The sequence below is a fragment of the Rhodnius prolixus genome, unplaced genomic scaffold, assembly GCF_049639745.1.
Source record: "Rhodnius prolixus isolate KJV_2025 unplaced genomic scaffold, Rpr scaffold_11, whole genome shotgun sequence".
Taxonomy (NCBI): Eukaryota; Metazoa; Arthropoda; class Insecta; order Hemiptera; family Reduviidae; genus Rhodnius; species Rhodnius prolixus.
In genome coordinates, this window is record NW_027411625.1 from 9,273,255 (window position 1) to 9,515,342 (window position 242,088).

Consider the following 242,088-nt stretch of genomic DNA (forward strand, 5'->3'; position numbering starts at 1 on the left):
TGTTTGCTATTAGGCGGCCTCTTTCTGAGTTGGACGTTTATAGGGCTGTGATATTGATTGAGGAAGACCTAGGAGTGCGAGAAGTAGGCGATTGGCGATCTGTAATCCAGTGATTATGGGGGAGATACCAGGAGACTGAAGGATTCACGAGACGAACAGGCCAGGTCCACCTGAAAATCCACTTCATTAAATGAGGACCGATTCGTGTGGCTACAAGCCCTCAGAAATCGCCAAACCACCTCACCTGCTATCCTAAGTGACCTTAGGCGTGCCACAGGAACCGTGATTTCTGCTCAAACGGTTTCAGGTACCCGATAAAGGCGCCACGGTTGACCAGAAGGTACAAAATCGCCAGAAAACTGTTTGCCAGGGACCAGCGCAATTGGCATATAGGCCAATGGAGGAATGTTTTCTTCTCTGATGAGTCCAAATTTACTCTGTACAGAAATGATGAGCGAATGAGAGTATGGAGACGCGGAAACGAACGTTTTCTCCCTTGTGCACTAACAACCAACGTCACCATTTGGCGGCGAATCAATTTTGGTTTGGGTAGGAATTTTTTTCACCGACAAAAATGACTTGGTTGTGTTCGCAAATGGAAGTTTGACAGCTCAACGGTACATCAATGAAGTGCTACGAATACACGTCCGCGGAAGAGCACTTACTGGTGGAGATCATGCATGATAGAGGCCGCCCTCATACTTTAAATGTGGTTCGTGAGTTCATAAATGCCAATAACATTCAGACTCTCGGCTGGCCAGCTTATAGCCCGGATTTGAGTCCGATTTGAATCCACTTATGGGACCAGCTGGAGCAAAACATTCGAAATCCTCCTGACCCACCAAGGACAAGCTCTTAGGAGCTGGAACAAGTCCTAAGAGAAGAATCGGGAAAGAATTCCACGACAAAATATTAGGTACCTGATAATGAGCATGCCAAGACGTATGCATGATGTTATTTAAGCTCACCGTGGCAATACGAAGTACTGAGCACGCCGTTCAAAAAGAATTTCAAATTTTTCTGTAATTAATTTTTGCACAATTTTAAATATCAAATTCTTGGGTAAAAATTTATCTTATAAATTCTTTTCCCCATCAATATTAACATTCCTCTCTGCATTAATAACAAAATGTTGGTCAGCCTTATTCTTCTATAAACAGGTTGTACTGTCGGCTTCTTGCCTAAGCCTACGAGGTATGTAAATCAAGTAATGAGACTGATTTTTTAAAAAAATTTATTCAAAAAGAATTACAATTCTATATTGTCACCTTCAAAATAACTTCCTTCTGAAGCCACACAGCGCTGGAGACGTTTCTTTCACTCCTCATAGCAGTGCTTGAACTCCGATACTGGAATAGCCTTCAGCTGGTCGGTTGCAGCCGTTTGAATGTTTTCGACTGTCCCCAAAATAAGTTCTCTTGAAAAAAATGACCCCCATTTTCTGGAACGTGTCATTACTGGTCGACGAGTCTTGGGTGTTTTGAGTACGACCCAGAAACCAAGCGCCCAGAGCATGGAGTGGCACACTTCAACCTCTCCAAGGCCCAAAAAAAGCAAGGATGGCGAAGTGGAAGATCGTAATGCGTGCTGATTTGTTTTCTTCGATATCCATGGAATCGTCTACAAAGTGTTTCTACGGTCAATCAATCACTTTTACCGAGAGGTTCTTGAAAAAACTTCGAAAAAGGGGTCATTCGTGTGAGACCAAACATCAAGAACAAGTGGTTCGTTGCATCACGATAATGCTCCAATGTCACACAGCAATTTCAATAAACCAGAGTTTTTGGCCAGTAAAAACATTCCTGTGGCTCCTTAGCCTCCTTATTCGCCTAACTTGTGACTTTTTTTCTATTCCCGAAGTTGAAAAATCACCCGCAAGGGAACTCATTTTGGGACAGTCGAAAACATTCAAACGGCTGTAACCGACCAGCTGAAGGCTATTCCAGTATCGGAGTTCGAGCACTGCTATGAGGAGTGGAAGAAACGTCTCCAGCGCTGTGTGTGGATTCAGAAGGAAGTTATTTTGAAGGTGACAATATAGAATTGTAATTATTTTTTGAATAAACAAAATTGAAAAAATCAGTCTCATTACTTAATTTACAGACCTCGATAACACTTAGGTGTCAAGGTAATTACAATGTTCCAGAGCCTAGAATGTTGAACAAAGTGAAAAGTAATTTTTTTTAAATTATTTAAAGCGGCGTCAACATCAGAGGTTATGGGCGCCCGGAGTTTTTTTTCTCAGTGCACTGTCGGCTTCCAGTGCAGTGTTCTCTCGTTACAGATAACACTGTCCATCACCGGACAGTGAGCTGTAAGAAGCTCCTAGGAAGAGAAAAATCTAAGGGTCAGCAGCTGGATTCGAACCAAAGAACTCTGCGTGGGAATTCATTACGCTAACCGCCTAGCTAAAACCTTCCCTATTTCTTCTGTTTCGAAAGAATCTATCAATTATCAATTAACTGTACTCGAAAAAATAATTTAGGCAAAACAACCTCTTTAAGCTGTCAACTTTTTGTTGACAGCTTAAAGAGTTTGATTGTGTATAAAGTTTGATTAAACGCAAAAGGTTCATCTTTTTAATCTATAATGGAAACATTATTAATTGAAATTCATAAATTATTAATTACTTCAAGTTAAGGACTCGGTCGATTACTAGACAGATGAAGGGGAATTGAGGGTGTATGGCGCCAATCTCGAGATATGGTATCTCGGTAAGTTAAGATATAAATTGGCGAAAGTCTTTAGGACACAGTTTTTAATCAACTTTATCCTGATGAGATTATATAGAGAATGGTAAATCAATTCGGGAATTGTATAATCTAGGCCGAAGTACTAGGAAGTTAAATTCAAGGCGATGTGAGATGGCCTTAGACGAACTATTTGATGAACATTGTTAAATTTGGTCTAGGAGCGAGGAGAGTTAAGGATAAAAGCGAATGAGAAACTAAATTAAGATTTCAGACAATTCAAACCTAATTCCTGAAGCAATTCGTTCTCAACAACAGTATAAGCTTTCCTCAGATTTATAGCTGTCTTTAAGAAAATGCAAGCAATAACAATTTCATCTACAATGGGATATTAAGCTGCATTTAAATGCATTCCAGAAATAAAAACAAAAAAAGTTCGAAAGAAATCAGTTAAACTGAATTACAATTACTGAATGAGCAAAAATGACTTTTGCAATAAATTAATATTTCATTTAATATGTGTACGTTTACCAATACTTAGCGATGAGACTGTGTAAACACATTTCATAAACCTTACTATTGTAACCTGCCATAAAAAAAAACTCCTTATCACATTACTACGTTCAGACAATTTGATAAGATTAGGCCAGCTTATGCGCATGTTGCTTTAATTAGCAAACTAAATTATCAGAGCTAATAATTTTTATGTAATTCGGTTGTAAAAACTGGATTGCAACTTTCTAGTTGCAAGCTAAAAAAAAAAAAAAATCAGCTGTAATTGTTTATTCTATTTTATTAAAATTCTCTTGGTTTTCTTTTAAAATTCGAAGTTTTGCTAAATTTCAAAAATGGGTTTACAACCATAAAACGGCATTTAATGATGGCGTATAGGTTCCACTTTTTATGAAAGAAACGATATTCATGAAAAGGATTTAAAAAAAAAAAGCGACGAGTCTTTGTTCGAGAAAGCAGTACCAAGACAAAAAAGAAGTTCGTAGCCTTGAAGAGAAATGGCTGGCGTTGCTATCAATGAAATTTTGTTTTTTGTTATGTTGGTACGTCAACGTACGTCAATGGTCAACTTATACAGTAGAATATTTTTCTTTAAACGGCTTTTGAAATAACGACATTTTTGTTGAACTGGATGAAATGGAATATCCGTCATAAAATTCTCTGGTTTCTTCGTCAATGGCTATTAATCCAAAGTTGGTGAAGGTTTTATAGAAAGGTTGCTTTTACAGAGAAGTAATGGACGTCTGATTTTAAATGTAATCGTACTTCACTTCAAAGATGTTTGATGTAAAGGACGGTAAAAAGAGTAATTGAGTTATCAGATTCTGTCAGGAAGAAGATGGAACAGCACTGTACATAGGTCAATGTCACCAGAAGTCTAAATCTACTTAAACAGATAGAACTGGTGATGACTCTCTAACGAATGGGGTGCTCAGTAGAACAGTAGATGGAGAAGGCAGAATTATTTATTATTATTTAAGGTAGTTTAAGATATCAGCTTCCACTCTTCGTTCACTGTTCTCCTAGTTAGTTGAGCCTAAAAAATAGGCGGTTAATTCACTTTACATTTTGAGTCAAATACATCGTTGTATTACTTCTTTTCTTCATTGATAATAATATTTTTTTGGATATATGTTAAATTTCTCTCCCTAACTTCTATGGAATCCTCATTCCTATCTCTCTAACTCCTATGGAATCCTCATTCCTATCTCTCTAACTCCTATGGAATCCCTCACTCCTATCTATCTAACTCCTATGGAATCCCCTATTCTTATCTCTCTAACTCCTATGGAATCCCCCACTCCTATCTTTCTAACTCGCATGGAATCACTTCTATCTCTCTAACTCGTATGGAATCCTCACTCCTATCTCTCTAACTCCTATGGAATCTCTTACTCCTATCTACTCTAATTCCTATGGAATCCCCCACTCCTATCTCTCTAACTCCTATGGAATCCCTCCCTCATATTTCTCTAATTCCTATGGAATCCTTCACTCCTACCTCTCTAACTCCTATGGAATCCCTCATTCCTATGGAATTAATTTTCCTACGTCACCAATCTAGCCATCAAATCAGACTTAAACATTCCTTTCGCCACACAAATGGCTGAAACACGATCCAGAAAATTTCATCTTAACATTCAATCTCATCACAATCCATTCATACAACATCTATCTTCCAGGACATTTCCAGACCAACACTTCTAGGACTGTCTTAAAAGACAATGGCCTCGCGATCTCCTTTCTTATGAAGAGAGTCAATAGAAAGTAAACTGTTATTCACTCGGTAACTTCTCCACTCTGAGTATGAGTATATTGTTATCATTGTTGCTTATAACGCAACAAAATGCGTTGATTGTAACTAATAAACCAAAAAAAACAATCTTTTCTTCCTTAATTAAGAATCGCGGACGGAAGCGACTAAAGAAAACGTACATTACTCATAAATTTCTCATGTTAACCATTAAATAAAATCCAAGGCCTATAGACCGGGGAATCGAACCCAGTACCACCAATACTTCGTAGCTTTGTGGGCCTCGCCTCTAACCGTTCGGCTACCACGTTAGTTTATACCACAATTTTTTCTTGTATTTAGTGCATTATGTTTGTATCAAAAATAACAGTTTTGTAGTACAATCTCTATAGTAAGAGAGCAGCTCTAAAAACAAAATAAATTTACTTATTTAATATTTATTAAGATAAATCTGTGTGAATTGTGGGTAATTCTATCCGGATTACCCACACAGTAAATTTAGTTACAAGTTACATAAAATGAATTATGACCAAGTAAAGAAGGTAATAATTGTGAGGACAAGCGGCTAATTAGTAAAATTATTTTTAAATTGTGTGGAGAAACATATATAATATTTCACAAGTAAGATTTGCAAAGTGTGTGTATGCAACTGTAAAAAAAAACCTCTTTTCAAGGTTATGTGTGCAATGAGTAACTCCATATCTGCCTTCATTCAGTCACCCGTAATCAAGCAAGGCGATCAATGAGGAATTATTGTGTAATATTGCAGCGATTGAATCTTGTTTTTGTTTTGGGATTTTGTAAGGTGCGCAACAACAAGGGTCCTTTGCACCTAAACTATACTGTAGAATAGACACTTTACTACACAGCCTAACCTACACCTAGTCAATCTGATCGATACAAACCTAACGGTTGGCCTAACTCCTATTTTCTTCTAACCTAACTAACTAATGTTGGGGTGGAGTACTCGATATTCCTCGCACCCCAGCGATTGAATCTTAATTCGCGATTGAATTAATCGCGTGCAGGTTTGCAGAGGTTTCTTAAATTCGTGCGCAGTCAGTGAACACCTTGCCCCCCCCCAAAAAAGAAATGCACTCCTCGGAAGATGAAGATGTAAATTTACACCCTTGAAACTTGCTCAGTCTATTGCACAACCCAGAATTAGTCTTTTTCTAGCATTTTACGAGAAAGTAGAGTATTTGAACTTCTTTTAGACCAAGAAGTGACGGAAAACAGTGCTAAACGACTTTGAAAGGAAAGAATTATAGGTACCTTCTTCACAAGTCGTCTGCTCCTGTCAAATCATTCTTCAGCATCCATCACAGTCCATGTGGAAGTGGATATGGTAAGGAAAGAAATAAATTTGACAATCTTTTCCTTTTGAAAAATGAGTTTAAGGCAGAAGTTTTTGCCCATCAGTTGCTATTACGAATTTAATGATCAACGACTTAACTCAAAGGGTGCCCAATGTGAATAGGTTTGATCTTCACCCCTATCGGCCATTTCGAAGGCTATCATTGATAGGATCTGATAAGGCAGCATCATTCCATAGGTATCAAGTAAGACGTATCTAAGTCAATTATGGGATCGCACTTGAGCGATGGAATGCCGTTTTTCCTATAGCAAAATAACCGTAGATTGATGATACGAACTTTAAGCCGGAAGCCATAGACCAGAGGTCGCTAAAGTGGCTTATATAGACCCCAGGGGTCTATTTAACAAAAGTAGGGGTCGATCTCAGGCAGGAGGTCGAAGGAAAAACAATTTCGAACCCAATATAGTGAACCTTGAAAAGAAACACCATTGCACACCCATCTCATTAATTAAGAAGCAATACTATAGTTACTTTACTTACTGATAATTACTTAGTTTTTAATAAATATTAATGTATTTAAATTTCAACATTAAGATATTTTTCATACAACCATTGTTACACAATGTAAAATTACTTTAATACATGTTTAAAATAATAAAATAAATGTAAAAACACAGTACCTAATAAATAGTTTCATTTTAATTAACTGAAAATTACTTTAATGGGGGTCGATGGAGATTACGAAAAATTATATAGGGGTCCATGAGCAAAAAAGGTTTGGCGACCTCTGCCATAGACATAGATTACTTTTGGTCTTTATTAAAGGCAATTCAAAGCTCATAAGCTCAGCGATAAAATGTTTGAAGATCAACATTGATATCTAATGCTGAACGATCGAGTGCACATCTTTTCACAAAATAATACTTGCCCCTATGTTGAAGTATTTGCAAGGAATTAAATAAATATACAGGGTGTTCATTTTAAGACGGCTCAAACGCATTTCATGCTTAAACGGTTGATCTAAGCAAAAAAATTGTAGAGGAAAAATTTTTTGCCCGTCACCTCTAGTTTCAGAATAAGGTGCCTCCTCTGGCTCGCAAGTCTGGTTAGCCACGAGGTTATAAACTGCACTCTATATCTGAGGAGGCATCTTTGAAGGCACAGTACATGCTTCACAAGTTGAATAAAGTGCATTATTTGATAAATTAAGGAATAAGTTTGATCCTTTACATGAAAGATATTGATCACTTAAATATGTGGCAGGAGGTTTCCAATTTTTTTGGTAATTAAACGCAACTCTCCCAAAATTACCAAATAATTATTAAACCTTCTTGTTTGTAACAGATGTAAAATTAATTTTTAGCCATTTTGTGTATGCTTGAGAACATCTAAAGCTCTTAACATTTGATTTTTCTTAGAAAAATCATTCGGAAAACGACTTATTTCCCGATATTAAGAAAAATACTAGCTTTACTGCCTTGGCAATATTTTTAGTAGAAAGGGGATGAAAAAATTTCATAAAAATGACCTATCGCGTGCTCTTCCTTCTCTTTGATAATAAGTTAAAAAATTGAAATATGATTAATATATACCAGATTTTGAAATTGCCTAGCACCTTTAATTTTGAAGATATCGAATTGCGGTTTCCGGTTTCTTTCATGACTTTTTATACTCTTTAAAACTGTGTACGAGGGTCGTTTGAAAAGTCCGTGCAAAAATAAAAACTACTTAATTTTTTGGGGTAAACCTTTTTTATTTTTCAACATAGTCTCCTTTTAGGCTTATACACTTCGTCCAACGCTGCTCTAGTTTGTTGATCCCTTCCGAATAATAGGATTTGTCCAAGTCTGAAAAATAGCCATTCGTTTCTGTAATTCACCTCCTCGTTTGAATAAAATCTTTTTCCCACCAGCCATTTCTTCATATTGGGGAACAAATAGTAGTCCGAGGGAGCCAAGTCTGGAGAATAGGGGGGATGTGAAACGAGTTGGAACCCTATTTCCATTAATTTTGCGACCACAACTGCTGAGGTGTGAGCTGATGCGTTGTCGTGATGGAAAAGGACTTTTTTGTGGGCCAATCGTGGGCGTTTTTCTTGCAGCTCAGTTTTCAAACGGTCCAATAACGATGAATAATATGTACCTCTAATAGTTTTACCCTTTTCCAGATAGTCGATGAGGATTATTCCTTGCGAATCCCAAAAGACAGTCACCATAATCTTTCCGGCCGAAGGAACGGTCTTCGCCTTTTATGGTGCAGATTCCCCCTTGGTAACCCATTGTTTAGATTGTTCTTTGGTCTCAGGAGTGTAGTGATGTATCCATGTTTCATCCACAGTGACAAACGACGCTTAAAGTCCTGCGGATTCTTCTGGAACAGCTGCAAACCGTCCTTACACGATTTCGTTTTTGGTCAAGCGTGAGCAATCGCGGCACCCATCTTGCGGATAGCTTTGTCATGTACAAATGTTGATGCAAAATATTATGTACCCGTTCATTCGAGATGCCCACAGCACTAGCAATCTCACGCACCTTCACTCTTCTGTCATCCATCACCATATCATGGATTTTATCAAAGTAACCTCAACAGGGCGTCCAGAACGTTCAGCGTCACTTGTGCCCATATGGCCACTCCGAAAATTTTGAAACCACTTATAAACTGTTCTAATCGAAGGTGCAGAGTCACCATAATGTTTATCAAGCTTCTCTTTAGTCTCCTCAGGCGTTTTGCCTTTCATAGAGTAGTGTTTAATCAACACACGAAATTCTTTTTCGTCCATTTTTTGAAAATCACTCGACTTCCTCGATTCAAACGAATGCCAAACACAAAGAAATAGACCGATCTGGCTAAAACTTGGTGTGTGTTCTTCCAAGAGATGCTACTAACTAAACATAACCTCGATACGCGCCAGTGGTGCTATCTCTTTGACTTTGCACGGACTTCTCAAACGACCCTCGTATGTGAAAATGGGGGTCAACCGCGAATTCTCACTTTTGGACGCGTGTCTGCCGCGTATGCGGGAAGGAATCTAAAATCAAGTCACATATTCTGAAACTAGAAGTGACGGGCAACAAATTTTTCCTCTACCATTTTTCGCTCAGATTAACCGTTTAAGCATGAAATGCATTTGAGCTGTCTTAAAATGAACACCCTGTATATCTCTATTGTTAAAAAAAGTCAAGAAATGGATTCACTACGCACGTTCATCGTGTCTCTTATTATTTTATAGAGTTAAAAATGTGAATATTCAGGAAGAAAGATAGTCCGGAAAAGATGGACAATGTTCTAAACAATGGCGGTGAGAGAATGTTTAAAAGGGGCGATAGAAATGATATCTACAGAACAGAAAAACCAGTGAAACAATAATAATAAAAAAATAAATTCCATTAAAAAGTTTAATTGGGAAAAATCAGATAATTCAATAATGCTTCTGTTCTTTCAAACAAATAAGTAAAGTTAGGTTCAATAACTGAATGTTTTGTCAAATACAGCATTACTGTTCGATACAGTCTTATCTGCAAGGTCTTAAAATTATTATCAAAAAAATATTGCTCGGATTAAGTAAAACGGATGTAACAAATAAAAACCTTTCACAAAAAAAGAAGAAAAAGAATTTAATTGCATTTTTAAAATCTGCTACCTGTTGGAAAAGTACTGAGCTAAAAAATGTTGCAACTTTTACAAGCGGTAACAGTTAAATTCATTGTTAATTTTCATGTCTTTTATCTCTGTTGAATATTTGTTTTTAGTTTGTTTTGTTTTATAATGAACCATTTTGGATAGTTATATAATTATTCAAATTATGAACTTGAAAATTTCTATTGTGTACACTACTTTTTCTTATACAAATTTCTCCTAAATCCTAGTTTAGCTTCAATATCACTGAAATAGCATATTTAGAAGGACTGCTTAAATGTGTAGGTTACCAGAGAGATTGTATAGATTATAAAGACGCAGGAATTAACAATATTGACGCATTCCTTGTTTCATAATAATTAATTAATATTGATATTTCTATTTTTTAAGCAAAGGAAAACGTTTAAATTTTATTTTACACAACAAAAATTTTGCAGTGGGTCAAAAAAAGTATTGGCACACTAAACTTTTCAGGGTTTTCATTTTGAAAGAATCCAAAATTTATATGTTAAATATTTTTATTTCACAAAAGAGTTATAAAAATACATTATTGAGGGGGAAACAAATAAAATTTAGATAATCCATCAAAAGTGTAAACAATAATAACTTTTGGGTAGTCAAAAAAGTATTGGCACACTTTATATACGTATGTATATATTTATAAATTGAGGGCGCCACGGTAGCCGAGCGGTTAGAGGCGAGACCTGCGAAGCTAATATGTATTGTGGTACTGGGTTCGATTCCCGGTCTAGAGACCTTGGATTTTATTTAATGGTTAATAAAAGAAATTAACAGTAAAGTAAATTTGCTAGTCGCCTCCGTCCAGTGGGTCAAAAAAAGTATTGGCACACTAAACTTTTCAGGGTTTTCATTTTGAAAGAATCCAAAATTTATATGTTAAATATTTTTATTTCACAAAAGAGTTATAAAAATACATTATTGAGGGGGAAACAAATAAAATTTAGATAATCCATCAAAAGTGTAAACAATAATAACTTTTGGGTAGTCAAAAAAGTATTGGCACACTTTATATACGTATGTATATATTTATAAATTGAGGGCGCCACGGTAGCCGAGCGGTTAGAGGCGAGACCTGCGAAGCTAATATGTATTGTGGTACTGGGTTCGATTCCCGGTCTAGAGACCTTGGATTTTATTTAATGGTTAATAAAAGAAATTTACAGTAAAGTAAATTTGCTAGTCGCCTCCGTCCAGTGGGTCAAAAAAAGTATTGGCACACTAAACTTTTCAGGGTTTTCATTTTGAAAGAATCCAAAATTTATATGTTAAATATTTTTATTTCACAAAAGAGTTATAAAAATACATTATTGAGGGGGAAACAAATAAAATTTAGATAATCCATCAAAAGTGTAAACAATAATAACTTTTGGGTAGTCAAAAAAGTATTGGCACACTTTATATACGTATGTATATACTTATAAATTGAGGGCGACACGGTAGCCGAGCGGTTAGAGGCGAGACCTGCGAAGCTAATATGTATTGTGGTACTGGGTTCGATTCCCGGTCTAGAGACCTTGGATTTTATTTAATGATTAATAAAAGAAATTTACAGTAAAGTATATTTGCTAGTCGCCTCCGTCCACGACACCTAATTGGTAGTTGGACGTTAAGCCCCGCCTGAAATAATAGGCGATTACTTTACTTTACTTTATTTATAAATTGAAAGTTTTAATTTACTGGATATCACTAATATTTTGTCATGCTATCTATGATAGCCTGCAGTTTTCTTGGCATGGACGATACAAGATTTTGTGTAATCTCTTGTCCAATTTTACGTCATTCTTTTAACAAAACTTCTTTCAAATCATTTTTGGAAGAAATTTTATTCTATCTTATTTGCAGGTCCCAATAGATACCATAAGTGCTCTATTGGATTGATATCCGGAGACTGTGGTGGCGTTTTCAATTGCCTGGGAACGTTGTACAGCAACCATTCTTTTGTTTTTCTATGCCGTATGCTTGGGGGTTGGAAGATGAAAGTATCTATAATCCCCAGTTTTTCGGCGCTACTTTTTTTAAATTATGCCGCAAAATATCTACATAAGCTTCGGCATTCATAATACGATTGTCAACGAAGGTTAAGTTTCCTACACCATTCCATGACATACAGCCCCAAACTAAGAGACTGCCACCTCCATGTTTTACAGAAGTCCTCACTCATCTAGCTTGAAAATGACAATGAACCCCAAGCATACGGCATAGAAAAACAAAAGAATGGTTGATGTACAACGAGAAAAGGCAGTGCACTGAATGCGTCTTCTCCTCGGCTGTAAAAGTTTAAAACACAACCGTCCGCAAAAAAAAAAAAAAAAAAATTCTTCTGACTGTGTTTTGGTATGCTCACCAAGTTTATGTGGCCGATTTTCCTGGATCCAGGGGCAACGGTAAATTCTTCTCGGTACTCTAAGAAACCTCCGACGTTGAGTTTGTCGTGCTAGAGGCAGCTTGGCACCAATAATCTTGCAACATGACATCGCTCGTTCTCACACCTCGCGCGAAACTGCAGAGGCTCTGGAAAAACTAAAGTTTGAACCAATTCCATACACTCCTTATTCCCCGGATCTTGCTCCCTGCGATTTTTATTTGTTTCTTCTACTCAAGAGAGATCTCAAGGGTAATCACTACTCCTCAGACGATGAGGTAAAGGCATCTGTCAAGTCCTAGATTCAAGAAAAGTCAAAAGAATCTTCAGTGACGGGATGAAAAAACTTGTTTCACGTTGGGAGAAATGTATTAGCGTTAATGGTGACTAAATTGAAAAGCAATACATAATTGTGAAGCTTAAGAATTGTACTTTAATATACTTTCTGTCCGAACTTGATAACTCTTCTCTTTCCCCCTCTCCTAGCAAGTGTGCATTACTTTTCAGCCAACCCTTGTAATTGCATAGTTTTGGTAAGAAAACGTATTTTTACAAAATATATGAAAAATACATGAAAAGAAATATATTATACTTATTACAGAATAATATCCAATTAAACACAAATTAAATAATAAACAATGCAAAAAATATACTGAAAAAAAAAATCAAAATAACTTTTCAAATAAAACAATATTTCGCATCTTAAACAATGGCTCGTAGGCTGTCTGTCGATATAATTTTGGTAATAATTCTCTAATTTTGGTAATGTTTTGAAAAATTCATTCAAAAAGAACACGAAATTTATTCTCTATTCGATTTTCTCTATTATCTTGTTAAAAATAATTAAAAGATCTCGTTAAATATGTAAATTTAGTATAGATATTTTAAAGCTGAAGTTAATAAATGCCGTTCACACTATTTCTGAGTTAGTCAATGCCAAAGCGATTAGCCGCTAGCTAGCACAATAAAGAAGACCTATGAGCGCTTTAATTTTGTATTTTATCTGTTATATTTTGCATGTTTAACCTTCACGTTTGGGACTTTTACACCAAAGTTAATAGCTGATATAGGTGTTTTCTAAATTTTTTTTGTCTTAGTTTTTAAAATTAAGTGTGATTAAAGAAATATTATTATCTTTTATTCTTATAAGAAAAGGCTATTTTTCGTTATTGAGTTTCAACGAGAGTATCTGTTTTGTATTTGAAATATATATGTACAGTTCAGTCATCTATGCAGTTGTGAATTAATAAAAGAATTGTCAGGATTCTAAATTAAGAACATATTGTCTAATTTACAATAGTAACGATTGCAGAGAATAGAAAATCGTAAAAATGAAGAAGTGCTCCCATACGCCCAGATACGAACTATTGGAGTCTGTATTAATACAGTTTTTGTTTTACAAGATGAAATGCTTAAAGACCGGAAATTGTATATCAGCATGAGAATAGCGTATGCGTCCTTGGGCCCGAGTTCTACAGCTAAATTGTCCTCATACTCAACATTGCCGGATTTACACAGTATCCTAACAATTTCTAGTGATATTCACTAAAAAAAAAAAAGTTATAATCTTAAGTTCTTTAAAAATAAAGACAAAACTTAATTTAAAAACTGATTAAACTTATTAATGACAACAGTCAATGTGAAAGTATTTTCTAGTATATTGTTGCTAACAATACAAGGTTTGCACAGTGTTTAATTGCACAGAGATTTGTTTTTATATTGAAAGCATTGATCGATTTAATTCAACTTTGGACGTTCTAACAATGCATCCTTTAAATATTATATAAGTGGAGAAGCTAAAGTAAAGGGAAATCCCCCGAGAACACTCTGGAAAAACATGTTGAACATGAGAAAATCATGTTTTCTGTTAATTTTCAGCAAAAACGAGTGCTAAACGGCACACTTTTTGTTCTTGAAATAATCTGTTCACAAGAACAAACACATAAATTACCATTAAATTGCTATATATTTAATACTATTAATTAAATATATTATATAGGTTGACCAAATAGTAAAACCTTCTAGTTTTGTGGAACATTTTTCTAAAAATTTAAAAATTCTTGCTTTCTGTGGAGTATTATACAAAGTACAGCATTAGGGGGCCATTAAAAACATTCAAACATTCAACCTTTAATTGAACAGCAAAGAAATCAGAACAGTTCAACCTCTGTTCTGAGAAGAAGAGGATTATAGGACAGATAAATTGTCTTGGACCCCGTCAAACCGTCCATATTAAAAAATAAAAAATAATTGTTTCCTTTTATTTCACAAAATTATAACATTCCACTTATATATAAATGAATATCCTTGAGACTGATTACCCTACTGCCTTATCAGCAACCCGGCGAGCATGGACAGTACTACTTATAATACTCATATATAGTAAGGAGTTATAGACTTGCTGTCAATATTTGATATGAACAAATTATTAATATTATTATTTTGGGGAGGCAATAAACCTGTTGGTTATATTATACCATACTTCTTTCCAAACATTTCTATAATAATTTTATTGATTCGCTAGGAGAAAGAAGCCTAAAAGGTTATGAAGCTTTCTAAAAATTATTTACAAAACAAAACTAAGTATTGTGTTGTTACTAAACTATATTAGTATTAAATGCAATCCGTTGTTTATAACACAAATTAGAATCAGTAAAAAGAAAGCTGATAAAGTTCTAAAACGGATTTTAGTCAATATATTTGATTGATACTCATAAATATTGTACAGGGCGTTAGAATTGTACCTTTATCCCATTCTTACAATGAAGATTTCTGTACAATGGTTCAAATAATAATAATGAAACCATCAGAAAATGATTGCTTTAAACTTTTAAAGATTCATTTCTGGATGGTGAAATGTGCTTTAGGCATCACGAGGTAACCTTACAACCAAGTTTTTGGCTTTACTCCAGCAAATAAATGGGACGCATTAAGGAGCGGATTTTCTATTACGGGCTTTTTGGCTATTTTAATGTGAATTTTGATTATTACAAAATGTTGGAATTGTCTTGAGTGTTAAAATAGATTAGCATTTTTGTTCTGTGTGGATTTAAAGGTTGTATGCAAGCGAACTAAGCTTCTACTAGAACTGACCTAACCTCGCCAAGCGATCGAAGTATTGACCGAGCCGGCGCTACGAGGCGACAGACAGCTCCGCCCTCAAGCGCTCCGGCGCCTCGCGACCCACTTTCCAAACACAGTTCGTGATTCTCCCGTACTAACAACCCTATGGCTCTTTTAATTGCATGTATGTTGGAAGAACATGCAATTTTAGCGCTGCATTCTGTTGATTAAATTTTATCTAGGGTAGATAAGCTAGATGGTGGAGCCTCATGTTGCAGCTTTTCTTTAATATTTCATAGGGGTAAAACTGAGTGTGACACTTAACAGGGTAAAGAGAATTTAATATACATGCAGTGGAGATATACATTACAATAACTGTGGCAATTTACAGGGAGCTTTAGAGTACTTGAAAGATAGTACAGTTGATCAATTGTGGAGAAGAATGAAAAAGAATTCGCGATGTGAACCCCTTATGTCGTTTAACCGACATTGTCTTACAAGATCCTTTTAACCAGCAAATCACAAATTTCCTTCGCCAAAAAAATACGAAGATTTACGTTATTTAACGATTTCTTAAGATTTTTCCAAGCTCTTTATTCTTAGTATATTTATCCTTACCAAACAGAAGAAAATTATAAACGGTAATTATTTAACATCTTGTTGGACTTATAAACAATCTGGATCTTTGTTTATAAACTCCAAGAAGGCAGATATTTTATTAGATATTTTTCTTGTTTATATTTATCGTCAATAACTGTCTGCTTATCTAACCTGTCAACCTCGCCACAAGTTGACCAGCCGACACAATACAATTTTTTTTTTATTATAACACTGACAAACGAGGTACATTAAAACGAAATTATTTGTTATGCATACGGTTGTTAATTGCATTTCTTGATTCATGAACCAGTGGCGGCTCATGTTAAGGTTGCTCCTTTGCAATGTGCAATTTAATACCCAATTAAAAAACTAGCAAAAATCTATTCTGAAAAAAACAATGTTAACAAAGGTTTAAGGGTCTAATTTTGGTAAACTGTGTGTTCAGAGTTAAGAACAATGGAAAAACAACATGAATGGTCAAACCTGAATTAAGTAAATCACAATTAGAGAGATAGAAATGATGAACGGTTATCCAAGTGTTTATGAGAAGAAGAGGAAGACCCTCGACTGGACATTGTCCAGAATTTATCAAGCTAGCTAGGGCGAAATTAGAGTAATATGGTGCTGTGTGGTGAAAGATGAGGTAGGCAATGTAGCCCCATATATGTGATGACTATTAACACTTTAGGGGCATTAATTACCAAGATTTTTGCCTGGCGAATGAAAGCGATCCTAGGCAACAAGCTGTAGTAACATTATTAAAGAAAGAAAATCCACCAACAAACAAAAATAACATAATATGCATACCATTTTGGTGAGCTAATTGAATGTTCTTTATATTTTCACGCTAAATTTAAATATCTCCATATTTAATTAAGCGAGGTTTCAGTGCTCTAACGAATTTAGTGTTGAAAACATGACCACATAGTTTAAATAAACAAATTGGATATTACTATCGACCACAATGGAACGATTACCAAGAAAATTAATTTAAAAACAACAGGTCGAAAATAAATTTTTACGGGTTAATTATTAAGAGTTGCCGTATTATCATTATTATTATTACAGAAATAATGTGAACTATGGAATTGCCTCAAAGTGTGAAGATAAATACTAATAATGAGGGCAGTTCATAGATTACCGTCGAAAAATTAGCTTATTAATAATAATATTGCCTCAATTCAAGAATCTGCATTGCTTATATAGAAGCTTGATTACTTATTGCAAATGACTTAAAATTATGAGTGAAATTTGTATAAGCTTCTGAATTGTATGCCCACTGCATTCAAGCACAATCTAGCGGCTTCACCCGTTAGTAATGAAGGAATTTCACTCAGTAGTATTTATTATTATTATTTTCTGTATATCATAAACTTTAAGTAACAGCATAAATGCTCGTTTTAAACGAGATTCCCATAATTTTATTTATTACTATTACATTTATGTTAATAATAATTGTACTTTTTTTAAAAAAAAAAAGATAACTCTTTATATTCACATCAGGGATTTGTGTTTAAAGATTACTTCCTTCTGTTATTTGAGATTCAGAATCAATAGTTTCAATTTCAGTTATGATTATTCAGGTATTACTCATTCAAGTATTCAGTTTTCAGCTTAAAGTATTCATCTTTGATTTTTAATGTGCTGACCACTTTGATGAATAGTGGTATGTCCTAATTTTTAATTTCAACCGATTGTTTTGTTATATTTTTACTTAAAATGTTTCAAGTTCTAGACAATCTGAACTGAACTTCGGCTGAGATTTATTTTTAATATTTCAAACTCAGGATTTAACCGGTCGTTTATTGTTAATCAAGCCAAAATTTTTCAAAATAAAAGTTCGATTATGTCTTCTTGATCCTTAATTTTCAACAGTGACACTTCTTCTTATCTACTGATTCACATGATATGCAGTAAGAACAGAGAGACAAACGTAAAGAAAATTGTTTGCATATAAAATAAGTAACTTTCTTAATTAAAAAAAAAAAAATGTCTTCCCAGTGTTTAGTTTGGCCAAAAATCAACAGATCCTACAAGTAGCCGTGCTGTATAGTGCTGCTTTCTCTAGGACAATTATTGAACATTATTACGGCAATTTTTTATAGAAATTTTGTTCTAGATGTAGTTGGGAAATCGCATTCACACTACATGTTTTCTCCGCCAACAGTATTGGTCCGCCGCTAGTTATGTTCACTAGTTATATCGAGAATATTCAGTGGCGTTAAAAACATGAACAAGCCAAAAAAATAACCTGAAATTTACTCCACCAGGTATCAATGAGTTTAGGAAAGGTGGACTATAATGTATCGAACTAATTAAGAAACCTGACTCAACAAGGTTCATTTTTATAGATTTCTATAGGTTGCCCAGAAACATGACTGAAATGAGTGCATTTTAGCCATTATTCTGTACACTTTACAATTTTTAGTTCGCTCAGCTGCCACTAGTTGGTAGAACAGTACGTTTTAGTAAGTCTAAAGATAATTTAATGTCACTATAAAAGGTTGGTTCATTGGAGATTTGTGAGAAAGTAGAAAAAGCATTTCATTCCAACGAATTATTGACTTCCAACTAAATCATTAGAATTAAAGAGTTTTGTAGACTTTTGTTTAAAAGAAGTAGCCCATAATTTCTGTAAAACTCCTTCCCACTCATTGCATAGTGCGTGAAGCAGGGTGGATTATTTTAGTGCGGTGGGTACTTTATTTAGCATTATTGGTCATTTCTAATTTACAGGTGAAAGTAATGTTTACTATAGCATTGGTTAAAGAAGACACAAAAGATCGCACAATTATTTGAGAAAACACTCAGAATTCGCGAAATGTGAAGCAAGAAATATTTTCTCTAACCGCCATATTGCTCATGTATTCTCAAAAAATTCAAAAATCCAGAGACATACTTTTGATAGTGAACGCCCTATAAAAACGCCAACAGAATATCAGCTGCAATAATGAGGAATAAGCCATTACTCAACCAAAACACCATAGAATACTTCGTCAATCACGATATTCAAAGATTTAAATAAAGTTATACAAAACTATGTATTATAACTATCAAGAAAAGTTAGTTTAAAATGGATTGATGTAGTCTATACATATTTTACTGGTATATAGAGACCGTTATAATCTATAAATGTTTAGAATTTCATAATGATTCCATGAATGTGGAGCGAGATATTGAGACCTAAATTTTGAGCGTGTTTAAAACGATGAAAACTTTAGGTTCCATTTTCTCATAAACTATTCGGTAGATTTCGTAAATATTTTACTGGTATGTAGAGACCGTTATAGTCTATAAATGTTTAAAATTTCATAATTATTAGATGAATGTGGAGCGAGATATTGAGACCTAAGTTTTGAGCGTGTTTAAAACGATGAAAAGTTTAGGTTCCATTTTCTCATAAACTATTCAATAGATTTCGTTCATATTTTACTGGTATATAGACACCGTTATAGTCTACAAATGTTTAAAATTTCATAATGATTCGATGAATGTGAAGCGATATATTGAGACCTAAATTTTGAGCTTGTTTAAAACGATGAAAAGTTTCTCATAAACTATTCGGTCGATTTCGTTCATATTTTACTGGTATATAGAGACCGTTATAGTCTATAAATGTTTAAAATTTCATAATTATTCGATGAATGTGGAGCGAGATATTGAGACCTAAATTTTGAGCTTGTTTAAAACGATGAAAAGTTTCCCATAAACTATTCGGTCGATTTCGTTCATATTTTACTGGTATATAGAGACCGTTATAGTCCATAAATGTTTAAAATTTCATAATGATTCGATGAATGTGGAGCGAGATATTAAGACCTAAATTTTGAGCGTGTTTAAAACGATGAAAACTTTAGGTTCCATTTTCTAAAAAACTATTCGGTAGATTTCGTAAATATTTTACTGGTATGTAGAGACCGTTATAGTCTATAAATGTTTAAAATTTCATAATTATTCGATGAATGTGGAGCGAGATATTGAGACCTAAGTTTTGAGCGTGTTTAAAACGATGAAAACTTTAGGTTCCATTTTCTCAAAAACTATTCGGTAGATTTCGTAAATATTTTACTGGTATGTAGAGACCGTTATAGTCTATAAATGTTTAAAATTTCATAATTATTCGATACATGTGGAGCGAGATATTGAGACCTAAATTTTGAGCGTGTTTAAAACGATGAAAATTTTAGGTTCCATTTTCTCAAAAACTATTCGGTAGATTTCGTAAATATTTTACTGGTATGTAGAGACCGTTATAGTCTATAAATGTTTAAAATTTCATAATTATTTGATGAATGTGGAGCGAGATATTGAGACCTAAGTTTTGAGCGTGTTTAAAACGATGAAAAGTTTAGGTTCCATTTTCTCATAAACTATTCAATAGATTTCGTTCATATTTTACTGGTATATAGACACCGTTATAGTCTACAAATGTTTAAAATTTCATAATTATTCGATGAATGTGGAGCGAGATATTGAGACCTAAGTTTTGAGCGTGTTTAAAACGATGAAAAGTTTCTCATAAACTATTCGGTCGATTTCGTTCATATTTTACTGGTATATAGAGACCGTTATAGTCCATAAATGTTTAAAATTTCATAATTATTCGATGAATGTGGAGCGAGATATTAAGACCTAAATTTTGAGCGTGTTTAAAACGATGAAAAGTTTCTCATAAACTATTCGGTCGATTTCGTTCATATTTTACTGGTATATAGAGACCGTTATAGTCCATAAATGTTTAAAATTTCATAATGATTCGATGAATGTGGAGCGAGATATTAAGACCTAAATTTTGAGCGTGTTTAAAACGATGAAAACTTTAGGTTCCATTTTCTCAAAAACTATTCGGTAGATTTCGTAAATATTTTACTGGTATGTAGAGACCGTTATAGTCTATAAATGTTTAAAATTTCATAATTATTCGATGAATGTGGAGCGAGATATTGAGACCTAAGTTTTGAGCGTGTTTAAAACGATGAAAACTTTAGGTTCCATTTTCTCAAAAACTATTCGGTAGATTTCGTAAATATTTTACTGGTATGTAGAGACCGTTATAGTCTATAAATGTTTAAAATTTCATAATTATTCGATGAATGTGGAGCGAGATATTGAGACCTAAGTTTTGAGCGTGTTTAAAACGATGAAAAGTTTAGGTTCCATTTTCTCATAAACTATTCAATAGATTTCGTTCATATTTTACTGGTATATAGACACCGTTATAGTCTACAAATGTTTAAAATTTCATAATTATTCGATGAATGTGGAGCGAGATATTGAGACCTAAGTTTTGAGCGTGTTTAAAACGATGAAAAGTTTCTCATAAACTATTCGGTCGATTTCGTTCATATTTTACTGGTATATAGAGACCGTTATAGTCCATAAATGTTTAAAATTTCATAATGATTCGATGAATGTGGAGCGAGATATTAAGACCTAAATTTTGAGCGTGTTTAAAACGATGAAAACTTTAGGTTCCATTTTCTCAAAAACTATTCGGTAGATTTCGTAAATATTTTACTGGTATGTAGAGACCGTTATAGTCTATAAATGTTTAAAATTTCATAATTATTCGATGAATGTGGAGCGAGATATTGAGACCTAAGTTTTGAGCGTGTTTAAAACGATGAAAACTTTAGGTTCCATTTTCTCAAAAACTATTCGGTAGATTTCGTAAATATTTTACTGGTATGTAGAGACCGTTATAGTCTATAAATGTTTAAAATTTCATAATTATTCGATAAATGTGGAGCGAGATATTGAGACCTAAATTTTGAGCGTGTTTAAAACGATGAAAACTTTAGGTTCCATTTTCTCAAAAACTATTCGGTAGATTTCGTAAATATTTTACTGGTATGTAGAGACCGTTATAGTCTATAAATGTTTAAAATTTCATAATTATTCGATGAATGTGGAGCGAGATATTGAGACCTAAGTTTTGAGCGTGTTTAAAACGATGAAAAGTTTAGGTTCCATTTTCTCATAAACTATTCAATAGATTTCGTTCATATTTTACTGGTATATAGACACCGTTATAGTCTACAAATGTTTAAAATTTCATAATTATTCGATGAATGTGGAGCGAGATATTGAGACCTAAGTTTTGAGCGTGTTTAAAACGATGAAAAGTTTCTCATAAACTATTCGGTCGATTTCGTTCATATTTTACTGGTATATAGAGACCGTTATAGTCCATAAATGTTTAAAATTTCATAATGATTCGATGAATGTGGAGCGAGATATTGAGACCTAAATTTTGAGCGTGTTTAAAACGATGAAAATTTTAGGTTCCATTTTCTCAAAAACTATTCGGTAGATTTCGTAAATATTTTACTGGTATGTAGAGACCGTTATAGTCTATAAATGTTTAAAATTTCATAATTATTTGATGAATGTGGAGCGAGATATTGAGACCTAAGTTTTGAGCGTGTTTAAAACGATGAAAAGTTTAGGTTCCATTTTCTCATAAACTATTCAATAGATTTCGTTCATATTTTACTGGTATATAGACACCGTTATAGTCTACAAATGTTTAAAATTTCATAATTATTCGATGAATGTGGAGCGAGATATTGAGACCTAAGTTTTGAGCGTGTTTAAAACGATGAAAAGTTTCTCATAAACTATTCGGTCGATTTCGTTCATATTTTACTGGTATATAGAGACCGTTATAGTCCATAAATGTTTAAAATTTCATAATTATTCGATGAATGTGGAGCGAGATATTAAGACCTAAATTTTGAGCGTGTTTAAAACGATGAAAAGTTTCTCATAAACTATTCGGTCGATTTCGTTCATATTTTACTGGTATATAGAGACCGTTATAGTCCATAAATGTTTAAAATTTCATAATGATTCGATGAATGTGGAGCGAGATATTAAGACCTAAATTTTGAGCGTGTTTAAAACGATGAAAACTTTAGGTTCCATTTTCTCAAAAACTATTCGGTAGATTTCGTAAATATTTTACTGGTATGTAGAGACCGTTATAGTCTATAAATGTTTAAAATTTCATAATTATTCGATGAATGTGGAGCGAGATATTGAGACCTAAGTTTTGAGCGTGTTTAAAACGATGAAAACTTTAGGTTCCATTTTCTCAAAAACTATTCGGTAGATTTCGTAAATATTTTACTGGTATGTAGAGACCGTTATAGTCTATAAATGTTTAAAATTTCATAATGATTCGATAAATGTAGAGCGAGATATTGAGATCTAAATTTTGAGCGTGTTTAAAACGATGAAAAGTTTAGGTTCCATTTTCTCATACAACTATTCGGTAGATTTCGTTCATATTTTACTGGTATATAGAGAACGTTATAGTCTATAAATGTTTAAAATTTCATAGAGATTCGATGAATGTGGAGCGAGATATTGAGACCTAAATTTTGAGCGTGTTTTAAACGATGAAAAGTTTAGGTTCTATTTTCTCATAAACTATTCAATAGATTTCGTTCATATTATACTGGTATTTAGAGAACGTTATAGTCTATAAATGTTTAAAATTTCATAATGAAGCGATGAATGTGGAGCGAGATATTGAGACCTAAATTTTGAGCGTGTTTAAAACGATGAATATTTAGGTTCCATTTTCTCATAAACTATTCGGTCGATTTCGTTCATATTTATCTGGTATATAGACACCGTTATAGTCTATAAATGTTTAAAATTTCATAGTGATTCGATGAATGTGGAGCGAGATATTGAGACCTAAATTTTGAGCGTGTTTAAAACGATGAAAAGTTTCGGTTCCATTTTCTCATAAAATATTCGGTAGATTTCGTTCAAGTGTTAAAATTCATGTTGAAAAAAATGCTCAATTTTTATTTTGACTGTGTCTTCGTTAAAAGGTAGATCAAATTGGAAATATCTGCGTTTTAATGGTTTTTAGTTATACTGGCATCTTATACTGGGAACCACGTTTGTAAAAATCACTTTCTTGTACTGAGGTGATTTTAAAAATATGTATTTCTGTTCAAAACACCAAATTGAGAATCTGCCGGTAGTAATACTTTCTCTTTTGAGGTTGGTTAAGAGAAAGTTAGACTCAATATTTAAATAGAGAGGAATTTATTAGGTTTGGGTTTGTGTAGAACAGTTACTGTTAGGTGTGTATTTGTCCAAGTAGTGCCAGGGGATTCAACATCCCAGATGGGTATTGCACGGAATGCACAGAATTTTCAAATATAAACACAGTGAAATATCTGTAAAATAGAAAAAGTTTTCGTGGTTGCTAAGGGTAGGCCATGGACCCAAACATGGCCAGCTCTTGCAGTAGTGTTCCCAGGGGGAGCCGCCCCTCCTACAATCCCCATTTTTTTTTGTTCATAACTACACTTACTGCTATAAGTGCAACTATTCTGATCGTATGAAAATTCTCGCACATAAATAATAGGGTATATACAAAAAATCAAATGTTCACACTCTTTCGACTCTATTCTCTAGATTGTAACTTGCATAAATGTTCCTCTTGGACTGTTAGGTCATTTATAGAACAATGTCATAGCTCTTTTGGGAATGTAGTTAGTCCCAGAGGTGGTTTCTTCTTTTGGTGCCACAAAAAAAATGGGTGCTAGCCCCACGGATATTGCTGATCAGCCGGCCAGGTATGGGCGTACACTTCTTTCATTAGTCTGGAATCTGTCTTTGGCATTCCCAACGAACGGCTCTTTTTCTTTGAGGGGAGTTATGATACTGCACTGCTCAAGATTTACTGTGCGCACATTGTGGTCCAGGTAAGTCTCTACGTAACCCTTTCCAATCCTAGTTGACGGAGAAATCTCAGAATTTGAAAGGGGTCACCAGCACTTGGTAATTATCCAGGAATTTTCCTTGGACAAAGGCGTCGCAGTCGGTTAGAAAGTGCAATTGTGTTTCCTCCATGTCCCCACGTACGTAATTTGCCAAGCTTCATCGCCTTTCATACCTAGCTGAAATCTGAGTCGTCAGTGTCCCGTGAGGATTTATGTTTTCTGATGCAGGCCTGTTTTGCTTTTATTTTGCCTGGACATATCTAAACTTACTTCAGAGCAGGAAGGCTAGTCCCCAGAGTGTACCTCTGCAGACCTCCATCATCAACTTCCCTCGTAAACCAAGCGCCTAAGCTGCAAAAGAGTTTATATGCCTTATCAAAGAGGTTTTGGCCAGAACGTCGACCATCTCGTTTCCCGGTATGCCGAATCTAGAGGTCTGTTATAGCCTTTGTACGAAAACTCTATGACGACGAAAATAGTGTTTCTTTCCACAAAACCGGAGATGGGATCTTCAAAACGGAGGTTTTGGACGAAAACATGAGATCTGACCACCCTTATCCTATGCACTCTATTCACCACATGGTTTGTCATTTTCGATTTCCAACATTGTCTTTGAAAATTGATTTTAGGAGGGTTAAGAGAGAGGGAGGAGATGTGGAAAAATTTATAATTGAGGAAGGGGCTATTCAACGATTCAAGTGAAGAAGAGTATTTGAATGGTGAGTAGAGTGAGGTATTGAGAGGTTGATTGGGTCGCGTCCTTGGCGGTAAATGAAGTTAGCGCGGCAATGGTGACTGGGGCGGGCAAGCGGTAGCGCGCGGTAATGAAATGTGTCCACTGAGTTCTTTTTACCGCCTTTTTTTTTGTTTACACTAAGTCATTAATTAAGTCTCCAGTGGCTGCAGAACCTCCTCTTCACCCTTGTACATTCTATCCCTTCTACTCAAATTTCTAGATTTGATTTTTTTTTCTTTGCCATCCTGTTAGAAGCGCCCTCTGCCCACTTGCCTGGCAAATTACTAAAAGCAGGAAGGTTGCAATGATGTTACCTTTATCTAATTAAGATGTTGTACAAACTCGTCGTAAGAATTTTTTATTTTATTTTCTGTTTTTTATTATTATTATTTTATTTTATACTATATAATTTGGAACTAGTTGGCCAGACTGATCATAAAAAATATATTCTAAACAGGTAAGTATACAAAAATATGATTCCGACTTTTATACTTCTCTAACTCCTGGCAAGAGGGAGTATTGCGATTGCATCATAACATGGAGGGCCACTTTAGGAGCGCATTTACTTATAATATACGGTGCAGAGAATGCAGTTCTGCATGAAGAAAGATCCAGGCTGGCTGAGTACTGCTCCAATAACAAGGCTGAACTGCACGCTAAAAGCTCTGGTATTTTACGCTGAACTAGGTAGAACCAACGTCTAAGATCATTGGCGGCTGAAGCTTTCTTAATTGCTTCGCAGAACTCGGGCTAGTGAACTCGCTGTAGACAACACTGTCTATCATCAGACAGTAAACAAAAAATTATGGAAGCAAGCAAAAATATTGCTATTATTTTAAAAATGTGTTTAAAAAAATAACGAGTTAACCGAAAGTGTAGTTTACATGATGTATTTTGTTACATTTTGCTACAAGGCAACCACGGTAGCCGAGCGGGTTAAGAGGCGAGACCTGCAAAGCTAATATGCATTGTGGTACTGGGTTCGATTCCCCGGTCTTAGGCCTTGGATTTTATTTAATGGTTAAATGAGAAATAGTAAAGTATGTTTGCTATTCGCCTCCGTCCGCGACACCTAGTAAATGGTAGTTGGACGTTAAGCCCCGCCTGAAAAAATAGGCGATTACTTTATTTAACATTTTGCTTCATAGTTAGGCTTCAGCAGATTTTATTTGAAGAAATAGAATATCAACTAAGGGCTAATGAATAGATGAACAATTATAACGGCTAGACGAACTGGCGTTTTCAGCGTTGTAAATGGTTAAATTCTTTTGTTGACGTCTGTTGACGGATTCCTCGTATTTATGCAAGAAGTAAATTGGGTGGTTTATTATCTTAAGATTGTTGGAGCCAACGGCTACAAAAATTCAGTTCAATTTGCTTTTCGTCTGTTTCTGCTGACGTTACATATGTATATTTGTACAGAGTAGATTTCTATGTTTTTTTTGGATTCAACTATTTTTTTTAAGAAAGTTTGGCTTAACTTTAAATTGCAGTCACCTTGTGACATATTCTCTGACAGCTAGTATATGGTCAAGCAATAAGATGCTATAGTCGAGGAGCCTGGTTTTCCTTCACATCGTTGTCGTACAAGCTGTACCTGTCACTCGTTTATTTGTATTGGCCATATCATGTATATAATCCTCTAACGTTTCATTATGAATAAGCCACATAAAGAGAACAAACCAATATGTGCGCCGTACTTATTAAAATATAATTAAAAAAGCACACACCGAGGCCACAAATCCACCGCAAGCTGTGGAGGCCACTAATTAACTCAGCACCAATACCACTCCGAGTGTCGTTCGTATTCAAACAAACTCTTCGACATTATATTTAGTTGAAATATTAAAACAGATATTCTGCTAAAATTGACACTAAATGACATCGATACCCCGGGATTTTTGAGTTCCCCCCTTATCAAATTCCAAATTTCCAAGAACTACGTTTCAAATAAGAGCGCTTTTTCCTTCAATATTAAACTTATGATAAGTCGGCACATTCATTTGATTTCGGCACATTAAAGTTTACTTTTCCTCTCTTGTAAAAGTAAAAGTAAAGTAATGCCTATTTTTTTTCAGGCGAGCTTTACTCCTACTACCAATTAGGTGCCGTAGACGGAGGCGACTAGCAAACATACTTTACTGTAAATTTCTTTTATTAACCATTAAATAAAATCCAAGGCCTATAGACCGGGAATCGAACCCAGTACCACTATACATATTAGCTTTACAGGTCTCGCCTCTTAACCCGCTCGGCTATCGTGGCGCCTAACTCTCTTGTATTATAAAATAGGTTGTAAGGCAAGTACAGTGTACTGGACTCGGGCACATTAGAAACACACTTTCAGGGACCCCCTGAATGTTGCAGTTCCCTGTGAAACACATAAAAACCTAGATTTTCTTCGGAAAATATTTTAATAAAACTATCTTTGGGTAGGTGTGGCTTAGTATTGGAGATATTTCAGATTTTTGTTTTTTGAGCAATACACCACAAATATAGTGACTCACAAAGGCGCTACGGGAGCTGAGCGCTTGCTGGAAAGGTTCTCATAGCTAAGATATATGGTGATACAGGATTCGATTCTCGCTCAAGGCCTTGAATTTTATTTAATGGTTAATAAAAGGAATTTACAGTAAAGTATGTTTGCTAGTCGCCTCCGTTTACGACACCTAATCGGTAGTTGGACGTGAAGCCTTCCTTACAAAATAGACATTACTTCACCTTTTTTTTAATGGGCTTACAGTCCCCTATATAGGCCAATTTGTAAAAATCCATTTAATCTGATTCAGAAGTAAAATAAGTTGGAATAACATGGCAGAGTAAAGGGATTAGCTATGTGGTTTGCTTATTGGATTCCCACATGGAGATCCCGGGTTCGAATCCAGGCTGCTGGCCCTTAGATTTTCTCTTCCTAGGAGCTACTTACAGCTCACTGTACAGGTGATCGGACAGTGTTGTATGTAACGAGAGATCACTGTCCGGAGGCGGGCAGTGCACGGGAAAAAGCCTCTGGCGCCAATAACCTCAGCTGTTGAGTGCCTTAAAAACTAATTTTGGGAGAGTTCCACTTAGTTTAGAGATTTTTTTTTTCGTTTTTGAGCTGTTGTTTTATTACAAAAAAAAAACTTTTTTGGACTCAAAAGGTTCACAAAACAGGATTGTCTCGAAATCGAAAATTTTTACATGATCACAATAGAAACCTCTTTGTGAGGTAAATGAAAGAAAAAAAATTAAATAAAATATTATTTTAGTGGTGGGGGTAAAAGTACGGTGGTGGGAGTTAAAAGTAAGTGAAGGAGTGGGAGGTGGAGGTTACAACAAGGTTATAAGCATTGTGGGCTCGCTTGTTATTCCTGTTTGCTTAGAGCCTGTAGAGATGTATATATATATATAAATATACACACAGAAAAACTGCCATCAAATAAGACGGCGTGTGTGTGTGTGTGTGTGTATAACTGTATGAGGGTGTAAAGTTAAGGAATACCTCACCCTACCAACCATAACCTCCCACCACTAACCAACCTGGCAGTGGTGGGGGTAACTGGCCAAAATCCCCCACTCTATAACAGGTGTAACCGTCTGTTCGGCCCACTGAGTACGCCAGTTGGTTAGATTAACTCAGACTATGTGGGTCTTGCTATACACTTCTGTGAGTACATATCCTTACGTCTTCTCAAAACAAAAACCAAATAAAACAAAAAATTAAAAATACAAAAAAAAAAATAAGGAACAATTTTTATTTTTAATTAAAATACGTATTTTGGAAAAAATATTTTTAAAATTTGTATATATTTAATTATTTAATTTTTCTGTAACTTTAAAAATTCATTAGTCTAGGATTTGTGCTATTTGAAGTGACAGTTAAAATTATAGTATTACTTTCATTTTATTATTAAATAAGAGGAATAAAAAAAATATAATGTTTTCAACCTTAGGCTTTCCGGGGCCGCCTATAACGTATGTCGCGCGAAATTATTCACTTCCGGTAATGTAATATACTTTAAATTCGGAATTTTGGCCTTTTTAATTCCTTATAATATTAATTATTGTGTAGAACATACAATGTACCAAAAACATCCTTTAAAAAGCAATCCCTTAGAGTAAGATTTTGTTAAATTAAAAATATCTACATTTGGGTTGTTGTGTATTCAAAATTAAAAAATAATTAAATGATGATCAGTTAATGAAACTTACTCCTTTTGACTAAAACCCAAAATTTTGTTTTCAAACTAAAAATTTGTTTAATAAATTTATTAATTTTTTGAATCAGTTTTTTAAACAGTTCTTAGCAAAAATGCTCGACTTTATACCGGCTGCCGCGAAATTTCATAAAATGATATTTTCCCAGTATCTTACGTGAAATTTACAAACAAAATAAACTTAAATATATTAATTGCAAAAAATATGCATTTACGTGAATCTATCGGTTGACAACCTATTCCTCCATGTTTAAATCTTTATCAACAAATTTTATTCTTAACAAGTTAAAAACTGTACAAATATACTAAAGTGGCAATTTTAAAGGTGAGAATAGAATCACCGCTTCTTTGAGAGAACCACTCTTAAGAATAATATTCCAGGAAATATCTTTCAAATAAAAGTGATAGTCCTATTTGTGTGTAGTTTGTTTATAAAGATCATTAGAACGGCTTTTCGGTAAATCACTGTTAAGACTGTGAAGACAGTCAAAGTTGTACCAGAATTCTTTATAAAAGTCTTTAAAGGAATATTCTTCCGCTCCCAAATGTTTTAAATAAAAGTGATAAACCTAATAATTTATTATTAAAAATTTGAAGAAAATTACGAACAAACTTATCATTTAATTAATATATAAGACTGGCTAATTTTATCCAAAACATTCTCTAACGTTTTTCGAGTAAATATATAAAATTTTCGAAATAGAGTCTGAGAACGAGTCAAAAATCAAATCGTCAAAGTCGCAGTTCGAATTAAGTGTTTTTTTTTTTTTTAAACTCTGAATTAGATTAATAAATTTTATTATTTTTAATAATAAACAGGTTTCAAATATACTTTACACCAAAAGTTGTTTAATTTAAAAGTGATAGACATACTTGTGTAGTAAAAAGTTGATATATGAAAATCGGATCTTTCCACAAAATCTTTAAAGACAAACAAAAATGTATCTTTTAAGAAAATTACAATAATCTAATTTAAATCAGTGATGTGAAGCTGCCGGATTAATTGTTTAAATTTGAATTTGGAATAATTTCGGGTAACCATTTTAATTCTTAATATTATTGTACATTTTATTAACAATCGTACAATGATTTTGAAACGCCATTTTAAAGAAGAATCTACTAGCTACAACCTTAAATTCCATTAATTACTAAACATTAAAGTGATAAGTAACTGTGTATTGTGCGAAGAAGATTGAAAGACAATTATTTTTTGGGTAATTTCCCCAAATAATTCGGTAGAAAACTGATCAGTTAATAATGTAACTTATTCGGTCGGTTGATTTTGATTTAAAAGAAAAAAAACATAATTTTTGGCGGAAAAAGTTTTCGAAATTGGAAAAAAAAAATTTAAAGAGTCTTCTTCCTTTCAGCTGAATTTATTTCAATTCGAAATTTACCCCACAATTTTTTTTTGTACCAAAAAAAGTTAAAATAGTTTTGAATGGTTTATTACATTAATATTTTCTACATTAGTGAAACGTTTCAAACCAACCAAAGGTTAATAATCAGTTTGCATTTAAATAAAAGTTGCAATACAATAGTATACCTGTAGATTACAGATATGATCATAATGGCTTACAATTTTTCAATAATAAAAACTTAAAAATAGAAATCATTAGACCGAATTTGGTTTAAACCAGAGAACAGTTTTCATTTCAAATATTATCACTTCAGAACAAGATATTTTTAAAACCATATTTGCAATTTTTAGTTGTAATATTGGAACTTTAATAACGTTTTAGAAACTGCAAAAAACTTCTATCTTAATTCAATTTTCAGACTGTCGAAATACCTTTGTTTGGTTCGAAATATTTCGCAAATGTAAATAAAAAATATTATAGCTTAATAAACACCATCCGAGACTGTAATTTTGTCTTTTTCATCTATAAATAACATATTTTCCCTGTATTTTTTCTTTTTTTAGCCAGATGTTAAGGTTATGTTACGGATAAAAAGTGGAAGTTAAAAAAGTATGCCTAAGCGAAATTGCGGTTTCTCAGTTTTTAGTAATTTCCGTTAAACTTCGTTTACTTCTATACAAATAGTTTCGTTTGTATTGTTAAGCCTTAAATACCAATTGGTTTCAAATGCCTTGAATGTGTTTAGTGAGTAAAAACAGGTTAAATGAACATTAATAAAACGTAAAAAAAACTAAAAAAAATGTATTCAATTTTAGGTTTTAATTGAACATTTTTGACTAAAAACTTACACACCTTAAGTATACTAGTTCCATAGCTGAAGATTTGGCTACGTTCATTTTGCAGATAAGTACTACACTAACACTCATTACACGAACTTATTAACTAACTGAAACTACACTAGGACAACGATACTAGGTTTCAAATGAATTTTTGTTTTTCAGTATAACGGGATTTTGGACTACCAACTGTTACATAAATTTTGTCCCAACCTTAAGAAATTTTAATTATATCACTAGCATTGATTTAAAATATTTTCGTTACGCTAAAATTCATAAAAATTAAATAATTTCATTTTTTTATTTTTAAACTATAATTCTTAAGAGAGTTAATTTTGTACTTTTACAGCTATAGTTATTGGCTCCAACCCACTCCTTAAATCATTGGCTCCTCTTCCTAATCTTTTCCTTTACAATACCCCAATAAAATATTGTTCCTCTGTGAAAAACCTCGGTATCACTTTCGATCAAAACCTATCCTGGAAAAACCATGTTTCCCAAATCTCTCGTCGTTCCATCCATATCCTTAAGCAGTTTAATAGTTCCCGTCACCTTTTTCCAATTAAGACCCGGCAACTCCTAGTTTCCTCTCTTATATTCCCCCATTTCGACTATGGTTGTTTAGTGTATGGCGGTCTATCTGGTGATATTGAAGCTAAGCTTAAGCGCCTCATGAACTGCTTCATAAGATTTATTTTCAGCATTTCCAGAGACTCTCGCATTTCGCACTGCTACGATGAGTTGAAGTGGCTTTTTCCTGTCTATCGCCGCCAATATTTTTTGGCTTCTTTCCTTTTTCAAGTCATCCAGTCTCAAAGGCCTTCCTATATTTTTCAACTCCTTAAGTTTAAATCCTCCATCCATTCCCGTAACACTAGATCTCGTTCCTCCGATCTCTATATTCCCTCTCACCGTACCTCATCCTTTGACAAATCCTTCCTAATACGTGCTACCTCAATCTGGAACTCCTTGCCATCATCTGTCCGCCATGCTCCTACCCTATCCATCTTTAAATCCCGTCTATTCAGTTATCTACTTTCTATTCAGCTTCCTCCGAAATTCTAATTGTTTTAATTTATTTCCTTAATTTCTGCTGTTTTATTATTTTATTTTTACTTTCATTTTCACTTATTATATTTTCACTTTTGTAAATATTTATTTATTTATTTAATTTCTCTATAATCACAGGCCAAACTATTAAGGCCTCTATTTGTACCTGTATTTATTCTTAGGGGACAATTGTCCTAGAATAATAAATTTCTTTTCTATTTCTATTTCTATTCTATATTACGTCTAATCGTAAAAATCGTTCATTTGTAAGATACGCTAGCTAATCCAGATCTAGATTTAGTTAAAACTAGAATGGAATTTGTGCAACACATTGCCTACTTTGTTTAGGATTACGATAATGGCTTGTTAGGGACGGATTTCCTGAGACATGTTGGGGGATATATCCTGATGCCAACCGACATACCATTCAAACCGTGCAACCAAATTAGCTACAATTCACTAAGGGAAATCAGAGCTGACAATTCTGTCGCACGAGCACGCGGATGAAATTGGCTGGAAGGTTGTCGAATCTAATCATCGAGACATGGATCCTGTGTCATTGTCCTATGCCATACACAATTGGGTGTTAGGCTTTACATTTTAAGTCCATGCTAACCAATTGCTATTTCTCTTTTATTATTATTCTGATTGTCAATATTTCTATGGATATTATAAGGGTGGTAATACTGCTAATTGTAGTTATTTGGCGTTCTTTAAAGGTAATGAGTTTTGCCTATTTTCTCAAGTCGTGCTAACTACGGCCGTGCAATGAGAGAGGCCGCCCTGGGCGCCAAATTTTAAACGGCACTAAATGGAACCTTTGGTTTTGTTTTTTAAAATATTATTTATTACGATTCAAGCTATATAATTAATTTGATTTTTATTTTTATGGACACCAGAAAAAATGAAAAATACTAGCGTGAATAAAAATTTATCTTTCCGTAATTTAGCTTTTGAAAATTCGGATTTGTAAGGAAAAGTCTCAAAAACAACTTCTTTTGAAAACGCTCAACAATCAATTTGCCGAAAAAAGTTACACGCAAAATTGAAGAGTAAAAATTAAGTATAGTAATACTTATTATTTTATAGGTAAATCGTTGAACGTATGTGGAGACGATAGCTAAAATTCTATACAATTAAATTCCTCATATTTAACTAGCAAAATCAAAATCGCTCAGCTGTTATGGCGCCTTTAAGATTTCAGTTTTCTAATAATTATATTATTAAAATGTTGACAAATTGAGAAACATCCCGAATTGGCATTGTAGACAGTTGTTTTCTCTTTTCGGCCGTATTAAATTCATTAATTCTGAAATTAGCTTTCGATTTCTACGCCATCATAATTTACTTGCTCGTTCGGAATTCCGAAAACTGAATTTTGACTAAAATAAAAATTTGTTTTTGGTTTTCTTGAGTCAGAAAAAGGTGTTTTTTTAAGAAAATGATCCTCTTTAGAAATGGTCGTACAACTAATTCAATGTTAAAATGAAGTCAATAACAAATATATGTATATTTTTTTTGTCTAGGAGTACTTATTATTCATAGTTTAAAAGAAATATAGAATATGGTTGTAAAGGCGAACATATTTTATAGTATCTAGCGAATTTAATTTTCTTTATTAGTTTTAATTTCGCAAATGGGCTGGGTGGTAATTAGAATAGGACAGTACTGTAACTTAGCCCAGATACCCAGCACTGTCTGTGCCTTATAAAGCATGCAGTCGGCTGCATTATGCAACTAAATTATTTAGCTTCATTGCAATTGTTGGCCCCCCCTCCCGCGTAGCTGTATGGAGTTCGGTGGTGCAGTTCTAGATTGCCATTTAATTAATCTACTAACAGTAATTTCGAAATTGTGTGTTTCAGCTTCGTGAGAATATGTTCAGTTGTAAATCGCTTCAGTGTCTTCTAGTTTTGGAAGAGGTGGCTTTGAACTGAACATCCAGTGGACATAGCTTCTGTTTCGACTATAGCAGAGGTAAGTTATATCATATTTAAAAGTATTTAAGCATCTGAATCGAAAAAAAAATATTGACTTAATGCTACTCGGATGTAAAAAAAAAAAGCAAACCAATCTATTAGTTTTCAATATTATTATTTACTTAACATCTAAGCCTATAAGGCTCATTGTAAGATAGAAGCTGTATTTTACAAACAATGAGAAAATAATAGTTCATTAAAAAAGAATCTGCAAAAAATAAAATAAAAAAAAACGAACAAATAAGAAAAATGCTTTTTATAAACTTAAAAATAAACCAAATCGGCACAAACTGGAATATTTCCTTAAATCGAGACTTCTAATCGCAGTAAACACGATTAAGTATTTTAAAAAACTATAATTTGAGCAAGATTGACCATTAAAAAGATACATTTCCCGTTTAAACTGTAATCGAAAATTTAGTGATTTTTTAGTTTAATCTTATTTAGGATTTGATTCTAATATTGTTATTATGGCAAGTTAAATAGGAATTTTGAACTAGTAAATTTGCAGAATTGCAGTTCCTTAAAGGGTTGTTTAAAGAATGAAATTCCTAAAAACGTGTATTCCTAAAAAAGGGTATTATTTTTGGTAGCGTTTAAGGATGGAATTCCTCCTTAGTTAGGGTTGCCAACTCTATAAAGTTCCAAAAAAGGACACCCTAAAAACATTAGGTACGTACAGGGCCCGTCGACAGGATTTTGGGGCCCGGGAATATACAGGGTGTTCAGCATAAGACTACCCGTTACTTTGGGACGTGATTCTGGGCATCATTTGCAAAAAAAAAAAAATCTATATAAACTATGGCACGATTCGGCTCCGTTTTATAGATATTTTTTCAAGGTATTGCTACTTTTTAGCAAACATTTGCCTATATTTCTCAAACTATTAAAGCTACAGCGATTTCAATAAGCTCATTAGAAAGAAGGATAAATTTCCTTTTAAATAAGCTAATTGATATTTCAAAATAATAATGTCAAGTGTTTCATTTTGCGGCCCAAACACAAGAAATAGCAAGTTTCTAATTTTTTTCCAAAAACTTTGACTTAATTTTTCTCAAAAATATTATATAAGTTTAAAACGTACATACAAATCACCTTTCGAAAGGTATACCATGAATAGAGGTTATTTTAAACATTGATGCAGAAATCTCTGATTAATTGCAAAAAAGTAGGCCTCAAAACAGCGTCGGTATTATGAAAGGAATTCACCTACCATAAGAATATAATTGATCGGAATCATCAAATCCAGTACCATTTTTTGCATTTTGTTCATCGTTACAACAATAACCTGTTGACCTATTCAGTTCAGTTGGAACAGAAAAACAACAGGCCAAATGAAGAAGTCTCGCAAAGTCAGAACTTAAATCAAAAATACAATAACACGAATTAGATTTTTGTGAATAATATCTGAAAAAAGGACAAAAGGCGTCCTTTCCTAATTTAAGAAAGGACAAGGACAACCAGGTGTTGAAAAAAGACTGTCCTTTCCAAAAAAAAGGGCAGTTGGCAACCCTATCCTTAGTAGATGATAGATCTGTACATAACATACTACTTAAGGCCATGTTTCAGTTGTCCTTAATAGGTGGTTGTAGCCTTTTTAATGGCATTCTTTCCTTAAGTTGGTCGGTTTTAAGGCTGTAGAGAACATCTAAGGGATGACCATTCGTTCTGGAATTTGCACCAATGTTTGCACTAATTTCTTCTCTTATAAATAGTATTGTATAAAAACTGTCCGGTAGGACAGTTGTATAAGGATTGATCGTCAAAAACTGCACGAAAAAGCGTAACGTTGTAAAACACCCAACTTTGACAATTTTTTTCTCTTTTTCTATAAAAGATAAAATTCCCAAATTTTCTTTAAAATAAAGGGCAAACCCTCCTTTATAACTGTATTTTTTTTTTTGCAACAACCCAGATCAAATAGTAAAAAGTTGCTGAAAATGAGCAAAAATGGCTTTTTCAAAAATTGGTATTCTTCTTCTTGTTGTTGTTACCTTTTTTTTGTAAACTGCGTAGCGCCTAAACGCGTGTACCGATTTTCATGAATGAGGTGTCATTCGATTCGGAATTTTATGTAGATGTGCCTTTTGGGGGTCTCGATGCTGTACATCAAATGGGAGAGGAGCTAGCCCTCTTTATGTAAGGCCCCCTCCAAAATTATTATTACTAATTACTCTGTAAATCTTGGCCCAAATTTTGATAAAATTTGGTAGGATGATAGGATTAGGGCTCCCCTACGTAACATCAAAGCGACGATCTAACCTTACACTTGTTAAGGGGAAGTATAGCAATCGTTTTAAATTATCGACACGTGAACCGATTTTCATGAATTATACATGAATACTGCTTAATATCTACTTCTTTTTAAACATTAAACATCTCCCTCACAACTATTACACATAAATTCATTTTAACACACCTGTTTTTAAGTGCAATTAATTTACCAAATTTTAAAATCTTCTCACAGGCATTAACAGAGTAAACCCAAAAATTCTAAATTCTTTGAGGCAACTCCCTATCATTTTAACGGAACCATTTTAAATCTAATAAGAAATTGACCACTAATTAGGTGCTATTATTTGTGTGAAAGGCCAACATGTACCATCTTTGAGAAAAATAAGAATTCTCTTTTCAGGTATTTGTGAGCCTGGAAAAAAGAAGTGAACCTTTTGATAAAAAAAAATACTTTTCACTCTCCCTAATCTCCTTAGGTATTTTAATAATTTCTTTCACTTTTCATTTAAATATTTTTAGTTATATTCAATTTTTATTCAGTGAGAAACTGGGTCCAATCACAAGGGCACTAAAAGACACAGACAGATTGACTTGTTTGCGTCAATAAACTTGTCTACTGAGCAACCAAGTCTACCAATTCACAAATATGAGAAATCTGTAATTCCTTCAAGGCTCTAACCCATGCAGTTTGTTTTTTTTTAAAAAAAAAAAACTTTGAATGTTTACTAAAATAAATACGGCTTATGATATCAAAGTTTACCAGACATTCTGTTTTAATGGGGACATTTCCATTTACAAGTGTCCGGCGTTTCGGTTATTCGATAAACATCGTAAAATTGTCAAATATATTTTACTGAACGCAAAAATTTAATAAAATATTCATTATATAATACATTTTAAGCCTACAAAAAGTACCCCGAATTATATGATTCGTTCGGAAACGGGACAACTACATATAACTTACAGAATCTTGAAGCTAAGTCTAAATTGGTTGTTGAATATTTTGGAAATGAGCGATCAAAGATTACCCAGAATATGTTACCGGAAGTTATTGAGTATTTCGTTGTTTAGCTCAGACTCGCGATTCAACTGGGCAGCGCAGTTAAAAGATCTCCTGCAACCAATTAACCGATCTGGTATAGTATACGAGGTGTGTTCAAAAAGTAACGGGAATTTTTAAATTTCGCGGGTCTGGAGAGTCTGATTGTAAAATTTTTTTTTTTATTATGTTGGTACACATGCCCCTGAAGTACGATAAAATTTTTAGTAATATTCATTGTTTACTTCTTAAGTGGCAGCCGTTAAGGTTAGACGTGTTTTTCGAGCTTGGCGATTTTTGTTTGTTAAAAAAAATGGATCAAAGAATTTGTATTAAATTTTGCGTAAAAAATGAAATAAAGTGTAATAAAGTGTGTGAAATGTTAATAAAGGCATATGGTGAGTCTGCTATGAGTAAAACAAGGATTTACGAGTGGTATAAGCGTTTCCAAGATGGCCGCGAAAACGTTGAAGATGACGAACGACCTGGACGTCCAAGCACATCAACAACCGATGAAAACGTGAAAAAAGTGAAAGAAATGGTTATGAACGATCGCCGAATCACAATCAGAGAAGTCGCTGATGATGTTGCCATATCAATTGGCTCATGCCATGAAATATTTTCGGATGTTTTGGGTATGAAACGTGTGGCAGCAAAATTTGTTCCAAAATTGTTGAATTTCGAACAAAAACAGCGGAGAATGGAAGTTGCTCAAGAGTCACTCAATGAAGTCGACAACGATGCGGATCTACTGAAACGTGTTATAACAGGTGACGAAACATGGGTTTACGGATATGATGTCGAAACTAAGGCTCAATCGTCCCAGTGGAGGCATTCTGGATCGCCAAGACCGAAAAAGGCTCGACAAGTGCGGTCGAATGTGAAGGTTATGCTCACTGTGTTCTTCGATTTTAATGGCATAGTGCATCATGAATTCTTGCCACAAGGTCAAACAATCAATAAGGAGTACTACCTACAAGTTCAACGCCGTTGGCGTGAAGCAATCCGAAAAAAACGCCCGGATTTGTGGCAAAACAATTCATGGATTTTGCACCACGATAATGCACCTGCTCACACTTCATTGCTTGTTCGTGAATTTTTGGCCAAAAACAAAACTTTAACGATGCCCCAGCCTCCATATTCGCCAGACATGGCTCCATGTGACTTTTTTCTATTTCCAAACATAAAGAGAACATTAAAAGGCCGTCGTTTTACAAGCATAGATGACATTAAAAGCGAATCGCTGAAAGAGCTGAAAGCTATCACAAAGATCGAGTTTCAGAAGTGTTTCGAGGATTGGAAAAAGCGCTGGCACAAGTGTATTGTATGCGAAGGGGACTACTTTGTAGGCGACAATATTAATGTAGATGAATAAATAAATATTTTTTTCAAAAAAGGAAAATTCCCGTTACTTTTTGAACACACCTCGTACATTGAAGATGCCTTTAATTTAAAAAAGAAAATCCCAGAAATTTTAAAGTTGTACCGAGAGTATTTAAATAATTTGGATAATACAAGTATTCAACAGTCTAGGTATAATAGCTACTATGTAAAAGTTTTTAACCCCTCAATTGAAACACAGTCGTACCTAACTTACAAAATGCCGTTTAATTATAGCAAATTATTATTCCAACTTAGGACAAGTGGAAAATACTCGATAAAGTTAACCCATGATAGATTAATAAGCAAAATAGATCCTCAGTTGGATTGTGGGTTATGTGGGTTACAAAAGAAAGAGGACCTGGTGCATATTCTTGTTGAATGCCCATTTTACAAACCCATTAGAGAGTATTATTACTATTCTGATAACGTAGGGGAACATATTGAAAAATTGTTGAACCCAGACACTGTTGATTCAGCTCAGATTTTGTATAAATATGTGACATCCATTTTGAAATTAAGACATTTTCTTTCAATATAAATATGAATGGTTGTATAAAAACTTATATGTAACTTTGGCCTGCCTAGGATAATTCATTTATTAATTCTGTAATTATTAATTCTGTATTTGTAATTTTTGATTTTTGGTTTGTTTATAATTGTCTGCGATTAATCTGTATCTTAACACCACTATGCTCCTTTGTATGGGGACTACCCCAAAAACAAATAAAATAAATTGAATTGAAAACATTTTAAGCCTGCCAGGCGTAACTGCAACCGTTGCAAGGATGTTCCCAATTATGGAATAACATTGGTCTAAAAATATATTGGCTGAATCAATAATAAAAGTTTTATTGCTCATTGTGTACTAAATTTATTCGACCCAATTAAGAATCGATTTTTTTAAATGTTTATGATAGCGATAAATATTTACGTTATTAACAAAATCCAGTTATGAATAACTTTTTTAAGAAGAAAAATGTGTTAAATAGATTTTTTTGCCTCACAAAATAAAGTATAATGCTAAAACAAAGTGTACATTTAAACTTATCCATTTGCTAAGTTTGTAAAGACGTTCCATGGTAGTTTAGGTTTCAGCCGTCGCCGGTCAGTTTTTCTCTCCGGGTGTTGTCCAATCTCTTTCTCGTTCTTTAAAAATATTTGTATTGTCCTTCCAACTCTCTGTTGATGGAAACCACGATGCACTTCAGCACTTATTATATTTGGGAAAACTAGCTGCATATTAGTGGCAGTCCTTAGTAGCTCCCATTCATATGGAGCTAGCTGAATAATGAGTCTAGACTAAACCAATGAGGTTACAGAGGTGTCCAACGATTAATTAGTGGATGGAAATTGTCTGTGAGTTGGTAGGGCTGTGTTAATTTCAGTATGTGCAGTCCAGGGTAGTTTCGTGTCGTACAACTAAAAAGTATTGCATTGTAAAGTATTGTTCGTCTTTTTTAAGTGACTGATTCATTAATCCAAAGTGAAGCTAGATTATTACCAATTTCAGCCATAATCTATTATCTATATTATTTATCTATTTTACCAAGCTTTCGAGACAGATCATATTTACAGTAACAGATTACAATGTAAATTGATTTTTTTTTTTGCCTTTTTTTTGGCATTGGCTTCCGCCATACAGCCAGCATCGTCTAGGTGCTTATCACTAGAATATCACTCACTCTCCATTCTTACTTATAAATACATTCGCTTCACACATTCATCCCTCTACTATTATATACAACTATTTACATACGAACTTACAACTAATGGATGGATCAGTACTCTATATTCCTGCCATCCTTATAGCTTAACCTAAATTAAAATCACCGTAATCCTTCTCTAATCATTTTCTTCCATTCATTCTAAATCGGCTATAACTTTTAAATACATTCATATTTCATTGTTAGCTCTGCTTCAAATTTAAGCACATAGATGTTGGTGGAGAATATTATGTCTTCGTAGCGAAATGGTGCATCTAAATACCTGTATATGTCGTCAAACATTCGTTTCCTTTCTACCACATAACGTGGACATATCCATTATTATATATTTGAAATCCTCCTCTTCATTGCAATCTACGCAAAGAGGAGAGAGGACCTTTTGTTGATCCTGTGAAGATCTAATACTCGAAATACATTTATTAAATTATTTTCTGCCATCATTCAATGCAATAATAACCACATACAAGACTTACATTTACATAAATTAGAGAATTCCGAGATGGAACTGACCTCCTCATAGAAAATTGTATTAAAGTAATTTTTTTTAATATAACCAATTTTCGTTAGAACAGAAATCATCTTTAGTTCCGGAACGGGTTCCTGCACAACAAGGAAGTACCGGTACGACGTTTCGGAGCGTTCCGGCTCGAAGACACCACTGCATATAAGTGCAAGGAGTGAGTGAACGTTGCACTCATGTTGAGCTTTGACTAAAAAGAATTGCATCAACTACCTCTGTCTATTGTTATTTTTGTTTTATTTCTTTTCTTAAGGCGCATCAACATCTAAAGTAATTAACGCCAGGTACTTTGCTCAGTGCACACTGCCTCTTCCAGATAGTGTTCTCTCGTTACTCGCTCATCGCCGGACAGTGAGCTGGAAGCATGTCCCCTAAAAAGAGTAATTCTAAGAGCTGGCAGCTGGGTTTTTGTACCTGGGATTTCCCAAAGTGGGAATCCTGTAACGCTTAAGACTATACTAATCCTTTACTGCTGTCTATGGAATCACCCTGCTACTACTGTTCATAGACTTCGAGAAAGCCTTCGACAGTGTGTACACCGAAGCAATTTTGAAAACCTTAAAGAGTAAACAAATTAAATATGAATACATTAAAATTATAGAATTTATTTACAAAAACGCCGAACTGCAAGTTAACATTGGAAATCAAAGAAAGAATATTAAAATACGAAGAGGTCTACGTCAAGGAGATGTACCTTCTGCAAAGATATTTGGAGTAGTAATGGAAGAAATTTTTAAGAGTTGCCAGTGGCATAACTACGGTATTAAAGTGAATGGTGAACAATTGGTCACTATGAAGTTCGCAGACGATTTAGTGCTGATTGGAAAGTCTCGTGAAGAGATAATTAATATGTTGAAAGACCTAGTTAAATATGCCGAAAAACTCGGATTAAAAATAAATCCACAAAAAACTAAAATAATGAAAATAAATAACACTGAAGATGTGATGGTAATGATAAACGAAGAACCAATAGAAGAAGTAGTTGAATATGTATATTTAGGGCAACTCATTGATAAAGAAGAGAAAATAGATAAAGAAATTAACAGAAGAATAAGACTAAGCTGGGGAATGTATAGTAAATACAGAAAATTATTTAGATCAGACGTGAGTATCGCAGTAAAGAAGAAGCTATGGAACTGCGTAGTGAGACCAGTCCTAACATATGGATGCAAAACTTGGAGTTTGACTAGAAAAGATTTGGAGAAGATAAGAAAGACAGTAAGAAAGATGGAGAGAAGCATGATGAAGATAAATAGGAGAGAAAGGAAAAGCAACAAATGGATAAGGGCACAGACTGGAATGGATGATATTATAAAGGTGATCTGCGAAAGAAAATGGAAATGGGCTGGCCACATTGTGCGTTCGGAGGATGGCAGATGGGCCAAGAAAATCCTGGAATGGTGCCCCCTGGATTTAAAAAGAAAGAGGGGTAGACCAAAAATAAAATGGGATCACGAGATGAGGAAATGCTGCGGCGGAGTAGCATGGAAGAGAGTCGCCCTTGATAGAGCAGAATGAGTGCAATACGAGGTGTGTTCAAAAAGTAACGGGAATTTTTAAATTTCGCGGGTTTGGAGAGTCTGATTGTAAATTTTTTTTTTTATTATGTTGGTACACATGCCCCTGAAGTACGATAAAATTTTCAGTAATATTCATTGTTTACTTCTTAAGTGGCAGCCGTTAAGGTTAGACGTGTTTTTCGAGCTTGGCGATTTTTGTTTGTTAAAAAAAATGGATCAAAGAATTTGTATTAAATTTTGCGTAAAAAATGAAATAAAGTGTAATAAAGTGTGTGAAATGTTAATAAAGGCATATGGTGAGTCTGCTATGAGTAAAACAAGGATTTACGAGTGGTATAAGCGTTTCCAAGATGGCCGCGAAAACGTTGAAGATGACGAACGACCTGGACGTCCAAGCACATCAACAACCGATGAAAACGTGAAAAAAGTGAAAGAAATGGTTATGAACGATCGCCGAATCACAATCAGAGAAGTCGCTGATGATGTTGCCATATCAATTGGCTCATGCCATGAAATTTTTTCGGATGTTTTGGGTATGAAACGTGTGGCAGCAAAATTTGTTCCAAAATTGTTGAATTTCGCACAAAAACAGCGGAGAATGGAAGTTGCTCAAGAGTCACTCAATGAAGTCGACAACGATGCGGATCTACTGAAACGTGTTATAACAGGTGACGAAACATGGGTTTACGGATATGATGTCGAAACTAAGGCTCAATCCTCCCAGTGGAGGCATTCTGGATCGCCAAGACCGAAAAAGGCTCGACAAGTGCGGTCGAATGTGAAGGTTATGCTCACTGTGTTCTTCGATTTTAATGGCATAGTGCATCATGAATTCTTGCCACAAGGTCAAACAATCAATAAGGAGTACTACCTACAAGTTCAACGCCGTTTGCGTGAAGCAATCCGAAAAAAACGCCCGGATTTGTGGCAAAACAATTCATGGATTTTGCACCACGATAATGCACCTGCTCACACTTCATTGCTTGTTCGTGAATTTTTGGCCAAAAACAAAACTTTAACGATGCCCCAGCCTACATATTCGCCAGACATGGCTCCATGTGACTTTTTTCTATTTCCAAACATAAAGAGAACATTAAAAGGCCGTCGTTTTGCAAGCATAGATGACATTAAAAGCGAATCGCTGAAAGAGCTGAAAGCTATCACAAAGATCGAGTTTCAGAAGTGTTTCGAGGATTGGAAAAAGCGCTGGCACAAGTGTATTGTATGCGAAGGGGACTACTTTGAAGGCGACAATATTAATGTAGATGAATAAATAAATATTTTTTTCAAAAAACGAAAATTCCCGTTACTTTTTGAACACACCTCGTATATGTTGAAGCCTGGCTACCACAGGAGAAGTAAAAACAATACAAAATATTAGTAATAAAGTCGGTGAAAATTAAAATAATTAGAAGCAAAAATAATTAAATTAAAATATGTTGGTCTATTAGTGTAATACTCTGTGTGAATAAAGAGGTAAATAAAATAACAAATGATAACCTCTGAAATTGTAAAACTTTGTTTAAATTAGTATTTTTGTTTAAATTAATATTTTTTAAACTATTTTATTAAGACTATATAAATTTAAATAATTTTGAATTAAAAAAAAAAAAAAAGTACATTTATGTTGAAGATTATTTGATTTGAACTAAGAACAGATAAATTTTATTTTTAATGATTAGCAACTCAAATTACCCTTAGGGGAGCCACAGCGTTAGCTGATTTAAATATTTAAATGTATTGTTTAAATTTTTTAATAAATGGCTTTCATTTCATTTCATTGAGTGAGAATTGTTTGGGGTGTATTTATATTGTTAGACTGGAATGCTCGCGGAGACGCCTAGATCCCTGCAAAAGTCTAGTCCACTTCCGTGGCACATACGGGGCAGGTCAACCTAAATTCAAGAACCAATCAGTTGTAATTCCCACAATCTATTTGATTTAGGCGTAGTATTCATAAAAAGTTGTAATTCCGTTAAGTACTCGACCACAATAAATATTTTTCTGTAAACATGGCGTAATAGAAAAGCAAGCGATTTTATACTAAATATTTACAGCGAGTTAATAACGCGGTTTATGTTATGGCAGCGTTTGAGTCCACATCTCAGGTCGCATCGCAAATAAATATAAAAATAAACTGGTACAAATCAATAGATATCAAGAGTCATATAACTGTCAATTGGGGCGTTCAGTCGGAGGTCGACTCTGTGCAGTTCTGGCACTGATACCACGCCGGACATCCAGTTCATGTCTTAATACCAGCACCCAATACCCATCATCTTCTCAATAGCAATCTAACATAGCAATCAACTTGATTTGCCCACTCCTTTGACTTTCTTTAACCATTAATAAAATTCTAAAAAGTCGGGTACTTAATAAGTCATGTTTATATGTGGAAGACTTCTCCATTTTACTGACTAGAGATACGCAACCTTTATTGTTGCTCAGATCTCTTAGGTTGCCACGGTAGCCGAGCGGTTAGAGGCGAGACCTGCAAAGCTAATATGTATTGTGGTACTGGGTTCGATTCCCGGTCTAGAGGCCTTGGATTTTATTTAATGTTTAATAAAAGAAATTTACAGTAAAGTATGTTTGCTAGTCGCCTCCGTCCACGACAACTTATTGGTAGTTGGACGTTAAGTCCTGCCTGAAAAAATAGGCGATTACTTTACTTTTTACTTATTTTGAAGAAGTTGATCAGGAAATTTAACTTTTATGGAATAAACTTTTTTTTGAAAATTTTCTGGAGCTTTTACAAAACTTTTTTAAATCGATTTATTGAAAGCGTGAACATACTCGATTATTACTTCTTTTACTAGCGATTGATATACTGAGTTCCCCTGAGTAGAAAAAATACAATCGATTGAGAATTATGATCGCCAACTAGAGTCAGAACTGGTAGTATCGAAGCAATTTTGTAAGCACGTATAACTTATAGACAATTATTCTAAAAACTACTTTTTCTGAATCAGGTGATTTTAATTCGGCCATTTCTATTGACAATACTCTATTTTCACAATCGCTGTAGGTGAAAGTAAATATTATGTGAGATCATTGAGTTAGTACGTTGGAGAACTTGGTCTAGGTTCTTAGATTTGACTAGATCAGTGATTTTAATGTTTGCGGAATTAGGAGGGGGGGTTTAGGAGATTCTGTGTATAGATTAGGGCCGGAAGTATAGCAGCGACATTGTTAATATTGATGGCCTTCCAAAAGTGCCAGTGTGTATATCCCGTAATGTTAAATTTATCCACTCTCTAGGAAATTCAAAACAGGATAAAGTATTTTGTGTATGTATGTATGTGTGTGTATGGTCCCTAGGGGCGACCAGCCGTCACCTGCCCTACCACCCAGAACTCCCGGGAAGTGTGTGCCCCTTCTAAACTATTTCTCCCAAGCACTTACTAAGGGGATGTTCGCCCAGCGCCAGCGCCTTGACAGCTACCACATCCACTGGCACCGGCGACGTGACTTGACAATTGTCGCGTTTCTTTTTTTGCTTCTTCTCCGGCTGGCACACACGAACAACAACACTTCTGGCCCATCTCTTCTCTTTCTTTTTTTCTGCCCTGATGGTGTCTGAGCGAAGGCAAAAAGCTGCTCTCTCCTATCTATCTGCCGTCATGCTTTAGGGCAGCGTGAATCCAGCCAAGCGTCACTCTATCATCTTCCAAACGTACTCCTTCTTATTCAGCTTCTGCTCGTTGTTTTCTTCTTTTTTTTTGTCGTTGTGTGAGAAAAAACGCTTTATAAAAACCAATTTAAACTGAATCTAAATTCATAACAGATCTTCCATTCTGGGATATATAGATTGAGGCTATATACTAAAAACTGTAACAAGTAAGGAGGATAAACCTTCTAGAATCAGCTAACATCGAGTGATTCTTAATAGGGTGTACATTACAAAAAAGGAAAACTTGTGAATAAGGAACTAACTTTACATCCTTAGCTTTCCTTTTAACTTTCAATAACTTTATAATCAAAGTATCCTTGGTTTATCTTCTGCTATCCTTTTTATAATTTATTATTCTATGCTGTTTGAGTAAAAACCTATCTCTGAAGATTTACAAAAGGAACTTTAGAAGTGTGAAGATACACAGGGTGTTCATTTTAAGACGGCTCAAATGCATTTCATGCTTAAACGGTTAATCTGAGCAAAAAATGGTAGAGGAAAAATTTGTTGCCAGTCACCTCTAGTTTCAGAATATAGGACTTGATTTTAGATTCCTACTCACATACGCGGCTGACGCGCGACCAAAAGTGAGGGTTTGCAGTTGACCCCCATTTTCATATAATACACAGTTTTAAAGAGTATAAAATGTTATGAAAGAAACCGGAAACCGCAATTCGATATCTTCAAAATTAAAGGTGCTAGGCTGTTTCAAACCCTGTATATGTACGATATACTGGTATAAAGGTGTGAAAGATTGAATGTGAAGGTTGCATTAGAGATAGGGTTTCCTATCGCGTAGGATAAGGATGGTTTTAGGGTACCCGTCTCTAATATTTCTTCTAGTAAAAGGAAATATTGAAATTGTGTCAAATTATAGATATTGTGTTTTTAAAAGGTTTTGAGTTCATCTGAATACGAGAAAGGAAAATTACGAGTCACCATTCAACTTTCTCATGGCAAAATTTATGTATTTTTGTTTTGGTCCTGACTGTACAGGTCTTCAGTCAGGACCGAAGATAACCGTCCTTTAAGGTTAACAATGTAAAAAAATAAGAATAAGCCCTAAAATATTATCTAATTCAGTAGATCGAAAGCTTGACAAAATAAGATACGAAAAACTAATGGTTGAAGTTGGCAGTAATCTTTCTTCACTATAAATTAATGAAACAGGACCCATGAAGGGCCTGGACCTCATCCACAACAGCTTTCCACCGTTCACGGTCCCTTGCAGCCGTTCTCCAACCGTGCAGGGCCGACCACCTCCACATCATCCTCCAACGTCCCTCTCAGCCATATCAGCCTTGGTCTGCCTCGGGGGCCTTCTCCCGCCCAGGATGCCCATACAATGCTCTCTTTGGGGGCCCTTATATCCTCCATTCGGTGTATCTGTGTCCTAAAACCATCACAGTCTTCCTGCCTTTTTTTTTTTTTTTTTTGCAAGAAACAATATCAGGCTTTCCACAAACAGTTCAGCCACTTCTTGGTTCGTCTTGAGATTCTGAAACCTTCCTCTGTCCACGCAGGTCCAAAAATATTCTCCTTTTCCACCTACCGTATCCTTTGCTCATCTGTTCGTGTTCAAAACCCACGTTTCTGAGCCATAGGTGACAATCGGCCTCAGCACTGTCATTAAGAAGCCTTTATTTTCGCTGCTCTTGACACATTTTTTTACTTCCAAACACCGTTTGAAGAGCCCATAAGCAACTATTTCCAGCAGCCATTCGTCCAGCAATATCTACTGTTACGCCGTTTTTAAAAAAGTAACTAAAAAAGTTAAGAAATTTTATTTGTAACAGTCTGATAAAAAATATTTTAGCTTTTAAACCGATAGATACAACTTGAAAAACTAACTACACTTCCGTCAGAAGATTGTGGGTAGTTGTCACTCTTAGTTACGTAATCAAAAGAGAGAAAGACAAGTGTTATGCACCATAATTTTTTTTTAGTCAATCATTAATTATGATCAGAATTTTTATTCAGAAAATCTGAAACTTTGGAAAAGTATTTGATTTGATCACTTAATTCCACTAAATCAATTTTAAAAGCGGCTAAAAGCCAAAATGCTTAAGCTGTGGATGAACTAAGATTGGAGATGATGGCAGATAGATGAGAAATTAGTAATTATTAGTGAACTGTGCAGGTGTTGAAAGTGATGATGCGTGAAAAACCAAAATGGCGCCCAGTTTGCCGGAAGATGACAGGGTGCTCTGAGCAGGCTGACCATAATTACAGACTAGAAAGCAGCACTGCTAAACTCAGTTAGCAGTGTTGCCTTACACAAAACCTTATCCACGTTAATTCGAGGACCTAGGTTTATATATATTTTTTTTTTATACCAATCGTTAGAGTTAAATTACAGTTGATAATTTAACTAGCAAATGATTGCGCCATCTTGGACCAGTGAACTGTGATGCCTACAAGTGTATGCCAGCAAGAATGTTCGCACTATAAATGGTGAATTCCAGGTTACTTTAAGGGAAGCAGTTTTTGTGAAAATTAGTAAATAAAATGCGAAAAACCATTTAGAAGAATTGCTAATACCGGTTCAGGGACAATTAGCTGAAGAAAAAGTACAATTTAACGGATTTTTAATTTGCAATTTCTGAAAAGAAGCAGGTTATCTATTTTGAGATTTTTAAAATCCAAATTTTTAGTCGCTTTTCCAAACCTTTCTCTTACCTTATGTAGTTAAGGCAAAGAAATGAAAAAAAAGAAGAAATATATGCAGTAAAGATACGAGGGTCGTTTGAAAAGTCCGTGCAAAAATAAAAACTACTTAATTTTTTGGGGTAAACCTTTTTTATTTTTCAACATAGTCTCCTTTTAGGCTTATACACTTCGTCTAGTTTGTTGATCCCTTCCGAATAATAGGATTTGTCCAAGTCTGAAAAATAGCCATTCGTTTCTGCAATCACCTCCTCGTTTGAATAAATTTTTTTTCCCGCCAGCCATTTCTTCATAATGGGGAACAAATAGTAGTCCGAGGGAGCCAAGTCTGGAGAATAGGGGGGATGTGAAACGAGTTGGAACCCTATTTCCATTAATTTTGCGACCACAACTGCTGAGGTGTGAGCTGGTGCGTTGACATGATGGAAAAGGACTTTTTTGTGGGCCAATCGTGGGCGTTTTTCTTGCAGCTCGGTTTTCAAACGGTCCAATAACGATGAATAATATGCACCTGTAATAGTTTTACCCTTTTCCAGATAGTCGATGAGGATTATTCCTTGCGAATCCCAAAAGACAGTCGCCATAATCTTTCCGGCCGAAGGAACGGTCTTCGCCTTTTTTGGCGCAGATTCCCCCTTGGTAACCCATTGTTTAGATTGTTCTTTGGTCTCAGGAGTGTAGTGATGTAACCATGTTTCATCCACAGTGTCGAAACGACGCTTAAGGTCCTGCGGGTTCTTCTGGAACAGCTGCAAACCGTCCTTGCAACACTTCACACGATTTCGTATTTGGTCAAGCGTGAGCAATCGCGGCACCAATCTTGTGGATAGCTTTGTCATGTCCAAATGTTGATGCAAAATATTATGTACCCGTTCATTCGAGATGCCCACAGCACTAGCAATCTCACGCACCTTCACTCTTCTGTCATCCATCACCATATCATGGATTTTATCAATGATTTCTGGAGTAGTAACCTCAACAGAGCGTCCAGAACGTTCAGCGTCACTTGTGCCCATATGGCCACTCCGAAAATTTTGAAACCACTTATAAACTGTTCTAATCGAAGGTGCAGAGTCACCATAATGTTTATCAAGCTTCTCTTTAGTCTCCTGAGGCGTTTTGCCTTTCATAGAGTAGTGTTTAATCAACACACGAAATTCTTTTTCGTCCATTTTTTGAAAATCACTCGACTTCCTCGATTCAAACGAATGCCAAACACAAAGAAGTAGACCGATCTGGCTGAAACTTGGTGTGTGCTCTTCCAAGAGATGCTACTAACTAGACATAACCTCGATACGCGCCAGTAGTGCTATCTCTCTGACTTTGCACGGACTTTTCAAACGACCCTCGTACTATTCTAGAAAAGAGATTTCAACCATTGAGGTGCAAATACCAACAAAATAATGTATGTGCTTACATTAGTACTTAAACACACACATACACATAGATAAAAAAAAAATAAAAATAAATGCAACAGGGCGGTTCCTAGGCTTGATTTAAATGAACGCCATGTTGTGGAAGGAGTTTTTGAAGGTGGCGGGAAAAGGGCCCGCCAGATCTTGTCACCAGTCAAAGAGGATATCTATTTACATATAAATAACTTGCCGACAGAAAATTTTCAAACTTAATATAACAATTCTGAAAAGTTGATAACTTTCTGGCGGCAACTTACAGTCTGGGCTGCGATTTAAGCGCCCTACGTCATGAATCTAAAAAGATAAAAAATATATATATATAATCTTATGTGAACACTCAGTCAAATTTTTTAATCATAAGGTTCTTCTTCAGACTAAGAATTATTACCAAATGTTAGTCGGGCAGAATTACCAAGCAGACACACTTAGAAGGACTTCGTCTTCTTAATTTACCGCTTTCCGTTAGAGGTTTGCAAACATCTTGGGTCTTTTTACTTCATCCTTAGCGACTCGATGATTTAATGCTGCAATGAAACCAATCTCGGAAGATTCCTACTACGTCTTCTTTGCACCTTTACCTTGCATAATGCAGTTGCAAGACTTCAAGGTACTTTTCTTCCCCTTATAAAGTCTTGAAGAACTCTAGGTTTTATCTTCTTTGTTGTATTTAATATATCTGCTTACTTATTCATTCTTCTGAGTACGTCTTCATTTTTCACTTTAACAACTAAAGATATTTTCATTATTCTTCTATAGCACCACATTTTCTTTTGTGCCTCAACTCTATATAAACCAAAAACAGAGAAAAACTAACATTTCCAAATTGTATTTCTTAAATTCTTTATTGCATAACAAATAACGCATTTTGGAATTTCTATTCTACAAAGTAATATCTTTGATTCCAACCCAGATATTTTACTTTTATTTTCTGGAAATCCTTTACAAATTTAACGATTCGACTGTATTATTTTTTTGATAATGCTGTATTTCAAATTGGGCTCTTTGTAACAACTATATATTTTGCTTTTTATTGTGTTAGATTAGATTAGATTAGACAGGGCGGCCTCAAGGCCGGCCTACGCCACTGCGACCCCTTTGGATCTATTGTGGCTCCCCTCACTTTAAAGCTCATCCTCCAGACCTGTCCTTTTAATCAGACTCTTAATGCTGGAGAGTGACTCTTTGGATAAAGCTCACCAGGCCTTGGTTTTTCCTCCCCGAGAAGTAACATCCTTAGCCACACGAGCCCCTCACACTGACACAACACGTGCAGTGGCCGTTTCCTCCTCTTCCTGACAGAACCTACAGAGGCTATCATCTGCCAGGCCCATGCGATGCATGTGTTTTCTGAGCCTGCAGTGGCCTGGTTAATAGGCCAACAATTATCCTTATAGCCCCACGCGGCCTTGACGGATTATTTCTGCAGTCAGCCTCGGCGAATAGCCTTTAATAAACTCCTTCGCCTGTCTTTGCCCAGTGGTGGCAAGCCACCATTTTTATTGTGTTGATATTTTTGATCATATTCAGGCGCTACGGTAGCTGAGCGGTTAGAGGCGGGGCTCGCAAAGCTATGAAGTATTTGTTGGTACTGGGTTCGATTCCCTGGTCTACGCCTTGGATTTTTATAGTTAATATGAGAATTTAATTTGAAAAACTATGCTTTGCTAGTCGCCTCCGTCCAGGACTCCTAATTTGGTAGTTAGGCGTAAAGCCCACCCAGAAAAATAGGCATTACTTTACTTTACAACATATTCGTTAATTTGATTATTGTATTTTTTTACTACAAAAAAATCTGAACAGCATTTCTGGTTGTGTGATTGAGTTTGTCCAAAATTTTTTATGTGAAGACTCACGATGGTAATCAATCTAAATATTAAATAGTTCTGCTGGGTGTACTTCAGCAGACATGCATGCAGATACAGATCAATATGTAGAAACAACTTTCTTTTTATATGGACTCACGTTGCTTTCAAAATGGATATTTCTAAAGGGAAAACTCGTAATAATGAAATTTGATACGATTACAGTAATTCCTTTTACCGACTGTAAGTAGAAAAAGTAAAAAACACCATTGGAAGATTTGAATAACAGTTTTTTTGAACAAGGCAAACACTAGACAGAACAAATAAGAGAGATACATGGCGGAAAGTTAGGTAGAATGTTGTTGGCCGGTGCGTATTGACTCATACATCCCCCACAATTACAATTGCGAGCTTAAGGCTTAATGTGCATTAGCCGCACATTGAGCCTAGTTATCAAAACATTATGTAATAGACTGCATTAGTTCGGTTTGGTTTACTAATCTGCGGGGAAGGACCTGTTTGAATTGTGCTTGAATACAAGCTAAGCACAACTATAAAGCCCCCTCTCACTTGAATATGGAGTTACATGGCCAGTGCCGCTTGCCGATATCAATTTCTCCCCATATTATAGCCCGGGACACATGTGTTCTACATATCAGGATCGCCTTGTTTCGTCCTTACTTAACATAAACCACAAAAGAGGAGGTTAAACTATGACACTTCATGACCAAAACTTCTTCTTCCATTTCTGTAGTAATAGTTAACAGATTGGTTACTCTTATGAGGTTAATTTTTGGACTGATTTGGAGTTACTAGGGAACCGTAATAGAATAATATGACCGTAGAAACATCTAAGCGCATACACTTTATTATAAGAAGTACGACAGGAGCCAAACACCAGATATGATTCTCTGAATCAACTTAGCAAGACTTAGGATCTGCCTTTTTTAGCAAACCTATCAACGGCTAAGCTGCAAGGAGAAGGATATAACTGTAAAATCCATGAATTACACAGAAACAAATTTGTGTTGTACCGAAAGTTTATAGCTTATTTCTGGCCATAAACATTCTAGATACATTATTATCAGATAAGTTTTCTTCCATATTGTTATTGTAAATTCCTCTACAAATTCGTTTAATACCTAAGATGCAACTGCTATAATTTATTGTTAGCAAATAGATCTGAAAAGATAGAATTAGCTAATAATAAACTTGCAAAAACCACAATAACGATGACATATTTTTTAAATTTATATAAACTATTTACTGCTCGTTCAACTATAATTAAATTTGGTATCTAAATATACATACTTATATAAAAAGAATTACAGATATAAATTTGACAACTGGTTAATTTCAGGTAGGCACTGCAGTTGAATACTACGTAGTAAGTAGCAGAATCAGATGAAAAGCTTAAAATTCAAAATATTAATTCAAAAATCTACATATAAGAATTTAAAGATTCAAGTTCGACGTAGTTTCAAACCATAGCATAGTAGAAAAATTAGTGTGTTCCCTTATCCAAAAATCGAAGAGTTTTGCAAGGGTAAAGCATACAAAGAACAAAATGGAAGCAGTTTTTATAAGAAAAAACATTCTAATCTATAGAGACATAAAACAGTCTACTTTCAGCCATTTAACTACGATGTTTCTCAGCCAGTTGTTCTAGCTTTTTAATTTTTAATTCAGGGCGCGACAACATCTGCCATTAGTGCTCGGAGCTTTTTTGTCAGTTTGCTGCCGGGCCTCTGGACAGCACACTCTCGTTACAAACAACACTGTCCATCACAGGACAGTGTGCTGTAAGAAGCTCCTAGGAAAAGAGATGCCTAAGGATCAGCAGCTGAAGTTTTTAGCCGTTTAATTTGTGTAATTTTATATTTGTGAATCGCTTGTAAGTTTTAGTTAATATACGAGTATTTATAACTCGTAGTTATTGAATTAGTAATTTTAAAGTGTCCATAGATTCTAAATCCTTAATTTAGGTTAATTTTTTTTATGAAAAAATTTGTAGATTTAAAATTATTGTAAGTTTTGTGTTAATATTTGCGTGAGATTTTACTCGCTACAATTCTGCGAGCAATAGATTTGATTAATGCTCTGAACTCTACAAAAGCGTTTTCAGCGGCGGTCGCTGAACTTTCTTTTTTTTTTACCGGCGCAAGTTAATTTATATTGCCGATATATAGGGAACGAGAATTAAAATAAAAAACTTCTGACGTACGCCACTTTGGGTATCGGCCCCAACTACTTGATTTGTCATTTTTTGAGTGCTCCTCACTATCCACTGCCTGATGCATTAGTAACTGCTGCCAGTCCTTAAATTTACAAAAAAGACGAAGCTTTTAATGTTAATTCATATATAGGGGGCGAAAAGGCCATTTGTTCTGATAGGATACTTAGGGAGGAAAGACAATCCCGCTCTCCCATCCCCTGAAATCACTCGGGTAGGTTACATATGAAAGTGATAGGCCTTATTACGATACAAATCATGTAAAAAAAAGTAGAAGAAAATTGTTGGAATTCCTTTTAAAAAAAAGTGCGAAAAACTGAAAAAATCGTCACTTGAAAGTGAAGTAGAAAACTTAAGTTTTGATGGGCTAATCGTACTTAAACGAATGGCAACTTAAGCAAACCTCAAAAGTTTTCTTGTTAGTACAAAATGAAGATCTATCGGCACATAATATTAATGAAGAACTGTAACATTCAGCACGCTTTTAATGCTTAACAGTCAGAACAATTTTTGGATTAACTAATTGTATAATGTTAGGTACTGCAAAGTTAAGATTCACGTAAAGTGAATCCAGAATTGCACACCCAAAGACAATAACGAATTCATAAAATCGTATTAAGTAGCACTGACAGTTAAAATTATAGATCAACCACTTACGATTAAGGCGAAAACTGCAATTGAATTTGCCTCTAATGTGTCTTTTAACTACAATTTACAGATATTTTATTGGATTAAAAGAGATTACAACCTAAAGCATGTTTTTTTAAGTGTACCGGGCAATATAAACTTACAACTTAAGCTTTAAGACAGTTCAAACAGTTATTTCAAAAAAGAATTGATTTCCAAAAGTGTAAAAATTTGCCGGAAAGATTATCGGAGTTGAACTGATATGATTTTCTCAAAACTTGGAATGATTACCAAACACTTTTGTTTGTTTTCAAAGAGGGTAGAGAATTTGGTGACGCGGTTTGGTGGTGGAGAAATTAAGATGTGTGTGTGTTGTTTAGTGGAGCATCAGTTCAAAGCAACTGAGATACTCTGCTGAAGCGACAAATCCAAACCGGCATTATCGCTTCATTAGCGTCAAACCAGGGTCACAACTTTCACTGAATTAGATAAAATTATCTGAATTCCTTAGTAATAGAATTTTCTGAAATGGGACCAATCCGAGGGTACGTCTAATTGAGTGATTTATTCACGCTTACTCCTAAGGGTGCTATTGCGATGTTACATTTTCAGAAAACCTATTTCTCAAATCTGTTTTTTTTTCTAGAAAAATGTTATAGTATAATATAATGTACATTATACATAATCTATGCAATTAGTTCTCCAAATATGGTGTACTTTTAGATTAATCTTCGTGCTAAATTTTAGCAAAATCGGACCAAGCGTTGTAGAAATATTAGTAATAATTAGGGAACGGATTCGTATGTATTTACATATTTTTTTCTAGGCAATTTACAGACGTTTTTCAACTAGAAGTATTCATACTGACACTTTTTAAGCCGTTTGAGTCTACTTTTATTTCACGTATTTCCACATATTTGGATGTTATCGCATATTTATACATATTTGATTAAAATAAATAAATATTTCTACATATTTAATCAAAATATGTACATATTTTTCATTTTGGGCATATTTTCATAATTGGGAGGTGGTTGACAGGAACTGTGAACCACAGACTGTAGGGCTGTGAATCACAGTGGGTACAATGGTTATTGTAATTTACACAGAATGCTGCTAAACAGTGACGGGCACTTGTTAGTTCTTTGAAGTTGTCTGACGTTGTCTGTTCTTTCAGCTCGTTCGTTGAAGTGTCCAATTCATTTCGTTCGGTCACTTAGTGTATTCTTTTTTGGGTGAAATGCCACGAACATCGGCCTCAAACAAACAACTGGTTGCTAAATATCTTCGCGAGTTTCCAGCAGAACTTTTTCGAAGTGATGGAGACATTTTGTACTGCACAGCTTGTGACAAACGCGTTTCTCGCTCTCAACGTTCCCAAGTCACCCAACATATTGCCACCGGATCGCACATAGAGAATAAAAACAGAAAGAAAGAGAGGACGTCCTATCAAGCCTTCCTTACATCTCCATCATCAAGTAAGTCTACTCTGAGTACAGATCCGTGTCGGGCTTTGGTTAGAGCAGATAGCCCTTTCCACAAACTTAAAAATCCTCATTTCAAAGGATTTTAGTTGTTACAAGTCCATCTTACGCCCAGATCGTCGTCACTTTACGTTCCAACATTTGAAATTTCATGTGGTTGCAAACAATTTCGAAGAGTGAAGTTTTCAAAATTGAAAATTTAACACATCTTTTTATAAATAGTAAAAATGTTCTTTGTTGTATAAATCATTATAACTTGTAAAAACAAATTATTTTGTTCCTAATAAATTATTATAAATTGTAAAAATGTTCTTTTCTCGTATAAATAATTATAACTTGCCCCCCCAAAAAAAAAATCAATTTTCATAAAAAAAATGTCCATTTTACTTAAATATTCCAGAAAATATTTTAAGAAAATCACATATTTTCCACATAATTGACGAAAATAAATGCATATTTTAATTAAATATTTGGCATTTTTAAATACATAAAAATCCGTTCCTTAGTAATAATAGTTTTAGAAAGGCCTGACCTGCGTGGGTCAAACTCTTCTCCTAAAGCGTCGAGACCTTTAAAAATGCAAATCTACATAACTTTTTGAACCAAATAACACTTGGTTGAAGAAAATAGGCACAAAAAACGATAATTTTAAATGATTGCGAAACTTTCCCTTAATGTCCTGTAAGAACAGGACGTCGCTATAATGTTACGTAGGGTAGCTCTAACCCTAAAGGGTTAAAATCCTTCCAAATTTCATCACAATCGGGTCAAGTTTTACTGAGTTTATTAGTAATAATAATTTTGGAGGGGGCCTCACATATATGGGGCTAACACCTCTCCCATTCGATGTACAGCCTTGAGACCCCAAAAAGACACATCTACATGAAATTCCTAATCGAATGACACCTCATTCAAGGAAATCGGTTCACGCGTTGTTTACAAAAAAAATAGGTTAACAAGAAGAAGAACAAGAACATTTTATTGAAAACGCCATTTTTGCCCATTTTCAGCAACGTATTTTTCAAAATCTATTAGATCTAGGTTGTTGCGAAAAAATTACAGTTATAAAGGAGGATTTGCCCTATATTTTAAAGAAAATTTGGGAATTTTTTCTTTTATAGAAAAAGAGAAAAAAAATGGTCAAAGTTGGGTATTTTTCAACGCTTCTTCGTGCATTTTTTGTCGATCAACCTTTTATACAACTCTTCTACCAGACAGTTTTAATGAACCAGTCACCAAAAAAACGATGAACTATACTTATTTTTTTTATACCACTATTTTACAAATTTATTTCTAAGCATTTTGGAGTATTTTCATTTCAAAAATATTAATAAAATATTTTAAATTTTGTATTATTTTATTTTTAAAAGTAACTTTTTTCCCGTTTTAGGGTTAGGCTAACATACACTACACAAATAGTCTCACATGTTGACCAGTATTTTAAAAACCTCTATTTTGAGCTCAAAAGTGAAAACTCAAAATAAAAAATTTGACACTTGCAATACTTTCCTTGCTTAGTAAGAGAAAATGAAATAAAAAACGTCTGTAAGGAGATAGGATTAATTGTTAGGAAGACTTTACATTCAAATTGGAATTCTTTGAAGATAAAGTGTTATTAAGTTAATTCATTTTGGGGAAGGTTAGCTCTTTTTTTATTCTGTGCACATCTTCTCCCTGGCAACACTGCCGTAAGATGCTGTTTGAAGGTCATTACAGTTCTAGTGTACCAGTCGCTTGTCTATTTTAAATGTGTTAGACTTTTAAAATGCCTAAAGGAGCAATGGTACAAAAGAGGGTTACCATTCGGTTATCTTATCTCTCCGCGACGCTAGCAGGTAATTGAAGGCTACCAGTTAGCATTTCAAACCTTCTTGTACACTCCTACCAACTCCGAGTTAAAAAAAAAAAAAAATACCTATTTTTCTCCCTTTAGCATAGCGGACCCCCTGGTAAAGGCAGTTTAGAAACATGCCCAGACGGGGGCATTACGGCTGGAATTATTCATCGAGCTAGGCGAACTCCGGAACCGGCTTGCTCCTTAGTATGTGCCCAAGTTAATATTTAAAGAGCTATTGCAAGCTTTCCTTTAATTAACAACCTATAAAAACGGCTACATCTACCAATCTGGCCTTTAAATTCTCTATAATCCTCCCAACTCTCAGCTTCTAATAAAAATAATAAACGCAAACGAACTCATTCTCGGAACAAGTTGTAAAATCAGAACTTAAATTGAATTTCAATTATTTATCCAAGCTCATGCTCTTACTATATCCTAGGCAAGGGAAGTGATGCAATCTTTCCAATTTTTGATTTCAACTTTAAACCAGAATATCCCATTCCTTCGAGTTTTTTTGATATTTTGTAAAAATGGTCTGTTACGTTCCTCTTAGATTTCTCTTATATAAATATTATATATTTTGTTATTTATCTCTGAACGGAAAGTGGGGCACTCCAAGGCTTTATATTTATTTGTTTTTAATTATTTAAGGCGCGTCAACATCTGAGGTTACTGGCGCCCATTTCAGTGCACTGCCAGCCTTCGGATAGGGTTCTCTAGTTACAGACAACACTGTCCATCACCAGACAGTTAGCTGTATAATGCCCCTAGAAAGAGAAAAAAATCTAAGGGTCAGCAGCTTATCCTCCGCATAGGAATCCAATACGCTAACCACATAGCTAATCCCTTCTCAAGGTGTTAATAAATTTTACTAAAAGTACCTAAAAAAACTTACCTTGCTAAATGATCCTTAACTTGGCCGAAAGAAGGATTTAAAAACCAATTATCAGAAAGTTCTTTTTTTCTAGTAGATTATCAATATTTTTGTAGCTTTCACCTGAAGCACTGCCTCTATCAGCATTGATAGAAAGTAAACTAGTTAGACTACAGTTAGGTTAGTTGGCGTCACTACTGAAGGCCGCTGAAGATGGAGTTAGTGAGGAGACAAAGTTGGTAGAGTACTTAGCTGTGAGGGTACTTGGTAGTTATGCTAGCAGAGTTCATAGTTCAACAAACATTTACTAATTGGTGTGTCCCAAGCATAGATCTGATTGGTAATTAAAATTTAATTACAACATCCAGTCTAAGTCTTCAATTGTGAATAATTAAAAAAAAAATTCGTTGCAAACTCTTAAATGGTTTTCTTTTCACACATTGTTAAAGGTTCCAACAACAAATACAACGTGTAGCTCAGTTGGTAGCGTAGTGAACTAGTAAGCTAGAGATCGTGGGTTCAAATCCTGGCGCGGTACCAATAGATTTTCTCTTTCTGGAAGCCATAAATAAATAAAGAAAACCAGCAGAGCTTAGAGTAGAAGAGACCTTCGTTAATTCTGGTAAGTCGACTGACCGCTAAACCGCACCACCAACTCCTTTAGCAGGGAACAACCATTTGCTAACTTCAAAAATCAATTTTTCCGAGAAATTAAAGCGAGAATTTTGAAGATTGGTGCCTACTAGAACTGCTCTGTTACTTTTTAAACACCATCTGCTTATTGGCGCACATAATACGCAGTTACAAACCTATCCAATATTCCTAGTTATGTTATAGTGGAATTCTTTATCGTTTCGATGCCCCATGATTGGCGAACCTAGATGCATTGCATCCATCGTAATAACCCCTAGCCAGAAGATCACACTATTAAATTGGGCCAACCCAAGTGTGGTGATAACGTAAAAGAAGCTTTATAAATGTAAGTTGGATTTTATTCCACATTATATTCAATCTCTGAAAATGACTGATAATCCGAAACCGGTTAGAATGACTGAAAACATGACAATAATACAATTTTTTAGTTTTTACTAAAAGCAAACAATGTGGCCACCTGCATTGTGCTGCTATCTTGAGAGCAATTATTGCCCTACTTAGATAATCTGTATTTTTCATTATTAGATCCATTGTATAATATAAAGCAACTAGTTACTAGATAAAATGGCAGGATTTCATACTGTGAGGGTAAAATATTTATACATTTTAAGGGTGCTAGAATAATAATAATAATAATAAATAATAATAAATTGTTTATTAATCTTTAAATTATAAAATTTACATAATGAACAAAAAATAAACCTTAAACAGACGAAGTGCATGGACATAGTCCATCTGCAGAGTTGCACTAATTATGAGTCATACAATCTATTGAATTTCACAAAATACATTATAAAAAATAAAATGTAAAATTAATACAAATTATAAATTCTGTTTGTACAAAAATAGTGAAGAAAGAAAAATAAAATAAAAATACCCTTTTTTACATACACACCCAATTAATAATTGAATTGTTGGATTAACATTTTTCTATAATTACCAGCTGAACGGATAAATTTATTTAACAATAGCCAATCTTTTCCATTTAATTGATCTATTAGTTCTGCCATGCTTAATTCTACTTTGCCAAAACACCTGACTCTAAATTCCCTCATAATTGGGCAAACCGCTATAAAGTGATAAACATTCTCCACAGCCCCCAAATTACACATGGAACAGTAATGCTGTGCCTCTGTACGCGTTATGTTGTAATTTAATTTAAGAAGCTGCCCTCTTGCTTTAAAAATATTACTCATTAGATAAAAATTATTGTCATCAGATATATAATGCTTATCCAAACTTAATTTAAGCTCTTTGTACAGAGAGTGAAAGGTTGAATGGAAAGCTTTTTTTAGACATTCATCTTTAAACTCTTGATTTATTTTCTCAAACAATCCATTCAACGAATCGACCCCATCTTTCCCAGTAATATATTTGTCAAAGTCAAAATTAAATTTAGCAAAAAGAGAAGAGCAAGCATCATACCGGGTGCTAGAATATATAATACCATTTGCTTAGTTGAAATTTTATCTGAACCCAATTCTGCTCACTAATTTTGATCAGAATTAATAAAATATTAAGGACAATTCAAAGCCGTTGCATACATTTACGGTTGATTCCGTAATCAGTATGTTAAAGACTAAAAATATTGCAGGTATAGATAGCTAGCTGAATTAGTTAACGTGTGCCCTGCACTAGTGCAAGACTTGCTCGTTATTTCGTTGCGAATGGAAAATTATGAGTTAGGATTATAATTATTATGGTTAAAATGATTAGATAGTTTGTGTATATTCATTACTTATGCGAGATGTATTCAGAGTGGTAGTATTACTGTCAGAATGAATACAGTCCCCTACAAAGTTGTCTAATTAAGATCTCCAGATACATAAGCATGCTTGGGTCGATAGCAATTGTTACTTCAAAGATGTGGTAACTCAAGCACATATATTTCTCTCTAGTATGGCTATAGATTTTCTACTTTTCTCATACTAACTCAAATAGCTACTATTAATACAAAGGAAAAAATATATATATAAAAAATGCTCGAACACCACATAATTTGCTCTTACTGCAATTCTAGTTGGTGTCAATTTCTGTATTAATGTAGATTACGCAATGGTCGTTATATCACTAAGTCTCTGACAGGACTTAAATAACAATCAATAATAAATAAAGTGCTGTAATTCCATAATTAAGATCTATCACAAGTTCATTATGCTCTATAACTGTTAAAAACCAGTACAGTTTAACGATGTTCCAAAATATAGTATTTTTATTATTATTATTCACTTACTTTTATAGTACCCAGGTAAATTCTCGGCCAAGGCATTGGATTTTATTTAATTGGTTAATAAAAGAATTTGTATTAAAGTAAGTGTGCTAGTCACCTCCTTCAACTACACCTAATTTAGTAGTCTTCAGCAGCCGAAGACTCTTTATCATTCTCTTGGTGAATGTCCGTCATTTTTGTTGACTCACGGGTGAGCTTCTTTTGGCTCTGATTTTATTTCTGGCAGTTCTATTGTACAGTTATTCTCCACAAACTCGGATTATCTACTGCTTAGATTTGTTCGTCATATTTGAGGTGTAAGAAATTCAGGTTAATTAATTAAATATTATGTTTTATGGAAATATTATCAATATCAAATATGCATGTAAATATTTCTCCTTTTGTAATTTCTTTTTCTTTCTTTGTTCATTTAGAAGATTTTTCTAATTTTTCTTTTTCTTTAACTATTTTATATTGCATCTTTTGATTATTATTTATATGTATCTTCATTTTTTCAAAAGTTTTATAATTCTTATTTCATATGTACGAGGGTCGTTTGAAAAGTCCGTGCAAAAATAAAAACTACTTAATTTTTTGGGGTAAACCTTTTTTATTTTTCAACATAGTCTCCTTTTAGGCTTATACACTTCGTCCAACGCTGCTCTAGTTTGTTGATCCCTTCCGAATAATAGGATTTGTCCAAGTCTGAAAAATAGCCATTCGTTTCTGTAATTCACCTCCTCGTTTGAATAAAATCTTTTTCCCGCCAGCCATTTCTTCATATTGGGGAACAAATAGTAGTCCGAGGGAGCCAAGTCTGGAGAATAGGGGGGATGTGAAACGAGTTGGAACCCTATTTCCATTAATTTTGCGACCACAACTGCTGAGGTGAGAGCTGATGCGTTGTCGTGATGGAAAAGGACTTTTTTGTGGGCCAATCGTGGGCGTTTTTCTTGCAGCTCGGTTTTCAAACGGTCCAATAACGATGAATAATATGTACCTCTAATAGTTTTACCCTTTTCCAGATAGTCGATGAGGATTATTCCTTGCGAATCCCAAAAGACAGTCACCATAATCTTTCCGGCCGAAGGAACGGTCTTCGCCTTTTATGGTGCAGATTCCCCCTTGGTAACCCATTGTTTAGATTGTTCTTTGGTCTCAGGAGTGTAGTGATGTATCCATGTTTCATCCACAGTGACGAAACGACGCTTAAAGTCCTGCGGATTCTTCTGGAACAGCTGCAAACCGTCCTTGCAACACTTCACACGATTTCGTTTTTGGTCTAGCGTGAGCTATTGCGGCACCCATCTTGCGGATAGCTTTGTCATGTCCAAATGTTGATGCAAAATATTATGTACCCGTTCATTCGAGATGCCCACAGCACTAGCAATCTCACGCACCTTCACTCTTCTGTCATCCATCACCATATCATGGATTTTATCAATGATTTCTGGAGTAGTAACCTCAACAGGGCGTCCAGAACGTTCAGCGTCACTTGTGCCCATATGGCCACTCCGAAAATTTTGAAACCACTTATAAACTGTTCTAATCGAAGGTGCAGAGTCACCATAATGTTTATCAAGCTTCTCTTTAGTCTCCTGAGGCGTTTTGCCTTTCATAAAGTAGTGTTTAATCAACACACGAAATTCTTTTTCGTCCATTTTTTGAAAATCACTCGACTTCCTCGATTCAAACGAATGCCAAACACAAAGAAGTAGACCGATCTGGCTGAAACTTGGTGTGTGCTCTTCCAAGAGATGCTACTAACTAGACATAACCTCGATACGCGCCAGTAGTGCTATCTCTCTGACTTTGTACGGACTTTTCAAACGACCCTCGTATTTGTAAATTCCTTTTCTTTTTCAATAGACTCGTACTTTTTATTTCTTCCTAAGTTGGAGTTGTAATTTCTTTTTTCTTTTTATTTATTTTTTTATTTTGTTTTGCTTTTTATATTAACAGATTATTTTGTTTTTTATTATAAAGTAGTTAAATGTTTGTTTGTGTATTGAGACAACCTTCGGCAGACGGCTTTTGTATTGTGCTTATTTTCACATACCATTTTTTTGTATTTAATTTTTCTTTTGTACAATGAAGTACTATTTCTATTCTAGTTAGACGTAAAGCCCGACTGAAAAATAGGTATTACTTTAATAATTTTAGATGGAAACCTATCTAACTTTTCCTATTAGGAGAAAAAAAATGAAAGTATTTTCATTTTTGGATGTTTTACTTAAATGTGTGTTAAAATAAAACTTACCATTATATTCTTCAAAGAATAATTCACTATAGGTCTGTAGTTGAAAATTCATCTTAGGTAATTTGTTCAACGAACAGGGTTCAGATGTGATGGCTAGCCCATCGAGAGGGATACTTTACTGGAATTGAAGTATGAATAAGACATTGGACTTTGCCAAATCATTTAAATTTTTTTTAAAGCTTTTCAGTTTAAAATGAAAGGTGTGATTAAAACGTATCTCATTTCTCTGACAACTTCTGAAAGTAACCAGAATCTTAGCCTTCAGATCCTTAATGTTGTTAAGTGGAATGGAGAACTGCGCAAGTGCAGCTGGCTACGAGGGTCGTTTGAAAAGTCAGTGCAAAGTCAGAGAGACAGCACCACTGGCGCGTATCGAGGTTATGTTTAGTTGGTAGCATCTCTTGGAAGAACACACACTAAGTTTCAGCCAGATCGGTCTATTTCTTTGTGTTTGGCATTCGTTTGAATCGAGGAAGTCGAGTGATTTTCAAAAAATGGACGAAAAAGAATTTCGTGTGTTGATTAAACACTACTTTATGAAAGGCAAAACGCCTCAGGAGACTAAAGAGAAGCTTGATAAACATTATGGTGACTCTGCACCTTCGATTAGAACAGTTTATAAGTGGTTTCAAAATTTTCGGAGTGGCCATATGGGCACAAGTGACGCTGAACGTTCTGGACGCCCTGTTGAGGTTACTACTCCAGAAATCATTGATAAAATCCATGATATGGTGATGGATGACAGAAGAGTGAAGGTGCGTGAGATTGCTAGTGCTGTGGGCATCTCGAATGAATGGGTACATAATATTTTGCATCAACATTTGGACATGACAAAGCTATCCGCAAGATGGATGCCGCGATTGCTCACGCTAGACCAAAAACGAAATCGTGTGAAGTGTTGCAAGGACGGTTTGCAGCTGTTCCAGAAGAATCCGCAGGACTTTAGGCGTCGTTTCGTCACTGTGGATGAAACATGGATACATCACTACACTGAGACCAAAGAACAATCTAAACAATGGGTTACCAAGGGGGAATCTGCGCCAAAAAAGGCGAAGACCGTTCCTTCGGCCGGAAAGATTATGGCGACTGTCTTTTGGGATTCGCAAGGAATAATCCTCATCGACTATCTGGAAAAGGGTAAAACTATTACAGGTGCATATTATTCATCGTTATTGGTCCGTTTGAAAACCGAGCTGCAAGAAAAACGCCCACGATTGGCCCACAAAAAAGTCCACGACAACGCACCAGCTCACACCTCAGCAGTTGTGGTCGCAAAATTAATGGAAATAGGGTTCCAACTCGTTTCACATCCTCCCTATTCTCCAGACTTGGCTCCCTCGGACTACTATTTGTTCCCCATTATGAAGAAATGGCTGGCGGGAAAAAGATTTTATTCAAACGAGGAGGTGATTGCAGAAACGAATGGCTATTTTTCAGACTTGGACAAATCCTATTATTCGGAAGGGATCAACAAACTAGAGCAGCGTTGGACGAAGTGTATAAGCCTAAAAGGAGACTATGTTGAAAAATAAAAAAAGGTTTACCCCAAAAAATTAAGTAGTTTTTATTTTTGCACGGACTTTTCAAACGACCCTCGTATGTAAAGCGTCAGCCTCTGGTATAATTCTGGCTTTATTTATTTGTACAGTTCACAATTCAAGATGATTTTTTTTTGTTTTTAAAGCTGCAATTTGTACGTTGACAGAGTTGTTATAAAAAGCGAATCAAAGTAAGGCTATTTTTTTTACAAAAAATATTTTTGGTAGGTTTATCCTCGCTGCTTAAAGGGAAACTATACTACTGTTAAGAAGGAACACAACAAAAGTGAGGGCATTTACAGATTTACCAAGATAGTAAGGGTAAGTTTTAAGGGTAACCACAACCTTAAGTATACCTCTAAAGTGCCCACTTCAGTTAGAATTCCAAGTTTTAGTTTTGTTTGAAAAAAAAAAAAGGTAAAAAGAGAAGAGTTAATGGTTAGTAAGACTGGTTTAGGTGTTAAAAATACAGAATTGTTGTGGGTGCCGGGCAAGTACAACCTTGCCACACTTGTGGGTAATATATTAGCGAGCAATTGTTGTTTGTAAATGGCCGGGCTGTCTGAGTAAGAGTGCTCTCGGCAAGACTACATAATTCATTTCTTTTAAATTTCTATCCAAAGTTATGTCTTGATGGAGGAAGGGACGCTGGCAACGTGTTGAAACTGGCTGCCCCTACACCACTCCTGCTTATAACCCTACATTACCTCCCGCTGTAACTTGCTGCGCAACGAGCCTTCCGAAACAAAACTTCTTCCCAACTTCCAAACAAATTTTTTTATTTTTTGACTGTACTTACTTTTTTCACAGTTAGCTGAGAATCATCTCTCTAAGTGTTTCTATTTTGTTTTTTGTTCCGGTTTTTCTTAAGACTGCTGAAAATATCCCTCTTCCTCGCCCCTAAAAACTCAGAAATCAATTCAGTGACGTCCCAGTTCAGGTTAGCCATTTGGTGCATTTCTAGTAGTTACTTCTAATATTTTGATTACTTTAGATATTTCACTACCACTAAATGCTCCACTTTACTTCGTCCAGTTAGAGGCAAAGTGTTACCAAAGAAGAATTTGAATGCTCAGATACAACTATAGGAAAATGTCTGACGAAATAGGCTTGCTGAAAATTGTTTGGTTAAAACTGAGCTCCTTTATAACTTGTCTCCTTCAATTTCGAATCAGTGATTTGTAGAGGCAAACAAGACATTTATGGTCGCAGCAAGATTTCATTCTCAGTTCCAGAGTAACCTCAATGGCTTAGTTAAAAAAAGTTAAACAAAATCACTGCTCATTTTTGGACATCGTGATTATTGCGTATGTTTTTAATGTAATTTACTTGTTTCTTTTATAACTCATTGAACTGTACTTTACAAGCGTTTATAGTGACGTATGTTTTGTGTGTTTATAAATCAATAAGTTAATTAAAATTATGATTATGATTATTATTGTTGTATTATTTCAAGTGTTTTATTAAAGTCGCGTCTTTGAGCAAGTAAAATTCAGAAAAAGACCCAAGTTACTCAGGGGAAAAATTAAATATTCTAACGTTTACAAATATGAGAAGCTCAAAGATATAGGCAATGCAGGTAATTCAACTAGAACAGCGTTTCCCAACCTGTGGTACGCGAGTTGCTGGTTGGTGGTACGCGAAAAATAATCTATAATGGCGGGCATAAAAAATTAAATCATAAAAAAACCAGAGAAACGTTTTTTTCCGATAATACATTATTTTAATTAATAATATTATGCAATAAAATTGTTAATATGTACAGTAATAAGGTTGGTCTGCTTCAAGATATACGAGAAAATATAATAGCACATTTAACTGGATTAAAATTGTCTTTCATGGAGTATTTTCCAAAACCCGAAAACACAAATGATAACTGGATTTCAAACCCTTTCTATAAAGAAAATTTAGGAAAAGCTACATCATTATCAATAAAAGATAAAGAAAATTTAATAGAATTATCATGTGACAGAACTTAAATGATAACTATGTAAAGATCTGCTTAAAGAGACTGGATTGTAATGAGTAAGCTCTATCCAAGCAACATTAAATTTAATTGGTACTTACACGTAGTTGAATGCTTAAAAGAAATTAATTTAGAAGATTTGGGCACAAATATAATAATCCTAAAGAAGAACTTTGTAAATTAATTAATAGTTCTGAAAAGAAAAATATGTACGCAATTTTTAATTATTTAAACAAAAATTTTAAAACTAAGATCTTACACTTTGCAAAGTTTATAAAATGAACATGAACTTGAACACCTTTGAAACAGATACATTGTATCTCTATACAAATAAAGATAACAATAATAAAATAACACACTCGGAATAACAAATTTGCACGAAATACAATCATTTTAACGAAGTGGTACAATTTAGCATGATGTCCTCTACCAAGTGGTACGCGTGCCAAAAAAGGTTGGGAAACGCTGAACTAGAAGTATCCAGAAATTAATTTTTTTAAACAAAAAGATGGTATACTTTTTTTTTGAAATAATAAAATTATATTTCTTATTCGCTGCATCGATTTGATCGTCATTAGTATGCATATAAATGCGTCTCACCTATTGGTGGTAGTTGTTAAGCATTTAGAAATGCAAGAGGACTCCCTAAAAGCATTGCTTTTGCATTGAGTGACACTTCATGAATCATTTACTTTAGGTTGACATTCATTTTGACTGAATTGATATGAAGCCAATAATGGAGTTGCGATGTAATCTGTTTAAATAGTAGTAAATTTAGATATATCAAAACTAAACTATGCACAGATGGACGGACGCCTATTCTAGAGAAGTGGGTATAAGCAAGAAAGGTGACTGTTATTGGTCAAGATCTAGGAAGGCTAAAACTCAGTAATCCCATTTAAATACACTGCAAACTGCGTCTAACACTAAGTTGAAGAAAAAAAATAATAAAACTTTTATTAAATAGTTCTGATTTTATCAGAAAAAATAGGGTCTATTGACATCCCTTATAGGCTATTTATCCCTTCAAAATAGATGTCTTATACGATTATGATGACGTAGATCTTTTTGTTTTTAATGGATATACGAGGGTCGTTTGAAAAGTCCGTGCAAAAATAAAAACTACTTAATTTTTTGGGGTAAACCTTTTTTATTTTTCAACATAGTCTCCTTTCAGGCTTATACACTTCGTCCAACGCTGCTCTAGTTTGTTGATCCCTTCCGAATAATAGGATTTGTCCAAGTCTGAAAAATAGCCATTCGTTTCTGCAATCACCTCCTCGTTTGAATAAAATCTTTTTCCCGCCAGCCATTTCTTCATATTGGGGAACAAATAGTAGTCCGAGGGAGCCAAGTCTGGAGAATAGGGGGGATGTGAAACGAGTTGGAACCCTATTTCCATTAATTTTGCGACCACAACTGCTGAGGTGTGAGCAGGTGCGTTGTCGTGATGGAAAAGGACTTTTTTGTGGGCCAATCGTGCAGCTCGGTTTTCAAACGGTCCAATAACGATGAATAATATGCACCTGTAATAGTTTTACCCTTTTCCAGATAGTCGATGAGGATTATTCCTTGCGAATCCCAAAAGACAGTCGCCATAATCTTTCCGGCCGAAGGAACGGTCTTCGCCTTTTTTGGCGCAGATTCCCCCTTGGTAACCCATTGTTTAGATTGTTCTTTGGTCTCAGGAGTGTAGTGATGTATCCATGTTTCATCCACAGTGACGAAACGATGCTTAAAGTCCTGCGGATTCTTCTGGTACAGCTGCAAACCGTCCTTGCAACACTTCACACGATTTCGTTTTTGGTCAAGCGTGAGCAATCGCGGCACCCATCTTGCGGATAGCTTTGTCATGTCCAAATGTTGATGCAAAATATTATGTACCCGTTCATTCGAGATGCCCACAGCACTAGCAATCTCACGCACCTTCACTCTTCTGTCATCCATCACCTTATCATGGATTTCATCAATGATTTCTGGAGTAGCAACCTCAACAGGGCGTCCAGAACGTTCAGCGTCACTTGTGCCCATATGGCCACTCCGAAAATTTTGAAACCACTTATAAACTGTTCTATTCGAAGGTGCAGGGTCACCATAATGTTTATCAAGCTTCTCTTTAGTCTCCTGAGGCGTTTTTCCTTTCATAAAGTAGTGTTTAATCAACACACGAAATTCTTTTTCGTCCATTTTTTGAAAATCACTCGACTTCCTCGATTCAAACGAATGCCAAACACAAAGAAGTAGACCGATCTGGCTGAAACTTGGTGTGTGCTCTTCCAAGAGATGCTACTAACTAAACATAACCTCGATACGCGCCAGTAGTGCTATCTCTCTGACTTTGAACGGACTTTTCAAACGACCCTCGTACCTGTTCTGGAGCAAGAAAATACCTCCTTCAACGAATAGGTCTAAGGCTGGAAACATAGTGGAGCGGCGATGATAGTTGCTTCAAATCAGAGAGAGCGACGAGTCGCATGCACACAGTGACGAGTTTAGTCGCGTTTTTCTCCTTTCGACGAGACATGATGGAGGAATTATTTCTAGACGAAAATTTTTCCTTCAAAATTTGTGTATTTACAGCACCATAGAAACAGGAGCTGCAGGTATTCATGATATAAACAGGACTAGACATGAACAGAGATGAATTCCATCACTTATACCAACAACTTCGGGAGCATCCTGGCAAGTTTCATTCGTATTTTTGAATGTCTATTTCGATATTTAACCAGTGTGGAAGGTATGTTAATCAAGAAAAAGGACGAATTTCAGTGTTAACCCCATTAATGCTGTCTCATTTCTTATACAACACAAATCGGTTGTAATGTAGAGGATCCTTTTGGTCCCACAGAGGTTTATTTAAAGAAAAACTACACCAATAAATGCAGCAATATCCATTTTAACCTAGAAAATTGAGCGCGATGAGAGCGAAGTAATCAAACATGTCTCACAACGCGTTGCTCTTCTCTCTCTCTTGGTAGCGTTGCTCTATCTTCGCTTTGCTCCCCACTATGCGCGGTCCCATATGATAACTTGTGTTTGTTTTCGCCTTTTCACATGGCAGACTTCAGCAACTTGCGCGACCATTTCATTAAGTGTTCTAGTTAGGATGACACCATTTAGACAGAAAACTAGAGTCCTGGCTCTTGCTAAAGCGACGTTGCTTGAATCTCCTCTTTCTTCCAGTATCTTGAGTTGCACGACCTTTTCTTTTTTCTTAGGTAGGAAAAAATGTTTTGTTGTTATTATCATTAGTAAAAAAAATTAGTCAAAAAATCGACTCCACAAGATTCAAAACAAAACTTCGATCTCCAAATCAATCAAATTTTTTGGACAAGGATTCGTGAAACGTATGGACAATCGTTGTCAAAACAATTGACAGTAATTTTTCTTTTTTATGGTTTTCAACCTTAAGTAAATTGTTTGTGGTGTCTCAGTAATGAGACTTCATTTTCACATCAAAACTGTACTATAAAAAATTCACCAAGTTTACGTAACTCCCACATTTACTTAACAATTGTGTCGCCAAATAATAATTAATTATTTGTGAATACACTATTAATTTGAATAAATTTATGAATAGCTGTCTGAAGCAGGCTTGCCAACAATGTAAACTACAACTTGTCAACAAATTAAAAGTAAATTTAATCCTCTTAGAGTAGATTATTTGTTTGGAAAATATATAGCTTATCCTTTACAATAACGCCATCTATTTAATTTAAATACATGAGAAGGGAAAATAATAATAATAATAATTGAATTATCTGGCGGGCGAAAGTATTAAATAAAATTTAATGAAAAATAAAAAAAATTGTAACTAACTCTTTTCAGCACTTATTTGACTGAAAATTGATTTCCAACAATGATTGTGACTAAAAATAAGTTTAAAAACCGGCTAGATATTAGTCCATTAATGAAGCTAGCTCAAACTAATTCTATTAAAGTAAAGATTAATAAATTAATTACAGACAAGCTGAATAAGCTATTTATTTTATTTATCTAGTATCTTTAAATGAGTTTGTAATAAATATAATTCAAAAACTAATTTGTTTTCCATATTTTTTAACGACCCATTTTATTTGTTATTTATGTTGCACTTTTGCTTTCTTTAAATAAATTTAAACTATAAGGTTGTTGCAAAAGAATAGCAGTTGTAGTGGAGGATTTGCCCTATATTTTAAAGAAAATTTGGGACTTTTATCTTTTATAGAAAAAGCGAAAAAAATTGCCAAAGTTGGGTGTTTTTCAACGTTACGCTTTTTCGTGCACTTTTCGACGATTAACCCTTATAAAAATGTCCTATCCTAAAATAGATCTATCTAGTGATATGTAAAAAATAGGCTATTATTGTAAAACATTCATAAATACCTTAAATAAAATTCAGATTAATTAATTTTTATACTTTTCGGTGGCATTTATTATAGAAAAGAAGGATACTTTAAACGAAAATCACTTTATCACGTCAGTTAACAACAGAGACAATTGACAAAAGTCTTAGATCAAAGTGTGGAAGAAATTGCTTATTGAGAAAATAACTTCCTTCTGAAGCCACACAGAACTGGAGACGTTTCTTCCACTCCTCATAGCAGTGCTCGAACTCCAATACTGGAATAGTATTCAGCTGGTGAAAATGAGTTCCCATGAGGTGATTTTTCAACTTCGGGAAGAGAAAAAAGTCACAAGGACTCAAGTTAGGCGAATAAGGAGGCTGGAGGAGCCACAGGAATGTTTTTACTGGCCAAAAACTCAGTTTATTGAAATTGCTGTGTGACAAGGAGCATTATCATGATGCAACACCCACTTGTTCTTGATGTTTGGTCTCACACGAATGACTCTTTTTCGAAGTTTTTTCAAGAACCTCCTCGGTAAAAGTGTTGATTGACCGTTTGACCTTGAGGTAGAAACTATTTATGGACGATTCCGTGGATATCGAAAAAACAAATCAGCATGCATTTGATCTTCGACTTGCAATTTCAATAAACTGAGTTTTTGTCCAGTAAAAACATTCCTGTGGCTCCTCAGTCTCCTTATTCGCCTGACTTGAGTCCTTGTGACTTTTTTTCTCTTCCCGAAGTTGAGAAAACACCTCAAGGGAACTCATTTTGGGGACAGTCGAAAACATTCAAACGGCTGTAACCGACCAGCTGAAGGCTGTATCCAGTATCGGAGTTCGAGCACTGCTATGAGGAGTGGAAGAAACGTCTCCAGTGCTGTGTGACTTCAGAAGGAAGTTATTTTGAAGGTGACAATATAGAATTGTTATTCTTTTTGAATAAAAAAATTTAAAAAATCAGTCTCATTACTTAATTTACAGACCTCGTACAAAGTGAGATCAATTGGTAAAAACCACTTTTACGTATTCTATGGATTTCTAAACGTGATGAATGAAACGGGAAAAAGTGAAAAATACTATAAAACAAAATCAGGGAAATTTTAAGTTTAAATTCAAACTAAATAAAAATAAAAACTAAATGGAGGCAGATGTTAGCAAAGGATTGAGAGGAGTGTGGTACAGGTAAAATAATTTGGGCGAGTTCAGGCGCTTAGAATGGCCGTTCTGGGACCGCTTACAGACCGTCCCCGGGGTACCGTACAAATACATTATTTTCCCCTTTTGTTTTGTATTTATATTGCTGATTTAATTTTGTTGTTCAATTAAGTTTGTTGGGACGGAGGCTGTAGCCGAAAGAGGGCGGGAATTGAGTTTTTAAAAATATCAGAGGTTTGTACACTCGCATGACTTACTGTAGTTAATGCAAGGCCACAATTATTTACTGACTTGAAATATTTAATGAATACTCAAGTTACCTTTGATATGTCGATAGTTCTAAAACTAGGCAGCACTGAAAAAGCGTACCAACTGTTGATTCACTGAAGAACAACTCTTGAGGAAATTTTTAACATTAAGACCCGGCATAGCAAGAATCCTTCTTCTTTATCCTTCATTACTTTTAAACAAAGTCTCACCGATTTAGGCTGTTTATACAATGTATTTTACTATCGGCAGAGTTTGAAATCCTGCCATTTTTATCTAATGCCTAATTTCTAAATATAAAGGGTGTTCATTTTAAGACGGCTCAAACGCATTTCAAGCTTAAACGGTTGATCTGAGCGAAAAATGGTAGAGGAAAAATTTATTGCCAGTCACCTCTAGTTTCAGAATATGTGACTTGACTTTAGATTCCTGCCCGCATACGCGGTTGACATGCGACCAAAAGTGAGGGTTTGCAGTTGATCCCCATTTTCATATACACAGTTTTAAAGTGTATAAAAAGTAATGAAAGAAACCGGAAACCGCAATTGGATATCTTCAAAATTAAAGGTGCTAAGCCATTTTCTTAATATCGGTAAATAAGTCGTTTTCCGAGTGATTTTTCTAAGAAAAATCAAATGTTAAGAGCTTTAGATGTTCTCAAGCATACACAAAATGGCTAAAAATTAATTTTACATCTGTTACAAACAAGAAGGTTTAATAATTATTTGGTAATTTTGGGAGAGTTGCGTTTAATTACCAAAAAAATTGGAAACCTCCTGCCACATATTTAAGTGATCTTTCCCAAAATTACCAAATGATTATTAAACCTTCTTGTTTGAAACGGATATAAAATTTAATTTTTAGCCATTTTGTGTATGCTTGAGAACATCTAAAGCTCTTAACATGTGATTTTTCTAAGAAAAATCACTCGGAAAACAACTTATTTCCCGATACTAAGAAAAATACTAGCTTTACTACCTTGGCAATATTTTTAGTAGAAAGGGGATGAAAAAATACATAAAAATGACCTATCGCGTGCTCTTCTTTCTCTTTGATAACGAGTTAAAAAATTGATGAAATGCCTGATTTTGAAATAGCCTAGCACCTTTAATTTTGAAGATATCGAATTGCGGTTTCCGGTTTCTTTCATTACTTTTTTACTATTTAAAACTGTGTATATGAAAATGAGGGTCAACTGCGCACCCTTACCCTTGGTCGCGCGTCAGTCGCGTTAGCGGGCAGGAATATAAAATCAAGTCACATATTCTAAAACTAGAGGTGACTGGTAACAAATTTTTCCTCTACCATTTTTCGCTCAGATCAACCGTTTAAGCATGAAATGCATTTGAGCCGTCTTAAAATAAACACCGTATATAATTCAGCTAATTGCCTAAATTTCTAGTTACTACGTCCAGTATTCGTTTAAAATTAAACCTGAACCAGGTAGGAACATAATTAATTTGTGAAAAACTACTATCAATGTTTGAAGACGCATTTAGTTGCAGCCCATAGGGAGCGTTGGCGAAAGACTCTTAGATTGGAAGGACTGGTTTCACTGAATGTTATGAGGGTTTCGCGAAACCCCACAGTTCGGTTCCATTAATTCCTGATCGGTCTCGGAAGTTTTTTGTAAAGAGTTAGTTTTGTTTTGAACAGACAAATTAATGAACACAAAATTATTTAGTTTGTTTTATTTTTTTATTTACAGGTTAGTTGTTTGTTTGTACTTGTAAATGTTATTTGTTAGTTGGTACACGAATTAAGTACTTACTTTTAGGTTATGTTGTTCAATTCACCTCTATTCATATTAAGATCTATATTTGAAATATTGATTCATTATTCTTTAATCTTTTTACTGCTTCTTAGCTTATCTTGTTTTAATTATTATTATAATTTGGAAACGTGATACTATTTAACAAATTTTATACGAGTTATATTTATAAACGTATTTTTTCGCAATGGAGATTGTATAAAAAGTGTAGAATTATATACTTTGTATAAACTGCTTGAATCGATCAGAGATTTTATTAAGTAACTTGATATTGTAAAAAATTCTAGCATTTCATACTTAGTCTGTTATATAATATTTAAAATTCATTTTATAGAAACTAGATAAGAACTAGAATTTTTTTTAGTTCATTTACAACCGGCCCATTTTAGTCAATCTAGCTATGATTGTTTATTGGAACATCTTAATTTTTGTCCGAATATCTATTTCTATAGTGTCAAATTCTATGAAAACTTATGGCTATTCTATTTTTGGTGACATTTTTTGTCCAGAAAACATAAGGACATCTAAGAATAAGTTTTATAGTTATTTAAACATGTAAGTATGCCTTATCTATCTGGGTGCTGTAAGTTCTGAGCTCCACTTCCAAGATACGTACCAGTCATCATCAGTTTCTAACAGGGCCAATCTTCGGACAATCAGGGATTCCAACAATCCCTTAAAAAAATGGGGCTTGCAAGTATGTCAATGAACGAAATACTAGTCATGAACTCTTTCTCCTAGTTAGGCGATAGATAGGTTACAATTTCTCTGACGGTAAGTGTTGTTGCAGTGGTTATGAAGCGTGAATTTTTATGTTAGAGATCCCCAGTTCGAATCCGGTGTGTAGCTACTTTGTTTAGAAAAAATGTTAACAGTGCTTCCACTACAGTCCACGAAATCTAATTGGTAGTTAAACGTTAAACTCCGCCTCATAAAATTAGGCAATGAATAGACTGTAGCTTGTCAAACGCAATCTAGCTATGATTTTCTATTGTAACATCTAGTTTTTGTCCAGAAAAAATGATTCGTAAAGAAAGTTCACACTTTTTCAAAGCGATTTTTTCTTTACTCTGAATTTTTAGCCATTCAGTAATTTCTAGTAAATACATTAAGTGATAAAACTCATAAGTTACAATAAATTGACAACTCACGTGGTACCCTAATTACCTCGTTCTTCTGAAAAGTTTTCTGATTAGAATTTTCCTAAGAAAATGATTTAAAAAAAAGAGTGCAGAATCAAGAAATATGCAATCAGGATCAAGTTTAAAGAGAATCAATGGAATATTTTGGGGAAAATTGCAAAAATTTGAAAAATTGATTCAATATACTGGCTTGCCTTCTTGATAGATTTGCACAAACCTTTACTGTCCACTCCGCCAATTTGTAAAGATCACTTTTTTGGTTTTAAGGAGATCTCGAGATTGTATTTTTAATGAAATTTTAAAATAAAAAAATCAGCATGATTTTTAATTCTTTCAATTATAAAAGGAAAGGTAATTCTTTATTTTTTAAAAGTAAAAAAGGCAGGCTGTAATTTATTTAAACAATTATAAAAAAAATACATTAAGAAAGCGGTGGATTAATTATTGCTTGTCTGCTTCGCAATGAGTTTTAAGTTAAAGTAAGCATGCTTAAGTTAAGTAAGCAAGAATTCAATGTTTTTCCCTCGTCGCTGCGGGGATAAAATGCAAGAATTGTTTTCTTTTTTATGTTTTGGGTGGAAATATAAGTGATAATGGCGTCGTAGTGGTTCACAAGGGCGCCTTCTTTCTCAAATAATATCCATCGTTTTAGTAAGCTCTCAATCCTTTAGCTCCCATAGTCAACGGAATATGGGATATCGTTTTATAGTATCCCTAACTGTTCTCGTACAATATAGCAATGCAAAGCCAGATTTGTAAGCAAATCTCCAGTTTGCCAGTGCAAAATATCTTGGCAAATTCTACATAATGCGGCCAGTTATCTTGGAAATGTAACTATTTATTACTATTATTATTTCCTATTAGATTCATATGGCCAGATTTCCCTTAACCAGATTTGGAACTTTGAAAATATGAAGAAGTATAATAATAACTTTTCAGCAAATATCGGCTACAAATTATGCATTTCTCATCTGTTTTATGCTATACTTAAGACACAATCTATCCCTGTTTCATCCTGAACATACTTCTTCTACTAGGCCCACTTTCTACCTGTGGTACAAAACTTTGCAACTTCGCTTTAAGCTTTTAGGAAATTTGTAATTTAATAAGCTGTGAGGTTCATAGCAGATTGTTGTTATACACAGGACGTAATTAAAAAATATAAAAATTCCTAATTTGAAGCAATTTCGTAAGTTAGGGTCTGTGTACAATGGAGGACTAGAGCCGTCCCAGATGTGACGAATGCATCTGGTTAAAGAGTGAAAAATTTAATTAAATATTTACTAATATTTTCGCAACATTTGTAAAATATTCGCTAATACCACATACCTCTTAGTTAGACTTTACACTAGCTAATGTATCCATACTGACCACATATGCAATAAAATGATTCCCAATCGAAAATCAGCAATAACCAATAACTATTTTGTCTGAAAAATAAGAAAAAAAAAAGAGTCGATTGCACTAAGTCTGTCAACTAGTTTGTACGAACAAACTCATTACTGAAATTGACCACTTATTTTGTAAACAAAATAGTTTTATTTACTGTACAAGATATACTTGAACATACGAAGCGTTTTCTTTATCTACAATCGTTTCAACATTTCAGCTGATAAACTCTAAATTTAGAGGAATCCTGGAAAAAGATGCACCGTTAGAGAGCCCATTAAACAAGGAAACTTTTATAAAAAGTGCCAGCACCTAGGTCTGATAATGATCACATAACGGCCGAATGAGTTTTCTTAAAAATTTCGATTACTTTTATTTTTCCAGCATCCGGAGGAGATTGAGGCTGTTTGAAGAATAACTTATGCTTCAAAATGGTATCAATTTTTAGAAAATTTATCTGTCTTTCTAACCGTGTCATCAGAATCGAATTCGGACTAAAACTTTCTGAGTAATAACATTTTTATTCGAAAAAAGTAATGATTTTAGAAAAACAAATTTAAAGTGAGGTCACTCAAGAACAGGGGAAAATATGAAGTTGGCCAATACGTCATTGAACTCCACTTTAGATGTACTACACACTGTAGGCCTATGGACAATACTTACTGGTTCACCCTGTATAACCTAGTTTGAAATAGTAAGGCGAAGTCTTCTGTAGCGCGGCTAATTTATGTTGGTATAGTTATTACTGCTGTCTGCAGATGTACTCCCAGTAGCAACTTCCAGCAGCCGATTGGCCAACAATAAAACTTCAAGCTAGATAGCATTGGTAACGGCATACGAACACACATACATTTGTAAAGTAAAAACCCTGGGTACACGGCCGACTGACCACACAGTGGTAGCTTTGTTAGCTTCCATGTATAAACAATGCTACTTTTCATTTGCTCCAACGTAAACATTTACCAATACTTTCTCCTTTGTTCCTACAGAAAGAACCAAAAAAATTTTTCCCCCTCTCCAACTAAAGCGATATTGGTTGAAAAAAGTGGTTACACAAAAGTATAAGTAAAACAAAAATATGGACCAAACTCATGATTTTTTGCTTTTTTTCTTCCTGCAATTATTACAACTGATTTCTGTAACATAAACTGTGTTTTGATTCTCATGACATGCAATTCGTAATCATTTACATGACCAGCTTTTGGTCTATTTTATCTGAAGTTCAGAGTAAGGTTAAGCTTGTGACATTCTTAAGATGTATTCATGTACGTACACAACGTTTTTCATTTCAACCAAGTTTTTTTTTAAAAATAGAAAATAGTCATTTTATAGTTTTTTCTAAAGCTTCACTACTTTTCTTTTTCCATAAAAATAGAAATTATGTTCTTTAACTTCTAGAAGAACTTAGAATTAAGACCGCACTTTTAAAACAAAAAAATTATTAAACTTTTCATGAGCGAAGTAAAAACTAGTCTAGATTAGACTAATTACTAGGGAACGGATTCGTATGTATTTACATATTTTTTTCTAGGCAATTTACAGACGTTTTTCAACTAGAAGTATTCATACTGACACTTTTTAAGCCGTTTGAGTCTACTTTTATTTCACATATTTCCACATATTTGGATGTTATCGCATATTTATACATATTTGATTAAAATAAATAAATATTTCTACATATTTTTTCATTTTGGGCATATTTTCATAATTGGGAGGTGGTTGACAGGAACTGTGAACCACAGACTGTAGGTCTGAGAATCACAGTGGGCAATGGTTGTTGTAATTTACACAGAATGCTGCTAAACAGTGACGGGCACTTGTTAGTTCTTTGAAGTTGTCTGATGTTGTCTGCTCTTTCAGCTCGTTCGTTGAAGTGTCCAATTCATTTCGTTCGGTCACTTAGTTATTCTTTTTTGGGTGAAATGCCACGGACATCGGCCTCAAACAAACAACTGGTTGCTAAATATCTTCGCAAGTTTCCAGCAGAACTTTTTCCTGGGAGTAAGGGAGATCTGATCAGATCAAAACTGGTAGAAGTACTGAGCAAGAACAAAGATTTCTGATATTATCAGTGGAACAGAAGTCACCTCAGAACATCGTGTGCCCTTTACAACCAACGAGATAACTTCTTTCAGCAAGGCACCTATAACATCTGTAGATGTTGAACGATCTTTTAGTCGTTACAAGTCCATCTTACGCCCAGATCGTCGTCACTTTACGTTCCAACATTTGAAATTTCATGTGGTTGCAAACAATTTCGAAGAGAGAAGTTTTCAAAATTGAAAATTTAACACATCTTTTTATAAATTGTAAAAATGTTCTTTGTTGTATAAATCATTATAACTTGTAAAAACAAATTATTTTGTTCCTAATAAATTATTATAAATTGTAAAAATGTTCTTTTCTTGTATAAATAATTATAACTTGCCCCCCCCAAAAAAAAATCCATTTTCATAAAAAAAAATGTCCATTTTACTTAAATATTCCAGAAAATATTTAAAGAAAATCACATATTTTCCACATAATTGACGAAAATAAATGCACATTTTAATTAAATATTTGGCATTTTTAAATACATAAAAATCCGTTCCTTACTAATTACATTGCTAATTCATTTTCTCTCTATTTCAAAATTAATTTAATTTTTGAAAATTATGCTTTTTTAATGATTTTTTTGTGTAAATTACTACATTAAAACGTACTACTCGCTAAACCTTACTAAATTTAGTAGAGGAAGTGGTGGTAATATATGGAACCCTACTTACGAATGCTAGAAATTCAAAAAAATGTATTGCTTTCTCTGGTAATTATTAGCTTTATACAGGGTGTTCATTTTAAGACGGCTCAAATGCATTTCATGCTTAAACGGTTGATCTGAGCAAAAAATTGGTTGCCCGTCACCTCTAGTTTCAGAATAAGGTGTCTCCTCTGGCTCGCAAGACAGGTTAGCCAGGAGGTTATCAACTGCTCTCTTGTCTGAGGAGGCACCTTTGAAGGCACAGTATCATGCTTCACAAGTTTGAGTAAAGTGCATTATTTGATATATTAAAGAATAAGTTTGTTCCTTTACATGAAAGATATTGATCACTTAAATATGTGGCAAGAGGTTTCCAATGTTTTTGGTAATTAAACGCAACTCTCCCAAAATTACCAAATAATTATTAAACCTTCTTGTTTGTAACAGATGTAAAATTAATTTTTAGCCATTTTGTGTATGCTTGAGAACATCTAAAGCTCTTAACATTTGATTTTTCTTAGTGAAAAACGACTTATTTCCCGATATTAAGAAAAATACTAGCTTTACTGCCTTGGCAATATTTTTAGTAGAAAGGGGATGAAAAAATACATAAAAATGACCTATCGCGTGCTCTTCTTTCTCTTTGATAACAAGTTAAAAAAATTGAAATATTATTAGTAAATACCAGATTTTGAAATGGCCTAGCACCTTTAATTTTGAAGATATCGAACAGCGGTTTCCGGTTTCTTTTATAACTTTTTTATACTCTTTAAAACTGTGTATACCAAAAATGGGGGTCAACTGCAAACTCTCACTTTTGGTCGCGCGTCAGCCGCGTTAGCGGGCAGGAATCTAAAATCAAGTCACATATTCTGAAACTAGAGGTGACAGGCAACAAATATTTCCTCTACCATTTTTTGCTCAGATTAACCGTTTAAGCATGAAATGAATTTGAGCCGTCTTAAAATGAACACCCTGTATATTAGTCTTGCACTATTGTTTTCAAATTTACTCTCCTCCAACCACCAGATGAGCAACCTACAATTTTATGGAAAAAGTGGGAGTGGTGCCTCTGACTTGAGGTGGGGGTAATATGGAACACCTTAGTATTGTTATTGCAAGTCGCTGTAGAGTGGTTTTAGGCACAATGAATATTTTAGCCCCATTTTAGATTCTTCTTCTTTTGTTTCCCCAGAAATATAAGTGATTTGCTTGTAAGCATTCTTGCAATATGGAACCCCATGACATTTTATTTTACTGCGAGTGTAGACCAGGGTTCCATATTACCGGCACCCATAAATCAAACATCGCTATCTTGGTTTTGATATGTCACCCAAACAAAAATTGGGAGACATAAGAACTGATTCACAAATGAAAATCGCTGCAATACATCCCTCTGAACCAACATACACATAGTGCAGATAACTACCACTATTTTGATAACAGTACAAAAAGCAACAGTTCGAACTTGCCTTCTTAAAGTTTTCAAGAATCGATAAAAACAAAATTGAAAATTTCAAAATGAACATACAGTAGCAATTGAACCAACCCACCTGCTTGGCACACTACAGTTATCTAGCTACAGAATGAACCAGATTCTGTTAACACATGATCACTTGCTGCCAAAATATTATAGCGTTCTATAATACCAGCAGGGTCCCTCCCACGTTACCACGACTTACTCTACAATAAGAAGTGAGCCACATTCAAATATACTATACTGATATTATTACGTTTCACTGTTATGGGTTTGGATTTGCTCATCATTTTTTAGACAAAATTCTTATTTTATTGTATCCCTGACCAGTTTGGTACTTTCAACAATCATAAGTGGTTATATTAATCAAGTTTTGTGTGGAGAATTCAACTTCAATTATATTTACCGTCTTGCATTACATTTGCTGTCTGAGTGAGGAAGGTTACATGATGTGAATGAGTGTTATTCAATGAATCGTAAAACAGTTTCGTAAAACTACTGAAATTTGAGATTTTGTTCAAGATATCAAGAATTTGATCACAATACTACCTCTAATCTATAGTAAGAGAATGTAAAGAAAATATTAGAATTTTGAAGAAAATTGACAATTGCTGGTAATTTTGTTTCATTGAATAGATACATCAAGTGTTTAACTGTTGGTTAGAATATTTTCCAAAGGTTGGTGATAATATCTGAAACTGCATTTATGGTTATGTGATATGATAGGCGAATGGTGGTGGCCCATATAAGAATGCGAGGCAATATTTCAGCGTTTATCAGACCAGCTCATTGCAAATAACTGTTCAGTACTCTATCGACGCCAATAAAAACCATCCACCTAAAATGTTGGAAAGCACCATTAAAGGCGATCAAACAGTAACCGACAGTCTTAATTGCCTACACCTTCAAATCGACAACAATATTCCATTTTTAAACCATTCAGAAACCACTGTGATCACTCAAACAACTTTCAACGACAATTTTGCTGTCCCAGAACCGTATCCTTAAAAAGAATTCAACTTGAAAAGAAATAGTTCAAAGAAGGACACTTCGGGTTAGAAAGATTCTATTCAAACTCCAAATTCTTGTAGAAAATTTAATTCTCACAAAATATCTCCTTCACATTTAACTTTAGAAAGTTAAGAATAAAGGTTTGATTAAAAGACGATTAATACACAAATCTGTAACTCAGTGGTAAGATATTTAAGTTACAAAATTTTTCGTGAATTTAAAATGAAGAAGCGCTGATCTCTGAAGTTTTGATGTCTTCTACGGGAGTGACGACAACCTGGCTTTACTTTCAAGTGATCTTAGCTGTTGTATAATTCTAACTGTATAGTTTCCCTTAATTTTGTGTTTTGTTTAAGTAGTGTATACATCAAGACCTACTGCCGAACGACGGACTGTTCGTTCACTGGAGACCGTGAGTGACAATGTACCAATAAATACAGTTTTTGGTTAAAAGAAGTGCCTAACTATAAACATGACTATTTAGTCACGCACATTAGAAAAATGTGCCGTCAGCTTAACACAAAAACGGAATTTGCAGATACTTCAAATTTGATATTTACTTAGCTTCCCTCTATCGGACCCTACAATAAGTTATTGGCGCCACGGTAGCCGAGCGGGTTAAGAGGCGAGACCTGCAAAGCTAATATGCATTGTGGTACTGGGTTCGATTCCTGGTCTTGGCCTTGGATTTTATTTAATGGTTAAATGAGAAATAGTAAAATACGTTTGCTAGTCGCCTCCGTCCACGGCACCTAGTAAATGGTAGTTGGACGTTAAGCCCCTCCTGAAAAAAATGGGCGATTACTTTACTTACTTACAATAAGGGTCCGATATGTCCAAGTGTACCTAGGTCGATATACGGCTTGGCCATCAGCGAAAAAATCTCAAGTTATGTCTTAGGCGCCACGTTAGCCGAGTGGTTAGAGGCGAGACCTGCGAAGCTAATATGTATTGTGGTACTGGGTTTGATTCCCGGTCTTAAGCCTTGGATTTTATTTAATGGTAAATAAAAGAAATTTACAGTAAAGTATGTTTGCTAGTCGCCTCCGTCCATGACACCTAATTAGTAATTGGACGTTAAGTCCCGCCTGAAAAAATAGGCGATTACTTTACTTACAACAAGTTATTATGATGAAAATCAACCAATCAGAAATGCGATTTTATACAGAAAAGTTTGTTCACGTTTTCTTTAATTTTATAGAACGGCAGTTGCCGTTGGGATTCATTTGAACTTTGGACAAAACGTGTGTGGTAGACCTATTTATCAGTTTGGTTTAAAACATTATTTTCAGAGGATGTAATATGGTATCTTTAGTAATATCGTATTTTATCACAGTGAACATGTATAACATTGAAGTTACCTATCGTAACTTAGAACAAACTGTAAGTTAAAACACCAGATATTTTGTATTAGAAGTATTTCTACCCTAAAATAATTATGGACAATCAACAAAAAGCCGGCGAAAATTGTCTTTAAGGTGGTCATGGTGATTGTCCACTTGTAGAAATATCGCAGTTAACATTTTTTGGAGGGAAGGGATTAGCTATGAGGTTAGCATACTGGACTCCCACGCGGAGGTCCCGGGTTCGAATCCAGCTGCTGACCCTTAGATTTTCTCTTCCTAGGAGCTTCTTACAGCTCACTGTCCGGTGATGGCAGTGTTGTCTGTAACGAGAGAACACTGTCCGGAGGCCGGCAGTGCACTGGAAAAAGCTCCGGGCGCTAATAACCTCAGCTGTTGATGCGCCAAAAAAAAAAAAAAAAAAAAAAAATTTTTTGTTTTTACGTATTGGTTTTTGAGAGAGTTTTATGCTATTCCAACAGTTCGGTGTGGTGATAGGTGGGTTCGTGCTTGTAGCATTTGGTTTGATCAGATCATATGGCTACAGATTTTTAGTGTTAAACGAGGATTGAAGTGTGGTCACGGGATAGGGGGAATTGTCCCTCCTTGGGAGTTGTAAAAAGCTAAACCAGGAAATATGACGAGCGTGACGTCAGAGGCAGGGCCATATATCAGTCGGGCACTCCGGGGTCCAATCATAGTAACCTACAGAACACCGCTGGCACTGCTGGTCGCCCATACAATTCAAAAGTTCAAAAATTACTCGTTAAATCAAATCCAACCTTTTTCCCAATGCTTAGCACGGGCTTTGACTATTTCGCCTGTCTATATTTTACATTTTGGAAAATGTGACTGACAATTTAGAGCACTCTCACCCAGGCCCTGAGCGTAAACTTGTGATACCCGTTAGTAAAGTTCGAGTCAGACCCTTAGTTAATCCCCTCTCTTCAAGAATAATCTGAAACTTATAAAACTTTCACTTATTGTTATTAACATACTTTAAATTACAATAACAATAATATAGAATATTTCAGTTTCTCTTATAGGAGTCAAATTTTTCATAATAATGTAAAAAAATAAGAAGTTTCCACAATGTCTCTCTTTATTCAGAAGTAGAACATTGGTTACGTTTCAGATGTTTTGCTAGCCCTTTTCAGTCCTGAATTCATAGAAAATATTAAACTTCTTCTTCTTCCTCTTTGTCTAATGCTCTTATGCCTTCCAGCGTCGAGCTTTAGATAACTTAGGCCCTTAACCAACGGATGTACTCTTCCCTGTTCGGATAGAAGACTTAGTCTGACCTCGCTTTTGTACCAATCGCCCGATATAGTCCAAATAGCCCAATCTTGGTCTGCCTGTTGGTCTACGGCCTTCTGATTTGGCCTCCAACAAGCACCTAACCTTCTCCTGCAGACGTGGCCAAACCACCCCAAACTGCCGATTCCTCCAACTTGGTTACGAAGGGTTGTACCTCTAAGCTACTCCTTATTGTCCTTATTTCTAATTTTATCTCGCTTAGTTTTCCCTTCGACCCGGCGGAGAAATCTCATTTCGGCAGCTGTAACCCGAGGCTTGCATGCTTATAATCAGCATAGTCCACGATTCTGCCCCATACTGAAGAAGTAGACGGTCTTGAAGACGGTCATTTTCACTTTTTTTTGCTGACCTCTCTTTTAACGACCACAGTATTCCTGATCAGACTTTATTGGCCACACCCACCCGATTCAGCACCTCTTTATCAATTCCGGCCATCCCGGCTAAACAAGACTCGTAGTTACCTAAACTCCTCTATCTGTTCCATGAATGCCCCTTCACACTCAACCCGGATTGATTCCTGTGTCTTTCCAACGTGCATTACCTGGCTTTTACTCACGTTCAGCGCCATTCCTTTCCATTTGAGCACTTCATTCCATTCTGAATGCTGCAGATGCTCTTTGGAACTCGCTAACAGTACTACATCGTCCGCGTAGTATTAAATTTCTACTTTTTTTTATTTCAGTCTAATCTTTTATCATTAATTTTGTACATTGCTATTGCCAAATACTGTAATGTGTAAATATATTATCGTTGGAGTTAACTATCGAGGTTATTGTCAATTATTTGAGTAAAATAAATAACTTCATTTTAAAAATTATAATTTTTAATTTTGCTCTTAAAATTTAATTTATAAAAAGGTTGGTCAAATAAAGGAACAATTTGGTGATGGCCAAATTTTCTGAGAGAAACAATAGTTTTGTTGTTACGCAGGATAAGCGCAAAAAATAGTTATAAACGAGGAAATGCCATAAATTTTAAAGAAAATTTGGTAATTACATCTTACATGGAAAAATTAAAAAAGAAAAAAATTGTCAAAGTTGAAGATTTTTCAACATTAATCGGACAGTTTTTGACGATCAACCCTTTTACAACTGTCCTGCAGGAAACTTTTTAATAAGGGCTGTTTTTCAAAAGGAGTAGACCAATGTTTAAGTACTGCAGAGTTGTTATCCTGCCGGAAGATAGTTGAGGTTATTTACAGTTAAAGGAGAGCCATTTTGCCCCAAATGAGTCAATGTTATTGCCGAAGAATGCTATGCTGCTCAAAGTGAGTCAATGTTATTGCCGAAGAAAGCTATGCTGCCCAAAGTGTGTCAATATTGCCGAAGAAAGCTATACTGCTCGAAATTAGATCATATTTATGCAATATTGTTTGAAGCAATAATACCGCTAGTCGAGTTATGTGTTAAGAGTGTGAAATGTTATTCTAGGTTATTCTAACCAAGAGTCCAATCTTAAGTTACGAAATTATAAGTGTTCTACATGAAATAACTCCTCCTATGATAAAGATAAAAATTATTCTGTGGCTAAAATTATAATAATCTGAACTAACCTAAGTTTTTTGTGTTAAAAGACACGACGAATCCCATTGAACATAGCATGCTAACTACATATATGTGTATATAAGGTGCCCTTTTATTAAAGATTGTAGAAATCGAAGTTTCTGATTTTTGGACAATCTATCAGATAATACTGTGAGAATACGTTGTAAGAACTAGCAGTGTCTGTTTGTGTGTGTTAGAAGATAGGTAGAATGGAATTGAATTGATTTTCGTCCAAAGATTCATGTTGCAGGAGATAAATTTAAATGCGAATGCAGATGGGAGGTGGTGTTACACCATTGTGTTCGGCCTGATTCTCTCGGGAATCGAACAGTCACACTACCGAATTTCCCTTTTTTCTACAATAAAAATTTCCTTCTTCTCAAAATAATTTTATAATTTTAAATATTAGGACTATTTTTGTCAATTTCCATTGATGTGCACTCGGTTATCTCTCTGATTTTCTAATTTTAAGATAAACATTCGACCAGAAAGTGCTAATTTACAAAAACAGTTTTTTCAGTATTTTAAGATGTCCTGGAAAACGATTCCGTCAATTTTATTAGAACGTTTTAAAGCTATTACAAATTTATAAATCTAAAAATTAATTCAAATTAAGTGTACATTTTTGAGAGGATAGATTCGCTTTATGGTCCCACTTTTCTGTTCATTAAGATCCTATCTTTTGGGAATCATTAAAGAGGAATTAAAATGCACCTTTACTAAACTATACTCTCAAACTTTTCTCTAAATACTAAACGATTTCAAATATTAGGCCTATAATTTTTATTTGAAACATTTTATTTTTTACATTTTTTGGGGTGTGTGAATCGAACTTATGGGTTCTTTGGGTGGATTAAATCTAGTCTCTGGATTCATACAAAAATTTCAATTTAACAATTATGGTAAGAAAAGGTCCTGTGAGCTTCCAAAAATAATTTAGGTATTTTTGAGTTTATTGAAGGAAAGTAATAATACATTCGCTTATAAATAGAAGATTAAGGCAAGCAAATGTCCGAATCATTTATTTGTTCTGATAATGTAATTTGCAAATCCTGAGTACTATTATCAGACTTGTAAAAAAATTTATACAGAATTTAATGCAACCAACTATCAGAAATGGTGTCGTAAATTGAACTAGAAATTAAAAACAAATTCAAGGTTAACTTGGTCACTTTTAGAGAAAAATAAATCTGATGTAACCACTCACGTGACCTTTTTCTAACATAAATTTCAAGGCCCCCTAGAAATTCCAATACTTACTTGAGAGTTACATATTTCATTAGTTCACTTTAGTATAATGCGTTTTTAAGGGAAATGTTACGCTCAGGCGTACTAAAACAGCTTAAAATCAATTTTAGTTAAGGATTTTAAGCAAAAGGATTCACAATAGGACTATTATGGTTCTTAAAGGACTTCATTATATTCGCTTCAAAACAAAACCGTTCTAAAATGAATTTTGCTTGTAAAATGTTTCAAATACAAATTTTAGATTTATAAGTAAGCAATCAATGAACCAAGTTAGTTATTTATTTAATTTTTTTTGGTATCTAACGATAACCGCTGGCAATTTAGATATTTCGTTCTTTGCTTTGGCTATAGTATCGCGCAGCAATGTCAGGATTTAGCGTAAGTTTAAACGGTCTGATTTAAGCGTGCTATTATGGCATTCGGCATTTTGTCTCACTCTAATTCGCTGCAAACGCTCCATGGAAGTGGTATGCTAGATACTCGTAGATAGATTAAATTAGGGCGGCCTCAAGACCACTGCGACCCCTTTGAATCTATTGTGGCTCCCCGACTTTAGAGCTCGCCCCTCCAGACCCGTCTGTTTAATCAGACTCTTAATGCTGGAGAGCGACTCTTGGGTAAAGCTCACCAGGCCTTGGGTTTTTCCTCCCCGAGAAGTAACATCCTTAGCCACACGAGCCCCTCGCACTGACACAACACGTGCAGTGGCCGTTTCCTCTTCTTCCTGACAGAACCTACAAAGACTAGCCATCTGCCAGGCCCATGCGATGCATGTGTTTTCTCAGCTCGCAGTGGCCCAGTTAATAGGCCTACAATTATCCTTATAGCCCCACGCGGTCTTGACAGATTAATTCTGCGGTCAGCCTTGCCGAATAGCCTTTAAAGAACTCCTTCGCCTGTCTGTGTCCACTGGTGGCAAGCTACCACTCCTGAGACCTACTCTGCACCCATAAATTAATGGCCGCAGATTTAACGCACTTCGAAACTACAAAACAGGGCTCCGGGCGAACGAAGTGTCCCGCAGAGCCTTCCCGGGCCAATAAATCTGCCACTTCGTTTCAAGTGGTATGCTAGGAACTGCACCATCTGATTACCTGTTTCAGTGAAATATATATAGTTTTTTGGCGGGTGGAGTGAATTTTATTTTTGAGGTGGAAGTGAGGGATTCGAGGAAGAAATTTAGAAACTCAATTTAACTTTTAAAAAACCGTTACATTATTCACGTGAACAAGGAATTGACGTAGTTGTTAAAAAAACAAAAACAAAAAAAATATTTACTACGGGTACTTCAAATAGTTTAATAATATAAGATTTTTGCAAACCACTGGTTACCTTAACAGCGTAAAGTTGGCAACACTGTGCACAAAGCTAAGGCAACAACACTGTTTATGACGAAAGTTGTGACGCGCACTAATTAACCGGCGCTACCAACTTGACTCGTCTTTCTTGCCGACTGATATAACTTGTGTATTAAGGGACAACTATGTTTAAGAATGATAATGGAGATGTGCCCGTCCCAGCTAACAAGTCCCCCAACATTCTACCTTAGCACTTTCTACACTGGCTTAACAAATCCTGCCAACCCCTTACCTCATTTTAAAAACAAAACCACTCGCTAGTATTGTGTGGTCCTGTCAGATAGTCTGAATTTTGTATTCTCTTGAATCTAACCTAAAGATTTCAACAAAAAAGAAAAACGTTACCGAAAAATCTCAGTTCTGTCTGCATCACTCGCAGGACTAATTCCAATTTGCATAATTAGGACAAATTTTCAATGAACCTGAACTTGTAACGTAAAAGTAATGCTTTTTTTAAGCAGGCTCAAACTCCAGCTACCAATTCTCATAGACGGAGGCGGATAGCTTGCTTAATTAAGTTAATTTCTCTATTACATCATAATAAATAAAGGTTTGCCTACCTCCTAAACCAATAACATCATTTCCATTACAAACCAAGCGCGATTTCTCGGAATATACCTTGATAAACGACTTACTTGGGGTCATATCTTCTTTCTAGGCATCAGTTCCTTTATATTTTACTTTTCGTTTTCCGAATAAAGGCAACCCTTGATGTTTATTACATCTTTGGCCTTAAAAACATGTGACAGAGACAAAAAAAGTAGAAATGTAGACGAACTTGACGCTAACTCCGTCTTTTTCCTTTATATTTTACTTTTTGTTTTCCGAATAAAGGCAACCCTTGATGTTTATTACATCTTTGGCCTTAAAAACATGTGACAGAGACAAAAAAAGTAGAAATGTAGACGAACTTGACGCTAACTCCGTCTTTTTCCTTTATATTTTACTTTTTGTTTTCCGAATAAAGGCAACCCTTGATGTTTATTACATCTTTGGCCTTAAAAACATGTGACAGAGACAGAAAAAGTAGAAATGTAGACGAACGTGACGCTAACTCCGTCTTTTTCCTTTATATTTTATTTTTGTTTTCCGAATAAAGGCAACCCTTGATGTTTATTACATCTTTGGCCTTAAAAACATGTGACAGAGACAGAAAAAGTAGAAATGTAGACGAACGTGACGCTAACTCCGTCTTTTTCCTTTATATTTTACTTTTTGTTTTCCGAATAAAGGCAACCCTTGATGTTTATTACATCTTTGGCCTTAAAAACATGTGGCAGAGACAAAAAAAAGTAGAAATGTAGACGAACTTGACGCTAACTCCGTCTTTTTCCTTTATATTTTACTTTTTGTTTTCCGAATAAAGGCAACCCTTGATGTTTATTACATCTTTGGCCTTAAAAACATGTGACAGAGACAAAAAAAAGTAGTAATGTAGACGAACTTGACGCTAACTCCGTCTTTTTCCTTTATATTTTACTTTTTGTTTTCCGAATAAAGGCAACCCTTGATGTTTATTACATCTTTGGCCTTAAAAACATGTGACAGAGACAAAGAAAAGTAGAAATGTAGACGAACTTGACGCTAACTCCGTCTTTTTCCTTTATATTTTACTTTTTGTTTTCCGAATAAAGGCAACCCTTGATGTTTATTACATCTTTGGCCTTAAAAACATGTGACAGAGACAAAAAAAAGTAGAAATGTAGACGAACTTGACGCTAACTCCGTCTTTTTCCTTTATATTTTACTTTTTGTTTTCCGAATAAAGGCAACCCTTGATGTTTATTACATCTTTGGCCTTAAAAACATGTGACAGAGACAGAAAAAGTAGAAATGTAGACGAACTTGACGCTAACTCCGTCTTTTTCCTTTATATTTTACTTTTTGTTTTCCGAATAAAGGCAACCCTTGATGTTTATTACATCTTTGGCCTTAAAAACATGTGACAGAGACAAAAAAAGTAGAAATGTAGACGAACTTGACGCTAACTCCGTCTTTTTCCTTTATATTTTACTTTTTGTTTTCCGAATAAAGGCAACCCTTGATGTTTATTACATCTTTGGCCTTAAAAACATGTGACAGAGACAGAAAAAGTAGAAATGTAGACGAACGTGACGCTAACTCCGTCTTTTTCCTTTATATTTTATTTTTGTTTTCCGAATAAAGGCAACCCTTGATGTTTATTACATCTTTGGCCTTAAAAACATGTGACAGAGACAGAAAAAGTAGAAATGTAGACGAACGTGACGCTAACTCCGTCTTTTTCCTTTATATTTTACTTTTTGTTTTCCGAATAAAGGCAACCCTTGATGTTTATTACATCTTTGGCCTTAAAAACATGTGGCAGAGACAAAAAAAAGTAGAAATGTAGACGAACTTGACGCTAACTCCGTCTTTTTCCTTTATATTTTACTTTTTGTTTTCCGAATAAAGGCAACCCTTGATGTTTATTACATCTTTGGCCTTAAAAACATGTGACAGAGACAAAAAAAAGTAGTAATGTAGACGAACTTGACGCTAACTCCGTCTTTTTCCTTTATATTTTACTTTTTGTTTTCCGAATAAAGGCAACCCTTGATGTTTATTACATCTTTGGCCTTAAAAACATGTGACAGAGACAAAGAAAAGTAGAAATGTAGACGAACTTGACGCTAACTCCGTCTTTTTCCTTTATATTTTACTTTTTGTTTTCCGAATAAAGGCAACCCTTGATGTTTATTACATCTTTGGCCTTAAAAACATGTGACAGAGACAAAAAAAAGTAGAAATGTAGACGAACTTGACGCTAACTCCGTCTTTTTCCTTTATATTTTACTTTTTGTTTTCCGAATAAAGGCAACCCTTGATGTTTATTACATCTTTGGCCTTAAAAACATGTGACAGAGACAGAAAAAGTAGAAATGTAGACGAACGTGACGCTAACTCCGTCTTTTTCCTTTATATTTTACTTTTTGTTTTCCGAATAAAGGCAACCCTTGATGTTTATTACATCTTTGGCCTTAAAAACATGTGACAGAGACAGAAAAAGTAGAAATGTAGACGAACGTGACGCTAACTCCGTCTTTTTCCTTTATATTTTACTTTTTGTTTTCCGAATAAAGCCAACCCTTGATGTTTATTACATCTTTGGCCTTAAAAACATGTGACAGAGACAGAAAAAGTAGAAATGTAGACGAACTTGACGCTAACTCCGTCTTTTTCCTTTATATTTTACTTTTTGTTTCCCGAATAAAGGCAACCCTTGATGTTTATTACATCTTTGGCCTTAAAAACATGTGGCAGAGACAAAAAAAGTAGAAATGTAGACGAACTTGACGCTAACTCCGTCTTTTTCCTTTATATTTTACTTTTTGTTTTCCGAATAAAGGCAACCCTTGATGTTTATTACATCTTTGGCCTTTAAAACATGTGACAGAGACAGAAAAAGGAGAAATCTAACACAGAAGGGCCCTAGCCTCCTTAATTTTACAATTGAGATTTGGAAACGTATTAAGGTTTTGCAAGGTAGAGATGTCGGTCCTACCTCAATCCCCGGATACAATGGAGGAACTTGGTTTAAAAGGGATTTATTCCATTTGCCGAAGCTATTTACAAAGGAAGGTAGCCCTTTGGTGTATGTACCTTGGTGTGTTTGTTTACCTGAGTGTAGTGAAAGTGTACTTATTGTATGGAGTATGGTGCTAGGATTGCAACATTCAGAAAGCGGCATGCGGAAGGAAAAAATGAAAAAGAATACTCGACAAAATGTTTAAGACTGACTCTAAAATTTTACAGCCCTTCAAGGCCCGATATAGACAAACGGAATACAGCTAAACGAGACCTTTAAGCAATCCAACTTAAACTTACATCACACTCCATAGTCTAAAATGCTAGCAACATAGTTCGTGCTTCTTTTTAAAGCTTCAAATCATACAAATACTCTCTGAATGGAATTTTGTGATACGGTAATACTCTGCCAAAATTGGAATAATATCAGAAATGCAACTGCACAGCTTCTGTGCAGTTTTTTTGAGTTTTTAGTTTTTTTTGGCAATAAATTCCTCAAAGGATTTCGTTAGAAGTTAAGATATAATTATTTTAAATCTAACAATTTTGTTTGTAACTATTTAATTTTGGGAATATTGATTTAAAGTTTACTTCTTGGGGAACTGTGAAGTAACACTTAATTTTAAAATGATCATTTTGTTATAGTGAAGCAAGTGAACATTTACAGTTTTAAAAATACAGTATCCATTTATTAGATATCTAAATTTTAACAAAAATTCATGCGATGTTTCTTGCTAGATATTACTAAATACTGTCAACTACTTCTTAACGTACAGATAATGTTAACCTCAGTATTATCTCTCTTGAGGCACAATGATTTATAATTAATGGGCGCAATACAAGATCTCTTGCTTAGTATCTCGAGGCAAGTCAGTGTTGCCATATACTCTTTACGTCACGCCACAATGATGTTATTTTATTATTTGAAGCTGCTAATTGGAAAATATTGCCATCTAAAACTTGTTAACACGATAGAAGTTATGCCTTTGCAATTATCTTGGTGTTACTAAATTTCGCTAGCAATAAATTTAATTTAATGTAAACATCAGTTATCATGCAATTAACACATGCTAATTTGAATAGTTCATTAAGTATTCAACGCATTTTTTGTTACAAATACATTCCTTTATGGCGGTAGGGGGGGGGGTCACTGGAACTGTTTTGTGCTTCAATAAAATAAAACGCGATTAATAAATTAAAATTAACCCTCAATCAAACATATTCCAAATTTGTATTATAAAAAATACAAAATAAGTGAAAAGTTTAAATACGTCAACTGAGATGATTTTCAGAAACTGAAGCTTTTTCTCAGTGCATTGTCGGCCTTCGAGCAGTGATCTCTCGATGCGGATAACAGTGTCCATCATCGGAAAGTGAGTTTTAAGAGAAAAATCTAAGAACAGCTGGATTCGAAGCCGGGATCTTCGCGTTGGAATCCAGTATACTCTTACCCACTGTCTTAATTCACTCAATTTTCTAACTTAAAAGGTCCCAAATTAAACGAAAATTATTGAAATGTCAACATACTGTAAGCATATGATGAGTACATATTACAGCTTTGCTTAAAGCTTTCAGAATTTTTGGAATAAACACCTCCCCAAACCTTGGCAGATATAGAAATAATGCTATAATTTCATTTTAAGTGTGATTGATGACGTGAGTCATATTTCTAGTCCGGTGATGCTCGAACTAGCTCTCATGGAAGTTACATAAGTCGAGACGTCAGATGTTGTGAAGGCACTTGTCTTGGAGAAGCATCTACACATGCCACCACAATCTACTAATTCACAATCACAACACCACACTTAGTACAAAGATGGTGTTATAATCTCATGACTTTTTTTTTTCGGCCGGAATTACTTAGTAGATAATAATATAATAATTATACTAATAATATAAAAATCTATATTAACGACCTTTCTTAATAGCAATAATAGTAATGAAGTGTTCATAACTAGGTTAGTGTTAAGTGCTTTTAGAAGCACTTTTAGTGCAATAATAATAATAATATGCGGTTAGCGTATTGGATTCCCACGCGGAGGTCCCGGGTTCGAATCCAGCTGCTGACCCTTAGATTTTCTCTTCCTAGAAGCTTCTTACAGCTCAATGTCCGGTGATGGACTGTATTGTCTGTAACAACAGAACACTATCCGGAGGCCGACAGTGCACTGAAAAAAGCTCCGGGCGCCAATAACCGTAGATGTTGACGCGCCTTAAATCATTAAAATAATAATAATAAAGTAAAGTAATTGCCTATTTTTTCAGGCAGGGCTTAACGTCCAACTACCAATTAGGTGTCGTAGACGGAGGCGACTAGCAAACATACTTTACTGTAAATTTCTTTTATTAATCATTAAATAAAATCCAAGGCCTATAGACCGGGAATCGAACCCAGTACCACAAAGCATATTAGCTTTACAGGTCAGGCCTCTAACCGCGCGGCTACCGTGGTGTCTAATAATAATAACAGAGTTACTTTAGTACAAGCAAAACTACCAAATAAAACAAATTTGAGGGGCTCCTGGATAAAATGGTCTATAATTTAAGCCTAATGATTCCAACGTTGTCTTTAACATTAGTTTTGCATCATAAAATTTATTATAATAAAGATATATATCATAAAATCTGAATCGCCCTAGCCGCTGGTATCATTCTTTCATCTGAACTTAAACTCTGTAAAAGCAGAGTTGAATTGCTTTTACATTCATTTGGATTCTCTAATTGAGACAATGGCACTTGAAAAATTGCATGCATAGATTTTTCCCATTCACGAAACCATAATAATATTTTATTTTGCTATAATTCCCAAGGCTATTAATTTGGGTAATCTGCTGTTCAGCCATTTTTATAATCTTTATCTGTAAGTTTAACTTTATAAACAAGTTTAAAGAAATTGTTTTGGGAAAAATATAAAATTTCAACTGAGTTGAAAGTTTCTGCAAAAGTTAAAGCCTCAGATAACGAAATACCATAATTGTTTCCAGTTTTCGAAAATTAGTCATTTATAATTAAAAAAAAATTAAAGTAATGTGAGTTTTTATATTGGAGATATATTTCTAGAGCAAACATAATTTCTAATAATTTGACTGGATCGCAATTTAAAGGGAAATGGTTAAAGTTCGCAGGTATGGGATGCCATATTAGTTTCATTGTTACCGGAATAAATCATTCTATAGACCATCAATTCATTCACATTAAATGAATATGGATTCATTGAGTCATTCACATGCTTGGATAGAAACGCAGCGCCGAACATATATATCTCATTCCATACTTTAGGATTGGAACTGATACGAGCTGTGGGAATATAGCTCTAAAAACTATATCTTTAACGTAACGCTGACTGTTACTTCTTTCTGCTTGGAGATGGTGATCTCAGCACACCATATTTGCCACATAAAAAACCTGTTAAAACTAAATTTACGTATAACAATTACAAGAAATAAGAATTAATATTAAATACAATCAACTTTGTCAATGAATGTACTTAAAATTTTAGGACTTGATTTAAAAAAAATCCAAGTGTAGCAGAAGGTAAAATTTTAGAGGAATCCATAAAATGAAATGCAATTCAAATTACCAGAAAATAAGTAAGTACGAGGGTCGTTTGAAAAGTCCGTGCAAAAATAAAAACTACTTAATTTTTTGGGGTAAACCTTTTTTATTTTTCAACATAGTCTCCTTATAGGCTTATACACTTCGTCCATCGCTGCTCTAGTTTGTTGATCCCTTCCGAATAATAGGGCCAATCGTGGGCGTTTTTCTTGCAGCTCGGTTTTCAAACGGTCCAATAACGATGAATAATATGCACCTGTAATAGTTTTACCCTTTTCCAGATAGTCGATGAGGATTATTCCTTGCGAATCCCAAAAGACAGTCGCCATAATCTTTCCGGCCGAAGGAACGGTCTTCGCCTTTTTTGGCGCAGATTCCCCCTTGGTAACCCATTGTTTAGATTGTTCTTTCGTCTCAGGAGTGTAGTGATGTATCCATGTTTCATCCACAGTGACGAAACGACGCTTAAAGTCCTGCGGATTCTTCTGGAACAGCTGCAAACCGTCCTTGCAACACTTCACACGATTTCGTTTTTGGTCAAGCGTGAGCAATCGCGGCACCCATCTTGCGGATAGCTTTGTCATGTCCAAATGTTGATGCAAAATATTATGTACCCGTTCATTCGAGATGCCCACAGCACTAGCAATCTCACGCACCTTCACTCTTCTGTCATCCATCACCATATCATGGATTTTATCAATGATTTCTGGAGTAGTAACCTCAACAGGGCGTCCAGAACGTTCAGCGTCACTTGTGCCCATATGGCCACTCCGAAAATTTTGAAACCACTTATAAACTGTTCTAATCGAAGGTGCAGAGTCACCATAATGTTTATCAAGCTTCTCTTTAGTCTCATGAGGCGTTTTGCCTTTCAAAAAGTAGTGTTTAATCAACACACGAAATTCTTTTTCGTCCATTTTTTGAAAATCACTCGACTTCCTCGATTCAAACGAATGCCAAACACAAAGAAATAGACCGATCTGGCTGAAACTTGGTGTGTGTTCTTCCAAGAGATGCTACTAACTAAACATAACCTCGATACGCGCCAGTGGTGCTATCTCTCTGACTTTGCACGGACTTTTCAAACGACCCTCGTATAGACCGTACACTGAAAATAATCTCAGATGTTGACGCGCCTTAAATAATTTTTTGTTTTTTACACTTTATTTGTATATTTACAACTGCAACAATTGTTGCATCAAGTAAATTTGATCTTACTGGTTCAGTTCTCTTGTAATGTCATGGTTAGAGCAATCACCCACTGGTGAAACTCTTTCACAATGATTTAATCACAGCAATAGATCTCTAGGCCACTTACGCTTCAAACGACGAGGAGGATTGTCGGGAATGTGAGGAGAGGAGAGTTGTTGGACAAGAGGATTAGGAGGATGGAGAGCTAGGAGGGTGTGAAAGACTTTATTAGGTCAGTGTGTATTGTAAGGTTAGAAATGTAGTAAGGAGCATTCAGGATTTTCCGTAAGATTTTCGACTGTATTATCTGCAGGCGTTTGGAGTTGAGGAAGGTTTGGTTGAGCCCCACACTTCTGCTCCGTATGTCCATGTGGGTCTTAACAGCAGGCTCAGAAAACACATGCATCGCATGGGCCTGGCAGATGATAGCATCTGTAGGTTCTGTCAGGAAGAGGAGGAAACGGCACTGCACGTGTTGTGTCAGTGTGAGGGGCTCGTGTGGCTAAGGATGTTACTTCCTTGGGGAGGAAAAACCAAGGCCAGTGAGCTTTACCTAAGAGTCGCTCTCCAGAATTAAGAGTCTGATTAAAAGGACAGGTCTGGAGGGTGAGCTTTAGAGTGAGGGGTGCCACAATAGGTTGTGACGTAACGTCGAAAAGTAGGTTAATCAGTCAAAAATGGTCACAATAACAATAAATTTAATAATAATGATGATAAGAATAATAAGACAAAGGGGTCGCAGTGGCGTAGGCCTTGAGGCCGCCCTAGTCTAATCTAATCTAATATGGGTCTTAACAGTATCTTGTAAATTGTCAGTTTGTGATTTAAGTCAAGTTTGGATCTGCGGTCAAGTAGTCTAGTAAGTAGCTTGTAGCATCTGTTCACGTCTTGTCGTTTCAGTCGAGTATGTGGGTTCCACGTGAGTCTCTTGTCAATGTACAATCCTAAGTATCGTACTACGTCAGCTGTAGGAATCGTTACACCGTTAAGTTGAACTGTTGGACTCGCAGATTTTCGTAATGTAAAAGTAATGTACACTGATTTTAATAATTTAAATAATTTAAAAAAAATAAAATAGCCCTTAATATTATGTAGGCGGTATATCTGTACATTGCACTGTCGTGGGACGCTTTAGAAGTGATGCTTAAAATACCAGTTCCTCCCTTAACATTGCGTTAGGGTAGATCTGTACATTGTACTGACTTTAGGTTCAAAGTTCCCTTTAATATTATATAAGTGTTAGGTCTGTAAACGTGAGACGCTTAAGGTTGTGCACGTTTCCTTAATATTGTATTGGAGGTGGTAGACAACAGAAATGACACTTTGGAGACCATTGCGCTGCCGAACATCCTGCTAAAATCAGTTTTACATTTTTGCTGAAAGCTCCTGCTCATGTCTTGCTAATGGTAACGTTTAAATAATTTCATAATCTTCAGTTTGTGTTAAGTTTTAAGTTAGGAGTTAACAAAGAATAGCTTAGTACATAATTTTGTCTGTGTATGTGTGATAGACAGAGATAGAGAGTAAGGGGCACTTGTGTAATATGTTGGGTAAACAGTTGGATGTGCAAACAGTGTTAGCTATACTCTTTTGCTGGGTAAAAAGTACACGCCACTGGTCCCTAGCTGTAAGCCCGCCGCTAGGCAGGAAGGCTTCTCTAGATCCTGAGGATGGTTCGTAGTCTGTTTGCCAAGACTAATTAAACAGTTAGATCTACCCTAATTAGCCAGATATCATCCGCTTTCCATGAACACAAACTTACGACACTGGTTGCTTTTTGGTTTTCCAAACCGAGCACTCCAGAAAAAGGAAGACATCGCCGCAAAGAGGGAGATTTATATATATAACTATATATATATAGAGAGAGACTTGCTAATGTCAACAGCCTTATAATACTTGTAGCGCTTTTGTAGGTTTCAGCAGGTACTAAACTGTGCCAGAACCTATCCTATACTACTACTCTTTACAAGCAGAGAGTTGGGTAAATCTGGCAAACTCAGTCCATTTAATATTAAACAAACTCACACATTCAACAGCTAATTAAGTAAAACCAACTACTACATCGATCCTACTCTAGATGACATCATTAACACTGAGTCTAACGTCTGCCCACGACTTCTTCTCTCAACAGTTACAGTGAGTAAAGAAAAATTTGGTTGGCAGTGGAAATTGATTCATTTCCTTTTTATATCATTTATATTATAGTAGCATTTTATAGCATTTATATAGCTCATTTATATAGTACTTTTCTGACAAATATATTTCAATTTCCAATAATTTTTCTTTCATTAAAAAGAAAATAAAAAAATCATAATAATAACATGAATAAAATCTAAACATGTATAGATTTCGAATTTAAACAGGATCGTTTAACCAAATCAGGTATTCTTTGACGCATCCCTTGGCAAACTTTGAAGTTTCTGATTTTTCGAAATACATGCATTTTTTTTTTTTTGAACACAAGGGACATAATCGTGTGTTTTCAAATTAAAAGTGTAAACGATTTACTCCTGAGAGTGGCACCAAAAAGTAAAAATATATTTAAGAGTCAAAAAACACTGGAAAAAGTCGGAATACCGGCCTAGATAGCCCCAAAGAAGCGTTGTTTATTCTCAAATAACTATTTACGAGAACAGGACTTGATGTTACAAACTGTGTCGCCCTTATATCTTGATATAACTTCAGGAAACAGTGGAAAAAGTCGCAATTCCGGCCTAGATCGCCCCAAAAAAGTTTTGTTACCCTCAAATAACTATTTACGAGAACAGGACTTGATGTTACAGACTGTGTCGCCCTTATTTCTCAATATAACTTCAGGAAACAGTGGAAAAAGTCGCAATTCCAGCCTAGATCGCCCCAAAAAAGTGTTGTTACCCTCAAATAACTATTTACGAGAACAGGACTTGATGTTACAGACTGTGTCGCCCTTATTTCTCAATATAACTTCAGGAAACAGTGGAAAAAGTCGCAATTCCAGCCTAGATCGCCCCAAAAAAGTGTTGTTACCCTCAAATAACTATTTACGAGAACAGGGTCTTGATGTTACAGACTGTGTCGCCCTTATTTCTTAATATAACTTCAGGAAACACTGGAAAAAGTCGCAATCCCGGCCTAGATCGCCCGGAAAAAGTGATTTTTAATGTCTAATAACCATTTACTAGAGTAGAACTAGTTATTACAGACCGTGTAGCCTTTATTTCATAATGTATTTTCAAATTATAAGCACTAACAATGTAGAATGTTGGTTAAACTGTAATTGTCTACCAGTTTTTTTCTTGTCACTAAAAGTGTACAAAACAATTGAAATCTATATTTACAGAAATACTACATGACAACAAGAAGAAGAAGATGAACACAGAAAAAATACCTGTTCACTACATATGGACATCTCCAGTAGGGAATAATGTACACGTGCATAAACCAGGGCTACCAACACTTGGAGGGTAATCATTTTCATGTGTACGCGATGAGCACAAACCACATCTATTCTTGGATTTGTTCAGCATTTCATTTTACGCTTGTACGTAAATATAAAAGTGGAAGCAGTACCGCTTGTGGTGTATATATATACATATATACGAATATATAATAAAATAAATAGAAATAAATAAAGTGGTGGGTATTTGTGCCCGTAAATTTGTATATTTGTATTTTTCTGGGTATATTTCTATGCGTAAGCATTCGCTAGACGGGCAATTACTAAATGTTTGATTTAGTCAAGCCGACACACAAAGTATTGCCGCGCGTTATTTGTATGGTAGTGACCCACAGTTAGTGTGGGTAGTGTGGGTTCGTTTGACTAGTTAGTATAGAAGAAGTGAGTGGGTAGATTGCACTTAGCCTTGTGTTCATGGGTAGTATCTGTATTTGAACTGTTTGAACACAAACTACCATTTAGTAAAAGGGTTTTGTACCCCAGTCGCATAAATTCAAGCATTACCGGCCATCTATCCTACAATACTAACACATACACACTTGTGTCCGCAATCACCCCACATGCTAGTGCCTGTAACCCCACACATATATGTACAACTATAACAAAACCTGCCTATTAGTTAACCCCAGTACCTTTTCTCTAACATGTTTACTGTGTATCCCATATATATATATGTGTTGTACAAGTTAAAAAAATAAAACAAAATAATCATTTTTATCTGAATCTTTCATAAATAGTGTTTCTACCTTCTCTTACATCAACTAACAGATGGTATTGTAATCGTGCGCATTTCTAATTTTGAGTTTTTCCCAAAAAATAACCGTTTTGAGATTCTACGAAACTCAAACACGACTTTTTCCTGCGCCAAATGTTTTCGATTTTGGCGACTTCAATGGCAAGATCCGGCTTAGCAGTTGATCGACCAAAAAAACAGCACGAAAAAGCGTAATGTTGAAAAACACCCGACTGTGACAATTTTTCATCTCTTTTTTTGTTTCAGTAAAAGATAAAATTCCCAAATTTTCCTTTAAAATTTCGAATCTAATGAACCTCCTCGGAAAAAAAAGGTAACAAGAAGAACAAGAACAATTTTCTAAAAATGCCGTTTTTGCTCATTTTCAACAACTTTTTTCTCGAAATCTGTTAGATCTGATTGTTGCAAAAAAAATTAGTTATAAAGGAAGAGGATGAAAAATTAATGCCAGTTTCAGTCATGATAAACTTTATTAAGCCGAGCTTTCGACCTAGGGACTAAGGTCATCTTCAGGGCTGTGGAACATATTGACAGGTGTGTTAACAATAATTATATTACAATGAATATGTATAATGTAACGAAATTTACAAAAATATTTACCTAAATTAGGTACATATACATATTCATTGTAATATAATTAATTGGTAATATAATTGTTAACACACTGTCAATATGTTCCACAGCCTTGAAGGTGACCTAGTCCCTAGGTCGAGAGCTCGGGATAATAAAGTTTATAATGACTGAAACTGGCATTAATTTTTCATCCTATTGAAATTATGATTCAGTCACCAAAAATAATGAACAGTAGTTATTAAAACAGCCCGGGTTGATCGTCAAAAACTGCACGAAATAGCGTAACGTTGAAAAACTCCTAACTTTGACAATTTTTTTCTCTTTTTCTGTAAAAGATGAAATTCCCAAATTTTCTTTATAATGTAGGGCGAATACTCTTTTATAACTGTAATTTTTTTGCAACAACATAAATTAAGTAGATATTGAGAAATACGTTGCTGAAAATGGGCAAATATGGCATTTTCAGAAAATGTTCTTGTTCTTGTTACCTTTTTTGTAAACATAAAGGAAGATTTGCCCTATATTATAAAGAAAATAATTGTCAAAGTTGGGTGTTTTTCCAAACGTTACGCTTTTTCGTGCAGTTTTTGACGATCAACCCTTATACAACTGTCCTACCGATAGTTTTAGTTTAATCAAATATTTTGCTTAACTTTTTAAACTTTAAGTTTTTGTTATGAAGATCAATCTCCTTTAAGCACCTTTTTATTTACAAAGGAGATGGTAATTTTAAGTACCCATGTCAAATTCTAAATACTGATTAGATATCCGAGTATTTTTGAGCAATTTTACCGGTAAAACGTCCACGAATAATCTGAGAACTTGGACAACTAACTGCACAGATTGAACAGTAATTCTGTCAGTCACTATATTTGGTCGTCCATCGTGTCTGTCGACACATAGCTCAGTGATTATTGCGGTAGGTTGGTTTTCTTTTCCAATCTCCCCATTATCACTTGTGTGTGTACGAGCAGTTAACAGACAGATATTTCTGTAAATGACTAATGATCTGTGGAAGGTAACGATAAGACAGAAAGTGATAGAGCTGGTTTATCCAAACAATGAGCACAATGAATAGTGTGTTTGTGCTAGAGATGGGGTTACTCCAACTTGTTCAACCTCCCCATGATTCTACCTGCAGCGAACTCAACTGGCCAAACTTTTTATCTGTACGGCAAAGTAAGGGAAACAGTTTAAGGTTAATGGATTTAAAAAAAAAAACAACTAGAAACGTTAGAAGCATATATATATCAAGGAGGCGTGAGGAGGCCTGACTAGGACAGAGTTGTGGACAGCTCCCCCTTTGTCTAAACGGGACTCCCTCGGTCTTCCTAAGGCGCAAAAAAGAGGAACCCTTCTCTGCAAAATAAAAAAAAAATAAAGATAAAAATGAACTCCTCACCAGCAAGCATCTCCAGTGAGCTGGGTTGCAAGAAGGGAGCAACGGTCACGAAATGGCATGGAAGTAATGTCCACTCCGGAGGTATTCTTTTTCACATACTACAATGTGGGTCCATTTTAAACCTCAAAAAACTTATGGGTTGAAAATCTCCACAAACTCGAAACTACCACTGTAGTGTCTACAAACTAGAAGATATGGAGAAAATACACGATTTGAGGAGCAGCTCAATGAGTCTCGTAACCACCATATCAGCCCTAAAATGAATTTTTCATGTATTTAAAAGTCATGCGATATCTTTAACCAATTAACGGAGTTCTGTGCCTACCATTTCAATTGTCAATCATCTCTTCACGGAAGAAAGATGCGTATTTACCGAATTCACAGCTGGCAATTCCCCATCTGAGTCTAAATTTGAGCAGCCCAAACACCTAAACCAGCACTAGACTAATACATCGTCTTTGTTCAGTTCGTGAACTTTAAAACCTTCTCGCTTAAAAATTGAAAACAACACTTCTTAGCGACATTACTGTGTTTCGGATAATTTGCATCTTAGGTTTATTTTATATTCTGTTTGTAGAAAATTCTGATCTATTTTAAAACTGAATTAAAGAATAAGCCTGGCTAGGATATGGACCAGGTAGTATATGCAGACTAATTTTATTAGGCAATGCGAAATATACATGTGTACACGGTGTGCAACTACATAAGACAAAACTAACTAGATCAGTCTGCTGACAACGTGCCAGTGAGGCTAACCTGCTGTGTTCTGAACCTTCTCTCGACCCCTTACCACAGTAGTTCCCCCCTACCACGATACGACCCCTTACCACTGTAGCCCCCTTACTACGGTACGACCCCTTACCACGGTACTACTCCCACCACGCTCCACTCTGCACCACCTTCTTCCCTTACACCTCAAAGCCAGGCAACTAATTGTCCGTCCAATAATCATATTTGGAAGATGTTGCCTTATTTAATTGACCCGCCATTACTTTTGTCATCATTCTTTTATCAAATATTTGATTTCACAATACTAACTTTATTGTCCACTAATTTAATCGCCTTAATTTTTACTCCATCTCTCTTTTAATAAATTTGCCCTTTCAATCTACTGCTCCACCACCATTTTAAGATAAAGGAGTTAAGGAATCATTTCCACCAACGAAACTCTTTCTCGAGCCTCTTTATCAACATACTTTGCAAGTAATAATTGAAGTTGGTTCTTACTAGAGACCACGAGGTTTTCTCGGCTATCCGTGAAGAGAACCTAACATCAATATGAGTAGGCCCCATTTAACGGAGTTCCGTGGCCACCATTTCAATGTCTCTTCACGAAAGAAAGATGCGTAATTACCGAATTCACAGCTGGCAATTTCCCATCTGAGCCTAAATTTAAGCAGCTCAAACCATTACTAGACTAATACATCGCTGTGTATCATCTGTGAAGACCGCAATGGCCCTTAAAGGATAACTTAACAGCCGAGATCCCAGTTACCCTTCACTTTGCCAGAATCAAACCCCGTAATTACTGCGGAAGTCCACAACCACAGGGAGAAAAAAATCCTTCGCCATCGACAGAACCGTAATGCTCATCTAATACACTTGGTGTCCAGGTGTCAGCAGTTTCATGCCTTCAAATGAAGAAATTTTTTAAGGTGATGATTGCTTTAGTGCAGCGTTTCCCAACCTGTGGTACGCGAGTTGCTGGTTGGTGGTACACAAAAAATAATCAATAATGGTGGACATTAAAAATTAAATCATAAAAGTATCATAGTAACGTTTTTTCCTATAATATAAACAAATGATTTAACATTATACAGTAAAGTTGTTAATATATACAATAATAAGGTTAGTCTGTCTCAAGATACACGAGAAAATATGATAGCACATTTTAGCATGATTAAAATTGTCTTTCTTGAAGTATTTTCCAAAACCTGAAAACACAAACGATAATTGGATTTCAAACCCCTTCTATAAAGAAAATTTAGGAAAAGCTACATCATTATCAATAAAAGATAAAGAAAATTTAATAGAATTATCATGTTGCAGAACTTAAATGATAACTATGTAAAAATCTGCTTAAAGAGACTGGATTGTAATGCGTAAGCTCTATCCAAGCAACATTAAATTTAATTGGTACTTACAGGTAGTTGAATGCTTAAAAGAAATTAATTTAGAAGATTTGGACACAAATATAATAATCCTAAAGAAGAACTTTGTAAATTAATTAATAATTTTGAAGAGAGAAATATGTACGCAATTTTTAATTATTTAAAAAAAGTGTTAAAACTAAGATCTTACACTTTACAAAGTTTATAAAGTGTACATGAACTTGGAACTCCTTTGTAACAGATACATTTGTTTCTCTACCCAAATAAAGATTATAATAGCAAAATAACTCACTTGGAATAAACAAATTTCGCGAAATACAATCATTTTTATGAAGTGGTACAATTTAGCATGATGTACGAGTACTACCAAGTGGTACGCGAGTCAAAAAAAAAGGTTGAGAAACGCTGCTTTAGTGTAAGAAGTTTAATACATTTGCTAAAAAAACGTGTTCATGTGGTGCCCAGGAATTTTGAAACCTACCTGGTGTAAGTCTACAAATGCTCCTCCGATATTTATTTCATTAGATATACTATAGTCCAAAAAGAACCACCATAATCCTTGTATTGGACGTTTCTATCAGTTCTCATTTCAGTGGAATATTTCCCCACGTTGTAGACTGTAATACTACAACGTAAACTATACGAGATTACGAGAAAAAACAAATTCATTAATGCAAAATTTATTATTCTGAGTTTAAATAATTGCAGACATCTTGCTTGGTAGGATAGTTTCCGAGCGGCCAGGTAATTGCTTGAATTGCTGAAGCCTGAAGAGAGTGAGGCTAGAGCTTGAATTAAAAGCCAGGAAAGGGCAACAAGCTGCTGAAACTTTCAGTCTGGTTTATGTTGTAGGTGGCTTCACAATATCCTGCTGGCCCTGGTTGGCGGACAGTTATTTCAGACTCTCCACTTAATAGAGTCTGTTGGCTGTTGAACAGAGGGGTCACTGAATTATGCACGAATAAATAGTAGATCCGAGCTATTAACTCTAAACAACTAGTATCTCAGGTCTAAATCACTACAAAAGCTCGCGCAAAAGAGATAGGTCTTATGCTAGTTTAAAATCTCGACGCAAAGGTTTTAGCACAATTTGCGAAGTTATTGCATGTTTGTATAATATCGGCTTCATAGATCGAAAACAATGGCCTTCAGCAATTTGTGAAGCCAATTTAAAGTTAAGTCTAACCAATAGATATCTATAGAAATCAGCAATTGTATACAATTAACTGTTCACAAATACAAATTGTGCCGCATCACAAATTTTTTTTTGTTATATATCTATATATATATATTTTTATATATATACTCGTATAAGTCAAAAATATGGTACGAGTTCTCGCTCCTAATTCATTATTACAGGGTGTACACGGAGGAGTAGTCGAAACTTCGGGAGGTGAATCAGCAGCTCAAATGCAACAAAAAATATTCTATTCACTTTGGCCCGATTCTCAATAGTGTCCAAGATATTTGCGTTTTTAACATTTCCGTCGATATTCCGCGTTTTGCACCATAAAAATGGCCATAACTTTTCTATCCTTTATCCTACAACAAATCTGCTTATTCCAAACGAAAGAGCATTAAATTTCCTATAAATCTGCTTAACCCAGAGCCTCAAAACGTTTCTTATAAACTATGAAAGTTTTACTTCAATGTCTAAAAAATTCGTTTTTGATGATTTCTGTTAAAATTTTCAACTGTATTTTTTCAATGATTAATGGATCAAGGAGTCACCCAATTACAGCAAACGTTGTGCATTTATTGAGCTTCAAGATCATGTGGATGTGTTAAGGAAATAAAATATTTAGTGTTTAGCAAGTCTTGATTGGTACCATTGGAAGAGTGGGGCAAAGGGAGAAGCTGCTACGCGCTTCCTATATCTATTCATTCTGTTCTTGTGATATACTCTGTGCAGTAAGTACATACCCTTAATGTGTTTATTTATGATTATTATAATATAACTCTTATTGTTTATTGTGTTGTTGTTTGTATATATAGTTTTCTTATTTCCCCCCTTAACCGTAACAGGATATTTTAGACATTGAAGTAAAACTTTCATAGTTTATAAGAAACGTTTTGAGGCTCTGGGTTAAGCAGATTTATAGGAAATTTAATGCTCTTTCGTTTAGAATAAGCAGATTTGTTGTAGGATAAAGGATAGAAAAGTTACGGCCGTTTTTATGGTGGAAAACGCGAATATCGACGGAAAAGTTAAAGGTGCAAATATCTTGGACACTATTGAGAATCGGGTTGCAATTGAGCTGCTGATTCGGCTCCCAAAGTTTTGAACACTCCTCCGCGAATAGGTCACGAACGTTTTTGACTTTGTGATGTTATAAAGATTCTTTTACAAGTGGCAACAACATTCTGAGAATCCAATCCAAAAATCATTCGTTATATTATCAACGCTTCTTATCTATTTAATTTAAGTTCGAACAAGACACGCCAAATTGTTTCACAAATTGACTACTTTCTGGTATTTTATAAGTCACTCTAAATTATAAAGTAATCGCCTATTTTTTAAGGCGGGCTTTACGTTCAACTGCTGTCATGAACGGAGGCGACTAGCAAACATACTTTACTGTAAATTTCATTTATTAACCATTAAATAAAATCCAAGGCCCAAGACCGGGAATCGAACCCAGTACCATAATTATATATATTAGCTTCGCAGGTCTCGCCTCTAACCGCTCGGCTACCGTGGCGCCTGTCACTCGAAATTATGTATAAACCCTAAACAATAACCCGCTTTACGTTTAATTGAAACGAATATTTAGTAATTTAGTAGCATTTCGATTGATTGAATTTTATTACGGAACTAGACTTTAGTTATAATGGGAAGGGTTTCACATTCTGCCGGTAATATATACACATTATTAGCTCATTTACAGCAAGAGAATTTAGAAAGAAAATTTTTTTTTTATCTTTTCCCTATAAGAAAGGCTAGAAATAATGCTAATAGAACAGTAAATAGATGGTTATTAGATAATTATATGTAGTGGGGAATAAATGCGCAGATAATGTGGTCGCATTCACAGTCCAGAGGAAGGTTATAGTTTGGCGGTCGGGCAGGTTATTGTAGAGCAATCCTTATCGGTGGCACCAGGTTTAGTATAATCGCAGCTTTCTCCCCTGATTAACACGCTGCCATTGTATGTGTGCATAGAACACATACTCCAGATTTCCATACTGGCTCGACAAAGCGTGGCTCCAGATAATCGCCTCGTGATAATGCCTCTAACTCACTCCCTTCTTACCAGTACTCTTAGATCTCTAAGTCCTTTAAACCAAGTATTGAGAGAGGGGAAAAAACACACACAAAATCCTATACCCCTACGACTATTTATCACTGCAATTATTACAATCAAAAAGATAAGTTTTTAAAAATTAAAGATAATTAAACATTAATAATAGTTGTTATTGTTGAGTAATCGCTTCAGGTAATAATGTAAGATTCAAATAGACTATTTTTTAGATTTTTAACAACTTTAAGAAAAATCAGGTTCTTTTGGAGGGTTACTTACCACCAACAGTACATAATAATGCACACCATTCATGTCTGTTTTTACTGTACCAATTTATAGCAACCATCTAGTTTTGAAAGGCGACTGAAGGCTAGCAAAGTTAAAGAAAGTTTGTCAATTAAATAATAAATGATTGAACTAAGAGAAATTAATCTGTGAATATAACACACAAGGTATCTCTTTCTAAAGTTAACAGGTTTATGGTGTATAATTGTTTGTTTGGATTTACTTTAAATTGTAATTCCTAGTTCTAGTAGCGTGGAAGACAGTTGGGTTACTGTTTTGTTTTGTTTGAAGACAATAATTGTCTAAAAATATAAGTCTAAACATAGAAGTTTCGGAGTTCGTTCCAATTAAAAGCTTACTAATTAGTAAGCATGTAACGAGACTCAATTCAATACTTGACAATTGAAAAGCGTTGATTCCTAGCTTATCTCACAATCAATGGTCGCCTTTTCTGTTCAGTGTTCTGAACCTGAGCTTCTTGCCTGCTACACCATGGTACATCCCTGTTTAACCAGTTAAAGTGATACAAAACGTAATTCCCGTCTAAAACTTCCAGAAACCAATACGTACGTACAAAATAACAATGTAAATTTCGAAAATCTCACCTAGTTAGAAGAACAAAAAGAGTAAGTTCTAACTCTTACTACCGCAAAGCAGATCATTGCGGAATTATGCAATTAAACTCAATCTAACCTTAAGGTTCAAGAGAAAAACACTACGTAAAAGTGGAAAACCTATCTAGACAGACATCGCAGAGAAATTTACTAGATAAAGTGAAGTACCAATCAATTTAATCAAAGGAAAATGTCAAAGCAAAAATTGAAAGAAATAGGAACTTGAATGAATCCTCGAAGTTAGTTTTCTACTGCTTTACTGAACTTGCACTTAAATAAGTCCTGTAATAATAAAAATAATATTAATTTCGTTAATGCATGTCGGTGAATGCATTTTTTTAAAAAGGTATCTTGAATTTTTTTGGCACCATTATTTTTATAACAATTTATTGGCGTTCTTTTAAAAAAAACCTGCATGAAAATAGTTTGATACTTACTAATACAGTCAACGTATGTTATATAACTATAATTAAAACTGTCCGGTAGGACAGTTGTATAAGGGTTGATATCAAATGAATTATAAACAATATTAATGCAGTAATATTACTTAAATGATATCATTTGTAATAATAAGTAATCGCCTATTTTTTCAGGCGGGGCTTAACGTCCAACTACCAAATTAGGCGTCATGGACGGAGGCGACTAGCAAACATACTTTACTGTAAATTTCTTTATATTAACCATTAAATAAAAATCCAAGGCCTAAAGACCGGGAATCGAACCCAGTACCACAATGCATATTAGCTTTGCAGGTCTCGCCTCTAACCGTTCAGCTACCGTGGCGCCTTCATTTGTAATAAAATTTGAATAAAACATATAACTGGCTGAAATTAGTGTGAATTACTTTCATTAAACATTCCATATTTTCTCACTTAATATTAGAAAACTTTAGAGGCATGCTTATGTTTCTGTTAATATTATTTAAGTGGTAGATCAGTGCATTCTAATTTTGGGGCAATTTAAAGGTGGTTTCCCCCTTAATATTGTGAAATTACTTATAACGATATCAATCTCTTACAATATTTATTAACTAATTTATTATACAATATATATATTGCCTTTGGGGCACTTATGTGTTGCTTATAGTACTCCATTATAATTAAGTGGATGGTAGATCTAATTCTACTTGTTTGGGGCTCTTTAGATGGCTTGAATTGTACCTTAATACCTAATTATTGTCTTCGTTGGTGTCAGGACATCAATTAAGTTGGTTGCACTTCAGAGGGCAGCCTATGGTTGCAGTTTCCTTAAATTTCCTCGTAGTAGATGAATGGCATACAGATCCGCACATAGAACTCTGTTAGGGTACAATACAGGTTTTGATGCTTAATGTAGCAGATCTCATCATATTGGGTAAATCGGTGCTCTCTACAGATTGACTTGAGACACTTCAGATGGACCCTAACTATGGCAATTGAAATTCTCATTCCTACAACAGTCTCCCCGTAGTACGGCAGTCAGAATCTACAATTCCCTTTAATCTAGTCTGGAATTGGTTTTGAAACAGGCCCATAATACAGAACATTAAAGCTCTCCGTCAATATGTATGTGTGTGAATATGTATGCATTTATTTATGTATATTTATGAGTGTGTGTTTGTGGAATATTGATAGAGTAAAAAGGTCGGGGTAGGTTATATATGTTATACAAACAGGTTAGGCACATGTAACCTGTTCAGGAGGATCAAATACCGTGATTGATAATGGAGCAATTAGGGCCTGGATGCCAGTTCGCGCCGATAAATCAACTGCTCTGGCACATATTGTCTATGTGGGTCCATTCCACTGCTCACTAGATTACAGCTTACACTAGATTATAGTTGCAGCTCAAGTAATTATAATAATAATTATGGTATTAATTGTATAATTTATGAAAATTTAAACTAATGTCCGAGTAATTAAATGAAATACTTTGCACTACATTTATATTGTAGCAAGCTCGTTTCAAAACAAAAAATGTTAATGAGACATTTAAAAAAAGAAAAAAAATGGTTTTGAAATAGCCGAGTGGTGTGTCTAAGACCTACCTACTGTTCCTCTTGTTTTAGAATGCTATAATATCTGAAAAAAATAGCCGGTTCAGGTAGAGATCAGTGAGTTGTCAGTCAAAACACAAATTGCGGGAGATTAGCAAGTGAATGTTAGCACGAGTAGATTTTTACAAGTTACATTTAGATACAATCTTTATTTATAAATTTAGAAAAAAATCATTTTTACTATAAATAGTAGCAGAATTGGGTAGCGTATTATAGGGTGTGTAAGGAACCGTTTGAAGAAGATGCTGTGCAGATTCTGCGACCCAATGTCCCAACCCCGCCATCGCAATAAGGGGGCCGCGGCTGTCCAGTCTATGGCATAAATTATAAGTTGGCCAACACAGGAGTTTACCAACTAGCTGTTTTTATGCAACCTGCTCCTGTGGCCATATTGCTGGTTCTCTTCGCTAAGTACAGCTTTCACAAAATAGTTTTTGGCCATTTTTTTAATTTCGCTTATTTCCTCTTGGAAGTGTAATGCGGTCAAATCAAAAATTGTTTCGAATTGGGTTTCTACAGAATGTACAATGTTTTGTGATAGCCTAAGAGTGTATTTGTAATAATGCAGCTGTTTTTAACCAGCTTATCTTGAGGACTAACTCAGATAACGTCACTAAATTGATACCAACTCATTTTAAACCATCCACATAAATTTGTTGGTTAAAGAATCTAAAAAGGCCTTAAGAATGTGTTTCCGCTTATATCGCGTAATTTCAGTTTATCTGCAGAAAATAAATTATTAATTTACAAAGTAATTGTCAGAAGATTTTGAAGTTATATCAACGAAAGTCGGTTCTTATCATAAAATACAAATTTTAAAACTACAATTATTCTAACATAATTTTTGTAAGGTTAGTGCTCTTTGGTACAAGTAGGGTTGCCAACTACCCTTTTTTTGGAAAGGACAGTCCTTTTTTAACACCTGGTTGTCCTTGTCCTTTCTTAAATTAGGAAAGGACGCCTTTTGTCCTTTTTTCAGATATTATTCACACAAATCTAATTTATGTTATTGTATTTTTTATTTAAGTTCTGACTTCCGAGACTTCTTCATTTGACGTGTTGTTTTTCTGTTCTAACTGAACTGAATAGGTCAACAGGTTATTTGATGTAACGATGTACAAAATGAAAAAATGGTACTGGATTTGATGATTCTGATCAATTATATTCTTATGGTAGGTGAATTCCTTTCATAATGGCGACGCTGTTTTGACCCCTATTTTTTTGTGCAATTAATAAGAAATTTCTGCATCAATGTTTAAAATAACCACTATGCATTGTATACCTTTCGAAAGGTGATTGTATGTAGATGTTTTTCATGAGTAGTGCACGTTTTAAACTTATATAATATTTTTGAGAAAAATGAAGTCGAAAGTTTTTGGAAAAAAATTAGAAACTTGCTAATTCTTAGGTTTGGGCCACAAAATGAAACACTTGACATTATTATTTTGAAATATCAATTAGCTTATTTAAAAGGAAATTTAACCTTCTTTCTAATGAGCTTATTGAAATTGCTTTAGCTTTAATAGTTTGAGAAATATAGACAACTGTTTGCTAAAAAGTAGTAGTACCTTGAAAAAAAAACATAGAATTAAAAATATCTATAAAACGGAGCCGAATCGTGCCATAGTTTATATAGAATTTTTTGTTGAAAATGATGCCCAGAATCGCCTCCCGAAGTAACCGGTATTCTTATGCTGAACACCCTGTATATTCCCGGGCCCCAAAATCCTGTAGACGGCCCTGAATGACCCTAACTTTTTTAGGGTGTCCTGTTTTGGAACTTAAAAGAGTTGGCAACCCTAGGTACAAGAGACAAATAAATAGATTTATTATATAATACCTTTGATCTACCAAAGATCAAAGAGTTTATTTGTGTAAGAGTAGTTATTCGAAAAATGAATCGACAATAACGTTCTATTTACTCAATAAATGCAGGTGATGACAATGTACAAACGGTTATAGGCAAGTACCGCGAAGCTATTATGGTACTGAATTCAACTCTCGATCTAAGACTTTGGATTTTATTTAAAGTTTTACATGAGAAAAGTAATAGAAGGCTGTGGAAGACAGTATTTAAGATTGGCAGATGAACTAAAATGAAAGAGTGTGGCACCAACTGGAGAAGAACAGTTCAAGGTAAACAATTATGGGAAAAACTGTGAGATGCCTTTGCCCAAAATTGGGACTAGTTTCCAAAAATAATGTAAAAATGAAAATTAAATAAAACAAATAAATGAAATGAAACAAAAATTTGGTTCAATCATGTTTGTTTGAATTAAAAAATATTTATTAAATATACGAGGGTCGTTTGAAAAGTCCGTGCAAAAATAAAAACTACTTAATTTTTTGGGGTAAACCTTTTTTATTTTTCAACATAGTCTTCTTTTAGGCTTATACACTTCGTCCAACGCTGCTCTAGTTTGTTGTTCCCTTCTGAATAATAGGATTTGTCCAAGTCTGAAAAATAGCCATTCGTTTCTGCAATCACCTCCTCGTTTGAATAAAATCTTTTTCCCGCCAGCCATTTCTTCATATTCGGGAACAAATAGTAGTCCGAGGGAGCCAAGTCTGGAGAATAGGGGGGATGTGAAACGAGTTGGAACCCTATTTCCATTAATTTTGCGACCACAACTGTTGAGGTGGTGCGTTGTCGTGATGGAAAAAGACTTTTTTGTGGGCCAATCGTGGGCGTTTTTCTTGCAGCTCGGTTTTCAAACGGTTCAATAACGATGAATAATATGCACCTGTAATAGTTTTACCCTTTTCCAGATAGTCGATGAGGATTATTCCTTGCGAATCCCAAAAGACAGTCGCCATAATCTTTCCGGCCGAAGGAACGGTCTTCGCCTTTTTTGGCGCAGATTCCCCCTTGGTAACCCATTGTTTAGATTGTTCTTTGGTCTCAGGAGTGTAGTGATGTATCCATGTTTCATCCGACGAAACGACGCTTAAAGTCCTGCGGATTCTTCTGAAACAGCTGCAAACCGTCCTTACACGATTTCGTTTTTGGTCAAGCGTGAGCAATCGCGGCACCCATCTTGCGGATAGCTTTGTCATGTCCAAATGTTGATGCAAAGTATTATGTACCCGTTCATTCGAGATGCCCACAGCACTAGCAATCTCACGCACCTTCACTCTTCTGTCATCCATCACCATATCATGGATTTTATCAATGATTTCTGGAGTAGTAACCTCAACAGGGCGTCCAGAACGTTCAGCGTCACTTGTGCCCATATGGCCACTCCGAAAATTTTGAAACCACTTATAAACTGTTCTAATCGAAGGTGCAGAGTCACCATAATGTTTATCAAGCTTCTCTTTAGTCTCCTGAGGCGTTTTGCTTTTCATAAAGTAGTGTTTAATCAACACACGAAATTCTTTTTCGTCCATTTTTTGTAAATCACTCGACTTCCTCGATTCAAACGAATGCCAAACACAAAGAAATAGACCGATCTGGCTGAAACTTGGTGTGTGTTCTTCCAAGAGATGCTACTAACTAAACATAACCTCGATACGCGCCAGTGGTGCTATCTCTCTGACTTTGCACGGACTTTTCAAACGACCCTCGTACGGTATGGAAATAAAGGATTATTTATTTATTATTATTTTTATTTCTTTTGAGAAAAATATATAGGAAAGTATGTTTCGCTATTCGCCTCCGTCCAGAGTTATGTTACGTAATTAAGAACAACAGAGCCTTTTAAAAAAAATTATTCAACAAAGCAAAACGTACATTGCGATAGCTCAGGAATATAAGGAGAGTTGTTACAGAAAAATGAGAGATTTTATTATAATATTCTGTAGAATCAGCTTTTTCAATACTACAGTAGCATGAGAACAATGCTGTAACTCCTCCATCGGCAAGATTGAGGCTGTCCTCAGCCTTCAAACAGATAGCATATTGGTAGCGTTAATGTTCTTCAGCGGCAGTTCAAGTCTTGAATTGGACAATTTGCTTTGTTTGTCATCAGGTAACTAAAAATTAATGATTTTCCTAGTTAAAAACCTTTTATTCTTATTATATTATCTATTTCCCGATGGAAACAGAATTATAGTAAAGTGTGCGCATGTTTAAAGAACTCTATTTGCAGAGAGAATAGGTTATATTTTAGAAGGTTGCCAGATGTGTTTGCATTTTTAGAAGCTTAGTTTGGGTACGTATGTGTTTTTCTTTTTTGTAATCGATAATGCGGAATGTAGAGGGAGTAATTCACCCAAACGCGATTAAGGGTATCCCCAGTTTAGATGAGTTGTGACAAGTAGCTGCTGGGAGGCCCTGTGCTGTCTAAAATTTAAGAAGATGTATCGCTCAGTTTGGTATGTTCCGTCCCACTGTCAGCTCACCACCGTCCTAGCTAACATTTTATTTCAGACATTAACAGATTTTTTTCCATTCACTAACCAGTTACTGTGCCCACCTTTCATTTAATTAATTTTTTGCCATGCATTGGTACAATCTTCGAAACCTACTTGCATTCTTTAGCAACGTTAAGGCGAAACCCTATAGCCCCTTTCTTGTTCCAAACATTTAAGAAAATAGTCTTCAAATTTGTGAGGGCACTACCTTCGTGCAACATCTGCCATTTGCCAGCTGTCTAAATCTTGGAAATTCCAATATTAAATTAAAATATTGTCTTAAAGTAAATGATAACTTCGAACGAGTACACATTACAATATGAATTCCTCTAGCTTTGCTACAAACTTGCCTCGCTACACTTATTATTATTATTGTTACTGTTCATTACTTTTTGGTGACTGAATCATAGTTTCAATAGGATGAAAAATTAATGCCAGTTTCAGTCATGACAAACTTTATTATGCCGAGCTTTCGACCTAGGGACTAGGGTCATCTTCAGCGCCAATTTTGCAAAGTTTACTATGTTTTATACATCATTGGTTGGTGTGTCTTCTGTCTTGTCTGTTCATGGACTGAATGGACTGATTGACATTAAGTCCATGAACAGACAAGACACAAGACACACCAACCAATGATGTATAAAACATTGTAAACTTTGTAATTTGGCGCTGAAGATGACCCTAGTTTCTAGGTCGAAAGCTCGGCATAATAAAGTTTGTCATGACTGAAAATGGCATTAATTTTTCATCCTATTATTATTATTATTATAACTGTTAGATACAAGTAATTATTTACAAATGTTTACTCTAGAGCACTCTTTTATTTATTATTGGTTTGATGAACCTTTAATTTCATATGATTTTAGTTATTTACATTTATTATTAATGCAGTTAATGTATAAGGGTTGACCATCAAAAACTGCACGAAAAAGTGTAACGTTGAAAAACACCCAACTTTGACAATTTTTTTCTATTTTTCTATAAAAGATAAAATTCCCAAATTTTCTTTAAATCTTACTCCAAATTCTCCTTTATAACTATAATTTTTTTGCAACCACCCAGATCTAATAGGTTTCGAGAAAAAAGTTGCCGAAAATGAGCAAAAACGGCTTTTTCAAAAAATGTTCTTGTTCTTGTTCTTCTTCTTCTTCTTGTTGTTGTTCTTGTTGTTACCTTTTTTGTAAACAACGTAGCGCCTAAACGCGTAAACCGATTTTCATGAATGAGGTGTCATTCGATTCGGAACTTTATGTAGATGTGCCTTTTGGGGGTCTCGGCCCTGTACATCGAATGGGAGAGGAGTTAGCCCCCTTTATGTAAGGCCCCCTCCAAAATTATTATTACTAATTACTCTGTAAATCTTGGCCCTATTTTGATAAAATTTGGTAGGATGATAGGGTTAGGGCTCCCCTACCTAACAATAAAGCGACGATCTGCTCTTACACTTGTTAAGGGGAAGTATAGCAATCGTTTCAAATTATCGACACGTGAACCGATTTTCATGAATGGAGTGTCAATCGAATCGAAATTTTGTACAGATTTGTACTTTAAAAGTCTCGACGCTATGCCTCATAAGGAGGGGAGTTTGCCCCACCCAAATAAGGCCCTTTCTAAAACTATTATTACCAATATTTCTACAAAGCTTAACCCGATTTTGATAAAATTTAGCACGAAGAAGTGATTAAAGCTCCTCTACGTGGCTGTGAAGTGCCATCATGCTCTTACACCTACTAAGAGGAAGTACTGCAATCGTTAAAATTATCAATGAGTGAACCGATTTACATCAATGAATTGTCGTTCGATTCAAAATCTTTGCCTTTTAGAAAGAAGTACTGTAATCGCAGTTTATTTTTCTTGCTCCTCTTAAAAGGAAGTACTGAAATCGCAGTTTAATTTTGCTATTTACGTACAAATACCTTCCTATTTTATATAAAAAGGCTTTCTCAAAAAAATTGTTATTGAGGATGGTTTGGGGACCGCAACTATAACCATTCTTTAAAAAGATCTCTCCAGTGGTAGTTACGGTTCCGATTTAACACCTTATCAGGTTATAATGATAGAATAGCTTATTCCAAATTTTAAAAAAATCCAATCTGTAAAGCAGATATGTAACTTTGCTAATAGACAAAAAGGAAAATCTGTCCAAAAGGTACAAAAATCTCCTTAACAAAAACTTACAGTTTAAAAAGTTAAGTATAAGGGTTGATTAAACGCCAAAAGGTACACAAATCAGCAAGTACCCAACATTTCATTAATACTTCATTGATATTATTTAAGTAATTTTACCGCATTAATTTTCATTAATATTTTTTAAGAATTTATTAGATGTCACATACCCTTATGCTGGCCAGTTCATTCATAATAGTTATAATTGTGATAAAATGTATATTATATCTTCGTATAAATAGGTACTTTATTTTAACTCTATTCCAAATTATTCTTCTGATTCTAAAGTTGTCACATATACATGCATGTTAAATTAGAAAAAGACAAATTTAGAGTCGGCTACTGTTTAAATTTGAATCACGGAGGATTTAAAGCAATATTTCAGTCTTGAATTCGTCTTACCGAAATATTCGTGAGGACAAATAACACACAGTTAATAACAAGTAGATTATTCAACATTATTTATTCATTTCTCAATTGTAATTTAATTTAGTTCCCCTAATTTTACTTATGGTAAAATACTGGAATAATTAGCTGTCCTAAAAATATGCATATCTTATTTATTTTATATTACATATACACAACATTGTGGGAAGAACACCTAGATTGAGAATGTAATTGAAGAAAACTATATTATTTGCGATAAAGCCAGATAATTATTACCTATTATTATAAACGTTTGACTACTTCATACAATAACAATTACTTTAATCGCAGAATGAACTTAAACCGACGATTTTTATTTAAAAATAAAAATAAATAAAATCATTGATGTATGTTGGTGTAAGCAATTTTTAAAAAAGTTTATGAATTTTGTAGCCTCATATTTTTTAATTTTTTATAACGTTTTCTTTTTCACCTGTAATCAATAGTTTGATTATTATAGATAAATAGATATTACAGTCAATCTAAGTTAAATGGTGTGCTACTTGAACAAATATTTTGTAGATGAAAATGGCCAGCATAAGGGTATGTGACATCTAATAAATTCTTAAAAAATATTAATGAAAATTAATGCGGTAAAATTACTTAAATAATATCAATGAAGTATTAATGAAATGTTGGGTACTTGCTGATTTGTGTACCTTTTGGCGTTTAATCAACCCTTATACTTAACTTTTTAAACTGTAAGTTTTTGTTAAGGAGATTATTAATGCAGTTAATATTGTTTTGTTGGAAGATTTATTATTATTATTATTATTATTAATATTATTGTCACGTCCTTGGGTGGCACCAAAATAAAGTAACCGAATTTGAACTTGCAATTACCAATTCCAATATACCAATTAGACCAATTTATAAAAACCATTTTTTTATGCTCAAAATGGATATTTATATTTGAATACACAATCGAAAATCTGTTTGATTACGATAACTTTATTCACTTGGAGAAATTAAAAAACGCTTACGATATAGGTCCATGCACTTTAATTTTGACGATAATTTTTCTCGCAAAACACAATACACTGGCCATAAGTATTTAGCAAAAGGGTAAACAGCAAGAATTAGATGATACTTAGAAAGATGGATTGGTCTAGTCGCAGATCTTGATATAGGTAGTTTTGTAGTAAATGTTACGAGGTTTAATGTTTCGATTTATTTCCTCAGTGGAGATAGAGGGACTAAGGTCTGTATGAGCAGGCCGCGTTATTTCTTGATGGAAAGCAATTTCTGTAAGGTTCTTACGGTGAATGGGCCGGACCAGACTTCCGGCCGTACAGCGTATTACATCTAAGTATCTTAGAGGACCTCTCCAGTCCATTCCGTTGGCCAATATATCCATTCCATATCTATTTAGGATCTCACTAATTGATTCTACAATATTACTATTTAATTCTTAAACTTCTAACACGAACATATTCAATTACAAGGAATTTTTTACTTTAAATAAAATAAACTTGTGTGAACACACACTATTTTGCTTACTAAAATTAAATTTTTCAAAAATTAAATTTTTACTTAAGCCCTTTCAAAAGAAAAGGTATTTACGGATTTACAAATGTTTTAATTTCTGTTTTTACCAGAAATACATTATTTTGGTGTTCTTTGTGTACTAAAGAAAACAAAAACTTAATTTTTACAAATTAATCTCATTTCAAGTGTGAATTTTTCTCACAGCAGACAGTGTTGTCTCGTCCCATCCTATCAATCGCCCGGACAGTCAAACTGAAAGAATCTTCTAGCTATAGGAAAAATCTATTGTTAGCCTGGGACTCATATTCAGTACTTCCGCCAACTGAGTTCAGTTTAGCCAAGGCCTTTCCTAAATTTTGTGATACAATGGGTCACGGCTGAAAGTTATTAGCTGAAACAAGACTGATTTAGTTTGAATGGAAACTACGTTAGGTGACATGTTGTTTATTACTGGCGATTTCTATTCACAGACCTTGTGTACATAACTGATATTGAATTCAACAAATCAAACCCATATTCAATGCGTGTTCGCTTATTGGCTCAAATAATAAAGCTTGCATATTTGATGCATAGGAGTAATATGCTTGTACATAATAAAGCTATAAGCTATTGTGTTATTTTGAACTCTGGTTAGATTGAGTAGAAATCTCTAAGCAATCCTTACCAACTTCTCACTCAATTTTGGCAAACAATCGCAAGAGTTTTGACTGGTTTGAAGACACACATAACTTTCTTTTACACCGATTCCCAAAAACTGCTCACCTATTTCATTTTATTCAAATATTGAATCAAAAATCAAAATCTATGTAGGACTTGCTCCTATTTTACAGTCTGTGAAACCTAATAACGGTAAAGTAAATCTATGCTCCCTTCACATACAACTATCAAACATGAAATACGAGGTCTGTAAATTAAGTAATGAGACTGATTTTTTTAAAAAAATTTCATTCCAAAAGAATAACAATTCTATATTGACAACTTCAAAATAACTTCCTTCTGAAGCCACATAGAGCTGGAGACGTTTCTTCCACTCCTCATAGCAGTGCTCGAACTCCGAAGTTTTTCAAAAACCATAAAGAGTTTCAACCTCAAGGTCAAACGGTCAATCAACACTTTTACCGAGGAGGTTCTTGAAAAAAACTTCGAAAAAGGAGACCAAACATCAAGAACAAGTGGGTGTTGCATCACGATAATGCTCCAATGTCATACAGCAATTTCAATAAACCAGAGTTTTTGGCCAGTAATAACATTCCTGTGGCTCCTCGCCTGACTTGAGTCCTTTTGTGACTTTTTTCTCTTCCCGAAGTTGAAAAATCACCTCAAGGGAACTCATTTTGGGACAGTCGAAAACATTCAAACGACTGTAACTGACCAGCTGAAGGCTATTCCTGTATCGGAGTTCGAGCACTGCTATGAGGAGTGGAAGAAACGTCTCCAGTGCTGTGTGGCTTTAGAACGAAGTTATTTTGAAGGTGACAATATAAAATTGTAATTCTTTTTGAATAAAAAAATTTAAAAAAATCAGTCTCATTACTTAATTTACAGACCTCGTATAAATACAAGTTAACATAAATTTGGAAAACGCTAAAGAAACACTTCGAACTTTTGGAATTACGGTTAGACAAAGTTCATGTTCGGATGACCTGAAAATTTGTAAAAAAAACAACTCAATTTTTCAATATGGATGAAGTAGAAATGTGTAAAATATTTTTAAATTACTTACATACTGGCAAAAAAATATAGAAATACTTTAATAATTGATATATGTACTTATTTAGCTGATATATCATTTATAAATTGAGGCAAGAGTATGTAAAAAAACATGGGGCATGTATGTTTGTGTCAAGTCATATTTAGGGCGTTCAGGGACAACAGACTTGGCGGAGAGCTTTATAAATTGTGCTGCCTCACTAAGTCCCCAGCCTATCTCTAGCACTATTAGGCAGAGTGCAGCCTCACATACACACAAGTCTATACTACATTACACAAGTGGAGTCACTTGTTAACACATTCATTATCTCAACAGACACACCTATACACAAACAAACCTAAGCTCTGTGTTTTTATTGTCCCTTACTCTCCACATTCACTCTACTACCTCGTACTGTAATTTCATAAATTTAAACATATTATCCTCTCTACAAATACTCTGTTCAAAAAAAATGAATTAAAAATAAAAGTTTCAAATTTAAGTGGTTGACTAAAATGTGTGTTAAGTACGAGTATACAGCAGGTTTAAGCAAAATCGTTCGATTCACTGGTGTAATCTGAATACCTCAAGAATTTGACCTAAAACAAGGCATGCAATTTACAAGAATGTAAAGCAAAGCGTTGACTACACTGTTCTGGTGGAGCTCAGAAAGAAGGAAGAAGTCAACAGTAGGGGAATAGCTTTTCCCGGACGTTGGCGAAAAATTTTTCTGGATAACCAGAAGAAACGAAAAAGGTACCTTCGAATAAGAAAATGGTATTCTGAAAGGAAACTGCAGACTCTGTATTATACAGGGTGATCCATTTAAAACGCACCAATTGCTAATAACTTTTTAGGAAAGCGGAATTTCGAAAAAAAAAACCCACGAAGTAAACTATATGTTTTTTTTGGGGTCTAGTTTTTTTCAAATTTTCCAACTCCGATGCTTTATCTTTACTTTTGGCGGAGTTACGGCAAAAAACCTGATTGGGGTTTCATAAGGACCACTGGTTTTGACAATGATTTTGAAAACTACATAGAAAACTATGAAAAATGACGTTAACCCCGTTTCGATATCCCTAATATTTGTCGAGATATTTAAGATCAAAGTTACAATTTTATCTATTCGTGAACGGTTTTCAATATTAATTTTACACCAGAAATACGCGTTTTGGGAGGTCCTCTGACTGCAAAAATTGTTATTTGTGACGCAAAGAAATGTAGTGTAATGTAATGGTTGTGGGTGAATCAGGATAAATTGGTTTTATCATCAAATAAAAGCAATCATCACACCATTTTAATGCATCCTGTATGCAAAACTATACATAAAAAAACATATAGTTTACTTCGTGGGTTTTTTCAAAATTCCGCTTTCCTAAAAAGCTTATTAGCGATTGGTGCGTTTTAAATGGATCACCCTGTATATAAAAAAAGCTGGGCCTACAACTTTAAATAGAGAACCTGTAGATTCTGTAGAGAATTGAGGAGGGGCCATCATTTGAGAAAGCATTGCAGGCCTTGGTAACTAGGTAGGTGTTAGAAGAGTAAGATGGCCTCTTGGAAATCGTATAGATATCCAAGACTCGTCACCAGTAATGACACGAGTGAAAAATCACCTCAAGGGAACTCATTTTGGGGACAGTCGAAAACATTCAAACGGCTGTAACCGACCAGGCTATTCCAGTATCAGAGTTCGAGCACTGCAATGCGGAGTGGAAGAAACGTCTCCAGCGCGGTTTGGCTTCAGAAGGAAGTTATTTTGAAGATGACAATATAGAATTGTAATTCTTTTTGAGTAAAAAAAAATCAGTCTCATTACTTAATTTACAGACCTCGTACTTCACTACCAATCTCTCATATTAAACATTTAATAAAATCCAACGCCTAGACCGGGAATCAAACCTACTAAACCAACAATACATCTTAGCTTTGCGGGTCTAGCCTATAACCGCTCTGCTTCAATGGCGTCAACTTCTGGATATACGAGGGTCGTTTGAAAAGTCCGTGCAAAGTCAGAGAGATAGCACCACTGGCGCGTATCGAGGTTATGTTTAGTTAGTAGCATCTCTTGGAAGAACACACACCAAGTTTCAGCCAGATCGGTCTATTTCTTTGTGTTTGGCATTCGTTTGAATCGAGGAAGTCGAGTGATTTTCAAAAAATGGACGAAAAAGAATTTCGTGTGTTGATTAAACACTACTTTATGAAAGGCAAAACGCCTCATGAGACTAAAGAGAAGCTTGATAAACATTATGGTGACTCTGCACCTTCGATTAGAACAGTTTATAAGTGGTTTCAAAATTTTCGGAGTGTCCATATGGGCACAAGTGACGCTGAACGTTCTGGACGCCCTGTTGAGGTTACTACTCCAGAAATCATTGATAAAATCCATGATATGGTGATGGATGGCAGAAGAGTGAAGGTGCGTGAGATTGCTAGTGCTGTGGGCATCTCGAATGAACGGGTACATAATATTTTGCATCAACATTTGGACATGACAAAGCTATCCGCAAGATGGGTGCCGCGATTGCTCACGCTAGACCAAAAACGAAATCGTGTGAAGTGTTGCAAGGACGGTTTGCAGCTGTTCCAGAAGAATCCGCAGGACTTTAAGCGTCGTTTCGTCACTGTGGATGAAACATGGATACATCACTACACTGCTGAGACCAAAGAACAATCTAAACAATGGGTTACCAAGGGGGAATCTGCGCCAAAAAAGGCGAAGACCGTTCCTTCGGCCGGAAAGATTATGGCGACTGTCTTTTGGGATTCGCAAGGAATAATCCTCATCGACTATCTGGAAAAGGGTAAAACTATTACAGGTGCATATTATTCATCGTTATTGAACCGTTTGAAAACCGAGCTGCAAGAAAAACGCCCACGATTGGCCCACAAAAAAGTCTTTTTCCATCACGACAACGCACCACCTCAACAGTTGTGGTCGCAAAATTAATGGAAATAGGGTTCCAACTCGTTTCACATCCCCCCTATTCTCCAGACTTGGCTCCCTCGGACTACTATTTGTTCCCCAATATGAAGAAATGGCTGGCGGGAAAAAGATTTTATTCAAACGAGGAGGTGAATTACAGAAACGAATGGCTATTTTTCAGACTTGGACAAATCCTATTATTCGGAAGGGATCAACAAACTAGAGCAGCGTTGGACGAAGTGTATAAGCCTAAAAGGAGACTATGTTGAAAAATATAAAAGGTTTACCCCAAAAAATTAAGTAGTTTTTATTTTTGCACGGACTTTTCAAACGACCCTCGTATTTCAATTTTTTTCATTTAATTGCAACTGGGAAAATAATTTTTCTCAATAATTATTTATCGTCTTAAATGTACGCAAGGTGTGTATTAAAAAATAAATCAGTTCCAGTAAAAGTTCTATGTATAAAATGTAACGCGATCGTATAACGACTTATCAAGACTGTAAGGAAGTAAAAAGTAATCACACAAATACCGACCATTTACATTTGAAATCACAAAGTGAGGAAATGGTTTGAAGTATTCCAAATCTATATATTTAGGAGAAATTTGTAAATATATGCTATATATGTGGTTAGGTTAATGACCATGTTTGAAAAAAAAAAGAAGCACAAAGTGAGTTTGGTTGGTTTCATATCCTGTCAGGTTGGCAAACATGACCATCCTTCCACCCACAATCACCTCTTCGGTGTATATTCTGCTTCGGTATCAACTGCCTCTCTCTTTTTTTTTTTTATTTTTACATTTCCCGAGTTTTATTTTCTTTTAATGCTATCTCCCTTTTAGAACTCTGAGCAGAGCCTAACTCCATGGCGTGTGTACCTTTCGGCAATTACAAGTCCTCTGAGAAAGTAACGTAAACTTCTCTCTAAATTACTATAAACCAAAAAAAATAATAATTCAAAAAACATTTCATTTCTTAATTAAAATTGAAATTCAAACTTCTTAATAAAATATTGTTAATTTTATTCAGCATTTACGCACATAATCACATAAATATTTTATGTTCCTTTGTCTGCCCAAATTTATTAACTACAATCTATTTAATTAATTTATAAGAGTGGCAGTGGATTTTGTCTCTATAAAATGAAAGATAAAAAATGTTTACAGGGCACTTTTTAAGTGAAATTATGAGTAAAAAAGCAAATATTTCATTGTTGATAAAACAAAAACTTACATCTGTTGTTCGATAAAAACTTACTCCTGTAGTTGTATAGGGTAAAGTAGGGTGAGATGGCCACCATTTTATTTGGAGGGTGCCTGCAAATTTTTGGTAAAGGCTAGGCTTACTTTATTATTATTTTTGGAAACCTCATACGCTCACAAACATAAGATAAGGAAAAAATTTCAGAAAAAATGCTAAGGGAAACATTTTTTTATTCTTACCAAAAAAAAAAATAGCAGTTGGCCATCTATCCCCACTGGGTTGGGTGAGTTGGCCAATGTAACTTGGGAGAGTTGGCCACATACTGTAAATGATACTGCGCTAGTAAAACACAGGAAACAATAAATGGTTACTTAATGTTTATACAGGGTGTTCATTTTAAGACGGCTCAAATGCATTTTATGCTAAAACGGTTGTTCTGAGCGAAAAATGGTAGAGGAAAAATTTGTTGCCCGTCACCTCTAGTTTCAGAATATGTGACTTGATTTTAGATTCCTGCACGCATACGCGGCTGACGCGCAACCAAAAGTGAGGATTTGCAGTTGACCCCCATTTTCATATACACAGTTTTAAAGAGTATAAAAAGTAATGAAAGAAACCGGAAACCGCAATTCGATATTTTCAAAATTAAAGATGCTAGGCCATTTCAAAATCTGGTATTTTTAATCATATTTCAATTTTTTTAACTTGTTATCAAAGAGAAAGAAGAGCACGCGATAGGTCATTTTTATGTATTTTTTCATCCCCTTTCTACTAAAAATATTGCCAAGGCCGTAAAGCTATTATTTTTCTTAATATCGGGAAATAAGTCGTTTTCTGAGTGATTCTTCTAAGAAAAATCAAATGTTAAGAGCTTTAGATGTTCTCAAACATACACAAAATGGCTAAAAATTAATTTTACATCTGTTACAAACAAGAAGGTTTAATAATTATTTGGTAGTTTTGGGAGAGTTGCGTTTAATTACCAAAAAAATTGGAAACCTCCTGCCACATATTTAAGTAATCAATATCTTTCATGTAAAGGATCAAACTTATTCCTTAATTTATCAAATAATGCACTTTACTCAACTTGTGAAGCATGTACTGTGCCTTCAAAGGTGCCTCTTCAGATACAGAGAGCAGTTGATAACCTCCTGGCTAACCTGGCTTGCGAGTCTGAAGAGGCACCTTGTAATATCCAGGCCCTGAAGAAGGCAATATATTTGTCGAAACGTTGGCCAAAAAGACGAGTTTTTGTTTTTATTTGACCGATTCCTCGCCAATTCTAAATCCTTACTTTAGTAATTTACGGTCACGAAACCAATATATTCAAAAAAAAAAATAAAAATAAAAAAGTAAAAATAATTGGCCATCTATCCCTACTGTTGGTATGGCCATCTGTCCCGAATGCTAGAGAGAGATGGCCAATATGATAAACATAACTCAACGCGTACTTTTTGACAGTTTTAGAAGTTAGGATTCATTAATGTATACTGTACTTTCCTAATATGTAAAAAACAACACTAAAATTTCGACAAATACATTCGCTGCAGCTTGCAGTATGTAACTATCATAAAATTCTGCACGATCACCGACTTCCTTAAACAAGTGATATGAGAATGTAAAAATTGAATAAAATTTTGAGAAGGAATGGAGAATGACGCCATATTTGGTGTGGAAGATGTTGACAGACCGAAATGCCCTGCAGCTCTGCAACACTGAGCAAATACTGGCTACAGACTATAGCCGGGCTTGGCACTCGGATCACGTCTTCGGGCCGGCCAAAAGCTAGCTTCCTCTCGTACACCAATTCCGCATGATTTGATTTCATATTGTTTGGATATTATCAATGTTTTGCTGGGCCTCACCCGCTTTTTCCTGCTTTTTTTTTTTTTGAGGACAAGTATTAAGAGCCCGCCAAATCTGCTGAACCAAGATGTGTGGACAGAACTGTTGTTGGCAAAAAACTAATGCCAGATCTAGACGTAGACGAAGCCTAAGTAGACAATTAAAGCCGACAACAATCATAACCCTTCGGCTAACTACTAACTACTGTACTACTCTCTACCCACGCACTAGACAAATTGAATCCCGGAACATGATGAGAAATCACCATTACCCCATTACTTCCACGCGAATCGAAGATCAGTGAACACAATAAACTCCTTCTTTTCCAACTGAGCTCATCAGCTCATCTATGGTTTCTTCTCTTTTGACGTGGTGTATAAGACCATCATCCCACAGTACCAAGTTTAAAATATCTGAGAAATCTCAAGAGATACTAGAGTTACAAGTTTCCGTCCATAAAGGTGTACGTGAACATATCAGGACCCACTAAATCTCAGAGATACCAGAATCTATACGATTTCCAAGAGGCCATCTTGCTCTTCTAACACCTACCTACTTGCCAAGGCCTGCAAATCTTTCTCAAATGATAGCCCCCCTCAATTCTCTACAGAATCTACAGGTTTCCTCGTACGTTTGCTAGTCACGTTCCTCCATGACATCTAATTGATAGTTGGCGCTATAACGTGAATGCAACGTCAGAAACAGGAAATGTGTATCGAGCATTATTAAGAGAGCGTTGGTACTTATGGTGGAAATAAAAACAGCATGTATGGAATATTTTGCTAGTAAATATTAGCTTGAAAGTATGGGATTGCAGGCTCACAAGTTTAAGTTATGGTGAATGATTGCATTTACATCAGGCAATAAACAAACCTCTTTTATTTTGGCAGGCTGCAGTGCCTTAAAGGACATGACCCATCCTGCGCTCCAAAAAAAATTGGTGAAAACCCCTATAATTTATAGAATATGCAAACTAAGTAACAGCAATTCAATTTAAAACACCCAATTAATTCATCTACATCTTCACCAATTCACATCCTCTATAACTTTGAATATAAAATAATTCGATTTAATTTAAAAATATTTTCAAATCCATCATACATGGCCTTTATGACCCACAATCACAAATACATTAACACAAATGTAAAAAATATATGAATTAGGCATGTTAATAAAAAATGCATTAACAATACCTGGCTAGCCATATAACCTCTTTCCATTTTATCATTTTATACAGTTGGCAGCAATGGGGAGTTTAACCCGATGTATTTTTATTTATAGATTTAGGAAAACATGCTTCAAACTGAGTAAAAACTGGAGTTGCTAGCGTTTTTTATTTATTTATATGGCATCGTTTTTAAAATGAGTCGACGTGAATAAAAAAATAAAAAAGTGCAAGAGTAATAACTTAAACTAATGACGGTATCACCGGAAACATAGATTATGTTTGATCGTTTGGAGAAGAAGTTGAAGAACAATCTCCACGCTAAGGCAATTCTTCTTCGGGCTTTACATAGGTACACCAAGCAAAAATAACACGGACTAGAACAGAACTGGCTAGTGATTTCATTTTTTAAAGTAAAGTAATTGCCTATTTTTTTCTGGCAGGCTTTACGTCCAACTACCAATTAGATGTAATGGAGGAAGGCGATTAGTAAACATACTTTATACTACAAAATTCTCATATTAACCATTAAATAAAATCCAAAGCCTAAGACCTGGGAATCGAACCCAGTACCACAATACATACAGTCGAGCCTCCCATAAAGGACATTTCGACTAGCGACCACCTCCATTTACGGACAGTTTTTGGATTTCCCCGTTTTACCCCTATACACTTTCTATATAAAAGAACCTCCGTCTAACGGACACTCTACATAGCGACCGCGGACATTGATTTTGGGAAACGGATTATTATGTTTCACCTCCCATCAACGACCACCTTATTATTAAAAGTTCGTTTGACGCGGTGATCAAAATAATTATCCCCTCTCAAGTTTTTTTTTTTTTTTTCTGGTTTTTCCTAAAGTTTCCTATATAAGCTCCATACATCTTGTACCATTTTAATCATTTTTCAATATTACTTTGGACTAACAATATTATTTTTTCCGATATGTCTCTCAAACGAAAGTGGTTAACTCTAGAAGAGAAAATAAATGTGTTGGAAGATTTTGTAAAAACCAAATCGAGCCATCGTCAACTTGCCGAAAGGTTTCTTCTATTTTTCAAATAATAGATGGTAGTATGATGATAATTTTACCATAAATTATTATTGTTATGAATAAATGTGATGATTATTATAAAAATTATTAAATAAGTCAATAATATGTAGTTTTTTGGATAATTAAGAACAATTTTATGCATATCATACAGCTAAATAATTATGCAATTATGCACGTTTTTAAATCTATTAATAATAAACAATTTTTAAATAGATGTTTGGAAAAAAAAACCCATATTTTTTCATTATGAAACTTGCCTACCTCCTTCTAACGGCCACCTCCAAACAGCGGCCACTTTGCTTTCCCACGCCAGTGTCCGTTATTGAGAGGTTCGACTGCATTAGCTTTACAGGTCTCGGCCTCTTAACAGGCTCGGCTACCGTAGCGCCTGATTTTATTTTGTTTTAATTACAAAGTAGCTTGATGCGTAAGATGATGTAGATCAAATAATATGTTATAGCCATACTAAGATAAACATATGAGTTTCATGATTAGTTTGTATATTATTAAGTTTCATTTTACATCAGAAACGTTTCGAACTCGGTCATGCTTTAGTTATTCGCATTCTGTGAAAATAAGAGTAATAGGTTTTACTTAGCAGATCATTCACCCTTTAACAGGCAAATTTCGTCTTTTGATATATTTTTGCCTGGACTGAATTGTTACAATGCGTGTTATCTATTGACTCCTATCTTTTATGATAACCATTTTACAGATCCATCTTTTTATTCATTAAAATAATGAAATTAGCCATTCAGATAAACACGCAGCACAAGGCCTTGGCAGTATTTGATAAACCCTATTTTTAGATAGAGATTAAAGAAATTAATAAGTGTACCATAGATAGTCGAGACCTGTTGAAGAGAGAATGATCTCCAAACCTATTAAAGTTATACCAATAAAGACGCCGTAGTGCGCCTTTGGACATATGGAAGGAAATTCAATGAGTTCGCAAGTAAAGCCAGAAAAGTAATGTTAAAGAATTAAGTGAGTGGTGTAACCGACTGCCTACTTACACGGCCCGCTTATTGCGAATATTTTTATTCAATTTTTTTCAATTTAGCACTTGGAAGCAACGCTGGGGGCTTTTTGTTTAATTTGTGCGGAGTGTACTCGGTGTGTGGTGGAAGTGAGGAGGAGATATACCAAGAACACGAACATAACAGTTGTTAGAAGTACGATAAAACAGCAAGGTTGGCAACACTTCCTCCTTTCCCGGCCAGCCAAGTGTTGCTGTATATCCCTTCTGCCCCGCCTAATTCTTTGGGGGGGGGGGGCTAGAGTGGCAACCGGCTCGGTCAAGCCAGAACTGGGCAATAACTTTCAAGTAGTGGAACAGGCAACCAGAGGCGGCCAGGGGGTGCCAACTAAATGAGGATGCTTGTACTAAAGCAGTCGTTTTCTGTTCAAGAGAAGGGTGGCTAGCCTGTACTCCCCACTGCCACACCAATTCCCAGCCATAGTTAGTACTTTAGCATAATTACAAACATTTTTACTAACTCTTGCTGCAAGATCCCTCCGTAAACATTTCTAGTAATAATAGTAATAGCAAATAATTATTATTATTTCTATAATTATTTACTTTAAAAACACAAAAATTAAAGCGCGTAAAAGTGGGAGAGACCGAACCTATATAAGTGAACTAATGATGGTTTATGTCATTGAAGATAGTAACTTTAGTTCGCAGTATCAGCAACTATTATCACTGAAAAATTGCTATCTATATCAGTTATAGAGCAAAGTTTTCTCTAACATTCGGTAAAGGATTCATTAAAATCGAAACAATGCGAAGAGAGATATAGAGGTTTGAAATTTGAACCACTTGCGAAACCTCCAAAATTTAACCTTCTATATCTCAATAACTATTATGACTAATACTTACTTAGCTGTTTATACTGGTTATAGTGTATACTTTTCTCTACAATGTGGTAAAGAGTTCATTAAAATAGAAACAATACAAAGCGAGATGTAAAGGTTTAAAATTTGAACTATTTACGAAACCTCCAAAATTTAACCTTCTATATCTCAATAACTATTTTGACTAAAATATTGCTGTTTAAACCAGTTATAGAGTATACTTTTCTCTACAATATGGTAAAGAAATCATTAAAATAGAAACAATACAGAGAGGGATATAGAGGTTTGAAATTGGAACGTTTTACGGAACCTCCAAAATTTAACCTTCTATATCTCAATAACTATTTTGACTAAAATATTGCTGTTTAAACCAGTTATAGAGTATACTTTTCTCTACAATATGGTAAAGAAATCATTAAAATAGAAACAATACAGAGAGGGATATAGAGGTTTGAAATTGGAACGTTTTACGGAACCTCCAAAATTTAACCTTCTATATCTCAATAACTATTTTGACTAAAATATTGCTGTTTAAACCAGTTATAGAGTATACTTTTCTCTACAATATGGTAAAGAAATCATTAAAATAGAAACAATACAGAGAGGGATATAGAGGTTTGAAATTGGAACGTTTTACGGAACCTCCAAAATTTAACCTTCTATATCTCAATAACTATTTTGACTAAAATATTGCTGTTTAAACCAGTTATAGAGTATACTTTTCTCTACAATATGGTAAAGAAATCATTAAAATAGAAACAATACAGAGAGGGATATAGAGGTTTGAAATTGGAACGTTTTACGGAACCTCCAAAATTTAACCTTCTATATCTCAATAACTATTTTGACTAAAATATTGCTGTTTAAACCAGTTATAGAGTATACTTTTCTCTACAATATGGTAAAGAAATCATTAAAATAGAAACAATACAGAGAGGGATATAGAGGTTTGAAATTGGAACGTTTTACGAAACCTCCAAAATTTAACCTTCTATATCTCAATAACTATTTTGACTAAAATATTGCTGTTTAAACCAGTTATAGAGTATACTTTTCTCTACAATATGGTAAAGAAATCATTAAAATAGAAACAATACAGAGAGGGATATAGAGGTTTGAAATTGGAACGTTTTACGGAACCTCCAAAATTTAACCTTCTATATCTCAATAACTATTATCAATAAAACGTTGCTATCTATACCAGTTATATCCCTTACTTTTCTGTACAATTCAGGAAGGGTTCATTTGAAGGCCCAAACTGGTCAGTAATGGAATCAAAATGCATTCTAAGATGAAGGAAATCAAAAATATTATTTCCTTTATCGTGGGAAAGATGTAGTTATTCTGGTTACTGTTTCATACCAAACCAGTGGTAACAATTTGATACTTGTTGATAGATGTAATCGGAAGAATTTTTCAATTCAAACAAGTTAATCGATTTACTGCTATATAAATATATGAATAACATACGTTGTTTTTGAATAGAATAGGGTAATTAAGTAAATTTAGAATACAAAATACAATGATTTATTTTTATGACTACAAAAGTGCTCTATTGAAATACTGTTTTTTAAGTGGGTATTGCTTTCAACCACTTCACTAAATCCCAATGCTGTATGCGGTGGAATACAATACCAGGGATTATACTTAGAACCGTGAAATCACGTGGAATCCCCGACAACAGACTCAAAAGACAAGATGCTAAAAAACTACGGCATTGTTTGCCATAAAAATATTCTAAACTAAGCTAAACTGATTTCTGTCGCTTCTAGTCATTCCTCCAATCCTAAATTCTCTGGCGAATCACTGGCACTTTCTGTTCTTGTATTTAATTGTACTCTTCATAAAATAACCTTCTTTATCTGTTATTGTGGTTGCCTCTCGATTTAGGAATTTCGTTTTTCGTATTTCCGCACATAATCCTCGCTTATAGCGCCAGTGACCTGGAGATCATTCAATGCTAATTCCTTAATAACAGAGCACTCTAATGGGTGTGTAAATCGTCAACTGCCACTATTGTCTGGATGTTTATTTTATTTGTTTTATCTCTGCTATCTGTTTTACTTGCTATACGCTATACAGTTGTAAAGAAATAAAAGAAGGGAAATATTTATCAACAGAGTATAGATCTGAGCTTGCTTGCTATTAAAGAGGAGATAAAATATAAACCCTACTAAAACACAAAAAACAAAATGAGTCAAAATGTTTGTCTGAAAGTGTGTGTATAAAAGGTAGAATTGACAAAATGGGGTGTAAATTTATGATTGTGTATTAGTATTCAGCGAGGAAACGTACAACGGGGACATGTTGACTGAGTAATGCAGTAACTGTTTGTATTGGTACGCGAAAACTTGAGAGCGTTAGAGTAACTGCCACCTGTTACACCAGTCGACCCCAGTCAACTGTCCTGTCAAAATGTTTGCTCTGTACAACTCTGGTATGGGCATTCAACATTCTCTCATCCTCAAGGTTATCATATCTTTAAACTGGGAGATTTTACCTTAGAATTAGCTTTAACGTCATACAGGTTTATTGTTATGATATTGATTTTGTAGTAGGGTAGCCTGAAAAGTCCAACTTCCACCGAAGAAAAATAGCCTCTTTCTTTGATTCCATTATTTTTGTCACTAAGATTTCATCATGAAGAGTGAGATGATCCTAAAAGACTCTTCTAGCATCAACCGTATTAGGATAGGAGTGGAACTATCAGTTGGGTAAAAGAACTGATCGAAGGACACTTTCCAGTGTAAGCCCAGCTTCTATGAGCTGGAAGAAGTGGTTAAGAACTGTACTTAAAGGAATTAGCTGTGTAGTTATCGTACTAGATTCAGACACAAAACGATCCCGGGATCGAATCCAGCTGCCGGCCCTTAGATATTGTTCTTGTTAGGAGGACTTCACATTTCGTTGGCCCGAAGCCCTGTTTTGGGGTTCCGAAGTGTGTTAAGTCTGCGGCCATTAACTTATGGGTGCAGAGTAGGTGGCTCAGGAGTGGTTGCTTGGAGTTCAATAAAGGTTATTCGCCGAGGCTGACTGCAGAATTAATCCGTCAAGGCCGCGTGGGGCTATAAGGATGATTGTAGGCCAATTAACTGGGCCACTGCAAGCTGAGATGAAAACACATGCATCGCATGGGCACCTGGCAGATGATAGCCTCTGTAGGTTCTGTCAGGAAGACACGTGTTGTGTCAGTGTGAGGCACTTGTCTGGCTAAGGATGTTACTTCTCGGGGAGGAAAAACTAAGGCCTGTGAGAGCTTTACCCAAGAGTCGCTCTCCAGCATTAAGAGTCTGATTAAAGGACAGGTCCGGAGGATGAGCTTTAGAGTGAGGGGAGCCACAATAGATCCAAAGGGGTCGCAGTGGCGTAGTGACGATTGTGAAATGTTTGGCACTTATTCGCGAAAACTATGAGGATAATCCTGGTTCTTGCAAAAGGAGAGATTTCTACTACTAAACCTGTTACACCTGAGACAAGACCAGGTTTTCTCTATCAGAAACGAAACAAAAATCAAAACTTTTTTCTAAAAAAATTAAGTCAGATCAGAATTCGAATAAAATTGTATAATTAAATAAATACATTGATTTTGTTTGCCAAGATAAACAACAGATATCCTTTGGAAAATTAGAAGAAGCAGCTGCTGCGTTGTTCTGTTTTTTGGCAATGCATACAAATGCTCGGTTTTCTTCGCGTAAAACATTTTTTTAATTGGATGGGGCTTGATCAATTAGTAGACATAACCACAGTTGTAAAATAGATTGACTTTGCAGGTCAGCGTTTTTATAAACTTGAGTGTTCAGAGTTAACATAATTCTTTAAACCTTCTAATCGAAGTATATAAGATATTATTGTCAAACTTCGAACTTCACAAAATAAACAGCGTCCAACTAAGGATCCTATTACTAATATCGTCAGCTATAAATTAAGGGATTAAGAAGGAAATGAATGGATTTACAGAATGGATTAGTTTGTTAGGGTTAGGCCATAATATGAACCTAATTTTTATAATAATATGAACCATAATATGAACCTAAAAACTTTCTTAGTAGAATTTCCGCGTACTTTTAAGTTATTTTAGTTCCGTTTGAAACAGTGAAATCTTAAACATCAAATATCTAAAAAACTACTAGATAGATTTTGTTTATATTTTATCTGTATATAGAGACAACTTTTGCCTATAATTGTATATAATTTCGTAAAAATCTGTCGAGTAGGAAACAAGATATTTAGAGTTAAATTTTAGTTCCGTTTGAAACAGTGAAATCTTTAACTTCAAATATCTCGAAAACTACTAGATAGATTTGGTTTATATTACACCTTTATATGAAGACAACTTTTCTCTATAATTATATAAAATTTAGTAAAAATCTGTCAAGTAGGAAACGAGATATTTATAGTTAAATTTTGGTTTCGTTTGAAACAGTGAAATCTTTAACTTCAAATATCTCAAAAACTACTCGATAGATTTTGTTTATATTTTACCTGTATAAGGAGACAACATTCGTCCATAATTGAATAAAATTACTTCCTGAATTAACAATTCCCACTGTTAAATCCCCCTCCCACCCAAAAAAAAACAGCGGATTATGCTAACCCTGCGCTTGAATACTATAATACATAGTGCAACATACAGTGAAAATAAATTAACAGATCTATGCTTATTTATCATGTGCAAACACGTTAAATCTAAATCTAGAAACCCTTTCATCAGTGCCTACTTAATCATTGATGCGACCACATATGTCGCGGTCATCAGTCAGTTTCAAACCTTTCACCTGCACTTTATACCCTGCATTATTTATTCATTTGAATTAAATAGAGTCTAATTAAAATCAATCCGTTTTAAATGTTTTTGAACATAGAAAAAAGAAAAAGAAATATAGTTCAAATAATCAATGTAACCTTAAATCCTAATGTACAGAAACGTTTTCTAAAGTTATTGTTCCGTTACCTCGCTTCATGAACATAATTATAAACAAGGATTTGCTCTATATTATAAAGAAAATTTGGGAACTTTATCTTTTATAGAAAAAGAGAAAACAATTGTTGAAATTAGGTGTTTTAAATTAATTTGATAAATACTATTCTTCAATTACATTAACAAAAGCAAAGAGGGAAGGGATTAGCTATACGGTTAGCGTATTGGATTTCCACGCAGAGGTCCCGGGTTCGAATCCAGCTGCTGACCCTTAGATTTTCTCCTCATAATTATATCTGACAGCATGCTCTACTGGCCCGCTTTACAATCTATCCACTGCAGTAGACCTTCATCACTTCATACAGTGTTCACTTCTTGTGCAGTTTAGATTGAGATTTCGTGACTCCTCATTTCTAATCTCTACACAAAGCTTAGATCTGATAAATGTTTGTAACTGCCTCGATCTTTTTATTAGACCGCTAGACACAGAAACTTTATTGTTTCTCTACTTCCTGCGTACAATCACAGATTGTTGATTTCAAGCGAGTTAATAGTTTTAAACTAACATAGTTATTAAGATATACAAGCAAATAAATGATTATAACAGAAACAATAACTGTTTTGTTGACAGCTGTCCTATTATATCATCAATTGCTTAAAATTAAGATCATTTGCACTGTGCGAATGATTTTATTAGATTTGTAAATTAATCATCTTGATTATTTAATCGCACATATTCTATAAAAAGTTTGTAATATAATTTACACCTAAAGTAGAAGTAACGGATCATTTTTAGTTTAACTTAATTCTTTATTTTTCGTTCTTATTTAACAAAGTTTAATTCTTATTCCATTAAGTTCAGTTACATTTAATCTAATTGAGCAAATTATTATGTATTAATTCTGTAATTAATTCTTCTTTAATTAATGTCTTTTACTTTTCTATTTTAATATTAAAGTATTTGCTTATTTTTTAAGGCGGGCTCTACGTCCAACTACTAATTAGATGCCGTGGACGGAGGCGACTAGCAAACATACTTTACTGTAAATTTCTTTTATTAACCATTAAATAAAATCCAAGGCCTGGAGACTGGGAATCGAACCCACTAACCAACAATACATATTAGCTTCACAGGTCTCGCCTCTAACCGCTCGGCTACCATGGCGCCTCCATTTTAATATTAATTTGTTAGCCTATTATGATATGTATCATTCTAAAACTCCGCTTTATTGTTATTCATTTTTTTATAAGACGATTATGATTATTATTGTCTCTAAATTAATATTGTGCCTTGAGCTCAACACTGTTTGTATGGGGGTCTTTCCTCAAATGTAAATAAATCTGTACTATGCATATTTATTTTTATTGTTCTATGGGCAAACTCATTAATAAATCTGTTAATTTACCTGGTAAAACTATTTTTCTGTGGTTAGAAGGAATTCTGGAGGTTTGCACTTGTTGAGGTTCAAACGAGGCCAGAAGAAAGATGGCGTCTGCAAGTTTAATCAATCCTCTACAGTACCATTTCACTAAATTGACTTAGTTCTTAGCAGTTTTGTTGTACGAGTGGCCGGAGCCCCTGTTCACATATTAACAACCAAAAAATTATTCTTAAAACTAGAAACCCCAAATATAAAACCAAATAAAGGTAAAAAATAAAAAAAACCCTCTCCAAGGAAAGTCAACAGGGTATCTGTACGGTCGGCCGCGAACAAATATTAGTTCGGTGGATTGAGTTGAAAGCCGATATACTTCACCACCGCGCACCATCAAGTCCTTATTATTCCCTTTTTTCAACTTTAAACTTTTGCCGTCCTCTTTCTCCATTTTGGTTGCCAATTTTTACTCTTTTATGCCAAGGCAAGTAAAAAAGTATTGCACTCGTATAGATCATAGGATCCCAAAACGTGCAATATCGCCCATTTTGGAGGCAATAAAAGGACTCAGGGAAGCAGTGTCAATTTAATTTGTTCAATCTAGAGATGTCCTCATTGAATAGGAGAGGAGTTAGTCTCTCATTTATGTAAAGTAGTAGAGGGAAAATGGCGGTTGTGGCGCACGTAAATTGTGCCAGATCAAAACACCTCCAAATCTGACCGGGTAATCATCGAGTTCAACGAAGCTGTAAGCCATACCCATCAGCACCATTCTACCCCCACCTATCATCGAATCTGACGAGGCTGAAATCCGAACCATCACAAAAAAAAGAGGAATCGTTTTAAAAGATCTAAAGATTTAGAAGATTTAATCAGTAGATATACTCAGATCTCAGAACTGTTAAATAATAATTTTGTTCAGAATAATGTTTGAAATAAATAGGTTTATGACAGAGAAGTTTAAAATAAACAACAGACTAAAAGTTTTTTTTTAAGCGTATGCTTATTTTTTTCGAAAATTGACTTTAAAAAGCACTCACACAAAACAAATAGAGTTAAGGGACTGGTAATTTAGAGCTTAAGAAAAAATTCGAAGGAATTAAGGGTAATTGCTATGAAGGGCCCCATTACATAGCAAAAGAATGACCCAAAAAATTTCAACTCTCAATATATACTCAAGTAATGGATCTGTACTCAAGAAAACTATAGGATACTACTCAGTAAAAAAGAGTGTGTAAGAGCACTAAATTTCATACGAATAATCTGTTGTTTACTGTGGGAGTTATAAGGCCCCATTTCATAGCAAAACCATGACCAAAAAAATTTCAACTCTCAACATCTTCTCAAGTAATGGATCTGTACTCAAGAAAACTATAGCATACTACTCAGTAAAACGGAGTGTGTAAGTGCACAAAATTTCATTCGAATAATCTGTTGTTTTTTGTGTGAGTTATAAGGGCCCCATTTCACAACAAAACCATGACCCAAAAAAATTAAACACTCAATATCTTCTCAAGTAATGGATCTGTACTCAAGAAAACTATAGCATACTACTCAGTAAAATAAAGTGCGCAAGAGCACAAAGTTTCATACACATAATCAGTTGTTCACAGTGGGAGTTACAAGGGCCCCATTTGACAGTAAAACCATGACCCAAAAAAATTTTAACTCTTAATATCATTTCGACTAATGGATCTGTACTCAAGAAAACTATAGCATACTACTCAGTAAAACAGAGGGTGTAAGAGCACTAAATTTCATACGAATAATCTGTTGTTTACTGTGGGAGTTATAAGGGCCCCATTTCATAGCAAAACCATGACCAAAAAAAATTTCAACTCTCAATATCTTCTCAAGTAATGGATCTGTACTCAAGAAAACTATAGCATACTACTCAGTAAAACAGAGTGTGTAAGTGCACAAAATTTCATTCGAATAATCTGTTGTTTTTTGTGTGAGTTATAAGGGCCCCATTTCACAACAAAACCATGACCCAAAAAAATTAAACACTCAATATCTTCTCAAGTAATGGATCTGTACTCAAGAAAACTATAGCATACTACTCCGTAAAATAAAATGCGCAAGAGCACAATGTTTCATACGCATAATCAGTTGTTCACAGTGGGAGTTACAAGGGCCCCATTTGACAGTAAAACCATGACCCAAAAAAATTTTAACTCTTAATATCATTTCGACTAATGGATCTGTACTCAAGAAAACTATAGCATACTACTCAGTAAAATAAAGTGCGCAAGAGCACAAAGTTTCATACGCATAATCTGTTGTTTACTGTGGGAGTTATAAGGGCCCCATTTCATAGCAAAACCATGACCAAAAAAAATGTCAACTCTCAATATCTTCTCAAGTAATGGATCTGTACTCAAGAAAACTATAGCATACTACTAAGTAAAACAGAGGGTGTAAGAGCACAAAATTTCATACAAATAATCTGTTGTTTATTGTGGGAGTTATAATGGTCCCATTTCACAACAAAACCATGAACCAAAAAAATTTCAACTCTCAATATCTTCTCAAAAAATGGATCTGACTCAAGAAAACTATAGGATACTACTCAGTAAAAAAGAGTGTGTAAGAGCACTAAATTTCATACGAATAATCTGTTGTTTACTGTGGGAGTTATAAGGGCCCCATTTCATAGCAAAATCATGACCAAAAAAATTTCAACTCTCAATATCTTCTCAAGTAATGGATCTGCACTCAAAAAAACTATAGCATACTACTCAGTAAAACAGAGTGTGTAAGTGCACAAAATTTCATTCGAATAATCTGTTGTTTACTGTGGGAGTTATAAGGGCCCCATTTCACAACAAAACCATGAACCAAAAAAATTAAACACTCAATATCTTCTCAAGTAATGGATCTGTACTCAAGAAAACTATAGCATACTACTCCGTAAAATAAAATGCGCAAGAGCACAATGTTTCATACGCATAATCAGTTGTTCACAGTGGGAGTTACAAGGGCCCCATTTGACAGTAAAACCATGACCCAAAAAAATTTTAACTCTTAATATCATTTCGACCAATGGATCTGTACACAAGAAAACTATAGCATACTACTCAGTAAAACAGAGGGTGTAAGAGCACTAAATTTCATACGAATAATCTGTTGTTTACTGTGGGAGTTATAAGGGCCCCATTTCATAGCAAAACCATGACCAAAAAAAATTTCAACTCTCAATATCTTCTCAAGTAATGGATCTGTACTCAAGAAAACTATAGCATACTACTCAGTAAAACAGAGTGTGTAAGTGCACAAAATTTCATTCGAATAATCTGTTGTTTTTTGTGTGAGTTATAAGGGCCCCATTTCACAACAAAACCATGACCCAAAAAAATTAAACACTTAATATCTTCTCAAGTAATGGATCTGTACTCAAGAAAACTATAGCATACTACTCAGTAAAATAAAGTGCGCAAGAGCACAATGTTTCATACGCATAATCAGTTGTTCACAGTGGGAGTTACAAGGGCCACATTTGACAGTAAAACCATGACCCAAAAACATTTTAACTCTTAATATCATTTCGACTAATGGATCTGTACTCAAGAAAACTATAGCATACTACTAAATAGAACAGAGGGTGTAAGAGCACAAAATTTCATACAAATAATCTGTTGTTTATTGTAGGAGTTATAATGGCCCCATTTAACAACAAAACCATGACCCAAAAAAATTTCAACTCTCAATATCTTCTCAAGTAATGGATCTGTACTCAAGAAAACTATAGCATACTACTCAGTAAAACAGAATGTGTAAGAGCGCTAAATTACATACAAATAATCTGTTGTTTATTGTGGAAGTTATAATGGCCCCATTTCACAACAAAACCATGACCCAAAAAAATTTCAACTCTCAATATTTTCTCGACTAATGGATCTGTACTCAAGAAAACTATAGCATACTACTCAGTAAAAAAGAGTGTGTAAGAGCACTAAATTTCATACGAATAATCTGTTGTTTACTGTGGGAGTTATAAGGCCCCATTTCATAGCAAAACCATGACCAAAAAAATTTCAACTCTCAATATCTTCTCAAGTAATGGATCTGTACTCAAGAAAACTATAGCATACTACTCAGTAAAATAAAGTGCGCAAGAGCACAAAGTTTCATACACATAATCAGTTGTTCACAGTGGGAGTTACAAGGGCCCCATTTGACAGTAAAACCATGACCCAAAAAAATTTTAACTCTTAATATCATTTCGACTAATGGATCTGTACTCAAGAAAACTATAGCATACTACTCAGTAAAACAGAGGGTGTAAGAGCACTAAATTTCATACGAATAATCTGTTGTTTACTGTGGGAGTTATAAGGGCCCCATTTCATAGCAAAACCATGACCAAAAAAAATTTCAACTCTCAATATCTTCTCAAGTAATGGATCTGTACTCAAGAAAACTATAGCATACTACTCAGTAAAACAGAGTGTGTAAGTGCACAAAATTTCATTCGAATAATCTGTTGTTTTTTGTGTGAGTTATAAGGGCCCCATTTCACAACAAAACCATGACCCAAAAAAATTAAACACTCAATATCTTCTCAAGTAATGGATCTGTACTCAAGAAAACTATAGCATACTACTCAGTAAAATAAAGTGCGCAAGAGCACAAAGTTTCATACGCATAATCAGTTGTTCACAGTGGGAGTTACAAGGGCCACATTTGACAGTAAAACCATGACCCAAAAACATTTTAACTCTTAATATCATTTCGACTAATGGATCTGTACTCAAGAAAACTATAGCATACTACTAAGTAGAACAGAGGGTGTAAGAGCACAAAATTTCATACAAATAATCTGTTGTTTATTGTGGGAGTTATAAGGGCCCCATTTCACATCAAAACCATGACCCAAAAAAATTTCAACTCTTAATATCTTCTCGACTAATGGATCTGTACTCAAGAATAGTATAGCATACTAGTCAGTAAAACAGAGTGTGTAATAACACAAAATTTCATACAAATAATCTGTTGTTTATTGTGGGAGTTATAATGGCCCTATTTAACAACAAAACCATGACCCAAAAAAATTTCAACTCTCAATATTTTCTCGACTAATGGATCTGTACTCAAGAAAACTATAGCATACTACTCAGTAAAACAGAGTGTGTAAGAGCACTAAATTTCATATGAATAATCTGTTGTTTACTGTGGGAGTTATAAGGGCCCGATTTCATAGCAAAACCATGACCCAAAAAAATTTTCAACTCTCTATATTTTCTCGACTAATGGATCTGTACTCAAGAAAACTATAGCATACTACTCAGTAAAACAGAGTGTGTAAGTGCACAAAATTTCATTCGAATAATCTGTTGTTTTTTGTGTGAGTTATAAGGGCCCCATTTCACAACAAAACCATGACCCAAAAAAATTAAACACTCAATATCTTCTCAAGTAATGGATCTGTACTCAAGAAAACTATAGCATAATACTCAGTAAAATAAAGTGCGCAAGAGCACAAAGTTTCATACACATAATCAGTTGTTCACAGTGGGAGTTACAAGGGCCCCATTTCATAGCAAAACCATGACCCAAAAAAATTTCAACTCTCAATATTTTCTCGACTAATGGATCTGTACTCTAGAAAACTATAGCATACTACTCAGTAAAACAGAGTGTGTAAGAGCACTAAATTTCATATGAATAATCTGTTGTTTACTGTGGGAGTTATATGGGCCCCATTTCATAGCAAAACCATGACCCAAAAAAATTTCAACACTTAATATCTTCTCAAGTAATGGATCTGTACTCAAGAAAACTATAGCATACTACTCAGTAAAAATGAGGGTGTAAGAGCACTAAATTTCATACCAATAATCTGTTGTTTACTGTGCGAGTTATAAGGGCCCCATTTCATAGCAAAACCATGACCCAAAAAAATTTCAACTCTCAATATCTTCTCAAGTAATTGATCTGTACTCACGAAAACTATAGCATACAACTCAGTAAAACAGTGGGTGTAAGAACACTAAATTTCATACAAATAATCTGTTGTTTATTGTGGGAGTTATAATGGCCCCATTTCATAGCAAAACCATGACCCAAATAAATTTCATCTCTCAATATTTTCTCGACTAATGGATCTGTACTCAAAAAAACTATAGCATACTACTCAGTAAAACAGAGTTTGTAAGAGCACTAAATTTCATATGAATAATCTGTTGTTTATTGTGGTAGTTATAATGGCCCCATTTCACAACAAAACCATGACCCAAAAAAATTTCAACTCTCAATATCTTTTCAAGTAATGGATCTGTACTCAAGAAAACTATAGCATACTACTCAGTAAAACAGTGGGTGTAACAGCACTAAATTTCATACAAATAATCTGTTGTTTATTGTGGGAGTTATAATGGCCCCATTTCATAGCAAAACCATGACCCAAAAAAATTTCAACTCACAATATTTTCTCGACTAATGGATCTTTACTCAAGAAAACTATAGCATACTACTCAGTAAAACAGAGTGTGTAAGAGCACTAAATTTCATATGAATAATCTGTTGTTTACTGTGGGAGTTATAAGGGCCCGATTTCATAGCAAAACCATGACCCAAAAAAATTTTCAACTCTCTATATTTTCTCGACTAATGGATCTGTACTCAAGAAAACTATAGCATACTACTCAGTAAAACAGAGTGTGTAAGTGCACAAAATTTCATTCGAATAATCTGTTGTTTTTTGTGTGAGTTATAAGGGCCCCATTTCACAACAAAACCATGACCCAAAAAAATTAAACACTCAATATCTTCTCAAGTAATGGATCTGTACTCAAGAAAACTATAGCATACTACTCAGTAAAATAAAGTGCGCAAGAGCACAAAGTTTCATACACATAATCAGTTGTTCACAGTGGGAGTTACAAGGGCCCCATTTCATAGCAAAACCATGACCCAAAAAAATTTCAACTCTCAATATTTTCTCGACTAATGGATCTGTACTCAAGAAAACTATAGCATACTACTCAGTAAAACAGAGTGTGTAAGAGCACTAAATTTCATATGAATAATCTGTTGTTTACTGTGGGAGTTATATGGGCCCCATTTCATAGCAAAACCATGACCCAAAAAAATTTCAACACTTAATATCTTCTCAAGTAATGGATCTGTACTCAAGAAAACTATAGCATACTACTCAGTAAAAATGAGGGTGTAAGAGCACTAAATTTCATACCAATAATCTGTTGTTTACTGTGCGAGTTATAAGGGCCCCATTTCATAGCAAAACCATGACCCAAAAAAATTTCAACTCTCAATATCTTCTCAAGTAGTGGATCTGTACTCAAGAAAACTATAACATTCTGCTCAGTAAAACAGAGTGTGTAAGTGCACAAAATTTCATTCGAATAATCTGTTGTTTACTGTGGGAATTATAAAGGCCCCATTTCACAGCAAAACCATGACCGAAAAAAATTTCAACTCTTAATATCTTCTCGACTAATGGATCTGTACTCAAGAATAGTATAGCATACTACTCAGTAAAACAGAGTGTGTAAGAGCGCTAAATTACATACAAATAATCTGTTGTTTATTGTGGAAGTTATAATGGCCCCATTTCACAACAAAACCATGACCCAAAAAAATTTCAACTCTCAATATTTTCTCGACTAATGGATCTGTACTCAAGAAAACTATAGCATACTACTCAGTAAAACAGAGGGTGTAAGAGCACAAAATTTCATACGAATAATCTGTTGTTTACTGTGGGAGTTATAAGGGCCCCATTTCATAGCAAAACCATGACCCAAAAAAATTTCAACTCTCAATATTTTCTCGACTAATCGATCTGTACTCAAGAAAACTATAGCATACTACTCAGTAAAACAGAGTGTGTAAGAGCACTAAATTTCATATGAATAATCTGTTGTTTACTGTGGGAGTTATATGGGCCCCATTTCATAGCAAAACCATGACCCAAAAAAATTTCAACTCTTAATATCTTCTCGACTAATGGATCTGTACTCAAGAATAGTATAGCATACTAGTTAGTAAAACAGAGTGTGTAATTGCACAAAATTTCATACAAGTAATCTGTTGTTTATTGTGGGAGTTATAATGGCCCCATTTCATAGCAAAACCATGACCCAAAAAAATTTCAACTCACAATATTTTCTCGACTACTGGATCTGTACTCAAGAAAACTATAGCATACTACTCAGTAAAACAGAGTGTGTAAGAGCACTAAATTTCATATGAATAATCTCTTGTTTACTGTGGGAATTATAAGGGCCCCATTCCACAACAAAACCATGACCCGAAAAAATTTCAACTCTCAATATCTTCTCAAGTAATGGATCTGTACTCAAGAAAACTATAGCATACTACTCAGTAAAACAGTGGGTGTAAGAGCACTAAATTTCATACAAATAATCTGTTGTTTATTGTGGGAGTTATAATGGCCTCATTTTATAGCAAAACAATGACCCAAAAAAATTTTAACTCTCAGTATTTTCTCGACTAATGGATCTGTACTCAAGAAAACTATAGCATACTACTCAGTAAAACAGAGTGTGTAAGAGCACTAAATTTCATATGAATAATCTGTTGTTTATTGTGGGAGTTATAATGGCCCCATTTCACAACAAAACCATGACCCAAAAAAATTTCAACTCTCAATATCTTCTCAAGTAATGGATCTGTACTCAAGAAAACTATAGCATACTACTCAGTAAAAATGAGGGTGTAAGAGCACTAAATTTCATACCAATAATCTGTTGTTTACTGTGCGAGTTATAAGGGCCCCATTTCATAGCAAAACCATGACCCAAAAAAATTTCAACTCTCAATATCTTCTCAAGTAGTGGATCTGTACTCAAGAAAACTATAACATTCTGCTCAGTAAAACAGAGTGTGTAAGTGCACAAAATTTCATTCGAATAATCTGTTGTTTACTGTGGGAATTATAAAGGCCCCATTTCACAGCAAAACCATGACCGAAAAAAATTTCAACTCTTAATATCTTCTCGACTAATGGATCTGTACTCAAGAATAGTATAGCATACTACTCAGTAAAACAGAGTGTGTAAGAGCGCTAAATTACATACAAATAATCTGTTGTTTATTGTGGAAGTTATAATGGCCCCATTTCACAACAAAACCATGACCCAAAAAAATTTCAACTCTCAATATTTTCTCGACTAATGGATCTGTACTCAAGAAAACTATAGCATACTACTCAGTAAAACAGAGGGTGTAAGAGCACAAAATTTCATACGAATAATCTGTTGTTTACTGTGGGAGTTATAAGGGCCCCATTTCATAGCAAAACCATGACCCAAAAAAATTTCAACTCTCAATATTTTCTCGACTAATCGATCTGTACTCAAGAAAACTATAGCATACTACTCAGTAAAACAGAGTGTGTAAGAGCACTAAATTTCATATGAATAATCTGTTGTTTACTGTGGGAGTTATATGGGCCCCATTTCATAGCAAAACCATGACCCAAAAAAATTTCAACTCTTAATATCTTCTCGACTAATGGATCTGTACTCAAGAATAGTATAGCATACTAGTTAGTAAAACAGAGTGTGTAATTGCACAAAATTTCATACAAGTAATCTGTTGTTTATTATGGGAGTTATAATGGCCCCATTTCATAGCAAAACCATGACCCAAAAAAATTTCAACTCACAATATTTTCTCGACTACTGGATCTGTACTCAAGAAAACTATAGCATACTACTCAGTAAAACAGAGTGTGTAAGAGCACTAAATTTCATATGAATAATCTCTTGTTTACTGTGGGAATTATAAGGGCCCCATTCCACAACAAAACCATGACCCGAAAAAATTTCAACTCTCAATATCTTCTCAAGTAATGGATCTGTACTCAAGAAAACTATAGCATACTACTCAGTAAAACAGTGGGTGTAAGAGCACTAAATTTCATACAAATAATCTGTTGTTTATTGTGGGAGTTATAATGGCCTCATTTTATAGCAAAACAATGACCCAAAAAAATTTTAACTCTCAGTATTTTCTCGACTAATGGATCTGTACTCAAGAAAACTATAGCATACTACTCAGTAAAACAGAGTGTGTAAGAGCACTAAATTTCATATGAATAATCTGTTGTTTATTGTGGGAGTTATAATGGCCCCATTTCACAACAAAACCATGACCCAAAAAAATTTCAACTCTCAATATCTTCTCAAGTAATTGATCTGTACTCACGAAAACTATAGCATACTACTCAGTAAAACAGTGGTTGTAAGAGCACTAAATTTCATACAAATAATCTGTTGTTTATTGTGGGAGTTATAATGGCCCCATTTCATAGCAAAACCATGACCCAAAAAAATTTCAACTCACAATATTTTCTCGACTACTGGATCTGTACTCAAGAAAACTATAGCATACTACTCAGTAAAACAGAGTGTGTAAGAGCACTAAATTTCATATGAATAATCTCTTGTTTACTGTGGGAATTATAAGGGCCCGATTTCATAGCAAAACCATGACCCAAAAAAATTTCTACTCTCAAAATCTTCTCAAGTAATGGATCTGTACTCAAGAAAACTATAGCATACTACTCAGTAAAACAGAGGGTGTAAGAGCACTAAATTTCATATGAATAATCTGTTGTTTATTGTGGTAGTTATAAGGGCCCGATTTCATAGCAAAACCATGACCCAAAAAAATTTCAACTTTCAATATCTTCTCAAGTAATGGATCTGTACTGAAGAAACCTATAGCATTCTGCTCAGTAAAACAGAGTGTGTAAGTGCACAAAATTTCATTCGAATAATCTGTTTTTTACTGTGGGAGTTATAAGGGCCCCATTTCACAGCAAAACCATGACCCAAAAAAATTTCAACTCTTAATATCTTCTCGACTAATGGATCTGTACTCAAGAAAACTATAGCATACTACTCAGTAAAACAGTGGTTGTAAGAGCACTAAATTTCATACAAATAATCTGTTGTTTATTGTGGGAGTTATAATGGCCCCATTTCATAGCAAAACCATGACCCAAAAAAATTTCATCTCTCAATATTTTCTCGACTAATGGATCTGTACTCAAGAAAACTATAGCATACTACTCAGTAAAACAGTGGTTTTAAGAGCACTAAATTTCATACAAATAATCTGTTGTTTATTGTGGGATTTATAATGGCCCCATTTTACAACAAAACCATGACCCAAAAAAATTTTAACTCTCAATATCTTCTCAAGTAATGGATCTGTACTCAAGAAAACTATAGCATACTAGTCAGTAAAACAGAGTGTGTAATAGCACAAAATTTCATACAAATAATCTGTTGTTTATTGTGGGATTTATAATGGCCCCATTTCACAACAAAACCATGACCCAAAAAAATTTTAACTCTCAATATCTTCTCAAGTAATGGATCTGTACTCAAGAAAACTATAGCATACTACTCAGTAAAACAGTGGTTGTAAGGGCACTAAATTTCATACAAATAATCGGTTGTTTATTGTGGGAGTTATAATGGCCCCATTTCATAGCAAAACCATGACCCAAAAAAATTTCAACTCACAATATTTTCTCGACTACTGGATCTGTACTCAAGAAAACTATAGCATACTACTCAGTAAAACAGAGTGTGTAAGAGCACTAAATTTCATATGAATAATCTCTTGTTTACTGTGGGAATTATAAGGGCCCGATTTCATAGCAAAACCATGACCCAAAAAAATTTCTACTCTCAAAATCTTCTCAAGTAATGGATCTGTACTCAAGAAAACTATAGCATACTACTCAGTAAAACAGAGGGTGTAAGAGCACTAAATTTCATATGAATAATCTGTTGTTTATTGTGGTAGTTATAAGGGCCCGATTTCATAGCAAAACCATGACCCAAAAAAATTTCAACTTTCAATATCTTCTCAAGTAATGGATCTGTACTGAAGAAACCTATAGCATTCTGCTCAGTAAAACAGAGTGTGTAAGTGCACAAAATTTCATTCGAATAATCTGTTGTTTACTGTGGGAGTTATAAGGGCCCCATTTCACAGCAAAACCATGACCCAAAAAAATTTCAACTCTTAATATCTTCTCGACTAATGGATCTGTACTCAAGAAAACTATAGCATACTACTCAGTAAAACAGTGGTTGTAAGAGCACTAAATTTCATACAAATAATCTGTTGTTTATTGTGGGAGTTATAATGGCCCCATTTCATAGCAAAACCATAACCCAAAAAAATTTCATCTCTCAATATTTTCTCGACTAATGGATCTGTACTCAAGAAAACTATAGCATACTACTCAGTAAAACAGTGGTTGTAAGAGCACTAAATTTCATACAAATAATCTGTTGTTTATTGTGGGATTTATAATGGCCCCATTTTACAACAAAACCATGACCCAAAAAAATTTTAACTCTCAATATCTTCTCAAGTAATGGATCTGTACTCAAGAAAACTATAGCATACTAGTCAGTAAAACAGAGTGTGTAATAGCACAAAATTTCATACAAATAATCTGTTGTTTATTGTGGGATTTATAATGGCCCCATTTCACAACAAAACCATGACCCAAAAAAATTTTAACTCTCAATATCTTCTCAAGTAATGGATCTGTACTCAAGAAAACTATAGCATACTACTCAGTAAAACAGTGGTTGTAAGGGCACTAAATTTCATACAAATAATCGGTTGTTTATTGTGGGAGTTATAATGGCCCCATTTCATAGCAAAACCATGACCCAAAAAAATTTCAACTCACAATATTTTCTCGACTACTGGATCTGTACTCAAGAAAACTATAGCATACTACTCAGTAAAACAGAGTGTGTAAGAGCACTAAATTTCATATGAATAATCTCTTGTTTACTGTGGGAATTATAAGGGCCCGATTTCATAGCAAAACCATGACCCAAAAAAATTTCTACTCTCAAAATCTTCTCAAGTAATGGATCTGTACTCAAGAAAACTATAGCATACTACTCAGTAAAACAGAGGGTGTAAGAGCACTAAATTTCATATGAATAATCTGTTGTTTATTGTGGTAGTTATAAGGGCCCGATTTCATAGCAAAACCATGACCCAAAAAAATTTCAACTTTCAATATCTTCTCAAGTAATGGATCTGTACTGAAGAAACCTATAGCATTCTGCTCAGTAAAACAGAGTGTGTAAGTGCACAAAATTTCATTCGAATAATCTGTTGTTTACTGTGGGAGTTATAAGGGCCCCATTTCACAGCAAAACCATGACCCAAAAAAATTTCAACTCTTAATATCTTCTCGACTAATGGATCTGTACTCAAGAAAACTATAGCATACTACTCAGTAAAACAGTGGTTGTAAGAGCACTAAATTTCATACAAATAATCTGTTGTTTATTGTGGGAGTTATAATGGCCCCATTTCATAGCAAAACCATAACCCAAAAAAATTTCATCTCTCAATATTTTCTCGACTAATGGATCTGTACTCAAGAAAACTATAGCATACTACTCAGTAAAACAGTGGTTGTAAGAGCACTAAATTTCATACAAATAATCTGTTGTTTATTGTGGGATTTATAATGGCCCCATTTTACAACAAAACCATGACCCAAAAAAATTTTAACTCTCAATATCTTCTCAAGTAATGGATCTGTACTCAAGAAAACTATAGCATACTACTCAATAAAACAGAGGGTGTAAGAGCACTAAATTTCATATGAATAATCTGTTGTTTACTGTGGTAGTTATAAGGGCCCGATTTCATAGCAAAACCATGACCCAAAAAAATTTTAACTCTCAATATCTTCTCAAGTAATGGATCTGTACTCAAGAAAACTTTAGCATACTACTCAGTAAAACAGATGGTGTAAGAGCACTAAATTTCATACGAATAATTTGTTGTTTATTGTGGGTGTTATAAGGGCCCCATTTTACAGCAAAACCATGACCCAAAAAAATTTCAACTCTCAATATCTTCTCGACTATTGGATCTGTACTCAAGAAAACTATAGCATACTACTGAGTAACGAATAATCTGTTGTTTACTTTGGGAATTATAAGGGCCCCATTTCACAGCAATACCATGACCCAAAAAAATTTCAACTCTCAATATCTTCTCAACTTTTGGATCTGTACCCAAGGAAGCTGCAGCATATAACTTATAATTCAGTAAAGTGTAGGATATAAGTGAACAAAATTTCATGCCAATAATGTGTTGTTAACTGCGGGAGTTAGTTTTAGGTCAAGGAACATCAATTAGTATAGCTGCTAAAAAGCACCCAGGCGCTCGAGTTACCCTACTGTACAAAGTGAAAGGTAAATCTACATTCAGCAGACGAATGGAGCCATGTACAGTACTCTCTTCTGCGGAAGAGGATTTTTGTTGATAACGTCCATTGCCAGAGCTGGGTTTCCCATCAGTAAAAGCCATCTACTGATGAGTGTGTGGCAACTTATTAAAAAACTAGATATACCGAACCCTTTCAATAATAAGCTACGAGGTAAATCTTGGTAGAAAGCATTCCGGAACCGTCATCCTATCATTGCAAGAAGGATAAGCGAACTGTTTCTTTAGCCAATGTAATTAATACTAGTTTGAACGTTTTGTATAATGAAGTTTCTCGATAATTGAATGACGCAGATGCCCTAGAAGGTTTGAACGAAATTAAAACTCTCCGGTAGGATAGTTGTATAAGGGTTGATCGTCAATAACTGCATGAAAAAGCGTAATGTTGAAAAATATTACATTATTTAGGTAGGCCAATTTAAAAACCGATTGTTATTAATTATGAATAAGACTGATTTTTTTGTTAAAAATCTTAGTGGAACAGTGATTTAGGTATTTTGAATTTTTTAGGTCGTTTCAGGAATATACTTGTTGTCAATCACTGGTCCCACCCCATGTCAAACACTGGTACCACCGAAAATTCGGTATGTCAATCACCAGGTCATTGAAATACTTTAAAAACAGTAATAATTTTTGGTTGAAAATTTCTTTTATTAACCTCTAAATAAAAAATCCAAGGCCTAAAGACTGGGAATCGAACCCAGTACCACAATGCATATTAGCTTTGCTAGGTCTCGCCTCTTAACCCCTCGCCTACCGTGGCGCCTACCTCTCATTTATGTATGGCCCCCTTTAAACTATAAATACCCAAATACTCTGTTCATCTTGGCCCGAATTTTGTTAAAGTTTAGCAGGAAGAAATGGTTTGCATTTCCCAACAAGACATTAAAGTGCCATCCTGCAAAGAAGAAGTACTGCAATCGTTCAAATTATCAACGCGTGAACTGATTTTCATGAATTCTCTTCCAAATTTTATGTAGATATGGCTTTTTAGAGTCTCTATGGTACATACTTTAGGAACGGTGATTGTCCCAATGTGAGAACTATTAACATATTAAATAATAACTGTGAATCTCCACCATATTTTAATAAAATTTGGCAGGAAGAAGTGGCTGGGGAATTATTTGTTTATCAATAATTATATTATAAGTTGTTCAAATTAAGGAACCGAAAGAAAAATCTATTCAAAAGGTAAAAAAAATCTCCTTACTAAATATTTAGTTTAAAAAGGTAAGTGTAGGGTTGGAGCAGTACATTGATTTTATTAAATAATTTGGTTATTTCATGATCCAAGGTGACTTTTTCGAAACAAAATCTTTCAGTATATTCAAGTTAAGGGCCTACTAAAATATAGTATCTTCGTCCAAATGATCTGGAAATTTTCTAAATAAAAGTGATAAGCAATTATCTGTAGTGAGCGTAGTTTATAAAACAAGTTTGGAGTGGTATTTCGGAATCAAGGAAAGAATGAAGTTGTTACTGCTCGTTCATCTTTTATTCATGAAGGAGCAGTAACTCCTAGCTACCACTAAATTATCTTCTTGTATTCGATTTATTTATTTATCGCTCTGTAATTGTTTTTCTGAATTTCAAATACAAATAGTTATTTTCCGCATAATTTTGTGAAAGTAAGTATGTCCATTCTTTGAGAGTTTTCTTTCTGTTCGCAGCGAATTCACGACAAACATAAAAGCAAATATTAACAAGACTGAAAGTGTAACCACAGACACTTTCTATACTTTCTTTCTCATAAGTAGATTAGATTCGAACACAGTCTTGTTTCCCAAGCATTGCAGCTAAAAGAAGAGGCATTTTGTGCCAATCCTCTTGTAGCTGGGACCACGAAACCTTCGGTAGTCTGTTTGCCAATTTCAATCATCCATGATGGTACATCCTGAAAAGATTGGATGTTACAAACATGTAGTTAAATATGATAATTAAATTTTTTTTAATTTTTCTTTAATTATATTTATTTTATTATTGGTAAAACCAAAAAAACTATAAATGAGTTTTTATAGTTTAAATCTAATTATGAGCTATATTGCACATTTAAACCAGCAGCCATTGCAATGTTGTAGGAAAGGGCGTGGCTGTGGGCGTGGTCTACATGAAAGTTCCGACTTTTGATTGGCCAATCCAACCACTTATGGATTTACACCTCTACCTTGCATTCTGATTGATTAATTATTTAACTCTAATTATTTCATAGTTAAATATAGTTAAGGTTATACATAGATAATAAAGTTAAGGTTTTTTTTACTAATTTTGATAAATAGGTATTTGATAAATTATCAGATTATGCAACAAAAATTCAATATGTTTATTTATTAAACACTGTTTCGATACAAATATGTATATAACAGTGGGATTGACCCATATTTACATTTGCAAACATACTTATGAAAGTTCCAAATTATGGTACAAAATTAAAATTAACTAAAAACAATTCTTTTAATCCAAAAATTAAAATAACTTTCCAGTTAACAATAGACTTGTAAATAAATTAAAAAAAAAAATAATTGCATCTTTGAAAAAATAAAAATTATAAATTATGTATTTTTAAAGCAATTTTTATACAATTACAATTAATTACAATATGAAAATAACCATTCAATTGTAATCCTATTTATTAGTTTATCTTATTTATGTTTAAGGGAAAGAGTAATTTCGTTAGATTTGTACGATTTTAGGGAAAAACAAATACAAAATACAAAATTTGCTCAGATGTGGGTTAAGAGAAGTACGCCATGTTGTTAGATTATTACAGCGAATTGCCTTTTACTGAAAACAGATTTCCCAATTAATTATTGAATAAATTTATAGTTGAATAGGCGATTGTTAGTTCAGCGTTGAATAATATTCAATCCGAAAACTAATGAACCTATTCGGATAGTATCTATTCTCATATTGGTTTCAATAAAGTTAAAAATGCGCTAAATTTTGTAAAAAGAGAATTAAATATTTTTGAACGCATTTCAAGAGTAAAACTACAAAATTTTCCAGGCTAGATATTATTTAAAAAATTAGGTTATATGCAAATAGTTGAGCGGCAGAATTCTTTTAGCCAACAACAAGATACGGCATAAGCTCGTAATGCGAGTCGTAAAGCTAATAGAGAGCTAGAAGCAGCTAGATTCTGGTGGGTACTTTGGGTGTTTTGGGGGCAATAACACAGACTTCTGCACGTATGCCTGGTTTATTAGCACTACGTATGGTTCTCTTGAAGCGCTATCCTGAAAAATAAAAAATCTGGTAACATTACACACACGACTTGCTTTTACTATAGTTATTACAATACTTACTTATCAATGTATCGGTTGGGTTTGTCATAAGTTACTAGCAGGATTTCGAAGTATATCTGTTAAAACAGCCGAAAATAATTTGATATAAAAGTGACGGTTTTATTTTAATGTAAAATTCACAGGAGAGCTGTGTTTGGACTTAACTCTGGGATTTAACTGTTTTACCAGATTGTATAATAATAGGGACATACAGGGATTGAGCTTATCGAATAAGTTGATGGATTTGCGAAAGAGGGCAATGTCCAAACCGTTTAATTGAAAGTATTTTCAAGAAATGGAGGATGATGGAGTTAAAAGAGGCTCTGGACCAGATGGAAAAAGATGTCAATAAGCTAAGAACAGCTTTATAGGAGGCATTAAATCGGAAACTGTAAGTTGCATTTGGACTAGGAAACACTTCCTAGTTTTGGAGGAGGAAATGTCTGCACATTCCTTGTGTGTCTGACCAACTGAATACTGAAGAGAGACCAATAACAACTATATATGTAGTGAGGATTGAATTCTAGAAGACTTAGAACCATTATTTGGCTCAGTGTCCTCGCATTGTCCTGAGATTTAGGTATTCGATATTAGGTAGTGGTCAGATATTAAGGAAGGATCTCTGCCAGGTGAAGGCCAGCGATATTCTCAGATATTGTATTGAAAGCGGCAGACTGATCAGGCAACTGTGAGAAGTTTTTGGAGGGTTTTAGGATAAGAGCTTTTGGAGGCTTAGGTCCTTTGCATTTTTGAGTTGAGAACCAAGGAAGATTGTTTCCTGTAGCACCCCCAAAGATAGGATAAGAGAAATTCTTGTTAATTTGGCACCATATTTTCTTTTACAGGTATGCAGTTACGGGTTTTGGTCCTGGGATGGCTGTGGATGTCAGCTCGCAGATCTGAAGGAGCCATTTCCTGTCCAAACCAATGTATTTGCCTGTCACAAGCACAGGTAAGAATCTTACTATTTTTGAACTTCTTCTTTTTAAATTCTGTACTCTCTTATATTAGTAGCAGCAATTATTGCTATCGATAATGCTTTACAATAAACAGCAATGATTTAAATGTTGTGATTGGGTAAATAAGATTGAAATGGTTGGAACACGTAGAGAAGATGCCTGCGGGAAGGGAAGAAAAACCCAGGAGGCAGATGAATTCGAGGGTGCCCTCGATTTAGATGGCTGGATGATGTGAAGGAAGATCTTCGTCGGGTTGGAGTAATAATATGGCACCTTATAGGCCGCAGACCGTGACGAATGGAAGAAAACTTGTTGAGGAGATCCAGGTCCTACTTTAAGGACTGTTGAACCAAATAGTAACTACGTAAGAATGGGTAAATATTTGGAGTACCCTTTGAAATTTTGGATTCGTAAAGAACTAACTTCGATGTCTATAGTTGTAGGGAATACTAAAAAAGTAAATAAATTATAGGAAATTAAGTCTAAAACCTAATAGGGCGGCATGTCGTGGTCATTATTCTGCACCGAAGAATTCTTTTGTTTTACCTTTCATTTTCCAAAAGAAGGCGGCCATTTATGTTTATTTTAGCTCCGGCCATAAAAGTAGGTGACAGAAACAGAAAAGTAGAAATCTAGACGAACTGGAAGCCAATTCGGAGTTTGTCCCTTGTATTTTACCTTTCATTTTCCAAAAGAAGGCGACCCTTTATGTTTATTTTAGCTCTGGCCATAAAAGTAGGTGACAGAGACCGAAAAAGCAGAAATCTAGACGAACTGGAAGCCAATTCGGTGTTTTTCCCTTGTATTTTACCTTTCATTTTCCAAAAGAAGGCGGCCATTTATGTTTATTTTATCTCTGGCCATAAAAGTAGGTGACAGAGACAGAAAAAGCAGAAATCTAGACGAACTGGAAGCCAATTCGGTGTTTTTCCCTTGTATTTTACATTTCATTTTCCAAAAGAAGGCGGCCATTTATATTTATTTTAGCTCTGGCCATAAAAGTAGGTGACAGAGACAGAAAAAGCAGAAATCTAGACGAACTGGAAGCCAATTTGGTGTTTTTCCCTTGTATTTTACCTTTCATTTTCCAAAAGAAGGCGGCCATTTATGTTTATTTTAGCTCTGGCCATAAAAGTAGGTGACAGAGACAGAAAAAGCAGAAATCTAGACGAACTGGAAGCCAATTCGGTGTTTTTCCCTTGTATTTTACCTTTCATTTTCCAAAAGAAGGCTACTCTTTATGTTTATTTTAGCCCTGGCCATAAAAGTAGGTGACAGAGACACAAAAAGCAGAAATCTAGACGAACTGGAAGCCAATTCGGTGTTTTTCCCTTGTATTTTACCTTTAATTTTCCAAAAGAAGGCGACCATTTATGTTTATTTTAGCCCTGGCCATAAAAGTAGGTGACAGAGACAGAAAAAGCAGAAATCTAGACGAACTGGAAGCCAATTCGGTGTTTTTCCCTTGTATTTTACCTTTCATTTTCCAAAAGAAGGCTACCCTTTATGTTTATTTTAGCTCTGGCCATAAAAGTAGGTGACAGAGACAGAAAAAGTAGAAATCTAGAAGAACTGGAAGCCAATTCGGTGTTTTTCCCTTGTATTTTACATTTCATTTTCCAAAAGAAGGCGGCCATTTATGTTTATTTTAGCTCCGGCCATAAAAGTAGGTGACAGAAACAGAAAAGTAGAAATCTAGACGAACTGGAAGCCAATTCGGTGTTTGTCCCTTGTATTTTACCTTTCATTTTCCAAAAGAATGCGACCCTTTATGTTTATTTTAGCCCTCGCCATAAAAGTAGGTGACAGAGACACAAAAAGCAGAAATCTAGACGAACTGGAAGCCAATTCGGTGTTTTTCCCTTGTATTTTACCTTTCATTTTCCAAAAGAAGGCTACCCTTTATGTTTATTTTAGCCCTGGCCATAAAAGTAGGTGACAGAGACACAAAAAGCAGAAATCTAGACGAACTGGAAGCCAATTCGGTGTTTTTCCCTTGTATTTTACCTTTCATTTTCCAAAAGAAGGCTACCCTTTATGTTTATTTTAGCCCTGGCCATAAAAGTAGGTGACAGAGACAGAAAAAGCAGAAATCTAGACGAACTGGAAGCCAATTCGGTGTTTTTCCCTTGTATTTTACCTTTCATTTTCCAAAAGAAGGCGGCCATTTATATTTATTTTAGCTCTGGCCATAAAAGTAGGTGACAGAGACAGAAAAAGCAGAAATCTAGACGAACTGGAAGCCAATTTGGTGTTTTTCCCTTGTATTTTACCTTTCATTTTCCAAAAGAAGGCGGCCATTTATGTTTATTTTAGCTCTGGCCATAAAAGTAGGTGACAGAGACAGAAAAAGCAGAAATCTAGACGAACTGGAAGCCAATTCGGTGTTTTTCCCTTGTATTTTACCTTTCATTTTCCAAAAGAAGGCGACCATTTATGTTTATTTTAGCCCTGGCCATAAAAGTAGGTGACAGAGACAGAAAAAGCAGAAATCTAGACGAACTGGAAGCCAATTCGGTGTTTTTCCCTTGTATTTTACCTTTCATTTTCCAAAAGAAGGCTACCCTTTATGTTTATTTTAGCTCTGGCCATAAAAGTAGGTGACAGAGACAGAAAAAGTAGAAATCTAGAAGAACTGGAAGCCAATTCGGTGTTTTTCCCTTGTATTTTACATTTCATTTTCCAAAAGAAGGCGGCCATTTATGTTTATTTTAGCTCCGGCCATAAAAGTAGGTGACAGAAACAGAAAAGTAGAAATCTAGACGAACTGGAAGCCAATTCGGTGTTTGTCCCTTGTATTTTACCTTTCATTTTCCAAAAGAATGCGACCCTTTATGTTTATTTTAGCCCTCGCCATAAAAGTAGGTGACAGAGACACAAAAAGCAGAAATCTAGACGAACTGGAAGCCAATTCGTTGTTTTTCCCTTGTATTTTACCTTTCATTTTCCAAAAGAAGGCTACCCTTTATGTTTATTTTAGCCCTGGCCATAAAAGTAGGTGACAGAGACACAAAAAGCAGAAATCTAGACGAACTGGAAGCCAATTCGGTGTTTTTCCCTTGTATTTTACCTTTCATTTTCCAAAAGAAGGCTACCCTTTATGTTTATTTTAGCCCTGGCCATAAAAGTAGGTGACAGAGACACAAAAAGCAGAAATCTAGACGAACTGGAAGCCAATTCGGTGTTTTTCCCTTGTATTTTACCTTTAATTTTCCAAAAGAAGGCGACCATTTATGTTTATTTTAGCCCTGGCCATAAAAGTAGGTGACAGAGACAGAAAAAGCAGAAATCTAGACGAACTGGAAGCCAATTCGGTGTTTTTCCCTTGTATTTTACCTTTCATTTTCCAAAAGAAGGCTACCCTTTATGTTTATTTTAGCTCCGGCCATAAAAGTAGGTGACAGAAACAGAAAAGTAGAAATCTAGACGAACTGGAAGCCAATTCGGTGTTTGTCCCTTGTATTTTACCTTTCATTTTCCAAAAGAATGCGACCCTTTATGTTTATTTTAGCCCTCGCCATAAAAGTAGGTGACAGAGACACAAAAAGCAGAAATCTAGACGAACTGGAAGCCAATTCGGTGTTTTTCCCTTGTATTTTACCTTTCATTTTCCAAAAGAAGGCGACCATTTATGTTTATTTTAGCCCTGGCCATAAAAGTAGGTGACAGAGACAGAAAAAGTAGAAATCTAGACGAACTGGAAGCCAATTCGGTGTTTTTCCCTTGTATTTTACCTTTCATTTTCCAAAAGAAGGCGACCATTTATGTTTATTTTAGCTCTGGCCATAAAAGTAGGTGACAGAGACAGAAAAAGCAGAAAACTAGACGAACTGGAAGCCAATTCGGTGTTTTTCCCTTGTATTTTACCTTTCATTTTCCAAAAGTAGGCGACCCTTGATGTTTATTTTAGCCCTTCTTTTAACTCGACTAACCTAACTGCCCAGTGAATTGGTGAGCTCTGAAAAGTGTTTTCGCCTGTTTGTTTAACCCAATCCACTTTAAAACTATTCAGTAAAATGAAAATTCTAGTTAACGTAAGAGTGATAATGAAGTTTATTAAATTTAAAGTTGAAAAATGCCTAAAAGTACATTGAGTGAAAATTTGAAAATATGTTTGCACCGCAACAAGTAAACCCTTTCTTCTTATACATATTTATATGTAAGCCAATTTGCTTGGTGAATCATGTAACCAGTATAAAAACTGTTACTCCAACAGTGTGCGGGGTGCAATGGTTCAAGTTTAAAGCTTTGGAGTACTGAACTGGTAATGCAGTTACCCTGCTTAATTAGCATATTGCGTTATGAAACTGAATTCAATATTCTAGCGCAATCTACAGTCAATTTCACCCACTTATACGACTCTCGCTTCTGATTCTTTTAAGTTCAACATTTCCCATTTCTGCTAACTTAACATTTTTACTAAAAGTTACCTTGTTTCTCTATTAAAACAAGAGTACGATTTTTTTTTTAATGGAAAGAGTTGTTCGGGCACCCTCCACAAAAGCTCTTACATGAATTTATCCGATAAAATATTTTAAATAAAAGTGATAAACCTAAATTAGTTGGGAAGTAGGTACCATATCTCTAACTAAACTTCTTCCTCCATTTGCCCGACTAAGGTGTGTGGTCACGAAGAAGTATCAGAGCTACCTTCAAGTTTCTAGTCTTGGCTGCAAGCAAAACGGATGTGTTTTTGGTAGCAAAATAGATCTATACACTTCTCCTTTTAGTAACACATATGAGTAAGTCTCAACTACTAACTCCAAGTTGACACCCATCTTCTGCAGAGAAATTCAAGGAATACTGGAAAGCCAGCAGTCAGGGATGACCATACCCAGAGAGCCTACAAACACCTTATCTTCCATGCACTCCAAGGATGTTTAGAAGAAGACTCCTCTAAATTAATAAAAACTATGATGATACTGTCCTTTAAGATATATTCCGCTCAAAACCTAGTAGGAAATTCAAAGAATTGGATTATATCTATAGTTCTAATATTGACTATTCGCATAAATAGCCGTTCTTAAAACCACAAAAAACCTCTTATTCTGGCCAAAATAGCTGATTACTATACTGTTTTTCTTGTTTTTCTGAAATGAGTGAAGAGAAAAAGAACTAACCTGCTTCTAATAGTGCCGGCACAAATAGCTGATCTTAATATCAACAAAAACTTGTTTTTCTAGCCAAACTAGTAGATAGTTCGAAATTTTTCCTTCGTTCGTCGCATTAAGTTAAAAGAAAAAGGTCTACTTTTTTTCTAATATTTAGAACGGGCTAAATAGCCGTTCACATTACCACCAAAACACAGTTTTTCTGCCAAAATAGCTAATTGTTCCAAATGTTTTCTTGGTTTTTCGCAATGAGCGATAAGAAAAAGGTCCACTGTAGTTCTAATGTTACAGTATGTTCTTTGATAAAGCCAAACTCTCTTTTTCTGGCCAAAATAGCTGATAGTTCGAAACCTTTCTAAAGTGAGGGTTGTACGAGGGTCGTTTGAAAAGTCCGTGCAAAGTCAGAGAGATAGCACCACTGGCGCGTATCGAGGTTATGTTTAGTTAGTAGCATCTCTTGGAAGAACACACACCAAGTTTCAGCCAGATCGGTCTATTTCTTTGTGTTTGGCATTCGTTTGAATCGAGGAAGTCGAGTGATTTTCAAAAAATGGACGAAAAAGAATTTCGTGTGTTGATTAAACACTACTTTATGGAAGGCAAAACGCCTCAGGAGACTAAAGAGAAGCTTGATAAACATTATGGTGACTCTGCACCTTCGATTAGAACAGTTTATAAGTGGTTTCAAAATTTTCGGAGTGGCCATATGGGCACAAGTGACGCTGAACGTTCTGGACGCCCTGTTGAGGTTACTACTCCAGAAATCATTGATAAAATCCATGATATGGTGATGGATGACAGAAGATTGAAGGTGCGTGAGATTGCTAGCGCTGTGGGCATCTCGAATGAACGAGTACATAATATTTTGCATCAACATTTGGACATGACAAAGCTATCCGCAAGATGGGTGCCGCGATTGCTCACGCTTGACCAAAAACGAAATCGTGTGAAGTGTTGCAAGGACGGTTTGCAGCTGTTCCAGAAGAATCCGCAGGACATTAAGCGTCGTTTCGTCACTGTGGATGAAACATGGATACATCACTACACTCCTGAGACCAAAGAACAATCTAAACAATGGGTTACCAAGGGGGAATCTGCGCCAAAAAAGGCGAAGACCGTTCCTTCGGCCGGAAAGATTATGGCGACTGTCTTTTGGGATTCGCAAGATATAATCCTCATCGACTATCTGGAAAAGGGTAAAACTATTACAGGTGCATATTATTCATCGTTATTGGACCGTTTGAAAACCGAGCTGCAAGAAAAACGCCCACGATTGGCCCACAAAAGAGTCCTTTTCCATCACGACAACGCACCAGCTCACATCTCAGCAGTTGTGGTCGCAAAATTAATGGAAATAGGGTTCCAACTCGTTTCACATCCCCCCTATTCTCCAGACTTGGCTCCCTCGGACTACTATTTGTTCCCCAATATGAAGAAATGGCTGGCGGGAAAAAGATTTTATTCAAACGAGGAGGTGATTGCAGAAACGAATGGCTATTTTTCAGACTTGGACAAATCCTATTATTCGGAAGGGATCAACAAACTAGAGCAGCGTTGGACGAAGTGTATAAGCCTAAAAGGAGACTATGTTGAAAAATAAAAAAGATTTACCCCAAAAAATTAAGTAGTTTTTATTTTTGCACGGACTTTTCAAACGACCCGCGTACAACCTACCACATCTGTTTATTAAGCCTGCAGAACGAAGGATCCAGATCCTTCAGATCAGTAAAATTCAGTGTAGAAGGAAGTTGCTCAGTATTTTAATAATTGTAATGAGAAGAGGTGTTATGATGAGTGAACAGTCCAGATTTGGGATTTTTTGTAACAATATTGGATTCAGATTTAAGATGGAGGTCATCAAGTTATCCTTGGCTAGACAACATGGCCGAATCCTAGCCGAACAAACTTACTTTAAGCATTAAATATAATTAAATATGGATTTACCAGACGATATCGTATGACAAGAGAAATTGAAATATTTGAAACCCAAGCAGTTAATTTTGCTAAAATTGAATGAAGAGAATTGATTCGCCTGGAATAAGATACCGGACAGGAAATGAAGAACGAATCAAATTGCACGCTGATTACAGAGGCAACCAACTTAACCCTTAAGCAGTCCTACCAACAGAAGTGTTATACGACCGGGCGAGTGGACCAATTGGTAATCATCACTATGAACCTTACACCCAAAATGTGTGCTTAAATTACTTTTTTTAGTGACATTGCTTAACTGTAAGTAATCAATTACCATTTTTGGGCATGATTAAAGTAGGTTATTAAAAAATTAAGTAGACTGTTGTAAAAATACTTAAAAACTATCTTTTTATCAGACCAAACCTCAGTAAATTGGAAAAGGATTAAATCTTAACTAATAATAAGTATAGTAAATTTTGTATTATGAGATAAGAAAAAGCTTACATGACTGCGAACAGTGATGAACTTAGGTCACAAACTATAATCTGATTTAAAATCTCTCTATACAGTACCTGGGTTGACTCTTAAAATCAATTTTCACGTAAAAGATGAGGGATTGGAAAGCTAGCTAGCATGGAGAGCATTGATAAAGACATTGTCGAAATGTTAAATAAAATTTGGTGTTTCGTTTTTGGTTCTTACTGTTTTTCGTTCATGTTTCGTTGATGTTTCAATCATAAATTGAAAAGAATATTTGAAGAAAGCAAGTTAATTTTAGGTTGAAATTGATATGCTTTTCCTTAACGAACCGTAGATCTGAATTGTTAAGAAAATAGATAAGCAGATTAGTTTAAGAACTTCTCAAAAAAGCCAGTAGGTAGGATGGTTGAACGCTTTGTTATAAGATAACCAAGTTATCAAGCGATTCCTACAGTGGGTATGCTTTTAAACCGCTTTTTCAACTGCTGTATGGTCAATTCCAACACCTTTTTGAGCAAATGGAGTCCTGTCAGAAGACTCTGAACTTCTCATTCTACGGCGTTCAGTAAGACTGATTTTTCACATTTAGACTGAGTGACAATTGAGACTTGTCTTATCCTCATATGAGCACCGACCGTGTCTTTAGCCACTAGATGAACATAATTGAAGAGCTTGGTGCAAAAAGGAGTTATCTACAGTTTTTTTAAAATTTTTAGTAGGGACAAAAAACTAAATATGCTTTAAGATGTATTCCTTATGTTGTGTCTGCTGTAACGATTAGGTTAATATATTGTGATGGGGTCATTTGGGGCTCAATTTGAACTTTCTAGGGCATTTTTTAAGCTTGCTATAAGCAAAAGTTATTTTGCAGCTAACTCTTTTTTGCACCAAAATCATAATTTTCAGTAAAACTTTACATATTAAGTACTTTAGTCAACAAGATTTCTTGTTTTTGAGCTTTTAAGTGGCATTTTGTGTCTTGTCGAAGCGAATGTTAGATATATTATTATGTCTGTCAAAAAGAAAAATAATAATATCTACCTAATATAAACATTAAATAAACCTAATATAAAAATTTTTGTTTGATTGATTGCGTCATCTTTTCTGTTTGGAGCAAAAGAAAGTTATCTGCAGTAGAAAACTCATTTTTGCTCCAAATCTAACCTAGGTTAGAGAATAAGTAATAATAAACGAGTCTGCATAAAGACTCGTTTATGCACCAAAAGATGTAGAATTGAACATACAATAGGGGGCGCCACTAAACACATTTTCTGAAAAAAAATGTAAATAACTCCTTTTTGCACCAAGCTCTTCAATTCGCATCCTGACTTCTAGAGACTAGAGGAACAATCAGTTACGGTGGATACATAAACATCCGCACAAATTTGTGAGAAAATGACTCTAATACAATAGACTTTGTGTTTTTTATGTGCAGGTTTTGTGCAACACCGGCGGACTTACCGAGATACCTGTGACTGCTCTACCTTCCACCGTTGAACATCTCAGCCTTACCAAAAATAACTTTCCTATAATAAGGTAAAATGGAGTCTGTTCTTTACATTTACACTGGAAATAAACAAATCAGAGTGCGTGCTATTTAAAAAAATGAGCCTTAGATGTTAATATTCAACTCACAGTAAACGAGAAAAAAGAGATGTTGATATGTTTAGCGCTTTGAGTTGCACACAATTCCTCAACAGGGGATTCAGTTGAGCTTTAAAAAAAACAAAAAAAGCTCAGAGGAAGTTATGAAACTGATGATGTCTCAATGGTGATTCGTTTTTTCATCTGAGTGTTGCTTGGTTAACAATGGTCTCATTTAGTACACAAATGTCTTTAGGAGCGCAATTAAATTACTATGATTTAACCCATTTTTTTGAGTTCTCAAGGAATGTATTTCTAGTAAAAAGTTACACAGAAAATCTGTCAAATAGCTTTTTAAACTTTACAGAAGTGACGCTTTCAATGGGTTGCGAGCTTTGAGAAAACTTTCTTTAGACGGTAACAACATAACCGTGATCAAGCCTTTCGCATTTAGAGGTCTACCTCGTTTGAGAGAGCTGTCCATCCAGCACACTCCGTTGGCAACTGTAGCACAGTTTGCTTTTGCCGGACTGCAGAATATAACAGCCATACTGCTCGGTCACAACAAGATTCATAAGGTAGAAGGTTATGCGTTTGCGGGTACCTCAAATGTAAGGTAAGTTGGTATCTTAACATAAAACAGTGCCAGGATCTGGGTCTGGTTGGTAGCCGAATTGTTCTTGGATGAAGTGGAGTTCTTTCCACAAACACAATACCAGTCTACTTTCTTCGCAATAATAAGAACAGATGGTACAGGAGGATCAATTAGCAATGGCATCCACCGCGCTTCAGAATCACTGTACCCTCTAATGCAATTTTAGAGTTCTACTGCTTGTTAAAGAGATCCTAAAATGGATTCCAGGAAATTAAAGGCGCTTATTGTGAATTTCAGCGAGGTACTCTCGACTAGTTAAGGTAACGAATGCAGTGATTATGCGAATGAAGTGATTGGGGATATCACTATTCAGATGAAAATGCATGCTTTAGTCGGATAGCCATTGCTTAGTGAATGGAAGAAAAAGGGAAACAAACAGAGGGAGATTTAGAACAGTAAGCCGATTTAACCATCTTTTAGAAGAAATAAAGAGACCACGACCTGGTTATACCCGTTAAGTTTATTTGTATTGTGCTAGAGTAGTGGTTCCCAAAGTGGTCCCTACGGACCCCCAGGGGTCCCCGGTATCATTCAGGGGGTCCGTGGAAAATTCAAATTGATTTGGGGGTCCCTGAACAACGTCGGGGGATCCGCGCGAGGTTCAATATAAAATAATAAAACTGTGATCCATTTTTATTATTATGGAAATTAGAAACTAACAAGGTGACCAATTAAATTTAATCAAAACTAAAAGCGTAATATCTGTGTTTGTTGCAAAACGTTTTCTGTAAATACAAAACTTGGGAAGAGGAGAACGTTCTCAGTTTCCAAATCTTTCGAAATTGCAAAGTAGAGATGAAGATTTGCTTGCTCACTGTCGAACACTTAACAACAGAGCTGAACCAAAGATTTGAAGATACGAGTATTCTTCACTTGAATATTCCCGATTGGGTGTTGAACCCTTTTGCGCGTGGACAAACTCAGATCCCAAACACAGATGAATCCATACTAATACAGGAACAGCTTATTGAAATATCGACAAATGAGGAACTTAAACTAATGTTTGAACAAGGATACCACAAATTCTAGTTACAAAAACAGATCCCAATTTTATATCCTGCATTATGGGTTATTGTACAGAAGTTGTTGACTGCTTTCCCGTCTTCCTGTTTGGTAGAACCTGGATTCAGAGCCGTTATGAACCTCATCACAAAATGTTTTTTTAAATATGTTATTTTTATACTATGCATTTATGTAGCTTCTTCACTTGGGGGTCCGTGGGCAAGTTTTGACTATAAAAAGGGGTCCATGGGCATGTTTTGACTATAAAAAGGGGTCCACGGGTCAAAAAAGTTTGGAAACCACTGTGCTAGAGTTTGCCAGTGGGTACTTAAATTTTATTTGAGTTTAACTAAGCCCAAATAAGATTTACATATTAACCGCCTGTACGGGCCCTGAGTGCTGTGAGGGAGTTTCAATGTAAGGGTGATTCTTGAGAATGGAAGATTGAGGCGTCGAAAGATTATTGAGTTGAGAAATTTATGGGGAGTATATTGCTACACACGTTTAACTAGGCAGGCTTACGTGGGCTGGACATGTTAAAATGAAACTTAAGACATATACAGGTTTTATATAAGTTGCTGCTTGGTACACGGTCGAAAGTCTGTTGGCGGATTGGAGTAGAGCTCTATAGGATGGATACACGAGTTCTAATTAATGTTTACCTTCTTGATGTCAGCGGCAGCAGGCAGAGACAACTCGCAGTGTAGTCTTATGGAGGCCAAGACTCAAGTGAGTTGGATCTTGCGCCATTGAGGAAGAAATAGTAGACGATACGACCGTTTCTTTGAGCTAATTCTGCCTCGAAGTTTTCTGCTACCATCCAGGCGAACCTGGATTTTTTTTAAAAAAATATTTGTTTTTGTATTAGTAAAAAAAAAGCCGAATTCTAAAAGATTACAATACTTACTCTGTTCAGGTTACTGTTGCTGAACAGTAACCCACTGCACAAGATAGAAACATCAGCGTTCAGCGGTTTGACCAACGTTGAGCATTTGATTTTACCTTCTGGCATTAGAACCATAGAACCAGATGCTTTCTCCGGCCTAGACTCAGTCGGCCTGATGAAGCTCTCCTTCATGGACTTGAGTTCGCTGAAGACGCACACATTCCGAGGTCTGGCCCATGTGCATGTGCTGGCCATACAGGAGTCAGATCTAGGGGTATGCCTTCCTCGTAGTTATCTATCGCAAATTTAAATTTTTTGTAGTTTTCTCTTCAATGAAATTCAAACCTAGTCTCTTGCTGCATGATCCTCTTGTGCATGTTTACAACATATCGGAAATGGTGATTTTACTCAATGGTATTTTAATTTCTCTTATTCCTCGTGAGAATATTTTCAGATATCAGTGGCGGCTGGTGCCTAAAAATAGGGACCTGCAGCCTACAAAAAACAGATTAGCAGAGTATTCCACCGCTATTTCTAGCATTGAGGCAATATTATTAAGAAGGCTTTTAGACTCCATCGAACTTTTTCATCACACCCTGTCTTCTAAATAGGCACAATTATTCAAAAAAGGTTTTCGTCCGGGAAGGGGATTTGTGGTTAACATTTTTGTTCATAATTCTGTAATTAATATTGGAGTTAGATTTAAAAGGCGTACATTGTTCAGGGCCTTTATAAAGTGTAGAAAAGCTTTCGATTCATTAGACTACTTTCTTCAAGTCTATGGCAGTTATATCGATCTCCTCGAAGATCCCAGATTCATACTGTACGTATTATTATTGCAGTATTATTCAATTTTAAGAGAGCAAACAGTCGTTTATTCTATTTATATTATGTTGATATAAAGACAATTTAGGTTAATAGTTTCATTTAATTGTTATATTCAGGATTTTGAATAATATAATGACAAAATATAGAAACATTTTTTTCATTTAATTGTTAGTTGAACAACCTAAGCCCAGCCGCTACTGAAATATATTCAATTTTCAAATAAACAGAAATCGATTTTGTTATCATTATTATTACTTTCGTTTTTGTTTTCACCTTGCTGTTATCTAGGTAATAGAGACTGGCGCTTTCGAAGGCATGACGCATGTCAACAGTTTGAAACTGTTAAATAACAAAATTGACAGCATCGAAGAGTTGCATCTAAGATCGGATGCAAAGATTAGATCGTTAAAATTACAGGGCAACCATCTACTGGAGACACCATTGCCTGGGGCCATCCTCTTAGACGGTGTGGAATCGCTGACCGTCCAGGCAAATCATTTCCCCTGCGATTGTCACATACATTCACTGCTCGAAGGTAAGCTAAGCTAATTTGAAAATTAAATACAGCCAGTGAGTTTGGGTTGTTAAATGTTTAAATATTAATATTCAATAAAGGGGTGTATCTCGTATAAGTGACCGTTTTTCAATTAAATATTGATTTACAGTGGCGATAAAAGGATTATAGAGTTGAAGGGGATACATTATTGCCCCCAGGCGCACCGAATGTACGAGGGTCGTTTGAAAACTCCGTGCAAAAATAAAAACTACTTAATTTTTTGGGGTAAACCTTTTTTATTTTTCAACATAGTCTCCTTTTAGGCTTATACACTTCGTCCAACGCTGCTCTAGTTTGTTGTTCCCTTCTGAATAATAGGATTTGTCCAAGTCTGAAAAATAGCCATTCGTTTCTGCAATCACCTCCTCGTTTGAATAAAATCTTTTTCCCGCCAGCCATTTCTTCATATTGGGGAACAAATAGTAGTCCGAGGGAGCCAAGTCTGGAGAATAGGGGGGATGTGAAACGAGTTGGAACCCTATTTCCATTAATTTTGCGACCACAACCGCTGAGGTGTGAGCTGGTGCGTTGTCGTGATGGAAAAGGACTTTTTTGTGGGCCAATCGTGGGCGTTTTTCTTGCAGCTCGGTTTTCAAACGGTCCAATAACTATGAATAATATGCACCTGTAATAGTTTTACCCTTTTCAGATAGTCGATGAGGATTATTCCTTGCGAATCCCAAAAGACAGTCGCCATAATCTTTCCGGCCGAAGGAACGGTCTTCGCCTTTTTTGGCGCAGATTCCCCCTTGGTAACCCATTGTTTAGATTGTTCTTTGGTCTCAGCAGTGTAGTGATGTATCCATGTTTCATCCACAGTGACGAAACGACGCTTAAAGTCCTGCGGATTCTTCTGGAACAGCTGCAAACCGTCCTTGCAACACTTCACACGATTTCGTTTTTGGTCAAGCGTGAGCAATCGCGGCACCCATCTTGCGGATAGCTTTGTCATGTCCAAATGTTGATGCAAAATATTATGTACCCGTTCATTCGAGATGCCCACAGCACTAGCAATCTCACGCACCTTCACTCTTCTGTCATCCATCACCATATCATGGATTTTATCAATGATTTCTGGAGTAGTAACCTCAACAGGGCGTCCAGAACGTTCAGCGTCACTTGTGCCCATATGGACACTCCGAAAATTTTGAAACCACTTATAAACTGTTCTAATCGAAGGTGCAGAGTCACCATAATGTTTATCAAGCTTCTCTTTAGTCTCCTGAGGCGTTTTGCCTTATCATAAAGTAGTGTTTAATCAACCCTCGAAATTCTTTTTCGTCCATTTTTTGAAAATCACTCGACTTCCTCGATTCAAACGAATGCCAAACACAAAGAAATAGACCGATCTGGCTGAAACTAGGTGTGTGTTCTTCCAAGAGATGCTACTAACTAAACATAACCTCGATACGCGCCAGTGGTGCTATCTCTCTGACTTTGCACGGACTTTTTAAACGACCCTCGTATTTCAAAAACCGGAAATAATGTTCGATTTTTTTATTTTTTTTTTCAAAGCGCGTCCGAGCTTTTTTCAGTGTCCTACCGGCCTCCGGATAGTGTTCTCTAGTTAATGACAACAATGGCCATCACCGGATAGCCGAGTAATATTGGATTTATTACGGCTTTTTAATAAATAAATTGACCCCATCAGGACGATCGTTAAAATTTTGTTCATAGTAACGGCTCTAGACTTTCTTAAGTTGATTTGAAGAGAATTTTCAACACTCACAAGTTTACTTAATTTTATTTTAATGTTAATTTTATTTTTTCAATAAGCTCTGTTGAAGCCTCAGGTTACCTTTGCTTTTTTTACATAAATCTTTATTTAATATAATGAAAGTGATCCAGAAGCAAAAAAAAAAAACAAAATTGGAAGCTTTAGAAAATATAAGGAGAATTTTAAAGCTTCGTTTTTTCTTATCACAGTTTGTGTATTAAAGCATTATTAGTCAAGTTCATCGCCTTGTTACCTTTGTTCAGATTAATAAGGATAATATACACAAAATAATAGCTGATATTAAAATATCGATTTCTGCAGAAGATTTTTCAACATTTTAAATTATTTTTTGGATGGTTTCTAATTATTATTATCATACACTTCCACAGATTTTTCTTATTGGGTTTAAGTATTGTAATTAAATTATTTTGAAACTTATTGTCCGGGGATTCTTGTCCCACCGAGGTAATTCGAGTTTTAACTGTCTGGGGATACCCAGAGACCCTATCCGGTCTGCAGCAAGTGCACCAATACTTGGATTCAGCTCGACACTGTCTCATTAAGCATTATCAACGTCATACGATGGCCGCCCTAAACCTAACTCTGTTTCCACGGAAGAATGCACAGAAAACCATCGCCTGTCAGTACGCTCATGAAGGACATCTTCCTCTTCTTCTTGCTCGGCGTTTCGGCCTATTACTGGGTGGGGGTCTTGGGCCTCCTAGATCTGCTTTCGCCAGTCCTCACTGTTTATTGTGGTAGCCTACCAGTTGCTTACATTCAGTAGGGCTCTTATCTCATCTGCCCATCGCAGTTTTTGGTCACCTAATTCTTCTTACTCTATCAAAACTTTCCTCGCTTCTCATTCTAGGCATCTAATCATTAGCTATTCTGGCTAGATGTTCTACACAGTCTGCTGAGACTAATGACATTAATCATTTTTGGCTCTTGGTACAAATCTATAACATCAGCATTTGTTCTCCTCTAGCACACACCTCCACTACATTGAAAAGAACATTAGAACCAGTTCTTCGAGCAGAACATACAATATTGTTATAAACGCTTGTAAACAATCGAAATTTGTTGATAAGTTGCAAAACTCATTAGAACTTGTTTAGTTTGAAAAAAAACGGTCATTGAATTTTTATATGCCTCATTCATTTAAAATCATATGATTATTTTGTATACCATCTTTTGCAGGCCCATTAGCAAACGGTTCTGCGGGCGAATTCAGCGCTCGCAATTATTGTATCTCTCCATTACAGTACAATGGACAGACGATTTCAGCTATCAGTTTGACAGCTATAGGTAGATGCCACGAAGATATCACCAGAGAAACCTGGGACGCGCCGGCATCTTCTAGTAAACAGAAATTGCAGTATTTATTTTGTTATCTAAGTCTTTTTATTATTCACAGGTAAAACTTTGGCGAAAAGTCCGCGAAAAAAAAGTTAATGTAAAATAATCTAAAATTAAAATTGTTGCCAAAAATAAATCTTTTATGTATAGTCACTTTAAAAATTAATAAAACCACGAATTTTTGATAGTGTATCCAAAATTTTGGAACAAATACCTAGCTCTAACGTCTTCAAAAATAAAAAAAAGCAACACAAACAAATATTTTCTCAAGTAACATTGGTGAAAATTCACACAAATGGGATTTCAAAAGCACAGGAAAGTAAACTTAAAATAAAGAAAGTTGTACATTTTCTAGGAGATAAATCCTGTAGAAAAGGTTGAAACAAAAGTCTATGTGTTTTCTATTTATCATTAAAACATGATTCGTTTTACTTACTATTACTTCATAAAATACATACCATCATTCTCTGTCACAAGAATCCATCTGTCGGAAAACAGTTGTTGCCCTTCCCTTACCAGCAGCTCTCTTGAAAAGAAATAAATATACCTGACATCGATTTTTCATCTCCTCCGTTTTTGTAAATAATTTTTATCAGATAAAAAGTAGGCCATCAGTGGAAGAGATGTTCAATCAGATTGTGCAAGGTCTGAGAGAAGCTCAATACTCAAATTTCCCTTTTAATGAGAACGATTGTTGTAATAAACTACAGCCTCGTGAAAGTCGATGTTCGCGTTGCTGTTGTCCCTGTCCGATATAATCACTCTATCGCACAGTGGGAAGAATGAACAATCTAGCTGCACAAAAAGTAGACGATCCTGCATGGATATTCTCGAAGATTAAGGTCTTATTAGGCTACTTTAAAAGAGTGTGATAGGTACAAGAACTTGTAAAAAAATATAGCCATGAAAGGAACCTCTCAATATAAGTTTTGTGCCAATAATTTAAGGAACTGCTAATAATGGTGACTTTTTTAGAGAAACAGTTTGAAAATTTTGAACATCATAGCCTAGTTACATGACACAGTATATCTAATAAGTTCTACCAAGTTCTGGCCAAGCACTCATGTCACACACGGACAGTAGAATATATAACAACTCACCTTTATCTATTTCGTTGATTTTCAAGCGTTGAACTCACCTGCGTGTAATCGAAATTTTTTCAGTCTTGACACTGAAAACATTGATTACCATTTTAGTGAAGCCCCACTAATGTTGTCTGTGAAAGCATCAAATTATTCGACGAAAAAAGCCCCGTCTTCGTTAAAATTAATTACTAAATAACAACGAAAGAGTTTTTTCGTTAAAATATGGCAGTTGACTAAGTACACATTTAACGTTTGTGCCTAAAATATAAGACTGCTGGAGTTCTTGCGCTTTGAAAACCTCCATATGTTTGGAAAGTGACGATGAATTTAGTTTCGCATCCTGTCACTTCTTTGGTTGACAGTGTTATGATTCAGATTTGTTTATTTCCGAGCAAATAGATACAGACAGTGATTAAACAAATGTAAACCAACCTAGAACTTAGTTATGCTTGTTACTATTCCAAATTAAGCGAATACCGCAATTGCGCCGTTCATAACTAATCTTAACCTATTTCCATCATTACCATATTTTGAGTTTGAATCCTAAAATATTATTGACAAGTCATAAGTCATGTTAAGTGCCAACAGAAAAAGAGAGGATTTTAACTTTTCTTAACGTGTCACAACATAAGACTTGATACTTACATTCGTAATCAGCAGATCATGTCCAATAAGAATCGGTTTCTCAGGGAATTTTTCCTTCCTAGATCAGCCATTCGTCCCACTGTGCGCCGGTCTCCAACCACCTCAAAATAAATGCCACCTTCTTGGTTTCCCCCCCCAAAAAAAAAACTTGCTGAATGAAAATCCTCTAATCATTCGAAGAAAAGATTTTACAAACTTTAAATCGGCTTTCGGCTTACTGAAGCATAAATTGTCGAATAATACTTTAGCTGTTTTTTAGATCTATGCCGGCTGCTTGCAGGCAAGTTTATGGTTTAGTGGGAGATGTCTCATTCTTCTGAATGTTTCTGAAGCTGGAACAAGAACTATTTTTTTCTACTACTGGGGTTGGAAGTGCTGAATCTAAGAATGCTATTGTCCAAGCTTTCTTTATAAGGAGATAAGGGCAGCCCGAATAGATGCAGAGTCTTCTCCATTTACTTGATTCATTTTTTACAAACAAACAATGCTCGAATTTCTAGATTCAATTTGATCTTTATTTATTTATTTAATTCTTTTAATAGCACAGAACTGAATTAGTATAACTGAAAATGAATGGAATAGCTACTTAAAAAAAACTGTTTTTTAACATAGTTAATAAGCAGTAAAATGTATGCTTGAAAATTAAACAAAAAATGCACAAATTTTTGTTACATTCTAGTAATATAATCTGGCCTACAATTACCTAAACTTTACTTTTAACACATTTCAATTAATTTCATATGTACAATTTATACGCTTAAAAGTAGTTGAAAATAAATGCATTTAAAATTGTAATGTAAATTAATATCATGAAATGATACAAATGAAAGAATATATTTATATATACATACATATCCTCTTTATTGATACTGTAGGCTAAATTTAAGCTAAATATAATATATTTAAGGCTTCAAAAATGTATAGGAATGGTCTGCAAAGCTTTGTGGTCATTTTGTTTTATTTATTTATTGCTGGCATCAAAGGAAATATTCTTACCTGGTCGGTATAAGTTGAGTATATTTAAACGAATTGAGTTTCCTTATTTTGGCCAGAATAAATTGACTTCCAGAAGGTGGCGATCTCTGCGTAACTCTAAAGAGGAGCCTCAGTGAGTATCATGTAAAGTTTTATCAGTCATTTAGTATTAAGGAAAAAAAAAATAGTAACATTTACAGTCAACTCTAATGTGCTCTAAGTTAATACAGTGTACAGATCTACCACTCATTTAATATTAAGCGTAACTGCCAGCTTAAAGCATTACTTATAAAGTAAATGTATAAGTATATGTTACATCTATCGCTCCAAAAAAACTTAAAAGGAAACTGAAAACTTTAGCATCATATTTAAAATACCACCATAACAAATACATTTTACAGGATGTATTAAGAGATCTGCAATTTCAAAGTAATTACCTAAAGTTTTGCGCTAATGACCAACAAGTAGATGCGCCAGGGAAAAAAATATATATATAAAAGAAAAAATAACCTTAAGTTAGTGAAGTACCATCAAGTAGGTTGTTATGAAGAGATACTTTAGATCTGTTGCTTAAAGCTTACAGTGTTCCTAAGAAAATACCTCAAAATAATAATAACTTTAATTTCTATGAAAAAAAAGAAGTGATAGGCCACTGTTTGAGTAGTTAAGGGTATGAATTTTAAAGAAAATTCTTAAATTTATTGTGCTAAAATTTAATTAATTTTAAAATAAAATCCATTCTTTAAACAAACCTATCATGAATTTTCAGTATTATATGCGTTCCTAAAATAAATACCAAATTTTTAGCTTATTGCTACTTTTTTGTTGTTTTTTTTAATAAAATGTATGGACACAAAACTTTCTAAAGACATGAAAGTTTTTTTCAGCTATTAATTTCGAATAATTCGTATAATGTACGATAAAAATAGATATTATGCACTTATATATAAGGAAAAGAAATATATTTTATAAATTTGTTTTTTATAATTACAGCTTGAACAAATATGAGTCTGCCTTTATTTGTATATAAATAAAATTATTTTTATTATATACAAAGTTTCTGTTCTACAGTACCGAACAAAAGTCTACATAAACCACAATATTTCGGGAATTTTCAAAATAAAGAATTATTAGATTAAAAATGGTGATTCAAACATTTGTAACTATTACTAAATATACTGTAAAGTTTTACTTGTCCTTTTACTAAGAAAGAACTTTACTTACACAACTAGTGCCTGCCAATAGTTATTTTAATAATATGTGGGTTTGATTAAATAATAAAACTCGCTAAAGCTGTAAGTAATAACCTGATTTATTAACACATTACCTTTACTCACATTAACATTTACTAGCAACTAACGCTATTCATTACAGTCACCATTTAAAACAGTCACAACAGTTTACTGTTACTTACTCACTACGTAACGCCACAAAACTGTTCCCCGACTGACCACTGGTCCGCACTGCACCGAATTGCACTAGTCTCTGCTACACAAACAAAGCTCTACTCACTAACTGACTAACCGCCTGACTAGCTAACTTTGAAGCACTCCGCAACACTGACTCCCTCAAAACTAACTCATAAACTTGACTAATCACTCTAAACTCTAATAACTCGATTAACACTGATTAACAACTCGTTAAGAACTCCTTAAAACTGACTAACAACTGACTTCTCCAGCTGTGTCTGCCTCCTTTTAACTGCGTGCCTCCCTCCAACTGGGACTGCCCTCCTCCAACTCTCTGAGCATAAGTTTCCACGCCCTCCTGACGTTCATTGGCTGGAGAAAACATACTGCCACCACCTCAGCTGGGGCCGCCCTCCTCCTACTCTCTGTCTCGCTCCTACCTGTCAATCACTGGCTGGGAAAACACATATGCCACCTCCCCAACTGAGGCCTTTCTCTTAGCTGGCTTTTACACAGGTCACTAACTCCTTGAACAATCTAGCCCTTTCCTTTCTAGTTCAGGTAGCGACCGGCCTTTTTTGTCTACACAGTGGTGGCCTGATACCGACTTTGGTCGCTTAACCCCTAGAACAATCTAGGCCTTTCTTCTCTGCCCAGGTCAACTTCGTTACAATACATATATATGAGAGATGAAAAGACCTCTGCCATCTCCCATTGCATATAAATAAAAAGATCGGCGTTCATGCCTGAACAAAAGTCTACCTACAGAATTGGTAAATTCAATATTATAATAATACTTACTAGTTAGGGTAAATCTTAATATTTACAAATTTATTAGTTTTAGTTGAAACGTGAATATAGGCGGATCTGAGTTAGTTAAGAATTTATTATTATTTAAAATGGTTCACCAAAGAAAGGAAATCCCTGTGTCAGAACGCAGATTAATAGTTAAATTAAATAATCGAGGATTTTCATATCGTCACATTACAAACATTATTCAAAGAAGCCACGCGAGATATCCTTTCCGACCGAGATAAAAGAAAAATTTTCAGGGTGTATGCAGACTTTTGTTCGGCACTGTATGTGTTTCAAAATCGTATGAACGCTCCGTGGCTCACAAAACTCACAACAAACAGCTCAAATCTGTTGCCTGGCCGAATAATTAGCATCACTAAATGCCTAACCTGATCACGAAGTAACTAGTTATATGTGAGCAATTGGTAAATAGCGACCTTAATCGCTGTATCTAACAAATCCCTAAAGTCTGCCTTTTCACACAGAAAAAGTCAGTTTCCAAACTGGTCCTGCAAAAGCTACAGAAATCTTGAGAAGCAAACTGCTGGTAGCTTCTTAGGAGCTTACCAATATATGCCTGCTATTTAGAGAGTGAGGAAAGAAATTTCAGCTCATTTATTTTTAAGGAAGTCTGACGCGGATTTTGAAAAGCATTATCATGTTCTTGTTTTTTTTTTTTTTTTTGGTGTTGACTTAAAGAAGCGTAAACTTGTGTTGGAAAAAGGCAGAGTCATATTTGTTTACCAATTATTACTTGAAGTGAAAAAATAATGGAAGAAAATAGCTGAATGTTTAGTGCACAGGGTCTCGGTGTCCAGTTGTGAGCCCTTTGATTTCTTTTCCCCCCAGGGGCCTTTTTACAACTGACTGATGGTCAGTGTTGTCTCTAAACTAGGGGTACACATTCCGCTACAGGCCAGCCAGTTCACTGAGAAGGCTCCAGGCGCCAATTTATTAAGTTTTGATGCGCCTTAATTAACACAAAATAAATTTGACCAAAATTGTAAATACGAAGATTTATTATAATTGTGTAAGTATGTAAATAAATTGTTGCTACCGTAAACCTAATTACATTGAACAGTTTCGAGGCTTTGTTTAGAGTGTCTGGGGTATGCAAGCTGTGTGATGGTTGCTTTTAATTAGTCAACGATATAGATCGATACAGGAATGTATTCAAAAAGACTAATGTTTCTTGATGAAACTTTCTACCAGCTATTGGGTCGTTCGTTGATTCATTCGTGGTTTTGCGATAAAGAAACGAGTTAGTCACATAGTGCTTAGTCTAGGCTATTGGTCTGGTGTAAAAGGACTTTAATGCCATCAAGTTATTCAAGCTTTTTCAGAGTGATAGAAGTTTCTTGCTTGGACAGAACAAGCAATAGACCTGCATAACGCTGGGCCTTTTTCTTGAGTAACCTTCTACCAGTGAAAGTTTAGAAATTTATGAAAAGATTATTAGGTAGGAATTCTTGATGAATTACTTCTTCACAGCCCCAGATTTACTCTATCACAAAACTTGAAATGTAGTGATTCGACCATCTTTCATCAAATTTTTGGCCAAGTGATTCCTCATCTCACATATACGACGGTTCAGGTCAGACAGATTTCTCTACAAACACGTAAGACGCTGCAATCGAAATCTTTACGCTGCACAGCTGTCGGTCATTAAGATTTGGCGCATACATAGTTTTTCTGTAGTAGCATCAGTCTCGTTGTTTAATAGCCACACCTCGTATATGTTGCCATTTTTTTTTACAAGTGCATGCAACTTTAAAAGTGAACTTTGTAGGTAATCATTGAGGTGTAAGTCCATGCGGTGCTTATCTACATTTCCCATCTCTTTTCATAAAGTATGTGGAGATGGCCAACTAAACGATCTTTAGGCAATGCCAGTTCTATGGCAAGTGCACCAGTGTATGTGGTTGTTTTTCACTGTACAGCCTCCCATTAAGTCTCAATTTCATGCGGTTTATCTATTTATTTTATTCTTTTTCTAAAGTTCTTATCTATTATCAAAAATTTGTAATATTCAAAAAAACAACACTCATAATGGTGGGCACCCTCCTGTTCGAGAATAATCTTCAAAGAGTCGATTGTAGTGCAATCTGACGTGGCTTAGTTTTATACTATACATAATCTCCTCTGGTCCTCAACATGTCTTAAGATCTAAGATTGCATCGCCAACAAACAGGGAGGCCATTTCCACCACCTCTTTCTGACACAGACTGCGCAAGGATAACTCAATCCTACTCGGTGGTAGAAAAGTGGTTAGTTTATAATAACCGCTTACAGTCCTAGTTGGAAAAACCTCGTCTAGGAAATGGCCAATCGTCGAATTATTACTTTCTGAAGTTGCGTTGATTTCGACCGAGTGTACATTAGTAATTAGGCCATTAATCTTTTAAGAAGGATGTTCGAAAGGCTAAAAGCTGTCGGCAATAAAGATATACCTCATAGTTAGCAAACTAATTAAATTAAAAATCGATTTTGAATTACAACTTATTATTATTTACATCGTATTTGAATGAGATATAGGTCCAAAAGTTAAAAAGCTACCACGACAAACTGTGAAAAGTTTTTTTGAATATGTTCCGATCCAGTGACAAAGAAAAAAATCTAATAAATCCTCCAAGGTTGAGTCGATTTGCCTCTCTCTAATGAACTCAGCAAGCACAAAATATCTCGAGATCACTGCTACTACCCAGAGCACCCTTCTCACGTAACCTAAAAGCCTCGAAACTACCTAAATAAATACAGCAAAAACAAAAAACTAAAAAATCTTTAAATGTATTGATATCTGTTTTGTTGCGTTAATTAATTCTTGTTTAAACAATGTATCGGAATATTGTTATAAATTTATTAAACTGGAAGTAATGTAATTGTATATATTGATATGCAGGACCTACTTACTGGTCCAACCTTACCAACAGATGTTGATATCAAATAAAAAATTTAAGTCAAGTTATGTCGCGTTGATTTCTATTCCTGCAAACTCCTGATCTCTCCTTTAGCAAAACTAAATAAAAACCCTCTTCTTGCATTTAATTCGATTTGCAGTAACGTTAACACCATCGTCGTCCAACAGGTCAAAAAGAAGCACCTGGAGGCGTTCACAGGAATAAGATGGAAACCACTTGTGACGAATGACGAGATAATCTATCCAAATTTGCTAAAGTAGGTGACCATGGATAGATAATCAAATAAAAAGTATTTCAAACAAAACCAGCTAGAGAAGTCGGTTTTCACGAATACCTAAAAAGATATTTAAATTTTTGTTCAAGTGGATTTATGCAAAATTTCAGATACAAGTAATGTAACGTATAGACTAAAAAGTATAAGTGGTTTAAAAAAGATGGTTCATTGGCAAAAAAAAAAAATATGTCTCTAAATTCTTTTATCTAGAACTAATTAAAACAAAAAATCAAACTAAATTAACGAAATTGCTTTGTACAGAAAACAGAAAAGAATTAGTTTCTGAAGTATCTTTCAAAATTAGTGTTCAATGCTAGATTCTTGTATCGATTTAACATGATTATCTTAAAAGCTTTTACAAATCTAGCACCACCCCTTTATCTATCTGATTTTCAAATAATAATCTAGAAATTTCTACAACCTTAGGTGAACTGCAGGTTCTCAGTCAAGTATAAAAAGGCAAACAAAAAAAATTCACAAAGTAGACGAATACTTTTTTTCCAACCCTTTATTATTAACAAGTGGAATTTAGAAAAATTCTCTGTAAACCTTCGTCTATTCTTTATAAAAAAAATATTTACGTACAATTGATTAAAAGTACCACAAAACTTCTATCACTGTGGTTGAAAATCTAACTCAATCGTCATACTTCTCTTTATTAAGAGCAAGAATATATATGAAACAGTGATAGTTGCTACAAAAAAGAAGTTGCCATGAACGCCTAAGAGAGTAGGATTGGGCACCGATAGGTTGGGTAAGTTGGATGTTGGTAGCGGACAATAGAATTGGCCGAGCGTGCTGACATAGCGGTTTGCTGCCAACTATGAGCAGGCTATAGTTATAGCACGCACCAAACGGCGCAGCATCAAAAGCTATCTTTAACTTTCATATTTATAAAAAGAAGTTCATACGACTTTCTCTAACTCAAGGTTATAATTTATTAAGTTCAATCTTGGAATTCTAACTAAATGTTGCCTTTAGTAAAATAAATATTATAATAATAAAAAAAAAGTATACTTTTGAGGTAACAGTGATTCGCTCCACTTGAATACTCCGAAATTACTCCACTTCTGCTGAAAAAACTGATACGTCCAGGCCAGTTCTAGAAATTCTAGTAATAGCACTAATGGCTGTTCAAAAACTTTGATAGAGCAGATTCTACTAAGGCTGGAAACATAGCGGCGATGATAGTTGCTTCAAATCAAAGAGACTGACGAGCAGCGAGCAAAGAGTCGCATGCATATAGTGACGAGTTTAGTCGCCTTTCTCCTTTCGACAAAACAAGATGGAGGAACTATTTCTATACGAAAATTCTTCCTTGAAAATTTGGTATTTACAGCAGCTTAAAAGCAGGAGCTGCAGTGTATAAACATATTTAGACATGAACTTGGTGAATTCCATCACTTGTACCAACAACTTCGGGAGCATCCTGGCAAGATTCATTCGTATTTTAGAATATCTATTTCAACATATGATTACATACTAGCCCAGTGTAACCCCATTAATCCTAGCAGTTACTTTAAGGTAACAAAATAGAAATATATGCAGATAAAAAGAAATTAGTCAATTATAAAAAAAAACAATAATTTTATTAAATCACTACTCCATGATTTGTCGTAAATTAATGTTGTTCATCTGAAAAACTGGAGTAATACGACGCTACAGAAGAAGGATTGGAGAATTCGTTCTGATCAGAAGTAGTAGGACGTGAAAATGTAATTTAATTTTGCCTAGTATTTAGATGAAAGTTAGCATTAAGGGATTGAGAACCAAATTAACTGTAGCAAAAATTACCTGAATTCTCCATTAACTACTAATTGTTAATTAATTTCGACTATTAATTATTAATTGTTAAAAACTATTGTAGCTTCGCGAATATTATGGTCCCACAGAGGTTTCTTTAAACAAACTAAACCAATAAATGTATCAATATCCATAACCTATGAGCAATAACCTTTAAAAATTGAGCGCGATGAGAGCGAAGAAATCAAACATGTCACAACCCGTTGCTCTACTCTCTATAGATAGCGTTGCTCTATCTAAATATATTTCATAAAAAAAGGACAATGATGTAATAAAAAAAAACAAAATACGCGAAAACGTACCAAACAAAAGAACTAATCTAATCTAATCTATAATCTATCAAATCAAATGAAAATTATAAAGACTGAACACATGGGTAAAGTTGAACAGTTTGGAGTCCAAGCAAAAAGTTCCTTTAGCATTTTATATTTCATTGAAATGAAGAATTAAGCTGTAAACATTAACATGCAATTGAAGAATGCGCTACACAAAAGAAGATAACAAGAAATTTGATTATCACAAGTAACTTTCCTCCATCTTTTACAAGATTTATGCCGAACCTGTGATGTAAGAGCTGTGATCCGAAATGGAAAAGCGGAATTCGCCAGTTTTCTTTTCTTTAATAAAATCTAAGGCGGCATCTTAAAAGCGAGAGAGACATTTAGTGAACGGCTTGGCAAACCGCTAGAAAGTGGTACAAGTCCTGCAACCTGCTTACTATTCCACATATTGTGGGTCAGAACTCTTAAAGCGTCAACAATTAATAGTATCCTTTTATATGCCAACAATACTCAAATATCTTTTGCCACAAATAAAACCAACAAATTTATATATTTTGCCACCATTGTACACCACTCAAATTTGACACCAATTGTAGAACTCAAATCGATGGGTAAAATTTCTTGTAGATATGATATACCATCTGCCCATTGCTATGGCATGGAATTGTATAATGGTCTAGGCAGGAATTGCATGCTATCTCTACCCTGATAGTGACTAAGAAGCGTGCAAGAGACTGCAGAAAGTTTCATTAGTAAGAACTGCAATTGTTCCTTTGGTTCAACAAACCGGGTAAATTTCTTTGTTTTCGCCAAACTACAAGCGTTCTGAAAATTGCTGATAGAGAAATAAATAATGTTTTAATTCCATAAACCCAGTCACTGAGCAAAAAATCCTATTAAACAACCTGGAATCATCGTCAACGATAATGTGCAACTGTGAAAGTGAAAGAGTATTATTGTGGCCATTTTTTTCCTGAGCTTTAATCGAATCTAAAAATAAAAATTATAACAATTTTCTTCAATTTCCAGTACATTCTGCAAATACAAACCTTTGAAACATTTATGGGAAATGATTTTTGGCACGCCATTTTCTCTCAGATTTACAGTTTAAAGTTATAGTAAACTATCAAAGCCAAATAATTTTAAGTAAAAAATCAAACCTAAAATTCAACCTGTGGGAGAAAAATTTGTATTCCTAATTTTCCTAAACATAAAGCTTTGTTGTATCTAAAAAATATATTTTTTTAAAAAAAGTGCGTAATTTAGGAATAAGTAACGAAGAATAACGATTGGCCAAGAATTTGAAGTATGTGGCCAGTTCTGTTTCAGGATTTAGTTATGTACCGGCTTCTATTTATCAGGAATTCTTTCTGATAATGTATATCCTTCGTCTCGTCTTCTGATGGGTTAAATAAAATAAAAAAATAGAATCTAAATAAAGAGGTGCAGAAAAAAAAAGGAAGCGAAATTCCAACACAGAGAAGGTTTGGGTAACGACTTGGAGGCACAAAAAAAAAAGATACAAGAGAATGAAGTATGTTGGTGGGTATCTAACGAACTAAACCCATCCACCACTATGTTTGTATCGTTTTACATGTGACCCTGGGTTTACCCGGAGGCCGGGTAAATTGGGGAATTATATTGGCTGCAGTGGACCCTTTGATCTGCTATTGGACACAACCTCCAGCACTTCTTCACAGCCAGAGACCCAAACTTGCGCTTCCTCGCCATACTCTTAACTTGAAACGTTTCGATTCTTTTACTAAAATTACCTTCAGCGGTTTCCTACACTCTTGCACTTTCTTGTTAATAGCATGCCAGTAAATAAAATAAAAAAAATACCATCTTAAATTTAATAAAAATTATGCCATCAAGGTGTCTCGTCAATGGAATGTTCAGATCTATAGCCGACATAAATTTAAGAGACAATAAAAGCAGAGCAAGAGATACAAGTTTTTACGAAGAATTGGCAACTATGGCTCAACAAAAAACTTTATATATAACAGAAATCTTTCGTAAAAATAAGCAGATTTTAATTAAAAACAGTCACAGAACTGTTGTATTTGCTTATGCAAAGGAAGAATCCCCCAAACTAAATTGCATATAAGCTTAAAAATAATTGATTTTATACATTTCTCTCCATAGAGTAGGCAGATGTTTAAGAAATATGGTGTTAACTAATTTAATGTAACTGTAAACGATGAAGCATACACATTAGTTAGTTTTTCTAGTATGACGTTGAGTTAACAACGATGAGTTTCTTCGTCTAGGACAGTATTGACTCAATGCAATTGATGAGTATATAGCTGACTCTATCACCATTGATTCACTTGGTATACTACATAACCACATAATATGGCCGTTAATGTTATAGTTATTATTTAGGTCGTTGAACACCAATTATACTTAAGCTCTACTGGCCAGTGTTGATATACCTGTCTTTATTAATTCTTTCTTCTAAACTTGGCCAATATTAAATATGGCGTTGAGTAAATTTTCAATTGATCAGAAAGCTGTATTTTTTTGCGGCTCTCATCGAAGTTGAATAGCCCCGTTTATGGTTTTCTTTACATTTTCAAATATGAGCATTATAGTTGTAGTATTATTATTTAACTTTGAAAACGAATTGATGTTTGCCATTTTATTTGCCATACCTGTTGGAAAATGATGTACATACGGCTTTAAATTTACTAGTAACAATAAAAAAAAACTTCAGCGAATAAGTTCACTAAAGTCTACAATATGTTATAACCGTAGTTTACAAAATTAAATATAATCCTCTTAACGATAGGCTATTTAACTACCTGTACGAAGCAAATGAACTTCCACAATAACTATGAGGAAGGCAAAGCTGGTTGTCCAAAGGTACTAAATACTAAATTGAGTATATTGTGGAATCTTCAAGCATTCGTAGAAGCATTCGTTTCCAAAAAAAACAACAACAAAAAGAAAATATTTTTGAGACCAGATTTTGTTGGCCATTGAACTTTTTATCTTCTTAAATTCTTTTTCTTTTTATTTTAGCTAATAGCCGTTTTTAAACTCACCAAAAAAAAAATGTCTTCCCAACTTTTCGACAAGCTTGTGCCAATCATCTTCTTCTAAAACAGATACATATAAAATTAATTATATTAATCCCCTTTTCATTTTTCTTTCTTAATGTATTGTAATTAAGACATAAGTTAAGAAAGACATAACCAACAAATTTTTAAGAAGAGATAAAAATATTTAAAGCAAAAACTTCATTAACTCGTTTCTCTCTGAAACTGACATGCGTTTTTATTTCCATCTTTCATAAGTGAACACATTTATTTAAACAATTTACACTTGAATTAATCAGTAAACTTTTCAATTATAAATAAATAAATAAGCCTTTATTTCCATTTCTTTTACAAAATAAATATTTGACTTAGAAAATACAAAATTCTAAAGAAAAAACTTGAATAAAGACAAAACTTCTAATTTTATTTTAAATAATAACTGATTTCAAAAAACAAATTATAATGAAATAAAAAATAATAGTGAAGCCCTTTTACAATGAATAGTGAGAACTGACTCTCTATTTAAACAAAACGAAATTAAATTTAAAAGAAAACTGCGAGATCAAAAAATTTGACACAATTTCCTTACCTTACGTTAATAACTTTCTTTAGTATAAGTTCATAGAAACTTACAGAACAAGATCTGTAAACAATTTATACGAGGGTCGTTTGAAAAGTCCGTGCAAAGTCAGAGAGATAGCACTACTGGCGCGTATCGAGGTTATGTTTAGTTAGTAGCATCTCTTGGAAGAACACGCACCAAGTTTCAGCCAGATCGGTCGATTTCTTTGTGTTTGGCATTCGTTTGAATCGAGGAAGTCGAGTGATTTTCAAGAAATGGACGAAAAAGAATTTCATGTGTTGATTAAACACTACTTTATGAAAGGCAAAACGCCTCAGGAGACTAAAGAGAAGCTTGATAAACATTATGGTGACTCTGCACCTTCGATTAGAACAGTTTATAAGTGGTTTCAAAGTTTTCGGAGTGGCCATATGGGCACAAGTGACGCTGAACGTTCTGGACGCCCTGTTGAGGTTACTACTCCAGAAATCATTGATAAAATCCATGATATGGTGATGGATGACAGAAGAGTGAAGGTGCGTGAGATTGCTAGTGCTGTGGGCATCTCGAATGAACGGGTACATAATATTTTGCATCAACATTTGGACATGACAAAGCTATCCGCAAGATGGGTGCCGCGATTGCTCACGCTTGACCAAAAACGAAATCGTGTGAAGTGTTGCAAGGACGGTTTGCAGCTGTTCCAGAAGAATCCGCAGGTCTTTAAGCGTCGTTTCGTCACTGTGGATGAAACATGGATACATCACTACACTCCTGAGAACAAAGAACAATCTAAACAATGGGTTACCAAGGGGGAATCTGCGCCAAAAAATGCGAAGACCGTTCCTTCGGCCGGAAAGATTATGGTGACTGTCTTTTGGGATTCGCAAGGAATAATCCTGATCGACTATCTGGAAAAGGGTAAAACTATTACAGGTGCATATTATTCATCGTTATTGGACCGTTTGAAAATCGAGCTGCAAGAAAAACGCCCACGATTGGCCCACAAAAAAGTCCTTTTCCATCACGACAACGCACCAGCTCACACCTCAGCGGTTGTGGTCGCAAAATTAATGGAAATAGGGTTCCAACTCGTTTCACATCCCCCCTATTCTCCAGACTTGGCTCCCTCGGACTACTATTTGTTCCCCAATATGAAGAAATGGCTGGCGGGAAAAATATTTTATTCAAATGAGGAGGTGATTGCAGAAACGAATGGCTATTTTTCAGACTTGGACAAATCCTATTATTCGGAAGAGATCAACAAACTAGAGCAGCGTTGGACGAAGTGTATAAGCCTAAAAGGAGACTATGTTGAAAAATAAAAAAGGTTTACCCCAAAAAATTAAGTAGTTTTTATTTTTGCACGGACTTTTCAAACGACCCTCGTATATCTTATATTCTTTGTAATAATGTGCACAAGACGTTTATAATTCTCAGTCCAATAATTCCGCTTGTTTGAAGAAGAATTTGACAAAAATGCATGAACTCCACCTAAGTTTTGATGTACGACAGAAGAAACAAATCTTCAGGATGGACAAAAGTTCCAAAAAAAAAGAGGTTAGGAAAGGGTTTCAAGGGTAAGAAGAGGAACCAAAATTACAGTAAAAGTGTTAATACAGGTAATGTTCTTACACTGCGTTAGTGTTTGTTGATAATATTGTATACTGAACGTAGGTTTAGTGTGTTTAGTGTCTAGTAAAAGACTTACCAGGTGAGATTGCAAGTAGTTGTGGAATTCTGTCGGACAATGTTCTACATTGTTGCGGTCAGTGAAGTTGCCAAGTTGTTGCTGCAGATATACTACATTCTGACGCCTGCATTGAAACCATTTTGCACAGATTTATTTTAGTTATAACCAGTTCAGTTCAATACTGGCACATTTCTTCATGTATGCTCATCACTTTTACGCTGTTGCTGAACTATATTCTCTCTTTCCTGCTCACTACAACAATGGAAACATTAATTTTTTTTTATTTTTTAAGCTTTACAACAGAGTTGTGACTCATACGAATTTGTGGTTAAGCGAGTAAAGGTTGAGTTGAGTTAAATTAATGCAGTCTCTTGTAGAAAAGATAACATGTACGGTGTTTACCTCGCCGTATTATTAATACAAAAATATGAGGCGGGTCCCTGCCCCCTAAGGCAGCCAAAGAGGCCCCTCACCCCTATAATAAGTTAGATCTTTGAGAGCTGTAATGTGATAACAGAAATCTTGTATGTTTACGCTAGATTTGTGTATGTCTTACTAGCAGGTATGACATTACACCAGTAGTGTGTATAATATGTAACGTAGGATAAAACTTAATACCAGGACGCTAGAATGTGCTAATAGAATTATTGTGACCAAGAAGTGTAAATGGTAGATCTAATCAAGCAACTATGGCATAAAGTTTGGCCGGGTATTAGCATACTAATTCTGCAGGCGCCAGTCAAGTTAGCATGCCATACGCTCACACCCTAGACTTCAACTTTCTGCCAGACACACATCGTACCTTTCAACACTTTAGTACAGAAAATTGAATAAAACCTGTCAATGTGTCAAAAAAAAAAAACAACCTGCTGTGAACCTTAAAACGACTTTATTTATGTGTAGTAAACAAAGGAAAAACAAACTATATGAACACTTGCAGGCACCAGAAATCTCCAGGACAATTTCAAATTTTGAATGATAACTCTTTCGTGTGTACCTTGGATCTGCGGAAAACAGTGCCGTAAGGCTGGAAACATAATGGAGTGGCGAGCAAAGCGGCAAAAACGAACACAGGATTAACATACGGGACCGCGCATAGCGGGGGAGCAAAGCGAAGATAGAGCAACGCTACCAAGAGAGAGTAGAGTAACGTGTTGTGACATGTTTGATTTCTTCGCTCTCATCGCGCTCAATTTAACTCAAGGTTAAAATGGATATTGCTGCATTTATTGGGGTAGTTGTTCTTTAAATAAACCTCTGTGGGACCAAAAGGATCCTCTACATCACCACCGATTTGTGTTGGATAAGAAATGGGATAGGATTAATGGGGTTAACATTGAAATTCGTCTTTTTCTTGATTATCATGACTCGCACACTGGTTAAATATCGAAATAGACATTCGAAAATACGCATGAAACTTGCCAGGATGCTCCCGAAGTTGTTGGTACAAAGTGATGGAATTCACCTCTGTTCATATCTAGTCCTGTTTATATCATGAACACTGCAGCCTCCTGCTTCTAAGCTGCTGTAAATACCAAATTTTGCAAGGAAGAATTTTCATATAGAAATAATTCCTCCATCATGTCTCGTCGAAAGGAGAAACGCGACTAAACTCGTCACTATGTGCATCGCTGCTCGTCGGTCTCTAAAGAATTGAAGCAACTATCATCGCCGCTTTGCTTGCCGCTCCACTATGTTTTCAGCCTAAGTAGTGAGGAGATAAAGGCAGGGGTAGTAAGCAGGAAAATCGATGCCTGGAACTTATAATTTACAAGACGTTAGAGGCCCGCAGTTCCTTTATGTTAGTAAAACTTGAGCAATGTCCGCAGTAAATGAAAATATGCTCAACATCCGGGAAAGACACGTGTAAGGGAGAATCTATGATTCCATATTTTATGATCATAGAATAGAAAATTCGTTCCGATAAAGAATTAAAAATCCAACATAGTCTCATTTATAAAGAAAGAAAGATTAAGATGGTTTGGTCATGTGGACGAAATATTCCTTTGATAGATTGCCTAGAAAAGGTATTAAATTGGAGGTGACTTAGGAGGTCGACCACGTTTTGGATGGCTGGACTATGTGGTGGATGAACTATTCCGAAGCAGCTGTAAGGAGCTAGAGGACTAAGAAGGCCAACTGGAAGCAATGACAGAGATTCCAGAACACCAGATAAAGAAGAAGGATTCTCACCAGAAAGCAGCAATATATCAACCTGAATTCTGACGACCTTTACTGGTAACAAGACAAAAGAACTTTTAATCAGACAGCATATTAATAGCACAGTTTGCAGAATTCATATTCGTTTCTTTGGTATCCTTAAAGGTTCGTTACTTGAGAGTTCTAGCCTTGGTAGGAATAAACCAGAGGAAGGTTACACTTAGAGTAATGGCTTTCCCTGAGCACAAACATCTGAACATGTATCGTAAGATAGGATTTAAGTTATTTAACTTCTTCCGCAAACTGTTTTTTAAACTTAAAGCTAACTCCATTTTGAACCAGCTAGAGTAGGGCAATCCCTACGCTAGTTTTGTTTATATAACTGCGGTTTTTAATGTTAAATTGTGATAAAAAGAAAAATTCGTGTTTTTGCTCACGTCAGATGTCTCTTTGGGGAGGAGGATCTTGAAAATAAATCTTTTAGGAATGTTTTATTAATTTTAATAAAATGTTTTATACTTATCCTTATCCAAGGAAAATCTCCCGTTTGTGTATGCGAATAAGTTTTCTTGTTTTACAACAATCACACAGGTAGTTGGAAGTTTTGGTTGAGGCTTATTACTGGAGAAATGGTATTATTTCAAAACCCATATCACTCTACAACAGCTAAAGTATACACGGGAACCTAACACACATGTCTCTAAATTTACCAATTAACTTCCGACACCTTTAACTTGCATTTCACAAACAACTATAACCCAGGAGTTAATCTAACTTTATATAGATACCTATATACATAATTATGATTGCCCCGAAGGATAGTTCCATAGTGGGTAGGGTTAATTAAGGAGAAACGTTACGGACATATGTTTGTAGGTTACAATTACAAAACATACATGCATCAAACACAGACGCTATCTGAGAATGGATCTGTCTCAAGCAGCCATCTCTTATTGCAATGTGTTCCTAATGAGCAATCAATGGCTACCCATCTGCGCTCAAAAAGAAAACATTTTAAGTACAAAATGCAAACATAAAACGAAAAGGTGGATCATATGATTCTTTTAGCTTAATTACTTGTTTAAATTAAAAAAAAAAAAAACAAATAAACCTTAATAAATGAATAGCGTTTTTAAGCAAGTATGTCATCACAGAACCCCTCCACATTCTCTGAGAAAAAAATTGAAACCTAAACTGTCAAAATATGCTTAACACACGTTCTATTATATCTACATTCAAGTGATTTCTAGAAAATTACAGAAAACGTTTAAAACTATTGGATTGTCTGGAAAATAATGCAGGATTATAGTTTTAAAAGAAAAAATAGAAATTAATGATTTATAACTGTTTTTATTAATGAAGACTTAAAGACTTAAAAAATTGCCTACCGTAGGTAAAAGTATGAATAAATTTTTTTATATATATATTTTCACATTTAGATGCCAAAATTAAGCTTATTATAAAATGTAAATAAGCAAGAATCTCTGGCACAGACTAGCCTAATCCATCACCCGAAGCCTTATGTAAAGCATTGATTGCACTGTGAGCCAGTCATTTGTAACTTTACTAGGTTTAGTCTAAACAAGACGGCTGGTCTTGTATCTATTTAAAAAAAAATTGTGGATGTGAGGAAAAGTAATAACTGCCACTGCCTGCCAGTTAATTGTGCTAAAATGATAAGCCTCTATAGAGTAATGTTTACTTGAAACACAAAATTCAAAACAAAACCTTTTGGCTTCTTCTCAAACAAAAACTCCATATTTTCAAATAAAGTATCAAGAAGTGTTTTCTTTCTGGTCAAATTTCTGTATAAACTAAACCAAATAATAATAATAATAATATAATATTTTGTTTTTTATAAGTGAGAAAAACCTTCATAAAGGTGCCGATGCGAGCAGTTATGTGGGATTCCTACCCACTAAAAAACCTCACTTCCTCGATTTCCTGGATGGAACCAGCCCGGGACCGTTCATCACATTACTTCGGGCGGGACCGGGAACACTATACCCTCCGTCATTTTTCCCTCATTTCAGCTGAAGTATACATCTTCCACTTTCTTCTTTTTTTTTAATAATAATAATAATAATAATAGTAATAATAATAATAATAATAATAAAAAGGGAAGGGATTAGCTATGAGGTTAGCATACTGGACTCCCACGCGGAGGTCCCGGGTTCGAATCCAGCAGCTGACCCTTAGATTTTCTCTTCCTAGGAGCTTCTTACAGCTCACTGTCCGGTGATGGACAGTGTTGTCTGTAACGAGAGAACACTGTCCGGAGGCCGGCAGTGCACTGGAAAAAGCTCCGGGCGCTAATGACCTCAGCTGTTGATGCGCAAAAAAAAAAAAAAAAATAATAATAATAATAATAATAATCGTCATGTCTGTTCATGGACTGTCAAGACAGAAGACACATCAACCCTGTAATAATAATAATAATAATAATAATAATAATAATAATAATAATAATAATAATGGTAATAATAATAGTAATAGTAATAGTAATAATAATAATAATAGTAATAATAATAATAATAATAGTAATAATAATAATAATAGTAATAATAATAAGGAAGGGATTAGCTATTCGGCTACCGTTTTGGATTCCCACGCGGAGGTCCCGGGTTCGAATCCAGCTGCTGACTCTTAGATTTTCTCTTCCTAGGAGCTTCTTACAGCTCACTGTCCGGTGATGGACAGTGTTGTCTGTAACGAGAGAACACTGTCCGGAGGCCGGCAGTGCACTGGAAAAAGCTCCGGGCGCTAATGACCTCAGCTGTTGATGCGCAAAAAAAAAAAAAATAATAATAATAATAATAATAATAATAATCGTCATGTCTGTTCATGGACTGTCAAGACAGAAGACACATCAACCCTGTAATAATAATAATAATAATAATCGTCATGTCTGTTCATGGACTGTCAAGACAGAAGACACATCAACCCTGTAATAATAATAATAATAATAATAATAAAGCTTTATTAACACCCTTTACAGAGAAAAAGCCTCTCCATTGGAGGATTTAGAGTTCGATTTGTACAATTCAATTTAACAATTCTATAGAATGTAGTATAATATACTAAGAAAAAAATAGCAAGTAATTAAAAATAATTAAATGAACAGTTAAGTATGCAAAATTTATAACGTAATATACTGTAAACAAAATAAGCTACAAAATTTATAACAAAAATTACTTTCTTCTAAATTAATAAATTTAAATTCTTCATTAATAAATTATAACTGTTACATCTCAAAATAATTGTTTACAACTTTAGTCCATACACCTCTATCTCTTGCTGTGGTCCACCACCGGCAACCCACTCTATCTGCCATCTCATCTCTCCATCTCCACTACTTGACGACCTCTTCTTCTCTTCCGATTTCTTGGCGTCCACTCAGAACTTCTCTTTGCCCACCTTTTATCCTCCATTCTGGCCACATGACCTGCCCATTTCCATTTTAATCGATGGGCCTCCAATTCTAAATCCTGCATTTTTCCGAATTTCCTTCGTACTTCCACAATACTTTTCTTTTCTTGCCTCTTTACTCCTAGCATACTCCTCAACAATTTATTTTGGGTTATTCGGAGCCTATTGGAAAGGTATTTGGTGAGGGCCCAGGTTTGACATCCATACAGAATGCAGGGATAAACGCACTGAGTAAGTACTTTTCCTTTCAGTTCATTCGAGAAATTTCCTTTTAAAATACTTCCCAAAGTGCCCAAAATTTCTTCCATCCCCTATTAATCCTTTTATACAATTCTTCCTCTCTCCTGCAATTAAAAGAGATCGTTTGTCCTAAATAGTTAAAATCTTCTACAAATTCTAGTTCCTCTCCTTCGATTCTAAAACCTTCCCTTCTCCCATTGGTGAGAATTTTGGTCTTCTTCCAATTCGGTATTAATCCCGCTTTCTTGCATTCTTTTAGCAATTCGGTTAGCATTTCTTCCGCCTGTATCAGATTTGGTGCGAAGATTACAACATCATCAGCGAAGCGAAGGTGATTGAGGGACGCACCATCTACACAGATTCCTCTCTTCTCCCAATCCAGCCTTCTAAAGATAATGTAATGATACATAAACCCTGTAATGTAAAAATATTATTTTGTAAACTAGCCCTGAAGATGACCTTGTCCCTAGGTGGAAAACTCGGCAGAATAAATCTATTAAGACTGAAATGGCAATTATTTTTTCATCCTATTGAAATAAGAATAAGAAGAATAATAAGAATAAATTCAATAAGAATAAGAATAATAATAAAAATAATAAAAGAATTTGTCTTGAGTTAAATAAAGAGAAAAAGAAATTAACGAAAAATCTTAAAGTGAGTTACATTATTGTATTATACATATGTAAATAATTTAAAGGTTATTGGATGAGTGAAAACATAAATAATTTATTTTTAATTACAAAACAAGTCATAATAATAATTTTAAGGAAAAAGTATCGAAGCAAAATCTCATTTTTTTTCTGAGCCACAGTCGTACTTATGAAATCGTACGGTGTTATGATAAATACAATAATTTCAACTGCAGTCTCTCTGTGGTATTTATAATCTGAGAGGAAAAGAAATTTTAGAATATATTGAAAATGTGTTAATTAAGTAAAAAAAAAATAAGGGAAATTAGGCCAACACCTATTTCTGCGTAGAAGTAGCAAGCAGCGAGTTCAAAACCCTTTTTAATGAAATACGAGCGGTAAATCTTTTCAACAACTTCATAAAGCTGGCTGTTACCCCATAAACAACACTATTATTTATCAGAACTTTAAGTTAAAGAATGTCGTATAAGTGTTCAACTTAAGGTTTTAGTTTGTTTTTTTTTTTTTGTTAATAAAATTCAAGTTTTCGGACAGCCCAAGTAGGATGATAAAGCGATCAATGTGTCCAGCAGTGAGTATGTCTACGTGTGCATGCGTGCGTGTTTGTTGTGACAGGTGGTTAGGTTTTAGTTCGACCCAGAGGAAAATTGGGGGTCCAGGATGAGGTAAGGGTGCCACGAGGGGGTATCTGTTCCGCAAGATGGAGCCCATCTGGTCGCCCACTAATTGCTCTGAACTGTCGTTGAATTTTAATGCAAATATCAATTAGAAATAAAATCTGCGCCATTATTGACAAACTTTATCAAAATATAAATACAGGATGTACCAAACAAAATATCTGCTGTTATCACTAGCAAGAGTTTTTTTCTTACGAGGTGTGTTCAAAAAGTAACGGGAATTTTCGTTTTTTGAAAAAAATATTTATTTATTCATCTACATTAATATTGTCGCCTTCAAAGTAGTCCCCTTCGCATACAATACACTTGTGCCAGCGCTTTTTCCAATCCTCGAAACACTTCTGAAACTCGATCTTTGTGATAGCTTTCAGCTCTTTCAACGATTCGCTTTTAATGTCATCTATGCTTGTAAAACGACGGCCTTTTAATGTTCTCTTTATGTTTGGAAATAGAAAAAAGTCACATGGAGCCATGTCTGGCGAATATGGAGGCTGGGGCATCGTTAAAGTTTTGTTTTTGGCCAAAAATTCACGAACAAGCAATGAAGTGTGAGCAGGTGCATTATCGTGGTTCAAAATCCATGAATTGTTTTGCCACAAATCCGGGCGTTTTTTTCGGATTGCTTCACGCAAACGGCGTTGAACTTGTAGGTAGTACTCCTTATTGATTGTTTGACCTTGTGGCAAGAATTCATGATGCACTATGCCATTAAAATCGAAGAACACAGTGAGCATAACCTTCACATTCGACCGCACTTGTCGAGCCTTTTTCGGTCTTGGCGATCCAGAATGCCTCCACTGGGACGATTGAGCCTTAGTTTCGACATCATATCCGTAAACCCATGTTTCGTCACCTGTTATAACACGTTTCAGTAGATCCGCATCGTTGTCGACTTCATTGAGTGACTCTTGAGCAACTTCCATTCTCCGCTGTTTTTGTTCGAAATTCAACAATTTTGGAACAAATTTTGCTGCCACACGTTTCATACCCAAAACATCCGAAAAAATTTCATGGCATGAGCCAATTGATATGGCAACATCATCAGCGACTTCTCTGATTGTGATTCGGCGATCGTTCATAACCATTTCTTTCACTTTTTTCACGTTTTCATCGGTTGTTGATGTGCTTGGACGTCCAGGTCGTTCGTCATCTTCAACGTTTTCGCGGCCATCTTGGAAACGCTTATACCACTCGTAAATCCTTGTTTTACTCATAGCAGACTCACCATATGCCTTTATTAACATTTCACACACTTTATTTCATTTTTTACGCAAAATTTAATACAAATTCTTTGATCCATTTTTTTTAACAAACAAAAATCGCCAAGCTCGAAAAACACGTCTAACCTTAACGGCTGCCACTTAAGAAGTAAACAATGAATATTACTGAAAATTTTATCGTACTTCAGGGGCATGTGTACCAACATAATAAAAAAAAAAATTTTACAATCAGACTCTCTAAACCCGCGAAATTTAAAAATTCTCGTTACTTTTTGAACACACCTCGTATATCAACCACAAATTTTACATTAACCAAAGAATGTTTACTAAATGTTTTTTCACTTTCAATTAGCACAGTTTTTGTGCTACAGAAAAGCGACATTGCAGCTAAAGCTGACTGTACATAAAATAATTATTTTTTAAATAAAGAAAAAGTTAAAAACCGATCTAGCCAGTGGTTAGTACTTTCGCACACCAACTTATGACTCCTGGTGTCGCGAAAACGCGAACAATAGCTCATCTAAGCTAAGGATTTGACTGTCTTAATTTCATCCTAACTTTTGGAGTACAAGTAAACTGGTCAGCTATTTGGAATTATCAATTATAGGCATCATAGTGTAGAAGATATTACTTTCTGTTCAGGTAAAACTAAAATTGTCACTGTTGGAGAGAAAACTACCATGATAGATCTAATTTGATGCGATCCGCCATGGCTTTGTCAGGTCTTAACTTGTGTACGCCACTATTATTTGAATCTGTACACAGAAAATGAAATACAGTGATTAGAAAAGCTGAAATGAATAATTGGATACGCCTGAGAACAGGCAACTGAGTATAACTTGCGATTTGTTTTCTAAGATTCTAAATGAAGAGGTGGATTATGCCGAAATCTTAAACTGGGGTGAGATTCAATGTTTTCACCACCTGTCCAGACTCATACGCAGCACAATGCCGGACAAAAACTGTTGTTCATAATGAACACAAAGACGGTGTTCGCATGTTGAAATAAAAAAATTAAATTGTGATGACATGTTTTCTCTTTGCAAACATTCTAGAGAAATGTTATTCAGATTGTGCCTTCCACCCATTCTGCGCTCGTTAATTCAATATAATAAGTCTATTAGGGCACTAATTAATGACCTTAAAAGAACTTTACCAGAACCTTTCTAAAATATATTTAATGACAATGTTAACGTTTGGCCACACAACAATACAAAATTAGAGCTTCGTGCTTTATTTAACGTTTTCACAAGTCATTTGCAAAAGCTTTTGTACTTGTAAATAACAACATAATTTATAATTGTATTTACCTTCTAATAAATCTATTCTTCTAAAGTTGCTCTTACGCTCAAGTATGTCCTTAAATGTAGTCCATTGTCAAACATGTCTTTTGACAGACTATGGTAAAGCTCTCTCTGCCATTATCCCTATTGTATTCTTCGATGCTTTGGAATTGCAAAAAATCTGGGTTTTCCCTCCAAAAATCCAAAGGTTCTAACTTGAATTATTCTTTTCAAACACCTAATGTTCAAAACGTTTTTAATTGTTATGAATGATTACAAAACCAGTGGCGATTGTACCTAAAACAAAAAAAAATCTGCAGCCTTTCAGCTTAATGTACGAATTAAATTTTTATACGGCCTCCATAGAAATATAATTTCTGAAGCAAGATTATTAAAGTAAATTGAGGCTCTCCTAGGGTTGCCAACTCTATAAAGTTCCAAAAAAGGACACCCTAAAAAAAAATTAAGTACGTACAGGCCCGTCGACAGGATTTTGAGGCCCGGGAATATACAGGGTGTTCAGCATAAGACTACCGTTACTTCGGAAAGTGATTCTGGGCATCATTTGCAACAAAAAATTCTGTATAAACTATGGCACGATTCGGCTCCGTTTTATAGATATTTTTAATATTATGTTTTTTCAAGGTATTGCTATTTTTTAGCAAACATTTGTCTATATTTCTCAAACTATTAAAGCTAAAGCAATTTCAATAAGCTCATTAGAAAGAAGGTTAAATTTCTTTTTAAATAAGCTAATTGATATTTCAAAATAATAATGTCAAGTATTTCATTTTGTGGCCCAAACATAAGAAATAGCAAGTTTTTAATTTTTTCCAAAAACTTTGACTTCATTTTTCTCAAACGTTTAAAACGTGCACTACTCATGAAAAACATTCGTTTAAACAATCACCTTTCGAAAGGTATTCCATGAATAGTGAATAGTGGTTATTTTAAACATTGATGCAGAAATTTCTTATTAATTGCAAAAAAAAATAGGGGTCAAAACAGCGTCGCCATTATGAAAGGAATTCACCTACCATAAGAATATAATTGATCAGAATCATCAAATCCAGTACCATTTTTTGCATTTTGTTCATCGTTACATCAATAACCTGTTGACCTATTTAGTTCAGTTAATACAGAAAAACAACACGTCAAATGAAGAAGTCTCGGAAGTCAGAACTTAAATAAAAAATACAACATAAATTAGATTTTTTGTGAATAATATCTGAAAAAAGGACAACCAGGTGTTAAAAAAGGACTGTCCTTTCCAAAAAAAGGGCATTGGGCAACCCTAGGCTCTCCTAATGTTTTCGATACATCGCTATTGAAAAATAAGATCCATTCGTCTTTTTTTTTCTCCAAAACTTTTCTAATTAAAATTCTAATTAACTAAGTAGAAGTTGCAACCGTGATAGTGAGTAGATAACACGTATAGCCATTGGTTCACTCTTCAAAACAGAATTAACTATAATATTTTATTGGAGTGGTGCCCCATAATCAAGGAGCCTGTGCACTCTGTGTTAACCCTCCCTGGAAGTAAAAGTGTTAGTATTTGCAAAATACACAATATACGTAAAGACACTTTCGTCACTGTTGAAAAGGTTATTTGAGAGCAGGTTTATTGGCTAAACAGTACTGCCTTTCTGTGTGGGGTTTAGAGTGTTTCACTTTTAGACAATGCTTACAAGATAAAGTGTTTGAGACATGTCTCTTACGTGCTAGCTACACTCTGGTGCACTTAGAAAGTCGCTAGTGCAAGTGTTAGGTAGAGGATACTTAGTAAGCGATAGTTGAGTAGGCGTGTCCTGAAACTAGACAATGGGCGGTACTTTGGAACCACTTTTCTTGTCAGCTGTCCGTTAGCATCTTTTAGCGAACACCCTTCCATTTCGGCTAATATACCTACCTCAAAGGCTGATGGGGAACATACTCTTTTACTTCGCAAAATAAACAACAAAACTTTTCTACCTAATCCAGAGAAAAGGGTCTGCAATGGTACTTGCTCTCCCAGCTACCCACAAACCTCTAAACAGTGATTTCAAAACGAAGTGATTGGCTTTCGTCTGAGTAGTTACCTAAGAAACATCAAAGGTACACTTAGGTTGTCATTAGAAGATCAATCTGTTTGAACTAAAATTTGGTACGATTATGATACTACCTCTTACTAGGAGGAAGATTCTCAGTAAAGTGATCTTGATACGATTGATAGACTTTAACCGAAAGCTCTATCCACGAACTGGTGTTAGCATCAAATGTCAAGTTAGAAATTTAAGTGATTTACTTCCCATAGAGGATTACTCGTTTCTTCAGGGAACTGAGCGTCCCTAAGCGCATCCCAGCCAAACAATGTGAACAACATGATACTGATCTATGTGGCTAGATCAGTACAGTCCATTACGAGACGATTTTTCGCTGTAAATCTTCTACACTTTCCTTCAAATATTGTGTACACTCCGACAATTGCAGGGTTACCACTTTCATTTGAGAGACATATTTGGGGAAACATTCATAAAATGTGTGCCAGAGATGATTGATATGTGCAACTATTTGGGTTTAACGAACCCAACTTTAGCTCAGTTCTCCTTAAGGTGCCATACAACCCAAAGGATATGATACGATTGGAGCTTGATTCCATTTGGACGAAAAATCCTCAGAACATTTTGGGAGATTTGTGGAGTAGAGAGTTACACCAGGGATTGTGTTATCCCTAACTTTTGTCACCCATTACTTTTATCAGAACTTCCCTAGTGAGGCATCAATAGCAGCACTGTACATCTAATGTGGCTAGCTCAGTACAGTCCATTACTAGACGATTTTTCGCAAACTTGGTTGCAAATTTTCGCTGAAAACCTTCCAAACTTAACCTTCAAATATTGTGTACACTCCGACAATTGCAGTGTTTACCACTATCATTTGAGAGACATATTTGGGTAAATTCATTTTAACTGTGTTCTGTAGAGGGTGTTGGGTCGGTATATAGAACGTACCCTAGGCTATCTGGTTCACCGACAGATAAATAAATCAGCGAGTTGAATTTTAAACCAGATTGCTGACGGCAACTTGACGAACACTAACGGACAGTTAGACAATTAAAGTTCTCTTGTTGCTGTTAATTACTGCGTAATCTCTCGCTAGATTTTTTTTTTGTGCGCTTTTAATTAAGTAATAATTTACGCCATTAAATTAAATTGAACATAAAATTTTAAAATAGTCAATTTAATTTAAAATGTCAGCTTAGTGACGTTCACTTGCTGAGTGCTCCAGCAGTTGTCACACTTGTATTCCACCTACACAAAGTTGGCGTGTTTAAAAAATAAAATCACCCGACACCCAAGCTGCTATCAACATTCTAATTGAAAAGCATTCATTGAAAGTCTAATTGGTTTGATTGATACATTTAAATCAAATGTTTAGTTTTTCCTCTAATAATGGCGTAAAAGAAAGATCTGGTATCACTCGCACGTCATCCTCTTTATGTTAAAGAGTTTCTATAAACCAAAATATTTACTAATGTTATAGCTAGTTATTACGCGTAATAAACCTGTCTTTTGAAAGAAGCCCTGAACTTCTCACAACCAACAATTTTTGATTATAAGAATCCCAAGTGAAAGCAACTTATCGTTGTCTGAGAATACAGGCAGGCATACAGGTGGAAGCAATGGAACATTTCGGTTGACCTTTACAATAAGAAGATTTGATTAAATTGTATGAATAATTTGAAGCTAGTCTCAGAATAGAGAAAAAATACATTCAGAAAAGCTATATTTGAGATTGTAGAACTTTAAAAAATAAAATGACACTACACCCAATCAGGGCCGGATTTTCCTAAAGGCTAACTAGGCTTCAGCCTAGGGCCTCAAGATCAAGAGGGGCCTACATTCAAATTGTTAGCAAAATTAAAATTGCACTATTCTAAAAACATAACGTATTATATTAACATTTAACGTATTGATATACAGGGTGAACTTCAATTACAGGGTAAACCTTCAATTATAAAAATAGCACTTGTTTAAAATATTTCCTAAATGTTCTCAAATATTTCAGAGAGATCAGAAGTAAATGTTTAAAGTGCAATTTGTAACCTTTGACTTCCTTATTTTAAGACAATCTACTTTAAAAATTGACTACTGGTCCATCTAAAAGAGTTTTTACAATGAATTAAACAACTTGATAAACTAACACTGTTGAGTGCTCGTGAACACGTTTTCTTGCAAAACAAACGTAATTTCTCATAAGAAGATAAAAGAAATCCTGGAAAATGATATACCGTTTGAAAGCCCATTAAACAAGAAAACTTTTATAAAAAGTGCCAGCACCTAGGTCTGATAATGATCACATAAGGGCCTAATGAGTTTTCTTAAAAATTTCTGTTACTTTTATTTTTCCAGCATTCGGAGGAAGATTGAGGCTGTTTGGAGAGTAACTTATGCTTCAAAATGGTGTCAATTTTTAGGAAAATAATCGTGTCTTTCTAACCGTGTCATCGGAATCGAATTCGGACTAAAACTATCTGGGTAATAACATTTTTATTGCAAAAAAAGTAATGATTTTAGAAAAATAAAATTAAAGTGACGTCACTCAAGAACAGTGGAAAATATGAAGTTGGCCAATACGTCATTGAAATCCACTTTAGATGTACTAAACATAGTAGGCCTATGGACAATACTTACTGGTTCACCATGTATATCACAGTAGTAATGTATTTTATTATCTCTCATGTAATTTGCAAACAAAAATGGGAGGTGAAAGGGCCTCATACGTAAGTGGAATAGCCTAGGGCCTCTTTTCATTTAAATCCGGCCCTGCACCCAAGCCTTTATATTGAAATGATTTTTTATAGAGAAACTAACAACCTTCTCTCAGAGATTAACCCTTCATAGAAATGTCTTAAAAACTTTTGGAAATTTTTGATTAACATAAGTTAATATGTATAAAATGTTTAAAGAAAACTTTTGGAGTCAATTTGAAGAAAATCCAAAAGTAAAAAGTGAAAAATCCATTGAGTAAAAGAAGTTATTTCAAATCCCTTTCATCAGATTCATGAAACCTCAAAAAAAATATTGTAAAGTTTTTCCCAAAAAAAAAAAACTTTACTTTCACAACTAATGCCTGCCACTAGTTATTTTATTATGGGTTTGATTAACTAATAAAACTCGCTAAAGTTGTAAGTAATAACCTGATTTATTAACACGTTAACATTAACTACATTAACATTTACAAGCAACTAACGCTATTCATTACAGTCACCATTTACAACAGTCACAACAGTTTACTGTTACTTACTCACTTCGTAACGCCACGAAACTGTTCCCCGACTGACCACTGGTCCGCACTGCACCGAATTGCACTAGTCTCAGCTACACTAACACAGCTCTACTCATCAACTGACTAATTGCCCAACTAGCTACCACTGAAGCACTCCGCAACACTGACTCTCCAAGACTAACTCATAAACTTGACTATAAACTCTAATAACTCCTTAAAACTTGCTTGAAACTCGATTAACACTGACTTCTCCAGCGGTGTCTGCCTCCTTTTAACTGCGTGCCTCCCTCCAACTGGGACTGCCCTCCTCCAACTCTCTGAGCCTAAGTTTCCACGCCCTCTTGACGTTCATTGGCTGGAGAAAACATACTGCCACCACCTCAGCTGTGAGCCGCCTCCTCCCATTCTCTGTCTCTCTCCAACTCCGTCTGTCTCACTCTCACCTGTCAATCACTGGCTGGGAAACACATATGCCACCACCCCAACTGAGGCCTTTCTCTTAGCTGGCTTTTACACAGGTCACTAACTCCTTGAACAATCTAGGCCTTTCTTTTCTGCCACAAGTAGATACCGCCCCTTTTGTCTACACAGTGGTGGCCTGTTACCGGCTTTAGTCGCTTAACCCCTAGAACAATCTAGGCCTTTCTTCTCTGCCCAGGTCAACTTCGTTACACTGCCCCCCTCTTAGAACTGTTCGTCCCGAACAGAAGTCTCCTTCGTGACGTGCGGCAGCAATTGGTCCAAGTGCACCACCTTCATCTTGGATCTGGGCGTAGGTTGGATCTCGAACACCAGGTCGTTGAGCAGTGAGACAGTGGTGTAAGATCCTACCCAGCAACTTAGGAGGTTTTCCCTTTTTGCGGACACGCTTGTACGACCACACTTTCTCACCTCTCTGGAAAGTTCTTCCAATGACCCGCCTGTCACACGATGTCCTCGTCCGGTCGCTGTCCAGTCTCCTCCTGCCGCGCACCCCTCCACGTACAGCTCTCAACTTACGGCGAAGTTTCGCAGCACAGCTATCCACGTCCGTCTCTTCAGCTTCCAGGCTGCCAAATGCAAGGTCACCGGTTAGTCGACGCTCTCTGCCAAGCACAACGCTAGCAAGCATTCGCTTTGTGGTCTCTTGAGCTGCCGATTGGTACACCATCATTATGGGAGGTGTATGTTTATCCCAAATCTCCTGATGATCTTTCTTCAAAGTCCTCTGATGGCCTCCTAGGGTCCTGTAGCTTCGCTCCCCCATGCCGTCAGAGTGAGGGTGTAGCGGCGTCGACCTTGTCCTCCTGACGCCGAGGATCTTGTAGACCTTCGTTGCTGCAGCTGCCGTTGACGCGTCCTGATCTGCCAAGACGTGTGCCTCTGCCCACTTACTGACGTGGTCCATCGCAACCAGATTGCAGCGCATTCTTCTTCTGTAATCAGGAGAAGGTCCTGCCATATCGCTGGCTATCCTTTTGAGCGGTAACCCAATCTTGTCCTGCCTCAGGGCGCCATTGGTTTCTCGGCTGGTTCCCTTTCTCGCTACCCACTCGGTGCACCGACTAGCCCAGTCTACACCGTTCTCGTGGTAGCCTACCAAAGAGAACCGCCGCCTCTGCTTGGCCCTTGCCCTCTTCACTGCAAACTGGATCCCGGTGTTACCTCTGTGGATGTCCGATAGCCCTTCTTCCCTTTTCGATCCTGGCAGGAGTACTTTATCTCCCTCTTCTTTCCTCGCTGTCCTCGCTTCAAGGCTCTCTTCCACAACTGGTATAACAAAAGTTCCCTTACCTTGCTCTTTCTCTTCCTGTCCGCTGCAGTTTTCTATGCTTTCTTCTTCCCTTGCAGCTTCCTGAACTTCTACACAGCTACGTCTCCCTTTATCCTGGTCACCTTTTAAGTCTGACCTGCTGTCTGTATCATCCTGGCTGCCTTCGTCTTCTTCTTGGATGTTGTTTGTTTCTGTTACGCCCTCAATTTCTTCTGGCATCTCGTTTACTTCCCTTTTTATTTTCCTTATTATTTCTTCTTTCATCTCAATTTGGCCTTTTCTAATGTTTTTCACTTTTTCTATCATCTCTAACTGGCCCTGCTTCAGGTTTTCATTCATCTCCTTCATCAGTGCTATTAACTCCTCCATGCTGGGCATCTTAGTACTCACGGGCATATAATACTCGTCAGTTCTCTACAACTTTCCGGCAATTCACCCGAACTAATAAAATCAGCACTTACTCGTCTAGCGGTTTTACTATATCCCACTTCTGACACCAATGTAAAGTTTTTCCCAAAAAAAAAAAACTTTACTTTCACAACTAATGCCTGCCACTAGTTATTTTATTATGGGTTTGATTAACTAATAAAACTCGCTAAAGTTGTAAGTAATAACCTGATTTATTAACACGTTAACATTAACTACATTAACATTTACAAGCAACTAACGCTATTCATTACAGTCACCATTTACAACAGTCACAACAGTTTACTGTTACTTACTCACTTCGTAACGCCACGAAACTGTTCCCCGACTGACCACTGGTCCGCACTGCACCGAATTGCACTAGTCTCAGCTACACTAACACAGCTCTACTCATCAACTGACTAATTGCCCAACTAGCTACCACTGAAGCACTCCGCAACACTGACTCTCCAAGACTAACTCATAAACTTGACTATAAACTCTAATAACTCCTTAAAACTTGCTTGAAACTCGATTAACACTGACTTCTCCAGCGGTGTCTGCCTCCTTTTAACTGCGTGCCTCCCTCCAACTGGGACTGCCCTCCTCCAACTCTCTGAGCCTAAGTTTCCACGCCCTCTTGACGTTCATTGGCTGGAGAAAACATACTGCCACCACCTCAGCTGTGAGCCGCCTCCTCCCATTCTCTGTCTCTCTCCAACTCCGTCTGTCTCACTCTCACCTGTCAATCACTGGCTGGGAAACACATATGCCACCACCCCAACTGAGGCCTTTCTCTTAGCTGGCTTTTACACAGGTCACTAACTCCTTGAACAATCTAGGCCTTTCTTTTCTGCCACAAGTAGATACCGCCCCTTTTGTCTACACAGTGGTGGCCTGTTACCGGCTTTAGTCGCTTAACCCCTAGAACAATCTAGGCCTTTCTTCTCTGCCCAGGTCAACTTCGTTACAATATTTTAATAATTTTCGAAGATCGTAACATTTTCATTACCTAGTGAAAGAAGAGAAAACAACATGGTTTCTAAAAATTAAAAAAAAAACATTCTATATGACATAACTATGTAATAGTGTATTTTTTTTAAACATGAATCGTATTAGTGTATGGCTACTGGGTTTTGCTTCAGCCAAAGTGTGTTCAAGGTATGGCTAGCTAAAAGATGATGCTACTGGCTTCAACGTTAATCAGTAAACACAGACGTGATCGAGTCTTCTCGCCCATGTATAATATAATTTATCTTAGAAATCTCATTTCTTAATTACACTCATAGAATAATAATATATGTTATAATCTATTCTAGAATTTTCTAAATTTAATTCAACTAAAAATTGTTTTCAAAATAGTTATTTGATGAGAAAAATTAAATCTCTTACTAAAATACTCAATGTTATTTTTGTTAATTAGAATTTTTGCTTAATTGTTTGTTTAATATAATGAAAGGTTTGTATCAAGTTTCATTAAAAACAAAAACAACCTCATAAAGCAAAAGTTTTCTAATCACATTTACATTGAAACGTTTCAGATTTCCAAGGATTCATCGTTAGTCCAATACTTAAACCTGGAATGAGTTTTTGTTGATACAAAATTAACCCAAAATGTTAGTCAAAATGTATGGTGAACAGTAATTTTTACCAGTCATTCGTCTAAAAATTACAGATCCTAGTTTTATGGTTTCAAAATTGATACCCAAAATGATTAATTTCAACAATAAAGTTGATCAAACCAAAAACGCATTCTTTAAACCAAAACAAAACACTTAGAAGCTGTCAACATATTGAATAAAATTAATTTAGTTATGGGGTAAGTTTTGTTATTAACAGTTAACTGCCAAAAACTGAAGATGAGAACCAGGCAGTTTATTTACATGGAACTAGTGTTCTAGAATATTCAGAGTCTAGCTTAGATTGCTACTTGATACACAACATCTATTAACAAACCTTAGAAGGAAAAACACTTTTGGGGAAAGCTACACATTCTTGAAACCTCTCATTAAAATTGATTTTCATGAAAGAATAAAGAACAAAAACGATAGGTCTTCATCTGTAGATAGATAGATTAAACTAGGACTGCCTCAAGGCCTACGCCACTGCGACCCCTTTGGATCTATTGTAGCTCCCCTCACTCTAAAGCTCACCCTTTAGATCTGTCCTTTTAATCAGACTCTTGATGCTGGAGAGCGGCTCCTGGTTAAAGCTCCTCAGGCCTTGGTTTTTCCTCCCCGAGAAGAAATATCCTTAGCCGTTTCCTCCTCTTCCTGGACAGAACCTACAAAGGCTATCATCTGCCAGGTGCCCATGCGATGCATGTGTTTCCTGAGCCTGCAGTGGCTAGTTAATAGGCCTACAATCATCCTTATAGCCCCACGGCCTTGACGGATTAATTCTGCGGCCAGCCTCGGCGAATAGCCTTTAATGAACTCCTTCGCCTGTCTCTGCCCAGTGGTGGCAAGCCACCACTCCTGAGACCTTCTCTGCACCCATAAGTTAATGGCCGCAAACTTCACACACTTCGGAACCCTAAAACAGGGCTCCGGGCCAATGAAGTCTCCCGCAGAGCCTTTTCGGGCCAATAAATCTGCCACTTCGTTTCCCTTATGACCTGAATGACCAGGTACTCAAACTAGAAAGACGTTTTTTTGGTCACTAATTTCCTTTAGAGCACCCAGACAGTCCCAAACCAGCCTTGGTAGGAACTAATAGCTCGTAGAGCAGCCTGACTATCCGAGGAAATCACGACCTTAGAATCAATAATTCTCCGCCCGTTAATTTCGGCAGTACAGAACCTAATTGCAGCTAGCTCAGCCTGAAAAACTGTAGCTAGTTTCCCTAGGCTAACCGAAAACCCACATTTCGGCTTCACCCTGTACACTCTACATCTAAGTAGACCTTAGGTTTCCAAAATGAAGAACTTAAACTTGGAAAAGAATACTTCAGAACTCTATCTTGAACTAAGGGCAGTAATGAAAAAAGTTATTAAAAGCTTTTCTAAATGGTAAATTGTAAATACAGTGTATTCACAATTCTATAAACAAATAAGCATAATGCAAGTAGTTTAATGTGGCAACATAAGATAGCTGCTGACCAAAATAGAGTCGGCCTTAAGTAGAATAATTTCACTGTACTGTTAGAAGCGAATACCTGGGTGTTTTTTATAATTTTTTTTTAGGTTTTTTCGTGATTAACTAAAGCGTTTCCTGACACACACAACAATAGAACATGCTTTTCTCGTCTTTTTTTCCAATACAAATCCCTGCAGTTATGCTTTTTTAATCTTAGGACACCTTTTTATAAACGATTAGTGAAGAAGAACTACAGTCAGCAATACAGAGTTCAAAATATAAGAAATAAATAAGTTAAATCAGAAATATATTAATATTTATTTGGGCAAATGCTATTCGAGTGTTTGTCACGTGAGATTTGCAGGCATCTACACTGCTGTCAATCACTATGATTTGCCTTGCATTTCAAGTTAAATTTATTTATGATTTCCACGGCGATTCCTTATCTACTGTCATATTACATTTACACACATAATATTTACCAAGTAACACACAATACTCCTTGTGTCAATTCTCAATTGCGATTGAGTAAGATTTTGAAAAATTAAGTTACTATAGTATAATACATTTTCTGAGAATCATTATCGCTATGAAACAATCGGATGTGGGAATTCAACCAATTTTCTCTTAATTTAATGTTCAAACCTTTAAATTTTTAATAAAAATTTGCCTTCTAAATGTTAACCTCAGACCTTCTCTATAACTACAGTTTACATGCAAAGGAAATTTTTAAAAATAGAAGCATGAAATGAACACTAAAACGACCTTCAAATTCCGATTTTTCGAAACATATTCTATACCTAACAATATTATACAGATAGTAAAATAATGTATAACACTATAATACAACTTTAGAGGAAAATAACCATAGAACGAATCATTAAAATATAATTTATACAGGGTGTTTCAGGGTTAAGTGTCCTAACTGAAAATATGAATTTAGGACGTCAAAACAAGAAAAAAATGCCCGTTAACGCTTTGTTTATGAGATATTCACGTCTAAAACGAATGATAAATTGATTGTATAACAGCTAAAATCACCTTGTATCTCTAACTGCACATACCAATATTGACATTTTACGGAATAATACCATCTGGAATTTGTACTGTGGACTTTCTAAATAATAACTCTTTCTCAAGAACATTTATCAGTTGGACGCTTTTACAGAGTCTGCATCATTATGCATCGCATTTATTCTAACAGTGAATATGCCGATATGGTGTTAGTGTATGGTTTTTGCAATGCTGCCCGTCGTGAATATTCCGTGCGATTTCCGAATAAAAGATTATTATACAATACTATCTTTAGATCCACATTTCAACGTCTTAGAGTAACTGGCACATTTGCTTTTATGCCACGTGCTGATGGAGCTCTTGCCCCTTTATGAGATGTAAGGAGTGCGACAATATTACAATAGTTTGATCATAATCCGTCTGCCAGTGAACGAAGAGCTACAGCTGAATTACATATTACGTCCACTATAGTAAGGAGACCTTTCTCTGCAGATGGACGTCACCCATAGTCATCAACGGGTAAGACATTTATTACCTCAAGAATTTTGTCAAAGAAATTTTTACGATTAGTATTTAAATCAAGTTGATCTTAAGCCACAAATTTTGGCGTCATATTTTCTGGACGGATGAAGCTACACTCACAAGAAATGTTCAACCAAAAAACTTATCTTCTCTGGATGCTCGAAAATCCTAATGCAATTCGTGAGCAACATTTTCAGCGTGAGTTTTAGCGATATTAGACAATATTGGTCGGCATTTCTTACCACCTAGGCTTAATGCGGACACATTTCTGCAGTTTCTTAGTAATGATTGAAGTTGTTCCGCAGCAACTCAGAAGGAACTCATGGTTTCAATTAGATGGTTGTCCAACACATTGCGACATAGGTCCACGAAAGTGGCTAAATCAACATTATCCCCATCGATGGATTGGCCGAGCAGGACCGGTGGCTTAGCCTGCTTGCTCTCCAGATCTGACACCAATAGATTGTTTTTGCTTGGGGTCCCATTAAAGGAAAAGTCTATGAAATGCTGGACAATGATCTACATTCTTTAAGAAGAAGAGTAATTGAATCAATAACAGCAATCCAGTGCCGTTCGGCTATTGCTGCTGTGGAAGAAAGATACCGATACCTCATTTTCTTTATTATTTATTTATTTACTTTTAATTGTCATTATTTTCGATTAATAAAGTAGTTGGAAGACACTATTAATTTTTTTTTATTATAACCTACCTAATAATAATTCATAAAATGGAAATCTTTAGACGTGAATATCTCATAAACAAAGAGTTAACGTGCATACCTTCAAAGGAATTTTTTTTTCTTATTTTGAGGTCCTGAATTCATATTTTCAGTTAGGACACTTAACCCTGAAACACCCTGTATATCTAAAAATATGGCATGTGTATAAGAAATTATTTTTTGAGGAAATACCAATAATTGAAAAATCCATTCAACAAGAAGTACTTGTCCAGGGATTTTCATCAAACTGTAATGATAATCCACCTGAACAATATTTGTTGCAGACAATAAAATTGCAAACAGAAACAAACTGATTCGATATGATTGTGTAACTGACCCTGTTGATATTACCATCTAGTTTAAAAATTATATATTAGAATTCTAACAATTATAATCAGAGAAAATCTGTCTGAATTCTCTTATTTTTTTATTAAATTTATTCATTTATTTTAAGATATTATGCTGTTTAGACAAACACAAATAATTTGTCACTTAAAACAAGTAGAAATTGTGTACGATTGTTTGACACTATATTGGCCTTTCACAATGAATAGCCAAAGTTTGTCTCTAAACTCTTGGAATTGGGCTGCCAAGCTCATATCGTGTCTGGGCACCATCTAGTAGTAGTCCATGTGTTAGGCATCACAAATAGCAAATCAAACTAGACAAATCTAGTCTAGGCAAACTACTAGTTCAACTTCTTCTTTTTTTTTTTTTTTTTTTTTATATATCCGTCCAATTTTAGGATAATCTAGTCACACATGGTTTGAAAGGAAACTTTCTTTGCGCTGTATTGTGTGTATGTGACCACAAAATGGGATGAAAATTTAAGATAATTCCTCTCTAAAAAATTAAAAAAAAAAAACAAAAAAGGTTTTTGGGGGGGAGTGGTGAATTTATCAAAAAATATTTCTATAAAACAATAAAATTTGCTTAGATTTTCTGACGCCATACAAAACAATTCAGTACAACAATTGTTTAGATCAGTTTTAGATTCTGTTTACCAATACTGATCCTGAGTGGATAGGGCGAGGTGGAACTACCGCGTGGCCACCGAGATCTCCTGACCTCAACCCTATGGACCACTTCGTATGGGGTTTTCTTAAGAGTGAGGTCTACAAGGTTGAGGTCAACAGTGAAGAAGAGGTGAGAAGACGGGTAATTGCTGTTTCAGAAAAAATGAAAGAACATTTTCAGCAACAGTGGGAGCAATGCGAAAACGCGCTCGGTTATGCGTCAGGAATCGAGATCGGCATTTTGAGAACATGATACATCAATAATTACTAAGTAATTATGTATTTTACATGCTTAAAGAAATGATTTTGTTAATAAATAATAATATTGATATGCGAGTACGCTTCATCCTGTCCCCTTTGCTTCCTTCGCTAACACCGTGTTTTTCAGCACTTTCTCAGTAATAGACCAAAGAAAACAGCTATTATTGAAACTGATTATTATACCATTGGAAAGAGTATTAAAAGGAGCAGTTTTTGTGAAATTTGATAGCCTCTAAGACCAATTTTGTCGAGGAGGCTAATTTTTGAAAATTCATGAAAATTCTAAATTCCTAAAAAAATTAACGTTCTTATTGTAATAAATGAATCTGATTAAAGTTAAATAACTACGAAAATGATCTATTATTATAGGAAATTTAATGCTGAATCCGAAAATGAGGTGAAAAATGTAAATAAGTGAGGCACAAGATGAGAAATAGTGTTTTTATGACGTAAGGTCGGGTTTAGTCGAAAAAAACCTGAAAAAATCATAACTTTCTAATAGATAGAGAAAGGACACTCGTTCAGGCGGCGTTGTACTACATTTTGAATGTAGTTTAACAGAAAAAAATTTTCGTCACTTATCCGGTTCCACCCTGTATTTTAACTTTCTAATATTATAACCTAGATTATTGAACTTTGCATAAATATTCTTTTTAATTGGGCTACTGTTAATAAATCCAAGATAAAGTAAATAAGTTATCCTAAAATTTAGAGTTTAAATACCACCTTAAAATGTTTATAAAAGATCTGATGATAAAAAGTTTGAAATTTTCTGCATTATTTTTCATTTTTGAGAAATTTCCTTCCCTCACACAGACACGTAAACAGAAATCATGGTTGTACTGTTGCTATTCTGATAAATGTTATTTGAATAAGATTTATCGTTTCACTACCGCTAGCACAGTTGACTTTACTGCATTTGTATAAATGAAAATTGACAGGTTGAGTTCAAAGAAAATATTCCCAACGATGGGTTTTTCCATATTATTGGAAAAAATGTCAGAAATTTTGTTTTGCTTGCTTTTTGCCAGGATTGTCTTCATGATTCTTAAAATATTAGTTTGATTTTTATATCTTAAAATCAACTTACCAAACAGTAAAAGCTTACGTAATCGTGCGATAAGTCTTTTGCCATTCTTTCGTACAGTTCAACCAATTTTTGTTATATTAAAAGACATTTTTAATCTTCAGAGTTTTTTTTTTTTAAAGAGCCTACAAAAGTCTACAAATCTACCATTTGTACAAATACCAAGAGCAACTACAATCTTAAGAATGATCCCAAATTGCCTCTTTATGTTAAATCATTGTTCACATCTGGCTCCTGATATAAGATTCAGATGAATCTTATCCTTAGAATTCCCTCTGAAGTGCCACAGTTAGCTTCTAAGTGAAAATTTGAATGCTTCAAGCCAGTACAATGTACAGATCTACCTCAATATGATATTATGAGAAACTTATGGATATCTAAACAGTTGCATTAACTACCTCTGAAGGCTCTGAGTATATTATGGTGAATATTAGGCGTGTAAGTGTAGGTGTTGTTAGATTGGGATATCCTCAGGGACTCAAGATCCCTAAAGCAGTGGTTTGACCACTTTCCTCTTAAGATAAAAGATCTCAGCTCTACTTAATATTAAGTGAGAAGTATAAAACTTTAAAAGTACTCCCCTAATTACAAACTTGAAAACCCCATGTCAGTGCAGTGTACAGATCTACCACCTATATGATAATAAGATGGGTATTACCAAATTTCAACTGATTTCTCTTAACTGATACCTCGTTTAAAGAAAATCAATTTCCTGGTAATGCGACTTTTACCGGAATAGCTTTCAAAGTTTTCATCGGTTTGAAACAGGACGGATTTTAAAAATTTTCTAATTTGTGAGTAGGACTTAATGCGAGCAAGGAGAAGGAAATGAGTAGTCGTGTGTGTTTCACACCAGGATATTATAATAGGAGGGAAATAAAGGTGAATTGAGAATGTCTGTAGGTATGTGAGTAGGGTATCGAGGTACGCAGGCACCGAGCTGTCGAGGCGAGGGGACGCCCAATGACTGCTTTAGTCTCTGGCTCGGGTGCTTTTCAATATTCCAAGTAGTGTCTTATTAAGTAGGCGCTGGCATTGCATAGCAATGGAGCCGTGTCAGCAGCCCCGCGTCTGGCGTTTCTCTCTGCGACGACTTCATCGCCCCAACTCACACATAGCGCCTTGCGTGTGTCCTACCGCAAACACACAAGCCAAGTTCCCCTTCATCTAGCTCTCTGTCACAAAACCTAGCCTTCCATGCATTCTAACAAATTCCATTTTATTGCTTGTATCCATAGATTAATGCCAGCTAACTAGACCTATCAATAAATATTGAAAGAAAACTTCAATCAAGAACACTTTGGTTATATTCTTAAAAGGTTTTAAACAAAAAACAAAAATGACGGTTCTTTTACTACGGCTGACTGAGTTGAAAAATGCTACTGAAGACATTGCGCGAAAACTGTAGAAAGCATTGATGATCTATGGATTGGTGCCGTAAGACCAAGTAAGCATCAAAAGTTTAGGGAAAATTGGTAGGAATTGCTAGCAGTAACGGGCAGGCATCATTCTAAGACGTTAAGGCATGGCTATTCACTTGTTTGCCAAAGAAACTTTTCTCTGTGCATTCCTTGCCCATTTATAGTTATTATAGTTTAGGCAAACTGCAACAAAAAGATTTAATTTAGTTAGAAAAGAAACATTTAATAAGAATTCAAAGTTTTTCAAAAAAGAAAAGTAATAACAATTGAAATAAATGAAAGTATTCCCGCCAAATTCGTCGTCAACTGAGGCGATTCACCAATTGTTCAATTAATAATTTTAAATTATTCTCCTTTTTTGTGACTTTTTTTTTTTAATTTAAATAAATAACAGATGCGCATGAATACTCAAACTCGAGTGCGGTCCTGCAGACACGTATTGCCACACCGCAAACCCAGCACTCTCTCCCAACTCGGACAAACTGGACTTCTCTAAAATTTAATTCCTATCACTATAGTCCACTAAAGACGTAAAACCTAACCGCCCTAATTATTGCCTTTCACTAACTGGGCGAGGACTGTATACTGAAAATGTGACTGTAATTTTCACTTCAGTCTCTGTACAGATAAACCATCTTAGTAGGCATTGAAAAAGAATAATAACGCTCAGACTCGCATCTCTTACCACAATTATTATTACTTAATTGAACAAGTATTAACATATCCTAAAATTTACTGGCCATATAGGCCACAAACTGTACATGCTATAATGAAAAAGCAGAACTGATCTTAATGTGCTGTTGGTACGGCTTTAAGTGAAGCTGATCAATTCAAATTCAAGAATAGATCCACTTACTGCCGAATAGGCATTGTCTAATAATCACTGGATAAATGGCCCTAACCACAAAGTGAAAACGACAGAGGATGACGCCTTAAGAACCACAATAAGTCCAAGCCATTCGAGACAGAGTGCCAAAAACGGAGCCTAGAAAATAATACAAAAGGTGTAAATTACGTTCAAATAAAACTATATTTTACCGAAAAGATTACTTATTAAAACCAAAAACTACATAAAGTATTTTTCTTCTAAAAAACATGGTAAAGGTCAATCTAATTTAAACAATAAGAAGTAAAAACAGTTGGAAAAACGTGGAAATCTCCTCTGAAATTAAAGAGAAAGCTTGGGTTTCCGTATTTGATAGTTAATATTAAGGCCAATGCTAGATTGTACACGTAGTGTCGATCTAATTTGCAAAATAAGAAGTAAAAATCTTCGGAAAAAGAGCGAACTGTCTTCTAATTTCTCTAGTTTGCTGCTGTTTCTGCAATTGATAGTTAGTATTAAGGCCAATGATAGATTGTACACGCAGGGTCAATCTAACTTGCAAAATAAGAAGTAAAAATCATCGGAAAAAGAGCGAACTGTCTTCTGATTTCTCTAGTTTGCTGCTGTTTCTGCATTTGATAGTTAATATTAAGGCCAATGCTAGATTGTACATGTAGTGTCGATCTAATTTGAAGAGTAGGAAATAAAAACCTTTTGAAAAAGTGGAAATCTCTTAATTTAAATAGAAAGCTGCGTTTTTTTTCTAAAATGAAATTTACAAAACATAAATTGCGCTAGAACGTAACACATGAAAACCTGCAGCATCAATTACGTTGTGCTAATACGTGCATTGTGATCGATTTGCAAGATATAAGTGAAAGAGTACAAATTATAAAATAAAGTAAACAAATATCTCACTATTTAAATAAATTAAATATTATTCGACCATCTCATAATTGTCAATATTGTATTATCTAGGTTTTTATGTATGAATAATAATTAAAACAATGATTATTATTTCTGTTTTGAATCTTCACTGCAAAAAGTTTTGTTTATTTCTAAATTTCTAAATTGGCCCTACCAATTATTTGGGTTGGTCGTTCATTTCTGATTTAGATGAAAATCGCAAAGAGTTAGAAAAAATATTTTTACTGATTTATAGACATAAATGTGTTGATATATATGAATATGTGTGTGTAACAGAAGCTGTAATAAAATTATCTGAGTTTTGTCGCTGTATTTGTCCGACCAATAATTCTGCTGTAAGTTTTTAGCCAATATTTACCGATACATTAATGTAGTTCAGTACGAGTTCTTCTATGTGATGGTTGGAAGGGCTAAGCCCTCATGGAATTGAAGAAATTGGATGTCGCTTTAGAGAGGTTGAACATGGATGTACTAATCAGATTTTATACTAAGAGTTCTCTGTTTGTACTTGCTAGAAATTAAAAATAAAAAAAATCAAATTAACGATGTTGTACAGAACATACGCTCTAAAACAGTTTGTGGGGAAATTGGTATGAACATCCTATCAATTAACTTCTTAATGTATTTTCGTTTTAAAATTCGATTATATCTGTGCCATACAGCCCGCCGTTCAAATAAATTATATGGGAAAGGATACAGTTGGTTCTTTTGCTGATATAAATTTAGTGCGTTATTAATACTTACTATTCCTAGCAATTAACTAGAGATCGAAGAACGGTAGCATCTCTTCTTCTTAAGAGGATAAGAAGAGGTTAAAGTGTGGTACTGACTCTCACAGGACACTTTTTTAGGTACCGCACGTTACACAATTAGATAGATATAAACTTTATTACATTAATATGTAAATTACTTAAAGAAATATTGATGTACCAATGTATTTAAATTTACAACCTTCATTAAGTAGTTTAAGGACGTTTAGGTTGGTAGAATGAAATCATTTGCTGGGCAAAACGTGTAGCTAGAGAAGAAATATCCTTCTTGGGAAAATTGTAAAAGGGATTGGTGATCCAACTCGGCTGCTTTCCGAATTCCTGGGAGTCCTCCAACGGCTGGAGTCTGTATACAAAATCCGTGTTGTTAGAAGGAAAATATAACCTATCTAGTTAGAATCCTCTTGAGCGCGTTTTCTTCAAGAATATGTAAAGGTAGAATAGAAATAGAAATAGAAAAGAAATTTATTATTCTGGGACAATTGTCCCCTAAGAATAAATACAGGAACAAATAGAGGCCTTAACAGTTTGGCCTGTGATACTGCGGGAGGGAAAAATGGTGGTTTGGAACCAGCGAATTGTTTAGTCCAATCTCCTGTTTCTGCTCCTCCAACTTACCCAGAGTGTCTGAGTGCTTTGTTTCGCCGCGAGGTTGTTGAAGAGTTTTGGCTGGCACGAGTCACGTCTATTTAAAGATCGCAGTACAGAATACCCCGCAAAAAAAAAACCTTCAAAAGTCTCTTCGAAACCATTTAAATTGCACAAGGAGCACAAAGATACACAATGGGATTATAGTTCAGGTTTAAAAGCCAATCATTACTCCATAAATTATATATTTTTGTTTAATTACTCCTCACGCTACTAAGTTAGTAAATCGCAGTAACGGCTGATCAACCATTTTTGAAATATACTTCAGTTCAGCACAAAAGCATTAGAAAATGTGTATTCGAACGTACGCTGACTCTGGACATATCATTGGGAGTGTAAAACGGAAGCTTAAAAAGTCTCTTAAGAGGATAAAGCAAAAGTTTCTTTTAAACTCATTACCGTTTAATAAGTTTAATAAGTTTTTAATAAGTTTGAGGAAAAAATACAAACAAACTCCATGCGCACAACTCACAAACTTACCACTAATTTCGAAAATTTAGCACAATTGAAATACTTTCTTTGGTAAAATTTCTCCTGATGTTATCTGCGATAGTAGGAAGTCCGCTGGCCAGCGATAGCCCACATCTTATAAAGTCTCAACATATAATGCTGCGATCAATTTCTATTGACTGTAGCTTCAGAACATCTCCTTAGAGTCTCAACTTGTTATAATGTCAACTATGTAGGAGTCATTCCGTTAGATACCGTCCAATAACTGCCAACCTAGCAGTTGCCTATTTAAATTTCAAATTTTCCTCGACTTATCTCACACCATACAGAGTACCGGCCTATTACAGTATGTGTGTGTGTGTGTTACCTCATGCTTAAATAAGCCCAAACAGCAAAGGGTTTCCACTCTTATTGGAAAACCAAGGGAAATTGGATTTTAGAAAACCTTCCGTGTAAACTATTGCAATCTAAACTTCACAACTTAAACAATTGTGGCAACTTTTCTTTAGAATTATCTGCCAACCAGTAAGTTTTACCACTAACAGTTTATTGCTGGCCAAACACATTTTTCATTTTAAAGAAGTGCAACTTGAGAGGTACGCCAATATATCCTGATTTATGGAACACTAAATAGAATCTAGAAAAAAAAATTCAAGCAAAGTGATTGGCTTTTATAAGAGTAGTAGTTACATATAGTTTCCATTTTTTTAAAAAATCACGGTTATGGTTATTAAAAAAAAATCTCAGACAACTTCTGCTCCAAAATGTTAAAGATCTCTAGGAGCTTTACTATCATATCTCCAAGAATTTTCTACTCCAGCGATATAACCATGAAGAATCAGTCTTGGATATGACAAGTCAATGATAAGAAATAGGAAAACACTAAGAAAATCTCCAAATAACAAAAAAAAACATATTATTCTATTCATATCAGCTTAAATATGCAATGTAGTCATACAACTGCAGTTACAAATTGCAGCATATTAAACTTTTTCAATAGCTAGACGAAATATATCTTTCTTAGAAACTTTAATAAAATGCCTACAGTGACTAATAATTTTTAATACTACTTTTAACTCATACGTAACTCTTTCAAGAGTCAGGCGACAAGTTTGCCAAAATATTTCAATACATATTCACTTCTTAAAATCAGTGCTGCCGTGCTTACATTGCTCTCTGTAGAGTTTCCTATGTACTATAACAGAAACATTTCTTTTAAATTTTAAACTAAACTAAAATTACTAATAATTGTAAACTCGGAGTCCTAACTAAAATTAACATGGTAGAAAATGATTGCTTTAATTATACTCAAATGTTGGAATAGATAACTATACTTTAGTCATTGATATTAAGTTTTAATATCTTCTTATCACAATATCTACAGTATTGCACAATATTTCTAAATTAAAAAAAAAACTGTAGCTTATTTTCCTAGGCCCCAAAATTTATTTTCAACTCGTTCAGTAAAATTCACTAACAGAGAAAATTTGTCTGCTTCAGACTTGAAATAATTGTAGTAAAAGTCTTTTTAGCGTTCACAAAAGAATTTCTCCTATATGTCCGACTAAGTAGGTGTTTTTGTGAGTAAGGAAAAGTTTTTTAACAGTGTATGATTAGTGGTTTAGTGTGTGTGCATGCACTGGGAAATAGCGGTTTCTAAAAGAGCTTTTTGCCAATCTTGTTGATGGGGCAGAAAGTCCACTGGGATTTCGAGCTCGCTACGTGCAACAGAATTCTATTACAACTGCTGTCCGTCCACGCAAAAACAATAAGAAATAAATAAATAAAAAAGAAGACCAAAAGAAGTTCGAACACTCTTAATAAAGTTTTATATGGTTCACTGAGTTTTGAAAAGAGATGTTATCATTGCAAACAACCGAATGGCATATTCTGATATATGACTATATGAACCATTCACAAATTTTCATTTACTGCCATTCCAGTGTGATGCCATTACGCTAAAAATTGATACCAACCTTTCTTTATTGCTTCAACTTCCAAAACTCGCTCATCTAGGTTTTTATTTTGGTTCGTTTACCACTAGCCACAAAGTTGAGGAATACCTAGTCCAAGACAAATGTCTATATTATCGTGTAACATTAAACAAAATTACAAGAGATTTGGAACGTATCCAGAATATGAGGGGGTTGAATCAGTCGTAACTCTTTCACTTAAAAATATTATTTCATTTATGATACAATCTAATTACTTTCTTAATAAGATCTTTTCTAAGAATTTGTTTAAAAAATAATTTAGACAACATGGTGTCTTTTAAGCTATAAAATAAAAATGTATTATTATAGTCCTTAATAATTAAACAATGAATAGAAACATGATTTCTTCATAGGTGCCCGCAAGTTTAAGCTAAGAAGAGAAAAAGGAAAATTGTCCAGTATAGTTTTAGTAAAAAAATATATATAAAAAGAATGAATTTTTGTCATTCAGTTTTCTTGAGATGTACTCGTAGTATTTTCCAAACGCCACTAAGATCAAAGCATTCGCTAGGATGTATGATACAGGGACCTATCTCCTAGATTTAATGGAGTTAGACATGTTGCAGTTAGTTTTCTAAAAAGGAAAACGCTTTCAGATATTTGTTAAATTAATTCGTTATATTTGATAGAAGTAATAAATTAAAACATTTTTTTCATAAATAAGGCAGGTTAACCCAGATTTACTTGAAACATTTTTTACATTTTTGCAAATTAAAATTTAATAGATGAATCATGAAAATTGTTCAAAATAAATAAATGAAATAAGAAGTATATAAACATTATTTACAGATCTAATGATGATGACCTGAGGAGTCTGTTGCGTCTGGTCTATAATCAAGTAAAAGAAAAGTTCTTAATAAAAAACGAAATAAGACTTAAAATATCTAATTCTTGGGTTATACATGATAATCAGCCTTATTACATGGTTTCTAAAATCATATATTAAACGAACTTTTGAGGAAAGCCTGCCCGCTACCACCTTTAAAATGCAAAAAGAATCATTTTTCTTTAAAAATAATGAAAATCGAATTTCCTAACTTCCTTGTGCTTCCATCCAGCACTGTACGTATATATCATCTTCATGAGTTGACTTCCAGATTTACCTGTCAATAAATCTCTCAAATCTGCAAGCTGTCTTCTCAACAATCCGGATGGCCTTAATCGAGGCCAAGGTCCAAGGCTAATCGGGGGATTAAATGCCATGCTGGAATAAAAGCCATTTTGGTTGGTTCTCGGCCATCTTCTGATTCAGTTATTTGTTCATTTACCGTTTTATTGACATCTGATATGGAAGAGCCATTTGGCACAAATCTCAAAACTGTCTATCCTTTCTCTAAACTGATATCTACACTTAATTATCCTGACTGCTTCTTGGCATAGAAGGAAACATTAAATTTTCTTTTCGCGATCTTCTGTTGTGAGAATTATGCTGATTTTTAAGCATAATTCATTTCATGAAAATCAATTTTTAGCACATAAAGGGAATTCGAAATGTGTATTTCTGGTGCAAACTTAAAATAGAACATCTGCACGTATGGAATACTTTGCTACTAAAAGAGGTAAAGATATTAGAACTAAATTACAGGCGAGTAGTGGGGCCTTCACAAAGTTAGGGTGTTAGTTTGCAGTCCATAGTGAAGCGCCCTTTATAGCGGTCCCTGGAGGACACTGCCGGCCAGTTCTTCGCTTCAATTAATATAAAAAATATTAACAATTAAACAGGCAAGAAGAGAAAAACTGTAAAAAAAAAAAAAAAATGTAACTATTGTGTAAAAACAAGGACTCTTAATAGTTCTAGCCGACAACTATTACATCTACCTAGTGCCTGAACTCACCTCTTTACGGCCCTTTTATACGCCAAATATCTCCCCGAGGAGCACTGTAGTACCTTCAATTCCAGGCCTGTTACTCTTTCTCTCTCGCCTTACAAGAGTAAGTACCGCGATCTCACTGACTGGATGTGCTACTCCTCAATTTGATGTAGGTAATAGATCAGCCTATTATCCACTTCATTACCCAATCGTTTTCAAGGCTTCTCTCTCCGCACCCAATCAACTCGGTATGTCTAGTTTTCTTCTACGTTTGGGCTATTCCTGAACATTTTGCTTAAACTAGACTTGAAGTCCAAGCCAGTCCAGCCTTTCTCCTAATATTTCCACGACTTGGTAGATCTGTACATCTTACTCATTTGGGGCACATTAGAGATACGATTCTGATAGGGATAAATCATGTAGTAAACCATACACGGTAGAGCTGCACTTTGTACTCTACTCCCTTGGGGCAAGATAGGTCTGGCCATCTCCTGGTAATGCAGAACTACAGGTCTACACTGTACAGAAGTGCAATTTTACTTCTGAGGCAATTTAGAGTTGAGATTCTTACAGTTGTAGATCTTTTATTAATCCTTAATTAATATCACAAACAAATTGAATTTGTATTTCATACTGACTTGGATTTGTTTGCCATAAAAAGCATGGTTTAAGAGTGAGTTATGAGATGAGCAATGGCATGCGAGAAGATCAGTTCTACGACAGAATCACGTTCAAGGGATCTAGTCAAAATGTTAAGGATGTTCTCTCGGATTAAATATTAGCTGATTTTGAAAGTAACAAGTAAGGGAAAGTTATGTAAAGTAAGTGCTTCTTGTCGGATTCAAAAGTCGAAGTTTTGTGAATATAATTTTTAGTACTCTGTGGTTACTTTTTATGAAAAAAAAAAACTGACCAGTCATTCTTTAGTAATATATTATGTAAATTATTGTATCATCAATAATTTTATTTTAGTAAAAAACGATCTCATGAGGAATAAGTTTTCAATACGTAAGTAAGACATAAGTAGGAGAACGTATAGGGCGGCCTTTCTTCAACACTAGGTACAAATTCTGGACTTTTAATTGAAATACAAATACAAAATACATAAAAGTAAATATAAATAATAAACTGTCAAAAGTGTTTTATGGGTGGCAGTAAATAGAAGATATAAAATTAATTGTTACACAAGATACTGACGTTTGGGAGAAAATATAGAACAAACAAAACCATTTTTAAAATGATTCATTGGTTCGGTCATCGTGGTATTTAGTAGTTATTAGTGATATTATTAGTATAATAGACAACACGAAACAGAAACGTGCTTAAGCATTTCCAGGTTTGACAAACATTGACCTCAAGCACAATGAGAATGGTTTGTAGCTACCAAAAAAATCGAGTACAAAGTTTTTAGCATCTCTAACAGGCTTCAACATCTATGATATTCTATTCACTCGCATACACACACATATTACCAGATCATTCTTTCCAGTCTGAATCACATAATATATATGTTTGCATATTTAGAAATTAATCTGTGATGTCAAGCACACAATAGTTTAAGAGCTCTGCGTTTGCTGTGAATTTATTGGCTAGAATTTCTTGTTCCACCTACTACTTTGTTAGACAATCTGTACAAAGTTGAATCAATTATATTCCAAAGATTGATTGCCACGCGAGATTTAAGATGTGACTAGAGTTCTGTGTCATCTACCGTGTTCACTTCGCATTTCAATTATTTTGGTAACATATTGCGGTTCAAATAACAAAACTGGGTTGAAAACTGCAATTATTACATCAAATTACAATGGATACATTTTTCTAGAAATTAAGTTTCTCCCAAATAAAAGGTCTAAGGCGCACAATTGCTTCTCTCGCTGATATAAAAATGTTTACTGGATTGTACTCACTGCATTCAAGTAGTCAAACAAATTCATAGATTTTTCCAGAATCTAAAAACAATTTTAAATAGTTTAATTTCTAGAAAAATGTTCCTAATCTAAATGTTAGATAACAAACAACAACATGTACAACAATTATCATTCCAAATTTAAATATAATTGAAGCAGACGTATGATTATAATAAGCTGTAAATCTTTCAAAAAAAAATTCCAAAAATAAGGGTGTAACAGTGTCTCTTATTTCATTTATATTTTTTATTGTTAGCTAGTCGCTTCAGTCTGCGTCGCATAAAGCCGTCATCTGAAAAAGTAGGCATTTATCTTTATTAAAATATTTTTTGTTAAAATAATAGTAAAATAAATAGTAATAAATAGGTTACCTTCCCCAGGGAAACCTGGCCATTTTATCTTGCCAAATTTAATAAGAATCGGACTAAGTTTTATCTTAAGTCATTTATTATTATCGTATTAATAATTTTGGTGGGCCTCACATACGTGATATGTATGTGCAGCTAACTCACATCGTATATGCAGCTAACTCCTCATTCATATGATATATGGCGCAGAGACTCCTAAGAGGCACATCTGCAAAAAAAAAAAGTTGAAATCAAGTGTTATTTCCTAACACGAAAATCGGTTCGCGCCTCTATAATTTTGGGCACGCTTTCAATATTTCTTTGCAGTAGGAGTATAGAGCATTTATATAGAGAATTCATAAATTTGGAATCGAATGATATCTCATTCATGGACATCGGTTAACGCGATTAGGCGCTACGTTATTTTGACGCAAAAGGTAACAACAACAATTTCTAAAAATGCTATTTTTGGCAAAGTTATTTCTCGAAATCTATTTTATCTACGTTGTTACGACTAATTAGTCACTGATAAAAATGACCTTCATTTCTAAAAAAAAAATTGTCAAAGTAGGATGTTTTCAACGTTACGCTTTTTCGTGCAGTTTATGTCGATCAACCCTTATACAACCGTCCTACCGGACAGTTTTAATACATATTTGTGTGCGTGTGTAAAGCATACAAGAGATGCACTTAAGACTGTACTGTTGCTTGTAGACACATGTCCACTATTGCTAGTATTCGGTTGCCAGTAATAGAGCAGTAACTGGAAACCTGCGAACTCCTTAGAATAGTAAAATACTGCCGTTAAGCTCTCGGTACAATAACATTGGTTATCCTTGATGGAACCTTTCTAGGTATTTCATTTTACACTTCTAGTATAACGTTCCAGGTCGAGAACATATTTTGTCCAGGGGAGGGATTTATACTTTCTACTGAAAGGAAATAATACAACCGTTATAAATGTTTGTAATTAAGTTTTCTCTTAAAATTACTTGCATCGAGATATCTAGAGTCTCCCCATCACCCCGAGAAAAGGTTTTTAGAAAATAGCCTCTTTGGAATGTACATATGTGAATAGCATTTCTTCCCAGATGTTCTAAAGATCCAGATTAAAGGAATCAAGCTATCCAGGGAAGTTATAGAACGAGACAGAAGCCACTGATATAATCACCTTCACAGAGTTATAAGTATGATGCAATTTCTTAATTGTTGAAATAATGCAAATATCCATATTTTTTGTTTGCCTTTTTTTTTACCCAGCTTAACGAGATCATGTTTCCTAAATTATTTTGTAAACATTTTTAGAAACAATCTCATTTTTAAAAAAAAGTGATTGTTGTTACCTAAAAGTAATGCATTTACTTCTCAAACCAAACACTCATCCTCGCCAAAACTAAAAATTCTGGGCGTGCCTTTGGTTTTACTTTTGTTTGTTCTGGAGCTTCTTTTCAATGGTGTGCCTTCACTTTTCTGAAGAATTCAGATTCTTCTTGTCATTTTGTCAAAGACTTTTGGTTGTTCCTAATTTTTATTATTAAAAATTAGTACAGACGACTGATTCACATTATTCTTCTATGCTATAAGCCATTTTGTAGCTGTCAATTAAATTTTAGTCTCATATCGTCAGGGCCGGATTTAGATGAAAAGAGGCCCTAGGCTATTCCACTTATGAGGCCCTTTCACCTCCCATTTTTAAGTTTGTAAATTACATGAGAGATAATAAAATACATCACTACTGTTATATACATCAATATGTTAAATGAAACATGTTGTTATTGGTACTAACCTTTATAAAAAATGTGGCATGGTGTTCACTGTTTTTAAAATAGTGTAATTTAAATTTTGCTAACAATTTGAACGTAGGCCCCCCTCTTGATCTTGAGGCCCTAGGCTGAAGCCTAGTTAGCTTATAGGAAAATCCGGCCTTGCATATCGTATATTTTGTTATGAAAATTCATTAAAGAGCAGTTGTTCTGACGGAAGGCCTTAGATGGGCTACCCATCCCTTTAATGCAACTGCATTAAGTATGAAGAAAATTTTGAGAAGTAGTAAAAGTATTTTACACCGGATTTACTCTTTCTCTTTCATCCGTTATTAAATCTTAGAATTTTTTCCTCAAAATTAAACATCTAACATAATAAATTAAATTAGCTTTATTAACTGATATGTCTGTGGTAAAATTTGCTTTACTCCAATTGTGCCCATTTCAAAATAACAGAGTCAATTGAAAGCCAGTTTTTTTAGTTACAGCTTGGTCAACTTGAAGTAAAGAATAGGGTTTTTTTTTTTTTATTTACAAGATGGCGCTTGTAGGCTGCAACGGACAGGAGCGTAGCCGGAGATCCGTTCTCTGGCCTTCCCTTTACCGGGCTCCGTCAAAATACAGGATTTATGGGGGCGAACTACCCCTCACATATATTTTAGTTGTCTAAACCTTACCAAACGTACCCTACAAGCACACTAAGCTACCAACCACTTGTCCGACATTCTATCTTTTCTCACAGTATTTCAATACATTTAATACATATATTACATTTTATGTTAGAAAAGTATATATAATTAATTTTGGCGAAAAAGAAATCTGTTAAAAACATGCACGCTATTTCTCTTAATGCAATTTTAAGTAATTGAATTTTATTGAAACTTAAAATTTGTGATGAAAACATAAATTGCATTGATGTGAACTACCTAAAAAAAAAAGAAGCTATTACTTCATTTCGATTTAAAACAAAGAATTTATTTCTTATGTTTGGAACTCATTATTATAATTATTGTTCCTAACATCCTTGTACAATGCTATCCTTAGAACTACTCACTTTCCCACTCTTTGGAAATTCTCCTCAATCCGTCTGATCCATAAACCCAACAAACCAACTCATTCTCCTTCCTCTTATCGACCTATTAGTCTACTTCCGCTTCTAGGGAAAATGTTCGAGAAACTTTTCGTCTCCAATCTATTTTAACTCCTCTCAATTTAATTCCTCACCATCAATTTGGCTTTCGTAGTTACCACTCTACCATCCACCAGGCTCACAGAGTTGTTGACACCGTCGCAACCTCCCTTGAGCGGAGACAGTATTGCCCGGGAGCCTTCCTAGACATTTCTCAAGCATTTGATCGGGTATGGCATCCGGGTCTTCTGTGGAAACTTAAGGGCATCCTTCCTTCAACCTACTACCTCATCTTAAAATCATACCTTGCTGATCGATATTTCATGGTTGTAGAAGGCACTTCTTTTTCTCCTATATATCCTATTCTTGCCGGTGTCCCACAAGGGAGTATTCTCGCACCCCTCCTCTATACAATTTACACTGCTGACCTTCCACTGCATCCAAATACAGCTACCTTTACCTTCGCTGATGACACGGCCATTTTATCGTCTGACAATGATCCTGTCATGGCAACTCGCCATCTTCAATCCCATATTAATATCCTAGAACCCTGGCTAGGAAAGTGGAGAATTAAGGTAAATCAACAAAAATCCAAACATATAGTCTTCACACTAAACCGGAAAACCCTTCCTTCCATATATTTCAACCATATTGCTCTTCCTACCGTTACAAAAGTACGTTACCTTGGACTTCACCTCGACAAACGACTAACCTGGAATCCTCATACTCGACTAAAACGAACTGAGTTAAATAACAGATATAAACTATTAAAAAAATTACTAGACAAACGTTCAAAACTGACGCTACATAACAAAAGACAGCTGTACTACACATTACTAGCCCCTATATGGACATATGGAATAGAACTGTACGGGACAGCCAAACACTCGAACCTTCATCGTATCCAATCCCTTCAATCCAAAATCCTTCGTACCCTTGTCAATGCTCCTTTCTACGTCTCTAACCATACTATCCACAATGACCTTAAAATTCCCTTCGTCTCTGTCCTCGCCAAATCCCGTTACATAAAATTCCATTCCCAACTATCCTCTCACATGAATCCTTTAGTCCAAGCCCTCTCAACCTCCACCCTCCCAACTAATCCTCCACGACGGTTGAGGCGTCGGTGGCCTCGCGACCATCTGCGAATGTAGCGTCGGCTATCTAGTGGGACAGTCGTGATTCTCCTGCTATTATGGCATATTACGACTGCTATCGCTGGATGGCCGTCGTTCATGTCAGACATGTCAATGTGTGCTTGTTGGCCTAGCCTATCAGCACACTATTATCGACCATCTGTTTTGCTTGTTGCATTTATTTCTGTGCAGTGGTAAAAATCTAAATAAAGGTTAAAAAAAAAAAAAAAAATTATTGTGGTGCTACAGTCCCTGCAGTAGGTCTTGGACCTCATTCTCCCCTATCTTCGGCTTTTTGCCGCCATCTTCTGACCCCTGCCTTCCGCAGATTGCTCTCTGCATCATCCAACCATCTTATTCTGGAATGACCTCTAGGTGTGGTGCCCATTTGGGGTACCCAAACAAAACTTTCCTTGGTACTCGATGATGTGGCATACGTTCAACATCTCAATTTGCCTATTTTTGTTACAAGAAACTATATCGTGTTCTCCGTACAGTTTCTTGAGTTCTTCTTTTAATTTTATGATTATATCAATAACCTTGTAAAGAAATGTTTTGAGTATTGTTAGTAGATCAGAAGTTGGTGCACACAAGTATCTTGGAATTTAGTTTATTTTAATGTATGAAAGTTCAAATAAATTTTTAAAAAAACTATTCACCTAAGCTAGTTTATCTCTTTCTTATACTATCTCCACCACTCCACTAAACTCTAACTTGCTGCAAAATTTCTAATAAACTTTACAATATTTTTTCATTAATTACTTCATAACGGAAAAAATAATTAACATAAAATATTCACTTCAGATTCATTAATTATTTTATCTAGCGGTTTGAAAAATTTTTAAACACCATATTTCTCAAATAACTCAACACAAAAATCTGCAAGATTCCATCTCTTAAGAATGGTAAGAGCGAGTAAAAAATTAATTGCAAAGTTATGAACAACAAATAATTCTGTAAGACAGTAAGCTGCGTTGCTGTTCATGGTTTTACAACAGCTTTTAAAGGAGACAAATGTGCATTAAAACTGTGTGTGCGTGAATAAGTTGGGGGACGTCACAGCAGGTAGCCTGCTTCTTCTTCAGCTTCTGCATAACTTCCGACAACTAGGGAATTCGTTTCCAATTTGCATGGAAATGTGCTGACAGCTTATAATACACTCGGCTGTTCTTTAGAAAAGTATTCGAGGCTTCTGAAACTATACTCTTGTTGGGAAAGGTAACTGAATTAGCGCTATACCAAAAAGCTTAGCTGCCAAGAAGCTATCATGGGGAAGCTTCTTGTACACATTAGTAAAAGTTACTTTCCTCCCTTTTTAAACTAAATTAAAGAAGTTATACTTTAGAATTAAATTCTTCATTTCCTTTTTAGAAATATATATACATATATACAAAGCCCTCTGTTTTGTATTTTCTACTATGCCTTTTGTACAGTTAACACCTAATGCAAAAACCAAAGTTATATCTTTCATAAAAATGTAATGAGGAAAACTGAATTATATTCAACTTTTATAATTCCTTTAAACACAACTCTCTACGCAATACAGTTATGATACAATTTAAAATCTCATTAATTACACAATATGAAACAAAAATAATTATTTAAGAAATCTTAAGTGTAAAGAGGAAATTAAAAAAAGATGAATTTAAATCTAATCTTTTACTTTTAGTTCCATTGTTTGCAACAAGTTAAAATGCCTCTAACTGAGTTAGTAGTTCGGCTGACTTCCAGTAGGTCGTGGTACTGTATGGCGTGTTGTGGCTTAAAACTGGTGTTGAACACATACTTGTCTCTCTTTCTACAATATTTTAAGAATTTTTACTAAATTAGTAAACTAGTAAGATTGTTTTACTACAGTTTACTATACCCTTCAACTAAAACATACGGTTTAAAAAGTTAAGTATAAGGTTTGATTAAACACCAAAATGTACACAAATCAGCAAGTACCCATCATTTCATTAATAATTCATTGAAATCATTTAAGTAATGTTACTGCATTAATTTTCATTAATATTGTTTAGAATTTATTAGATGCCACAGACTAATTTGGCTAATTCATTCATAATAACTAAAAAAAAAAGATATGTGTACCTTTTAGCGTTTAATCAACCCTTATACTTAACTTTTTAATCTCTAAGTTTTTTTAAAGAGATTTTTGTACCTTTTGGATAGATTTTCTTTTTATCTATTCTGCAAAGTTACACCACCAGCTTTACAGATTTTCTTAACATTTAGAAAAAAGCCATTATAACCAAGTCATTATATCGTGGTAAGGTATTAAATTGGAACCGTAACTACCAATGGAGAGATATTTTAAAAGAATGATTATAGTTGCCCAAAAAATCATCAACAAAAACTATGTTATTTTCATAAGAAAATGTTACAAATAAATAGGAAGGTATTTGTAAGGGAATACCAAAATTAATATGCGATTTTAGTATTGCCATTTATGAGAAGTACTTCTTACTAAAAAGGCAAAGAGGAATTAAACACGAAATACGCATCATTCCTATACTTCCCTTTAACAGCTGTAAGAGTAGGATGGCACTTTAATGACACGGAGTAAAGCTAAAACCAACTATTCTCTACAATTCGGTAAAGAATTCATTGAAATCTGACCAATGGAAAAGAAGATACAAATGTTTCAAATTTGAACGCTATTGAAAACGTACAAGAATACATCCAAAATTAAACCTCCTATAACTCATTACCTATTATCCCGAAAACATTCCAATTTATACCACCTATAGTACTAACTTTTCTCTACATTTCCGTAAACAATTCCCTACATTCTATTCAGTACGAAAAGAGATATAAACGTTAGATTTTTGAACGAATATGAAATCTTCCAAAATTTAACCTTCTATATCTCATTAACTGTTATTACTAAACTATTCTAATTCTTACCAACATTAGGGCTATCTTTTCTCTACAATTCGGTAAATAATTCCTGGGAATCTGACAAATACAATAAGAGCTACAAAGGTTTGAAATTTGAACGCTTTTGAAAACAAACAAGGAAATATCCAAAATTAAACCTCCCATAAATCATTACCTCTTATCCCGAAAACAGTCCAATTTATACCAGCTATAGTACTAACTTTTCTCTACATTTCCGTAAACAATTCCCTACATTCTATTCAGTACGAAAACAGATATAAACGTTTGATTTTTGAACGAAAATGAAAACTTCCAAAATTTAACCTTCTATATCTCATTCTATATTATCACTAAACTATTGCAATTCTTGCCGGTTTTAGTGCTTACTATTCTCTACAATTCGGTAAAGAATTCATTGAAATCTGACCAACGGAAAAGAAGATACAAATGTTTCAAATTTGAACGCTATTGAAAACGTACAAGAATACATCCAAAATTAAACCTCCCATAACTCATTACCTATTATCACGAAAACATTGCAATTTATACCAGCTATAGTACTAACTTTTCTCTACATTTCCGTAAACAATTCCTTAAATTCTATTCAGTACGAAAACAGATATAAACGTTTGATTTTTGAATGAAAATGAAATCTTCCCAAATTTAACCTTCTATATCTCATTCTATATTATCACTAAACTATTGCAATTCATGCCGGTTTTAGTGCTTACTATCCTCTACAATTCGGTAAAGAATTCATTGAAATCTGACCAACGGAAAAGAAGATACAAATGTTTCAAATTTGAACGCTATTGAAAACGTACAAGAATACATCCAAAATTAAACCTCCTATAACTCATTACCTATTATCCCGAAAACATTCCAATTTATACCAGCTATAGTACTAACGTTTCTCTACATTTCCGTAAACAATTCCTTAAATTCTATTCAGTACGAAAACAGATATAAACGTTTGATTTTTGAACGAAAATGAAAACTTCCAAAATTTAACCTTCTATATCTCATTAACTGTTGTTACTAAACTATTCCAATTCTTACCAACATTAGGGCTATCTTTTCTTTACAATTCGGTAAAGAGTTCATTGGAATCTGACAAATAGAAAATGAGATACAAATGTTTGAATTTTGGACGGTTTTGAAAACGTACAAGGAAACATCCAAAATTAAAGTTTCTATATCTCATTAATTATTATCACTATGCTATTGCAATTCATCACTTTTCTTTAGAATTCGGTAAAGGATTCATTGAAATCTGTTTAATATGAAAAGGGGCTGGAAGGTTTGTATTTTGAACGCATATGAAAACTTATGAAAAGAAGTACTGTCAGCGCTGGGGTAGAATGCAAGGATAGTATTGCTTGAGCTTGCAATGGACAGCCTAGTTATTTTAATGCGTATTGCTCTCAAGATACCACACTGGTCATAGTGTGGTAAACGGGCCAATTTGCTAAATGGTATCGCTCTTAGCGAATGAGTATCGCTTTTACTAACACAGCCACACTCGTATTATACGGCCAAGTATATTGGGTCATGTCCCTGCAGTGCGTATGTCTCCCAACAACTTTATACAAAACGGCTGCTACTTTAAATAAATCCTTTTATTACTTTCTCTCACTACTTTGACCACTGATAAGAGAAAGTATGTGGCATCAAATAATTTACTTGCCTTTCCCCTCCAATCAAGAATGTATCTGTCCTACTTTTGGTTAACCGAATTTCGAATAGTCTATTAATGCTTTTAATATCCCATAAAATGTAAATAAGCGGGTGCTAAATAGTGACAGAAACAGGCATGTAAATCATTTTTGGATCAGAAAATATTAGCTATCAGAACTTCTGGATTGATTGAAACATGCGCATTGAGAGTTTGGATTTTTTTTTTTATAATTCTAATTCCTGACTTATTTTGTCGGAATCTAAACCAACTTCAAACAGATTTGTAGTCGTTTAGATCTACAATCCAGGACTTTCGTTAATCAGTGAAGTGCATAAGCCTGCTCTCATAAGTTCATTTCTAACGATAATACAATTATTAATGATAAAATAATTTACATAATACCTCATGTGAAGTGGGTTTCTTTATACAACACAACAGCACTAAAAATAATTCTTGTAAAATGTCAGTATAAAAAACTTCAAGTTGACACCTTGTGAGAACAACTCAATATTCGGACTTCCGCACAATTTTCTTTTATTGCAACTCTTTCAGCAGTTCTAATTTACGAATTTTTTAAACAGTAAGAATGTTTTTGAAAAATATATAATTACTAAGTAGTAACTATACGAAGTTAGATAATCGCTTTTAATAAAGCTTGTACAGGGTTCATTAATTTGAAAGCTGAAAGTCACACTTCCTACATCAGTATCATTTTATTTTGTGAACCTTAGGAATATTGAAGCCAATTATATCTTTAGTATCAATTCCAAGTTGCACAATAGTAATTATTTAAAATAGTCATGTAAGCGTTCTCATTAGATTTTTAACTTTAAGATTTTCAAATAAAATTGGACCGCCTGCACTATCTATGGAGCGCTCTGTGAACTAATCCGGAATGTTTCTTCCAAGGACCTGAATTATGAAGGTTGTTTTGTTTTTTGTTTTTTTTTATTTTGTTTCAACTTCTGTTATTTCACATTGCTTAAAGATTACGCGAATTTAGAAATAAAATTTTGAAACTGCGCTCTTTGTTTGTTAACGTGACTGTATTTTCTGTCCGTTAAATTAAAAAGTTAAATTCCAGTGATTAGACTACCATTTCGACAGTAAAAGCGAACCTATGGTCGCGGGTAGTGCACAACTGGTTTAACTGTATAGTGTCTGCCCTAGGCCATGAGTTTTTTGATGCCTTCATATATATACTCGTATTTATTTAAAGGTCTTGCTTTCCTGCGCATTTTCAAACCAATTAAGAACTTCTGCCGCAGCCCTAGGCAATCTGGTGGATAAAACTGCTTCATTTGAAGTGATAAGTGTCACTGGAGTAATGAAGAAGGTTTTTTAGAGACTTCAAATCGTATGACTTGCTGGAGTAGGAGAATTGGAAGCTTCGGCAACTTCTGGGAACCCTGTCGGCTGTTTGAAGTAGATATGGACAAGAGGAACGTGGCTATTTGCCTGAAAGATGTCTGGTGCACGTACAAGGATACTCTTCTACAGCTATAAGCAAAAGAGCTGAATCTAAGGATAGAAGATGTCCTGAACGCGGCCCTGCTTAGTTGAGCAAAGCCTGAATCTCCCTCTCTAAATTTGTTGAACCAAACCAGATAAGGACCTGCTGGAGCCAGGATATGCACCTAATTTTCCGTCAGAAATGCTGAATTCCAAGTTAACACCCTAGGTTACCTTTACAAACCGTCATATCACCTTCTCTGATTTTTTTTTGAACGAAAACTAAGGAAGCCCTTTTAGAAAAGAGTCTTTTTCTTCTATTTAATTGATTTTAAAAGTAGGGTTTAAGTAATATTTGAAGAATAACACAACCCCCTCCAACGAATTTCTAAATTCAACACTTAAGTTTTAATTTAAATCACACTTTGGATAATCATAGTCAACGGCATTATATTTTCAAATCAAAGGGACCCCTTTTTGGAACTGCAAACACTAATGGCGACCATATCGAGAAAAATCGAGTAAGTAATGGTTCACATCATGTTTAACCCCCTCTGCTAAATAAAAATTTCAACCATGGTGAACAGATAAATGTTTAAAAATACAATATGCTTGTATCAAATATATTCAATGTGGCAGAGTAATATTTTTAATATATTAATTTTAATTTTAATCATTTTTGCTTCACCTTTTGAGTTGTCATGAGGATACGATATTTTTTGTCCATTACGTTAGAAGAACTTTAGAAAAATCTGTCATTTGAAAACAACTTGCTGTTTATAATGGGTGGTGATTGGGTACAGAATTTGTCTTTGGTAAGTAGATTGGTATTTTGCTGATTATTATAAAACAATTAATAGTGAACAAGTGGTACAGATTCAAGGAAATATCTGTAAACTGTACTTCCTTGTTGATGTTTTAATTGTGAAGCAGTTAATTGATGTTGCGGGGGCTATGAGTATCATTTGTCAGATCCTGAGAAATTGTGGAGCCACTTTAAAATAAACATTGCATTATTTTTTTTCTTGTTATCATGTATTGTCTATATTTCAGCAAACTATTAAAGAAGACATGATTAGAAAATTCAAGAAAGAGAAAACCAAATTATCGCCACAAGCGGCTAAATATCTACACATGGCACTAAATGTAGCTCTGAGTGAGGTAATAATGCGAGCTGGACACCAAGCCTATGCCGAAGGCACTGCAGTCGTAACTGTTGATATCCTTCAGAAGGTTTTACCACAACTTGTGAGTATTAAGTCTTTTAATTTGAGCCCTGCTCGTAAGTGTAAGTAAACAAAAATTCTTTTTACCATAGTATATTACCTGAAGTAATTTAAATTATCTTATTTTTACTGAAAACTGCAAATAATTGAAGAATCAGCTGGTGACAGATTCATTGAGTATCCAAAAATTATCCAGCGTTGTTCATAAATGTCGAAAATAACACGTTTTTCAGATTCTTGAATAATTTGTCAGGTGGAAAGTATTAACCTTAAAACATTTTTATCTGAACTGCTTACCTCCTTAGCCTTGCCATCTTGCACTAATTTTTAACCATTTTTAAATGTGTCAGGGCATAAATTATTGTAAAAACAACTCATATTTGTCTGTTAACCATCCAAGTACTCCTAACTCAGTAGGAAGTTTAGTAACTTAGTAACATCTTTATGTGTTAACCTGTATTTTTATGACTTCCGTACCAATATTAGTTTTTATTTTCTATTTTTTTCTTTCGATAATGTATAAATTTATATTTTTAAGTATTGAACAGCTTCAGACGTATTCAACTTTTGTTTTACAGTTGCTGGATTTTTAGAGTGAGGGGATAGAAATTTGGTTTAACCCTTAAATACGGACATATTTTTTTCACTCAAGTACTGAGGTGTGTTTCCTTGGAACTCTGAATTTAGAAAATTTATACAAAATTAAAAAGAAAATTTTACAATGTCATTTCATTTTATTCCTTCCCATATTCTTACCAATTGATTTGAAGTAATAAATTTGTGTTATCACTAAAATTTTAAAATAAAATACTAGAAGGGAGATATCGAACAAATGCGAAACATCAAGTTGTTAAACTTGTATAATTACTTGTAATAATGCGATATAAAGTCAATACATGTTGCGCTAGAAAAAAAAAAGAAATGGCGTTAGTTGTACCACTAACACTATTCTCCTTTACACAGTTGACACACACTTTCTGGGCATAATTAGCACATCGACTTTTTACACGCAACATTTAAAAAAACGGGTTTTCTCATTTTTCTAACTGGATGTTAGTAACCTAATTTCCCATTCCTAGGACGTTTTTCCGGCACATCATTTGGAATTGCGACTTTAAAATAACATCATATCAGTATTAAATTTTTTTTTCTAAAAGTGTAATGAAATCGTATTCGATTTCTTAATTCTTTTAAGCCTCATAAATTAAAATGATATGGGAAGGAATTCCAACTTGCTTACATGGCTCAATTTTAGATCATTTGAATCAATTCATCTCATAAAAACAATATCGCTCTTCTCCGTCGTCATCTGAATCAGAGAGATCTGCATCGTCAGCCTCTAACTCCTCTAAGGTACGATTGAAAAATACTGATATACCTTACGAAAATTCAAAAACACACAAGTACTGACCTTTGTTCCATAATAATATTTGTATCAGAAAAAATAAAAAAACAAAATTGTATCTCTTGCAGTAGGGTGCCAGATAATAGGAGGCTACTGAAAAGGACATGAAAACATAATGGGAAGCTACTGAAAGGAACCTGAAAATTTTTGTGAAACCAAATATCAGAGTAATACATGTAAATAGTCGTTATTTTTCTAATTTCACCAGTTGCTTAATTGATAAAATAAGCTAAGGGATTGGTTTATTTCCATTATGTTTAATATTAAGGTTTTTTTTTTTTTCTCTCTCTCGACAATATATAACATTTATATTTCCAAGTATTAATAGCTTCGCTTGAACTAAACTTTTGTTTTACAGTTGCTGGATTTTTGAGAAAGAGGATAGAAATTTGATTTAAAGAATATTATTTTGGGTGATTGCTGAATAAACTTGATGGATGCAAACCGAAAAGCATGCGGATGATCCATAATCACTGCTTACTGACAATACCAACAGTCTCCAAGTGTGATCAATCTTTGCAGTTCATTTTGATCGAATTGTATGTTAACAAGAATTATGAATAATAATTTAATAGCAAATAAAAATATGATTAATGCATATACTATATTTAATACACAGTACGTCTACATACATAATGTACATCATACATTCTGCTCTAATAATCTTATAAACAGTATTTGATATAATATTGAACTGATTTCATTTTGATGCAAGCAATAAATGATTCAATAAATACATGCGTGGCCACTTTGCCTCAATACGATAAATTCAAAATTAACATCAGCCAGTTTGATCGATTCTTTGAAGATATCTTCAAATAATCACTCGTTCTATTAATTCCTTATTCTGAAATCAAAGTGCAATATAATTAATAAATTAACAATGTCACCACACAGTGTTCAGAAATACTTGAAGGGATACATTAAACAATTTTTCCAGAAACATTTCAGAAATAGTGTAAAGCTTGCGGCAGATACATTTGCCTGTTTGAAAAAGATAAGCCCCTTTGTTGAACCCAAGGTTGGATTTCAAGAGATTAATTACTTTAGTGATAGATTTTAACACTGCGAGTCCGTAATATCGCAGATATTGGAAGCTATTGAAAAGTTGTCCTTATAGTTATTGTAATTTAGTTGCCATTATACAATTCTTTTAATTTCGTTTATACTTTTTTGACATGTAACAAACAAATCCCTACTTTCAGATACTGCTTTTGCTGGATTGCCTATGTTCACTACCCTCGACACCTAAACAACTCATCGAAATTAACCTTTAGAAACTACCTTTTCTTGAATATATATATTTTTTAAAAAAAGAAGTAAAGTCCCGTTAAATATAAGGACACAAAATTCAGTTTTTAAAATATTAATGATTAAATATTACAAACAAAATGAAGAATCCTGGAAAAATTAAGTAAATATGTGGAGGGCGAAAAAAGTACATATGTATATTTGTGCTTCTTTAAAATAAAGTTATGTACAAGGGTGTGAGATTCTAGGAAATTTATTCAGCTTATGTATTAAGCATGTATTCTTAAAAAACATTGCCGTATAATATCACACAGAAACAGTTGAAATGTTATAGAAATCATATAAAAAGTTGCGATAATTTTGTTTTTAGTATCAAGTTAAATTCACTAATTATTCCACAGTGAGAATGGTTGGCTTGAATTTTAGAAAGCAACTTGTCAGTACCTGGATTAATTTTTGTTGAGTTTTATTCGCAAAATGGTATCAAGATTTTTTATCCATCATACGGTTTTGTGAATGACTTGTTTAACTTCATCAAACCAAAAAAAACTGCACACCAAACATAAGTGTTTCCATTAAGAGTTAGCAGCAACTTTTCCTTAAACTAGGAAAAGATTCATTCGGAAAACGCTTGTAGAAAATTAATAATTTTTCTTTCTTAAATTATCTGATGTTTGAGTTCGATCAATTATCTGCAGATTGATCAGTTCAAGCTGCAACATACAGTAAATTTTAAAAACCATTTTATTGGATTCAAAACCCGCAAGTACTGGATAATTTTATAAAGGCAACTATGTTTGTATTCGGAATTATCTTTTGGCAGTTCAGATTGTATTACTTTTTGAAAATTAGTGAAAAGTTTCTGGGTGAAAAAAGCAAAATTTGAGTTTGTCACTCGAGATCATAATAGCATTAGCCAAATGTAATGGAATGGGAAGCCAGAGGCATTGGTTTAAAGTCACCTCTGGTCTTTAACCGAGTGATTTTCAGTGTTTTATTCAATAAAATTTGAAGGCCACTTTGATGCCCACTATTAAAATATCGCGCTGGTATCGTCTATCGGCAAGAAAAATTTCACTTATGTAACTAGAATTTGGTTATCTTTTTTGTCAGCTCGTTAACGCAATGAAAATGTGCGGGATATAGTGTGGTGGCGCTTAAACTAGAAAACTATAAAAACAGCGTAATCACCTTCAGCAAGCCAGGTACAAGAGAACATCGATCATCTCATTTGAAGAACATATTAAATAAAAAATGACAACGCATTATTAAATTTCTTCTAAAACTTTCGTCACTTTGTATACTTATGTAAACATTTTAAAACTTTTTTTGATGAGCTTGCAGTAAAAAAAAAAAAAAAGGCAAAGAACTGTAATGTTTCAGTGTTAGATGTAGAACACATAAAATGAAACTGGGCAAAATGTCTGGATAAACCCTCTCGGAAGCACCCTGTTGTCCTGTCATTGCACCCAATTTTGGAATTGAATCCACGTATAGTATTAAATGTCAACTACTTACCCCATGGTGTATAGCTGCTGTACTCTTAACACTCGGGTACATACTGTTGCTGAACTCCTTCGCTCGTCTCGCTGTCATCACAGTTTCAGCTGAATATCAGGTGGCTTGGCTGATCTGTAATTATTAACAAATCAAAAATTAGTGGTCAATTTATATCTGTGCAGTTTGATATTTAAAGAACAAAAAGATAACTTTCGCATTTCCAACTAAAACCAAAGAAATCTTATCTGTAAAATTCACACCACTCGCACCGAACTTTTTTAATCTTGGCAGGAGTAGGCTTCTTTCCTCATTTTCGGTGCGATGATTTCACGAACCTATTTCTTCATGCGAGCTTTACGACAAACTACCAAATAAGGAGTGGACGGATGCGATTTCCAAATATACTTTACTATTAAATTTAAATTTAAGGCCCTATACCAGAAATTGAACCCCATTGCTTTTGGCTTTGCGGGTCTTGCCTCTAACCGCTCCGTAATCGTGGCGCCTGCTACTGAACATAGTCTACTTTGTATCCCGCAAACTGCTAAGTTGTGTCTGAATTATTTATTATCAAAATTAAATATTTATTATTTATGTTCATAGAATGTAGACAAGCTGTTTTTAATATAACTATTCTTTGAACATACATATATGTATATCAGAGTGTAAAATGGACTAAAAAATTATATTTCCACTTTGCCGATAAATCATCACTACAAACTCTGCGAGTTTATGTGGAGTTGGTGTGGTAGATTAGGATACCTGCAGGTTCAATCCACTATCTTGTGAAAGGTTTTGACTTGCATTACGTCTTCTAACAGGACGTTTGGCGAGAAAGTAAAAAGGCTAAGG

The 242,088-nt window shown here is 34.8% G+C and overlaps 2 protein-coding genes across 13 annotated transcripts; both read left to right on the top strand.

Moving 5' to 3' along the window:
* The first annotated feature begins 29,041 nt into the window (after nt 1–29,041).
* LOC141459569 (uncharacterized) lies at nt 29,042–182,323 on the top strand. Of its 6 annotated transcripts, XM_074138794.1 has the most exons (9): nt 111,937–111,986; nt 115,296–115,496; nt 116,983–117,331; nt 158,248–158,354; nt 167,302–167,402; nt 167,818–168,066; nt 170,024–170,267; nt 171,110–171,356; nt 174,295–182,323. In XM_074138794.1, the coding sequence occupies exons 3-9, from the start codon at nt 117,274–117,276 to the stop codon at nt 174,513–174,515; spliced, it is 1,227 nt and encodes a 408-aa protein (XP_073994895.1). In that variant the 5' UTR covers nt 111,937–111,986; nt 115,296–115,496; nt 116,983–117,273; the 3' UTR covers nt 174,516–182,323. The 6 variants fall into 6 exon arrangements, with proteins under 6 accessions (XP_073994900.1, XP_073994901.1, XP_073994898.1 ...); XM_074138799.1 differs by lacking the exons at nt 111,937–111,986; nt 115,296–115,496; nt 116,983–117,331 and adding exons at nt 29,042–29,091; nt 34,754–34,865; XM_074138797.1 differs by lacking the exon at nt 116,983–117,331 and having other exon boundaries at nt 111,919–111,986; nt 115,392–115,496.
* Nucleotides 182,324–236,516: 54,193 nt separating this feature from the next.
* On the top strand, nt 236,517–239,083 carry LOC141459438 (centromere protein X-like). 7 transcript variants are annotated; one of them, XR_012461480.1, is made up of 6 exons: nt 236,517–236,669; nt 236,908–237,102; nt 237,659–237,739; nt 238,276–238,433; nt 238,554–238,661; nt 238,844–239,083. XR_012461480.1 is itself a non-coding variant. In XM_074138530.1 (3 exons), exons 1-3 carry the CDS (start codon nt 236,637–236,639, stop codon nt 238,856–238,858), a joined length of 243 nt encoding a protein of 80 aa, XP_073994631.1. In that variant the 5' UTR covers nt 236,517–236,636; the 3' UTR covers nt 238,859–239,083. The 7 variants fall into 7 exon arrangements, 2 of the variants coding, with proteins under 2 accessions (XP_073994631.1, XP_073994632.1); XR_012461479.1 differs by having other exon boundaries at nt 238,336–238,433; XR_012461478.1 differs by lacking the exon at nt 237,659–237,739.
* The last annotated feature ends 3,005 nt before the right edge of the window (nt 239,084–242,088 follow it).

What these genes read in the sequence shown, in the direction of transcription:
- LOC141459569 (XM_074138794.1), top strand. Translation starts at nt 117,274, where the DNA reads ATGTTCTTCAGCGGCAGTTCAAGTCTTGAATTGGACAATTTGCTTTGT. An exon ending in AATAACTTTCCTATAATAAG is followed by an intron (nt 167,403 to 167,817) that starts GTAAAATGGAGT and finishes TAAACTTTACAG; the next exon opens with AAGTGACGCTTTCAATGGGT. An exon ending in CATACATTCACTGCTCGAAG is followed by an intron (nt 171,357 to 174,294) that starts GTAAGCTAAGCT and finishes CATCTTTTGCAG; the next exon opens with GCCCATTAGCAAACGGTTCT.
- LOC141459438 (XM_074138530.1), top strand. Translation starts at nt 236,637, where the DNA reads ATGGGTGGTGATTGGGTACAGAATTTGTCTTTG. An exon ending in GGGTACAGAATTTGTCTTTG is followed by an intron (nt 236,670 to 236,907) that starts GTAAGTAGATTG and finishes TCTATATTTCAG; the next exon opens with CAAACTATTAAAGAAGACAT.